Genomic DNA, 288358 nt, shown 5'->3' with positions numbered 1-288358 from the left:
CCTAATGTACAGATACACGGCAATCTTTGGGCTTTATTGTGAGTTCATACTGGTATAAACTCAGGAGTTACTCCATTTATGTTAATAAAGTTTCACCAGTGTAAAATGGATGAGACACCAGAATCAGGCCTAGTCTATAGTAAAAAGGATGTAATCCAGGTTGAATTGTCCAAACAGTCCTTTATATGTTGTGTTGAAATCACATATTTCAATCTCATTTCCTGACAAAAAGCATGTTTACCTAGGCACAAATTTCCTTACAATGTGGCGTTAGATGAAGAGACACTTGTACAAACATAAAAGCATTTGCCATTCGATTTTTTTTAAATGAGCTGTTCTACACTTGTGATGTATACTTATCACAATGAGAAACCCTCAGGCACATACTAGAAGTGCATTGTGATTGATTATCTATGCTTAAATGAATGATGATATATTACTCTAAATTTAGGCTCCATTGCTTTACTGTATTCTGTTTTCATTCAGTAGGAAAGAAGTTGCTGTCATGAGAGGGTATGGATGGAGATTATCTATCTATCTAGCTATCTATAACTGTGAGAGTGATTTTTACACACACCTGAACTTTTATTTCATTATTTTTTTGTTCTTTCCCATTTAATCCCACCCTCAAGCAGAAGATGCTCTGCTTCCCAGGGAAGGAGCTAGAAGGCATCAAAATCTTATGAAAGCTGCTGAATCCAAACCCCAAATGCAGGCTTACTGCTGACAGGTCTTAATAAGCAGACGAGAAAAGAAATAACCAAGTTTCAAAAGCGGAGAAACAAAAATATTCATGTTAGTTCTTAACGATCTTATGGAAAGAGAAAGGAGCCCCTACAAAAGCTAATATTTCATGTTATCTTAGAATAAAGGCAGCTGTGTTATAGAATTCCACTACCAGATATTTCAATAAGAATATTATAGCTATGTTCATTGTCTCCACGGTCTGGGCAAATGCATTTCATTGCAATACGTATAATTCCTAGGACTAGTTGTGTATAAACACTATGGGCCAAATTTTCTTCTGTTATAACTCCACCGACTTCAACAGTTATTCCAGCAGTAAATTTGGTCCTATCTTTCCCCCCTTTTCAGCTCAGGTGAAAAGAAGTAGTTAAATGTAAAGGAGATGAGGAGGTTTTTTCCTTTCTCTCTTGTACAATTTTTCAAATTTTGTGTGGCCTGTGGAAACATATTTAGAAAGTTTTATACATAGCAAGATTCAATTTGAACTGCAGATTGCTCATGTATGTTGATGGATTTCTGAGGATATGTTGGCAATATATGCCCAGGTGTCAAGGATTCGTACTGAATTCACAGTATATAGGGCCTTATCTCATAATGTTGCATTTTAGAAATTACATGCCATAGAAATAAGAAGACTTTATAACAAGATGGATAAAGCAGAAGAACTTCTCTTGACTATGACACTGTACAGAATATGATTATTTTCCACCATACGAATGTTACAAGGCTGTTCTGCTTCGGATATAAGGCTTTTATCCCTGTGTGCCTGCTTCACTGACACTTCTATAACCTCACAGTTCACTAAGGCATGAAACAAGTATGGTTGCTCCATCTTAATGAGAGCAAGCAGCGTAATAACAAAGCCTACATGCTATGGTCCAGAGCCTCAGTGGGTTTAAATGAGCAGAACTTCACTTGAAGTCAAGGAAGACGTCAACTTACACTAGCTCAGGATCTGATCTGCAAATTATATATATAATTATATATGTGTGTCTGTGTGTGTTCCAGCTAGTCAAGCACAAATGTATGTTTGGATTAAGGGACCCATCTGACTTGTTGGTGCCAGTAGGATTTAGAGACATGCCCCATATAGTTCAGTGTGCAAATTAGTTATATTTTAAGAAAAAATCAGGATTTCCCCATTACCCCTTAACACGGTGTTGTACTAAAATAAAAATTCATTTCTTTAGGATAACAATACAATGAATTAAAAATTAACAATATTAAAAACTTTGTATGCAATATTTTTTACTATCCACATACAATCAGATAATTAAATATTGATCAGTTAATTAATCACTTTTAGCTACAACTGAAATTCAGTCCTGAGAATAGTAAACTATTCTCCTCTGATTTCATTTACACTGAAATGACACAGATAGGATTTCTCAAATATTTGGTAGAATACATTTTGTTCCAACTCCATTTCCTCTTCTACAAATGCTACTGTAAAGGTCCTTGAGTTCACCTGCCCGATTGAAATATGAATCTAATTTTTAGATTACACATAGAAGTTCAGAGAAAGAGTTAATAACACTTTTTTTCTTTAGTTCTACATAAACAGAGACTGCGGCATGTTGTGTTAAAATTTACTGACATCAGAACATCAAATACAAGTACTGGAAGATTTTAACTAATCTAACTAATAATTCATCATCTCCACTATTTCCAAATCAGCCTGCATAAAAGTCCTGTGGCCAAACTGAAAAGTACCTATTTTCTTTTCTTGTTAAAAGACATCCCTTTGCTTGACTGTACTGCAAATTAAGAAAAGAAACTCTGTGGCAATGCTACAGAGTAAGATAGACTGTAGGTTTCTTTTCAGTTATTCTATAATACAACAGTATACATTTTCTGGAACAATAAATATGGAAATAAATCTATGCTAAAGAAACAAGTATTTTTTTAGATATTTTAAACATTTCATACTCAAAAAATGAAGCTGTTTGTTCTTAAATACTTAATAAGGCTATTTTTCAAAAAGTTTCCCTTGTATAGTAAGTCTGTAGCATCCACACAAATGCTGTGCAGTTTGACGTCTCCAGACAGAAGCATGCAGTAAGTTACAGCATAAAGATTAATAGCTTTAAAAGAGATTTACAAAGAGGCAACTTAAACCATAGCCTTGTGGTCCCTTAAAATATCAGTTCAGCATGAAGATGGCTTACAACACATCAGAGCTACTTACTAGAGTATCTGAAGTGGATAGTCTGGTGGTATTTAGTCCTACCAGAGATGGAAGAGTTTGGGACATCCAGTTAGAGATCATTGCCATGGTACTAAGAACAGCACCAAGCTTGAGCAGTGGAGGACTCATTGCTGTGGAGCTAATGAGTTTTCATAGTGACTGATTATCATCCTAGTGCCGGCTGGCAGTGAGAGGCGTGACTGCAGCACTCAACATCCACAGCATGAAAGGAGATCAACCTCCTCAGATTTAATCATCCATTAAAAACACACACAGCCTCCCCCAGCTTCTGTTCTTCTACTCTTACCAACAGATACTTCAACAGACTGTCTTTTACTAACCACTAAGCCATATAGTACTTTGTATCTACATTCATCTCGCTTAATGGTGGGAAGGATTATTAGAGAGGCCAGGAAAACACAAAGGCTGTCATTCTCAGAAATTGTTTCCTAAAACTGCTATTCACAGATTTTGGAGTAGTCACTTAAATTATCAATATCAATAACTCCACACTTTGCAAAGCTTCTTATTACATGTTCACAAGCAGTACAGAAGTAGAGTGACTGAAGAAACAATAGCTATGCTACTTTTGGGAAGAGGAACAGAAAATAAACGATGTATGGCTCAAGTAGGGGTATGGGAATTACTGATTCCTTAAATCTGCTTCAGGGTCTTCTGTTGTCTAATGTGATACAATGATTTCTAAATTCAGTGGCAGCTTGTGCTGATTTGTGGGGAAGTCATAAAATAGAAATAACAGAACAAAAGCTTGTACCACAAATTGTGCAATATGGGTAATTGTTATGTATAGTATGTGCATTTTGAATATGTCTCTAAAGAGGGTAGGTAGAGCAAGTTTTCTTAACAGTATTTACTTGAAAGAGTATTTGGTTAAAAGTTTGCAAGGAGACATGATATTGTATTTGTTCCCAAGGTGAATGCTGGAGTTTGTTTCAAAATTTACGTCCTCGGAAATATATTTTTCTTAAACACTTTTGGCAGGTGATATGAAAAAAATCCTCAAAGCAATTGAAAAGATACATATTTATATAGAAGAGTGGGAGCTCATGAATGCATTCACTGGAATTAAGCTTTCTCAACATCCAGAAAAGCTTTTGAAATTCTCAGAGCTCGTATTCCAAATTCATGCTAGAGTTCTCTCTCCCAAATGCTCTTAAAATGATTTCAATCAACCTGTTACTTAACCAAGAAGTACAGAAAATCAATCATTGTCTTTTTAAAATCAAGATATACAGGGAAAAAACACATTCAGAGCTACTATATAATCTTATGAGGGACCTTGTGGCACAAAGGCTCAGCAACAAATACAAGAGAGATAGCATGCATCTAAATACTAACTACTTTTATGGAACTGCACACTAAGCTAAAATGTTAAGTTTCAAAATATTGAAAAAAGTGTTACTCACTGAAGAGTGCATTTAGAGATCTGTGAGGTTTTAGTAAAGCAACAAACACCTAAAGCAAAAATCCTTTTGAAAGATGTATGTCCAGCAAATCAACAACAATTAACAGAGAGTTTAAAATGTGAGGCAAATTGTAGGTTTACTTATTTATGAGACACTTCAACACAAATGATAAAATATTGAATGTTGACAATTTTACCCTGTATTGTTTATTAGGCATGATAATAAAAGGTCTAAGTATGAAGAGTTTTTGGTGCCCCCTTTTTCAAGTATTATAACTACAAAAAACATTATACCACTTATGGCTTTATATATGGCTTTTAGGTGGAAGATCATAGTATTTTACACACATGGGATAGCGTGGGTAAAATCCTGGCCTCATTTAAATCAATGGCAAAACTCCTATTAACTTCAATGGGGCAGGATTTCACCTGTCTGTTATCTAAGGATCAACTGCTGTACAAACATTAATTCTAAATCACAATGCTCTCTGAGGTAGGTAACTATTTTACAAATGGGGGAAACTGATATAACGAGGATAAGCGATTTGCACAGGGTCGAACAGTAAATCAGTGGCAGAGATGGGGGCACAACCAAGGACAACTGTTTTTGCGCTACCTAACAAATAACACTCTCTGCTCTGTTGTGTTTGACTTTTGCCATGTGAACTAGTCTCCCCTTAACAAAATTCTATTGGCTCTCATGAGATACCTATTCTGACTATTCAAACGAAATGAGCCTGATTCTGATCTTGGTTCCACTGGTTCCACACTAGTGTAACTCTACTGGCTTTACCAGGGCCGGTGCAACCATTTAGGCGACCTAGGCGGTCGCCTAGGGTGCTGGAATTTGGGGGGCGCCATTTTCTTTGGCAGTGACCACAGCAGCCGGATCTTCGGCCGCTCCAGTCGCCGCCGGCATTTAGGCAGAGGGAGCTGGGGCAGAGGAGCGCGGGGAGGGCCGCCTGCAACAAGTAAGGGGGGGGCGGCACGCAGGGGAACTCCCTGCCCCAGCTCACCCCTGCCCCACCTCCTCTTCGAGCACGCCATGGCTGCTTCACTACTCCTGCCTCCCAGGCTTGCAACACCTAAGCTGATTGGGCGCAAGGTGGAAGTTTTGCCTAGGGCGTGAAACATCCTTGCACCGGCCCTGGGCTTCACCTAATTTGCACCAGAATTTATGAATGCAGAATCAGCCCCAGTGGGTCAGTTGCATTGTATATTGATTTGTTCTACATGGTTTCTGTTCAACAAATGCTTTGCCTTAGACTAAAACTAATGTCAATGGGTTGGATGCTCAAATGTGTCAAGTAAAGGAGGAGGCAAAGGTGGCTCTAGGTTACCTCTACTTCTTCCTGCATCTTGAGGACAGCTGGAGATTGAGCCAGCCACTGGACCCAGACAGAGTAACCACAAGGCTGTTCTAACTTATGCTTCCCTAGGGCTCAGGATTACCCCTCTGGTTCTAACATACCTCTGGAAGGCTTACTATGGCATCAAAGCTGGGGGCAAGGGTGTGCAGAAAAGGCCCTCTATACCCAGGGTGATGGAACAATTTTTATAGTGGGGTGCTGAGAGCCATTGAACCAAACTGTTAAACGCTGTATATTATGGAAACTACTTCAAGCCAGTGGGTTCAGTAGCACCCCCAGGACCCTTAGTTTCAGTGCCTATGACTATGCCACCTTTATGCCAGCCTGCAATGGGGAGAGTGGGGATTCTCAGCTCCCTAATTAAGGCAGCTTTAAGTCCCTTTGGTTTTAGTGGGTTGGTTCCAAAGGGTCATAACCAAAGCCAAAGGCCTGACATTGATGTGTCTATTATAGTTATATTTACAGAAGAATGTGTAAAGGAATAGATCTTTCAAGAACTTGTGGTCATTTTTATATGACTACCATATCTAAAGGAATGGTCAACAAGTGGACTCAAGGTTTATTATACTATTTATGCCACATTCTGCTAAGAAGAGGAAGTTTTCACCATCTATAATACAAGCTTTGATTGGCTTCCCACAAACTGGATGGTTGTGCTGCCTTAACATATAAGCCCTATTGCCATTCCTTATATTGCACTGCTGATGTCCAAAGAGCTGCTGTATCTTTTGCTCATGCGGATGCTACTGCACACTAATGTGGGACAAGATGCATACTTCTATCTTCACACAAAAAGAGATGATGAGCCAGCTACAATTTCTCCCTCCACAACTGGAAAAAGCAGTAAACGCTACAATTTTCTAGCTGGAGCCATTTCTTGATGTGGACTTTTCCTCCATTTCCAACCCAACCTCAAACAAATAAACCACACTGAACCACTTCTTCTACTACCATATTTCTCCAAGACATATAGAGCTCATAAAGTATTTAAAATTACCTGTACTTGGCATATGAATGTAGGTGCCCAACATCTGCACACTTATTTATCCAGGGGACTTGTAAGATCACAAAGACACCATTCTCTTTACTCATCCTTCCCCTTTCAGAGATCCCCTGTTACAGTGATCTTCCTTTCAAAAGATTTGGGCTGAATGTATCCTCCCTCCTCTGTAAGTATTCATCCCACCCTCCACCACAGGAGCTCTCTGGACATAGGTCCAAGACACTCCTTTCCTCAGGGCTGAGCATGCAACCGCCAATGTTTCCAGCCCCAGTTGCTCTGAGTGAGAAGACTGACTTTGAATTCAGAACCCAATGCATTCTCCTTGCATCTCTGGGAGTGCAAATATTTTTGCTACGATTGGGAGCCAGTGTACTCTGATCCCAGCTCTGCCACTGACTCTCTTTGGGTCATTTAACCTCTCTTTCCCTATCTGTAAATGGGCTAATATTGTATCATGGATGCCATGAGAATCCATCAGTTAATGTTTGTGAAGTCCGTTGAAGGTGAGAAGAACTATATATCAGTATGTATTATTATTACTTCGGCCATCTCCTTCCCCTTCCTACTTTTAATATTCCCCTTTGAAAATATATAAGCTCCTTGTTTGGCAGGTTTCCAAAGATTGAGAGGCAGCATACCCTATATTATAGGAGGCAAATTAATCCAATTTCTGAAGAGAATCTCCTGGGGATATCTGAGTGGTGTGAAACCGAATTAGGAAAATGTATTTCAGTTGTGACAATTTGCTTGAGTTGAACTATTCTAAAAAGTTACAGTAAGTTATTTGGAAAGGATAGACTCACTTCCTACTCATCTGACACAGGATTTATTCTTAACCAAAATCCCACTTTGAGAGAAGGCAGAAAACTGGCAGCAGTAAAATGAGAAAAAATATCAAAGTGTAAAAATATAGAACATTTATATATCTTGCTTGTAGCTGAATCAAAATAAATATCTCAAAGCTATTGCTGCAGTATACAAAGTGAGTTTTAATAACTGCAAGAGCACTGACACTCCACCTTTTTTTTAACCTGTCAATGTGTCTGCTACTCTGCTCAGGGGTGCAGGTGGAAATTTCCACACAAACTGAACCTCACATTGCAATGCAAAAGGACTACTTATGATCATGCAGATATTCAGACTAAAAACAGAAGAGCCGTATTATACTGTTGGATAAAACAATAAAATCCCAAGCCATTTGGGACATTATGCCAAGGACATCTTGGGAAGCCTTACAATAAAAAATACATTCAGTCCATAAAAAGAACAGAAGAATGTGAATTGGTCCTTTACTAAGTTAAGAAGAACACTTTCAATACAAAGTCATTTCCTTTACTGAGGCTCACACATAGCTCACATTATGATGTGCTAAAGAGAGAGAAAACTGACAGCAGATTTCTTGAGATAATTTGGCTGCTCCACATGCCAAGACAATAGTGTGAAAAGGCCGTATCACCAGCGTACAAAAATGTTTAGAGTGCAACTAGAAGTCCTGAGTGCAAAGATCTTTAAGATCTCCATTTGGTAAAATAAGACAGAGATTCAGAGCCAAATGAAATGTGCATGTAACTTACTGATGAGTTTGTGGTACAGGTCTCAGTAGGAGCTTGTACTTTTTGCTCTGGAGGTTGCTGAATTATGCCCGGTGTATCAGCCATGGTCATCACATAACCACGCACACCTAGCGTATAGTGCAGAACTCAGTGCTCTAGAGGGCAGGTGGAAGTGGGGCATGGGCAGAGATCCATTGTTACTAGGAGTGCATAAATGGCATTGCTGCTTCAAACGTTGGGGTGCTGGAGCTTCTGGGAGTGACTCTGCATGTCTGGGAGAAGAATAGTCTTCTGCTTTTTGTCTTCCTACTACATATCCCAGGTAACTGGGCTGAGCATGGTTTTCAGGATTAGGCCAAATTGCACAAGAGTGCCAAGGTGTCATGTTTTGGATCCATCAAAGCAGTTGTGTAACATCAGCAGGAAGGGTAAAGGGGAAATGTAATAATCAAATCACTTTCCAATACAGTTATGGATAAGAGTCTGTTTCAGTCATAAACTTAAATCCAAGTCATGCTTTTTAGAGGGAAAAGTTTATAATTTTACAATAACACGAGCAAGATATTATTCAACAAGAAAACCTCCAATAAACCCTTAAGATTTCTGGGAAAAGATCTGCTTCCAAAATATCTGTCCCATCAGAAAGTAAATCAGGGCATTCCACGTTGCTCAAACCATCCAACACTGAATGTCAGACATACCATGAAATACACATTCAAATTAGATAATTATCCAAGATATGCAGAGCGTAAGTCAGGCCAGAATTAGGCCCCTATGGTGTCTGTGGAAATACAGAGAGAGAGAGACACACACACACAGAGTAATGTTCTCTGTGTTATTGCTATCCAATGAAAACTGAATGTCATTAAAACTTAGAGAACATCTGCGGTGGTACTATCATTATTTCTAGACTAGACTGGAAAGAAAACTGAGCATTTTTTAAAGGAAAACCTCATTTTCTGTCTACTAAACATGCATGTTTTTTCCCCAGGAACTGAAAGGAATCTAATCATTGTTGGCATCCCCGTAAGCTCTTTAACTCAGTAATGTACTGTAATGTGGTAGTGAGTTCTACAGATCAGTTATGAGTTCTGTAAAGAAGCATTTACATTTATCAGTTTTTAAATGTGTTAACTTTTCATTTTAATGGGTGTCCCTCTGTTCCTGTGTTATGAGGAGTAAATAGAAGCACCTGATTAAGTATCTCTACTCTCTACATATCATTAATGTGTTACATCATATTTCTCTCCTTTCTAAAACATATAGTCCTAATCTTTTAAAATCTTTCCTGTTGCCAATCATCTCATCATTTTTGTTGCCCTTTTCTGGAACTTTTTTATTTGTGCGGATCTTTAATGAGGGGTGGTGACTAATGTTCCACACACTATTCAAGATGAGAGTATACCACTGATTAATACCACACAATGGAATTGTTATTATTTTCTATTCCTTTCTTTATGCAGCCTTGCATCCTGTCTGTTCTTGACCACTCCTGATTACTGATGTTTTAAATCCAGAATGATGCAGCCATAAATCTTTTTGCTGAATTGTTACACTTAGCTTACAATCTATCAGTATGCATGAGTAATTCTGATTTTTGCTTCCAATATGCATTATCTTTCATTTGAACCAGGTGGCCTAATTTTCTAGTTTTATTAGGTTCTTCTGAAGTTCCTCAGCATCCCTTTTAGACCTGACTAACTCAAACAATTTTCTGTCGTCCACAAATTTTGTCACTTAACTGTTCACCACCTATTCCAGAAGTTAAATAAATGCATTAAACACCACCAGTTCTAATTAAATTCCTTTGGAGGAAACAACTGCTAAACTTCTTCCATGCTGAAAATCAGTTACTTATTCCTTCGTTTTTCTCCTCATAATCAGTTTCTGATCCACAGCAGAACATTATATGCCCCCTTCTGACTCCTTAGTTCCTTAATTGTCTCTTGTGATGGACTCATCAAAGGCTTTCCAAAAGCACGAATGAATTACAATACTGGTTGTCCTTTATCCATTATATATTAACATTTTCAAAGAATAGTAATTAATGGAGAGGCATGATTATCCTTTACAGCTGCCATGCTGGTTTATCTTTATCATAGCATACTCATCTAGGTGTTTTATAACGTTATATTTAATTATTTTTTCAATTAATTTAGCTGATACTGAAGCAAAACTCACTGATCTGTAATTAGCCCCAAGACTGATTTTTAAAGCTAGGTACAACTCAGGCTACCATCCAGTATTCCAGATAAGCATGTAATGATTCTGAGCTCCATGTGGGTGCATGGACTCTATTGACTTCTATTGAGCTCTATTGACTTCTATGATGCTTTACTTGGTGCCCAAATCTGCCCATGCAGAGCCCATTATCTCATCTGGGCTTTAGTCTCTGACAATGGCTTGGAAACAACAATGTGGGGTAAGTATATCCCAGTCATTCCTCGTGGGGTGTGATCCAAATAATCTGTGCAGTCTTTGTGTAATGGTGTATGTGTCTGTAATTCTGAAAGTCTGGTTTCTCTCCATTATATCAAACCATGACAAACATCTGAATTTCAATCCATATTAAGTTTACTGGTTGGATTAGATACATTTGAAAAAATAACATTCTTTGACTTACAATAGCTGAAAATTTCAGACATTGCCTTTACTGAATTGCCTTTGAACGAAATCCTATTTCAAACTGCTTTTCTCACTGTCTTTGTAAAATCTTAGTGGGTGACACTGTGTCTTTACATAATTTAGACAATTGCATTTCAAAGTCTTGGGTTGAAAGTCCTTCTTGAAATATGACCCTCAGGAAAAGTGTTTGTGGAATTTCAAGAATTTCAGTGTATCAGTAATGGAGAAACGGATATATCATTGGTTATATATTTCTAGTATAACTAGGAAAACTACTTATTCAGGCATTTAAATAAAGAACATATTTCATTCTGCAAATATTATATTTGATTTTCTCTTCATTGTAATTGTACTAGAAAATTATCTGGGTTACATAAATTTCAGGCATATTTTATTTAAATAATTAAATGAACAAATTACAACTTTTTCCTTCCATTCTAATAAAAAGTTCTTATGAAATATTTTGTACTTACACCATACTGTATGTATCTAATGCCCTTCATTTTATGCATTCATTTGTGAAGTATGTAATTCAAAATCACACTGCCACAGAGCACTTCAATGAGGAAAATGTGTGCACCTAAAAACAGAATTTGGCTCCATCAGTGGAGCTGTACACTGGAAATGTGATTTGTTTGTGTTTTCCTTAGAACTAGACAAAATATTTTCATAAATACTTGAAGGAATAAAGCATTTAAATCACTTTGCCCTTTTTAGCACTCTCTTATTTAGAGAATGGGAATGATCATGGAAATGAGAATTTTAAGCAAATATTAGTGGGACACAAATGTTTGAAATAATAAATATGAGCATTTGCACTTGCATTTGCAGGAGAAATCTGATTCAAATAGTTATTCTCATCCAGTTAGAGAGCAGAGACAAGACCATGTGATCTATGTTTCCAATCAAATCTAACACAGCTCAATGTCAGATGTCAGTGGAGGACCTCCAGATTTACAGACGAGTAACTGGCCAGTATGACCATTCAAATCAATGCCTTCCATAAGGTTATTCCAAGATCGATTTACATTTAATGACTGTCCTTGAATGAAATTTCACTTTTATATGTCGAGGAATAAGGCCATGTTATTTTTCTAACTTTCTGTATTTAAGTGCCCTTTTCTGGTGATGGTAGATCCATGCATGATTTGTTGGCAGGAGCTGGTGAATAAAATTGACCATGGCAATCCTTATTTATAGTGGGGAAAGGATCCTTTTTTGAGCTGAACTTTGAAATTGCTGGTATCTGAAAAGCAGCAGGTAGACTTTTCTCAGGTCACAGTGCTGTAAAGCTTACATAGCCCTTTCCCTACTAACAGGTGTTATTTTTGTTACCTCAGTGATTGGATCTTTTTAATGTGACAGCTAAAAGCAAGTAAGATTTTTTTTCTTCTCTTTAAAAAAAAAAAGGCAGCCTGAAAGAACATAGTTCCAGGTAAAGACTTTAAGGTCTACTGCTGTCCCTTGTCCTTACTGTAACACATACACCTCTTCATACTTGTCTTTGGGTTTTTAGTGTCTGGATTTCCATCTGGACCTTTGGCTTGTTCAATGTTCTCTCCAGGATTCCAAGATTCCTGGAACATATGCTGTTACCTGTGCTTACAGATAGAAGTTTCTCCTTAGTATATTTTTAATGAACAATAATAAGTTTCCTCTTTTTAGGACTGCTAGATCTCTACTTATTCTTACACTTATGTCTGGCTATTTTCACCTATGCTGGGGCTACTGAAACTAGTTGAACCAAATTTCCAAAAATGTGGCCACTGTTCATGTGCATGCAGCTGTGTATGAACTCCATTTGCTATCACTTGTAGGTGCAGGGGATAGAATTTATGCAAGCAGAGCACACTGAATGCACAGAAAAGCAGTGAGGGAGTAGTGCAAGTTGAGCATAATCAAGCTTTGTTTTTCAAAATGTGTCTATCATTTATTTTGCTAATGGACAAATGTCTCATGCAAGTGTGATAGTCATGCATGCAAATGGAGGCCAGGTTGAAGTTTAATTGAAAATTTGGACCATTGTGCTGCATCCTAAGATTTTGGCCCTCTACCGGATCCATATCACTCAATAAGAGAAGGCAAGACCTAAATATAAGAAAGGAGTGATTTTAAATGAGAGGCTGACTAGACCCTCATCTCATACCATCTGAAAAGACAGTCAATACCCAAAGATATAAAAAGTGGGGATCTTTATTCCTCTCAAATAAACAGAATTTCCTGTTCTAAAAATACCACATAATGTGTATTTTAAACCTTGCCCCCAAACAAGTATTTGCTTGCAACCACAGTACCGTAAAATAACGTAATTGAACATTCTAAGAGAGGAGCAACCCAATATTTTGAAAACCCTCATGAGGCAAAGAAATGATATCTTCTTCTTTTTTTCTCCTGCCTATTAACTCGGTATATACTCACAATAAGCAGTTTCTATGCTTACCAGATGCTTCAGCTTTGTTGCAGCATTTGACCAACCTAAAAAGACATTTATAGCTTTGTATATTTTGCCACCAAGAACATAGGCTCAAATGGACTTGACATTGCAGAAAGAAAAATATTTTTTTTCACTGATAAGTCTAAAGATTTCAGACTTTTAGTGTTAGTGGTACTGTTAAATTTTATGTTAGAAATAGTAATATTCTGAAAGATTAACCCCATCCTGTTGAGGCAAAACTCTTGTCGCAATCAATGGGAGTTTTGGCTGAAACAGAATCATATCCCACTTGAAGTTTCCTAGTTTAGTAAACAAGGCTATTTGTTATTTCAGTTTACATTCCAAAGGAGAAACTGAAATAATATTTTGTCTATTATCAACATCTATCAGTTTTTACAGAACTCACATAGTTCCATCTGTCTATGCGACCAAATGAACTGAAATATATTTATCTGAAATCTATTATTTCACAAATAGCCATATTTAAGCACACAATTAATACATCTCTTATTACTTGGAAAAATGTGTAATGTCACTTTTCTCCGCTCTAAGTCAGGAGTGTCTTAGGAAATGACTTGCTTCATAAAGCCATATATGGTTTATTAACTATGTATGGGATTAAGAATGTAATTTACTTTTTAAAAGTTGGTTTGCATTAAGTATAGGACATGGAAAATGAAAGCAAATTGAATGGAAATTTGAATTACAGTACATTTAATTAAACTTAAAATCATGTAAATAACAGTTATGATTCCATTCATATTAAAATTTCTGATTATATAAATATCTTGGCTCCAATTCCTCAATAGAGTACATCAGATTTATGCTGATATAACTCTTCTGAAGTCGTTGGAGTATAAAACTGGAGTAACAGTCTGGAGAATCAGTCCCCTTGTATGGAAGGAAAGAGTTCCATTAAATGAAGAACCTTCTACACAGAGGATCCTCTGGATTCTCAAGTCAGTTCTCAGGGTCCCCTCAGCTTCTCCTGTTGGTAGGGAGAAACCCCACCTCCCATGAGAGAATTAACAGGAAACTTCATGAGTTAAAACACATGGAGAAGAGGCTGTAAAATATCATACTTAATGTGCACTAACTATTACTCATGTTGAAGTGTTCTGTTAACTGTTAAATGCCATTCAAAATAAGAAAGCTCTATCTTAACATAAAAATAAACACCCAGTCCTGCAGGGAGATACGCAAGGCTATTACATGAAGCAAGCTACAGAGTAAAACTTGTTGCTATTCCATGTGGTAGTATTGGCTCCTATTACTGTCCTTTTCTGTGCCACATCAAACATGTTTTTTTTTCAAAGCAACTGAGATTTATTAACACAACTGTGTATACTTTTAAATGAAATTTAAGAAGCTAACATTCCAATGTTATTTTCTCTTTTTACTTTCCAAGTGCACTGGTTAAATCTAATTCAATTATGAAGTATGACTATAAAATGAAATCTTGGTGCTCCATGTTTTCCCTCAATGACATCCATGTTAAATTTGATCAATTTTAAAATTAAAAATATTTTTCCAGCAGTCCAGACTGCCGGCTCAATCTGGTATCTGAATATCAAATAGTTCTATCTGCTTTGTATATTGCATATCACCAGTCATTGCTTCTGTCATGATTTCACATATAAAGAGCAAAACACGAACTTTCAGTCAAAAATAGTTTATTTTTAGGTTAAGGAGAACAACAGGAAAGAACAAAGTGATCCCAATTCAAAGCCCACTGAAGTTAATGTTTGGCTCTGCTGAAAGGGCACAGTGTGTTTCATCTGTGACAGAGTGCAGCAACTTTAAGAACAAATTGACCACCCTCTCTGAGAAGAGGCAAAGTTCTTAAGAAATGCAAAAGTGAGGTACACAGAAAACAGACATTAAATTGGGTTTCTGAGCACCACGGGAAAGTAAAATATAGGAATCAAGATTTCCTGTATGATATGAGAGGATAATTTTGTCCTAATCAATCAGAGCTTGGCTGCAAGCTTTGTTAATGCATGAGGCTTCCTCTTTTATTCCTGTTTATTATTTGTATTCTGGTAGTGTCTACAATGTGCTAGATACTGTCCACACACAGAAGAAGCCAGAGCTTACAAATCTAAGTAAGATACAACGGCTTAAGGAAAGGAATACCATAAGTAAACTATGTATTGTCTATACCTAACTGCATCTCAACCTGCCATTTATTAGCTGGCATCATGGCAGAATTGAGTCTTGGAGAGGGCTTTGAAAGAGGAGAGGGTGATTGTCACTCGGATGATGTCACCTGTTCTTCTTTCACATTATTGCTCTTTTGTATCTTCTAGGAATGTTCCAAACTGAAAGTCTGATGTCAGAATATTGATCTAAGAGTTTTCAAGGCTATATAACCCAAATCATCATTGTTAATGTGTTAGATGCTGTGATATACTGAAATCAAATAAAAATTGATGTGATGCTTCTTTAAAATCTTTGTAATTTACTTTAAGGCCACTGCCAGGTGGTGTAATGTAAATAAGAATCAGGTCCAATAAGTAGACCATCATGAATGATATATAGCCACAATAAACCACACTATAAAATAATTAAATCCAACATTAAGAATATCAACAAAGAAAATATATTGGAGTCATAAAGATATAGTAAAATACATATATAAATACACTAAAATACATATTTCCCTCCTGACTGGAAAAAGAGGAACAGTAATAGTCACGAAGCGGAACCAGGACAAAACAACAGTAACCAGAGACTTGAAGTGATGTCTTGTAACCAAGCTACTAGCGTACAGAATGTATATAAAAGGACTCGGAGACAAGTCCCATACTTTTTCCAGCATTCAAAATCAGACTAATCTGACCAAAATGGCGAAAATTTAGATAAGTGCTGCAAAATTGATCTTATTAGAATAGCAAAATAAGTTTGTTTGGTTTGAAAAACCATTTATCAACTGGCTTATAAACAGTTTGTATAAATGATTGGAAATAAAATTGATCATAATTGTGTAACAAAAGTGGCTTTATTTGCTTAATTCTTTTAGACAAGGGTCCAAACCTCAAATGCTAGCACCCTTGAACTTTGATAGGGGAGGGTTCTGAAACCAAATCTATAGCATAATGGCAAGGTCTGCACCATCTCTAGTGTTTTTCCCTAATAGAATATATTCCAGAAGTAATAGAAGGAATGGGTTTCAAATAATTTACAAGTTAGTATATTAAATCAGCATTTCCATTATTTATTTCTCCAAACAGGTTTAATGAGCACCTATTCAAAGAAGTTTCACAATTATAATATTCACAACTAAGGATATACTCCTAAGCAAGTAGACCTTTGCCCAGTCAGTTCAACCCCAAATCTGAAAAATATAGAACACCCAAGAAACCACTAACTTCCCACACCTGAGCATCCACTAAACAACACCCTGTCCACACTGCTTAAGAACAGTCTAAGCCTTGCAGTGTGACATGAAGTTAATAAAAGCCAGACAGTGTTGGGCCAGGAACTGGGGAGAAGTGAATTCCACAATCAAGGAGCTGGCTTGGAGAATACGCCATTACCAGTCCCCTCCCATTTCAACCAACGGGCTGTTAGCTCAAGCACCTCCACTGAGCACAACTGCAGTGGTATTATGTAGGGAACATTTTCATTTTTTTTTATTAGACTCACTTCTAGTCTATTCTTAATAGTGCAAGTAGGGTGAAATTCTTCCCAGTGGAGAGGGCTTGCACAAGGCCTTGTGCACTGCTTCGTCTTCACTGTACGGGCTTAAATGGACCATAGGGACTTGTGCAGGCCATTTGCACTGGGCAAGTCAGTCCTCACTGAGAATATCTGCATCTTTTTTCTGTCTATCCTCTCCTGCCTGGCCAGTGATGATTCCTGCACGTACAGAGCTGCTATTGAGTGCTGCATCTATAATAGGATTAGTTTATTAAATGAGCCGGCAGGAACACGAAGAAAGCAGGACACAGTACTTTAGAACAGCTTGCACCTAATGGAAACATAACTTTAAAAAAAAAAAAAAAAAGGAGCCAGAGAAGTGCCTAGTTGAAGTGAAACCAAGCCTTTGTTTTCAATTAATCCCTGCAGTTTCCTATTTTTATTAAAGGTTACATCAGATTCCCAATTAAACCTCTCATTTTATTTCTGATGCCAGCAGGTCTGTTAAATCAAATGCACAAAATGACTGACTAATTTCACTGGAGAATTAGTTTAGTAGAATCATCCTTTTTCAACCCAGTGTCTTTACTCCTGTAGATGATCAACATTTACAGATAGCTCACGTGTTAAAACACTATCTGTACTGAATTATATGTGAAGATCCATTTAATGTGTGGCCAAAAGCATTTGCAGAAGGTTATGCCCTCAGGAAAATGCAGGCACGGCTCCCATTGTTGCAAATTGCCCCAAAGGGCATGAGACTGGAATGTGGTAGGGTCATGGACCTGTCACAAAGAACAGTACAACTTGCAAGGTTTTCTTGTTTGCTGTCACTGGGGATAAGGATTTTGTTCCTCCTGGAGCACTCTTTGCTCTAAATGTGATAATCATTCTAGCCCTTAACATTTACAGGGATTGCCTCCCTCCTAACTAATATTATGTGGAAAAGGGGTGATTATCCTAATGACTCCCTCCACCCACCATGCCTAGTGATTTTGCTTTGCAACCCTCTGTCTTTTCAACCTGCACTTCCTGTTTTCTCTTCCTAGGTATCATCCTCTCTGCTTGCCTCTATGTGGGGTGGTGAGGTAAGAGAGATGGTCTAGTAGCTTTGATCAGCACTCAGTTCCGTTTGCCTGATATCCCCAGGTCTACTAGCATTAGATTCTAGCAAAAGTTGTATAGCTTGAACTAGTATGACAGCAATTCCTGCATTAAAGGCTGGAGCACATCTACCGTTATGAATCTCCAGTCCTAGTAGCATTAACAGCATTTCCCCTTTGGGATTGTGAGTTATCTCTCAGCAGGTATAAGGGCAGAAATTGGCAAATGATAGGGCTTTTCAGAAAATACAATATGTGCTTTCTGCAAAATCTGCAAAATCACATTTTGAAGAGGCATCTACTTGTAGGTGACAATTTATTTTTAACTGCATGCTATGCTTCTGCAGTACCATTCTGATACAATTGTTTTACTTGTAAACAATGATGAAAGAGAACAAGATACAAATATATGTGGCTATTTAGGAGATCCCAAAGGCATTATTTGTTGCAGTAGAGGGTATTAATCCTAGTGCTGTGATCCAAATTACAATTTAGTTAATTATATTCTATCTAGCAAAATGATCCCTGCCATTTCAGTTGGATACTGTAGTCTATCCTAAACTGTTGCATAGTGCTGTTTGTTTCACCTCTGAGATGGCTGCAGTTCAGTGGTGGGTAAAGTAATCCCTATGGACCATATACTGTGTATTTCAGTTTGTGATGAAAAACACTAAAGATGTAAAATAATGTTTATTTATTAAGTGCATACAAAACACACCTCTGATTTTTTTTAAGGCTCCTATTTATTTTTTTTAGAATTCTGGTTTAATAAGAGCAACATTAAACAGGACCAGGCAAGTTTATTTGAGAATAAAAACAAAATGTTTCTTAATAGCAGAAAAATAAATAATCTCACCCAAGTATCTTGCTAGACTCATTCCAGTTATCACTTACAGTATGCAGACTGCCAAATTCTTTTTTATTTCCTATTTCTCTTTTACTGATCAGAAATAAAATTCCATTTTAAAATACTATATTTTAAGTCATTTAATTGTTGGTTGTTTTTGTTGAGTCTGCTGGACACCCTGTTATTGGTCTTAGTATGGGCTGTAAAGCAAAAGCATCTACTAGTCATGATGTGCTATACTGGCTTTATGGGTACAAATGGGTAATTGATATTGCCCTCTTGTGACCTGCTGAGAAGCTAAATGATTTCATAGACTAACAGATGTTTTGCAGCATGAGCTTTCGTGGGTGAATACCCACTTCTTCTGATGCAAGTCATCTGTTAGTCTATAAGGTGCCACAGGATTCTTTGCTGCTTCTACAGAACTAGACTAACACGGCTACCCCTCTGATACATGATTTCATAGTATCAGTCGGTGAAAGAGCTTTCTTTTAAGATCAAATGGAAGAAGAATTTGATAATAGAGCTTGAAGGACCAAGGTTCTAGTCACAGCCCCCAGCTGATGATGGATATGTGTGTGATTTATAAAATTGTCTGTTATCCGATGACATTAGTTTGTTACAAGTGAACTTCAACAATCCTCAAGAGTGAACAAAATCTATAGATGAGCCTGAAAAATACTAATCTGTGGCACATTCTGTCAAGACCAACTACTTTCACCTGATGTGCCATTGCATCATATTGTTCAAATAAAGTAAATGAATAAATGGTTTGATTTTGGAGGGCCCAGCAATATTCACAAGAGTCAAACAAAGGGCCAAAATTGTAAGAATTTATTTCTCTCTGCTCCTAACATATCCTATGAATGTGGCAAGAGCAAGAGTGCTGAGAAAAAGAAAATCCAATGCGTTGTTCATAGCCTTAATAAATACATTCAGCAAAACAGCACTCCCTCCATAACCACTGTCCCCATGCTCATCGGCCTGCCCATATAAAATCTGCTAAATCCTGGGTGTGTGAGGTGGGGTGACTGCCCCACCCTCATGTGAGAGGGGGCTAGAGTATGCCAAAATGGCTGTGCAGACCAGCAGCCAATCAGAAAAGGGCTTACTAGGGGCCAATCAGGGCCAAGATTAGAACCAGCCAATGAGGGCTAGGCTAGGACCTATATAAAGGCTGCCTAAGAGAGGGGCAGGCAGTCTGTCCCAGACCTTCATGGGGGAAAGCCTGTCTCCTGAGTGAGGAGACCAGCACCAGCACCAGCACCAGCACCGGCTCTGGGGAGCAGAAAGGAACTCCAGCCTGCTACTTGCAAGGCTGCAGGTCCTGAGGAAAGGGCCTAGCTGGTGCAAAGGGGCCGAAGGAGAAGTGGCCCAGGGAGAAAGGTGCATGAGGGAAGAGAAGGAGGGCAGGAAGGCTGCCAAAGGGTCCCTGGGTCAGGATCCAGAGTAGTGGGTGTGCCTGGATCCTCCCCTTCCCCCTTGTACTGCACCTGGCCATGCAGTAGGGTGGCTGAAACAAACTGCAACCGGCCCTTGAGGTAAGGGGCTAGACTTTGGAGGTTGTGGTTAGCCACAGAGGCCAGTGCAAGGGCGGTTGCTAACCACCTCCCCTGGAAGGGGGTGAGGATGGACTAGGGGGCACTGTTGGAGGGCAGTGGCCTGAAGAGGACACCGCAGAGTTGGGAGCAATTTGGGTCCAGACACCAGTAAGGAACAGATGATGGACAGGACACCACCAGCAGAGGGTGCTCCCCATGAACTAATTCCTGGAGGTAACCAGTGGGAGGTGCTGCGGTGGTGAGTCCCAACCCCATCACAGTGTGTCTCAAAGAATGTATCAATGAGACTTGCAAGAGATTCGGCAGAGCCTCTTCAAAGGAAATCAGGAGACTCCTAATTGTAGCAAACAGTGATCTGGAAGTATTGGATGGTCACTATTCAAGCACCATTGTTTAGTTGGGAGTGGTTAGTCTGTTCCTGACTGTGGGCCTCATACAAAGCTCATCAAAGTCAGTGGATGTATTTCTGTTGATTTCAATAAGCTTTGAATCAGGCCTAGATGAATGTTCAAGCTCTTCAATCTTAAGGACTTGCATGCGGAAATTTTAAACTTGGTTCCATGGCTACTCTCTGATTGCACTTTGAAATTCTCATTTCATGAATATTCATGCCAGTAAATTTGCAGAAAGGGAACACAGAACATGGCCAAAGCTAATTCATGTAAATACTTGAGTGAATATTTGGGGGAATATTCTGCGGTATTTTCCCATCTGTGTTTCGCAATAGAAATGTCTGTCGCATTCCATTGATTTGTAATTGATGGTTTTTATTGGTGCATTGTGCATGTACCTGGGTAACTTGCACCAAGTATAAACAAAGAGGTCAGCAACTTAGTGAGCTAGTTAAAACTCTGTGTATTCAAAACTGCCTCTATAGCTGGGCACGTTTTTAATTGTTACAAGACCATTGCAACTGACACTCAAAGGGTGTCAAGACAGCTACAGGTATCCACATTTTATTATCAAAAATCCTATCTGTTCTTACACAGCCTCACTCAATATCTAACTCCCCTTCCCCTCCTCCACAAACAGTAATAATTTGCTTAGGTATTTCTATATTGGCAATGTTAAGAAACATGGAAACATTTAAAACACCATCACTTTGAATTGTTTTAAAAGTTTCAACTTATAATGCAATACTCAGTAAAATCAGTGCTGTGTATACAAAGGAAAACAATTTTTCTTATTAGAGAAGAGAAGCATAAATTCACTACAAGGGAAAGAGAATAACATTTAAACAGCACAGAAAATATGAGAGACTGGGAAAACACTGCAATAAATTCTAAGAAATTTGTAGATTTGCAGCATATAGGAACATTAATGTGAAAATTTGGTGACATTTTCTAAACTACTGTTTTCAGGGAATATTTTCTGTCTTTTAATTAGGGTTGTCGATTAATCGCTGTTAACTCACACGATTAACTAAAAAAATTAACTGCGGTTAAAAAATTAATCGTGATTTATCGCACTGTTAAACAATAGAATACCAATTGAAATGTATTAAATATTTTTGGATGTTTTTCTACAAATTTCAAATATATTGATTTCTGTTACAACACAGAATAAAGTGTACGGTGCTCACTTTATATTAGTATTTTTTATTACAAATATTTGCACTGTCAAAATGATAGAAAATAGTATTTTTCAATTCACCTCATACAAGTGCTGTAGTGCAATCTCTTTATCGTGAAAGTGTAACTTACAAAGGTAGATTATTTTTGGTTACATAACTGCACTCAAAAACAAAACAATGTAAAACTTTAGAACCTACAAGTCCACTCAGTCCTACTTCTTGTTCATCCAATTGCTAACACAAACAAGTTTGTTTACATTTATGGGCGATACTACTGATTGCTTCTTATTTATGTCACCTGAAAGTAAGAACAGGCATTCGTATGGCACTGTTGTAGCTGGTGTTGCAAGATATTTACATGCCAGATGCGCTAAAGGTTCATATGTCCCTTCATGCTTCAACCACAATTCCAGAGGACATGCATCCATACTGAGTTCTGCTTGATAACGATCCAAAGCAGAGCATTAATTAAATTGGTGACTGAACTCTTTCGGGGAGAATTGTATGTCTCCTGTTCTATTTTACTCACATTCTGCCATATATTTCATGTTATAGCAGTCTCAGATGATGACCCAGCACATGTTCGTTTTAAGAACACTTTCACAGCAGATTTGACAAAATGCAAAGAAGGTACCAATGTGAGATTTCTAAGGATAGATACAGCACTCGACCCAAGGTTTAAGAATATGAAGTGCTTTCCAAAATCTGATTGGGAGGAGGTTTGGAACATTTTTTCAGATGTCTTAAAAGAGCAACATTCTGATGCAGAAACTACAGAACATGAACCACCATAAAAGAAAATCAACCTTCTTCTGGTGGCATCTGACTCAGATGATGAAAATGAACATGCATCGGTCCACTCCGCTTTGGATTGTTATCGAGTAGAACCCATCATCAGCATGGACACATGTCTTCTGGAATGGTGGTTGAAGCATGAAGGGACATATAACCTTTAGCAGATCTGGCATGTAAATATCTTGCAACACCAGCTACAACAGTGCCATGTGAATGCCTGTTCTTACTTTCAGGTGACATTGTAAACAAGACGTGGGCAGCATTATCTCCTGCAAATTGTAACCAGATTCGTTTGTCTGAGTGATTGGCTGAGGTAGGTCTGAGTGGACTTGTAGGTTCTAAAGTTTTACATTGTTTTGGTTTTGAATGCAGTTATTTTTTGTACATAATTCTACATTTGTAAGTTCAACTTTCATTATAAAGAAATTGCACTACAGTACTTGTATTAGGTGAGTTGAAATATAGTTTTGTGTTTTACAGTGCAAATATTTGTAATAAATATAAAATGAGCACTGTACACTTTGTATTCTGTGTTGTAATTGAAATCAATATATTTGAAAATGTAGAAAACATCCAAAATATTTAAATAAATGGTATTCTATTATTTAACAGTGAGATTAATCACGATTAATTTTTGTGTCGCATGATTAATCGTGATTCATTCTTTTAATCGCTTGACAGCCCTAGTTTTAATATGAACTAATTGGTTTACATGGCAACACATTAAAAATATTACATTGAGGAATTACTTTTTCATAAGGGATATTATATAATGGGATCAGCTACAAGTGCTTATGTTATGTATTTCTATATTATAACAAATGATATGCCCTTTTATTTATATACAGTAGATAAACTATCTTGGATATAACCTCTTTCAACTCATGGATATTCAACTACTATAGTGAATATGAGATATGTAAATGATGCCAAATTTCAAATACTCATATGCACAATTGTCTGCATTAAATACTGGCTGCAAACATTTAAACTTGAGGGCTGACAAGCACATTGCTTACTAAGTTATCAATGAAATGCAGTAATTTTGTACCTCTCATTCAGTCTCTCACACAATTTCCATCCTAAAGTTCAGAAGTGGCCATGACTCCTGAGATTTGTACTATTGGAAGCAGAACATAGTAGCTATCAGGACAGCTCTTCATTATGAATATCTAATGCCCTTGGGAGAAGTTAATCTTCGGCATGTTTGTGATTACTCACCACGTAATGCAGTATCATTCTTTTATGTGTGTCCCAGACAAAAATGAGACAATATCTTTTGAGCTAGAGACCTGGGCCCTCTGACTAATAATAAATGACTCTTCAATTATTACAAATCTAGGCTGTTACACAAATTGTAGGGGCCCTGGGAAATGATGCGATTAGGCTTTGTCGTCTTTTGCAGTCCAGTGGCTGAATCTGTGATACCACAGACTATTGTAGTGGAGGAGAGAAAACCTTTTATGTCATAGTAAACAGTTCTGACATGAAGCTGATGGATGACTCTTTCCATACAAAAGGCTCACCGCTTTCAAATGCAAAACAGTCTAGAAAACTGGGTACGTGTCATGTCATATTAAAGGCATTCATTCACAATAACTTTTTATAACCAAGTGAAGAAAAAAAGGTCATTCCCCCTTATGGAATAGTTGGAATTTTATACAAGTTTGAGAGCTTCTATAAACTTACACTAAAAGACTGTAGATTATGAATGTTGAAATGCCGAGTGATATCAACTGGGTTGTTATGAGAAATATTCAATGTACAGACTGTTCTACATACTGTGCATGACCTAGAGTATTTTTTTCTCTAGTTTTAATATGGCAGCTATTTTTTAACTGCTCCTACTGTTTATTCCTCATGTGAAGTTCTAACCCTTTAAGGAGAGGAATATGACCTCATGTGAGGAATATGCCACTAGATAAATCTGTAAGGAACAAAGATTTTGCTTTCAGGAAAATGTTCCTTTACATTAAAAAAGAGGGGGGGGGGGAACGGAGGGAGGGAGGAAGGGAGTTCACCTAAAAAAAGAACTTGGTAGAGGTAAAATTGATTTTTAGTAGAATGTTTGTTTTTCAAAGTGTCCATGACAGATTCAGTGGATCTTTAAATGACTGCAACTTAATATGATTGCAAGGAATGGAATTCACAGCCAACTCTAGTAAATGTTAATGTGTGCTTTTAGATATAAGTTAAAGTAATTGTTGTTGTTTTATTTTTAGCACCAAGTCCTTTCTATAGTAGGATCTTGCTAACTTCAGTTCAGGTTTTACAATAGGGATTTACCACTACACCATTGGAAAATGACAGAGAAATTTACCTGCTTTACAATTTTGTAGTTCATTTCTGCAACTTAACTAATATAGTCATGTAGAAATGTACAAAAATTTGAGCTATGAGAGCAGTTGTCATTTTAGATCCAAAATGTTTGTGCAGCAGCTCTTGAAAGTCTTTTCAGCTAAATTCTGTACATAAAGGACATGAAGTGAGACCTCCTGGTATCAAACAATATACAGCAGTTTGAAAGTAGAGGGGAAAATAACTTGTTTACTTCAGCTCAGTGCAAAGCTGTGTGTATGAAGAAGGAAAGAAATCTAGTTCAGTTCCATGAGGCCACCGTGCCTTGAACACTTTGAAACTCTGGATAAATGACTGAACTACAGTGTTTTTTTAACACAAATTAATCTGAGAACAGAATGTATTTTTTTAACCAGTTCAGCTGTCTGGGTTATACTTTCTTTTAATTAAAAAAGAAAAATAAAATTCTAGTAGACCAATAATTGATCACAATGCATCAGATAAATCAAATCTCGCCTTCACAATTCACTCATTCCACCATCAGTTCATCTCATCAAAAATATTTGAGAAAATAAATAGTCCTTATACTACAAGGAACTTTGGATGGATGCATATACAGCAGGGGCGGCTCTAGACATTTCGCCGCCCCAAGCACGACGGCATGCTGTGGGGGGCGCTCTGCCGGTCGCTGGTCCCATGGCTTCGGTGGACCTCTCGCAGGCGTGCCTGCGGAGGGTCCGCTGGTCCTGCAGCTCCACCGAAGCTGGGGGACCAGCGGACCCTCCGCAGGCGTGCCGCCAAAGGCTGCCTGCCTGCCGCCCTCCCGGCGACCGGCAGAGCGTCCCCCACGGCTTGCCGCCCCAAGCACGCGCTTGGCATGCTGGGGCCTGGAGCTGTCCCTGATATACAGACCAAGATCATCAGCAGGGACTGAACCCAGGACACTTCATCACCAATAGCACAGGCAGTACCACTTGAACTAAAGGAAAACTCCTTTAATTATGAGAAAGTAACAGACTAAGACCTATCACTAAATGTTATTAGTCTAAGTCATAATCACACACAGGCCAGTTTATTACAAATAGAAAGCTCTGTAAGTCAAGAAAACTGGACTCTGTCTGACAAAGTTGGGGAATAAATTTCAGAGCTGAATCCTTTCAGTGAGAACATCATGCCACCAGACCCAACCCTCTATATAAACCAGATGAAGTTGGAATAATGTATGCTGTTTGGGACACTCTGCTTTATGGGGTTCAACTGTATTTTTTTTGGCAGTCTTGAGCTTACAGGACAGAGCTATAAAATGTTTCAAATTTAGACTCTGTGGAAAAGAGGATTTTAAAGAATTTAATATTTCTGAATAGACCTGTACTGAGAGAATTTCTGAGAGGTTTCTCTCCATCTAAAAATCTCTATCTCATTGGAAATTTTATTTTTAACATTGAATATATTATAGTTGTCTTTTGAGGTATTTTCATTTTTACAAATAAATGATCAGCTTCATAGCTGTAATTTTTTCTACATTTTCTGTCTTAGAACTGAATCACAGGGGCCAAACACATATTTTATTTATCACCCAACATTTCCAAACTGCTCCGGGGCAGGATTTATTTTTTAAAGAAACATTCACCATTTTTGACATCTGTAGATTTAGAGAATGTAGGAAGCTTTTAAAATGTTGATGGTTTAAAATATATAGTAGCTGAGACTTGATAAAATGAATATAAAACAGTGTATGGAACTCCCATAAGCTAGAAAAAATGTGCATAGTACAAGAACGTACTGGGTTAGACCAATGGTCCATCTAGACCAGTATCCTGTCTTCTGACAGTGCCCAATGCCAGGTGCTTCAGAGGGAATGAACAGAACAGGTAATCATCAATCACCTTATCGCCCATTCCCAAAATGTATTCATTTACATACATTTCTTTACAAACACATTTGTTTATTTTTGAATTATTTACACATTTATTTTGAATTATTTACACATTTTTGTATTTATTTTTAAATTATTTAAACCACTCAGGGACTGGAAAAAAAACAATTGGAGGGGTTTGGATAAATGGGAAAATTATTTTCTCCAGCCTGCACTACAAATTTCTATATTAGATCCCCATTTTATATTTGCTACATTTTATGCATCTGGAATTTTCATAGGCAACAATAGAAACTCCACTCAAAGAATGATTGAAGAATATGCAATATAAATCTTGCATCCTGTTAAGATGCAGGGAACTATCAGCTGCCAATTGTTTCTCATGCAGCACTTTTTGTGAAAACAAAGGAAGTTTTTATTTAGAAAAATATATTTTGCTAGATATGGGACTAAGCATTGGAGAGGAGGGAAAAAATCTAGCTGAAAAACATAGAATCATATATTGGCTGTTTCAAGAAGCCCTCAACATGGATTGATCTTGCAGCAGGCATAATACCCCGGCTCCAAACCAGCAAAACACTAAAGCATGGTTTTGAGTGTTAATACTAGAGTAATCACTTCAGGGCATGTAGTTAACTATTTTCCTGGACCAGGAGCAGGGTGCTTAGCACTCTGCATGGTCAAGCCCTACATAATTTTTTCAGAAAAGATCTTTTTGTCCTTTGGAGACAGAAATTATAACCCATGATCAACACTGAGTTGTGAAGATTTTTCTTTGTGGCTGGAGTTAAGAAGATTCCTAAAGTTAACTAATTTTTGAATTCATGTGACATCCTGAGGTCAGTCAGCTCTGAGCACAACATCATGAGAGGGGGGTAAGTAAATGCCAGGTGTCGCTTTTGCGATTACTAATCCTACATGAAACAAAGTTATCAGCATTCAAACTATAGGACACAGCAGGAAAAGAAGGAGGGCTGTGAAATGGAAGCTGGTTTAGTTGTTTTATGACAATGTGGGGAAAAAAGGTTCCCATCAAAGAGAATAAAAATTTTAAAGCTACTCAAAATTGTACAGACTACAGCTAGTAAATGAGGTGTTCCTGCAATTATTGGGCCTGATTCACCGCTCCATTTTTAAATTGGTGTGATGGAAAAATCAATGGAATTACGGTAATGTAAAATAGGGCTAACACTAATCAGACAGTATGGTTTTTTAACCTTTTTGCAGCAATCTGTTCTAACCATACAAAGAATTCCACTCTAAGTTACAATTTTTCATTAACCCTTTTACATCCAAGAGTTTAAGATTTCCTGGCGTTGAACACATTGTTAGCAATAACTATAGTGTGTCTGTCTGTTGGCACCAAAAGCTTAAGAGCAAAGACTATCAATGTGAACTGGAAAAATCAATACACCTTAGCCAACTTGTCAAAGGGCTGATGTTGTTAAGGCCATTAAACTGCAATATAAAGAAATATCTCCCATCATCATTAGCCCTGGAGGTCAGTTTTAGATTTATACTCAGAATAAAATGATTTAAAACCTGCAGTGATTTGACAGAGGTTTTGAAATACCAAGAAAATAATTCAGAGTTTAAAACTAAAAAGACTAAGAGACCATATTTCACGGATACTTATTTTCTTGCTGTTAACTTTCATGTTAGCCATTTGTGGACTTGCAAATTACACTGCACTTCATTATTTCCTTTCGTAAACAGTATATGCAGTTTGATTCTCACAGGAGAAAGGAAGAGTAATTATGGATGGAACCTGTCCCAGCCATATACTTGGGGATTGTAGTCCAACTCCCTCCATCCAGATGAGATGCCCCAGTATGAGATGCAACAGAAAGCTTTTTGTTTTAGACATACAGAGCAAAGAAAATGTGAAAACATTCACCCCATCTTTTAAATATGTTGGCTTTAACTATTCTCCTGCTCTATGTGTGATTATTGCCACAAGCATTCATGCAATCAAGCCTTACTTACATTTATACAGTCGGGGGACAAAAACAATACCATGTGACTTTATCTGCCCAATCACTACTACCAGCAAAGCTTGAATAGCAAATAGTGAGTCATCACACAGGAATGTAGGTAATCAATGCATGGATTTAAAAAATGATCTAAAAATAATTAATCAAATACTTTCAAATGGATAATTCCAGGGACATTGTTGTCTGCTTACAGATAAGCAGGAAAGGAGGTTAAATTGGATAAAATGTTTGTGACAAATTCTTAAAATGTGTGTGGAGTTGTGAAAAGCCTAGAAAAAAAATTAAACTTGGCTCAGTGATTGTATAATTAACTGTAATCTTAGATGAGCAAGTTGGAACTTATATATATGATACTATAGGTTTCGGAAGATGTTTATTCCAATTTCAGTGAGGGTAGTTGATTGTATTTTTCTAAATTTCTCCCTCTGGGAGTTCTTTTCCTTGTACTCCGACACACAAGTTTTGCGGATGGTAAACCTTTTACTGTAGGAAGCGTAAACAAAGCTCATAGTGAGATTTGTGCAGCTTCTTTCTGGAAGAATGTAAATGAAATCTAAAAACCCTGGGGCAAGTTTTATTTCTGGTGTAGCTCCACAGAAATCACAGTCAGTATGCGAATAGATTTGGTCCATTATATTTAAATAATCAAATTTTATTTACAAGCAAAACTCTTTGCTGTGCCTGTGAAAAGTTTAGCACAACTCCCACTAGCTTGGCTGGATCTTTTTTGTTTATAGAGCAAAGATCTGTCTAAGGACCATGAGCATCCTGATTAAATTCTCATTTATATCAATGTATACAAGGGAGAAAAAAAATTAGTCATGCTTACAAATGGTGGTGTCTCAGGGAATCATGTTAATGAAGGGAGAGTGGCTATATCAGGTAATGAGATATGGTTCCTTTCATCTTCTAGGACAATGGGTCAAATGTGTTCTAGACTAGTACTGACCAAAAGCTGTTATCTTCAGAAGGCTGTTTAATAATAGCTTATATCTGGTGCCTATTGGTGATGGGCAGTTGTCATCACAACAATCATCACTGTTGTTAGTAATAATCAAAATGCTAAAGGATCAGAGATTTAGCATGGATAAGCCTCCAGATATGACAGGAGATATTTCAAGTTACTTCTGGTTCTAGCCACACCAGAGACATAACAAAAACAGCCTCTGTTGTGCTATTTCCAATTTCATAATGTGATCCAGATCACTCATCGTTACTTGTTCGACTCTCAGCTTTCTGGACTCTTCCAGAAAGAAGCTGGGACTGAATAAGACTGAATTATAGAGCTGATCAAAAGATTTCAATCAGAAAGTTTTTTTCTCAAAAAATGGTGGTTCACCAACAATAAAGATTTTCATGGAAAAGTTTCATTTTTAATAATTTTGTAAAACCATAATTGGTTTTCAAAAACTTGGGGGTGGGCGGAGGAGTTTTCAGATTTTCTTTAAAAAAATAAATAGGAAATTTCAATTAAAATGAAAAAAAAAACCCAACAAAGCCCCAGATCATTTCCCAAAATTCCCTAGAAAAACATGATTGGTAGTTCTACTGAGTCACCCTTCTGCCCCTGGAGTTGGTCCCTCAAGAACAGTGGTGAGGAACACAGGAAGACTGCATTACCTGGATTGTGGCTGTAGTGGGCTTTTGTTTACATTCTTGTAGATCTACCAATTTTCACAAATTCTCAAAATTCACTTTAAATCCAGAAGTAGAAAATCAAAATATTTGACACTTATTGCACACCTAAATATATGACCAAACTTTGCCATATTCAACACCAACCATTGGAATGCAGATTGTATTGGCCCTTGCACTACCTGCTAGATACTATAGTGAGGGTACGTCTACACTACCCGCCGGATCGATCTGTTGAGGTTGCGAAGTAATTCTAAATCGATATGAGATATGTCGACTTCAGCTATGCTAGTCTCGTAGCTGAAGTTGCGTATCTTAGATCGATCTCCTTCCTCCCCCCCCCCAGTGTAGACCAGGCCTGAGTGGTGGTCTATGGATCTCACTTACCAACCACCCAGGCCCCCTGGTAGAGTGAAACATAACTAACTACACAGCACATTTTGGACAAGAAATAAAGAAGATTATCATATTAATTTAAATTGCACAAGGAATAGGGGTATTACCAGGGGCAAAAGTAACTGAGGACACTTACTGGTATGGGGGGGTGGCTCTGGCGGGGCCTTGGGCAGAAGATGCAGGGCTGGGGGTCAGCATCCCCCAGCCAGCCCTTGGCCCACGCTGCCCGGGACTCCCGTGTTGATTTAAAGGGCCCGGAGCTCCGGATGCCACTGCTGCAGGCCTGGGGGGGCAAAAGGGGCAGGGACGTTAAAGCGCCGCAGGGTCCTTTGCCGCAGCAGTGCTTTAACATTGCTGCACCCACCCCCTCCCCGCCCCAGTCGGCGGCCCCGGCAAAGGTGCTGCCGTGGCAAAGGACCATTCTAAAAGTGCTGCTGCGGTAGTGCTTTGATGTCCCTGCCCTTTTTGCCTCCCTTGTCAGTGGTTCTGCCAGTACGGACCCTACTGGCAGGGCCCCCGACAGGGGAGGCAAAAGGGGCAGGGACATTAAAGCACTACCGCAGCAGCACTTTAATGTGGGCTGGGTATGGGCTAGTGTGGGTTCTTACCGGTACAGAGTACCGGCCCGTACCGGCTCACTTTCACCCCTGGTAATTACCTAAAAGGAAATTTAGCTGAACATCAGCTGAACTGCCCTACTCTTCTGAAAAGTACAATAGCTTGTAGTGTACAATAGTGATCACAGGCAGTCAGGAACTTGTTTTTTTCTAATCGAGAAACTATAACAAAAATACAAGCACAGTGCCTTTTCACTCATGCTGGATTATTCTAAAAACAGAGCACAAAATGCTACTTCCTAAATCACTCACAACATTTATTACAGCAAATTGATGAAACTAGATGATTATTGCATGATCATAACTTAGCTCCACCTCCATAAAAAAAACACTGTGCAAGGCAGCAAAAACCACACCACAATAAATGAAAATTATGACTTTTCTAAAAAATGCAATATGTTCAAACAATACACACTGTTAAAAAGAGATTAAGAAACACCATTTTAAACAATTTTAGGAACCACTTTGCAGACTATGTAGGAAAATCAAAGCACAAAACACAGCCACAATTAGAGACAAATTGAAAAAGAAGAACACTTTGCCGGGACAGTGTCTGTATGATTTCTATTATGGAATCTAGATGCTAATTGAATTAAGATTACATTCAAAATTAATAGGAAAAATGTAATTTTAGGAGGATATTGAATGTAACATACAAGAATATATACAGATAATTTAAAACAAGACAAAATCCTTCTTACCTATTAAGGATTTCAAAGAACCAAGGAAAGGATAATGTCTATTACCATGGTGACACAAAAGCAACACCGTTATGTATGGATTTTATACAGCACAAGTAAATTCAAAACCTCGAAATAAAGTATTGTGGAAGTGTGGATCTTGTGATGAGCATTAATGAAAACGTCATAGATATTGGTGTGAAAATGGATGAAGAATTACACATGCTAATTAAAAAAAATCTGCCAGTGTGGGAACAAAAGCTAGCTGAGGTTAAGTCAGAAACTGACAAAGGTGAAACCAGATTGCCCATGGCAAATTCTGAGAACAGACTTGATCCCATAGAATGGGGATGAGTATTTACTCACAGTAAACTATTCCTGAAAATATTGCTATACAGGTTTCACAGAAAAGGAGACATTTTGAAAAGATACCCTTTGATTGTTAATATATATATATAACAACAAGCCCTAAGGTTGCAAATGAGTTTTTGATCGTCAGAAGGCTTTCAAATCAGGGCAGTGTTTATATATTCAAACATTTACTGGTAATCAGAGTAGATAGTTCAGGCTGCACAAACAGGTTCTTGATTTAAGAGGTTTAGAATAAATATCAGCTCAGACATCTTAATTGTTTTTGGAGAAATTGTAATGACCTGAAACAAGCGTAGTTAATTGTTAACCAATGGGCTGGGTCCTTGAATATTGCCATACTTTGAAATAAAAGGTGAATCAATAGTGAACTGATTCAGGGCCTCAGAAAATAGTTTGTAAAAGACATAGTCAAATGGGAGACAGGGAGGTTGTTTTGTTTTAGCCTGAAATCTAATCACAGATTTTCATGCTACCAGTTTCTTATGTTTGCATATTGCTGAGAGCTGTGTGTAAAGGGCTGCATGATGGAAGCTATTTTCAGTGCCTAACAAGAAGTTTTATTGGACCTACAAAACTCATGAAGAATGGCACGTTTTCTTGAGGGCCATCGACTGGCACCTTATCTACTATCTTCATACATATAGATATTCAGCTATATCTCTCCTAATATGTGTTTAGGGTGTTATAATTAACGTCTGTGTTTAAAATAGTTGATGAATCAAATCCCTTGACCTGACTTTGCTTTCAGCTGAACTCTGAAGAAATTCAGATTTGGCTTCAGAACTAGAATTGAACTTTGCTGACTGGTCCATATCCTTGTTATAGACTGGTCCAAAATCCCTTATATGGATATCTGCCAACCTTTGTGACTTGGCGTATCTGTCCTAAGAAACACAGGAGTAAAGATCACATCGTCATCCAGCCCTATCTCTTTAAAGTTTGATAGTCAATTAGAAAGTCTGGCCAAGTGTAGTTACTTGTTTGCAAATAAAAGGTTAGGTTAGGGTGACCAGATAGCAAGTGTGAAAAATCAGGACGGGGGTGGAGGGTAATAGGCACCTATATAAGAAAAAGCCCTGGATATCAGGATTGCCCCTATAAAATCGGGACATCTGGTCACCCTTGGTTAGGTTGTGCAAGCCTTCCACAGCCTCAAGTAAAATCATGGTGCAGAGTCTCACAGCCCAAAATTAATCTTTGGGGAAGGATTGTAACTCACCAGTGGACAGGCCTTTCCTGAGATCCCACATGTGCAGAGGGGGGCATAGCCCCATGTCCTTTCCTTCCCCTTTGAGGTGATGGAGGTGCAGCTCCATCGACACATGGACTGAACAGTCCCTGTGCATGCCTGGGCAGAAGGGCTGTGTGGAAAATGGGGCAATATCTGTATTTTGTTATAAATATCATCTGCACATCAGTTTATCTAGGTAATATTATCCTGCTTGAATGCATAGCGTTAACTCAAAGGAAGCTGTAAGGGGAGAACTTACAGGAAAGAAAATGATGGCAGAGATAAGACACCTGTGGTAAACAGCTTCAAAGGAATTAAGATAACAAAGACTGGGTCATCAATGGGGAAGAAACTTCCCATCTGGCTCCATGGAGGGTAGAATGGATTACACATCCCAAGGCTAAAGTCTGGATCAAAGGGGATTCTAAACCTCTAACACCCTAGAAAAGGAAAGAGGATTGGGTGAACTAGAAGAGACTGCTCAGGGTGCTGCTGAAAGGCTGACAGGCTAGCGAACACCCTGAGGGAGAGTGCTAGAAACTGTAGTGGGGCAACCTGTTTTCTACCTGCCAGAGATGGAGCTAGCTGGACTGGAGGGAACTTTGGGTCGGGGGCAGGGCAGTTTTCACTCCCATACTCATCTTCCCTGAGCAAAAAGTCCAGTCCAGTCTGGCCCAGAAAAGATTGTTGAGTCTGAGATTTTATTATAGAAGAGATCTTGTTAGTATTTATAGAACTATTTTGAAATAACACAACTCCAGGGCACCAAAAGTGACCCAGCCTGGTTATACAAAAGCAATCTCCAGCAATTCAGGGACACATAAAGAGAGACAGGCAGAGAACAGACCACAGTTTATAAGTAAAGAAGTTCAGCTTTTTGTAATATAAGAGTAGAAATTTAGACACATGACTGATCAGTTAGAAGCATCAAAGAAAATAGTTTGGCTGCAAAGACATTGCAGACCCTTTAAGGGGAAATGAGAGGTAAAGAGGCTGACAGCTAGGATGGGAGTGAGATTATCACTATCTTGGAAAATAAAAACATCCCTATGGGAGAATGTCACTTATAAGCATGTGACAAATTCCGGACTACCTTGCTGAAGCCCATTACTAATGCCAAAGACACATAAGACATGAGGAATCAAATACAAGATACAATTATACCTGTGACAGTTCTGATAAGATTCTTCCAAAGTTAAATGAGGGCACAGCTATGCGAAGACACAATGCCAATCAGTTTTCAGCTATTGTGAAGCACATCAGAAAAATCACCAACCATATTCATACTGTATTTGGAATCCCCAAGGATTAAGCCACAATAGATTACATTGATTTCAGATAAAAATGAAACAAACAAACCAAATAATAGAAACACAAATATAGCAGATAAGATTTACGGGAATTACCATAAAGTTCAATGAAAGATGGGGAAATTACAGCTATAAAAATAAAAATAACCGAGTTGCTGAATCCAGATGAATTGCATGCAGTGGAAGGGTAATATGAAAATCAGTAAAAAACACTGTATGATGTTCTCTTGTAGGGTGGGAGTAGACGAAAGAGAAATAGAGCAGCGAGCCCTATCACTGACACAACAATCCAGAAAAATATGTCTGGAATACCCAGGCTGGAGGAATCCCCAGATGGGATAGAGCAACTCCTCCCGCCTTGTTCTAGTTCCTGGAGCTCTCTGGCAATCGCTGCATGGCATAAAGGCATCGAGGATGCCCTAATTTATGTTGTGGTGAACAAGCCCCCAGCAGCACCAGGGTTGAGGCAGCAGAAAGGTGATTTATGATCACTTTAGCCCCACCTCTCCAGTCCTGTACTGAGCACAGATCACATTTGCTGAAGCTTGAGCCCAAAGTCTTTAGAGTTCACAATACAACTACCACTTTTTAGTGTTGAGGCACTAATAAGAAGATTGCATGTTACTGTTCCTTCGGTGTTTCTTTTTTTATCAGTATTAAGGAAGTATTGCAAATGTCAGTAAAAGGCCTTGCATAAACTGATGCTTTCTATTCTGCATGTGAATTAAATTAAATACTTTCTTGATAGAGGTTTAGTTTTTATTGAAGCACAATAGAATTTAAATATGAATTAAAGTTCCTACAACTGGTCCCCAGTGAAAACTATTTCATTTCAATCAACAATAGGACAGAATTTCCTACTGTGAGTTGACTGTATTTCATTAAATGAATTATTGTAGAAAAATATTTCTCCTACCATACGGAGCCACCTATTATTTATTCAACATAATATTACCGTCTTTTAATATTGCTTTTGTCTGCCTGTGATACAAACTCATGAATACCTTAGAATTAATGGAATGCATTCAAGAATGTGTAATATCTGTTCTGCGTCTGCCCACAAAAGGATATAAAAATCATCAGTTACTTACAAGAAATGGAAAGGTATCTTTTTATTCAACCTGTTCAAAATATTTTGGATGCTGTTTAAAGCTGCAAATTTGTATCTATAGATTTTAATAAACTAACATTTTGTTGTCTGGCAGTCTTAAAAAAAAAGAGTGGTAGCTGTGTTAGTCTGTATCAGCAAAAACAATGAGGGGTCCTTGTGGCACCTTAGAGACTAACAAATTTATTTGGGGTTAAGCTTTCATGGGCTAGAACCCACTTCATCAGATGCATGAAGTGAAAAATAAAGGAACAGGTATAAATACATGAAAGGATGGGGGTTGCTTTACCAAGTGTGAGGTCAGTCTAACCAGATAAATCAATTAACAGCAGGATACCCAGGGAGGAAAAATAACTTTTGAAGTAGTAAGAGAGTGGCCCATTACAAACAGTTGACAAGAAGGTGAGAGTAACAGTAAGGAGAAATTAGTATTGGGGAAATTAAGTTTAGGTTTTGTAATGACCAACCACTCCCAGTCTTTATTCAGGCCTAATCTGATGGTATCCAGTTTGCAAATTAATTCCAGTTCTGCAGCTTCACGTTGGAGTCTGTTTTTGAAGTTTTTTTTGTTGAAGAATTGCCACTTCTTGGTCTGTTATTGAGTGACCAAAGAGATTGAAGTGTTCTCCTACTGGTTTTTGAATGTTATGATTCCTGATGTCAGATTTGTGTCCATTTATCCTTTTGCATAGAGACTGTCTGGTGTGGCCAATGTACATGGCAGAGGGGCATTGCTGGCACATGATGGCATATATCACATTGGTAGATGTGCAGGTGAACGAGCCCCGGATGGTGTGGCTGATGTGGTTAGGTCCTATGATGGTGTCCCTTGAATAAATATGTGGACAGAGTTGGCATTGGGGTTTGTAGCAAGGTTTCGTTCCTGGGTTGGTGTTTTTGTTGTGTGGTGTGTAGTTGCTGGTGAGTATTTGCTTCAGGTTGGGGGACTGTCTGTAGGCGAGGACTGGCCTGTCTCCCCAAGGTCTGTGAGAGTGAAGGATTGTCCTTCAGGATTGGTTGTAGATCCTTGATGATGCGCTGGAGAGGTTTTAGTTGGGGGCTGTAGGTGATGGCTAGTGGCGTTCTGTTACTTTCTTTGTTGGGCCTGTCTTGTACTAGGTGACTTTTCGTTACCCTTCTGGCTGTGTCAATCTGTTTCTTTACTTCACCTGGTGGGTATTGCAGTTTTAAGAACGCATGATAGAGATTCTGTAGGTGTTTGTCTCTGTCTGAGGGATCGGAGCAAATGCAGTTGTATCTTAGAACTTGGCTGTAGACAGTGAATCGTGTGATGTGGTTTGAATGAAAGCTGGAGGCATGTAGATAAGTATAGCGGTAAGTAGGTTTCCGGTATAGGGTGGTGTGTATGTGACCATCGCTTATTAGCACTGTAGTGTTAAGGAAGTGGACCTCTTGTGTGGACTGGTCCAGGCTGAGGTTGCTGGTAGGGTGGAAATCGTTGAAATCTTGGTGGAATTCCTCAAGGGCCTCCTTCCCATGGGTTCAGATGATGAAGATGTCATCAATGTAGCACAAGTAGAGTAGGGACGTAAGGGGGCGAGAGCTAAGGAAGCGTTCTAAGTCAGCCATAAAAATGTTGGCATACTGAGGGGCCATGTGGGTACCCATAGCAGTGCCACTGACTTGAAGGTATAAATTGTCCCCAAATCTGAAATAGTTGTGAGTGAGGACAAAGTCACAAAGTTCAGCCACTAGGTTTGCCGTGATGGTATCAGGGATGCTATTCCTGATGGCATCAGGGATGCTATTCCTGATGGCTTGTAGTCCATCTTTGTGTGGAACGTTGGTGTAGAGCAGAGGTCATCAACCTTTCAGAAGTGGTGTGCCGAGTCTTCATTTATTCACTCTAATTTAAGGTTTTGCATGCCAGTAATACATTTTAATGTTTTTAGAAGGTCTCTTTCTATAAGTCTATAATATATAACTAAACTATTGTTGTATGTAAAGTAAATAAGGTTTTAAAAATGTTTAAGAAGCTTCATTTAAAATAAAATTAAAATGCATAGCCCCTTGGACCGGTGGCCAGGACCCGGGCAGTGTGAGTGCCACTGAAAAGCCTGCATGCCATAGGTTGCCTACCCCTGGTTTAGAGGGATTCTACATCCATAGTGGCTAGGATGGTGTTTTCTGGAAGATCACCAAAGGACTGTAGTTTTCTTAGGAAGTCAGTGGTGTCTTGAAGATAGCTGGGAGTGCTGGTAGTGTAGGGCCTGAGGAGAGCGTCTACATAGCCAGACAATCCTGCTCTCAGGGTGCCAATGCTTGAGATGATGGGGCATCCAGGATTTCCAGGTTTATGGATCTTGGGTAGCAGATAGAATACCCCGGTCAGGTTTCTAGGGGTGTGTCTGTGCAGATTTGTTCCTGTGCTTTTTCAGGGAATTTCTTGAGCAGATGGTGTAGTTTCTTTTGGTAATCCTCAGTGGGGTCAGAGGGTAATGGCCTGTAGAATGGGTGTCAGAGGGTTGTCTAGCAGCCTCTTGTTCATATTCTGACCTATTCATATTCCAACCCAGGAACCAAACCCTGCTACAAACCCCAGTGCCAACTCTGTCCACATGTCTATTCAAGAGACAGCAACATAAATTTGTTAGTCTCTAAGGTGCCACAAGGACTCCTCATTTTTTTTAAGTTACTATATAAAATACATTCATTATAAAACTTATCTGAATAGTTCTGTATCCTGGCCTGAAACTGTATTGAAGGTAGGGGAATAGATGCACCACTCCATTTCTTGTTTGGAAGGAGCAGAGCATTTTATACTCTCTACTGTACCAAATGTCGAGACTGATGTGAAGAGAAATGAAGATAGATTGACAATAGAGTAGGAAAAGCATTGCTTATGAAGATTTTAACTCTATAGCCCCTTTCCCACTAAAGCATTATTCCACTTTTCCTTCACCCACCCCTGGAGGGAGTCAGATTCTGTGGCACACAGGGGGTATTAGGTATTAGGTATTAGACTTGGAAGTAGGAGGGGGAAGTGCAGAAGAAGGCAGACATTCCCTTTGGTATTGTCCCATCCCTATTGGGATTTCTCCCCTAGGTTAAAGTTGTCTGAAGCTTTAACACAGGTGATGTGGAGCTTCACTTGAGGGAGATTCCAGACACAGTGGTATCTGGGGGATTCTCTGGTGAAGGAACCCCCTAGCTGGGTCTGGAGGTAGCATAGATCTGGAAGTAGCAAGACTCCAGAAAGGGCTGGATGAACTTGGATTCAATTAAAGGACACCAGACCCCCAGGCAAATAGCTCAGGCATCTGCAGATCTTGAAATCAGCTGATTTGGGGTCGGCGTGGGGGGAGGGGCAATCCTTGCATGTCCTATGTACAGGGAGTTCCAAGGGAATGATGCCATAGGGATTCTGTGAGGATAAAATCCTTATGTTTCCATATCCTATGCAGGTTATTCCATGGTAGGGCATGATCTGACCTATTGTAATTATGGGAATGGAAATCTACAAATCCAAGGCAGGATTTGCTTTCCATCTACCATTTTTACGGTAAGTGAAAAATAGCTTGGCTTAGAAGAGACGGTACGGAATAAAAGTGCTTCATATTTTCTGGAAAGACAGACAGAAGATCAATAGGCTCTAAAGAATCCTATGGTAATTTGGTTAAAAACATCTAAGAGGGCATATTACTAATTCTGTCACTGTAGCTAACTCTGTTTTTAATAATTCTGTTGATGGATTTTTAGTATACTGAATAGACAGAAGGTGTTTTTACTTGAAGATGAGATGGATGCAAAAATACCCCCTGGAAAATTCCTCGGTGAGAATGATTTTAGTGTTTAAGGTGGTACATTAATTTTGTTATGCACTTGCAAGAGTTTTTTCCTATTTTTTGCATTTAGCATAAAGAAAGAGTTTAAAGAAAGTATGGAAGATAAGCTGCTTTTCCTCCATTCTTGACTCTCAAAATTGTCACAGTATTTTGCCTTTATATGACACCCCAAACAACGCCCCGTCTCTTCCCCTTGAATAGCTCTTTGTCCTTTCTGTTGTACCAGTTTTCAGCAGAGCTATAAGTCATTTGCAGGGCCACTGATGATTCATCAAACACTAATTCCTTAAGGAAGCCAAACCCACAGGTATTCAAATGGTAATTGCCATTCTGAATCCATAAGTGCAGGAACTTAAGACAAATGTTTCTATCTTCATGGATTTCATGGAGGATTTTTTAAGAGAGACAAAGATGCTCAATAGTGCACTGGAATGGCAAATATGACCTACTCAGAGCCAGAACTTCTTTCAGCTATTAAAGGGACTTGATTTCTTGTGCCATGTGCTGTAAATCAAGTAAAGACTAAAGCACTGTGTCAAAACTATAATGGCAACAATAAAAATAGAAATATGCTACAGGAAGTTTAGAAATGTGGATATAGGTGTGAGTGGCACAGTGGAAGTATGGAAGGCTGACTTTATGCTCCACCTATAACTAAGCCTATAAATTTAACAAGCACAAAAATCAGGAGTTTGTCAGACAAAACCTTTTGTGCAGATTCACTAAAGGGGATTGAAAAAGTGGCTATAGGGAGAAAAAATATGGAACCACAAATTCTGTGTCCTGCAATGCCAGTGTTAAATTATCTGCCAGAAAGAGGAAGATCAGTCAAATAGGGGCATATCTGAATTAGACCGGATGTGCTCCACTCAACAGAAGCATCTTCAAAAGACTGAACAGTAAGGAGGAGAATATTGGTGGTAGAGAACAGAACCCTCAACTAACCAGAACTGTAATACAGAAGTTTACACCTTCATGTATCAGAAGCTACACTGAAAAGTAAAATGTCTGGAAACAAAGTATAGTCCTCATGGGAATGATTGCTGAGCTCTTGGAAAACTAGATACATTCAGATTATATCAGAGTGCTATTGCATGTTTCTGCTGGGAAGTATCCTCAAGTATTGGCCTATTTCTAATTACTTAGCTTAAATATAAAAAAGGATCTGCTTTGTGTGGGGAAAAACATTATGCATATCCCAGTGAGATGATCAGGAAAAAAGGAGCAATTCAGGTTGAACATTCATTGTCTCTTTCATAAATATTAGAAAATGAGAAAAGGTTTTATCAGAGGCAAGAAATAAGAAAGAACATTTCTTTGAAGGTAAGACGACTATGATTTTCTCCCCAGATCTCCTCTAAGCAATGCCTGCAAATGAGAAGAATTAAAAGATGTTGTACCAAATTGTATTGATGAGGGAGCTGAGAAAGCCTTATTGTTTTTACCTTAACTTTGGGTTATTTACTATATGAATACATTGCATCAGTACAGTTCCTTTGATTTGAGAATTTGAAAGATCTTTTTAACATATCACATTAAGTCCTACAACAACCCTGTAAGAAGGACAACTTTAATTATATCCATTTTGCAGATGAGATTAATGAAGCTCAGAAAGGTTAGCTGACTTGCCCAAGTTCACACAGCAAGTCAGTGGAAGAGCCAGGAAGACAACATGGGAATCCTGATGCCTGGACACCTGCTCTAATCAAAAGGCCATAATCGCTCTCAGAGAAAATGTACAAAATCATATTTTCAGTAAGATAATGAATAGGTTGCTGGTGAGGAAAAGGGCAGAAAATACCAACTTGAAATTCTCGGAGGCAGATGAGGGAAGGGACAGGAAAGGGTGACTTGTTTGTCTTGTGATTGAATTCACACAGTTGGCATGAGAAGAACTTGAAGAAAGTCTAAGATACAAATTCATCTCTGGTGTAAGTGGAAGCTACCCCAGCAAAGTCTGAATCTAGCATTTACCAAAATGTTTGAGATCATTTCTCTTACAATTTGAAATTGGATTCTGTAGCTGAATTGTAAGAGGTGCTAAGCATTTGTCCCACTGAATACAGTGGGAGCTGCAGCTATTCAACACCTCTGCAAATCAGGCTATTAGTGTAGAAATACACTTAATGTTCAACTGAAAACGAATGTAGTGTTTCTCTCCTGCTCAGACATGTCCTGCATTAAAAAAAGGAGACACACTCTGGCCCTGATCCTTCCGGGTGCATCTCGTGGGAAGGTCACTGTGCATGCATCGTACTCCATACAGGGTCAGGACCTAAAGGTGCACATGCAACACTAGCAGACCAGGTGCCAGCTCATGCCAAGGTCCTTAGGGCTCACTGAACACTAACAAATGCATAGCTGGAAACCAGTCTGGTTTACCTGGTTGTTAGCATTATCAAAATAGATATTAGAATTATAACAATGTGTTTACACTTTATGGAACACTTGTAGGGTGCTGCATGTATTAATCCTACTTATAACATCTGTATCCCATGTTATAAGACAATGTTTAAATGTTTGCTCTGTAACTATAAAAATGTTTGAAGACTGTACATTCCCCACAGTCAGAGGAGAAGCATTACCAAGTGTGAAATATTGGTTTACCCCAAGAGGTGTTATCTCCTGCCCATCAGGAAGGATTATTGAATCCAAATTGGCCATTGTGGAACAAAGACTTTGTCTTTTGCTTCCCCCACCAATCCACAGAGAGGTTACATGAAGAAGTGTTCACCTGATCAGTTTGAATTCTGGGATGAGGGGTATAAAAATCCCTGACAAGGAGCAACTGGGCCTCTTCATGCTGTTTGAACTCTGAGGGGCAAAGATTCCTAGATATAAGCAACAAATCTCCCAGTTGCTTGGCTTGGGTGATCCCCAAAGGATATAAAAGCTTGCTTATTATAGACGCTTATATTACCTTTTGCACTTCACATTGTACCCTGTTTGTGTGTGTATTCTCACCTGCTTTAATCTTGTAAATAACTTTCATTAATTCTTTTAGTTAATAAATCTTTAGTTAGTTTATTACAGGATTGGCTATAGGCATTGTCCTTGGTTTGAGATTTGAATACAATTGACCTGGGACTGGGAGTAACCTGAATATTGGTTTGTTTTTTGGTGTAAAGTGACCATCTATCACATAGTCCATCTTGCCTCAGTGGAAGATATACTGGCATGCCCAAGGGGACTGCCTGTGACGCCCTAGTAAGATTGTTACAGAGCTTTAGGAGTATCCACTTGTTGTTAGGTTGGTGAAGTTTAAATATAGAACATACAACCAGATTGGGGTGTCTGCTCGGCCTTTTGACAGTGCACCCTGAGTTTGGCACTCATGATCATGAGCCAAAAGTGATATTTTAATCTGAAGATCTGTTGCCTGTTATTTGAGTAAGTAGCTGATACAGAATAAAATGTCGGGATCCAGAAAAAACAAAACAAAGATCTCTATGTCCACATGCACGTTCCCAATCAGCTGAGAACTCTCTAGAGCCCTTGTGCACTTTTGTGCATTTCTCAGATAACATTGTTGAACCTCTGCCAAAGAGGAGCAAATTTTGCAGCCTTGCAGGTTGATTTCCCATTAGAGGAGAAATCCATGAGACAGGGTGTGATAATTTTCATAGTGTGGCTTGCTTTATCTACACTGTGTATGTCAGCACTTGCACAGAGGTAATCAAAATGGCACTGTCATGGAGCAACTGCCCAGTATAGGGAGTTAGGGCTCATCTGACTGTCTGTGATATGCAAGGGTGACTCTAGCTTTTTTGCTGCCCCAAGCACGGCAGTCAGGAAGCCTTCAGCGGTTTGCCTGCGGGAGGTCCCTGGTCCTGCGGATTTGGTGTACCTGCTGCTGAATTGCCGCCGAATCCGCAGGACCGGTGGACCTCCTGCAGGCAAGCCGCCAAAGGCTGCCTGACTGCCGCCCTTGCAGGGACTGGGAGGGCGCCCTCCCCCGCAGCTTGCCACCCTAGGCACGCGCTTGGAGCGCTGGTGCCTGGAGCTGCCGCTGGCAATATGGAGGCCCCACTGGGGGAGTAACTGACTGCCCTTGGTGGCTGATTAGTAAATGAGAACTTGAACCTAATAAAGGTTACCCACCCTCAGTTAGAGGGGAATTTCTAATTAAGAAGCATAATCCATCTTTATGTGTAACAGGTAAGGTCCAGGAAATGATAGGTCATGCCCATTGGGATTGTGAAGACTGTACCTATGAAAAGAGGGGTTTATATAGAAAACTCAGAGGCCTTAAAGTAACTAAATTTTCCTTGCAGCATCTCTCAAGAATACAAGGAAAATAGGGCCCAATAAAAAAACATCTTCTTCAAAGCTTTAAGAATACTGAAAGGGTGTGAGACTCTAAGGCCTGGTTTACACAAGGGGGGGAATCAATCTAAGTTATGCAACTTCAGCTATGTGAATAACGTAGCTGAAGTTGACGTACTTAGATCTACTTACTGCAGTGTCTTCACTGTGGTAAGTTGACAGCTGACCCTTTCCCGTCGACTCTGCCTGTGCCCTCACCCTGGTGGAGTACCGGAGTCGATGGGAGAGAGCTCAGCAGTCGATTTATCGCGTCTAGACTAGACGTGATAAATCGACCCCTGCTGGATCAATCGCTGCCCGTCGATCCAGTGAGTAATGTAGACAAGCCCTAAGTCATGAACAAGATACAAAGGTACAATGCATGATGGTCTTAGACCCAGAAAGTGAATCTGCTATACTATAAAACCCAAGGAGAAGAAGAGGGGAGACAGGAGTTCCTGTGGAGAGGAGCTCCCAGGAGAGGCCTGAGCCAGAGGACTGAGCAGGGAGCCTAGAGGGGAATCCACCAGATTAGGGAATCTGCAAAAGGTGCCTAGAAAGGGCAGTCTCCTAGATGGAAGGCTGCAGTCAGCAGGCATCTGAGAAGGCCTGGGCTTAGCCAGGGGTCTCCCAGATATTGTCTAGAAGCCTGTTCTGGCAAGTCTCACTTGCTGGAAAAGAGTCACAGTGGATGGACAACCCTGGACCCCTGACTCCAGAAAATAATCTTACTTCAGACACCAGAGACTGGAACAGAGAGAACCCCTGGGGAAGAGCTTGGGGAGTGGTAAGTACTGGACTCAAGGGGTGGGGGGGCAGATGGACTAAAAATGACCCAGTCAACCAGTTGAGATATTGGGGTGAAAGTTTTGTTTACGTTCTGTGCTAGTTTTTCTGTTAATAAATGAGACCCAACCTAGGGAGGTGTTCTTTAGCACCCACTGGACTGTTTGGACTCGTTGATACACTGGGTGAGGAAAAAAAAAATCAACTTAGGGCTCACCTGCTACACCACACCTGCCTGCAAGGCAATGCATCTGTTTAGCTGGAATGACAAATTTCTTATGTAAATTCTTACTTTAAAAAAAAATCAGCCTTGTTCATCATCAATGCCCATTTCCCTGGGAGCAGTTCTAGTTCAAGAACTTATTCTAACTAGAGAAATTAAGAGAGAGAGCAAACTGTCTTGCTGTCTGCAACAGCTTCCCTGAAAATAACCTACATCACAAAATTTCATAATTATTCGGCATTTCTGCAAACACTGAACAGTGCTACCATGCTAACAAAAATACCTTGTAAAACAGTGTGTAAGGTGTGTAATCACCCAAGGTCTCCCAGCCTAACAATATATTTTCCATTTCTATATACTTATAACTTTAATCTTTTATGGAGGGCAATCAATTAAACAACAGAATTTGAATACTTAGAAGTATGATACATTATTTCCATTAACTAGTGCATCAGCATTTGGAATATTGTATGTACAAACTTCATGAATTATAAACTCAAATGTCTGTGCCTGATTGTGTCTTTGAAATTAGTTCTTGGAGGGGACCCTCAGTATGCAAATTTGCCTCTTCTGACATGGAAAAGGTCAGACATCTGTTTGGAGCAGCACACTTTCTTTCCTTCTTGCCCCAAGTCCTTCAGAGAGAAACAGGATGGAGGATCAGTAAGAAGAGGCCATGGTCAAACCTTTTAAAATAAATATCATTCCATCAGCACCAATACACGAGAGCTAAAAGCTATTGTGGGAAGCTGAGAATAATTCACTGCTACTTAATATGCTTTTTTTTCTAAAGCACATCACAAGTTTTATTTTTGTAGCAACTGAGGCTGCACTAACAAAGAAACTAATGAAGCAAAATTGACTTACAATTTAAAATGAACATAAGGTATGTCAATTATAGGTGGTCAATATATCATTATTGAACTTGAGACCTAATAAGATTTACTGTTGTTCTCAGAGAGCTGACTTTACTGCCTTTATTCCATTTCCATGGCACAGTATTATAAATCTGCACAAATCACAGTTGCCTACTGCATGAAGTGCCTCTTGCTATGGTGACAAGTCTATGAGAACTTTGTAATTCTTAGATGATAAATTTGGGAAGGTGATTTCCGAGACTCTGGAGCCAGAGTTAGGCAAGAGCTGCAAGGGCTGAAATCTTTATTAGCTTGAGGCGGTTTTTGTTCATTTTCATCTAAAAGAAAGGGTCTCATGACATCAGTGATAACCAGAAGGGGCTTTCACATAATTCATTTCAACTGTATTTCAAGCACAGTGCAGAGTTAATGGTTTATTATAAAATGAGCTCTTAGAATTTAGGCATTTGAAATGGATTTTCAAATCCATTTACTTTTTCTCAAATGATATCTATTTTATCTCTTTGTTAATGAAAAGTGTTTTACTGAAATATGGAGGTTCTATGGGCTTGACGCTGCAGTTTCTCCAGATCCCAAGACTCAGTAGTAGGACTGGTTGAAAATTTTCCATCAACATTTTTTTTGACTGAAAATGTTTTTTTTTGTTTTTTTGACAAAACAAATATTTTCACAGAAAGTATCTGCTTTCTTAGAAAACTTTCAATTTTTTGTTGGAAAATGAAAACCAGAAAGCTGATTTCTTCCCTCTACCCCCCCCCCCCCGGATTTCCATTGTTAGTCACTTAAATTTTTTCATGTTTTGTTTTTTCAGGAAGTCAAAATTTTCTGGTGAAAAATAAACCTATTTTCTTACCGGCTCTAGTGAATGGTCTCTACCCTGCTGCCTGGAAGGCTCTCCTTTTAGCTCCTCTGGCCATTGATATAGCGAAGGTGGAAGTTGCAGGAATTGTGCTGAGCAGGGCAGGGATTGGTAAGGAAATGGTCCTTAATCTGCCTTAAAATTCCTCAGCTTCTTCTAGCATGAGGTATAAAAACCCCAAAGATACTGTAAACAAGATTTGTCCAGACTGAGCTTAAAAGTCACAGGAGTGTAGTGAGTCGGTGTGGCTACCCTCTTGCCCAGCAGAGGGGGCACCGGTACAGACACCCAAGTGGGTGGAGCTACCACCACCTGTTCCCGCCCCCCGGAAGTCAAGGGGCGGGACAGGAAGTATAAGAGCGGGTCGCCAGAGCTCAGTACAACCTCAGCCACTGCCGGGAGCAGACGTGCCAGTGGGAGCTCCTGACTGGGAACCCTCCAGGACCCGAGGCAGCTGTCCTGACTGGCCGGAACTTCCTCGCGCCCGCTACGACGAGGAGCCACCGGAGCTTCCCCGTGACCGGTACCCGGAGGGGCCGCTGGAACTCCCCTGCGCCCACTACAAAGAGGGGCCGCCGGAGCTCCCCCAGCCCTGCTGCTACCCAGAGGAGCCACCTGAGCACCCCTGGCCGGACTTCCCGGAGGAGTTACCGGACCTGCCACCAAGCCCTGGTCCTGAGGAGCCGATGCAGCTTGACTGGCCTGGATCCGGTGCAACCGACGAGGTAGGCCCTGAGGGGGATATGGAAAGTAGCCCAGGGGTAGCCGACCCCTGTCAGGCTACAGAGGCAGAGGTCCCGATGTCCGTGTGTTGCGGTCAGGACCCCACTGACCAGCGGCAGTGATAGCCGCTGCTAGGGCCCCAGGCTGGGACACAGTGGAGTGGGTGGGCCTGTGTCCCCCCTGCCACCTCACTCACGGGTGGCAGTTTTCCCCCTCACCCAAGTGTAAGGACCTGGGCCTATATGCCTACTGTTAGTACTGCTCAGCCCCTGCAGCAAAAGGGCCTGAGCTTAGTAACTGTTTGCTGCTCAGCACCTGACCCAAAGGGCCTGAGCCACCTTGTACTGTTTGCTGCTCAGCCCCGCCCCAGAGGACCTGAGCTCCTGGTACTGATTGTTGCTCAGCCCCGGCACCAGGGGACTGAGCCTCCTGACTGTGTCTTTGTCGCCAGGAACCCAGAAGGGGATCAGCCCCTGCGAGACAGAGGACCTGTAGTGAGTCGGTGTGGCTCCCCTCCGCCCTTGGGAGGGTTAAGCCCCAACCCACCCGGTCACAAGGAGTGACAGAAATTGAATTCCTCTGATGAAGCTGGCAGACGCAGGACCATGAAAGTTAGAAAGTTACTATTCAAGGACCAGACATCGGTTCATTAGATCCATGGCAGCCTTTTATTAAGGGTAACATTCAAAAACCAATAGGAGAACACTTCAACTTCTCTGGTAACTCAGTAACAGACATAAAGGTGGCAACCTTGCAACAGAAAAGCTTCAAAAACAGACTCCAATGAGAAACTGCTGAACTTGAATTAATATGCAAACTAGATACCATCAATTTAAGCTTGAATAGAGACTGGGAATGGCTGAGCCATTACACACACTGAGTCTATTTCCCCATGTTAAGTATCCTAACACCTTCTTGTCAAACTCTCTGAAATGAGTCATCTTGATTATCACTACAAAAGTTTTTTTTCTCCTGCTGATAATTGCTCATCTTACTAATTAGCCTCTTAGAGTTGGTAGGGCAACTCCCACCTTTTCATGTTCTCTGTATGTGTATATACATATCTTCTTATTATATGTTCCATTTTATGCGTCCGATGAAGTGGGCTGTAGCCCATTAAAGCTTATGCTCAAATAATTTGTTAGTCTCTAAGGTACAAGTACTCCTGTTCTTTTTGCGGATACAGACTAACATGGCTGCTACTCTGAAACCTGTATATAAACTGTATATACCTCAACTATTCTTCTTAATTTCTCACACACTGGAGTTCCTTTGATAAAATTTTATCTTTGGATTATCCTCTGACTCCTGTATCCCTCTTTATGTCTGTGAGCTCAGTTATGTTTGTGCCTGAACCTGTTTCCATCATATGAACTAATATTGAATACAAATACGTTAGAAAAAAAATACAAAGAAAGAAATGTCATTCAGGTACAAAAATGTAGGGCTAGAACCTCCAGAGTGGTGCAGCATTTTTGCACCACATAGCTTTATGGCTATATTCAAATGGCAAACTCAACTGGCTGAGAGCAGATTACCCACTGAAACAATTTTCTTCTGGTGTAGAGCCTGGTGTAGGGGCTGTTATGCCACCTCGTCTGTTGACACAGCAGGGAAAGTGGGTGTGGCCATAGGAAAGTGGACACGGCTGGAATAATGCTGCTTCCACACAGATCTTTGGTTCTGGTTTCAGTCCACTGCGGCCACTCGCAGTTTACATAAGGATAGCCCCCATGATAATCTGAGATCTTGTCTACATGCAAAAGCATACCTTACACTAGTGTTAGGAACACCACATTGATTTTGTACCAATGTAACTAAATCTCTTTAAAATCACACAGTTAGTTAAACTGGTGAAACTTTGTATCTAGAAAATCTGCAGCTCAGTACAGAGATACCAGTCATACCCAAAAGCTGCATGAAGATTAGGGGAGTGCAAAGGTGAGCTTTACACCACTTGGATTGTCTTTTTCTATTCTGAGCCGAAAATTGTATGTTCTTAATTATCTCTTATGATGACTGCTACTTTTCTTTCCTTCATTCTTGAAGGCCTTTACAATAGTGATTAAATGAACCCTAGTTCTATATAAATTAGTCTGCAAACCTAGAGATATTTGTGAAGAATAGGATCAAAAGTCAGATCAAAGTCTACTGAAGTCAGTGGAAAGATTCCAACTGACCCTACTGGGCTTCAGAATGGGCCCTATTTGAGTAATCTGCTAGTGAGGGCTAGCAGACCTTGCTTGGATTAGTATGGATGTCTAGTTGTGAACCCCAATATATAGGTGTATGTTAAGGGAATGGGCTCCAGCTTTTGAAACTGTGGAACAAGGTGAAGATGGCAGGATCAAGTAATGTTTACAAGGCAGAACATTTAAACTGACAACTCAGTTGGAAACCTCCAGAATGGGCTTGGTAAAAAGCACAATGAGTGGCATCCCTCTTGCCATGTGGTCTTTGGGCCTGTCAAAAAATGGCTAGGGATCATCATAAGGCCTTTTGCTTCTGGAAGAAGTTCTATTAGTCACTGGGTTGAGAACATCCTGTTCATACGAGGGCTAATGAAGTTATGGCCTGATCTTTCCTATTATCATTTTGTATCTGTCCTCACTTACATCGTGTCCTTGACAATACAGAACTTACTCCTTTTGTAATAAAAAAAACAACAAACAAACAAACAAACAAACAAGCAAAAAAAACCTAACCAAGAAAACATTAGTAAAATTGCTGGTCTAAAAATTATTTATAATGATCATGGTGTCATGTCCTGATCTTTTCTGCTATTTCTGTATGGATAGTTCAGAAAGATTTCAGAATACTGGCTTACACGCACACACACATACACACCTGCAAACTTAATGCATGGGTATCTTTTAACTTTAACCCTTTTGTTAAGCTATGTCTTCCTATGCCCCCACTACAAAGGAGTGCATATGCCAAATATGCTAATTAAGCTGCAGTCCGTCCTTTTAAAATGCAGAATCCTAAACATGTTTCATTTTCTATGGAGGACTAATTTTTTGTTTTTTTCTAGTTCTTTGTTTTCTCCCAAGAAGTTTCAGAAATTTGGCATCTTGCCACATAGTAAACTGCAAAGACAGCAAAATGAAAGTTAATGGAGCTCTGAGATTCAGGTAACTCATATGAATTAAAAACAATTTGCATAGCAGGTTCAAAAAATCAAATCTAAAATACTTCGTGCAGAGTTCATAACAGACTAAATCAAACTTCGAAACCGTTGGGGCATATTTTACCAAACAGAAGTAAAATAAATGCCAAGGAAATGTCAGTAGAACCAAGAGATGATTGTTTTTACTTATAAACTCTTATTTTTGTATAATATCCCTATGAAAAATGAACAACCAGCCTCCCCTCTCCTCCCAACACACACACTTATCAGTGTATATATTCTGGTAAAGCCTTACCACCTCTGTCTGAACATCTAAATTATAGACATACTCAGAACTAAGGGTTAGACTGTGAAATTAGTTTTGTGCCTGCACAGGGGATTAAGGATTAAGGAAGCATAAGAATCACCCTTTTCTCCCCTTCAAGGGATACCCAAATGTTATGGGTGGGGAGGGGTAGGGAATGGGTAGATCCTAGGTTCTATTCCCCAACACATGTCAGTGCTAATGAGCCAGCTTGCCAGGGATAGCAACACATAGACCAGCAATAAATCAATACCCCTGGGAGCAGTGGGGAACAGAATTTCCTCTTTGTGCCACCTGTGAGACAGCACAGGAATGCAATACCTGTTACTGAGGGCTATATCCTAGGGAAACAATCTAGGTATAGACTATTTATATAACCTCAAAGGGCATGATCCATTTATACTCAAGGGGAAGACATTTGATATCAATTGGTGATGGATTGGACCCTAAACCTTCAAAGAGTTGATAGAACTTTGCCACACCATTTTCGTTAAAGTCAGTGTTTTGAATCACCTCCCAATTCATCCATTGGGACATCTGTGCCAGAAGGTGGCTTTACCCTAGAAGGAAGGAAGGAAGTTGGAGGAACTCCACCCTCCCCAGAGATTCTTCCAGTAGAGGCCAAATTTATTTTACAGAAAACATTCCATAGAATCCCCACTACTGGAGGGTACACAGGAGATATACTGAATACACAATCTCCTGTATGCTCTGACCATGTCCTATCCCCAGACAACCACTTTCTGGGCTGCATAGGACATCTCCATACTCATTAGTAAGATATTACTCCAATCCTGATTTCCTTGCTTAAATGGTTGGGCCTTTAGGTCTAAATCTTTAGCAGCTTTGACAGTGTGTTGGCACTGCTTTCCTTTAGTCTGCTAAATCACATCAGATACTTACACTCAAATTAATCCACAATTTCTCTTTAATAATAATAATGATTCAAATTTATATAGTGCCTGTCATCTAAGGATCTCAAACACTTTAAACAACTGCTATATCATGTTGCATGCCCAGTGTTATATAGAAGGTCAGACTAGATGGTCAGAATGGTCACTAAAACATTGGCCAGATGCACTACTGGAAGAAGTGGCTGGAACTTGAATGGATTTGTGACTGTGTACACCAGCAGTGAATTTGGCTCCTTAGCTATAAGTTTCCAGTAAATCAAGCAGCAAAGAATCCTGTGGCACCTTATAGACCTTATAGACTAACTAATAAGGTGCCACAGGATTCTTTGCTGCTTCTACAGAACCAGACTAACACGGCTACCCCTCTGATACTTGACACCAGTAAATCAAATATCTGATACAACTTATATATATTACAAAGGGAAGTTATATTAGCTATTTGATTTATTGGAAATGTATAATTAAAGAGCTATGTATATAAATAATTTCACACACACCACATAGATATGTGTGTGTATAGTTGTATGTATGTATGTATGTATTGTGGCAAAGTTCCTCCTCTCCTCTAGTAGGTCCTGCGCTTATTGGCGGATTTCCTCCCCTCAGTGGTCTTCCCCTTGGATGAAACCCACAGTCTGGATCACCTCCTCCTATGTCTGATTAGGAGTAGCGAGGCTTGGGGGGAATCCGGGCCCGCCCTCTACTCCGGGTTCCAGCTCAGGGCCCTGTGAATTGCAGCAGTCTCTATAGTGCTACTTGTAACCGCTGCTTGACCACTACAGCTCCCTGGGCTATTTCCCCATAGCCTCCTTCAAACACCTTTCTTATCCTCACCATAGGATCCTCCTGGTGTCTGATACTGCTTGATTGTATGGTGTTTCCTCAATCCTCCAGTAGTACACCCTCTCAGTTCTTAGTTCCTTGTGTCTCTGGCTCCCAGCTCCTCATATGCCCTTCCTTTCTCTGGCTCCTCCTCCTTGACTGGCGTGAGCTCCCCTTTTTATACCAGGTGCCCTGATTAGCCTGCCCTGATTGGCTGCAGGTGCTCCAATCAATGTAGCTCTCTCCGGTGCCTTCTAGAAAGTTCTTAATTGGCCCCAGGTGCCCTGATTAGCCTGCCCTGATTGGCTGCAGGTGCTCCAATCAATGTAGCTCTCTCCGGTGCCTTCTAGAAAGTTCTTAATTGGCCCCAGGTGCCTTAATTACCCTGGAGCAACTGCCATTTTGGTTCCCATGGTACTAGGGATTTGCTTAGCCTGGGGCTAACATACCTGTTCCTGAGTACTTTCCTGTAGCCATCCGGCCTTGCTCCATCACAGTATGTATATATAAACACACATCACAATGTTTGTTCAGTAAAGTGCTACCTCATAGGGCCAAATCCTGATGTACTTATTCAGACAAAACTGTCCAGGAGGGTCTGAGGGTCTATACGGCAACACATGTATTTGGTTGTAAACATTCATGATGAGAGAATGTGAATGAATGAATTGTGAATGAAAAAAACAAAAGAATAAGCCATATCCCTCTAGTTTTCATCTGGTGGAGTATTCCACAAGTAGAATGTCTAGACTATACATTGAAAACCAGGACACTATAGCTCAGAAGACGTGTGAAAGTTCAACATTAACATATTTATATTTTGAAGATTCTTAGTTATTGATGTTAGTAGTAGATACTGAACCATCATTAGTAAGAATATACAGATCAGCAAAATGTTAAGCTAGATCCTCTATTGGGGTTAATCAGCATAGCTCCATTACTTCACTATGTTCTAATTATAGCTCTTGGCTTGCCTTTAGGATGATCATCAGTAACATCTCTTAATATTTACTGGCAACCACTGAAGTTCTCTGATTTCATGTTTCTCTTCTGTGTACAAAGGGCCAAATTCTGTCCTCAGTTACTCTGGTGAAAACCTGGAGCATCTCGACTGATGCCTGTGGAGTTGCTCTGTATTTACACCAATGTAACTGACAGCACAATTTTAGTCTCCTGCTATATCTGTAGCTCAGTGGGTCACCAGATAAAAAGAATGAAAACACTAGGGGCAATTTATCCTTGCCAAACCGTACAGTGCTGTTTATGGTCTAGGGAAAAAAAATCTTTATACATGCCTGGTCAGCTCAGAGCAACCCATAATAATAGACAAGTGTGTGTCAGAGTGTCTTGATTTATTCAAATATCAAGGCAATATTTATATGGCAGTTTTATTTAGCTAATGATGAATTGAGAATAAACAGCAACATGACATCCTTTGTTAAAAACCTCTCAAGTAGAAAAGAAATGGCAGTCCTGGGTTTCACTGTATGTAGAGAACTCAGAGGTCTCTTCAGTATGTAAATGGGATCAGATTCTCTGACCCTGCCTGGTCCCTTTGTGCTGCTCTGGTGACAAAAAGGGGCCAAAAACTTGGTGGATATTCTCAGTTTGGGATTCCTCCAGTGTTTGGTGGATCTCTAGCAGGCTAAGAACTCATAGCCAAATATTATAGCACCCAGTGTGCATGGCATGCCAGGGCAGGGAGTGGGGATGGCCATATGCACCAGCGATCACAGGCTGGTGGATGGCTCTTTGGGATCCACAGCCAGATGCTGTAGAACCAGCCCGAGAGTGAGATAGCTGCATGACTTCCCCTCCCTTCTGTTCACCCAGTAGAAATTGGGGACAGAAAACAACTAGTCCACGGAGTTCAGATGTTGTGAGTTTACAATGAACAGCATAGGGTGTTGATCATATGCAGCATTTTTCAAAAACAGCTGGGCTAATGTGACACAGAGGGTCATTGGTGGTTCACTACTGTGTGTCAGCAACTCTTGTCAAGCCTGACACTCACTACACCTAACACACTGTTGTCATTATATATACCCAAAATGTGACATGTAATATATCACTTGAAAATGAATACCTCACTAATCATTAATTTTATTGAATGGTACATGTATGGATTGTGTACAAAGAGTAATACTATGTGCTAGAATTATGTTCTTAAAATGTATTTGGCAAACAATGCATAGGCACAGTCTGCCTTAGACAAAGGAATGTGTATTTGCTTGTCTGACCTGCTTAGCCCTGAGGCAGAGACAATGAAGGTACATGTACATAAAAGGTAAACATAGCCATGAAATTAGGGAGTGGTTTGAACCTCAGATAACAACAAATTGAATCAGCTGATTGTATACAATATTATTGTATAATAAAAGTGTATCTAGTAAGATCTTTTATGAAAGCTAGTGATACACTGGTGATTAATAGTATTGTGAAATGTGTGTATTAACACTCTATGGGGAATTACAGATACTCACTGCTATAATGCTTTAAAGCCTGTGGATTTTCTCCCAAGCAGGAGGGAAGGTAACTGTCTCCAGTGTAAACTAACCAGTGTGAAATCAGAACAGTGGAAACCCTATTTACAGCTGAATCAGCAGGGGGACTGGGAAGTCAACAGGAAGGGAAAAAACAGCAGGAAGCCTTTCTTCCTCTTGGAACAGGGTCAATGAACTTTGGGAAGACAATATGGCATCTACACACCCGAGCAAGAGAGAGAAGCTTGGTCTGGGCTTACTTTTCAAAGAATACATTGCAAAAGTTTACTTGACTATGAAAAGAAAGGGGAAAGAATCTCATAGGTATCCAGAACTTGGGGGATTAAAGGGTCCAGAGCTTTGGATCCTTCAACCACTGGGATTTTAGTCCTTGGGAACTGAGTTTAGGAGTAACTTCCTGAAATGAAATTTTAATTGTAGAAGTGCATTTTTGCTTTTGTTTGGTTGTAACACTTTCTATCTTTACTCCTTATACTGGGTATCACTTAATCCTTTGTCATTTTGTTAAATAAACTTGTTTTACTTTTACCATAAACCAGTTCAGAGCTGTGATTGAAATTGGAGTGATTGTTAACCCCAGTTTTAAATTAATAAACTGCTGTTACTGTCTCTTTAAAGGAACTGCAAACTTAACTTCTGTGAGTGTTCCAGGTGAGGATTGGACACTTGAGAGATGTTTCTGGGGAACTCAGGAATTGGGGTGCACTGCTTGTTACCTGCAAGGCCAGGTTTGGACTGGTAGAGTTCTGAAGAGTTTGCTAGCAAGGCAGACAAGCTGATGTGTCAGAGAGTTGTCACATAGCTTAGCAGCCACAAAACTCTCATTTGCTGAAGCTGAGAGTGGTAACACAGTAACTCACAGTTCTGGGAATCTTAGCTGATTGGTTGGCTGTTGATGGTAGGGATGTAAGCCACAGCACCTGAGGCAATTAGAGTCGCAGGGCAGGCTGGGTTGCACAGGGCTGCCCAGAGGAGGGGTAATTGGGGCAATTTGCCCCAGGCCCAGGGCCCTGCAGGGGCCCCCATGAGAATATAGCATTCTATAGTATTGCAACTTTATTTTATGGAAGGGGCCCCCAAAATTTCTTTGCCCCAGGCCCCCTGAATCCTCTGGGTGGCCCTGGGGTTGCATGCCAAAGTGTCACAGCCAGATCCTCAGCTGCTGTAAACTACACTAGCTGAGGATCTGGCCCATCTATTTCTAACATGAAGTAAGAACATAAGGGAATACTGTGCCATTTGCATGCATACACATCCTGAATGTCAAAAAGGAATCACAAAATAAATATCTAATCAGGAAAGTCACAGTTTCTGGCAGCCTTGACTTAATTCTACCCTCCTGCTCCTCAGTCAGACCCTCAGGCTTCCCAGAGTCATGGCATCAGCCAAGAAATAGAGTAGCTGCCCTGATCTGCTTTGGCTGGCTACTCCCTTTAAGAGACAAAGACATTCTGTGTTGTTATTTTTTCTTATAAACACTTCACTGCACCTGCCATCTTGAGTTTATAATGCTGTGTCAAAGTTCCTTGTGCTTTCATGAACTTTTCAAAGGGGTGAAGAATAATTTAAAAAATAATTTAAAAACTTACGAGTTCTCATTTTTTAGGGAAGTGAAAAAAGTTATGATTTTTTAAAAATCATTTGTTTCTCCTGGGAATTTCTGTGGAATGCAATACAATTATATTTTTCTAACTGAAAAGCTGACTTTGTAACTTTGTAGCAATAATAATAAAGACTGTAAAACAGCTCAGACTCCTGCATCTCTTCCGTGGATGGGACTTTTAGGACAGGTCCATCTGTGATGCTTTTTGGTCATGAATCAATCACAAGACTCTGCCTCTGTTTTTTATTGCTGCAGTGCAAAAATTATTTGGAATCATATTGATCTTTGAGTAGAAATGAAAAGTTACGTAATGTAATGCCTTTTAATTGGACCTCACACTAACTAAGCCCCCAAAAGCCCTTTTCCATGTGAACAAGAAGAGAACTTTTGGCTTCAAAACTGTTATATAAATTCTTTGTAGCTCAATAAAAATTATCACATTATGTCTCTTGTACACTCTCTCTGCTACAGGGAAGCTGTCAGTCTCCTCTTCTGTCTATTGTATGGTTTTCTCTAGAGAAAAAATGACTGGGCAGGAACAGCTCAGCTATTTCCATAAACACAATGAAACATTTATTTTACACCATACTGCAAAGCAAATCTATACACTCTGTCAGCTCATTATTTTTTATTTATTTGTGATAGGGCCTACAATTTGCTAAGTGGTTCCTAGAAAGTTGAGAATGCCTGGACACTGTCTTAAGCAGCTTAGTAATATTTGTATTTATAGCCTATGAAGCTAGGTTCAGTTGATGTTCATAGAAACGGGCTCCTGAACTGTTATGCTAATCATGTCACTTGCAAGAAAGGTGATGTTCTTGTGTTCTTACGATGTCTGAAGCTGGGTGACATTTTTTCAAAGCATAATTTATCTGATAAATGTAATCTAATTTTCCAATCACAGAATATCCGTGACTAGATTGATTTCTTCAAATTCATTTGTCATATGTAACTTTTGGTATCTGACTCTTTATTTGCATTTTTTTAAAATCTCTAGGGCTTTGTTATAGACTTTAACATCAGAAGGAACCATCATGATAATCTAGTTTGACCTCCTGCACATTGCAGGCCACAGAACCTCACCCATTACTCCTATAATTGACCCCTAACCTGTTGCTGAGTTACTTAAGTCCTCAAATCATGATTTAAAGACTTCAAGTTACAAAGAATCCACCATTTACACTAGTTTAAACCTGCAAGTGACCCATGTGACAGGTTGCAGAGGAAGGCGAACCCCTCCCCCAGAGTCATGAACAGTTTGATGCAAGTAATCAATATTCATGCTGAATAGATACATTTTGATTGGTCAGATAAGTCACATATGTTCATTCTGTTCTATGAATGAGCACTTCCAGCATACTCATCCTTGTGAATTTAAAATTATATTTCTGCAAATATGTGAGCTTCTGACTTTGAAACTAACTTTCCATAAGCATTATGAGTCATAGGAGCAACACGAGTGAAATGAGTGGGGGAATCTGCTTAACATCTTAGATGTCTATACACAAATACAAGGAGTATGAGGAAAATAGGAAGAATGAGAAATATTAGTCCATATGCTAAATTATGATTTAATAGGCATCACCGAGATTTGGTAAATCTCATGACTGGAACATTGGTATGGAAAGGTATAGCTTGTTCAGGAAGGACAGGCAGGGGGAAAACGGGGAGGAGGTTTTGTATAATACATCAAGATTATATACACTTGTTCTGAGGTCCAGAAGAAGGTAAGAGGCAGACCAGTTGAAAGCCTAGGGTGAAGATAAAAGCGGGGGAGGGGAAACAGGGCTAACATGGTAGAAGTCTACTATAGACTACCAAGTCAGGAGGAGGTGAATGAGGCATTTCTAGAACAAACAGAAATATCCAAAACTGTGAGTGGGTAGTAATGGGGGACTTTAACAACCTAGACATGTATTGGAAAAGTAATATGGACAAACAGAAAGTGTCCAATAAGTTCTTGGAATGTACTGGGGACAACGTTTTGTTCCAGAAGAAGTAGCCAGGTGACAGCAATTTTAGACTTGATTCTGACTTAAAAGGAATAAGTTGGCTGTGAGTCTGATGGCTGAAGGCAATTTGGGTGACTGTGTTCAGGAAATGACAGAATGCCTGATTCCAAGGAAAGGAAGCAGTGAGTGCTGCAGAATTAGGACAATGGACTTGAACAAACTTATAGAACTGGTAAGTATGGTCCCATAGAAAGGAAATCTAAGGGAAAAAGGAGTTGGGGATAGCTGGCAGTTTCTTAAAGAGACAATATTAAAGTTGCAACAGCCAACTATCTTGATGCAAAGAAAAGACTGGCAGAACAGTAAGAGGCAAATATTGCCCCATCAGGAACTCTTTAATCACCTGAAAATAGGGTGACCAGATGTCCCGATTTTATAGGGACAGTCCTGATTTTTGGGTCTTTTTCTTATATAGGCTCCTATTACCTCCCACCCCCATCCCAATTTTTCACATTTGCTGTCTGGTCACCCTACCTGAAAACGAAAAAGGATTTTGTAGAAACGTGGACAAATTGCTAAGGAGGAGTACAAAAGAATAGAACAAACATGTAGGGACAAACTCACAAAGGCTAAGGCACAAAATGAGTCACACCTAGCAAGAGACAATCAATAAGAAGAGAGTCTATAAATAGGCCAGGAGCAAGGCAAACATGAAGGAAAACATAGGCACTCAATTTAGCAGGGAAGGAGAGTTAATAATGGGTGACATCAAGACAGCTGAGGTGTTTAATGCTTATTTTGCATCAGTCTTCACTAAACAATTTAATTCTGACCAGATATGTAACATAATTAATATTAACAAGGGAGAAGAAATACAAGTCAGAATAGGGAAAGAACAGGTTAAAGGATATTTAGATAAGTTAGATGTATTCAAGTCACCACAACCTGATGGAATTAATCCTAGGATACTTAAAGAATTAGCTGAAGCACTCTCAGAACTGTTAGTGATTATCTTCAAGAACTCATGGAGGACTGGAGGTCCTAGAGAGCTGTAGAAGGGCAAACATAGTGCCCATCTTTAAAAAGGGAAACAAAGATGACAGGGAATTATAGACCCTAACCTGAAAGATACTCAGACACCTAGAGGATAATTGGGTGATAAGTAATAGCCAACATGGATTTTTCAATAGCAAATCATGCCAAACCAACCTAATTTCTTTATTTGGCAGAGTTACTGGCCTAGTAGATGGGGGCAGGGGTAACTGGAGAAGTATTATTTCTTGATTTTAGTCCAGCTTTTGACACAATGCCACATGACATTCTCACAGGCAAACTAGGGAAATGTGATAATCTTTAGCAAGGGAGATTTTGAATAACTATTAGGTAAAACTTTCTAACTATAAGGAGAGTTAAGCACTAGAATATGCTTCAAAGGGAGTTTTTAAAATCCACATCATTGGAGATTATTAAGAAAAGGTTAGACAAATACCTGTCAGGGATGGTCTAGATACATGGTCCTACTTCAATGCAAGGGGCTGGACTATATGACCTCTTGAGATCCCTTCCAGCCCTACTTTCCTATGATTTGTGCTAATAAAACACCATTGCACAAATATCCATGGAAAACAAGCAAAACAGCAGTGTAAGCATGGATGAAATTAATTCATTCAAAATTTGGATAAAATATTAATGGACAATTTCTAATAGGTACAACAGAAAGAAAGCAGAAGTGATCTAGGAGCCAGAAATGCTATTGTCTTCAGATGTGGCCCTCTCCACCCGTCCTCTCAGTATTGATACCAATAACTACCAATACTAGTGTGTAGTGGGGCGGACTGCTCCACTCCCTGAGAGTGTGAGCTGCGGCAGGCCAGGGCACCTGCGCAGACAGGGAGCCAGTTAGAGAAGGGCTTATTGTGAGCCAATCAGGGCCCAGATTGGGGACAGCCAATCAGGGCCAGACTCAGCCCTATAAGAAGGCTGCCCAGGAAGGGAGCAGTCAGTCTGTCCCAGGCCTTTGAGAGGGGAAGGTCAGTCTCCAAAGGTGGGAGACTAGCACTGCGGACAGCGCAGTACTGGCCAGGCTTGGGGAGCAAAAAGGAGCTCTAGCCCGGAGCCTGCCAGGCTGCTGGCCCTGAAGAGAAGGGCCTAGCGGGTGCAAGGGGCCATAGGGGAAACAGCCCAGGGAAGCAGACAGAAGGAGAGGGAAGGAGGACAGCAAGGCTGCTGCTAGAGGGTCCCTGGACTGGGACCCAGAGTAGAGGGTAGGCCTGGGTCCTCCCTCTTCCCCCCTTGCAGTACACCTAGCCATCGGCTGTAGGGAGCGGCCATCATAGACTATGCCAGATCCCTGACGAGGGATTAGACTTTGGGGTGTGTGGTTGTACATGGTGGCTGGGGCACAGAGACTGCTGATCAAACACCCCCCCTCCCCCGGAAAGGGGTGTGGATGGACTAAGGGGCACTGCCAGAGGGCAGTGGTCCTGAAGAGGATGTCGCAAGTTGGGAGCAATGCGGGTCCACACGCCAACCGAGGGCGAGATGATGGACTGGACACCACCAGGAGGGGGGCGCTCCACTGGACAGAGCTAATTCCCAGAGACAACCAGCAGGAGGTGCCAGGTGGTGAGTCCCAACTCAGTTACATAGTGTAACACAGATTATAGACAAGGTAAAGTTTTTTTTAATTCATGAATTTTTATAAAAAACAAAGGACCCCCCCCCCCCAGGCCATTTTTTGTTCTGGTCTCTTTTTGGTAACTTTTGTATTTGCTTTATTGTGCATAAATAATTATACCTGAAAAAATATTAGGAATAGGCTTTAAAATGTCTCTGTAAAGGCATGGGACTCACCCCTGTGGCACCTCCTGCTGGTACCTTCTCCGAGAATTAGCTCTCCAATTGTTGGAGTGCCATCTGCAGGCTGGTGTCCCACTACCACTTGGCTCCCGTGTCCCTCCCAGATGCCAGTGCCCTGTTATCTGGGGTGCTGCCCCCTGGCAGTAACCTCTCACACTCAGGGTCTCCCCTTCCCAGGGACCTCAACCCTCTAATCCCACCTTGCCTTAGCCAGTGGCTACTGCCAGTCAGCAATGAGCCTCTGCTCCCTGGGGCAGACTGCAGTATAAGAGCCAGTCATCACAGGCAAGGGGGTAGGACCTGCTGTCTTCCTCTACCACCCAGTACCTTAGGGGTGGACCTAGGACCAGGCCCTGCAGCCTGGGAGGTCGCCAGCTTGGAGCTCCCCTGCTCCTCTGGCCTTTCCCCAGCCCTGCTTCACTCCCTGTACCTTTGCTACCAACAGCCAGACCCTGCTCCCTCCAAGACCAGAGAGAGCTCCTGGGCCTCTGGCTCACAGCCTTTTTATACAGGCCAGCTGTGGCCTGATTGGGGCATGGCCCAGCTGTAGCTGCTTCCCCAGTCAGCCCAGCTTTTCCCCTGCCACAGCCCTCTCCCAGGGCTGTTTTAAGCCCTGCAGGGCAGGAATGGGGTAACCACCCCACTCCGGTCTCCTTTACTGGCTGGATCCCCTAACGCTCGCTCGGTGTATGGGGCTCTCCAGGCCTTGTACTCCTCGGTGCGTACTTCAGGAGGTGAGGGCTGCTTTGCCACCTGCTGCTTGGGCCTACCTCGACTGGTTCCTGCACGAGGGCACGCCCCACCCACCCTCCAGCCTAAGTCCTCTGGACTTTTTCATCGGGCCCCTTGCAGCCGGACCGCTTCCAGACCATGCCACGGAAGCATCTATACATGCTCGTGCTCCGCACTCTTCACTTCCTCACCCTCGTGTCCCGCCCCGACACAAAGTGGCGGGACCTCCTGCCACCTCTAGAGGGTGAGAAGCCCCGGTGGACCAGCCTATACTCCACCCTGGTCCCGAGGCCCACCGGGAATATCAGCTGGCAGCTCCTTCATGGGGCCGTGAGCATGGGCATGTATTTGGCCGGGTTTACCCCTGTCCCGGACACCTGCCCCTTCTGCAGCATGAGGGAGACTCTGGCGCATGTTTACTTGGAGTGTGCCAGGTTGAAGCCCCTATACTGGCTTCTCACAAATATTCTGTTATGTTTCTGGCTACACTTTTCTGCTCAGCTCCTTCTCTACGCACTCCCTATCTGTGGCCCCACAAAGTCACGGGACCTCCTGGTCAACCGCCTCCTGGCCCTGGCTAAAATGGCCATCTACAAAACCAGGGAGAGGAGGTTGGCTGATGGAGACTCCCGTGACTGTGGGGCCTGTTTCCAATCCTCTGTCTGTTCACGTATCGGGCAGAGTTCCTCTGGGCGGCGTCCACTGGCATCCTTGATGCCTTCGAGGAGCAGTGGGCGCTGTCCGGGGTTCTCTGCTCAGTGTCCCCATCAAGCTCCCTTTGTTTGACCCTTTGACTGCACTCCTGTCCCTGTTATTTCATTAGTTGTCCCCCAGGATCATTGGTTTCCAGGTCCTGTAGGTCCTCCCCTTAGGTTGGGGCGGGGGGGGGGGGTTCTTCAGCACTTCCTGGAACCCAATAGGTACAATCTCCTTTCACACTCAGGTTTGTTTTTTAAAGAGGAATCTTTGTTTTCTTCTTCATTGCAAACCATTTGAAACTAATGGCTGATTAAGAAGAGTGATACAGCTTGGAAATAGCTGTGATTCATATTTTGTAGGGTGATGCTTGAAGCATACAGTAGCTTATTCCTTGTTTTGTTTGCTTCCTGACATACACTTCAGACACACATTCTGAAAAAAACCCATCTTCTCAGCCTGTCTTCCTCCTCCTTATATTCACTGCCAGTGAAATATAGTGTGATAATTTTCTGCAAAGCCTCATTGACTGATTGTTATTTCACTTTCTATCTCCTGACTCTATACAGTGAATGCAGGGCTCCTTGTCTTATTTCAAAAAGTGAGCAAGGGTGATATGATCATTTACAATTTTTGAAGAGTACAGACACGAGAGAGGGACAGGAATGATTTAGGATGACATTAGGGGTTATAATAACAAGAAGTTGTAAAATGAAGATAAGGACAATTTGGGTGAGGCTGTACAGGTCCAGCCCTTTGGAGACTATTTCATGTACTTCAGTGAGAGTTGGATTGGATTCAATGTCAGAAAAAAATTCCCTAATAGTGAAATGTGTTTGGTTGTGGAATAGCCTGACATAGGGACATGGTTAACGCTCTCTCACTTGGGTCACTGGGTGAATAATTTGTCCTTCTAGTTAAATTCTATTTAACAAAATTGATCGACTATTCTATTGGTCAGTGGTCCACAAACAGTTTTTCCAAACTATTCAGAGGAACATGCATCAAATAATTCCTGGTCTGTAACTCATTCCTGGGCATTTTGTTACACACATTGGAAAGCTACAATCTGAGCTATTTTGATCTGATCAATAAGTCACATGAAATTTTTATTTCCTACGTAAATGAGCAAAACTTTAAAAGAATCCAGTACTGTGCCAATACAATTACAAATTACAAATCACTTTCCATGAATACTCACTCACAATTCACTATTTCAGAAAACATGCCTGCCAGCAATCTTGCTTGCTTCAGTATTAGGCAATGAAAACCGAAAAAGGACATGCAAATGGTCAAAGTGAGTTTGTTTAAACATATGAATGAATATTTATGGAAGATTTTTTTTTTCAGTATTTGCTCATGTCTACTAAGAATAGTGTATTTGAAAGGCAAATGCACTGAATCATCTAGTAGGTCTTTTCCATCATCACTTTTCTCCCACAGGCAGTCAGCACTGATGTGCTTGTCCTTTAGGAGATCATTTTTGATAGATGGTGTTCTGGTGACTCTTATTGTATTTTAGCAGCAGAGGTGGTAACATACCCTAACTCGCATTTGATTGATGCTGCAGAACCAGTGAGAAAGAAACTGTTGTAGTTGCTGTGACCGTTAACTTTTTCTTGAGAGGCTTTCCCTTTTTCATTTTGTTGGGAGACTGAGACAGAGGTTTCTCCAGGCAAGGGATAGCTTGTAGTTCAGTGAAATGAAATTCAACCCTAATCCACCTTGACAGTTTAAGTAGCATTACTAGCATGCTTTATTAATAATAGCTCAATATATTTCTTAAGTACCATACCTAGGCTGCAAAATTTTATAATGCCTTTCCCAATACTCCTGTTTCTCTTATGTGCCCAGTAATTTTTTCCTTTCTGCAATTGTTTAGCATTGGTCTTCCTACTGTTTTTTCCTTATCTGGCCTATACAATCTATTCCTGCTTATTACAGTTAGTGCATTTTTAAGGGTGCTGTCATGATATATCACATCATTCTGATAGCTCCTAATAGCTGTCCTCCCTCCTCTGACTCTAAGCCCCAAGCCCAACTAAATCCTTTGCGGTCTGTTTTACATCTCCCTCTAAAGCAAAGATATAATTATGAAACATTTAACTTTTAAAATAACAGAAATTGTACCAAACATTGAAACAAATGCTAATTTTGCACGTGGCCTATAGTAGCAAAATGTACTTGGAGGCACTTATCTCCCAAAAACTGTGATCCTGAGACACTTCCCTAAGTAGAAAACAGGCTTCTGGAGGGAAAGGTACAACAGAGAACAGTGCCAACCACTTTCAGCTCCCGGTTTAGTGCCAGTGTTGCAGCCCTATGACTAGCCAGGGCAAGGGCACCTGGAGATGTGCGGAGTCAGTGGAAAGTCTGCCAAACATGTTCCAATGGAACCCCATCTATACATGTAATTATTATATTTATATAGCCACCTACCTCTGTCTCCAAGTAACTGCACATAAAATTGACAATTATACAATTTAAAGAGGAGGGTGACCTGGTAAAAATGACTTTCTTTCTTGCCTTATATAGTAATATTCAACAAAAACAAGTATTAAACAGCTATGCAACAGATACTGTCCTCCTCATCTTCTTCAGCCTACTCCTTCCCCTAGAACCCGCAGCCAACATCTTCAAATGTAGGTGCCTAAAGTTAGATACCTAGATCCCTATTTAAGCACCTAACTACAAATGCAATACATCCTGGAGCTCTCACTGATTTGAATATTGCCTTGGGTTAAACTGCAGCCAGCTAGCCCTCCTCCAGGCTCCTGTCTTAACTCTAGTTATGATGCTCAAATAAGCACCAGCGGAATCAGATGACATGGAGATATGAAGCTGTTCTTGAGGCAAGAATTCCCTGAGCTGTGGTGTGTTAAGGGGTCCCACCTAAACAATTCATAATAGAGTCCTAATTCATTCTCTCTCTCTCTCTCTCTCTCTGTATTGCTCATAGCAGTCTACTTTGCATTTGCAAACCTAAATGAATTGAGAAGCAATGCAGAACTGAGATTTGTCCATAGGTTCACACTGCGATATGTGTATGACTTAGTTAACCCAAACTCAAAAGTTTTGAATGTGAGGGCCAGTAGACCAATGCAAACTGATTCTAATGAAAACAGAATTTCAAAGCCCTTGTGAGCAGAAGTCAGCAGGGTTTGCACCATTCTAAAGACTTCTCTAGTAGAATTTTACAAATTGATTTTAACAGGACATTATATTCAAAGATCAAGTGGCCAGAGAGGACATCTATTCTGAAGTAATATTGCCTGATCTGAAAATATAAACTTTGTCTGAGCTGAAGTCATGAACTTTTTTGACTTGAAAATAATCCAGTCTAGGGATCTCTTATTCTCATGTTTAAATTGGCAGTGATAGATATGCTGATGATTAAGTCCTCCAACTATGGTTAACATTCTGTATATTATAGTAGTAGACATGGATTGTAAAAAGACAACTTCCCCACAGCAACCTATGAATAAAGAAATGGGTAGTTTGGGGCAATGTTTCTCTTACTTTTCTGTTGTGCCTGACATGGGTTATTTTAGTTACACTGACCCTGACTGGAGTAACAACTCCAGAATATGGATGCTCACCCTTGAAGAGATTGCCAAAGTCTTTCCAGTCTGAGGAGCAAGTTATCAGATCTGTCTGTTTTGGACTTACTCCTAGGAAAATCAGAGTGGTGGGGCCTAAAACAGAATACAGAAGGTCTTGGGACATTAATAGCAGATTTAAAATATTTTGGACATCACAGCAGAAATTTACCACTGGCAGAAGCAACTCTCATTAACCTCAAAGGAGTTGCTCTAGCTTATGCTATTAGTGAATTCGGCCTGATGTGCAACAGTTGGTAGCTCAAAGGCATGAGGCTGTAAAGGGGGGCAGGATGGGGAAGACAAGATTGAAAAGACTCCTGAGTAAGGATATCACCCTCTTAAGGTAAGTGATAATGGCAAACACTAGCTAACCTAGTTAAGGAAAGCAGTAAGGAACCAGGTAAAGGATAGACAGAAAGCGTTTCCTAGGTAGGAAAGCCATGGGTACATTGGTATACATAGAAAATTAACATCTCAATGGGGGGGGAAAGCAAGAAAGAAAAGCCTAGTGGTCTTCAGTAGCAAAACTCTGAATGGGGGCAGATTCAGTGTAGAGTGACAAAATATTAGGAAAGAAAAAGAACACATACACATAAAAGTCTAACAATATAGATCCATAGAAGTATATAGTCCAATATCCCTCCCTCCAAGTCAAGATTAAGTATACCTATGCCATCCCAGACATAAGTTTGGTTAACCTATTCTTAAAAACTTCCATTGACAAGGATTCTACAAACTCCCTAGGTAACCTGGTCCAGTGCCTAACTACCCTCATGGTTAGAAAGTTTTTCCTAATATCTAACCTAAATCTTCCTTGCTACAGGCTAAGCTGATTATTTCTTGTCCATGTCCACTGAGGGTAGGACAACAATTGAGCACCATCCTCTTTAGAATAACCTTTTATGTATTTGAAGACTGTTATCATGTTCCACCTCAACCTTCTCTTCTCTTGCCCCAAATCAATATTTCCTTGTAGGTCATGTTTTCTAAACCTCTTATCATTTTCATTGATCTCAACATAGAATAGTCTTATTTTAAAATGGCAAATACTTGGTAAACAAATAATATAATAACTCTTCCTTCCCAGAATTTTAGTTAGAATTAAAGACTGCAAATAAGAAAACAGCAACATTTTTTCACTTTTGTCTTTAAAGATAAAAAGAATAAATTTTGAAAAAAGCCAATACTCTCTGGGGAAGAGTCTGGGTAATTAGGCAGTGAAAGGATAGCATCTTTGGTTCTTAAAATGTTAACTTCTAGTAAAACATACAAATCACCAGATCTAAATTGCATATCCCAAAGAATGTTAAAGGAAGTGTTAGCCAATATCTTCCTGAGTATGTTTGGTTCAGAAAGGATCCTATAGGAGAAAAAAAGTGTAACATGCTTCTATTTAACAGAAACTGGTCATTTAGTATTTATCAGGAAATTGTTCAACAACAGCCACATTTATAAACCATGTGGGACCATATGAGGAAACACTAACATATTATGTTCCTTGGCAGGAAGATGAATTAGATGACTTAATTCTTATCCATCTTTAATTTCTATGACAGCCAACTTCAGAAAAACAAGAACTGTTTCATCAAGGACCAGCTTTTTGTCTTGAACAAAACAAGGGTGTAGGAGGGACTCAGATCACATCTATGCTCACTAAGGAGAATGTAGTAAGTGCAGGCCCTGATAAAGGCCTAGTATGAGGCCTGAGGCCTGAACTGAAGTAACAAACAAGACTTTGCTAACATAAAGCAAAGTTAAGCTGTGAGCCAGAGGCCGGCCCGGTTCACAGAAGCTTGCAAGGAAAAGGGCTGATGCTGCAGAAATATATATTCACCTAGCATATTAAAAGATAAACACAGTATTAGAACATATTATACTGAAACATTCCATAGATAACGAAAGGACAGGCCGACCCATCCCAATGACAGGGGCAAAAGGGTAAAATGATGGATAGAGTTGTTTTGTTCGAACCAACATGTACAAGGTAGAAGGCGGTGCCTTAATACGTAGAAAGGTGGCACCTCAATACGTCAGGTGTGATGTGTAACTTGTTTGTATCTGTGTATAAGAATGCATCCTTGGGGCGGTGTCTTGGTCCAGCCTAGGGGGCAGTGGAAATCCCGCCACTGACTGAGCTGAGTCCATTGTCAGGGAGTACATATGTACTGGCTAGCTGCACATTGTCAGCACCCTGGACTACGTTTGCCGGGGAGCCGGAGGCTGTACTTTTTTCGACAATAAACCTGGCCGATGTGCCTTCATACCTTACTAGACTTTGTGGTCATTGGGGGTTCTCATCGGGTCTGCTGGGTCAGCTATCTGCGCAGAGCTGGGGCAGCACACAGAGGGAACACACGCACGCAGCTGAGTGATATCAACATTGGAGAGAGCAGAGCACCACACCGGTACCGCTCTGACAACACTGGTGACCCCGACGTGATTGATTGCCATTTCCATTCCTTTGTTCACTCTACCTTGCAACTTGGCTTTCTTCGTTTGATGGAACATATAGCAACACATGCCTATTACCACCACCACTGTTAGGGCCTGGATCCCCATTAGGAATATGCTTAGAGTGCGAACTACTGGATGTAAAGTCACATCCTTGGGGATTGCCCACCAGGGTGTTTCCACCGCTTGTTGAACCTCATCTACTTCATGCATTTGCTGCTGTATTAAGTGGGCTATTGGTATGAGGGATTCCTTTGTTCTTGTTACTAATTCATGTATATCTAAATGTAAAAATGTTACTGGTGGAAACAAATCTACCAATAGGTTTTCCAAATGTTCATGAATAATGACCGTTTCAGTGACAGCCTTACCCTTTTTTGTTGGCCAAAAGGCATGGGCTCCTATTTGGATAGTGCTAGTGATGGGTACACAAAATCCTGCCTCACTTGCAGGGCAGATATTACCATTTATAGAAAAATTATGATACCCTATGGCACAGGCCATGTCTTGAATGCGCACTACTTCATTAACCAATTCCTTTTGTACTAATCGTGCCCAGCCTTTTTTAGTGGTATTAATGTCAATTTTAGCATAACACTCACACAACCACCATCCGTTATGTTTTGTACAACATGCCTGATTAATTTCTGAACCAGTTTCTGTTACTAAACGCACAGTGGGGTAGTGTTGCACGTATGTTTTATCTACCAAAGTTCCCACACTATTCGCATAGTATACTTTAACTGGCTCCTGTACCCATCTAGGTACTGCCATCATGAGGTGTATGCATTTGCGTTCCCCTTGATTTCATTTTGGAATGCTGTCAAACTTAGCAAATTGTAGGAAAATAGGCATCATATGTTCTATGCCCTGTCGTTGTATTTGGTTCATGATGGTGTCATGATTTAAAATGCGTGGCCAATTTTGAAGCTGCAACTGCAGTAAACTTTGTTGTACTATCTCTATTACCCTATTGCCATAGGCTGTGCAGGCCACTGCCAATGAAACGTCATTGTTTTGTATACTGTTAATAAGAGACAAAATAGTGGCATTTAGGTGTTGAAACCCTTGTGCGATTACTTGCATATTGTCAATAGTGATTGCGTGTTGGTCCATTAATAAGCTACTAACACCTCCCCCTGTTTTTACTGCTTTACCTATTCCATCCACCACAGTACTTATTTTCCAATTAAGATTCTCGATATCTGCCGAATTCCATAGGGACATACCAAGGCCAGAACCTCCCAGGGCTGTTCCTAATATATCTCTTTTGTTTCTATTTTGTTGTGGGATAATTTGGGAGCCCTTCCAGAGTTGTAACTGCATTTGCATCTCTGAATTAAACCAACTCTTATAATGACTGGGACATTGCTGTGGCATGGTTATTCCGGCAAAATCCAGTTTCAGTGGCACGTAAAGCCACCCTACATTTTCTACCATATATTCCGTAGTGGGGTGTAAGAAAATTCCTGATGTAGGCCATGGCTGTGTAGTTAGGCATCCTTCCTCTAGTTCAATATCCATGTATGGAGGAATAGAAGGAGATGGTGTTGGGAATGTAGTAGGACATATATCCTCACAAACCTGTATATGGTAAATGCATTTATTGGTACTTGGGGTTATAGACCAAGAGCTTATTTTAGCTAAACCAGACAATGATTGGGTAATGGTGATCCCACAACAATTGAAGCACCTTTTGTTACAATGGGTACATGGTTCACAGGCAGGAGTCTGCACAGAGAACATGGGTTGTGATCAAGATCCTAACCCCAGGGAGAAACTAAGCAGAAAAGACCGAGCTTGACATGTAGGCTGGAGCATGTCAAAATTACTTCATCCAAAATGCAACCAGTGACTCCAGGAAGAATCACATCTCTATTGTTCGAATCATTAATTTGTCTCATTTATTGGTTGGGGTGAGAGTCATAGTGAAAGGAACTTTTTTATATTGAATTCTGAGTAATGTCAGGTGTCTAGAACAAAGGAAGGGGAGCTCTTTTACTTGCCTATATCTAAATACATAAATAATATAATTCCTAAAAGGATCATAGCCACTTCAAGGTGAATCCATCCCACTCCTGCTAGGTACTGAAACACAGTCAATGGTACAAAGGCATCTGGCAGACTAAAAGTATCAGCATGGATCATTTTTCTTTGTCCATGGCTGGAGATCATAAGCCAAGGCCACCTGCCAAAGTCTAAAACCTGATAGACCTGAGGACTGCAAGTGCTGCAAAAAATGTGCATCATCATCACCATCTTTCTATCACTCTTCCCCAAAATGCAAGCGTTGAAACTGGCCAATAATTGGCAAGATTGTCCAGTGACAGTTTCTGGCGAAGGGGCCACACTAGAGCTTCCTTGAGAACTTCTGTTAGCCTACCCTCACAAAGGGAGGTCTTGATAGTCTCCACCAAACAGAGACCCAATGTGTCCCCCAACTTGCTCTTTCAAGCTAGGACAAGTATGGATCCCACCTACAAATATAAGCCTAAAGAACTCAAATATTTCCAAAAGCTTGTAAGTGACACTGGCTAAAATGAGATCAGAGCAGATTGTGTGTTTGTCCTCTTGACTTGAGCCATTGGTCTCAGATGACAGAAGCAGCCATACCAATCCAGGTGTGAATGACTTATCTTAAAAATAATATGCAAAATTTATCCAATTGCAGAGGCTATTCTAAGGACCAGATTATCCATTGCTCTTGTGCAAATGCTCAGGGATGGGAGGCCACAAGATCATTCCTCCCTCCTTTTTCACCCCATCTGGGAGAGATAATCTCAGTCCCTATGCTCTAGAGACTGTGCCTCTTGTCCTCCCCTCCCGCCCTCTCCTGACACATAGCGTTTGATGAATAGGTAGAGCCATAGTCCTGAATCCCATCCACACTGGGCTTTCAGGGTTCACCAGTGTTTGCTGCTAAGAGCTGGTGTAAAACACCAGACTGTAGCCCTTACTATAGGTGGTGCCTTCAATTCAGTGACATATTAGCTGTCAGCAAATGTTTACTTTTTAATCATGACCACATGTTTCACTCTCAAAGAAGCTTCTCACTTCTCAGTCTCTGAAGTGAGTAACAGCACCACAGAGGATGTAGTGCTTAATATTTTAAAAAGCCGTGTTCATAACAAATGGAACATTCTGAGAGCACTGGTTCCTTAAATAAACACATTCAGAATTTTCTTCAAACACTTTCTCCCCTGGATTGAGAGAGAACGAGCACATATCACAAAGCTCTCATGCTAATGCTGGGTTTTATTGTTAGATGCTGCCATATAACAGTAGACTGCAATAATGTTATCTTTATTAGTGATATGATTTATTATCTCAAAGTGTTTTACACTATATCCAATACAGAGGAGACAGTGATGGGGACTGAATTTCTGTACAAGAAAATTCCCATAATGCACTCTTGGGTAAAACTGTTATAATGCCAAGACAGAAGGATTTGATTTACAGAGCAGGATAAAAAACATTAGCAATTCCTCACTCCCTAAAAAAAACAGGCATAAAGTCTGTGAGATGAGAATAGCTGAAGTGGAAGTTAGATTTCTGAAAGATGATGGATACACTCAATTGAAACATGCTTCATATTTGCACAGAAAAATTAAACATTAATATAAGAAGTTTGTGTTTGCTTCAGGAATGATTACTGAGAAGTTAGACTGGAGAAGTGCATGGCTCAGCAGATTTGTAATCAGATACAGAACTTATTTCTTTAAATCATCATGTTAACAGAAGTCAATGGTAGTTTTGCCATTGAATTGTATGGTAGCAGGATCAGACACTTAGTAAAAGTCATTACTATCCAGTGGTTGATCAATGGCTTTGCTAAAATGAGCAGATAGCCTGTTTACTAAGCATTGTAAGTGATGGTCAGTAAACAGGTGCCTGCATCACCAAAAAACACCATTACAATTGACACTTTAGCTACCAGTCTAAATAGAGTAAAAAGTAAATGAATTTTGGGGAAAATGAATTGCTTTTTCATCCTTAGATTTAATTCCTCCACACTTGAGCTCATGGTTAACAAATGGTAAGCCTGGTCTCTGGACCTTTTAAAAAATCATTAAAAAATAATAAAAATTTCAATTTTTCCAAAGTTTCAATTAAAAATCTTAAACCCCATTTTCATCTTTTTTTGTCCCCCCCACTATTTCTCCTACCCCATTTTCCCTCTTGTTTACTCCCTCCCTCTTTTTACAGTTGCAGAGTAGAAAATGAAATTAAAGTAGGAAAGAAAAGATGGAGAGGACAAACGGAAGAGAGAGAGCAATAAACCAAAACAATGAAAAACTGACCAATTTTCAACTGGTCAGTTTTTGCTTTTTCCATGAAAGAATCAGAAGTTTTTGGGAAAAAAAACCACAAGTGTTTCCATGAACATTTTCAAAAGAGGGCCCTTTTTCTTTGAAGAAAGATTTCAAATGGAAAATATTGACCCGCCCTTATTGGGCAATTGTGGAAAAATTCACTGCCCATTACTGTGCCTATTCTGCAGAGGAAGACTTTGTTCTTCATCACAGTGTCTATCTAGCAGATTACACACACTCTTTCCATTCAGTGTTAAGATAAATAATAAAATGGTCCATAAAACAAAGAGCATATCTGTGTGAGAGAGAAACTATTCATACTAAACACAAAGAGAAACATATGAGGAAATGTACATAACTGGGTGGGAGAAAGTCGAAAATAGCAGAATGAGGCAAGCTCCATCTTTATGCTCTATACATTTCTTCTTAATGTGACAAACAGAACAGTGCAAACAGAAATGTCTTAAATAGAAATGTAGTTGGCAAGAGTGATTTGAATTAGTGTTCCAGCTGTGAGGCTGTTGAATGTTTTTAAAGGCTGTTTAAATTGTGAACAGTTCTAAATAGCTTGGAGAGTTGTGGCAATAGCCACTGCAGAGGAAGAGGACAGCAATAGTTTAAAGGCCACTGAGGAAAATGTAAGCCCAGTAACTGGAATTTCTCCAGTACTTCAGATTCAGTAATTTTCATCTATTGCTGAAATAAAGATCTTCAAATTCACTGTCTGAACATGTAATAGAATATATACATGGTCTAATGAGAAAATAACTCTTGAGGGCAAAGAGATCAACACAAGATGAAGACTAAGGCACAGAAGTTTGAATTCCTGGGATAGTACTGTACAGATCACAGAACACAGCAGGAAGCATTGGAGGAAAGCACGGTAGAGAGGTATTTCTGTAACCATCAGCTAATAAAGCTGTATTTATTATAGCAGCATCTAGCAGTACTGGAACAGCAAAAGGTCTGTAAGGATTGTCTTTATAACCCTCGTATTAGAAAGGATTAGAATGCAAACCAGCTATTTAACCCACTGAAAGTCACAACTGGTTCACGCTCAGGGGGATTATGAATTAGAAGTTGCTACTGCAGAATACGGAGACAGGCAGTATACAACCACAGGGCCTAAATGTGCTACTATGATGGTCATATGCTGAAATGTGGTGGAGTAAAAGTGTACAGTTTACTTTGGCCCTGCTAATTATACAACACGGGGCTGTGCATGACATGACCTTGGAATTTTTCCTCCTTTTCAGTTGTGGTGGTGGTTTGGGGATCGGAGCTGGCTAATAAAAGGGTGTGCTTCTGGTGCGACAACATGGCAGTGGTACAGGTTATCAATCACCAAACTTCCAGATCGCACTGAGTTATGAAGATGGTAAGGGCATTTGTTCCACAATGTTTAACCTTCAACATCTGTTTTTCTTCCAAGCATGTGCTTGGATACTGGCATAGCAGACACCTTGTCTCATTTCCAGTTTGACAGATTTCGTGAGCTTGCACCAGGGGCTAGCAGTGAAACCAAGCATATGCCGCTGGCTCTCTGGAACCTCGGCATATGATGTGCTCAGCGGAATGGAGATTTTTGGCTCCAGCTTACAAGTTGTTTGTTTTTGTTTTCTTTTAAGAAGTCTTGTCAATTAAAGGATCCAGAGAATGGGTCACCTGTACGGCCCTCTGTGGAGGGCGACTGTTGCAGTACCCGGTTAAGGACAATGCAGCTGCTGGTGCCCCTTGATGATCACACATGGGACAATGGGTTCTTTCTCCCCAGTAGGGCTGCTAGGCAAAAGGCCATTTGGAGATGTCTGGGAACCCGGTGGGGTTGCAGGGGAGGCAGCCAAGCAAATGGCTGGCGCCTCCTTAGTGGCAGATGTTCAGTGCAGGTACTCCATAGGGAGGGCAGCCAGTGACCAGATAAATGGCCTGGTAAAGGACTTAAAAGGAGGTACTGGATAAAGCTCTTCTAGACCTGATGCTCACAGACTGGGAAGAATTAGTAGGGGAAGCAAAAGTGGATGGGAACCTGGGAGGCAGTGACCATGAGATGGTCGAGTTCAGGATCCTGACTCAAGGAAGAAAGGAGAGCAGCAGAATACGGACCCTGGACTTCAGAAAAGCAGACTTTGACTCCCTCAGGGAACTGATGGGCAGGATCCCCTGGGAGAATAACAGGAGGGGGAAAGGAGTCCAGGAGAGCTGGCTGTATTTTAAAGAATCCTTACTGAGGTTGCAGGAACAAACCATCCCAATGTGTAGAAAGAATAGTAAATATGGCAGGCGACCAGCTTAGCTTAACAGTGAAATCCTTGCTGATCTTAAACACAAGAAAGAAGCTTACAAGAAGTGGAAGATTGAACAAATGACTAGGAAGGAGTATAAAAATACTGCTCAGGCATGCAGGAGTGAAATCAAGGAGGCCAAATAACACTTGGAGTTGCAGCTAGCAAGAGATGTTAAAAGTGACAAGAGAGGATTCTTCAGGTATGTTAGCAACAAGAAGAAAGTCAAGGAAAGTGTGGGCCCCTTACTGAAAGTGGGAGGCAACCGAGTGACAGAGGATGTGGAAAAAGCTAATGTACTCAATGCTTTTTTTGCCTCTGTCTTCACAAACAAGGTCAGTTCCCAGACTGCTGCCCTGGGCAGCACAGTATGGGGAGGAGGTGACCAGCCCTCTGTGGAGAAAGAAGTGGTTTGGGACTATTTAGAAAAACTGGACAAACACAAGTCCATGGGGCCGGATGCACTGCATCTGAGGGTGCTAAAGGAGTTGGCGGATGTGATTGCAGAGCCATTGGCCATTATCTTTGAAAACTCATGGCGATTGGGGTAGGTCCCGGATGACTGGAAAAAGGCTAACGGAGTGCCCATCTTTAAAAAAGGGAAGAAGGAGGATCCAGGCAACTACAGGTCAGTCAGCCTCACCTCAGTCCCTGGAAAAATCATGGAGCAGGTCCTAAAGGAATCAATTCTGAAGCACTTGGAGGAGAGGAAAGTGATCAGGAATAGTCAGCTTGGATTCACCAAGGGCAAGTCATGCCTGACTAACACCTAATTGCCTTCTATGATGAGATCACTGCTTTCCCCTCATCCACAGAGCCAGTTGACATGTTATTCCTTGACTTTAGCAAAGCTTTTGATACGGTCTCCCACAGTATTCTTGCCAGCAAGTTAAAGAAGTATGGGCTGGATGAATGGACTATAAGCTGGATAGAAAGCTGGCTAGATTGTCAGGCTCAATGGGTAGTGATCAATGGCTCCATGTCTAGCTGGCAGCCAGTATCAAGCGGAGTGCCCCAAGGGTTGGTCCTGGGTCCGGTTTTGTTCAATATCTTCATTAATGATCTGGAGGAAGGTGTGGACTCACTCTCAACAAGTTTGCAGATGACACTAACCTGGGAGGAGTAGTAGATATGCTGGAGAGTAGGGATAGGATACAGAGGGATCTAGACAAATTAAAGGATTGGGCCAAAAGAAACCTGATGAGGTTCAACAAGGACAAGTGCAGAGTCCTGCACTTAGGATGGAAGAATCCCATTAACTGTTACAAACTAGGGTCCGAATGGCTAAGCAGCAGTTCTGCAGAAAAGGACCTAGGGGTTACAGCAGAAGAGAAGCTGGATATGAGTCAACAGTGTGCTCTTGTTGCCAAGAAAGCTAACGGCATTTTGGGCTGTATAAGTAGGGGCATGGCCAGCAGATCGAGGGACGTGATCATTCCCCTCTATTCGACATTGTTCAGGCCTCATCTGGAGTACTGTGTCCGGATTTGGGCCCCACGCTACAAGAAGGGTGTGGAAAAATTGGAAAGAGTCCAGCAGAGGGCAACAAAAATGATTAGGGGGCTGGAGCACATGACTTATGAGGAGAGGCTGAGGGAACTGGGATTGTTTAGTCTGCAGAAGATAAGAATCAGGGGGGATTAGATAGCTGCTTTCAACTACCTGAAAGGGGGTTCCAAAGAGGATGAATCTAGACTGTTCTCAGTAGTACGAGATGACAGAACAAGGAGTAATGGTCTCAAGTTGCAGTGGGGGGAGGTTTAGGTTGGATATTAGGAAAAACTTTCACTAGGAGGGTGGTGAAGCACTGGAATGGGTTAGCTAGGGCATTGCTGGAATCTCCTTCCTTAGAGGTTTTTAAGGTCAGGCTTGACAAAGCCCTGGCTGGTATGATTTAGATGGGAGTTGGTCCTGCTTTGAGCAGGCGGTTGGACTAGATGACCTCCTGAGGTCCCTTCCAACCCTGATATTCTATGAAAGGAACAGAACAGGGGAGGGTGTTGGGGACTCCTCTGATTGGTATGGCAGGGAGCCAACACACCCCTCCCCCCAGGTCAGCTGGGGGACCTGGATAGAAACCAAGGGGGGCTGGTGGAAGCCCTGGAGAATTGATTTGAATAAGCATGGATTTGCCTGCACTGTACACTTTATCTGCTGGGTAGTCCCAGACATCTAATAATAAAGTTGTGGCCTGATTAAAATAACAAGTGTCTCCTGTCCTTCTTGCAGTGTACCCAGACAAATAGTTTATAGCTTTTTTACTTACACACACACACACACACACACACACACACACACACACACACACACACACACACCTTGGACGCATTTGTCAACCCTCAGCTTAATAGCATATGTCACTGACACAAGTATGTAAATCACTGCTTGCTCAGCTAGTTAAACCATGTCAAGTAGTGTTAATGTCAGGGTGTTATGAATATATTAATTGCAAAGTAAATGAAAAGCCTGGCTGGCAAGATTTGTGGGGTCCCAGATAATAGGTGGAAATCAGCCACCTCCTTCCTCTGGTGCCACTGCCAGATTGTAGATAGGGTCAGCCTGGAGGTTAAAGAGCTGGCATGGAATGTGGGGCCTCCAAAGAACAAAGCCTCAGAGACCAGTTTCTTTGGTGTCTGAGGCCAGTCTTGACTGATAGATTAAATTGTTGATATATTCATCACCCAGTGGTTTACACAATGTGTTGACATATTTACATAGGGCTATATCCTGGCCAGCCCTTATGCTGGTGTACGCTGTCGGGGGTAGAAGTAAAGCAGGAGTTCATGAATGGCATATTCTGCCCTCGGAACTGCTTCCCATGGCAGAGTCTGATACACAAATGAGGGCAGGGAGTAAACAGATCCAGGGCTTTTCCCCATGGCTACCTGCTGCCTAGCAGATCTGGTCAACCATATACAGGGCTCACTATGCTCCCCTTAAAAACTGTTTGTGCTCTTCTGATACGCCATGTCGCTCTGGTCAGAGTGCGCCTGGTGCTTTACCCATACAGTGCGGCTTTGCACCATCCCCAAAGAGAGCTCTGCTTCAGAGGGACAATCTAATCCATAGATTGATATTGATAAATATTAGAACACCAGGCCAAATTCTGCTCTCATGTACACCGGGGTAAATCAGGAGTACCTCTATTGAAATCAGTGGGGTTCCACACCAGTGTAAAACTGAAGTCAGATAAGAACCAGGCCTTGTAGTTCTATTATCAACCCCCAGCTGCCTTTGTGGCTGCTGACATACACATGCTCCCTGAATGGCATTGCTGCTTATTTTTCCAAGGGTTTGCTTTCTCCTCAGAACCAGAAACATAAAACCTGACAAATTAACAGTACTCCCTCACTTGTATCATTATGTTTAGTCTCACAAAGGACTGAGCAGAACTAGTTATTGAGAGATGGCCAACAAAATGATTAGAGGTCTGGGAAGACTTTTGTATGCAGAGAGATTGAAAAGATTGGAACCATTTAGTATGGAGAGAAGGCAGATAAGGGAGGCCAGGAGAGAAGTATAAAAAATAACAAATAATTAAGAAAAGGTAAATTGGTACTTCTAATGACCTTTTCTTATAACACAAGAACATGGGGACATTATAGCACAGGCATGGGCAAACTACGGCCTGCAGGCCGGATCCAGCCCATCAGGGCTTTGGATCCATCCCACGGGATTGCCCCCCATTGTGTGGTGGGCCCCACACCACTCTCAGAAGTGGCCGGCTCCATGTCCCTCTGGCCCCCAGACGGAGGGACAGAGGGCTCTCTGCATTGCCCTTGCCTCCAGGCACCACCCTCGCACTCCCATTGGCTGGGAACAGGGAACCGTGGCCAATGGGAGCTTCAGGGGAGGTACCTGGAGGTGCAGAAAGGGGTGCAGCACACGGAGCCCTCCCCGCCCTCCCCCAGGGGCCGCAGCGCTTCCGGGAACGGTGCGGGGCCTGGGACAGGGCAGGTGGGCAGGGAGCCTGCCCTGGCCACGGTGTGCGCCACTGCCGCCCCAGAGTTGCTTTAGATAAGCGGTGCCGGGCCAGAGCCCGAACCCCTCCTGCACCCCACCCCCCAACTCCTTGCCCTGAGCCCCCTGCCTGCAACTCAGACCCCTCCTGCATCCCAACCCCCTGCCCTGAGCTCGCTACTGCACCCCTGTGCACCCCAACCCCTTGCCCTCCCTCCCGCAGTCCGCACCCCTCCTGTACTCTGCACCTCTCCTGCACCCCAACCCCTTTCCCTGAGCCCCCTCAGACACCCCACACCCTTCCTCTGCCCCAATCCCTTGCCCTGAGCCCCTTCCTGCACCCCTTCTCACACCCCACACTCCCTCCCGCACCCCAACACCCTGCCCTGGCCCTGCATACAATTTCCCCACACAGATGTGGCTCTCGGCCCAAAAAGTTTGCCCACCCCCATTACAGCAGATTCTAAGGCCAATATTTAAAATTTATTACAGTAAATACTTCTTACCCAACATATAACTTGTGAAACTCACTACCACTAGATATCATTTAGACTTAGTAAGTTTTAAAAAAATGATCACGTATATACGGATAATGGCCACTGCCAGAACAGGTTACTGGCCTAGATGGACCTTTTTGTGGTCTGATATGGCACTTTATATGTTACTATGAAAAAGATTCCTGTCACCTCAGGAAATGTTTTAATATCTAACCCACATGATATTCTCAACTCTGATACTGATCAACTGACCAATTCTCAAATTTCTAAAATTAGAGTATATAATTATGGCTCTTGAGGAGACGGAAATTATTTTAGGAAATATACATTCATCTCTTAATATCTTTAGAAGAAGAGCTTCCAATGTAGAAAAATCAATAACTGTTCTTCAAGAAAAAGATAATGAAAAAATAAGATTACAACTTCACCGTCTCAGTTGTCTAGTATTTATGACAACATTGCATGGTGCAGACATGTAGAAAATCAAGAAAAGGACTAAAAGTACTTAAACCATAATTTTGTAAATTACCCGATATTTCATTTGGTAGAACTGAATTGGACATTTGGTTTTATAATATGTAAATACATATTTGAAAGAAACTTTCGGAACAGATGAGAGCATACCCAAATCATAGCAAAAATAGTTTTCACATGGCCTCATCAATAATTTGCATAATTTGAATGCATCAATTTCTGCTACAGGGATGAAACTTTCTGTTTCTGTTCCTCAGTCAGATGCTCTAGGTCTAAGATGCAGTCATATACCGTGAGTGGATACTTCAGACAACTCATCATTATTCACATTATCTTTTAAATGGTTAGAAAACTGAATAGCCCAGATATCATGAAAGCCACATGTTATCAAAAATGTAATTTTATCTCTTTTTCCAGAAGTTGTATCAGTTAATGAAGTTCATAAACTTATATGTCTTTGCAGGTGCCTGTCTTCTTTGGAAAGAGATGTAATGAATAGAGAATATAAGGATGAAGGAAAAATGATAACAAATAACTATTTTTTTTCTGCTTAATAAAAATGGCCTTATCTATATGTAATTGCTACCTTTTGTAGGATATTGTGTTACCCCTGTGTGTATCAACTATAGGGTAGAGCTAGTAAAACAGCATTAAACAAATAAAAAGTTCTGTGAATTTAGGTCTTCATCCTGATTCATGAACAATATACAAACCTTTCCTGATTTCTGCAAATGTATTAATTATAGGTAATTATTGGATGAACAACTTCTAGTCCATAGGTAGTGTGTAAACTGTTGACTAGAATTATTTGCTTCTAGGAATTTGTGTTGTGTGAATGGTCACAGGGTATTTTTATTGTTGGAATTAGATGATTGGAACATTGATATAATTTCCTTCTTTACACATTTTGGCTTGCTGTACATGAATCTTGAATGGTTTGTGAGTATCAGCTCCTAAAATGTGTGTTCACTGAGTCGTTTTATATTTCTTTTCTGTAAAATCGTTTAAAACAAAAACAATAGACACTTTCCAGTTTGGGATCCAATTCAGAACTAAAACCATAGGTTTGGCTCTAGATATTCTACTCTGTCCCTCCCCTCTCCTAGATGTAAAAGGGAGTGTATTCAAGGTTCTGATTTTGATCCATTTCACAATTTATGGAATCAGGGAGAAAAAGCACCTCAAACCAACCTGTCCTGACAGAAATTGTTTTTAAATTAAGGGAGAAAGACCACACTAGTAGTTGCTCTCTTCCTTCTCCCTCCCCCTCACATTACCATTCACAATGAGGATAACTTTAGGGCAGTAGTAACTTTGGACAGTAACATGACTTTAATGGTGGTTGTGGAAATGGAAGCTGCTAGATTAAGCAACAGCTAGGAGCTATCCTTGTGTGAACTGGTGAGTTTGTTAATGAGTAATCATTTAAAATTTATTGTAAAGACAGTTGGCTGAAAGATGCCTTTAGTTACATTAGAAATAATAAAATTATTAGTATTAGGGATGAGCCTAGAGAAGACTCAGCCAAGATCCACTCCTCAAGTCCTGAAGAGTTTACAGTCCAAATAGACAATACAGACATATAGGGAGGGAATATTATCCTCATTTTGCAGATGGGGAACTGAGGTACAAACAGATTAAGTGACTTTCCCAAGGTCATATAAGAAGTCCGTGGCAGAGCCAGGAATCGATCCCAGTCTCAGTCCAGTGACTTAACCACAAAACCATCCATCCTCTCAGTCATCTTCTTCTTTCATCTATTTATCTATAAATAATCACAAAAGTAAGGTGAGTTAGTGGAAGATCAGTCATTTTTCCACATTGTCAACCATGGATTTATTGACCATGCACCTTCAGATTTTATTCTGAAAGTCTTTGTCAGATAGTCATACTGCTCAATTCATTTCAGTTTTTATATCTCAAATACAATTAGAAGTATGTGAAATAATGGATGAAAACTATTTGTTACCAAAATAACAACCAATGGACCAGAAATTCTACTCACACTGAATGAACATTACATTGTAACAAGTACCTTGACCAGAGCTTTTGATTTTATATCTATATAAGCAGCAAAGAGTCCTGTGTCACCTTATAGACTAACAGACGTATTGGAGCATGAGCTTTCGTGGGTGAATATCCACTTCATCATGCATCCGATGAAGCGGGTATTCACCCACGAAAGCTCATGCTCCAATACGTCTGTTAGTCTATAAGGTGCCACAGGACTCTTTGCTGCTTTTACAGATCCAGACTAACACGGCTACCCCTCTGATATAGCTATATATAAATATAATGGAGGAATGGCTTCTGATTGGAAAAAAAAATCAAGTGTATCAGGGCACAACACAAAAGAAAATGAAAATATTCTACTGAATGACAGTAGGAAATGCAATTTTAAAACAACAGTCTTGAATGTAATGCTAACAGTTTGAAATACACATTTAAGTAATTGTTTGGCTTAACTTGTGATGCCATAAGCATTCTAATGCTAGATTAAATCTATTAGGCAGAAATCCTCTCCACATAAATCGCAAAAATAAAAAATGTTGCTGATGTATTGTGAACATTAATACAAATAATGCAGGGCATACTGTAACAAATAATTTAAGGGGACAAATTCTCAGTGAAAAGTTCAGAAATTAGCAAGGCAGTTAGCAAGTAAATTTTCTGTCCACTGATTCTTTATATTTATTAATTTATAGTTTATACACATGACCTACTGATGCAATAAGCCTAATGTTATTTACTGCCTTTGGTTCTTCTCCTTTGGTACAATTGTAGCATTTCTGGGGGCTTTTGTATGCACTTCTCTAACTTCAACAGCCTTTATAATAAGGTACTGTACCAGAATCAGTCTCTTTCTTGTCAGTAGATTATGACGCTTAATCTGTTCATTTATTAATGATTTGGAATGCTCTAACATTTGTTAGGCTGTCATATGCAAGTCTCTTTGGACACTTTGTGAAAATGCACTGAAATACTTACACTGATAGCATGTATGATTCTTTTGTGATCTCATTATGGGCCCAAGCCCCAAATTCCTGGAAAGCCGATGGGAGATGAGGGCACACTACCTCACAGAAAGTGCTCATAAACTTACAGGAGCAGCCATAGTCTGTGTTCCACTCATGTGAATCATTATATCAGTTCTATATATAAGCTTATTTCACCTCTCTTTAAATGTGCTAAAATTAAAGAGGGACCCAAACTGGACAACTGAATCTGACGCATGTGTAGGAACAATAATACAAAGGTAGTTTTGAAATTTGGACTCTCCCATGCAAAGTTCAGATAATTCATCAATGTGTACATAAGGGTTTTAAGATCTGACTTAGTTATCCTCAAATGAACCTGAATATATGCCTTGCATTTTAAGTATTTCTTTCCACTAGGATCTTTAGAATTATTTAAAAAGTTGAAAACCTGAAAATTAAAGACCACATGTTAAGTGGGTCTTTGAGTAGACATGACTAAAATTTTTCATCAGAAATTTTTTTTTTGACAGAAAAGCCATTTTTCATCAAAACAGAAATTTCAACTGGACATCAGAATGAAAGCCAAAATACTTTTAAAAATTTCTTTATGGAAACAAAAATAATTTCCCAGCCAGTACTAATTTTGAGTGATTCCTCACCATGAATATAACTTACAAGCATAATAATTGGCATATGTGGACTTGGAGTTATTAACAGTGTTTCTCTCTCTACCTCTCCCTTTAAAAATAACTTTTAGAAAAAGCCTGTTTTAAATAGCTAAGAAAGAAAATGACTTAAGGTTTCTGTGGTTCAGAAATAGAATCCTTATAAGGAATACATCACAATCCTTTCACAAAATGTACTGGACTGTGGGTTCCAGTGAACAGCCTCATGTTCAGCTAGCACTGGCTAATTGGGAAATAATGGGGAGCCAATGAGCTATAAACTACAAATAATGGGCTTGCTTCTGCTCCCACCAAAGACGGCAGCAAAACTCCTATGGAATGTAGTAGGAACAGGATCAGTTCTGTTAGGTCCAGAGTGACCAGCAATTCAAAGCAAATCACTAACTGCTCATGTCTTGTTAAAAAGAGTGCAGTTTTACTTTGAAAATGTTGTATTACGATTACTAAAATCTAATGAAGATCTGTGTGGATTATTGTTAAAAAATAAAAAGGTTTTTGAACTGCTTCTGCATAGTAAATCTGTCATTGAGTGTTCCATGTACGATATATTACATTGTTAAAGCATTGTAAGTTTTCAGCTGCTCTGTTCTCCACTGATTTTAACAGAAAATCCAATATTTTGAAAAAATACAGAAATACATTGTGTGCTAAGAATGTTAGTTCACCTGCACACCACAGCACTGGTGTGACTATAACAAAGGGAAGAAAAATAAGGAATATACTGCAGAAGAGTATTTGGAAACTGAAACAGAAATAACCCACATTTAAATGATGTAGGAATAAATATTTATTCGGACACTAAATAAGTTACTTTTATTATTTATATAAAGGAATATTTTAAAAAAACACCACTCCCAAAGGCAATCAATCAAAACAAACCACAATTGAAAACAACTAAACCCTATAATAAGTACAATGGGACTGCTCACGTAAATAATTAATGACTATTTATGTGATAAAATATTGCTGAATCATCAGACCCTTAGCCCTAATTCTGGAAAGCATCCTTATTCAGTACAGCACTTAAACATGTGCTCAAGTCCCACTGAAGTCCATGCTTAAAAATTAATGATGTGCTTACATACCATTTTAGGCAGGGATGGATTAAAGTATGTATAAGTGCCATCCTGAATCAGGACCTTAATCTGGGTGCTTCTAATTAAATAGATAAATAGAAACCAATAACCATGCATACATATGGCAAAATATATCAATTAATAAGAAGGCTATCCCAGAGCATATCAGCTACGTAAGAACAAACACATTTCCAAAACTGCCACTGGAAATTTATAAAGGAGTTCTGCAACATGCCTTTGCTGCAGATCCTCCTTCACCCAACTGCCCCAGTACAGCTCACCCCACAGCTGCAGAAAGGTGCAAATAATAGCATCACTCCCTGAAATCAGGGGGAAAAGTGTGACCCTTTGTTTGTAGAATGTACCTAAATCCTGGTTGCCCCAACTGAAATATGTTTTCAAGTGAAGTAATACTAAATTGGAGATTAAAGCTATAATCAGATTTACAGGGATTCATTTGAATAAATGTCAGGAAATCAGTTTGCTGATTTTCTTCTTGATTATAAACATTTCCAAGGGGAACGAAGAAACAAGAAATACTACATTTTGGGCTATCTAAAGCTGTTGTGAATGATTGCACGGATACTCCCTGAGAGAGAGAGAGAGAGTCTCAGAAAGGGCCAAAATATTAAAGATTTTTTTCACCCTGTAGACTCAATCTCAATAAAATCCTTTATAAAATGTCAATAGACATTTTTTTAAAGAACTTTATTTTTATGGAATTGATGTGTTCTAGAATATCTGCCCTCTAAATAAGAAGCACAAAGACACAGAGGCAACTGGGCAATGAGATATAAAACCTTTTACTCCTAGGCTGGCAGTTCAAATCCAGCCTAGTTCTGATAGTGATTGGAAGTTAACATCTTATGGCTGTTTAATGACTTATATCAAATGAGTTTGGGTGTCTCAGTCCAGTTCCCAGTGAAAAAGCTTCCATATCACAAAAAACTGTCACCTCCATTGACACTAATTTGGCACCTTTGCTGGCTGGCTGTGTAGCCAGGCCAAAGATGCACAAAGATTGGACAGGGAATCGGAACTATTTTTTCACTTCTGCAAGTGATCCCCAAGATGAGCGAGGCAGTGTGGAGCAGCTTGTAATACCATCTCCTGTGCTGTACCTGTGTAGTGAATAAATATAAGATTTCAGTCTGCAGCATTGTCAAGTCTGCTCACAATCTGATTGGAAATAAAAGCCCATATGCTGCAACTGTTACTGAACATGAACAAATCAAAAAGAACCAGTGGAGGAAAACAAACAAAAGTAAACATACTTGCAAAATGATTGCAGCTGTATCTTTCTCCTGACTGAATCAATAAACAGGCACCTTCTGACTGGTCTGAGGATCAATTTAGACTGTCCTACAGGACTAGACTATAAGCCCAGCAAACATTCTGGCCTAGAACTACTCCAGGCCAACCCCAGCAGTCTCTACCAGAAGGTTTCACTACCCTGGGATAGCAAAATCCCTGATCTCTCGGTTATGAAACTGGATGAAGAACACTGCCTTGCTCCAGTTTAATTGCTTATTGTTATACAAAATTCTCCTACAAGAATTGTGCTGAAAACATAGATAAATATAAATTAACCAACCACAATATCAACTTTCTGATGCAGAAGAAAAAATGCAATACCACCTGTCCCTCCGTTCAAGCATATGAGTGAGTGGATGGGTTTTACACTGGAAGGAGACAAGAAGGAAGAGAAAGCTCTTTCTCCTTTAACAAAGGACCCTTAATGCCTCTTAGGTTTCGGAGAGGGTAAGAATTAGACTGTGTGTGGCTGGTGGGGGCATGCCTTCTTTAGGCAGCAATGGTAAAAGAACTTCATTCCCACATCCAGTGTCGATGTTTGTTTGTTTTTTGTTTAGAGATATTAATCAAAGTCCACATGGCCAAGTCTAAGCCCCTGAAGATCAGTGATGTGCTCTACAGGAGCTACTGAGAAGTCCCTTTCAACTAATAACCATCTTATTTACCTATGGAAAAACTGAGCCAGATTGAGTAACAGTAGTGATAGATGTACTTGGATTGTGGCTATGACCATATTTGGAATTTTTGCAATTCTGAAAGCTATTCTTCTATGAAGAAAAGCATGAATATCACATGGTAAAATGAAGAGCATCTGCTCTGCTTTGCAGGTGCACTGAGGTGCACGAATATCAGCCAAGACTGTTTGTGAGACATAGGACAGATATCACCTTTACACTGTAGGTGACCTCAAAGTTCTTTGGTCCTAGTTTCCAAGTTCTTGTAATCTGTTAAAATATTTTGTAGGCTTAATATATATATTTCTACCTCAACCACATTTAAAACAATATTATTCTTTACATAATTACTGTACATAATCTCAGTTTTTCATTAGCTGTGGGACTCAGAACGCCACTCTAATTAGATAGCATGTTGAACTTTTACATACATCGCTCTCCCCGATCATGATTTTAGAAACACAATTGACTGATATATGCAATTAAAAGATTCTGTCTGTCTCTAGGTGCATATTCCATGGTCATTGTTATGATATGTGAATGCCTTACAAAAATTAAGCAAGGCCTATAAGATTTTCAGTTCTCTCCTTTGGTATTCTTCTCCCTTCTAGAGAGAGTAGTGAGGGGTTTTTTTATGTTGCAGCTGAGAGATGCTGGAAGAATTTGTATAGTGGGGGTACTGACAGCAATTGAACCAAACTGTAAACTCTATATATGATGGAAACCATTTCAAGCAGCACGCCTAGTCTCAAAACCTATGTCATCATGCCCATAAATTACAATAACTATAGTCAGTTATTATTCTGGGAAGGCTATGATCAAGAGAGGGTTTTATGTTTGCTCCTGAATGTTGTCTTTCTAATTCCTTATGGTAGGGACTGCCACACTCAAAGTCCAACCACCAAAAAAAAAAAAGCCATAAATCTACTCCTGTCCAGTTCATCCTCACTTGTTAAGATATCCAATGCCTCCAAAATTAAAGCTATCATGGTAGATTGTCATCTTTCTGAAAGTCTTTGAGAGTCCAAGCCTACTCAGTCCTTTGTAGGTGACAAATCTGAGGAATTGTCACAGATTGAAGTGTCATTAGAAGAGATTTTGCAATTAATTGATAAACTTATCAGAAACAAATCACCGGGACCAGATGAGATTAACCCAAGAGTTCTGAAAGAATTCAAGTGTGAAATTGTGGAACTATTAACTATGGTTTGTAACCTGTCTTTTAAATCAGCTTCTGTACCCAATGACTGGAAGATAGCTAATGTAACTCCAATATTTAAAAAGAGCTCTAGAGGTGATCCCGGCAAATACAGACCGGTAAGTCTAACGTCAGTACCGGGCAAATTAGTTGAAACAATAGTAAAGAATAAAATTGTCAGACACATAGAAGAACATAACTTGCTGGGCAAAAGTCAACACGGGACAGTCAAAAGTCTGTAAAGGGAAATCATGTCTTACTAATCTATTAGAGTTCTTTGAAGGGGTTAACAAACATGTGGACAAGGGGATCCAATGGACATAGTGTACTTAGATTTCCAGAAAGCCTTTGACAAGGTCCCTCACCAAAGGCTCTTACATAAATTAAGTTGTCATGGGATAAGAGGGAAGATCCTTTCATGGATTGAGAACTGGTTAAAAGACAGGGAACAAAGGGTAGGAATAAATGGTAAACTTTCAGAATGGAGAGGGGTAACTAGTGGTGTTCCCCAAGGATCAGTCCTAGGACCAATCCTATTCAACTTATTCATAAATGATCTGGAGAAAGGGGTAAACAGTGAGGTGGCAAAGTTTACAGATGATACTAAACTGCTCAAGGTAGTTAAGACTAAAGCAGACTGTGAAACTAAATTATTGGGCAACAAAATGGCAAATTAAATTTAATGTGGATAAATGTAAAATAATGCACATTGGAAAAAATAACCCCTGCTATACATACAATATGATGGGGGCTAATTTGGCTACAACCAATCAGGAAAGAGATCTTGGAGTCATCATGGATAGTTCTCTGAAGACATCCACGCAGTGTGCAGCGGCAGTCAAAAAAGCAAATGGGATGTTAGGAATTATTTAAAAAGGGATAGAGAATAAGACGGAGAATATCTTATTGCCCTTATATAAATCCATGGTACACCCACATCCTGAATACCGCGTACAGATGTGGTCTCCTCATCTCAAAAAAGATATACTGGCATTAGAAAAGGTTCAGAGAAGGGCAACTAAAATGATTAGAGGTTTGGAACAGGTCCCATATGAGGAGAGATTAAAGAGGCTAGGACTTTTCAGCTTGGAAAAGAGGTGACTAAGGGGGGATATGATAGAGGTATATAAAATCATGAGTGGTGTGGAGAAAGTGAATGAGGAAAAGTTAATTACTTGTTCCCATAATATAAGAATTTGGGCCACAAACTGAAATTAATGGGCAGCCGGTTTAAAACAAATAAAAGGAAGTTCTTCACACAGTGCACAGAAGGCTAGGACTATAACAGGGTTTAAAAGAGAACTAGATACATTTATGGAGGTTAAGTCCATTAATGGCTATTAGCCAGGATGGGTAAGGAATGGTGTCCCTAGCCTCTGTTTGTCAGAGGGTGGTGATGGATGGCAGGAGAGAGATCACTTGATCATTACCTGTTAGGTTCACTCCCTCTGTGGTACCTGGCATTGGCCGCTGTCAGAAGACAGTGCTGGATGGACCTTTGGTCTGACTCAGTATGGCCATTCTTATGTTCTACTGGGGGTTATACAGATGAAGGCTAGGACTTTGAATTTGATCTGGTATTCAATGGGATCTCAGGGTCAGGAATCAGAGTCTGGCAGCAGAGCCAGTCTGGAAGAAGAACCTGCAGCACAGCCAGTCTCTGGACAACCCTAATGAGTGCAGTTGACCTGCAGGAGGCCATCTGAGTGGCTACAGTGTCTGGTAGGAAGAGTTATCAGATCCGCTCTTAAGACCAGTGGTAGCAGCAGTTCATTAGCTGCTCAAAGTGTTTGCCCATGACTGCACCTGCTCCTTGTTCCAGCCCTGCTGCTGCCTTGGATCCAGCCCTGCCCCTGGCTTGCTTCACTCCAGATAACATGGTTCTGACTCTCAGCTCTGATTCCTGACCTCTAATTTTGGCTCTGACCCTTGGCTTTGGCATCTGGTCTCTGGCTTTCTGACCGTAGGCTCCAGCTCCTCTAGGTGTGAGCCTTGGCTCTGACACCTGGCATCTGACTCCAGCTGTGACCCTGTACTCTGAATCCCGACTAATGATTCCTGCTCTAACCACTATGCCTGACTCCTGCTCTGACCAGAGGCCAGACTACTGCTCCAACCAATGGGCATGACTATGCACATCCACATGATATGCAGGGATATGTTCTTGCTCCAACATTGTTGAACATATTTATGAATGATCTGCCTCTGACCATTTCAAGGTAATTCACATAGACAGGTAACATCTGCCTAGTTTCAAGAGACAGAGTCTTCAAAAAGATTGAGGACAACTGGAGCCCCCATTAGTGGCTATTACAAAAAATGGAGAACTAAGTCCTGTAAGTCAAAGACTATGTTGTCATGCTGCCATCTCAGCTACAAGAACCAAACATTTTCTTGGATGGAGAAGAGCTGGCACATGACTCAAAACTCTATCTAGGCGTTACTTTAGCTCACACACTTACCTAAGTAGCTCAGAAGATTAAGACCAGAAACAGCCTCCTAATCAAGCTTGCAGGATCAACTTGGGAACGTAATGCACAACATTGTGCATCTTGGTGCTAGCTCTCTGCTACTCCTGTGTGGTTAAACTCTTCCCAGACAAAAAGTTAGTTGATGTACAACTGTTGGAAATGGGTGACGTCCATCTTGATTGCATTGGCCTCATTAGCACAACAAAAGTACTTTTCCCTCTCTTGATATTCACCCCTTCTTGTCAACTGTTGAGAATAGGCCACTTCCACCTTAATTGAATTGGCCTCATTATCACTGACCTCTCACTTGGTAAGGGAACTCCCATCTGTAATATTTATACTGCTTACTGTATTTTTCAGTCCATGCATCTGATGAAGTGAGTTTTAGCCCTCGAAAGCTTATGCCCAAATAAATTTGTCTCTAATGTGCCACAAGGACTCCTCATTGTTTTAACAGGGACTGTGAGACCAACAAACACCAAGTGGCTAACAGATCATGCTAATACCCTGCATCCTAACATCAGGTGTTATATTTCAGCAAAGAACCTCCTTGACAAAATCCAGGGGATGCCACTACTGCCATTTTTCAAAGATCTATGGGAAGTGCCTTGCCACATACTCATCAGCAGAAGACCAGTCTGGACTATGTTCTTGACCACCTGTACAGCAGATGCTGCCACACTGTTGCAAGCAGAATGGGAATGAGCTGCTCCGTCTGTAAGAAACGTCCTCCTTGTTACTCAGCCTGATGAGAGACTGCCTGGCTATGAACTGCCATGCTATCTCTGATGCAAGCTCAACTCTTTCAAATGCAGGGTGGTGAGGTGTACAATTGACTACAACTGGGAACTCAGGAACTGCCTCTGTGTAGTTGTGGTGGAGTGGAGAATGCTGCTCATCTCATGTTGGACTATCAGGAGGACTTTCCAGTCCCCACACTGCTGATCCCAAGGCTACTGAATGTCTAAAATGTGTGATGCCTTTCTAAGCCTTTTTGACACTTTTGACATTTTTTTTTGTTTTGACTTATGCATCTGTTTTATCTTCCTTCCTTATATTTTGTATTAGAACTTTTTCTTTATTGTCTCACTTGTGCATTAATTAATTAATAATATTTTGGAGGGGATCCTATTAGAACCCAAAGCTCTGTATTGATGTACTTGTGTCTCACTATGTTATGGTGAGGCTACTGTGTTCTGAATCAGCTGTAGGTTCTTCAGTGCCTCCAAATTCATTTCTTAATATAGTTCATTATAACTGTCAACCTGGGAGGTTTCAATGTATTGATAATAGTAACTGTAGCTAAGTCTGCATTCATCTAGAGAGTGTAAAACTGTCTTTATACTAAAAATATTGGGAGTCCGTAACCATCCAACTTCCACCTGCATCTTGGCTACAAACAACCTATGGCTCCAGTCTTGTTGAGAGTAATGAGAAACTGTGGCCATTTATAGTTAGGGCTTTAAAATACATGGGTTTTTTTTGTTTTTCTTCTGATAGCAGCAGCTTAACACCTACTCCTACATATACACCTAAAACTATGACATTTTTGATAATATCACAAGAATTGGCAACTCTGTGTGTCACTTGTTTTCTCACAATCTCTCCCAATAGTATTAGAATAAAATTGAAAAGAAGAGAGATCCTTGTATGACTTCACACCCAATGTGGAAGGGGTGCCCTTTGGGGTTGGATTGAGAGGAAATATATGAAGCATCTTTATTCATTTCCATTCACTATTTCCAGGTCTCTAAGGCAAAAAAATCACTATCTGATCACTAACTGTATTGTATATTGCTGCAAGAACCAGTGGTATTTGGATCCTGTTCACAGATGGGACTAGAACAGCTGCTAGTGGCTAACACCATCCCTGTGCTATATCCTACTCTGAACCCCAGTATAGGAGAATCAAGGATGGGAACAAAGTTACATGTAGCTGAAGACTGTTCTTCCCTGGATTCTAAATTATCTTGCTCAGAAATAGTGGATAAGACACCAGATGGTAGTTGACAAGACTCAGAAATGAATGTTTTAGAACTTTTATGTCTCCCAATGTCATATATAGGCTTGATGGTTAATGCCAGATTTTCATATTAACTAACCACTGATACTAGAAGAAAGAGACTAAGTTAATTTCATAGTGGCTAATGAGATTTTACATGTACATTGCAATGGATCATAGACCTATGAGTCATTATTTTCAGTAAAATAATGTATTTTGGCACATGCATGATATTACTGTTATGAAATCTCATAAAGGGAATGAATTAACTTGTAACTTATAGCTCCTTGAAGAGGAGGGATAGCTCAGTGGTTTGAGCATTAGCCTGTTAAACCTAGGGTTGTGAGTTCAATCCTTGAGGGGGCCACTGAGGGATCTGGGGAAAAAAATTGGTCCTGCTGGTGAAAGCAGAGGGCTGGATTCAAGGTCCCTTCTAGTTCTAGGAGATTGGTATATCTCCAATTATTACCTTGATATAACTCCTTTTTTCCTTTAACTCTCTGGGAAAAAAGTTTTTAGTTGCTAGATGTGCAGTTTCTGAACAAGTTTATGGATTTTGAAAATTTACAAGTATAAACAACTCTAAGGTGAAAATATAGAGATATAGTATGCATTCTGCAGTAACCAATGATGAATTTTAGATCTGTTTTTATTTCTTGAGCTTTTCCAAAATCATGTTAATAAAAGCCATATATATATAATTTACACTTTTTTCCTGTCTATATTATACTTTTGGTCCTGTTCTGCTTTCATTAGTCCATCTTCTTCTGAAACTTTTTTGGGCAAATTTCAAGAAATCAAAACCAATCACATGTGGAACATAAAGTAATTATGGGACTTAGAGAAATAATATACATGTAAAATATGTTTGAATGATGCACACACAGTTTTAAAGCCTATTTAAGTTCTAGGATTTCAAAATTAAAACTAAATATTTCTGGCTAGAATGAAGACAGTCTTTTAAACCTTTTCTGCTTATTTTCTTCAGAGGTGAGCACTGAACAGCTTTGAAATGCTTACTTCTGTTATACTCTAGTGATTAAATGATGGCCTGCCTAAAGTGGTCCTTGCAACAGAAGGCCACTTTATATACTATCAAGATCATTACAATTCACCATGCTTTTAGTAAAGCAGAACAGAGATGCCATCTAGCAGCAATCCTTAGGAATTTCCAAATATTTAATAGTTCCTTCTCTCAAGATATTGGATCTGAGTGAAATACCAAGGGAAGCTTTGTATTTCTAATTGAAACCTTTTGATTATAACTAGACTACTCTGATGGAAATAAAACTTTACTGAAGTACATTATTATGAACAATGATTTTTTTTGTATTTTCCATATAAATAGATATTACAATTATAGTCTAATTCAGAGACAAGACATTTTAATCATTTTCTTGAACTAAAATTGATGGTCTGTCAGCAGCATTAAAAACTTGTAAAATCAATAGGTGGTGAACTGCTTTCCATTTAGTTAAAGAAGAGTTTCCCTGCACAGTCAGTATTAACAAAAATACTGAAAATGTGTCAATGTGGAAAATAAATGAACTCAGTTGATATAAATACTTTAGCATTTCAGAAATTAAAGACTAAACTCCACACTTTTTCTAGGTTTCAGAGTAGCAGCCGTGTTAGTTACATATCTTTTTCTAGTTACATATCTTACCATGAGATGGCGTCACTTAAACACTTTACAATTGGGAGGTAAGTTCTAACACAGAAAGCTTGTCACAATAAGAGTGCAAATATCATATGATCCCCTTAGAGTCAATAGTGGCCTCTCTGCTGGGGAACCTTTTGATTTCTGTGAAATCTGTAAAATGGGAAAAATGATACTGACCGCTTTTGTAAAGTGCTCTGGGATCTAGTGACAAAAAGTGCTATGTAAGCTCTAGGTATTATTATTACTATGTATTTATTTGTTTTTTTAGAATAATGTATTGGATATATTTATTACTGTCTACACAGTAAATAAATATCTAGCACATTAGGAAAAATATATTGTGTCATCTATTCCAAAATTTTCTTGTGATTTATTAGAGTAACGTGTATGTGCAGCAGGTGTGTAAATATCCATAAGTATATATATCATATACCAAAATGGATAAGCATAAAAGTTGAAAAAAGTTATCACAAATAATTCTTTTTGAAAAAATGCATATTAACGTCCCCTTAGTCCCTCCAACTAATTTCAAATGGCAAATATACTAGCCAATCTGAAAGGCAGAATATTATTGCTTCATTTCTTCTCAAATAAATGAATACATTTGTACTACTGCTATTTCCTAAGTCCTTTCAGTCATTGTTTGTACTTATTTACTGAAGACAGTCAATAACTAAAATAAAGACATTAAAAGGAAATAAAAATAAAGACATTAATAAAGACAACTAGAGGAGTTTTCCATATACATAATTTATCACGGAAATTTGAAAGCTATTATTTAAAGTCTTAAAAGGTGAATAATTAGAAATATAATTTGCTATATTCAATATACTTTATATGCTTAACCTGGCAAAAAAATTCACTGAGAGCAGTGTATGCCATTGTTGTTTAGGTCTATGAAAACCCAGCTGAGTTCTGTTAAATAGCAAAGTTTCACTAGGGTCTTTTATTTTTATATTATCCTAAGGACTTTTTTGCTTTTCAGTCCATGTTCCTTTACAAAATTAAAATAGACTGCAATGAACATTTTAATATCCCCTAAAATGTCACACAGAGTGTAGAATAAAAGGCCATTTTTATGCCCTGTGCATAGTATAATGCAGTACCAAAAGGGCTAGAAGCAAAGTTTGAAAAGTTAATTTATGCCATATCTTTAAAGTGGATCATTACGGCTTTTCAGTTCTAAATGAGTATAGACATGTTTGAGGGAGAGTTTATGCCATCACGTATATGGGGGACATCACCGACACCTGATGGGGGGCAGAAAAAAGTATGTAAGTTTCACTTCAGTTGTTATAGTAGGGGTTTTACTATTGTGTAGATAGACAAATTGATATAAATTCTGCCCACAGTTGCTCTCAGGCAGTTGCTCCCTTTGACATTAATAGAGCTGACTAGGTGTGACTGTGGCTAGAATATTGTGTCTCACAGGTACCGAAAAACAAATAAAACAAAATGTAAGTATGGAATTTCATTAATATAAAATGTATGTATGGCATTTCACTAATATAAAACAAGCACATGCTGCTGCTCATATATATGTACAACTCTCATGCATTTGCTTGGTGAATCTCTCTGTATAGGTTACAATAATAGCTACTAAACACTTTAATAGAATTGTTGATATAGCTTATTTTTCAGCTAATATTATTAAGCTTATATCACATCATGTTAACAATTACTTATGGGTAAGGTAAATTTAACTTAGATTTGCTATTTTTAAAAATCCCCAAAACTTATTTCTACGGATGTACATTGGATTTCCATTTAAATGATTTTAAAGTTTTATCTCAGTGTATTTTTGAAGATGGACATTGTTTACTGCATTTGTAGAAAACATAGATATATTGTTTTTTATGTGAGCAATTTTGACATCTACCTAGAGGAGAAAAGCTGATACTAGTGCTGAAACTGTTTCACACAGTTGTTTAGTACTCAAAAGGTATCATTTAAATGACACTCACGTACATACTGTATAAGTGGTGACAACACAATGTGTATTACTTGTGGTAATGGATTGATATACTCTACAGAAGTTCTTTGTCTCATTACCTTTGTATATAGCCTACAAGGAATCCAAAGGTTGCATAACATAAATACTGAGACAGATGAGACAAGTTCTAAGTTTATACTGCACAAAATACACATATATAGGCCTAGTGGTTTTCAGTCATCAGTGCTATTAAATGGTATTAGAAAAGGCTGATTTTCAGCAAATTATTAAAGGATTTTTAAATTCCCTACACAAGACAGGTTGTATAATATATGATATTGCTTACTTTTAAGTACTCATAATTCAATTTCAGAGCTGATATTTTTGATACCTGAATGCACTTGAAAATAATGAAACTCTGCTGCAGTCTAGAGCATGGCTATTGTACTCAAGGAAGGGGAGGGGGGAACCAGCTTTTTCTTCCCTGTGACACTTCAGCTTCTCAGTCTAAATACATTTATTTTCATTTCTTACAACACTGATACCAGTGCTGATGCTAGTGCTAAATGTTTCATAATAGTTTAGGTATATTCACTGTTCACTATAAATATCTCCTTGACTTGTGCTGGATAGTCTAGTGTTAATTTCAGCCAGAACTGGACAGCTTCCAGAGTTCAACAGATAACAGTTGTTTTCATCCTAGTCTTAGCTAGTAAGGCGTCTGTCACCAGCTTCTTTTATTTCTGTCTGATAAAGTAAACTCGGGGGGAGGGGGGAATCCGAAGACTGTATCAGCGATCAGAAACAGTTAATCTTTTCTATTCGAGGTTTCAGTGGTACGAGCATCCCAAATGTTTTAAACACAAACTGCAGCACGTCTGCGTTGTTAGAATTATTGACCAATTTCCAGCACAAACACAGAGAAAAGGGGGGAGAGAAAGAGAGATCTTTCTTAAACAATGGAACCAGACATCTCAATGAATGTTGACAACAAAATATCCTTCCCATTACTACCCACTGTTGCTGATCGGACAACAAAAGGACACACAAAAGCCTTTCCACTCCGAAAGCCAAACCCCGAGAGATCCGCATTGCCTGCTCCATAAAACATTTATTTGTATTTATTAATTTACCTTGCGGTGGCATTACTGGGATAGGTGAACTTGTCATCTGCCAGGAGCGGGAGGAAGTAGGGGGGGCGGAGGGAGACTTGGGCATAGGAGGACAGCTTTCAGATGGTCTCATGCAAACCACAATACGCCGTCTCCTACCTTGGAAGGGTCGAGCCCAGCGAGCAAAGCCAGCAGCAGCAGGTTGAGGATGTTGGAGGGCGCCTGCATTCTGATCCTAGGTGTGCGCCTCTTTTTTCACTCTTCATTCATTCACTCCGCTCTCGCTGCAGAGCCCAGGCTAGTCAGCTGCACTTTCTGCCAGCCCGCCAGAGCCGAATGGAAGCAGCAGCAGCAGCAGCAGCCGCCCGAGGGACAATCATTCCGCAGGCATCCTTAGAGCGGAGAGGGAGGGGAGCGCCAGCCCAGAGAAGGCAAGCGAGGAAAGCGCTGCCCGTGGTGCTGAAGCGTCTCCAGCCCCCCCTCCCCTCCTCCTCTCACCCACCTTCCCTCCGCCCGCAACCAACCCACCGCAAAAGTTTTGACCCCCCCCCTCAAAAAAAAGAGCGAAGCCCTCGCTGCTGGCAGAGGGGCTGAGACCCGGGCAGCGGATGTGACATCAGCACAGCTCCGAGGGGCTCGGGGCTGTTTTGCAGGGAATTTGTTAACCAAACAAGGACCGACTCTCTCGCTCTCGCTGGCTTCACTTCGGGATTTGCGGGCAGCTTGAGCTGCGGAGCCGGCTCCAGTAGCCACCCAGGAAAGCGCTACAGGGCGCTGGAGCTGGCAGAGCGCACGCACTCCGCAATCACCGGCAGGGGGCGGGCTGGCTCCCCAAAGCCCTGGATAAAGTTTGCATTTTCTCCCATCCCGTGTGCCGGGGACAGAAGCCAGAGAGCAATATGCAGCCCGCCATTTCTGTCCCGTTGTCTAGAGCAGGGGTTCTCAGACTTCTGAACTGGTGACCCCCTTTCACACAGCAAGCCTCTGAGTGCGACCCCCCTTATACATTAAAAACACTTCTTTATACATTTAACACCATTATAAATGCTGCCAGTGAAGCAGGGCTGACAGCTCACAACCCACCATGTAATAACCTCCCTGAGGGGTCCCGACCCCCAGCTTGAGAACCCCTGGTCTAGAGGCAGCTAGAAACAAGAATCTTACCATAGACAGCTTGAAATAGCCAGAGACAGACTCATAGACTGATGATGAGGGCGGTACAAAAGCAGCAGAGAAGGTGAACAGCCAGGATATTAGGAGGAGAAGGGACTGGCCATGTGTGCTGCCTGCCCCCTGCTCTTACAGATCAACCAGGAGTGGCTCCCAGTTGGAGGGAGAGAAGCAGCCAGGGTGCTAAGCAGCTGAGACCCAGGTGCAGGCCCTGTGGGCTGTCAGACTGTTCCCCTAGGGCCACCTGCAGGGCCAAGCAATGGGGACTCTAGGAAGGGCAGGGATTGGCAGTTAGCTGCATAGCTGCCAAGTTCTAAGTAGCAACTTGAGGGACATTGTTGTGGATGTGAGGGCATGAAGTGAGCAAGCTTCTTCCGGGTTGCCCTGTTCCCCAGTATGTAATCATAATAAATAAATTCTAATACTTCCATCTGAGGATCTCAGCATGCTTCATTTACCTGTCAGGTAGGTCACAGGTCAATATCATGGCCTATTGTACAGATGAGTACATTCAGGCATTGGGGGATGATATAACTTTCTCAAAGTCACACAGTGAATCAGGCAAAGCTGAGCACTGAACCCAGGAGGACTGTCTCCCAAGCTTGTGCACTAACCACTAGACCATTCTCCCCTAGTTACAAAGTACTTGCAGTTTTCTTTCCTCTTTTCCCCTTTCTTAATCCCAGTCTCCTATTTCTTTGTCTCTTCACTATGGGCTCTCTGCCTACCACCTGGCCCTTTCTCTCCCCTTTCTCCTTTGGTTTTCTTCCTCCAGTGGTTCAGTCTCCCTCTCCTCACTTCTAGTCAGCCCCCCCAAAATGAGTCATTCCCCAAATCATGAGACTAATTTTAAACCCACCAAAATTAATTAATTAATTAATTAATTAATTGTGTTGTGTGGAGGCAGACAATCCCTGGTCCATATTATATAACTGTCCATACAACCCAGGATTAAAATATACCATGCCATATTGTGACCACTAAAACTGAGAACAATCTCGAGAATGAAGATGCTAAGATTTTCTGGGATCTGAAAATTGTCAGATTGAATGGTCCAGGCAAACAGGTTGGACATAACTGTTGTAGAAATGAAGACAAACAAAACCATGTTAATTGATATTGCCATACCAGCAGATAGAATCATAAAAAAAGAAACAAGAAAAGAAGAAGATAGCAAAATATGAAGAGCTCTGTGAAGTGAAATGATCACAGAGGTATGAATGAGCAGCTCAAGAACATGCCAGCAGTACAAGACATCACAATCATTGACCTCTAGAAGACAGCGCTCTTGAGCACTATGAGAATTTTAAAAAAAGTCAGAGAACAAGTGCATTTGGGAATCTACAAATGCTGGAATTCTGTGAAGTGTTTAACAAAATGCCTGACTACCCAAATCGATAGAGTATCAGACGGGTAGCCGTGTTAGTCTGGATCTGTAAAAGCAGCAAAGAATCCTGTGGCACCTTATAGACTAACAGACGTTTTGGAGCATGAGCTTTCGTGGGTGAATACCCACTTCGTCGGATGCCACAACAGCATCCGACAAAGTGGGTATTCACCCACGAAAGCTCATGCTCCAAAACATCTGTTAGTCTATAAGGTGCCACAGGATTCTTTGCTGCTTTTACAAATCTATAGAGTCAGTTTGTGATCAGGTTTTAATGGTGACTCATGGGGATACATTTTAGACAGTAGCTTCCCCTTTTTGTGCTTAAAGATCTCTTATGTTTTGAAGCTATTTGTTTAAAACAAATTGAAACAAACAAATCATCCCCATCATGTAATAATGAGGGATAATAATAATAATGATAATAAATACAATGGTGGTGGGGGTAAGGGCAGGTAGTTATTTGCCTTCTGTTTTTTGAGCCTGTAGAAAGATGATGCTGGCCTGCAATTAGCATGTGATCAATAAAGGTTGAAATTTCAAACCTAGGTAGTCATAAAAAAGAGCCTTTTTACAGGGTGCTCAAAGGGGGACTCTACTTACCTAAGCCTAACACTTGGCATGGGGAAGTGCCATTTTATCCATCTCCTCCATCTTCTCTTGTCTCTTTCCTATTGTTGAGAACTCTCACAATTGAATCATGAGTCTAGTTTTTGTTTAAAACCCCAGCACCTGAAGACAAGTGTTTACAGGAGAATCTCAGATTTAGTTAAAAAAAACGGTTCTAGCAATCATGGTTACACAGAAAAGCTTAAGAATGTATCCTAAAGGCTGAAAGTCAGAAGACAACCCACAATTTTAAAATTTCATGATGGAATAGGAAGGGGGATTGAATTATGATTTTTAAGCATTTTGAGCTGACAATAATTCTCGCCCTTCTTGTTCCATCCAATCTCCTTTCCTGCACTTGTTTCTCATTTTTACCTGTCTCCCCCATATTTTTGCTGCCCATTTATAACAATATTCCATACTTTACATTCTCCCTTTCTGCCATCTTCTTTCCCTCTGCACCCTCTTCAGTCTCCACACATGCCTTTTCAGAATCCTTCCTACATCCCACAATCCTTTGTACACTGCTCAGTCTCTCCACTGGATCCCACATACACTAGCCTCTCTTCTGCTCCCTTTTATCCTCACAGTTGTCTGTCTAGTTTGAAACCATTAGAGCACAGGGGATTAGCCATCTTCCCTAAGGACAGCTTTGCTTCAGTTCCAGTGGAAACAATGGAAGACGGTGACCAACTTTACTAGAGCCTCATTTCACATGTAAAAGCTGTAAGGAAATGGCAGCCATCTTTAATAATGGCAGCCTGTGGCATCAGTGTCTTTAAGTGTAACAAGAAATGGTAGCTATTTTAAATGAGAGCAAAATTTTATGAGTTCCACATGAGCCATAATGAAATACTTTAGCATATGTCTACTCTGATGAGGGCTAGAAATTCTGCACATTCCTTTGTAACCCTGTCTCCGTTGCCACCTGGCAGTGGAACGTACTGCTGTTCAGAGGCAAGAAGCAAAGCTGGCCACCTAATGATCCCCACTTCATGCTCCACTGTGCCACAGTGGCAGTGAGGGAGCAGTGAGAAGGAGAGGGGCAGGAAATCTTGGCTGTCTGCTTAGAAGCTGTGAGAGTTCCTTGTAGTATCTGGAAGGCACAGATGAAGGGGAAACCTTGCTCAATGCCTAAAGCCCTGCCTATGAGTGACATTTTCACTCACATAAGTCAAAGTGAAAACAAGGGCAGATGAGCTCAGTTGGAGCTGCCCCCCCTCTCCACTTCAGGGGTTGGAGGGAGAGGATGGAGAGAGAAGGCACAAGCAGCTGGCACACTAAAATGGGTAGGGATTGGCCTAGCAGACTGCCTGCCCCCTCCACTTAGAGACCAGTAGAGATCTGCCTTCCCTACCTCCTGTGACAGGAGGGAGAGAAGTAGGCTGACCCCTTTCCTAGGGACAAGCACTGAACCATTAAAGAGAAGGAGAAGCGGTACAGGAGGAGGCTCTTACATAATTTTGGGCCCTCTGTGGTTTTGTTTGCTGTGGGGAGAGGGAAGGTAAGCATGTGTGGATGAGGTGAGTGAAGGGCACTTTTGGTTGGCAGAGACATGTGATCAGAGGGGAGGGAAGGGGGACTTGATTTGGGGAAATTAATAAGCATGGATGGTGGCATTGTGGTGAAATGTAAACAAGCTCTTTTGTTGTTGCCTATTGCAAATATAGTGCATGGTTTTGTGGTTGTTACATTTTGTCTGTCTTGTCTATATTTTAAGCTCTCTGGGGTTGTTGAATGTATTTTACCATGTGCTTTTTCAGCACTAGCACAAGTCCTGATTGGGGCTTCTAGCTGCTATGGTATTCCAATATATAAATAATAATAATGTAGCATCACGAGTATCCATATGAATGAAGCAAGACCACACTGTCAAAAAGTCTAACAAACTTTAACGGAGTCAGAACCTGAGTTTTCACAAGATCTGAAACCACACATTGAAGAACACTTTGTTTCATTTTCCATTCCCCAACCTCTCTCTCAAACCACACCACATGTTACACAGACTGTGGGAGGAGATGTGCATAACAACAAAATAGCTATAAAAGCTGTATGATAAAGAAGTAGGTATGCAGAACAGTTAAACTCTGTTTTCATTTTATGCCTGAGGAAAGATGCAGTGATGGATACTGGGAAGTGGTCTTTTCTGATTCTCCTCTTGGGCAAGTAAGGAAAAGGTATTGCTGGGTGCTGGCAATAGATGGCACAAGTGGTAGTCTGGCTTCACTAACCTCTATCTCCCACCAGTCTATAACCCTGGTGCCTGACCAGTCAGGAGCTTTGCTCAGTGCCACTGAAAGGTGAATCGAAAGGATTACAAAACAGACCCTCCCCCCACACACCATAGGCAGCATATGAGAAATCTTACAAATCATCAGTGTAGGGAAGACAGTTGCATGTCACTGAGAGAATAGCATCCTGTTCAAGAATGCTGGTTTTTGGGTAATGTTTCACGATATTTTTCCAAATCTGAAATTCTCTTGGGATAAAACGAGACAGACAGATTTTCATATTTGAGTGAAGCAGCACTGATTCTTTTAATGTTAAAATTAGAATGAAGAAGAATACTTTGTTAGATTAATCTGAAACATAAGGCCTTGCATTATAGAAAAACACTCCAGTCAGCAATTTATTTTTACTAGGCTATAAACTCTTTAATTTCCATATAAGGCATATGTCAAAAGCATGGCCTTTCATATAAAAAAAGTCATACAACTTCATGGAACATACATAAGGGGTCTCCCACTGAAATCCTGATGGTTAGAATGGAAACAGGATCTGGCCCAATATTGAGTCTGTGTTGAATTTTCTTCTACAAACTGTAACTGAAAGGAAACTAATCTAAAAGTTTCCTGTGGAAAAGGTATATTAGGCATAGAAAAGAGATAAGAGAATATCATAAGGGACAGTAATATAGATTAATACAGTTTTAATAATAACCAAAGCAATAATACTATAGCACTGGAAATCTGAGATTCCCCAACAGAAAGAGAATGGACAATGTCTTCAATAGAAATAGCCTCTTATGGAAAAAAGCACACAGATTACAAAAGTACAAAGACAAGTATGAGAGCATATAGGATTCCTTTCTAGAGTACATCCCCGACTAATTCTTTTACTTTCCTTTGTAATATATCCTAACTTCTTCTCTCTTTTTCATATCCATCATGTGCAAAACTGGCAAAGTTTAAGAACTTCAAAGTAAATCATAAACAGTAACACTTTTTAAAAAAAAAAGATGCTCTATCGAAGTTGTACATTTGTCTGACAATTTCAACATGCTGTTGGAATGTCTGTCTTTGAAACTAATAAAATATTGAATAGAACAAGTTAAGATAAAAAGGACCAACTGTTCTGCCCCTAAAAAAGGCAAACCTTCAGATTTCCAGAACTCCCCAGATATTTTAATTGGTCTCAGGAACTAATCATTTGTTGGAGGCAATGGTAGCTGAGTGGATTTTACAAGGATCTGGCATAAGGGTGGCTGCATCATGATTATGAATATTATCTGGAATAACAGAGAAGGGACTCAGTCCTCTTCCCACTTATGTTAACATTCCCTGTAGGGGAGAAAGATAAAATTTAGAATGGACTTTTCTCTCAACCAGACAGTCATAGGAACCAAAAGCAATCAGCTGAAGTGTGTAATTTGGTGAAAATGGTCACAAACTTATTTGAGGTACCATTTTTTCCTCTTAGATTTGCAAAAATATTCCTGAAAAATAAACTAAATTCAGCCTAATTCGAACATCTTTCTGCCATGTAACCAAGAGGGACAAGGGAAGCAACATACAGGCCTTGATTCAGCAGTCCATCCCTATTCAGTAAAGTGCTTAAGCAAATCCTTAACTTTAAGCACATGCTTAATTCCCAGGGATTTCAATGGGATTTAAGCACATGCTTCAATACTTTGCTGAATAAGGACAGCCATAAGAACATTCTTAAATGCTCTGTTGAATTATGTTTACAAGGAGGAAAAGACATACATCAGCAGCTTTCCAACAGACCTTAACAACAGAGTGCTGGCAATATGGTGACAAATTGAATGCCACTGGTGTAAGTAATGAGGGATTTTCTGTGTGGCCCTGAAGTTAGAGTAACTTATTTTTGATACCAGATTGCAAGACATATTGCTAGCAGTTGGAGGAAGATAGACTCTTATTCACTTGTGTACGTTACAGACTACTGTTGATGTACTGGATATAGATATTTAATTGTATACAAACATAGTGCCATGCACTGCACAATGAGTTTGACACCTCCAGTGTGTACTGATGGGAATTTTGATAAAACATACTACGCTTCGGCATCTGTAGAAAAAGACTCTTGAAAATATTTATTACAGCTCATATTTGAAGATTGGGAATCTAATTGAGGGTGTTATGGGAGATTACCTTAGAAAAAATGATGTATAGTGTAGAAAATGTTTTATAAACTAAATTTATACTTGCCCTGAATATTACATTTTGTGTGAGAATTTTATGTCTTCCTCCAAGCCCCTGGCTGTAAGGATTGTTCTTGATTTGGTCTGTCTTCCTTTTACATTCAGCTTCTCCACCTTTGTAGTGATGAGAACCAAATACCTTTGCCAGGAGAGTTGGACAGTGTTAGGGATCTCTTGCAACATTTTCCATGGATACTAACCCTAACATCACTCTTTATTCCAGATGTTGTTTATTACTTTTTATTCTGTAATCCTCATAAGGAGGAAAGTGGTGACTTTCCACAATTCCTGTGTAGTTTTTTAAAATAAAATATATAAGTATTTTTAATGATTCTGTCATTCACAAGATTGACACCTACACTCCTGGCAGCTGTTTTGTAATTAAGATAGTGGTCTTTTCTCCAGTGTTTAATGTATGCATTAAAAAACAAATCAATCAAATAAAATCCTTCACTTCCTGTCTTTGTAGCTGTTAACATCATCTTTATGTTAGAGAACCATATGGCTCTGGTTGTTTCAGATTCACAAGTCAGTTTTATTTAAATATAAATTGTGTGTTTAAGTAGAAATGAAAACATGTAATTAAAATCAGGCTGTCTTATAGAAATGGGCACTTTCTTAATGAAAATGCAAACATACCCAAAAAATCAGAGGTGCTGTAAACCAAAGTGCTTTCTAATAAGTAAATTATGGCACTGTGCTAAAATATATTTTCTGATTTCTTCCCTCCAATAAGGACAAGTATAATTCAATATATTCCTTCAAGAGGAAATATACCTGTAATTACCGGTAAAATGTAACTTCTGGTTTTCAATATCAAAGATAAAGAACAAGAAAAGAAATCTGAAACAAACCTTTAAAATAAGGACCAAATATACATCACAGGGAAAAGTAGATATACTCTTGATGAATCCTCTTAGACTGTGAAAATTGCATAAATACACAGGATAAATGGGGTTTAGAGAGATGAACATGAATGAAATGTGCTTTTCAAGACTATATAAGAGATAGTAAAATGTAGTGAATTGGTTAATAAATAGAAGTTTAGGTTTGGGTGATATACTTTGAAAGTGATAACCAAAACCTCAATAAAGTAATACTATAGAAGGTGAACAGGAACAACTTCATTTTTTTACATTAAGAATACATCTCACACTTTTTAAAAGAAATATTAAATATCTAAAAATGCAGTGTGTTAAACAACACTCAAAACTGAAATAAGTGCCAGTGGAGCTGGTTCTAAACCCTAGAAACCTGCAGGGTGGTATTAATATATGATTTTTCTTACTGCTTAGAATAGAAGTATTTCACATATAAATACCCACTTCAAAAATAACAAAAGACAAGATTTGTCATAGCATATGATACAGTTACACTGCTTCTATTAAAAGTTACCACTAGAAGTCCATAAATCACTGGATTTAAGCAGAATTTGTAACTGAGAGTCAGTGCATGTGAATTATATTTAATGTTACTAGTTCCATGGTAAGAGATTGCTTGAGATGTCTTTACAAAGTATCAGGGTCTGCTTTTGCAGGCCCTGAGTGGAGCTGAGTATCCACAACTGACATTGACTTAAAAGGGAGCTCAGGATGTTCAGCAACTCATAGGATCAGACCCAAAAATAATCAGTGGGGACAATGTATCAGCCATCAGTTCAAATGTGCCAGCCATCTCCACCAATAACATTTAATGGCAGAGATTACTAAAGGGAGACTATATCATGAACATAAATTGTAGTACAAGCAGACTGGTTAGTATTCTAATCTAGTCTACACTACTCTAGCCTAGTTTATTTCTTATACTGTTCCCATTATCATCATATCTGAGAACCTTCCAGAAGTGCACTAAGTAATGTATCTAGCATCCCTCTCCAGTGCAATGTGACTGTCATTCTTTCTCCAGGCTGTGATTGGGTAGGTTTTGCTATAATGAGAAATGAGTTCATTTAAGGAGTGCATATTTTTTATTTTATAACACATTATTCTTTTGATTTTAATTTTTTTTGCACTTTAAAGGCCCATCTGTATTAACCATAACAAATACAGTTTAATATATAACCAGGAGATACACTTATATTGCTTTAGATAACAGCTAAGGTATTGCTATGACAATAAAATGCTAATTGATAAGGATATGGAACTTTATCTTCACCTGGCTACTAGTAAATAGCTAATCTGAAAAAATTAGCTAAATTGATCCATACTGGCATTCCCCCTGACACTTCAAGTCTGTTAAATTTTAAATACTGATGAAAGATCAAGGCCATGTAAGCTATACACTGATATTCTCTCTGAAATCAATTGAAACCAGGAGGCAGATTTTTAAAGATGAACTTTAGGAACAAAAGGATAAGCCACATTAAACAGGACTTTCAGTTTACTTCATACAATGTTTATTGTTTTCTAACTGAGAAGTCTTTTCTAAGTGAATCTGGTGTATCTGATTGCCATTATAAAATAGTGTATGACAAATAATCCTTTAAATTCCTTTGTAACTAGTTCTGCCCAGTTTTAACCTAAAATGAACTGTTGCTGTTCAATTTGTTGCACTGGTTAGAAAACAACTCCAAGAACTCCTGCAATGGCTTTTAGACAAATGATTCCTTTTTGCTCTTCTGAATAAAGATAATTAAAGACAGAGTGCCAGATCTTCAGGTGATGTAAATTGGTATAGCTAATAGACATTAATGGTGCTATGTTTATTTACACCAGCTGAAAATCTGGTCATATAATCATCTACTTGTAATATAATTAATTCTGTCTTTGTTGCAATATCCTTTTAAAATGATTAAGACAAAAGATTTTTCCCTAATGATTTCCCCTTTCTAGCACATCAGAAGCCAGCATAACTGACTAGTTTAGACTGACTGGCACTGCTGTGGCCAGAATGGTTATGTGTTAAGTGCTGCTACAGAGCAAGTGGAGAAACTTTGCTGTAGTGTTTTGTATCATGACACCAAAATGGTTTGATTCACACATTGTTTGTTTCATTTCTCAGTGACAGTGTGACTAAAAATCTACTAGATATTTAATAGATATGGGTTCAGATAACCAAAAGAAATTGGTTAGCACATTTTGTGATCAGAAACTTGATGTAAATGAACACTATTTCCAAAAATATCACTTCTTTGGAAAAAGAAGCATCATAGAAATAGTCATTAGTTGAGACAACACACCTTCCTTGAATTTTTAATGGCATACCTGACCATCTGTAATAAACATATATTTATAAACTTTAGAGTTAGTAGCTGGCTTTAAAATGACAACACGGATAAAAAGTGATGTATTTTGGCATAGAAGATCTGGTTCTTTTGTCACATGAATTTTACACCCAAGTAATTCCATTAACGCATTTGAAATTACTCCTGATCTATACTGGTGTAAACGAGAAGTGAATTGGGACCAAGATATCTAATGCTAAGTAAAGATAAAGATGAGCAGTGTGCTATATTGAAAGCCAGAAGAAACACAAATGTGGAAACAGTTCCTTGCTTCTTCAATATCGCGGAAGGTCCACCGAAGTTGCGGGACCAGCGGACCCTCCGCAGGCACGCCTGCGGGAGGTCCACCGGAGCCGCGGGACCGGCGACCGGCAGAGCGCCCCCCGCGGCATGCCGCCGTACTAGGGGCGGCGAAATGTCTAGAGCCGCACCTGCCCACAGCACCTGGAACAATGGAGTCTTGGTCCATGACTGGCCTCCTCAGCACTACTGAAATTCAAATATTTAATAATAATAATAATAATTAATAATGCTACCCAGGAATTTCCACATGCACCTTCTTTAAACTCTCAGTAATGTTGAAACATAAATGGGACATTAACTATTGATGAAAACAGTATCCAGAAAAACAAAGTTTTCTCTTCACTAAGAGACATATTCTTGTAAAGCACCTGTATCATTGTGTTTGCAGTCAACCATAGGAGCATATGGCAGAGTGCAGACATCTAACACACTTATCTATGCGTGCAGATGATGTTTGTAACCACAGACCTGTCAGAGAAACTTATTGATTCTAGCATGTGCATCTGCATTTGATTTTGGGGTGCAATTTTAGAGGCCACACTGAAAATCTGGCCCTCTGTAAATAATACATCTGCTGTTTTTTGGCTTCATAGTAGGTTTGTGGGAACTCCGGGTGTCTGTATTTCTTGGCTTGGAATACAAAGATTAACTTTTACCTAGATATTAGTTGCTACATTTCATCTTGAAATGTCCCATGAGCACAGCTTGAACCCTCTATGGGCACACTGGAGATGTTACAACTGTTCATGGATCCTTCCTCTTCTGTGGTCGATACAAATGCTTCCCATGCCTGGACCATGTGATCTGTGCCTCTGGTTGTATCCACTATCCCATAACAATTCTCTGTGCACCCTATAACCATTTCTATCCTCTGAAATAGTCTCTCAGAGCTACTGGTTGTCATCTAGATGCTAATTAGTTCTAGTCCCTTCTCCTGGCAAGTGTAATAGTCTATTGATCACATCCCTCCTGGATATTTGCATTCAGCTGATCTAGTCTAATATACAGGCTATGTTTGAGTAGCAACATAGCAGGAGTCTCTTCAGCCATATTTTGTAGACATTTCTATAAATCAGACAGCCTAGAACTCCTGACTTCTAATTCTGACTTTGCCACTGACTTACTATGTAGCCTTGTGCAAATCACTGAATCTCTGAGATCTTCATTTTTCCCAATCTGTTAAATGGAGTGCTAGGATTATTTAATGTTTGTAAAGTGCTATGAAAATATAAATGCAAAGTTCTCATTCTACTTCTGTAGGTGAGAGGAAATGTGTGATGAGTTACAAATCAAGAGTGACAGAGTTTTACATTAAGCAGATTGTTTTAAGTGAGACATATTATTCTAAAATGGTAACTTTTAGGCGTAGATTACAGGTAACCCTGTGCAAAGAAAACTCTTTGAGGGCATAGGAAGCCTCGTCCCCTTCCTTTGCATCTCTTTTTAAGGCCTAGCCACAATTCTTGTCTTTAACCTAGGTTCAAACAGGGTCTAACATCACCATTAGAGTTCTGAAAAGATGAGTGGGGAAAGGGGTGAGGACGGAGCCCTATCTTCCTTTTGTATCAGCCTGCAGCGTGAAGCCAGCATAGGAATGAATGCACACAGTACTCTGTTAAAGGGTATCACTGCCTCCACTCTGCGAGCCACCTACTCTGGGGACTGCAACTGGTACAGAGCCCCTCTATACTCACCCTGCTGAGGGCTTAAGAGCTATAACCTTAACTATTATCTCAGTTAATTGAATTTTGTTATGATTTGTACAATTAATACAGAATGTGAGCTCTGCTGCATCCTCTTAAAATATTAAGAACAAATTAACTAGAATACTTGGTTTTTAAGCAGGATAGGAGAGAACAAGTATCAGTGGTCATGCATATTTCTTTATTAATGAAAACTATACTTGGGGAGAGAGAGAAAATCTTGTCATAAGAACTTCCATTTTTCTTCTACTGAGTCAGAACAAATATTTCTATGTACATCAAAAATGACAAGGCAAATGTTTATTTCTCATGTTTAGCTGCTTACAAAATAAAGGCCATGTGTAAAACAACAGCTCAAAATGTTAATATATCATTAGCTTTCTGAAGAATCATATACAAAAGAAAAACAATTGCCTATGTACAACAACATCCTTACTTTGTGCATGTAGCTTTTGCTGACAACTAAGCATTCAGAAAACCCAGCTGTGTACCTACTGTAAACTGGGCCGGTGCAACCATTTAGATGACCTAGGCGGTGGCCTAGGGCACTAGGATTTGGGGGGTGGCATTTTCTTTTGGGATCTTTGGCCGCCCCAGTCGCCGCTGGCATTTAGGCGGAGGGAGCTGGGGCAGGGGAGCGTGGGGAGGGCTGCCTGCAGCAAGTAAGGGGGGGGGCGGCTCTCAGGGGAACTCCCGCCCCAGCTCACCCCTGCCCCGCCTCCTCCCCAAGCATGCCGTGGCTGCTTCACTTCTCCCGCCTCCCAGGCTTGCGGTGCCTAAGCTGATTGGTGCCGCAAGCCTGGGAGGCGGGAGAAGTGAAGCTGCCACGGTGTGCTTGGGGAGCTCGTGCTCATGTGCGGAGCAGGGGTGAGCTGGGGCGGGGGGCGCCTCATGGCCGGGGGAAGGGGACGGGGGAGGGCACAAGGTGGAAGTTTCACCTAGGGCACGAAACATCCTTGCACCAGCCCTGACTGTAAACCTTCAGTTTGATCCTATTAAAGCTGTCATTAATGCTGAGATACATGAAATCAAATGTATTATTCATTCACACTGGCTAGGGTAATTGCAGCAAATGTTTTGGGTGTAAGCCAATTAAGATGAAAGCTCTGTGTACAGTGTAGAAATGGTCAAGATTGTCCAAATTGCTATGATAGACACAGACATGTAATATGAAAAAGACGAAGGAAAATCCATAGTTAGGCAGAATTCCAAGACATACTTATGAAGGACCCAGGGCTGATCAGCAATCATTTAGTAATATGGTAGGTGATGTGGTTATTGAGACAGTTACTATCTGGCTATATTGCATTATTGGAATATTAATTGTATGTGTATGTTGGTTAAGTTTAGAAGTTAGGCTGTTAGGAAGCAAGCTGGAAGGCAACACAGTGGCTAATGTTAAGAAACCTCCCAGTGAGCACATGTAAAAGGATAAATGGACACAAATCAGATATTAGGAATGGCAATATACAAAAACCTGTAGGAGAACACTTCAATCTCCCTGGACACAATAGCAGATTTAAAGGTAGCTATCCTGCAGAAAAAAAACTTCAGGACCAGACTTCAAAGAGAAACTGCTGAGCTCCAGTTCATCTGCAAATTTGACACCATTGGCTCAGGATTAAACAAAGACTGTGAATGGCTAGCCAACTACAAAAGCAGTTTCTCCTCCCTTGGTGTTCACACCTCAACTGCTAGAAGAGGGCCTCATCCTCCCTGATTGAATTAACCTCGTTATCTCCAGCCTGATTCCTGCCTCTGGAAATTTCCACTACATGCATCCGACGAAGTGGGTATTCACCCAAAAAAGCTCATGCTCCAATACGGCTGTTTGTCTATAAGGTGCCACAGGACTCTTTGCTGCTTTTAAGGTGGGTGTGAGGGGATCATAAAGAAACAATGCCTGAGCTATTAGCTATTTCTAGGTCGCCAGCCAAGTTGTTTTGCCAAGACTGGGAGACAAAAGATCCAAAGGACCCTGAACAGTTAAAAAGACACTCTAGAGAGAAGGGAGGAGGCAGGTCAGTGAGCTGTTTAGGAGAAACAGGCTGACACAGGGTATGTCTACATTAGTGACTGTACACATGTCCATCTGCATGGTTGTGCCATAAACCCCTATTGTCCACAGTTAAACCCCACCACATGTCTGAAGGTGAGGAGAGGGCAAGCAAGCCAGCATGCCTGAAGGGTGTGGGTAAGTACACACAGCATCTATGGCACAACCCCATACTTGTGCCAGTTTGCAGTGTGGACGGGAGTAAAAGGTAACAGCTCTTGAGTTTCCATAGTCCTCCACTCTCCCTTACCCTCATACATGTTATGTAATGTGCAGCAGGCAACAATTATACGAACTGCTTTAGCCACATTGCCATCCAGGTGAGTGCATAGGAAGCACCAATTAGACTTTAGCCCACCAAATTCACACTCCATGACCATTCTGCAGCTATTGAGCTTTTAACTGAGATCACTTTTCACAGAGTCATTGATATTGGAGTACGGTTTCATGAGCCAAGTTAAGAGTGAGTATATGGAGACTCCCAAAATAACTGTTGGCACAAACACACCGTACAGAACAATATCGCTTCTGAGGAACAAAGTCCTTTCCTCCCCCATCAAATACAATTTCCTCAGCACCCGGCCATCATGAACCTTTCCAGTGTTTTCCAAGTTTGTGTTAATGAATCTACTTTGTGGTCCATTAAATCTTGCATAGACAAGTATTGGACTGGGTATATGTTTGCATACACTCTCCATAGCCATGCTGAATGTCCACATATGCTGTACTGGACATGGGTATAGCACTGTGTACACACATATACCCTTTCCACACTGCTGCTGTTATGTGACATTAGTGCTACCATTTTAAGGGTGGCAGCCCAGTGTTCTGTGTATCACAGGGAGACACTCTAGGAACTGCTTTTCTGTGTGTTGTTGGTACCATCCCCTGCCTTCAGACATTTGTCAATGGCAGTTTCTGATCACATTGCCCCTCACTGTTATTCCGTGCAAAACTGACTGGAAGACATGGAAAAATGGATGATGATCTGGTTCTGTTCCTGCTCCTTACTGCTGGTTGAAAATTTTTTCACAGATTTTTTTTTGACAAAAATTTGGTTTTCAACTAAATTAAAACTATTTTTTTTAAATTAGGTTTTCAACAATTTTTGGCAGAAAATGTTTCATCTTTTGGCAATTGAAAAAAATGTTTTTGGTTTTTCAATAAAAGACAAAAAATTTAGCACATAAAAATTCTGACCCACTCTAATATGGAGTCTTTAGAACTTTGGAGTTGCAGATAAGAGGATGTTGGCATCCAGTCTTTCATTGGTGGTGTATGTAACAGTGTAACTAAAGATGTTGTCATTCTTTTTTCTGCATACGGCACTTTTATATGAAGAAGCATCCCTGTCTGATTCATGGTCAACAAGTGTCAGTTACCACATTATGTTTCAGTTCATATGCTCTATGTGACAGAATGAGCCACTGCATTCTCCCTCTCATGGGCTTTCTTTCTTTTTTTCTAAAGAAAAAGTCATCTCACAGGCTAACTAGGATATAGGTGGATGCGTTTTGAGAAAGACTGGTGTGGGGAATGGAGACTGAAAGGAAGAGTGTTTGAGGGTGTAGTGCTGCCTCTTTGCACCTCAAGGGAAGATGGGACTGCTGTATGAGCTTTGGCTTCTTTAAAGAACTGTTAAATTTGAAGACAACAGCATTGCAGAGTATTAAGACAACAGTATTGTCAACCTGCAGCCTTCAAAAATAATGAGTTAGCTCCCCCACCCCAAATCATGAGCTATTTTAAAGCAGTGAATTTAGAGGTCTATTTTTTTTTCTCTTAGGGATCATGTTTTCAAGCTTTGCTCAGCAACCTTGAGGGCTAGAAACTTACTTTTTTTTTAAAAGAAAGTTGACATTCTCACACAAATAACAGGACTTCAAGAGATATAACTTTAAGAAAAAAAGCAAATATTGCAAAAGTTAGAATAAAATCATGATTGTTGGCAACACTGACATAATGAGGTCCCATTTCATTCATTCAAATATTCCTGAAGCTACAATTTTATAGGTAGTTTGACAGGATTAGATTTTTATTGGTAAAGTCAGCAAATGTCAATTTCACTGTACACACAGAAACTGATGGAAAATATATCCATCAATAATCAAAATGTGTGGATAGGTAAACAAAGAAAAGTGCTGCTTGAGAACTTAGAGTTAGATTTAAAGATACTCTGTATATTTTGATATATGATGTTTGCAATTTCTGTAAATCATGTAAATCTTTAAACCATGATTTGAGGTAACTCAGTCAGAGGTTAGGGGGTCTATTATAGAGTGGGTGAGTGAGGTTCTGTGGCCCACAATGTGAAGAAGGTCAGATTAGATGATCATGATGGTTCTTTCTGGCCTTAGTCTCTGAGCCTGAGTCTCAAAGCTATAAAGTTTTAACTTTTTGAATCTCAACTTTTACTGTCATTAAATAATTATTGTCTGAACTCCCTAATTTCTCTCAACTGTGAAATTGTAAAACTGTAAAAATTGAAAAAAATGCTTAAAAATAAATATTGGCATTATCTGTTAAAATTACAAAAAAAATTAGAATTGAATTCTGCTAAGCCTGTTATAGGTTTTAACTAATTAGTTTAGAAAAACAAACACACACACAAACAAATTACTGAACATCTGAACAGAACCTACTACCTTTCTGGACATCCTTAACTTCCGTTCAGTTTTTAGAGTAATTATAAAATTTATTTCAACAACGATAACTGTAGAATTATTTGCATAGGTTTATTTAGAATTTTTTCTAGGAAGCCCATTTTACCTCTAGTTCTAGGGTGATAACACAACCCTACATTCATTTTCACAATCAGGTCTTTTTCTAAAACATGAATGTTTTACATAGTTTTCTTGTGATAAGGACTACATTGGTACAAGCTGGTATTTACACCAAAGGGAGGTGTCCAGGTTTAGATAAGACACTCTTAGGGTATATCTCTTGACCCAAGCTCCTTAGACTTACAATCTGTTTATTATAGTAATTAAACTTCTATTAAATATTTTTTTACAAAGCACAAATTTCAATAACCAATATATATTTTAACATAACACAAAAGAAAACAGTATAAGGTTAAAGCAAGGTAAAGTTAAATAAATATGGATTTATGGCTAAGGAGGGATTATCTACCTGAAATTTGCTTGTCCTTGGGAGACAAGGTAGAAGTCTCCTGCAATTTCTTTAACCTGCTTGAACATTTTATAACATAACTAACTAAAATACACAAAGCACCCTGGCTGCAACATACCTGTAGCTATATCTTAATATTCAGTAAAGGCACAAACAAGTTTGTAACAACTAATATTAAAAAGAAGTTACAGTAATTTTATTAATATCACTTTTGTTTCAGTATTGAGGTCTCTTTCCACTGAGTATAGGACTTTTGCTTTATTAGTAGTACATCTAAGTTTATATTGCGGTTCTACATTTATACAAAAAGCACAAGATATACAGAAATCCTGGGGAAGGTATTACATTAATTTATTGTGTTGTAACAAACTTGTCAGTACTATAGGTGGACAAGGTAGTAGAGCAATCTAATCACAAACTTTCAGCTTGGATGACCTGAGGTCGAGGATGTTTTAGTTCACAAGCGGAACTAGTGTGAAAATTTTATTAAACTAGCCTCTAGCAGAAATTTGTTACATCCCATTACGGGGTTAAGAGAAATCAAGTTTTATAACACCTGCTTGCATTGTGTATGGCTTTAGTCAAGAAAGGCTCTGATTCTGGCAAGACATGCAACTCCCTGCTTGCTCTGAGTGGCATACTGCTCTGTCCCCATCTAGTGGTGGCTAGGCCAACCAGAGACTGATGAGCCTGCTACAGCCTTGGCTAAAAGATATGTCTTTTAGCTCATTCACTAGAGGCTCATGCATTAAGCTCCAGAGGTCCCAGGTTTGATTGCAACAGGACTATTCATCGTGTGTAAAATTAAGCATGCATGTAGAGTTTTCATAGGACCTGGGACAATATCATATGATGAAAGAACAGGAGTACTTGTGGCACCTTAAAGACTAACAAATTTATTTTAGCATGAGCTTTCGTGAGCTACAGCTCACTTCTTCAGATGCATAGAATGGGACACACAGACAGGAGATATTTATACATACAGAGAACATGAAAAGGTGGAAGTATGCATACTTTGTAGCTCACGAAAGCTCATGCTAAAATAAATTTGTTAGTCTTTAAGGTGCCACAAGTACTCCTGTTCTTTTTGCGGATACAGACTAACACGGCTGCTACGCTGAAACCTATCATATGATGGAGATTTTCTCCCCTTAAGAGTAGTGGTACCTATAAGTCAGCACATCCCTGTCACATTGCATGTCCCTTTTAAGATTTTGAGAGATATGATATACAAAGATCACTCAGATATTGGGAGAGAAGAAATGGTTCCCTAGAATAAGCAGTGTTTTTAAGAATCCTGTTACTGTGTCTTTAAGGGCCTGGTACAAAGAGCCTTGCAGAGTGGGTGGGGCAAGGTTTCTATCTCCCCACCAATTAGTATGAATTTAGTAAGGCGACCAGCATATATATGCTGCCTCTTCCCTCATTACTAGGCAGACATCAGCAGGAGAAGGTTGTCTGGGGGATCCTCTAAGCTGGAAGGCTAATTGGGCAAAAGGGGCCAGCGGAAGGTGGAGCTGGTTAAGGCCCTACAGTTGGCCTAAATCACATCTCCACTCTGATGGAGAAAAGCTCTAGAAACTCCTGTCTTGAGGAGTGAGTCTCTGCAGTCTTGCATCACAACTCCTGTCCTGTGGCGTGAACTAACTGCCCAACCGTACCCTGAGCTCTACAGAAGAGAACTGGATAGACAGCTGTTTGAAAGAGGGAGAAACTGACTGCCTGAATCATTGCCTTGGTTCCTGGAGAAGGGCTGGGGGAAACTCCTGCCTTAAGGGGAGAGGCAGAGGGATTATCTGAAATACAGCCCAGCTTTGAGGCAGATCCTCTATAGCTAGCTGGGAAAAAGCTAAGAGGAGCAGCAGGTCCATGGTAGGAAAAACCGTGCTTATAAATCTGTGGAGAGTGCTGACAAGCCGGGAAAGAGAGGAGCAGCCCAGGGAAGTGGTGATTGAAGATGAGTATTCAGCTGCTTAAAACAGGGTCCCTGGGCTGGCTTCTGCTATCCCTGCCTGATAACAAGAAGGGAAGCACAGGATTCAGGGGTAAAAGAGCCCTAGAATGATGAGACCCAGCTGGAGGCTGAGGCCGTGGCAAAGAAGCCGAAAGACTATTTCCCTTTTTGGGGGGAACTTTCCTTAACCTCAGAAGGGGACTGGACTGTGAGGGACCTTGCTGCAGGGCTAGGATACTTAAGTGGAAGACAGTTGTTTAACCAGGAGAAGATGTGCTAGAACCCCTGGAATGCCATATGCTGAAATGAGGTGGCTCTCTGGTGGTGAGTATGCAGTATAAGATATCACTGAAATTTATAGTAATCTATCATTCTCCAGCATTTGATTCTGCCTCATGTACTAAACATTTCTAGTTAATAGTTGAAAAATGCATAGTAATATTTAACTCAGTTTTACAGTAAAAAAAAAAAAACTACCAAGACTGCATTTTTATGGGGAAAATGTAAACATACATATTCATGTAGGAATGTTTAATTACCACAGAGAAAAATATAGCTGAAACCTAATTAAAGAAGTAGAGAGAGACTAAAAGGAATTATACAAATGTTTACTATCTGAAACAGCAGATGCAAAGAAGAGTGATCTCTCTAGTCAATGCCAATATAGTTGTTTTTCTTACAAGCTTATTATAAATCCAAAATGATTATGCAGAAGGAAACAAAACACCACCATTAATATGGGAAATACATTACCTAAAATAGTCTGTTTTTGTATTGTCCGTTTTAATGGTTGCATACTCTTAAAGGAAATATATTTTCAGTTTAAGACACTATTGAGATGATGCTTTCTGAAGAAGGTTTATTGCTGACTGTCCTTTAGGGAAAGATGGGGCTTTTAGTGAAATATGCATAAATAGCATTTTGGATATGTGACCCACATAATCATACCTGTCCTGAGAGGCTAGGTATGAAAATCCTACTATTCAGAATAATTAAACTCACCTCCCTAGCCTTATTTCTCATTAATTCAATATTCTTTTATAAAATAAAGCTCCCACAACAGCTTTAGTAATCAACCTCTCAGATTTATGTGCTATTTTTGTGCTAGTATTGTTTTATAAGACAAGGTCCTTGATCTATTGCCAGGTAACTGTTTCAGTCTTTTCCAGCACCCTGTTAATCCTGCACATTAATTTATTTTTAATTGAGTAACTTCATTATTCAGAAAATCCCTCTTGTGATACTTATGAAAACATTGCCAGATATTTTATACAAGCAATGATTTCAATATACTCACATTCTGTGCACTCCCTCCCCCTCCCCTTTTTCTTTTATAAAGGGAAAGGCTTTTTGAAGTTCTGCTTCAGGTAGAAATGAAAAAGAAACACTCTGGGGCAGTTAAATTGGCATAGTGCTCCTGTCCAGTAAAAAAGGCTAGCTGAAAGGTTTCAGCTAACCAGAGAACTCTCACTGCTATATTAACAAAGGTATAAAGCTTACATTATAATAAATAGGAGTATTGAAGTCTAAGAGAATGTTCAGAATGTTGATCTAGCAGCAGGCTCAGTTTTGAGGCCTGAGCGTGTAGAACACTAAACCTAATGTGAAACTTCTTCAGAAGCGTGTGAGAAAGTTATTATCATCGTGTAGGAGAAGAAATAAGTTAGTGGACCTTGAAACAGGTTCTCTTAAATGTCATTGTACTGAGAACAACTGTAACAGGAACAAATGATCCTGTAGGGAATGTAAATAATGACTACAATATATGTTTTTACCAGGTGAAGTCAAGGGAGTATTGGAGAGGGAAGCAATGCAATGGTTTAGCAGCCTTTTTTGGTTCAAATTTTTGTCTGTCTAAATGTTGTTGATGTACTTCCTGCAAGCATATAGTATTAATAATCCAATTTCCTAGGCTTGGAAATCTCTTATTTACAATTCCATAGAGATGGAAATCCACCTAGCATGTGTGCTCCAAACTATGTGGATGCTTGGGGATAGATTCTCAGATGGTGTAAATCAGAATAGTTTCATTGTGGAAGAACTGTTTTACCCAGATAAGCAGCCTCTCATGAAAGCTCTTCATTCTAAAGAGAAAGCCAGAGCTCCTACACCCCACCTACCTTGTTCTCCCTGCTTTAGGAGGAATCACTTCTGCTCTTGTTAGAGATTCCTAACAAATCAAGCATTCCAGAAGTTCTGATGATGACCACCATATTTTTTCTTATTATTTTTAGTTAAACAACAAAAAAAAATTGTTCTACACACATAGCCATCCTAATAGGATGAGATGTGTTTATTTGGCCAACTACCATTGTTGCACTGATAGCCCTCAGAGTTTAACAGGCCAGACCAAAGTCAACTGCAAAGACCCTCTATCCTGCAACTTTTGTGTGAGCACCTAGCCTCTGTATGTATAGGAAACTTACCTGAAGAGGTGTACCATGGTCTTGGACCAACATCTGTCTGGAATGTACTCACATCACTTAAGATTGTGCCTTGTGGTTCCACTGAGTGTTAAAAGATGGGTTACTTACTACTCTGAATATAAAACATGGAGGGAGATAAGGATACATGAAGAGTAACTTCCTGCAGTGTATATAGGCCCTTTTATGTTAGGGTCTCATTTAGGGCCTGACTCTATACCTCAGAGTATGTGAAGCAGCCATGGCCACTTTTCCTATCTGAGCCATCTACTGTGTGGCTTGCATGAGGGCACAAACAGACACTGTCCGAGCACGTGACAGCTGATCTTCAGCTCTGTTGACTTCACTCCTCTAAACTGTAATATGAACCAGAAATCTGCAGATGTGGTCTTGGGTATGGAACTGGACCACAAGGAGGAAAAAAGTCAGGGAACACATTTCCTGGGTTAAACTAATTCATTGCACAAGAGCTTCCCCAGCTTTCCTCATTTTGCTTGTTGCAAATACCAGTTGCATTCTCACTGGTTTTCTCTCATGGGTGGAGTTGTATGTACAGACCATTGTTTACAGAGTTGGGGTTAATTACATAACTGAGTGTCCACTGACCAAATATCCCATTGCGTACTGACATATTAATACAAATAAATATAAATTTTACTGTGAGTGATAAGTACACTTTGATTTGCATTTCATTATATTTTTTCCTATGGACTTCCCATGACAGTGCCACTGATGTGCAAGGTAAACACTCAATGATGTAAATAATTCATTTGTTTAGGGTCTAACTTATTCAGGGTTGGGAAAGAATTTTCCCCAGGTCAGATTAGCAGGTGTGTGTGTGTGCGCGTCTTCCTTCGCAGCATGGGCAGTTATGTGCTAGGATCATCTGTGTATATCTCTATATGCTAATTCCCTGCCATTTCTGGAGCCTGGGGCATTGGTGCACCTTGGTTCCTCCCTTCTTCCAGTAATACACAATGGGTAAGTCTTTTGAGGGCTGTAATATTTGGTCCAATTCTAGTTGTTGGGCTTGGTGTGGGGGTGGTGAGTAGGAGGTCAGACTGGATGAGCCTCTGATCCCTTCTTGCTCTGGAGACTAAGGTTCTCAATCTTTTTCAGTCAAATATTCAGTTTTGTGTTTGTATTTCAGGAGAAAAGCTGTTCCTACTACAAAGGTGTTACACTATATCCAATTAGATAAAATGTTTGAACAATGAAGCAATCCATGTTCTTTGTTTTTGCCTTACTTAGTTATGTTCAATTTTATTTAAAAATGATTCATCATATTTGTTTTCAGACAGAGCATGGTACAGTGTACTTGCCTCACAAGTGTTTCTCCACAATTAATTACATACAAGTCTATTCTAAAAATTTAGATGCTTGCTTTCAAGCTTTTGTTAATATACTGATTACAGTTAAGCATATCAGTTCACCAGAAAACTGTCAAACAAAGGTTACCCATCAATTCAGAGGATCATGACATTTGTGCCCACACTGCTTTCAGAGATAAAGGAGTGCAGGAAACCATCCATACTTCAGATGCAGCCATGTTACAGAACCTGAAGGCAGCACCATTGTTCTGTAACCTAGTTGCAGTGTGGCTCAAATTTATAGTTCAGGTTGGAACTAGCTGCTAGGTAAACAGGACAAAACTTTGGTAATGTTAATCACATTCAAAGCTTTAACCTGATTGCAAAACTTGTTCAGGTACCCTGCCACCGTTAGCTTACCCTCTTCTGACACTTGTGCTGTCTGGCTGCTCTGAGTTGCAGAGGAGTAGTTCAAGCAGCATTAAGTCAAGATTTTTTTTTCTTTCCAGAACTGACTCCATGTTGGATTGGGAACATGTCCCTTAGACTAGCAGTTCTGACTCCTCCTTCCCCTTCTTTGGTCTGACTATATACCAATTTCCCCATGTGGGATATCTGTACTGAGTTTGTGTGTAAAAGTAGACAGTAAGGGTTTGGTGAGGAGGGGAAATAGCAGCATACCTTTTCTCTTTGTCCTTATTTCCCTATGATCAACATGGTCTTGCGTCCTTCCAGACCATGCTGTGTAGTGGAGCGTATAGACCTCGTTAGTGTCCCTGCCTGCAGGTATATGGGATCTTGGGGAGCAATTACCACACAGGTGGGGTGCCAATTAATTTCTTTATTAAAGGAAAAAGGAAGTGGTGGGAATTTAACAATGAAATACGATGGGATGGGATGTATAGGGTGTTTACAATAGACAATGATGGTGGGGGGGTTCTTATTGAACAGTGTAGGGAGTTCTAACAGTGGGGTACAATAAGTGGGGTTTGGCACAATGAGATACAGTACAGTTAATAAGCAACTTAACTTTATATAGGAACAACTCTAGATACAGTGTGGAATGTAAAACATACCAAAAGGAGATGCAAAATAAACTGGTAGCTTCTATATAGAATGGTCAACAATCTTTTAGATAGAATGTATTAAGTGGTTAGTGGCCTTATACACAATAGTATCAATGCAAATACAAAGTATATCAGAAAGGTGGAGGCAACCAATGGAGTGTTATAATTACAACTAAAATGTGAATCACAGTGCAATAATACAATATGGGTGATAAGTGAAATTATGCAATGTAGAAAATTACTGACTTAATTTGTGAGGCTGTGATAGCAAGAGTGTACCCAAAGGCTGGGTCAAGAAACAGGAGTGGGGGGGGGGGTGAATGATAGTGGAAACTGATGAGAGGTGCAGCTGCAAGCAGCGAGAGACTCTGAAGCCCTGTGGGGTAAGGACAACGGAGCAGTGTTGTGGGGCGGGGAAGCAGCAAGGGGTTTTGGAAGTTCAGAGGGTGATGCAGACGTGGGGTAAAAAGCAGCAAAGGGTTTGAGAAGTTCAGAGGGTGATGCAGACGCGGGGGAAAAAGCAGCAAGGGGGTTTACAACTGGGAAACACGGAGAAGTACACAGGGGGAGATTGGAGCAGCAAGAACCTTATCTATCCTCTAACTTAATCAAACTTATATAAAATGACAAGCAGCTTATACAAAGTAACAAAACAGGTACAGAATACAACCAGGCAATGGCTTTTTAAATCTATCTTAACCAACGACTAGGCAAAACAACAAATTTCACAATTCTAAGCAAAACTATAACAAGCAACTATACGGAGCAACAAAACAGCAAACTATAGCAAGGCAGGTGAAACTTACAAGCGCTACAATCTTAACAAACTATGACTTATTAAACTAAGGGCTAGTCTACACTTACCAGCCGGGTCGACACGGTGAGTTCGACTTCTCGGAGTTCGAACTATCGCGTCTAATCTGGACGCGATAGTTCGAACTCCGGAAGTGCCGGGGTCGACTTCGGTACTCCACCACTGCAAAAGGCGGTGGCGGAGTCGACCTTGGAGCCACGGACTTCGATTCCGCGGCGTCGGGACGGGTGAGTAGTTCGAACTAGGGTACTTCGAATTCAGCTACGCTATTCACGTAGCTGAACTTGCGTACCCTAGTTCGACCCCCGCTCTTAGTGTAGACCTGCCCTAAAAAACCCAAAACCTATGGTGCACCTTATGCTATGGGGAAGTTACAGAGGGCAGAGTGGTATGTGCCCAGGATACAGCTCCCAAGGCAGTCCCCAAGGAAGCTAAGGGATGGTGGCTGCAGCAGTGGATACAGCTGAAAGCAGTGAGCCCGAGGCAAAACTCACAGGAGCAGAGCTTAGCAGTGGCACAGACTTATTTTTAGCGGCAAAGTGCTGTGGAGTTTGAGACGTTTTTAAGACACAGACCAAGGTTTAGCTTGAGTCTGTGTGCTGGGGAGACAGAGCCAGCAGCTAAAATAATAAATAAAAGTATAGAAAGTTTCACAGAGGGATTCTTACCAGACCCCAAGGCAGCAGCAAGAACATCAGAAGGCTCGGTACAGTCTTGATAATCAGGAGATCTCTCAGGCAGCAATTCATTCTTCGTGGGGGGGGGGGTTAAAAACAGGGGTACACTCAAAAATAAAACGAAAGCGGAGAAAGGACCCCCAGAACCCCTGGCTGATCAGACCAGGCAGCAATGCAGGAACCTTTCTAAGGTCTGATCAGAAAATATCTGGTTATAAAGGCAAACTCAGGCAGCTTCCTGCCAGTAACTCTGATTGGTTCCCCTTCTTACAGGGAGGAGAGAAGGCAGGGAAAAAACTGCAGGTAGGCATAGAACATGTCTGGGCAAGTTCTGAGCCCCAGGTATGACTCATATGCTCAGCTATTTGGCCTTTAGGTCTTGCAGCTCTGGACATTGCCTATCCTACACCAAGCCCAGGTTTAACAAGGTGATAACAGGACTAACCCTTTGAACAGGGCAGTTTTCCCACTTAGCACGCAGCACAAGTGGCCATCCCTTTGAGAAGGGCAATGGCTCTTGTTAAACAACTTAAGGGGCCCTCCCTTTGAGAGGGGCAGTGGGACTGGTAAACAACTTAACAGCCAGGGAGGGGTGGCCACAGGAGGAGATCAAAAACAAAATGGAGTAGGGGGACAGCTGTAAGAAACAAAATGGAATAGGGGGATAGCTGTAACAGACAGTTAGCAGTTGGATATTGAGTTAGAAAGATCATTCCCCAGACCCACTAACCTGCAATGATTAAGAGGATGGAAAACAGGAACACTGAATTTGAGCTATTGCAGTGAATCAGAACTAGGTCTTTATCCCTACAACTTAGCGGATGGAAAAAAGTTTCCTAGACCCTCCAGCATATAACACTGTGCATACCAGTGCACCTTGGTCAACTGTTCTGGAAAGTTCCATCAATCTGTGGTGCTGGTCACTCGCTGTTTTGAGTCATCATTTCTGTTGGCAGTGCCTCTGTGAGTACATTACTTCAGAAAATAGCAATTCACCAAGGGGAATGCTGGGGGTTAGAAGTGTTTGGGAGAGATGTAGTTTTTATGTCAGAGACTGATGGGAATAGCACTTCTCAGTGCCCTTGCTATTTATCTTCTTAACTTAGCACTGTATAATAAGCAATATGTGCATATATACATTGGAAAAAAAACAAAACAAAACTCCATCCTGTCGAAAGAAGGTTAAGGTCTAGTATGCCAATGGAAATGCTAGAATTAAAGTGGCCTGTGAAAATTTAACTTAGTCATCTTGTGCATTTGAATTTTGATATTCTTTAACAGTATGATCACATACTTCTCCTCCATGGGACTCCTGCCCTATGCAGTACACAGAGTGGATGGGGCTGACTGAGCAGCTATTAAAGTTAGGTCCACATTTAAAATGCTGCAGTGTGCAGCTGCAGTGCTTCAGTGAAGATTCCAGTATGTTGACAGGAGAGCTGCTTCTGTTGGCATAGTTAATCCATCTCTGTGAGAGCTGATAGCTATGTTGATAGGAGAAACCCTCCCATCCCCATAGTGCTTTCTGCACCGGGGTTAGGTTGGTATAACTGCATCACTCAGGGGTGTGGCTTTTTCACAGCCTTGAGCATCATAGTTCGAACAATCTTGATTTACAGTGTAGACTTGGCCTAAATATTTGTTTTATCCTCACTATTCAGTCTGTGGCCCCAGGCCTTATTTCAGGGATTGGCAACCTTTGGCATGCTGCCCATTAGAGAAATCCGCTGGTGGGCCGGGCCGGTTTGTTTACCTGCAACGTCTGCAGGTTTGGCCGATCGCAGCTCCCACTGGCTGCGGTTCGCCCGTTCCAGGCCAATGCAGGCTAGGGGAAGCAGCGTAGGCCAAGGGATGTTCTGGCCACTGCTTCCCGCAGCCCCCATTGGCCTGGAACAGCAAACTGCGGCCAGTGGGAGCTGTGATCGGCCGAACCTGCGGATGCTGCAGGTAAACAAACCAGCCCGGCCCACCAGCGGATTTCTCTGACAGGCCACATGCCAAAGGTGGCCGATCCCTGTCTTATTTATTGCACACGATTCAAACCTTACTCTGAGGACAGAATTATTAACTTCCTTTTTGGTTTTCCTGTGAGGCTCATCACGACAGTGTCTGAGTGCTTCACAAACAATAATGAATTTAATTTTTGTAACACTTTTTTTGTGAGGGAAGGAGGTGGTATTATCCCTATTTTACAGATGGGGTACTGAGGCACAAAGATTAAGGTCAAAAGTATCCACTAATTCTGGATGCCCAAACAGAGATTCTAGAACCTGTTTTTTTCAGAGTACTTGGCATTGTATAGCACTTTATCTATTCAAAGCAGGCTCCCATTACTTCAGTTACAGCTGGCAGTGCTCAGCACTTCTGCCAATCATGCCAAAGGGACCTGGAGGCCAAATTAGGCTGCTGGGTAATAGACTGAAGTCCAGAACCTCCATGGCAGCATTCTCTGAAATGCTTCTAGTTCCATATGCAGGGCCAGTTAGACAGGCAGAACTGCAGAATCTCATGCATGGATGGTTTAGGGAGGAGGAGTTTAGGATTATTAGGCATTGGGGAATCTCTTGGGAAAGGAGGAGTTTGTATGGGAAGGATAGGTTCCACCTAAGACAAAAGAGAACCAGATTGCTGGGATGTAAAATTAAAAAGGTTGTAGAGGAGGCTTTTAAACTGAGGGCTGGGGGAAAGCTGACAGGTATGGAAGGGCACACGGTTCAGACAAACATCCCTTAGGGGAGGATCTATTAATGGTTATTTTCTATTCTCTCCTCCTCTAGTAAGGAGACGAGTATGGATGTTGATAGAATAATAGAACTGGAAGGGACCTCAAGAGGTCATCCAGTTCAGTCCCCTGCATGCGTGGCAGGACAGAGTAGGAGATGAAGAGAGACAGTCAAATGAAAGAGTCCTACTCAATTACATCACAAAATGGCAGGTAGCTAAAAAGTGACAAATTCTATAAGTGCTTGTATATGACAAATTATAGAACTCTAAATACTAAGATGGGTGAAAAAAGAAGTGTTGTTTACCCCTTCATACAACACGAACGAGAGGTCACCCAATGAAATGAACAAGGAGCAGGTTTAAAACAAACAGAAGGAAATACTACACCACACAATGTCCAGTCAACCTGTAGAACTCATTGCCAGGGCAAAACTGAACCAGGATTGAATTAGATAAGTTCATGGAGGATAGATCCATCAATGGCTATTAGCCAGGATGGTCAGGGATGCAACCTCATGCTCTGGGTGTCCCTAGCATCTGATTGCCAAAAGCTGGTAGTGGATGACAGGAGATGGATCACTTGATTGCCTGTTCTGTTCATTCCCTCTGAAGCATCTGACATTGGCCACTGTCAGAAGGCCAGATACTTGTCCAGATGGACCAAAGATCTGACCCAGTATGGCTTTTTTATGTAAGATGGGCACCCAGAAAAGTAGGAACATATAGATAGTGACCACCTGTGATAATGTTTGACTTGACCAGCACTGAACAAGAATTCTGTTGGAGACAGGGTTAGGAACCAGTTATCCAGCGCAGCATTCAGCAACCCATCTGTCATGTGTCCTTGTCCTGTCTCCACTTATGCCAGGCCCCTGTCCCAGTCTTATTGCCCAGCGAATCAGTCTCCCACTTTGGGCTCCCCATCGCAGTCCCAGCTTTCCTCCAACCTGGCTACCAGCCCTTTCCCCAGCCTCCTCATCCCAGTATCCCTCTCAGGTTCTCTGTTCAGTCAGTCCCAGTTTCTTTTCAAACCCCTCTGTCCCAGCTCATTTCAAGAGTCTCCATGTGTAGCCAGTTCCAGTCACTCCTCTTCTTTTACTCAGTCTCTCTTTTTCCCCACTGGATCCAATTCTTCTGACCCAGGCAGTCCCATTCTCCACCAGAAGCCTCTTTGTCCCTATCTATTCCCTTCTCCAGACACCTGCCTATTTTTGCTCCAACACCGCCAATGTGCCTAAATCCTGAACTGGAGGATGGATAGCAGGGCACTTCTCTCTGTGCTTGCAAAATCATCAGCATCTCTGTTAGGGAAAGTATTTTGTGATTACTGTTATGTGCCCCTTGTTTTCTTCTTACTTGAGTGTTTCTCATTATTTCATTGCAAACTTGATTGTGTGTTGATCATTTAATTAGTTTGTATATGCAATATAGCTCTTGTTTAATTTAACTGTCAACAGAAGAGTGCACTTTACTCTGCATGGTTTGAATGCAGCTTAAAATAAATGCACCTAAAAATGTAAGTGATCTTTGGGTTGAAAATGAGATGTTTCAAATTGTGTATTCTGATTATCTCAGCTGAATGTTAAATTAGACTACTCTGAAATTTGAGATTCAGGCAGTCAGTAACTGGTATCCAAATCAAAGATGTGCCTCTTTCTCCAACACCAATAGGTAATGCCTCAGGCCCTATTAAAGATGTCTGTCTTCTCTTCACATGCTGGACAGGATACCATTTCTACACTGATCCTGTCACAGAAGCAGTGAAACACATTCTAGAGAATGGTAAAACGGTAACACTTTCATTAAATTATTAACCAATGAGGAACCACTCCCTGAATCATCCAATGGGACCATTCCAGTATGGAATTTAACTGTGCTCACCTATGACCCCAGGTGTTAGAAATATGAGATTGGCTATGGGGCAATACCTGCAGGGAGTCAGTTTCAACTCATTCCCCTCATCCGTATAGGAGAGATGAGATGAGGGGAGCTCACTCTGACATGCACAGTAAAACTTGCTCTTACAACTCTGTATATGTGGGCATAGTATTACTCGTTGGACTCAAAAAAAGGCATCTAGCAAACATGGGGGACTCTTGGCAGGCTTTCCCAATTCAGCTGGACTAGGTGCGCTGCCCCCATCTACTCTGTGGCAGACTGTTTCCATTCCCCACTGTTGATCATTGTTCACTGTGGGAGAAAGATTTATGCATACCGAATAGGGTTAGTCTCTTCATTAAGATAAAGACATATATTGACAAGTTTTCAGGCCTCTTCCCTGGTGTTGTGTTGGTCTGTTTGGAGATACTTTCATGACATGTCTGGCGCGGAATATCAAATGGGCACAGAAGAAAGTGAAACAGGAAATTAGTAAGTGTATTATCATGAAAGGAGTGCAGTGATCTCCCATCAGAGAATTATTTACACCTCGCCAGAACTGTCTAGAGAGGACAGTCTACCCTATAAAATAGGGTGTCAAATATTTTCTTGGAGGACCTCAAGTGATGGGTGGATTCTTTTCTAGCTGCCTGGCAGGGTGGAGTTGGAAGCTGATTGTTGTTATCCCCTGTGGTAGGTTCCATTCTGGTGGATGGGTTAAGAAAAGGTCTAATGTAAGGTCCCTATAATGCAAGGGGCATAAGCCCTCTGCAATACAATTGCATCTGTGATTGGATAATTAATTAGTACTCTCTAAATTCACAATAAATGGCTTTTGTGATAAATTTAGGCTATTCCGCTCATGGAATATCCAAAGGAAGATTAAAATCCTTTGAATTTTCTATAATTAAATTTAATTCTAAATATCTTTTCAAATACCTTTGCTTGATATTCAAAATTTGAGCTGTGTTGCTTAGTTGTAACAGGTCAGATTAGACAATAGCATGTGTTTTTAGTACCCTGTTTGGATGAGAATGCAAACAATTCCACATGACTATTTGAGTGTGCATATTTAAATTTCAGTTTTCAGGAATACTTTATTTTCAAGGAGCTGCAGATTATAGTATTCTTTATCTACTGCTGTTGGGGTGATTTTTGACATCTGTTTACCCTTCCATAATGACACCACTTCTGAAAACTTTCCCTTACTATTTATTTCTGTGGTGAAGTTTAACTTCATGTGATCTTGGTGGCCAGAGAACTGTTTTTCAAAGTGCATGGTTCCACTATTTTTTTTATTAATATCTTCATGACCTTCCACTCTCAAGGCTGAGAGTTTTAATATCCCATCTAGTAAGCTTGTCTGTCTGAGTGATCAGAATAAATTCCATAGGGGCTTAGAAAGTTTATTTCTCTTGCTTGCTTGCTTGAGGAACAACGTTTTGGATCCAAAATGTAGATTTAAAAATTACTTATTCAGGTGCCCAGAGAGATTGCTGAGCTGCTGTGCTGCATCACGTGACCTCTCAGGGGCTTCATTTTTGTGTGTGCAATATTCATCCTGTTCTATAATTAATAACAGGACTATCCTCTGCCTTTAATTTTTAAATCTATTCTCTTTCTAGTGTCAGGGACTGCACATGCTCACATTTAATAGGTCTTAATTGATGTCTAAAAACAGCTAACTAGACTGTGAATCATTCATGGGTAGTCCCAATGAAGTCAATTATTTATATCTTAGTTTATTTCCAAATTTAGCTTCTTTTTCCCCTTGTAAACATAGCACTTCAAATGCTGTAGGTTAAGATGAGCAAGTTAATTCCTTACTCAGCCTCTTTTAATGTACAGCTAGACCAAAGTTTGCTCTGGACGGTATGTGATATAGTTGGGGGGAGGGGAAGATAATTTCATGGTGCAGTTAAACCTCTTTATTCCATGTTTTTTCCCGAAATTACATTTCTATGTATTATGTCATTTAGACATGTACTACTGTATCTGTCCTGCGCTACACTTGAAATCAAAACTGTCTTGGTACTGAGACACTTTCAGTACAACAGACCTGCAAGTTTTTATGACAATAAGCATCTAAAATTATAAGAAACAAGCTTTTGGCCTGATTATTTTATTTTATTTATTTATTGAGGATTGCTAAATATCATGCAGATTCCATTCACTTCAGTGGGAGATGTGGGTCCTCAGCCAGTTGCTACTGCTACCAGATTTCAATAAAGCAGTGAATCTCAGTTCCTTCAAAGGAACCTTTTTTGTGGTATCCATTTGTGTGCACATGCTAATGGAATCTTTATCAAGTCCAAATGTCATCTGATAGCTCTGGAGATGAGCTCTAGAAGTCTCATAGAAGGGCTCAGAATGTTTCCCTCACACTCATAATTTTATTTAAGGCATCTGAAATTTCACCCCCAAACTTCTGTAGCCTGTAGAATATATTAAGATTCTGAGCGAAGTAACACCTTCAACAAGCATCTTCATCAGATTTACCAACTTGAGGTACTGAATTTGATAAGGGGGAGTAATTTGTTCGCTGAACTAACTGAAATAGTTTTAGCTACTTAAAAATATTGAGACTATTCTGAACAGTTAATTCTTCATTATATTTGATCTTCCCATTGGCAGCACATGTCAGAGAAGGAGGTAGCCACTTGATTTGTGTATAGACTTTCATGATCTAAATGTGAAATCCTGGCCCAACTCAAATTGATGACAAATTCCATTGGCTTCAATAGGGCAAAGATATTTCACCCATAGTGTTCGTTTGTTTTTTTGTTTTTATTTATATAATATAACTGGCCTGACTCTGGGGCCCATCCATATAGGTGAACTAGGCGGTCGCTTAGGATGCCAAGTTAAATGGGGCACCAAATTTGAGGGGAAAAAATAAAAAAAAAGAAAGATGAAAATAATGAAGATGTCATTATTTCAATTCCTGTGCATGGGAATTATAATTAATTTCTCTACATTTCTGAGAATTTATTAATGTCAAATCTTTTATTTGCTGCAAAAAATAAATATTTTAGCGAATTCTTTTTTCAATTTGTGCCATAGGGTTAAGATGACCCACTCTGCAATTTTGATAAGCAATAACTCAGCCACAGCAAAACATATCCACCAGCAGCAAGAGCTGAAATGCTAGTGACACCTAACTTGAATATACATTAAGGTCGCATAGCCAGAAATTCATGTAGAGCGGAGATATCGCAAGTTGATACATGTCAAACGGTCATTTTAACATACATCGCAGGTAGAGGGTTAAGAATTGAGTGAATACTGTGGAAAATTGTGTTTCTTAGTGCCAAAGAATAAAGAATAACGTCTTTCAGCATTATAAATCCAAAATGTGAGTATCTTTAAGCATTATTAAACCTTAGCATTATTATTGGGCTGTATAATTATGAACTTTTCTTTGTTATAACTAGTTCACAAGTAATAAATAACATCCATAAAAGAAAAGTAACAGCATTAATGCTTAGACTATGAAAGTGATGACGTTGCACTCCAAGCGGGTAACTGAGGAAGGGGCTTACTTTCCAAACAACTGGTGTCGGGTTATAATGTCAAAATGTCATTTTGTTTCCATGTAAATGCTGTAACTAACTGTTAATAGGTAATTGAGAGTATGTTACTAATCACTGAACCTTTAAGCAGTGAACAGACTTGTTGGGATGGCTGCAATGTGGTTTAAATCACCAACCATGTGGTGTGTCAGCCATCCTTAACGCTATAATGCTTGCAGTTGGGAGCACAGTACATAATATTCAAATGCCCCATGGCAGAAAGAGGAAAAAGAAAACCCTCAGGAGCTGAATATCGTAAATGAAAGGCTGAGAAGGAAAAGTACCAAGCAAAGCAGCAGGGATCCTTCCTGAAATATCTTATCTTTAATCCAAATAAAGATGGAAGCAGTTCACAGCATCCAGATGAAGGAATTTTACCTGGAGAGGAGGTTAGCTTACATCTGTCTGGAAGCAGTCTGGAACATCAAGGTGAAGGTATATTACTTCGAGATGAGAGTAGCTCACATCCACAAAAAAGCAGTTTGGAAACTCAATGATGGAAACTTACTTCTAGATGAAGGCAGCTCACAGCATCTGACTGATCTGGAAGTGGAGAAAATTTAGTCACCTTCAGAGACATGCAAAAATGGAAGTACATGAAGTAGAAGGATGAAAGGTTGAGGAAGTTACAAACAAACAAATTACTCTATGGGGACCCAGATTCATGGCCCAGATATGATGACAGTGTGCGACAAATTCTCGTGGAACATGGACCCAAACAAGTTCATGAATTTCCCTTCCCTATGGATGGAAATAAAAGAAAATTCTCTGCTCAGCATTACAAGAGAAAATTCCATTAATAGGGAAGAAATTCATTGAAACTGGTTACAATATTCAGTGTCGAAGGACTCCGTGTTTTGCTTTTGCTGCAAGTTGTTTAGAAATCAAGCAATTGGTACATCACTTGCTGAAAATGGTTTGAATGACTGGAAAAAACATCTTCAATTCTCTCTTCACATGAAAGAAGTACAGAACATTTGGCATGTTTTCAAAATTGGAAAGAACTTGAATTACAATTGAAAAAAGGAAGAACTATCGATGAGGAAAGAATATTGGCAACAAATAATAGAGCGTCTGATTGGTTTAGTGAGTTCTCAGTGGGCAAAATTTAGCATTCTGTGGCCATGGTAAAAATGAAAAATGATACACTCCAGGTAATGGAACCTTTTTAAAATTTGTTGAATACCTAGCTTTGTTTGATCCAGTCATGGAGGAGCATCTCAGTAAAATAACTGATTAAAATACTAGCAAATGCCATTAAAAATAAAATTGTAGATGCTGCCCAGTCTGCAAAATCCTTTTCAATAATACTGGACTGTACACCATATGAGAGTCATGTTGAACAAATGACGATAAATCGTTTTGTGGATATGGAAAAGTCTGCAGATGAAGATAATGTTGAAATGCTCATAAAGGAACATTTTTTTGCATTTCGTACCACTGAAGGATATGACTGGAGCATTTATGACAAACTATTCTACAAGAGCTTGAAACAATGTCAGTTATCTGTTGAAAACTTACCTGGCCAAGGCTATGATAATGGGACTAATATAAAGGGTAAAGACAATGGCGTGCAAAGGAGAATGATGGAAATCAGTCCTAGGGCCTTTTTTGTTCCTTGCACTGTGCATTCTCTGAACTTGGTTGTCAGTGATGCTGGTTGGAGGCAAGCAGTTTCTTTGACCTGGTGCAACATATTTGTTTCTCCGGATCCATATACCCTTGAGAGATTCTGACTCACCATGTGAATTCTCTGTGAAACCACTTAATCAGACATGATCGGAGAGTCGCATTGATGCTTTTATAGCCTCTTTGCTATGAACTTGGAAACATTTATGATGCCCTAAGTGAAATTTCTGATACTACCTTTACTGGATCATCTGGCAATACGGCACGTTCAGATGCAGAAGCTCTTGCAGATGGCCTTTCCAAGTTCAAATTTATGACTTCACTCATTTTGTGGTATAATATCCTTTTTCAAGATTAACCTCACTAGTAAGCAGCATCAGGAAAAGAACTTGAACATACATTCTGCTATTCAAAAACTGCAGCAAACTAAAAGTATTCTAGAGGAATTCAGAAGCGATGAAGGGTTTGAAAGAACACTGGTAGATTCTCTTGAGCTTGCTGAAGAAATTGACTTTCTGACAGAATTTGAACCAGAGCCAGTTCACATTTGGCAAAAGAAACAGCAGTTTTCGTATAAAGGACAAGACACACCCATTCAGAACCCAAAACAAAGGTTCAAAGTGAATTTCTACTTTGCAGTCCTTGATACTGCTATTCACTTGGTTGAAGAAAGATAAACTGATGCAGCAGCTGGAGTCAGTATTTGGCTTTCTATATGATATCCACAGCTTGCAACAGAAACAGCAAAACAGATAAGAGAATTCTGTATAAAACTGGAGTTGGCATTGACTCATGAAAATTCAAAAGATATTGATGCTACAGATTTGTGTAGTGAGCTTCAGACTTTTTCAAGATGACTTAAGAAACATTCCACTCCTGAAGAAGTACTGAAGTTTATTTGTTAAAATAAACTCAGACAGTTTTCCAAACATTTTTATAGCTCTACACATTCTTTTAACTTTGCCACTTTCCGTAGCTAGTGGGGAACGTAGCTTCAACATTAAAATTGATAAAAATATATCTGCGTTCAACAATGGTGCAAGAGAGACTTGTTGGACTTGCCACAATGTCAATAGAGCATGAAATAGCTGGAAAACTGGATCTAAAAGAACTAGTGACTGAATTTTCAAAACTTAAAGCAAGAAAAATCGTGTTAAGAGCACAGTGTTTTTTATTCAGAGCATTTTGTAAATACAAGCTAAAGTTCATTGAAGGGTTTTCTTATTTCTTTCTATTTTGGATGTGGTTGTAATGGCAATTAAAGCAGGATAGCATAATGGATGATTTTGGATTTGTAGTAATAAAAATTAACATTTTTAATGCATTTTTATTTGAGATTGGACTGAAATATCATCTAGCTGTTGTGTACAAATCTATTCTGAAAATTTCATGTTTCTATTTTATCTGATCTCAGAAACATTGGTTGGCCAGATGGACAGACAAACTGCATAATTAAGCCTCTGTTTAAAAAAAAGCTTAAACATTAAAAGGAAAAAAGGGGCAAAATGTTTCCCAGTTTAAGAAAAACCTCAGCCTAGATATGCCCTTGGTGCCAATTGCATGGTTCGCCTAGGGTGCCAGTTGTTCGCAGCTAGTCTAGGGCCGTCCCTGCTCTGGTGTTTATACTTTTGTATTTTTTTAGGCAGAATGATTTATTTTAGTATTTGGAATCCAAAATTAGGATACACGCAGCTGAAGAACTGCTTTTTGTTAGTTTTCCTCCTAAGTTGAACTAACTTAAGGTGATACACTTTGCACTTAAGAATGTGACTGACATATTTGAATAATTTGGGGAATGTGTTTTGAGCTGAAGGAAAGGAACTGTTTCATTTATACATGTGATATTACTGCAGGGCTTTTCCTCAAAGAGGAACTACTTACAGGATGTCAGATTATTCAGATCTTGAAAATTCTCTTTTTGTTGGAAAGAGATAGCAGCATTTCTCAAATATGTGGTTTCAGTAGCAGAGGTCTCCTCTCTTGAACGCTGAATCAATAGCATATTAGAGTGTAGCAAAGTGAAGACTCACTGGCATGGCACCTCTTGCTGGTTGTCTGGGGAATTAGCTCTCCAGCACTCAGAGCGCCTCCTGGTGGCTGGTGACTCTCCTGCCGCTGGCCTCCATATCCTTCGTAGTCCCCAGTGCCCTTTACCTCAGGACTCTGCCTCCACAGTACCCCCATGCTCTGGGTCTCCCCTCCCAGGGGAACTCCCAACCCTCTCTCCCACCTTGCCTCAGTGGCTACTGCCAGTTTTCATCTAGCCCCACTCACTGGGGCAAACTGTAGTCTGTCATGGCCACTCATCATTGGCAAGGAGGTCGGACCAGCTGCCTCTGCCTATCTCTGGGCTGCACCTCCCAGCCCCAGTACCTGCATAAGTCTTTACCAAGGCCTCAGCCTGGGGAGTTGCCAGGCTGGAACTCCCCAGCTCCTCTGGCCTTTCCCCAGCCCTGCTCTGCTCTGCTCTGCTCTGCTCCAGGTACCCTTTTCTCCCCAGCAGCTAGATCTTTCTTTCTCCACAGCTAGAGAGAGACTGACCCATCTCCTCCCTGAGCCCTTATAACAGGGCCAGGTGTGGCCTGATTGAGTAAGCAGCCACAGCTGGGGCCACGCCTCAATCAGCCTAGCCCTTTTCTCTCAGGTAACTGCCCCACTACATAGAGCTACATCCAAGGCTTTCATCAGAGCCTTTAAAAAAACTGAAGGAATAAAGGAATTGGATGAGCATGGGAGGAAGAACAGTGAGTTTGAAGTTGTACTGAAACAGATTGTTTCAGCCACTTGCCTTATCTCATCTTACTCCATATAAAGTATTCCTGGAAACTAATGATATTGGAGTGGGCTCTGTACTTTGCCAGAATATTGAGATGAAATGAATAACTAATCATTTGGTTCACACTTGTTACCTGTAGAGAAGAACTACGCTCCATCTAAAAGGAATGTCTAATAGTCGTATGCACATTGGAGAGGTCTAGCAGAGGCCATCTTCCTCGGCCCCCCAGCGTTTCCCACCATTTGTCAGTAGATTAGCTCTTCTGGCAGAAATGAAAAAGTACAGCTGCTATGGTAAACTTTTTTTGGTGGGGGACATAGTGTAGACAAGGTCATAGAGAGACTATTTGAAAGAGATAGTACTTATTGTGGTAATAGATCACCATGCTCTATTAGAGTTATTTAATCATCCAAACCCTAGCTGTATGCTAACTAGTGTTGATGGTTTTCAAAATTTACTTTTATGTGGTGTAATGGAAAGGGCAACTGAAGAAGGTTTCTAATGCCTTTTTTATGAGCATGAACTGTGGCTGGTAAATCAAATATTTGTACAGATGTAAAGAGACAGGAAGCCTCATAAGCATCCTGTTACACTTCATGAGATTAGTGTGCAGTAAGCAAAGGACCAAAAACTTTGATACTATTAATGCTATGCTTTGCAATTTTTTAAATATCAGTAAATGCTGGATTTGCTATTCAGTGATATAAGATGTTTTTCAGAAATTTCACTAAAGGATAGTGGAGGGCCTATGAGATTCCCCCCCCCACCGAATTTCATATGCAGGGCTTACTTCAGATCTCAAGTGGGGGAAAAAGCTAGGTACAGCATTTCGATGGTTTAAGAATGGTGTGAAGAGTAAGGAAGTCAACATGCACAGAGGGCTCTCTCCAAATATTCCCCATTTCGCTTACACACATCCAGAGCCATGGAAGCCATTCAAAGATAGCTTTCTACAACTTTTCTCATTTGCCAGGGTTCTGCACATGGGTATGTTATATGCCATAAGCTAATCCTTTGGGGGTAAATTGGTTAAATTAGTGCAAAGCTCCTCAAATTCTACAACTTGTGCTTGATAAGGACATTAATAACTTACATGCAGTGTGATCATTACAATCTATACTTTGTTTATACTATTGCCTTTGCAAAGAATTCACACTTGCTTCAGGATTCTTTATATTAGGCAATGCTGCAAATATTTACTTGCAAAGGCAAAAGTGGTAAAGATTTTAATGAAAACCCATGGAACGCTACACACTCCATAACACAAGATCACATCAGCTATCTGAAAATAATCTTGTTGAAAAGTATACTGTTATGCTGAATAGTCAAGCAGTCTTTATTCATCCTATCTCTTAGAGCTACTTTGAATTTACTTGCATTATTTGTGTTTTGGTTGTTTCTTCCTCAGCCCCTGTCCTCGTTGGAGCTAATTAAAGTATCCACCATAATGAAATTAATAGTGACTCAGTGTTACTTTTGCTCATCTTAAGTCAAAGATAGCAAAATATTAATATAAGTCAGCATCAACACCCACTAGCAAAGTCAGCACTACATATTTCTTTATACTAAGTTAATATGAATTTTTTTTTTCCCTGGCAGTGACTTCATTCCCCATAGTTGTGGACTGCATGACGAGTGTTCAGTAAGACACCATTTATGGCGTGCCTAATGGATTAGTAGTGAATGATTCCTTTTTATTACTATAGGCGTATCAAAAGCCACCTGAGGCTGGGTGTCATTTCAGTTAAGCATGTTTACACCTTTTGCAGCACATTACAAATAATCCTATAATATAGATACTCTGCAGGTGCCACTTTCCAAAAGTAAATGACTTGACATGTTGAAATTCATTGCAAAAGTCACTGTTTTATTCTAAGTAATAAAGAGGCTGTTTTGTCCTTGATGGTGGGGAGAAATGTAATTCCCATTACCACAAAGTGCCTGCAAAACTTTACTTTGTGAAATTAAGCAATTTTTAGCAATAGTGGCTCAAGACAAAAACTTTGATTCCATGGACCTGTCACTGAGCTTGTTATAGTTAACTAAGAAACATGATCAGGAATAGAATCTGGTTGAATAATGTAATAGAAAAAGAGAGCCAGAGACATGAGGCCTAGAATAAGGGGCCTGTTGTAAGGCCTGAACTAAAGTATATAAAAGAGAGGGTGTCACTGAGCCAGTCCATTGTAACAGGCTACATGTCTTAGTATCCAAGTAGAGTCTATGGGATGATATTACTGTGCTTCATTGGCAGTAAACCTGGCTGAGCACCTTTGCCACTGAAATGAGTCTGTAGTTTCCTTGGGCAGCTTGATCGAGGTTTGCTGGGCCAGCTATCTTCGCAGAGCCTGTATAGCACACAGAGAACGCACGCAGCCAATAGCTGATGACGACAAATATCTTGTACACTTACATTTTAAAATACCCAGTTTCTAAGCACCCTAGTTAAAACAAGGTGTTTATAATGGAAAGGAACAAGACAGTAATGTACTCTAAGTGCTGCTATATTATAATTTTACATAGGATGTCGCATAGCCTGGTGTGCTATTATGAAATTGTCCTGCACACTTTGGTACTACACCTACCAAAATATCCTGTAGGCTATTTCCTTCCCAACCCCAAACCTGGAGATTAACTTTAACTCTGGATACCACTTCAAGAAACACCATAACTATGCAACTAATTCCACTTATATTCTATGCCACCATTTAAAAATCCATTATCCAGCTTAGAATTCTCATTATCTTATCAAGATACTCACTGCCTAAAGACAAACAACTTATGCAAAACAGAAATGTCTTTGTTTATATAACTTTCCAAAGACTATGGTTACACTGCCCATTGCTGTGTGGCTATGGAATGAATGACATAGAGATGTAATGCATAGATACGCACTGTAGTCAAATAGGAACCTCTCTTTGCATTTTTTACTATAAAATCAAGTTTTTCAGTAGACTCTGCAGTCATCAGTTTGGTACATTTGTTTATCTTTCTATAACTTAGGTATGTAGATGTAAAGCTGTGTGCTAATCTATCTACTATTGCCTTTTTAAATACTGACATTACTTTGAAACACAATTCAAAAGGTACTGTGTGCTGGCAACAACTATCCTTCTAAGTCTCAACAAATGATAGAGATGAATATAGGATTTAAATGCAGGTACTTAATGGGAAGTTATGTAATTATCAATACTTTGCATTGTTATAGGACTTTTCATCTATAGTACCCAAAGTCCTTTACAGCATTATTGTTCCCATTTTGTAGACAGGGAAACTGAAATACCTATTCAGAATTTTTATACCATCTTTAAAAAAATTAATTAAAATTATGTCAGTGGAAGGAGAGAATTAAAGCAACCATGTTTCATACACCATACTACAGTAGCCCAAGGAGGAGATACATTTACTGGATTTTCCCATACTGTTTGGCCTGCAATTTAAGCTTAAATGACTGCATACCTTTAATCAATATAGAAAACAATGTACCTATCCTATTTAGGGTATTATAGACACTTCTGTAATGTGAACACTTACATGTACACCTGGGAAACAATTCTTTATGCCACAACCTGGTTTAAAAAGGGCACTAGATATTTTCCAACTCACATTTATCATATTCAGTGTTCAAGCTTCATCTTAAACAAATCATAGAGCAAGATCACTGAACTGATCTAAAGTCTTTGAAATCAATGGAAAAGCTCCCACTGACTTCACTGGGCTTTGGATCATGCCCTATGTAGATTAATATTAAAATACAAAAAGGACCTGATTTAATTTCTTCTGATAAAAAGATTACACTCTCATGTGATGATTGCTGTTGACAATGCAAATTGATGATTCAAGTGCCATTAGTTAATCTGTGGCAGAGTAAACACATTTTATATTTGAGGAGATTTCTAAAGGTGCCAAGGGCAGATTTCTAAAGGCTCCCACGTATACACTGTACACCATAAAGACACACACCTACCATAAAAGGCTGCCAGCCCTTTGCATGTATTTAAGTAAGTAACATATTTCAGTGACATGCCATGGAAAATTAACTAATTATGTATAATCTAACATCCTATATCATTGAGCTGTCTGTGCTATCTCACTCTCGTCTGCCATATCGGTATAATTGTAGTTGGAACCACACTTCCACATGACTGTCGAAGTTTTGAGTTTTGTTTCTCTCATTGCTCTTGCTTAACATGAATAAGTTTACCTCCCAAAGACTACAAAAATGCATCCTTGTGACTAACAAATATATTTTCCCTAATTAGCAAATATTCAGGGAATATAAAGTTTACACAAGATATTAAAACATCCATTTTATTATTGCCCTTTGTATGCAGACCTTCTAAAAAAGCATAGCATTGTATTGCCATTTTACATGGCACTTTACAGATAGGGAGAATGTTCAAAATTATTTAAGAAATGTACATTTCAGAGAACAAGGGAAGCTAGAGGTGAAGGTCAGCTTGTCCATTCTACTTCCAGTGCAGAATTGTTTCCTATAACTTTAGTCATCTTCATTCTGGAGTCCATTTTAAATGACTCAAGTAACGTGGCATCTACCACTGCCTTTGAAAGACTGTCCCAGAATCTTGTAGATCTCCATATAAATAAAGAAACTTTTGCTTATATTCTTCTAGCTAACTTCACCTCTACTTTTTCTATAGCATGTTTTACTTGTAAAATGTTTTAGTTGTACCTGGCTTCACTTGTACCTGGCTTTTATTTGTAAATGCTTCTTATTCCCCTTAATATTGCCATTTTAGTCATCCTAAATTGTGGTGGAGATAAACAGCATCAGGATCAAAACCAAAATGTACAGAGAGCAGATTGGGGCTATTGTGCAAAGCTGTCTTAAACCTTTCATTTGTACTCCCCTGATTATGATGCTGCTTTGTGCCCTTCTTCCTCCCTGCACAGTGTTGGAGCAGCCTGAGGGCTGCTCTAATGAATACCAGCCTATTACAGCCACAAGCAGCCAGAAATGTAGCCCAGGATCAGATTAATGTAGGGGAACCAAGTTAGCCCCATTTTCCTGCTACTCTGGCAACAAGTTGAGTGTATTGTGTACAAACCACTACATTATCTGTACCCTATGGCAGGATCACCCTTGCACTGTGGTGATCCTCCATCAATCATTCCACAGGCTTTGCAGTCATGGTGGTTTTGTGCAGAGTAGCCACACTGTAGTCAGGTATCTACCCCTCAATGTACTCTAAGGAAACTTCCATATCTAACAAGAGTCACACACACACTTTTTCAGTTATAAATATTTTATTAGCAATTCAATAGCCAAGTAAATTATTGTAGGGTAGTAGAGATCACCCTACAGGCTTAACCTTTTAAGATTAATTAACACTATTATCTAGACAATAAAAAAAATCCATTGACCTACATAGCTAACTTAATACAAATTCTCCATTCACAGTTAGTGGAAACTCCATTTAAACAAGAATGAGACTTTTGCAGACAAGAGACCTACAAATACCTATGTCAGGCATGTTTATTTAAAAGTTGCTGGTGCAAAACTTCACTTCCCCCTTTTCTGAATGGAATAAATATTGGATTTTGAGAAATGCAAGTAGTTTCTTGCTTTAATTGAGTCTGCAACCATGGAAGTCTCCTGCTTAATTTTAGCTGTTCTACCCTCTGTAGATTTGTAACTACTTGCTGGCATCTAAAAGGGTATACCTTGTCTGAGCAAAAATTCTCTGGAGTCTTCTACTGGGGTGGGAGGAGAGGGAAACACAAAGTAGTGAATCTTCCAAAGTATCTGTGTTTTGCATAAACATGTGGGTACCTCAGAAGTAGCCAAACACCACCCCATCTTTGCTCAAACCCTTCCATGAGTTGACACCTCTTCAGAGACTCTGGGGACATCAGGGCCCCACCTGACTGAGGTGGGGAGGAGAAAAGCTGTGCTCCTGAGGGATGGAGTCAATCCCTATGAGAAAAGAGACTGCCTTGGTGAGTACCAGGGCAAGGATTAGATCCAGATCTTCAGAACTGCTAGATACCATTAACATCAGCAACTGTAATTTGAACTCTGGACGTTCTTTATCTGCTGATTTGTTGTTCTCTTCCTCCATCTTCCCTAACTTCTGTGTTCTTCTCACTAAAGCAAGGAGTGCTAGCACTGAATAATTACATTTTTATCCTTCCCTACTACATGTGTATATTTTGTCATTGTATTGTTGTTCTAAGAGTTTATCCTGTAGTCTTCACTTGAACAACAGAACCACTCTGCAAACTTCATTATATAAAATAGTGGCTCAGATTTGCTAACGCCAAATAAATAAGATGAAGACTACAACCGTGGTTTCACAGAGTAGAATGCTAAATAACCAAATTTATTCACTTTAAGAAAATCTCTTAAGGATTCCTTCCCCCCGCTCCCCTCGCCCCCCTGCCCCCAAAAAACAAACAAACAACACATCCTGACTGAGCAGCATTGGCTCTACTGGTTTCTACCCATTGCTATGGGGACAGTTCATAAGAGATGCAAAAGTGACGTGAATCAAAGCACTTTTATCGTTTTTTCTAGTGTTGTCAACAACACTACTTTAAACATGTCTTTAAACCTACTAATACAATTGTCTGCTCAAGTGGAAGAGTCTGCAGATTGGGGGCCTTAATCCATAGAGGATGACATCAGAATGATGGGGCTGGGGCAAATGTCAGAGGTGTGTGAGTAGAGCAGAGAGCAAAATTTTTCAAACTAATAGTTCATTTGCCAAAAAATGTAATTTCAGTTCATCAAAAAATATTAGGAATTTCATATGCATTCACTGAATAGTTTTAGCTCTCCCTTTAAAAAAACATTTGGGCTGAATTCAGAAGTGGACTTCACACACTATTCACAAAATAGCTAGAAAAGGTCATGCCTGCTTTGTAACATTTGGCCAAGTGGTTAGGGCACTTTCCTGGAAGGTGGGGAATCTTCAGTTTTCCCTTCTGCTTGGTGAAATTTTTCCTCAGATTTGTCAGAACTGCCAGCAAATTAAAAAAAGAAAAAAAAATCAGCTCTTTTCCCATCTCTACATGTGCCTAGGGCTGGTTAGAAAACCATTCCATTTTGCAAAAAATGTCAAGATTTCAACATTTTTGTTTGTTTGGAACAAAAAGGACTGTTTGAAATTTTCCATTGGAAGAAAAGCATGAGAGGGAGAACCATTCCAGAATAGACAATAGCATGGTGGTTATGGCACTTAGCTGACTTGGGAGACAACCTCTGATTCAGAGCAGAGACGTAAACCTGTCTCCCCCACAGTTTAGCAAGTGCCCTAATGCCAAGCCTATAAAATGTAAATCTTCTCCTGTCTTTTCTGGTTTTGACCAGAAATTCCACCCTTGACCTGAGAAACATTTCTGATAATTTTTATCAAAACCAATACACTTCTGTGTAACACTTCAGTTTCAATAAAATGTTATTTCTTGACAGAAAAAAGTTTTGTCAGATGTTTGTCAGCTCTGCGTCTGAGGTATTAAAAGCCTCTAAATAACAAATGGCTTTGGGTGAACAACTAAAATGATGCTTAATGTGAGACACCATAATGTGATGTTTTAACAAGAATATTCGCTAATCTCTTGTTATCTGGCTGTACAATATAGCTGGTTGTATGTATGTTGTGTTACTGCAACCAGTGATGCATTTTAAAATGCTTCTTGTAAATGAGCCTCTTTAATTGCGAGGAAGCAAGGAGGGCCAGTTATAGTAAACTATGCTGGATTGTGTTACATTTTATGAGGCATTTTATTTTATGTAAGTGATGAACTTGTTTAGACTACAAGTTGGATTGAAGCTGAGATCCCAGAAGAGAAAAGCTAACTTTTTTATTGGAACTAGGAATGTTCTGAAGAGTTTAATGGATATTTTGGAGAATAAGGCATTAATGTCTGGAAATGGTTGTGTGCCATGATGATGATAGTTAGCACACTAAGTGACAACAGCCCTGGAAATCAATGCCTGGGCAGGGCCTGAAGAGTAGCCCCTTCCTCTGTGTGGTTCTGCAGGACTTGCAAGCCAAGAGCATATCCTTCTTGAGATGGTTGCTTTGATCAATCCCACCCCAACTTCTGGGTGACAGAAATGGCTGATGCATACTATTGCTTCCACTGAATTTTTTGAGCAAACCCCTTTTAGCACAACCTCTCCCCACATCTCCTTTCACCTCAGTATCTGTCGGTGATAATACAGCATTCATAGGTCCTCTTCCTTCTTCTGACACTTGGCCATTCTACAGCCATAGCCCAAGATCACTTGCCTACTTTCTCTCCCTCCTTCTTCCACACAGCCATACTGCATGTGGCCCCATGCTCTCTAATTCACTCCCACTTTCTGCTCTGCTCAGCCAGGCTGCACACTGCTCCCAGGGATCATTCAAGCCATCGTCCATAGGTTAGTTGTCCCATTGGTGCATGTGATGTTTTGCCATCCTAACCAGTTGGTGAATAAAGTTTGATGTCATAAGTTGTGAGTTACTTACCCATTTGGAATGTTCTTAATAAGTGGAATGGGCACCTGAAAAGGCAAAAACCTGGAGCAGCTACAGTGGCCTGCACTTTCACTTGTGGGCCTTATCTATGGGAGAATTCTCCCCCCGCCTCCAAAATCCCATCATTGCTAGCAGCAGTGATGAGAGGACTAGTGTAGAGATGGCTCCTGCAAACACTAGCGTTTTGAACACCATGTCATTTCCTCACTCATCTCATTATACAATAAAATATCACGGACTATTGATGGAATAATGTTCCCTAGTATACCAAAAAGTTTCCAGGCCACTCAAACTGCTGGATAGCTGATCCATATTTTATGAAAAGAGTTAAAGTAATAAAACTTCAGCCAGATAGAGAAGTATATTCAAAAAAGCACAAGACACTTCTAGCAGCTAACTATTTTTGGATAAATTGGCATACAAAAGGCTGAATCACACACCAGGTCTGTGTCTTTGTACACTGAATGGCTTACAGAAATGGCACAGTGAGCAACTGTCACTTTACTGCCCTAACATCTGTTCTATAAAACAATGACAAGATCTACATCTGTCATTTTATATCATAGAAATAAAATCATTAGACTAGAATGTTATCACAGGACCCATGTCCCCCTCTTTGAAGATAAACGTCTCTTCTCTGCCTTTTCATTTATAGCTGGAGACCATTATCTTGTGGCAAATTACTATTCTTTTGACATTAGTTACTAAATTATGTAGAATAAAATACTTGTCATCTTGTATTACTATGCATATTCATAGGACAAATTCTGTTCAGTTATAGGGATGCCAGTGACCTTGAGTGTGTTTTTTAAAAACTTCTAAAACACATCCTTAGGAAGCCTTAAAGCTTTTGCAGAAAGCCGTTGTAAAATAACTGATGTGAAAGGCACCTGATCCATTGGGAGCGTATGTGCTGATACTTTGACTATTATACTATGAATAATATTACAGCTGCACATTTCAAGGTCTTCATACAGTACATAAACTAAGGTAAAAGGAACAGGTAGGAAAAGAAAGGTAAGAGACAAATATTGATTTTTATTTTTAATGCTAAAAGCTTCCTGGTTTTCCCATTTTAAAGTTATTGCAGGACAATAACCAATACAACAAAATCTGTTTACTCATTTTTTTCCTCCCCCTGTTTTTCTTTGTAAGTGACTCTCTTCTAATGCTCTTTTCAGGAGGCCAAAGCAGACGATTCAGGAACTTGTTTCATAAAGCAAGTTACCTTTCTGTTATGGTAAGATATGGGGATAACTTCTTTTAGAAATACTATATGTGGCTTGCCATATACAACACTGAAAACATATCCCACAATCTGTTTCTTTAACATACAATAGTATAGCAAATCTCCATTTAAAAACTTTTGTTGTTCTCAAATTTGTTACCACACAGTAAGATAAGTATTGTAAACATTTTTAATCACACCACACAAAATATTATACAAGTACCATATAATCATTTCCACTCCACAACTGCAGGAAATTGTAGTTAATTATAGGCGGGGCTGGAAGTGCCCCCTGTAATTCAGGTTGTCAGACACTTCCCATTATGAGACCCAGTTTTCAGCCACTTATAACTTTTTGCCAAACTTTACCTGTTTTGAGCTGAAATTTTTCACACTGGGTGTCTTCCTCAGCCTGATTTTTATATATATAATTTAATTTCAGCTGAATCATTTCTGAGAATGAGGCTAAGGAAAAATACATTTTTCCTCTGTTTAAAAATTCTTGTGACCTTTTATCCAAGAAGTTCTAATGGTCTGTTATTTTAGAGTAGGGCTGTGAAATTTGGCAGGGAGATGGCCTATGTCAGGGATAAGCCTTTTGCCCGTTCTGTATAAATCTGTCCAAATGTAGCCATACATTAAAGCTGTGACAAATCACAGTTCACATGTTCAGTCGAGACTTATTAGAGCTTCACACCTAAATTCCCTGAAACTTTCATCCATATTGAGCATACTCTAGTGTGGGACCAAGCAGGACTTTTCCTGAAATTGAAGCTCTGGGCTTTTGAAGGCTGGGTCAGGGCTGAGCACTGGAACTGAGAGCAGGAAACATGTCTGCCCTGTGCTTCAGTGATTCTCTGCTGGGCCCAGGTATATGGAAGAGGAAGCTGCCTGAGTTGAATGCAACAGGGACAAGATCTTGGGGGTCAGCTGAAGTAGATTAGGGCCAAGAAGCCTGGGTGAGGGTGAAAGAAAACTAGGACTTGGAGTGAAACAGGACAACAGGACTGGGTGGACAAGAAGCCAAAGGGTGGAGACTGGGAATGGCTGGGAAAGGTGCATGGGAGCCAGGAGGGGAAGACTGGGACCAACTGGGAAAAGACTGGGACTGGCAAGGAGATGATGTAGCGGAGAGAATGATTTCACTAGGAGCCAGAGTGTGGGGGATAATTAGGATTGATTGGGTGTAGGGGGATAGGACATTTGAATTGGTTAAGGAGCCAGGGGAAGGATATTGGGACAGGAAATATGGGAGGTGGCAGGGATAGACACAGATCAAACAAGGAGTGGGACTAATGAGTATAGAGGTTGGGACTAGAAGCTGAGGGAGACTGGGACAAGGAATCTGGAGAGGGTAAGATGGGGATTTGCTGGGCAAGGAGACTGGGACTAGAAGAGAAGCCTTAAGAGTGGAGACTGGGACTGGCTAGGTAAAGAAAATGGGACTGGAATGAGGAGATAGGGGTGAGGAAGAGACAAGACAGGGACAGTCTGGAGTGGATGGGGCAGAAGGAGTCAAGCCTCGGGTGAAACGGCAGAAGAATCTGTACCCACTAGAGAACACTTCCCCCCCCGACCCTAGAATAGAACCCAAGATTCCTGAGTCTCTCTCTATTCCTATACTCACAGGAAATATCTGTGAAACACAATATCAGTGTCCCATCTCATAGAATCATAGAATATTAGGGTTGGAAGAGACCTCAGGAGGTCATCTAGTCCAATCCCCTGCTCAAAGCAAGACCAACACCAACTAAATCATCCCAGCCAGGGCTTTGTCAAGCCTGACCTTAAAAACCTCTAAGGAAGGAGATTCCACCACCTCCCTAGGTAACTCATTCCAGTGCTCCACCACTCTCCTAGTGAAATAGTGTTTCCTAATATCCAACCTAGACCTCCCACACTGCAACTTGAAACCATTGCTCCTTGTTCTGTCATCTGCCACAACTGAGAACAGCTGAGCTCCATCTTCTTTGGAACCCATCTTCAGGTAGTTGGAAGACTGCTATCAACTACCCTCACACTTCTCTTCTGCAGACTAAATAACCCCAGTTCCCTCAGCCTCTCCTGGTAAGTCATGTGCCCCAGCCCCCTAATCATTTTCATTGCCCTCTGCTGGACTTTCTAATTTGTCCACATCCCTTCTGTAGGGGGGGCGCGCGCGCAAAACTGGACGCAGTACTCCAGGTGTGGCCTCACCAGTGCCGAAGAGAGGGGAATAATCACTTCCCTCGATCTGCTGGCAATGCTCCTACTAATACAGCCCAAAATGCCATTGGCTTTCTTGGCAATAAGGGCACACTGCTGACTCATCCAGCTTCTCATCCTCTGTAATCCCTAGATCCTTTTCTGCAGAACTGCTGCTTAGCCAGTCAGTCCCTAGCCTGTAGCGGTGCATGGGATTCTTCCTTCCTAAGTGAAAGACTCTGCACTTTTCCTTGTTGAACCTCTTCAGATTTCTTTTGGTCCAATTTGTCTAGGTCACTCTGGACCCTATCCCTACCCTCCAGCATATCCACCTCTCCCCCCAGCTTGGTATCATCTGCCAACTTGCTGAGAGTGCAATCAATCACATCTTCCAGATCATTGATAAGGATGTTGAACAAAACCAGCCCCAGGACCGACCCCTGGGACACTCTGCTTGATACCCGCTGCCAACTAGACATCAAGCTGTTGATCACTACCCGACAATCTAGCCAGCTTTCTATCCACCTTATAGTCCATTCATCCAATCCATACTTTTTTAACTTGCTGGCAAGAATACTGTGGGAGACCATATCAAAAGCTTTGCTAAAGTCAAGATATATCACATCTACCACTTTCCCCATATCCACAGAGCCAGTTATCTCATCATAGAAGGCAATGAAGTTGATCAGGCATGACTGGCCCTTGGTGAATCTATGTTGACTGTTCCTGATCACCTTCCTCTCCTCCAAGTGCTTCAAAATGGATTCCTTGAGGACCTACTCCATGATTTTGCCTGAAATGGACTGAAGTGAGGCTGATCGGTTTGTAGTTCCACAGGTTCTCTTTCTTCCCTTTTTAAAATATGGGCACTATATTTGCCTTTTTCCAGTCATCCAGGACCTCTCCTTCTAATGCATGTTCACATAAAAGATGATAACCTGTTATTGCTATCTTCATTAGCTTAAGGGACAGAGGATCTTTAAAGGCTTCAAACCTGCTGATGACTCTCATGGGTGTCAATATGATACCACATGATGGAATTTGTTTGGTTTTTTTTATTTGTTTTTATAAAAAACAGGGATATTACATACCCAATGCATTAAAAATAGTACTAAGATTGCAATGTCCAGGAGTCAAAAGTTAGCGAATGCAAAAGTTAAGATTGCTTTTGCAATCTCAATTTGTTTCCCTTGTATGTATGTATGTATGTATGTATGCATACATGCATTATGATGCAGTCTTCAGTTGATCACATACATGGTCATTATTAAGATTCTGGGCTCTATCATTCTTACAGCAGACTATCTGTGACGTATTACCTGGTGACTCTTTGCTTGGTTATCCTTTATATGTCTTAAGCAACAATTTCTTTGGGTGCAATATAATCCATTACTGCTGATATCTTCTTCTTTTTCTTTGGCCTAGTAATCTTGTGGCATCAATAGAAGCATTTAGAATGGGTGATTTACCACTCACTTGCTATGAATTTAGCTAATAGCTGGATGTTGAGAGTGTTCTCTGTCTACATCTATGTAAATAGTTAATAGATAAGGAAACTATTAGTAGATAGTGCTCAAGAATATGTCACACAGTTCCTGGGTTTTGAAGGACCAATGAAGAGTACTGTCCTCAAAAACGGCTTCCTTTGTGTATCTCTTTGAATCATCTTTTAACAGCTGATAGGCAGAGAGGCATATGAATATTTCTAGTGCATTGCTGAATATTGGTTCATGGCTATCTGCTGCAGTGCTGGAGGATTGTGGCTTGATTCAGCAGTGTGCAAATCCTGTTTTCAGTTAATTTCAATGGAGGTACAAACAAACAAACAAAAAACAACCCCAACAACCCCAAAACAAAACCCACCCCTCTAGAGTATTAATGTAATTGAATCAAGCCCTACCAGGGGAATTAACCACTGTGCTATAGCCACTTTGCATTGAGTAGGGATCCCTGTTGTATACCCCCAACACAGGACTCTCTCTGGCTCTGTCCCCTCACTACAGCAGGCCCTGGAGCAGGGGCAGTCACAGACAGGCAATCATTGCAGGAGGGGCTGACTGAATTCTGTGACTGAACTGGTCCTAGCAGTCTGTGAATAAGGGAGGGGCACTCTTTCCTTATGCCAATGCTAGGGTCAACACTGGGATGAAGAGTCATTCTTTGCTTATTCCCTACCATATAATAAACAAGTTGGACATACAGACATATTTTAAAATGGGAGAAAAAGCATAAACTATTCACAGCCCAAAAACATCATTAAGGCATAGTTAAGTCAAATACACCTATATTTCAGGCTCTGAAATTAGATAAGATACACACAAATTTTCAAGACAATCCAAATAAGTATGAGGACTTTAGAGCACTTAGAAAAACAGCTGTTAAACAGTAAGTTAATTTAAATCTTAACTATCCTGGAGCAACCACACCACTATAATAAGGGAAGTGGCATTAATAATAGTCCTTTCGCTGTTTGGTCAATTCCCTACCAATATCATTCGCTGCACTGATAGCAAAGGCTATCCAAGTCTTTCATAATAACAAACAACCAAAAAAAAAAAGACAGCAAAAATAATCCCATGCCCTCAATGCAAGTTTTTGAGAATATATTTTCAAAGGGTTGCACTGATGTCAACAGGCCTTTGTTGGCTAAATCTTGTGCTGGTAATTAAATATATGGGGACAATGGTTTCCTCTGCTTTTATTTTTACAATCTGAAGAAACTTTTTAAAGTTTAAAAAAATTTAGTTATTTGGATCTGGCTGGATTTTTTTCCTTTGCAGTTATGTTTTATGATGGTGGGTGTAATTGTGAATATGACATAAATAACACATAGGCGATGCATGGGCTTTCTGTACAAGGATGAATTTCATATGCTAAGAAGAGATTAAAAAAAATAGGAAGAATAAATATTGTGGTGTATGTAATATGTAGTATCAACTATTCTCACACAATCATTTAATATACATACTCATCAGCTGTTTGCAAAATTGTTATTCCTTTCTAGAGATGAAAGTGGAAACATGAATTAACTAGAATATCTACCAGACCTTTTAAAATGACTATTGGTGGGTAAATGTTGTACTGAATATAGTGAATAAAGGCTTCATTAAGCAGAGGTAAGATTTATAGGTCTCCATCCTGCATTGTTTTTATAGGCAAAACTTCCTCTGAAACAGAGGGTGAAATTCTGCTCTCATTTACACCAGTGTAAATCTAGTGTGGGTCATTACAAGCAATAAAGTTATTCTAGATTTTAACTAGTGTATTTGAGAGCTCTGTGTGGCCCTGTGGGAAATTTACTTATTGAATGCCTTCAGGATTGGTCCTGCAGAGGTTGTGTAAAGGAAATACAGAAGTTTATATGAGAACAGTAAATTAAACTTAAGCAAGGAATGTCTTTAAAGACCTGCACTATATTATATAAGCTGTTATGGGAACTGTGTCTTCTATAATAGAAATAAATATGAGAACTAAAATCAATGGAGAATTAAATTGAGGGTAAGTCTACCTAGAAAAAGCTGTGCATGGGCAGGCTTATCTGAGCTATCTTTAGTCCAGATAGTGCAGGTAACAATACCAATGGAAACAGTGCAGTGCAGTCTTCAGAGCAGATTAGTGAGCTGAGCTTAGTCAATGCTGGGCTCACAATGAAGCTCGTGTTGCGATATCTTTGCTGTTGTTGCTGTCTATGCCAGTTGGATTCAAACTAGCTTAGGTAGGCTAGCCCCTGCATGGCTCTGCGTAGACATTCCTGAACAGTGGTGTAGAAATTAGAAAGTAAGATAAAGGAAAACTTTCAGATGATAATCTTGCAATCAAAAGGTAATTTTGTATAATATATAAATAGTACTAGCATATAGCACACTAAAAGTTAGTTCAAAAACACCAGGCAATGTTAGGTCACACAAGAAAACTATTTAATAATTCCCCAAAGTCTAAAGTGTTTCGTTGGTTTTTTTGCACAATTATAACAAATTGTGAAACATTAATATACTGACTGAAGTAATCCTGGAGGAATTCATACAGTAAACTGTTCTGCAAAACTACATTTATCAGAAGTTCATCCTGGGGGAAAAAAAATAATCATCATCAGCTTGTGCTGATGATCTGCTTTATTTTTCTTGTATTTCTCTATTGTCATGTTAACTGTTTAGCAAACTCATCCTCTGGTTTATTCTAAAAGGCTGTCTGCCAATTGAAAACTATTGCTAATATGGGTATACCAGTTACCCTTTGGTAAAATTCCCCCTTGTGCACAGTCAGCACAAAGCCTATTTACTATGCAAGTTCTAGCTCAGTCCCACTTTGAAAGCTGAAGTGGGCTGAAGGGGTGGCTGTCACAACAATTATTTACCCATTTTACTGGCTTTAGTTAACTCTTAAAATTGTTTCATCCTTTTCAGTGTTCAGTAATTTCATATTGTATATCTGAAATTGTAATTAGGGTTTATGGAGATGGATTCATTTCTTGCTCTATCCATGTTATAAGTAACCAATTGTATACTATAGCTTTCTTCATGTGACTTCACATCACAATGAGGTTCTGGGAGAAAAATGACATAAACTGATTCTTGTTACCCCTTTTGACCTGAGCAGCTTGCCAAATTTGGGGTATTGTGGGTTGTTCCTATTAGGAGGGGAAATTGATGGTGGAAGTGTTTTCTTTGATGCAGTCTTGTTTATTTACAATTATTCATATAAATCCTGTTTTCCTAACAGAGTAGGAATCAAATATCAGAAGATAGCTTTGGAACAGGGAGCAAATAAACTGCCTTTCCAGCTAGCACAAAAGCTCTCTCTCAGGGCCATATTACCAGCACTTCTTTTACAGTCTCTTTGGCTTTTTTCTCTCTCCTGCTTCTCCCACACATCCACACCAGCCCACTCAACCCTTACTCAAATGATGCCCAGCCTCACTCCTTCCCAGATTCCTGAGTGGATTTAGATGTGCTTTTGTTTTAGCCAGAGATATGGGCCTGTGTTTGGGGCAGAGGCTGCTTAGCTGTTTGTCACCTGATTACAATGGTTTATTTACTTTTATCCTGGATGTACCAGGATAAAAGTAAATAAAGCCCAAACTGTAGTACTGCTTTATTCACTGAAAAGCATCTTTTTTCCTTTCCTGACCTTGCTGAATGATTGCAGCTAGTTGTGAATAATGTATGAAATGCAAAGCTCCTGGCCAGTGCACAAAAAATACAGATAGTGCTGTGCAATCACTGCTGTACTGAGTTATGTTCTCTAACACACAATATTCAGCTCGGTCAGGAAAGCAGTCCAAGCCTAGAAGAGAGGCCAAAAATAAAACAAATAAATTACTTTGAAAGTTTTATTTTTACTTATACTCCATTTTATTTAATCTCTTAAGGTCCTTGGGGCAGCCAGAAACCCTCATCTCCCGAGTCCTTTACAATACTTTAAAATGTCATAAAATACTTTAAAAACATTATTTTAAAACGGTTTAAATGTCCCAGTCATTCCTCCTATGGGAAAATTTAGGGAGGCTAAAACCCCACTGGAAACTCCATATTATGGTTTGTTTTCTTACACACTACTCTTTGCTATTGTTTTATAAAGTTGTTGGGATAATAATCATGTTTGATTACCAAATATTTTGACATTTAGATTTCCACCATTAAGGAACCGTGAAGCAAAAAGTTTAGTAAATACTTGGAAAAGGTATTCTGGGCAATTTACAGACTGCTATTTCTGTGGAGGGTGAAGTGATTTTGTTTTGGTTGTTTTGGTTAAATTTGGAGTTTTTTAATTGTTTGCTTTTTAATCTGCATGCTGCTGTATATTTATATCACTACATATCTATATAGAGAGTTAGTGTGCAGCAAGCTGGAGTGTAAATCTACAGTGCTTTAGCCTTCCACACACTACTTAGCCATGTGGATCCTGCTGCAGTATGCACTGATCTGATGTTTGAAATGTCTATGGAATTTTTAGTGAATGGGAGGCCAGAGCCAGAGTGCTATAAACTTGTATCCCAGCTTGTCATGCACTGTCTCTTAATATAGACAGCCCTTTAGAGAAGGCAGGTAGAAATCCTCCTTTCACTTGGACTGGAAGGTGCGGATGTTTGGGATGGTCATTTAGTCCCTGTAGGAGTTCATTCCACTATCTCAGACCAGCCCCTGAGAAAACTCTGTCTCCTGCACAGATAAGCTTTACTCTTAGGGTAGAGAGTGCCGTTGCAGAGTGATGCTGTCTACCACTGTTTTTTATCTAGGAGTAGTAGATGATTGTTTAGATACCTGGGCCCAGATTATTGAACACCCTGATCATAAGGATCAAGACCTTGAACTTGACTTGCATTTCTGGGGGAAGTCAGCATAGAGAGTGGAAGATAGGTCTGATATGCTCACAGTTGCCATATGACTGAAGAGATGTGCTGCAGCATTCTGTACTAGGTGCGAATTCCTAAGGTGTGGGCTTCATATCCAGATATTTTGTATTGGTGTAGCCCAGATAGGAGGTTACAAAGATGTTTGTAACCAAGGCCAGGTCATCAGGCAGAGTCACCTAACCAACAGGTGATATTAGAAAGTGTTACTTGCAGATGCAGCTGCATGAGACCTTAGTCTCAGCAAGGAATCCAGCATTGTTCCTAAACTGTGGACTGAATTGATCAATTGTGAGTGAAGGCCTTCAATCAAAGAAGACTGCAAACTCTTCAGAGTGCTTTCTTCTGACTACAAGCATCACCTCTGTCTTGCCTGGGTGCAGCTTCAACCAGCTGTGCTTCATAGATAAGCTGATATCATCAAGCACCACAGTATCTTGGGAGTAGTGGCATGATCACATGTGGTGAAGGATAGGTAGAACTGTGTGGTTTACAGGTAAACCAAACCATTTTCAGCTTCAGAACCTTAGTTGTACCTGTGTGTCATATCAACAGTGCAGATTTTCCCCACTATAGTTACCTCAACATAGCTGCACAGGTGCCTAACACCTTCATATAAACAAGGCTTTCTTTTCTTTTATTATGGTAAAGGTGTTTATTATATTTGTAATGGAAAACAGCCATCTGTTGGAAAAGATTAACAACCATTGCAGACCATCTTAACCAAGTTGAATTGGTGGGTGTCTAACTAAAGAATGTAGACAATTAATACTACATTGTCTAACCTAGTATCTAGCACATCACATCTCAAAGGCAAAGCTTCACTGAAAATGTATTTGAATTAGTATCATTTTGAGCCACAAGACCTGGCAAATGGTTCCTTTTGTGTAGTGGGGTGGGGGGGGGGAAGGGAAGATGTTGGTTTTGATTGACACTCAGTTCACCTGAGTGGTTCAGACTTTGATTGACAGCATTAATGACTTAATATGTTGGGGATGAGGAAAATATGCACTATTCTGAAGCAATGAAAGAGAAACAATCTAGCTAACTATTGTTACACAATAGCTTTCCAGCTCTCTGAAAGTATGAACTGTGTTCTAACTATTGTTTTATTGGTGATAAACTCAAACAACAAACTTTTTATATCTATCAAAGAAAGGGAATGTATGAAATACTGTTGGGGGTGGGGGGGGAGCATAAATGTCCAAGTGTGACACATAAAAAGAATATAAAAAAAACTTCTTCTGGGAAGTTTCCTATGTGGCCATTTCTGACAAATCTGATGCTTCTGATGTATATATTTGTGAACTTTCTAAAGCACTAAGGGATCCCAAGGGCTGAAGGGCCTTAGATAAACGTAAGTATTATTGTACTCACAAACAACTGAAGCATGTTAGAATACTAGACGCAACACCAAAAAATGTTTATTTTTGTTGTTGACTGAGAGGTGCTTTTCTGCTGGAGCAAACCTGAAAGAAAACAACTTAGCAATTTATATCACAAGATGGGGACCTATATCAAAAGCTCTACTTTTATTTCCACGGTTGAAAGCCTACTGAAGTAAGGTGGGTTGCACCAGTATAAAGGAGGGTAGAATTGGGCCTGTACGGTTTCCAAAAAAAAAAAAAAGAGGTCAGACCTTACAATTAGTAATTCTCTATAATCATTTTCCTAATATTTTTAGGTATTTCTGTTTGAGTATAACACTGAAACACTCATGGGCATTTTTTCCACTTTACAGCTCTGATTGGTCAAATGCCTGAATATTAATGGATTGCTTAAAAGGTGCCCCAGGGCATCTACAGGTTTTTTAGATATGTCCTTCTGTATTTAAATTCCAACTCTCTTAAAAAAATAAATCTGCTTTTGCTGCTATAGAAAATAGAAAGGGCAAGAGGATATATGGTGATAGGGGAAAAAGTAATAAACATTTTTGTTTGCAGTAGAAATAGGAAAAGGTAATGAAGGCCTTTGCCCTTCTGTTTGTTATAGTTGTCATTATTTTTGTAATATAATCTTTAATACCATTGTCATATTGCTTTCTTCTTGTTCCTAGAGCAAAAAGATTGGATACTGATTTTCACCCTGTGCAATCCCCTGAACGTCAATTGGTTTTCTTGGGGTTAAATCAACACAGAAAAAATGGCCTGTCTTTCCACTGACTCCTCTATTTGTGTGTCTGTCTCTCTCTTTTTCCTCCCCTCAGCTCCCATTGCTGTTCCAAGAGTAATGTTTTCTCTTGTGCCCTGCCAAGCCTCTTCAGACCTTTAGTTAAGAAACTGAATTTGGAGATTTTAAGCTCCATCTCAATTTAACTTCCCAAGTAAATGTACCAAGCAGCCTAGCCACCTGCCAACCACTGTGGTTGGAATGGAAGAGACTAGCTCTGGGGCAAGCCCATGTGTCCCCTGCAGTTTGGGCATTTCAACAGAACCTTTGCACGGTCTTGCCACTTAAGATTTTGATTACTAGGAGTATGTGTAACTTGTGGTTCTGGTTTAACATAAATGAAATTTGGTACCATTACCAGCTACAAACTGACAGCCTGGCAGCAAAGGTGCTGAATAGAATATCCATGATATAATCCACTCTAAACTGAAAAAAAATAATAATAAAGCTTCATGGAATAATGGGATTTGTGCATCTTTAATATGTTTTTGCTGTATCTGATCACTTTGGCATCTTTAATATTAGGGAACTTGCTAACTTGTGGGTGAGTGAAACTCACCGGCTAAGTGTGTCCTATCTTCTACACAGATGAGGCCAAGGAGGGCAGGAGTCTGTTACTGCTATAGGCTAACAGAGTTATCCTTTTAACTCACATCATAAAGGTCTGGGCTTTTGTTGCAAAAAGCCCTGTGGGGATTTGGGATAAGCTTTCCAAAAGCAGCGTAGAAGATTTAGCAACACATCTTCCATCAAAATGAATATTAGCGACTGCCTCTCAGCTATGTTTGTACTGTGCTGAGCACAATGGGACCTCATTTGGGATTTGGACCACTAGGTACAATGCACAACACAAATGTTTACTATGAATAATTACAGAAAAAGGTCCTATTACCCACACCAAACATCATATCACACAGCACAAAGGAGCTTAGAGTACTAACATAACAGGTTATTTAGTTAGTTTTCTAGAGGATAGTCCACCACCTCCTCATACATCTAAAGGGGTCTGAATTCCAGAGGTGGGGAGCACTCACAATTACAGATGCCTAGTACTTTTGAAAATCGGGTTCTAGTTGTGTAAGAAGTAGGATACGTCACAGCTACTTTTTTCTCATTTGTTATCATAGTGAACTATAACTGTCATACGAGGCCTTTTCCAATGCTGTATGAGGTTCGTTCTTTCTTTCTTTCAATATAATGCATCTGTGCTCAAAGTGCATTTATGAACAATTTCATAAAAATTCATAGGCTATCACAATCTGGCCTTGAATTTTTGCTTTCTCACATTCCATAATAATCCGATTAAACCATATATAGACTCTTGAAGTTTAAAGTACTGTTCAATACACGGATATCATAATCTGGGCCTCAGATTGAGATATCAATATTGAGCTCCTCATAGCACAGTAGGAGTAGTAACTCACCATTTCAACCAATCCTCTGCAGAAGCCTGGGAAAATAGATAAAAAAGCAAGTTCTAGAGTTGTGGCCCATTCTTCGAAAAGACCTTGTCACAAGTCCATTCTCATTTTAAGTAGGGCTATTAACCTGAACACCCCAACTCACCTCTTACATGGTGAAAGGCAGTCTTAAGGTAGCTGATACTCAAACCACATACTATGTAATCTGTACTGAGTGATCTCATCTCTCCAACATCCTTTATTGCCTAAAAGGACTTCCATTATGTAATGTGAAACCTAACTCCGCTGAGTATGGTCCAATAGGATGCAGACCTGAGCAATGTAGCTTTCACATGATAAAAAGGGCACAAAGTCATTGAGCAGTAGTAAGGCCCTCATTTTCAGACCAAGCAAAGCTGCATAAAGTAGAAAAAATAATTGAGCATATATTAAATATCACCCTAGACCTTGCAGCTATTATTCACTAAATTCCACTTGTGCTATCATGACCTCAATGAATCCTGTACTGTGTCCTCATTCCCCATTATGCAACACATAATTATACCCAGAGATGAAAAGTAGTATTCATGAGGGATTTCATTGCAATGAGCTTTAACCTACAGGTATAAACTTTTATAAATGTCTAGTTTTGCTGTAATAAATTTAGTTCCTACACAGGTTGTCACTCTTATGTTCAGTGATAATATGAAAGTTTTACAAACTGAAAATAGATAAGGAAAGATGAAAAAGATTTAGCTTTTTTTTAAAGTGTTTTTAACATTGCAAACTGAAGTAATTATGGACCAAATGTATTTAACCTTAAGCATCCAATGACTATACAACCTATTTGCAGGCTTAAAGATAAATCTGAACCAAAAAGTTTTTATCTGGATCTGAACTCACTCAAATTTTGTGCTGTTTTGGACTAGATGTTTGGTACAGGCTCATCTATAGTGCATTTTATATTGTTGTTTTTTTATTTCAATGCACGAAAACTCATATCTCTAAATGTTTATAGATATTTTGATTAAAACACATACCAAAGCTCCAATAAATCAATATCCATAAAATCTCTCTAATATACTTCAGTTACTAATCTCCAGCTGCTGCCACCTCAGGAGCCACAAAAAGCTTCTCTCCCCACTACAAATCTTGCTCTCAGTCCCTTCCCATTTACTCCTGGAAAGCTGTGAGCTCAAGTGTAATGTTGCAGTGTCATATGAGATGAGAGGCAATCTCTGAAGTAATCAAGGCCAATACTATTTAGCACTTTATAAATCAAAACCAACACTAACTTTACATGTCGGCCAATTGGAAGGCAGTGCAGGGTAAGGATATTGTTTGTAATGCACTCCCTATGTGAAATACATTTTCGTAAGTCTGAATCTATATTTCTTCATTAGCTGGAGAGTGAGTGGCATTCAGGTGAGCCCCATGTATCAGTACAGTTGACAAAGGCCCAGCCAAGTGTAGCAAGGTCCATGCTCAAAAAAAAAAAAAAAAAAAAAAAAGCTTGCAACCTTCTCTTGCTAAATGCAAATGAGAAGAGCACTTTTGGTCACTGCTAATACTTGAACATCCTGGAGCAGTTGCGCATTTGACATGAACCCAGATTGCAAACCTGAGCGTACAGTGCTCCCTCAAAGGAACTGATATCATCACCACCACTTCATTGATGGGTGGGTGGGGGTCCATATAGGCATAAAGGTCTATCCATGCAGAATCAATTGCAGGATCACAGCCTAAGGGTGAGGGATGTATTTGGTCCCAGGAGCCTAGATTTCTAATCCTATGCCTTCACTAACTGGCAGGCCTCCATTAAGTTAATGAAGAAAACCAATTATGCCTATTTGATTGTTTTGGTCTCCAAGCCAAAACCTGTGTTTAGAATCTAAATTTACACCATAATTCATAGTTAATGCTAACAACAAACTAAAAGAGTGAGCTACATTTAAAAAGTAGAGGACTTAGGATAACTGGGGAAAAAACAGAGAGTAACTGCAAAGAAATCAGCAGTGGAACAGAAGTGCAATTAATACCACTGCAGTTAATGTGGTCGTCATGATCCTCTATTTTCAGAGATTATATCTATCTTGACTATAAAAATTCAGATTTTGAAATAAAAAGGAAACTTTCTTACAATTTCATTTTTTTTAAAAGGAGCTTCTATGCCTCTGCAGCATGTTATTTTCATTGAAAATTTCATAGATATTTTTAGCACTCAGCCTCATTGATCTCACACATTGACACCACTAGTCTATAATAGCCCCAGTGGGGCTACTTTCATCTGTTGGGATGATGATTTGTGAATTAAGAAGTCTTTTAGAATGTATGGTTCATTGAAATGGCTGAACTTAAGGAGACCTCAATATAAATCAGGTAAACTAGTTAGAATATCATATTTTACCAAAACCCCATTAAACTGTCATGTCCCAACTGCTTATTTTTGAGTACTTCTTTGTCCATCATTGTTGATCTAGATGATTGTGTGAATGTAATCACTCTTTATAATCGGCTTTCTCCTCTTTGCCCATATTTTGCAGTCACAGTGCTGTAGCCCATGATGTAACTTCAATGGATTTGTCAGACAGGTGGTGCACACTGATAAAGGGGGTTAAAAGGGGAGGCCTGTGTTACATCCAGAAAGGAATATTTTGATATGGATCACTGATCAAATAGGACTTAATGAATAGGAACATGGAAGTGAAATGGGAGTGAGATCTTTTTGAAAATGTACTAGATTTTGAATAGGGCTTTTTCATAATTCCAAATTTTTGCTCCTTACTAAAGCATTAATACCCAAATTCCTTATTGCAGGAAGCATTTTAAAAGGCTGGCTATAGTTTCCACAAAAATAAGAGGTTTCTGAATTTTCATTTTAATTACACAGAATATAGTAGACATGCAAATGCATCAGAAGCTTATTAGAAATCAAAATGAATCTGAGTTAACTGATACTTCAAGAGAAGTCTGCAGTACCCTATTCCTGTCTTTGCGATTGATTTGTTGTGTAGCCTTGGCAAAGTCACATAACTTCCCTCTGCACCAATCTATCTGTCTAGAAAATGGGGATAATAATATGCAGGGGTTCTTTATGCCACAGGCTTGCCTGGCTGTGCCCTCTGCTGGCAGGTGTCATATACAGAATGGTGTCTTCCACATATGGGAGTCATTATACAGTAGCTCAAAGAGTCCACATTCCTCTGTCCACTTTTGATGCTGCTGGTCAGGGGGAAGGGTTTCTAGAGTTCACTCTTCCTCTAGCCACTGCTAGTACCAAAAGGGTGGGGGTGAGGAATAACCTTAAGTGCTTCCACATCCTCATTGAGTTTTGGGAATGCAGTTTAACACTGAAGAAGTTATTCCTAGTTCCATTCTGAGGCTGCTTCTAAGGAGGCACATAGGCCTGGCTCCTGTAAGGTGTTTTAAAAGCCTACACACTGTGTCACCTCTTTCCCCCTTTAGGGAACAATATACAGAACATGTCACAAAGGAACCTCTTTGAGTGTTCTGCTCCTCTCTCACTTTCACCACTCTGTAGGAGAGTTTGACAGGGGTCATCTAGCTAGCTCCCACGATTCTTGTGAGGCTGAATTAATTAGTGATTGTAATTGTCTTTGAAAGCCTGGGATGAAAGGTGCTGTAGAAGTGCAAAGTGTTGTTATTGATGCATAAACCCTTTTGTAGAATTGACTTTGCATGCTATAATTCTCAACTCTCCCAATATAAATTCAGTGTGTGACTTCACGTTTATCTGAATCCAAAATGCCAGCATTTTTTTCATCAGAGGTAACATTGATAAAATGAATGACATATCAATAGGCCTTGAGTTTTTAAAGGAACTTCCTCAGTGATCATTATTCTCTGATTGGGAATTCTGACTTTGCATTAATGAGCCTTGCAAAAGCACCAAATTTCTTAGGAAGAGCTTCTCAGCTTGCAAAGGGAAGCATGAGAATAAGATATTAGATGTGCAAACCAGATACATATATGATTCATACAGAAAGTCTGTTAATTCTTGATTATGGCTACTCAGTAATAACTATACTAATGCCAACTTCAGTAACAATTATATGCCACCTAAAGTGGCTTACTAAAACATATATACTATAGGGCTAGATCATCAGCAGGACTGAATAAACTTCCACTTATTTCTGTTGTGTTATGCCAATTTATACCAGCTTCAGATCTGGGTCTCTGTCTTGGTATACAGGGATGATCAGTGCTCTACTGATAAATTTGTTGATTTAATCCTAGTTTTAAATACTTAAAAATTGGGATCTTTGACTATCTCCATTGACATTATTCTCACAACAGTTGAATGAGATTCCAATGCCAGGTGCAGGCAGGGGCGGCTCTAGGCACCAGCAGCGGGCAGCGCCCGGGCAGGGCGGCGGGGGGGGGGGCGTCATTTGGCTGCGGTGGAGCTCGCCGCATGTCTTCTTTCCGCGGTTGAGCTCTCTCCGCGCGCGGCAGGCTGCGGCAGTCCTAGTCCGGTCTCGGTGCCGTGACCTGCCGCCAGGCATACTCGCCAGCTCATCCCCCCCCATCCCCTCCCCAGGGAGGAAGGGGAGCGGGAAGAGAGGGGACCCGCGGGACGGGGCGGGCGCGGCGCGCGGGCTGCTTGGGGCAGCTGGCCCCCTGCCAGCCCCGGGTGCAGGTGATTATCTGAAGCTATAATGTCACCCCTGGAAGTGTTTCCTTTTAGAAATGGGCCTTCTAGGATTGACAAGAAGACATGAAATGACAGAGCCTTCCCTAATTAGGGAGCCTTTCATTCCTTTCCTGCAGTACTGCTGCAGTACTGCTGCCTAGATAGATGTTCCCCATTTTGTAGTTGTACAGTTTGATTTTTTTTCTTCCTCAGTGAAGTACTTTGCACTTGTCTTTGTTGATGTCAGACCATTTCTTCTCCAATTTATCAAGCTTGTTTTGAATTCTAATCCTGTCCTTCAAAGTTCTTGCAATCCCTCCCAGTGTGGTGTCATCTTCAAATTTTATAAGCATACTTGCCACTCCATTATCCAAATAATTAATGAAAATACTGAATAGTACCAGACCCAGAACTGACTTTTGTGGAACCCCACTAGGTATGCCTTCAGAGTTTTCCAGATAACCATAGATAACTACTCTTTTGAGTATTGGCTTTCAGCCTCTGGTGACTCATCTTATAGTACTTTTCTCTAGTTTGCTTATGACTGTGACAAAAGTTTTAGTAAAATCAAGTTATAGTGCATCTGTTGTTTCCTGCCTATCCACTAGGTCAATAACTCTGTCAAAGAAGGAAATTAGGTTGGTCTGGCAGGCTTGATTCTTCCTTACTCTCTAAGTGTTTACAAATGGATTGTATAATAATTTGTTCCTGTATCTTTCTTGGTATTGAACTTAGACTGACTGATCTATAGTTCCCTATGGTTCTCCCTCCCACCTTTTTAAAGACAGATACTAGGTTTGCCTTGGTTTACAGCTCTCAGGAGATTTTTCCCTCTGTCTTTCTCAGTCCCTCCTCTTCAGGGCCTATTGCAGGAGTTGGTTGTACTCTTTTAACTGAGCACTGCCTCCTAGGGCTCTCCCCATGGAGTCCCTTTTTCTCGAGAAGGTTCCCGCTATCTCCTCTACTAGGGGATTCTTGCAGCCTCCCGCAGGGAGCTTCCTGCTGCTCTTGCTCCCCCTTCCTTTCTGGCAGCCTGGCTCTTCATGGTCCCAGGTGCTGCCCCATCCTCTTAATTGGCTAAAGCACAAGGATTCTGGTCCTACTTCACTTAAAGAGGCCAGCCACCCTGTGATAGCTACAAAAAAACTGTCAACGGGCTGCTGGTGTGATAAGACTACTGCCCCTCATGCTGACCAGTATTGTCTCCGTGTTTCCATGTACTTCCCCATCTACCTGAAGCCATCTGTGGTCTCTTGTCTTATACTTAGTCCCTAAACCAAGGTACTTACCATCTATTTTTGTGTCCTAACAATAGGATACTGCTCCATAACATGGGCTCAAAGGGGCTTCAGTAATAATCATAATAAAGACTGGTGTCAATCAAATCTCACTGCAATGTATTTTTGATTTTCAGAATGTATTGTGCCTTCTACTATGTCTACAGAAAGCTTAATATCTTTTGGCTTCAATTGAACGTGCATGTTTATTAATCTGGGAGCCCCTAGTCTACAGTGGGTTTTTGATGGAATAATTCTGCATTGTGCTTGTTGTTGTCTTTGTCTTGGCTGTATTTTGAAAGCTTATCAGCTAAACAGGAATTGCTTCCAGCAGAAATTTAGATCCAATGGATGTTCAACATTCCCTCTACTCACTCTAGAGCATGTCTAGAAATTATTAGCCTTCACTGGAGTTATGTGCATGAAAGGAGCACTCAGTGAATAAATGGAGCTTTCAGCATGGGAGACAGAATCTGAGATCACTTGTTGCAGAGTTCACTTGTGGTTCAGAGCATCAGAATAATAGTGTGGATTGTGGTAGTACATCATTGTGTCTGAGATGCTATAGTTAAGGGCCTGCTGTATGCTAACATATTTATTAAATTATATTCAAAGAGTTTACATAGCAGATTATCAGTGTTAAAGCTAATTTTTCTTTGAAAAATTGAAGGAAACCATTTTGACTAGTTTGTTTAAGGCATTTTTTAAAGGGTAGACTTATTTATTTAATTCTCTTGTAAAAACAGATGCTACTGAGATTTGAAATACTGCTACTGGAATTTGGCAGGCAATCAGTCATTATTTAGAGTGGTAGCCATTTGAAATAATTTTAGCTATTAACATTTTTACAAATGGTCATTCCCCCTGCAACTTAAAATCCATTAGAATTCTTGAGTCAAAAGGATAGTATTGATTCAAATTGACTGCAGTGATTCAGATCCATTGTATCGTACGTATGTCATGTTTTTCCTTCTTAGAATAAATAACATGAGTAAAGATTATATTTTATGGGAAACATAAGATTTTTGCTTCTTGAAAATTTCATAGTACATCTCCAGTTTTTTTCTGTAAGATTTTGAAAGGGGTCTATATTAATTATTGTGGAATATATGGTCCAAAGATGTTTACATAACCCAATCACTGTCCAAGATCAAGCACTGTTTATACCAAACCCTGAACCTTGTTTAAGACCTCACCCTGCTTAAGGCCATGGAAAGCACACCATTAAAATCCTTTTAATCTTTTATTAATGATAAAGAAAGGAAGGAAAAACAGTTAAACATTTGAAATGCCTGCGGGAGGGCGGCAGGCGGCTCTGGTGGACCTCCCGCAGGCATGCCTGCGGAGGGTCCGTTGGTCCTGCGGCTCCGGTGGAGCATCCGCAGCCGTGCCTGTGGGAGGTCCACTGGAGTCGCGGGACCAGCGGACACTCCGCGGGCACGTTTGCAGGAGGTCCACCGGAGCTGCGGGACCGGCGACTGCCAGAGCGCCCCCCGTAGCGTGCCGCCCTGCTTGGAGCGGCGCAAATCCTAGAGCCACCCCTGACTGGAGCTGTGGTATTTGTTTGTTGAATTCCAATCATGTTTCATCCTAGTGTTTTAGATTCAGCTGGAGCTGGTTGATATGTCTGGCTCCCTCTTTCTTTGGCCTGGTCGGATCAGGATATCTCTTAGGATCAGGATGAAGAAGGTCTGGGATCCCAGGACATGGTGGGGGTGATAGCCAGATGCTGAAGCTCACTCCAGTAAGGAGTGGGATGTAGGCAGTCTGGCTTAGCGGCCTCAGCTGGGCTGAGGTCTTCCCACCAGGGACAGGAGTCACCGGGCAGGAGTTGGACAAATCGGAAGGCCAGGTCCCATAAACAAGAGTCAGAGTCAGGCCGGTATCGAAGAGTGGAGATCAGAGATAGTACCAGGCTAGAATCAGGACTCAGGAATTGGGGTCAGAGTCAGGCTGGAATCAGAGACCAGAGATCAGGTGACAAGGCATTGCAGTAGGATGAAGTCTGTGTGGTTGCCCAGACAACTTCCTGAGGCAACCCCTGGGGTTAAGTAGGGACACTTGGCCAATCAGAGGTCTGCAGGATACTGTCACTCTGGGTCGCTTAGGCACCACAGGAAATAACACCCACTCTCCACACTGCTCCCTGGCTGTGTCCCTGCATAGCCTCCTGGTGGCACAGTGGAAACACAGCTAGTGCAGACTCTGCAAACGTGGGTTCTAGTACCTGGGCCTTACACTTTTTTTAAGGACCCCAAGGGGAATGGTGGGTGGAATAGCTTTTCTCTTTATTATTTGGGCCACTAATTAGACCTAGTTTCTGATACACTAACTTTGGTTTATTATTTCTGGTTCAACACTTTTCTTATTTACCAAACATGATTTCAGCACAGTTGTTCAGTTATACCAGTAAGCCTTCTTGTTTGGACTAATTCAGTCTTTCTGTCTACCTTTCGTACCTTTCCCCATCAACATTTGTTGCTATAGATTATTGTTATATCTTATGAATGTTCAGACTTTTTACAATTGAGCTCACAGTTAGGGTAACTTTGTAGGCAGTTATCACAACAGATCTAAAGGTGCCCCACTACTATTGAATTTCAGTGAGATTTGAGTGCCTAAATCTCAAAGATCCTTTAAAATCCCAGCCCTGGGCTTCTGGACCATGTTCACCACAGTGCGTGAAATATGTCAACTGAAAATAAAATGCAAAGTGGCATCCAATTTTAAAACTTCAGCATTGATTGAAGGATTTTCTATAACTTTTAACAAAACTTTGAGGAACTCTTGAAAGCATTAAAGGCCAGATTTTCAAATGCTTTTCTACTTGTTCACGTGCAAATAGATATTGGCAGTTGGATGTGAATTTACCTAATTTATCTATTCAGAAGTAGATTTTGCATACACAGGCACACACAGTGGAGGAATTTTCATAATTTGGGCCAAAATTCCTAAAAGCAGGTTTTCTTTCAGATAGATATGTAGAGGGAAAGCAAGTGACCAAGGGATCCATATAGACTCTTAAAGCACAATCCCACTTCTTTGATTAAAGAACTGGCAGTGACAAGAGTTCAGCCACTGATTTACATAGATATAAGATCAAAACCATATAGCCTAATGGATATATAGCAACTCCTCCATGTATTGTCTCTGTGGGTCTTTCTACACTGCAATTAAACATCCACAGCTGGCCTGTGTCAGCTGACTCGAGCTCTGGGGGCTCAGGCTGCTGCGTTGTAAAATTACAGTGTAGCTGTTCAAGCTCAGGCAGGATCCCAGAACCTGGCCTCCAGCCTGAGCCTGAATGTCTACACCACAGTTTTACAGCCCTACAGCCTAAGCCCCTTGAGCTTGAGTCAGCTGACATGGGCCAGTTGTGGGTGTTTAATTGCGGTGTTAGACATACACCTAGTGTGTTGAGACTGGGGGTAACAGAAGGGATTTTGTTGCAGAGCTTTATAGGTAGCCGAATATATGTGGTAAAAGACTTAATCTAAAACAAGAACCTTCTTATTTAATATCAGGCAATGTACTATTTATATCTAGAGGAGAACTCACAGGGTATGCCTGATATTGCAAATTATGTGATGGAACAGCCAATAAGTATTTCCCATAATGGATCATGAAGTGAATGATTTTTAGGTTGGCAGAGAGGTGGATGAATTGCATTGTAGGCTCTTAGGGTCCTATCTTCTGTCTCATGCCTTCAGCTCATAAATCTCTGGGAGTGGTGGACACTGCACAGCTTCCAAATCAGCCCTTAGTCAGTGACACTCAGGGTAGTGAACATATAATAGATAGAAAATGTTTTGATCCTCAGCTCTGCATGCAGCAGAAAGAGGGAAAAGAAGACTTTTTTGAAAAGTCTTGATTTATGACCATTTCATGCTAAATATACTATAGAGAAGGCTGTTTTATATCGACATGCACTATATAAATTGTCAATAATCAAACCTCAGGCAATAGGAATGGATTGTCCCTTAAAGAACTGACAGTGACTACCACTCAAATAAGTCATGCCATTCCAACCAGCAAGCAACATGGTATTCGGCGAGGATTACGGGGGATCACATGGGATATTTCTCATGTTCTTTTAACAAGAATTCTGTGGACACTGGAAAATATTGAGTAAGAAACATATTGTGAATTGTGGCCTATTTGTACAGGAGGCAGCCAAGGCCATGAAACTGGTCAGTGATTTGCTACAGCCAAAGATCCACAGATCAGTGTCAGTCTATAATTAATCTCATTGCATTGAAAGTGAGCTGACAGTTGGTACAGAAGGAGTTTTATTCTCTAAGGAAGCAGAGAAGTAATACTGACACAAGGAATTACCTAATGCAGACTGCCAATCGTGCATAGAAAAGTCACCTAGGGCTCTTAATAATTAAATGCCTGATTCATGAAGGAAGTATTTGCCTTATTTTCAAGTACTTAGAAATTCTGGGCCAAGTGTAATCACTGGTGAAGTCAGTAGAACTGCAGCTTGGATGAATTTAGCTCCCAGTTAATGTGTTGAATGCATGTACTTGTTTAACCACTCGAAGTATACTTTATGCTTTTCTAGTATTGATGAAAGGGGTGATATCTGAGAAAAAAATATATCTATATCTGAGAAAATACATATTTTAATTAGTCTTTTATTTAATCTTTCTTTCCAGCAAATCTCACATGTAATTTATATTTAGTCCTGAGTCAAAAGATGACTCAACATATACTTCAAGCAAGTTATTTCCAGCACTAACATGGTAAATTAGCAACAGAATATTTTTTAAAGTAGGGTAACATCATTAATTGTTAGTACAACTTTATAGAAAGAGCTCCATGGGAAGGGACACTTCTGTGTCTGGAGGGGTAAGAAGAATCTGAAATAGGATCGATAGTAAATGTCTACACTACGAAATTACTCCTATTTTACAGAAGTCGATTTTTGGGAACAGATTGTATAAAGTCGAGTGCATGCATCCACACTAAGCACATTAATTCGGCGGTGTGCATCCATAGTACCATGGCAAGCGTGGATATTCCGAGCAGTGCACTGTGGGTAGCTATCCCACAGTTCCCGTAGTCCCCGCTGCCCATTGGAATTCTGGGTTGAGCTCCCAATGCCTGATGGGGAAAAAATTTGTCATGGGTGGTTATGGGTAAATGTCATCAGTCAACCCTCCCTCCATGAAAGCAACGGCAGACAATCATTTTGCACCCTTTTTCCTGGATTGCCCGAGTAGACACCATAGCACAGCAAGCATGGAGCCCGTTCAGCTCACTGCAGCAGTTATGAGCATTGTAAACACATTGCGCATCATCATGCAGTTTATGCAGAACCAGAAACTGAAAAAACAGGCGAGGAGGCAACGGCAGCGTGGGGACGAGAGTGATATGGACATGGACTTCTCTCAAAGCGCAGGCCCTGGCAATGTGGACATCATGATGTTAATGGGGTAGGCTCATGCCGTGGAACGCTGATTCTGGGCCCGGGAAACAAGCACAGACTGGTGGGACTGCATAGTGTTGCAGGTCTGGGATGATTCCTAATGGCTCCAAAACTTTTGCATGCATAAGGGCACTTTCATGGAACTTTGTGACTTGCTTTCCCCTGCCCTGAACTGCAAGAATACCAAGATGAGAGCAGGCCTCACAGTTCACAAGCGAGTGGCAATAGCCCACTGGAAGCTTACAATGCCAGACAGCTACCGGTCAGTTGGGAATCAATTTGGAGTGGGCAAATCTACTGTGGGGTTTGCTATCATGCAATTAGCCAACACAATCACTGAGCTGGTGCTATCAAAGGTAGTGACTCTGGGAAATGTGCAGGTCATAGTAGATAGCTTTGTTGCAATGGGATTCCCTAACTGTAGTGTGGCGATAGACGGAACCCATATCTCTATCTTGGCACTGGAGCACCAAGCCAGCAAGTACATAAACTGAAAGGGGTACTTTACAATGGTGCTGCAAGCACTGGTGGATCACAAGGGATGTTTCACCAACATTAATGTGGGATGGCCGGGAAAGGTTCATGACGCTTGCGTCTTCAGGAATGCAGGTCTGTTTAAATGGCTGCAGGAAGGTATTTATTTCCCAGACCAGAAAATAACTGTTGGGGATGTTGAAATGCCTATAGTTATCCTTGAGGACCCAGCCTACCCCTTATTGCCATGGCTCATGAAGCCATACACAGGTACCCTGGACAGTAGAAAGGAGCTGTTCAACTATAGGCTGAGCAAATGCAGAATGGTGGTAGTGTGTGCATTTGGATGTTTGAAGGATCGCTGGTGCAGTTTACTGACTCAGTTAGACCTCAGTTAAACCAATATTCCCATTGTTATTGCTGCTTGCTGTGCGCTCCACAATCTCTGTGAGAGTAAGGGGGAGATGTTTATGGCGGAGTGGGAGGTTGAGGCAAATTGCTTGGCCACTGATTACATTCAGCCAGACACCAGGGCGATTAGAAGAGCACATCAGGAAGCACTACGCATCAGAGGAGCTCTGAAAACCAGTTTCATGACCGGCCAGGGCACCATGTGACAGTTCTATTTGTTTCTTTTTGATGAAAACCCACTCCCTCGGTTGACTCTAATTCCCTGTAAGCCAACCACTCTTCCCCTGTCGATCACAGCTTGAAAATAAAGTCACTATCATTTAAAAAGAATGTATTCTTTATTAATTATAAAAATAGGGAGATAACTCACAAGGTAGCCCGCGTGGAGGAGGGGAGGAGGGAAGGAAAAGGCCACTTCAAAACTTGTTGAATGACAGCCTTCTGTCCACTGGGGTGGAGTGGTTGGGTGCCCGGCGCCTCCCCCCCCCCCCCCCCGCATTCTTGGGCGTCTGGGTGAGGAGGCAGCTATGGAACTTGGGGAGGAGGAGGGCGGTTAAACAGGGTCTGTAGCAGCAATCTCTCTAGCTGACATTCCTGAACCTCCACCAGACTCTGGATCATGTCCGTTTGTTCACACAGTAGCCCCAGTTTTGCATCCTGCCTCCTCTGATCTTTCTGCCGCCACCTCTCCTCACATTCACTAGCTGCTTTCCTGTCCTGTGCTATTGTGTCCCTCCACACTTTCTGCTGAGCTCTTTCAGTGCGGGATGCCTGCATGAGCTCAGAGAACATTTCATCACGCGTGCGTTTTTTTCCCCTCCTTATCTGAGAGAGCCTTTGGGATGTAGGAGGGAGGCTTGAAACATTTACAGCTGTGGGAGGGGAAAAAAAGGGAGAGAAGTATTTAAAAAGATACCCATTGTTCTGTAAAATGTTTACTCTTTCACAGTGAACAACACTCTTCACATTACATAGCACATGTCATTTCAGTACAAGGTCATTTTTTGCATCTTATATTGAGTGCCTACAGCTTTGGTGTTAGAGATCAAACATGCCAGGCAACAGAATTCGGTTTGCAGGCAGCCATGGTAAGCCATAGTCTTTCGGCTTCTGCAACCTTCATAACAGCAGCACCACTCTCCTTTCCCATACCAAGCAAAACCCATTGAGTTGTCCATTTAGGGCTGCAGTTTTCGTGTTAACGTACAGCAGCAGAAACCAAACTAATCCCCCCCCCATCCTTTTCTCTGGGATGACTGCTTTAACCCTCCCCCACCGCACCGCGTGGCTGGTATCAGGGAAGATCACTGCTAGCCAAACACGAACAGCTCAGTGCCAATGCCCCCTGACCCCCACTGCTTGGCTAACTGTGGGGAAGATTTCTTTTCAGCCACAGGCAAACAGCTCAGTAGGAATGGCCACCTATGAAGGTCCCCTTAATTAAATTCCCATATTTCAACCAGGTTACCATGAATGCTATCACTCTCCTGAGGATAACACAGAGAGATAAAGAACGGATGTTGCTTGAATGTCAGCAAACACCGGAACCATACGCTGCCAAGCTCTGTCATGCAAAGATACCAGATTACTTGCTACATGCATGGCGTGGTAACGTGTCCTACCATGGAGGATGGAATAAGGCTGCTCTTTCCAGAAACCTTCTGCAAAGGCTTTTGGAGTACCTCCAGGAAAGCTTCATGAAGATGTCCCTGGAGGATTTCCACTCCATCCTCAGATACGTTAACAGACTTTTCCAGTAGCTGTACTGGCCATGAATGCATCCCAAGTCCTCAGGGCAAATTAATCATTAAAAAATGCTTGCTTTTAAACCATGTTTTATATATACAAAGGTACACTCACCAGAGGTCCCTTCTACAGCTTCAAGGTCCGGGATACCGCCTTGGGAGGGTTGGGAGGGTATTTCAGTCAGGGTGAGAAAGAGATCCTGGCTGTTGGGGAGAACTGTGTGCTGTGTGCTCTCCTCAACCTCGTCCTCCTCCTCATCTTCCCTGTCTGCAAAATCCTCAGGCACGGCAACTGAGAGTACCCCATCATCGGAGTCCACGGACAGAGGTGGGGTAGTGGTGGCAGCCCCGCCCCCCTAGAATTGCCTGCAGCTCAGCATAGAAGTGGCATGTCTCCGGCTCTGCCCTGGAGCGTCCGTTTGATTCTTTGGCTTTCTGGTATGCTTGTCTCAGCTCCTTAAGTTTCACGTGGCACTGTGTTGAGTCCCTGTTGTGGCCTCTGTCCATCATGGCCTTGGAGATTTTTTCAAATGTTTTGGCATTCTGTCTTTTGGAACAAAGTTCTGATAGCACGGATTCGTCTCCCCATACAGCGATCAGATCCAGTACCTCCCATACAGTCCATGCTGGAGCTCTTTTTCAATTCTGGGCCTGCACAGTCACCTGTGCTGATGAGCGCTGCATGGTCACCTGTGCTGATCAGCTTTCCACACTGGGCAAACAGGAAATGAAATTCAAAAGTTTGCAGGGCTTTTCTTGTCTACCTGGCCAGTGCATCCGAGTTCAGATTGCTGTCCAGAGCGGTCACAATGGTGCACTGTGGGATAGCTCCCGGAGGCCAATACCGTTGAATTGCGTCCACACTAACCCTAATTCGAACTGGCAATGTCGATTTCAGCGCTCATCGGGGAGGAGTACCGAAATCGATTTTAAGAGCCTTTTATGTTGACAAAAGTGGCTTTGTTGTGTGGACGGGTGCAGGGTTAATTCAATTTAACGCTGCTAAATTCGACCTAAACTCGTAGTGTAGACCAGGCCTACATAGTGTAGATGGAAACCCAAAGAGACTAATATAATCCTTATTTCACATTACTTAAATTGTACATTTTGCATTTGGTAATTAAGAATTTAGGAATGAAGTGGTTAAGAAAGCACTGGGGGTCTCGGTGTAAATGTGCAGTATGTACTGTATCATATAGTAACATTTCAGTACATTCCCATGTTGTATTGGTAACTATGCTTTTGATGCAGAGGACTAGAGTTAACCTGTACAAAAATGTGCTAATTATAGTGGCTGTCAAAAAATTAAGGTGTTAATTCACAAATATACATTTAGGATTTAGAACTATTTGAGATATATGAAAATAATATGAACTGAACTATTATAACATTTCCTCTTGATATGGAAAAATGACTAGCTATAAGAACAATATGATAGATAGCAGAACTTATAGCTACTTTTCATTACTTATGCTGATGCTAGAAGCTTGTTTAAAAGGTCAACACTCCTTATGAACTTTTCTAATATTCCATGAACTTTCATTCATTTGGTATAGAGTGCAACATCACACATCATATGATTTTATGAAAATATGGTAATGAGTGTGAATATAATGTAAATGGAATATGCTTCATGCAAAAGATCTCTTGTAAGATATCATTACAAAGCTTATAATCTACTGAGTGGTCATCCAGTTTGTATAAATGTATCATTCTTGTTTCTGAAACTAGAAATATGAAATATAACTCTGAGGTCCTATTGTAATTATGCAAAGTGTGGGCCATTAATGGTGGCTTGGAATCTTGATGGGTCCCATTAACCAGAACAATTGGTTGTAAATGGCTCTGTTTACTTCTAAGTCTTCCTTTATACCTGTGTGCTGGCAAGTGGGTAATGAAGTCTTACAGTGACATGTGATCATGTCACCTGAATTGGAATCCATCTTTTACCTGGTGCTTTTCCATTTAGAAGAAGGGGTGGAAACCCAGAGAGGGACAAAGGATTCTTGCCTTGTGCAAAAGATATATAAGGGAGTGGAACAGAACAAAGGGGGCGGCAGTCATGAGAAATCTCCTAGCTACCACCTGAGCTGGAACAAGGACTTTACTGGGGAAAGGATTGGGCCCGGATTTGAAAGGAGTGTAGTCAGGGCCAGCGCTTCCATTAGGTGACCTTAGGCGGTCATCTAGGGTGCCAGGATTCGGGGGGTGGCATTTTGTGCGCTCCCCATGGGGCGCATGGGAGCTTCCGGTTCTGCTCCTGTCACGCTGCCGAAGAAGGACCTTCTGCCAATGTGCCGCGGAAAACAGCGGCAGGCAATTGAGCAGCTCAATGACTGCCGCTGTCACCTGTGGCATTTCAGTGGAGGGTCCTTCTTCGGCGGCGCGATGGGAGCGGAACCGGAAGCTCCTGCGCACCCCGTGGGAAGCGCACAAAATGCCACCCCCCGAATTCTGCCTATGGCGCCGGAAACCCTGGCGCCGCTCCTGAGTCTAGTCTGTGAAAGAAGCTTATTGGAACATCTCTGAGGGTGAGATTTACCTGCATTCAGTTTCTTAAATGTATTAGGCTTAGACTTGCATGTTTTTGTTTTATTTTGCTTGGTAACTTACTTTGTTCTGTCTGTTATTACTTTAACCACTTGAATCCTGCTCATTTATATTTAATAAAATCACTTTTTACTCAGTAATTAATTCCTGGGGGAGCAAACAGCTGTGCATATCTCTCTATCAGTGTTACAGAGGGTGAACAATTTACGAGTTTATCCTGTATAAACTTTATACAGAGTAGAACGGATTTATTTGGGGTTTGGATCCCATTGGGAACTGAGTATCTGGGTATTTGGAGACAGGAGCATTTCTTAAGCTGTGGTTCAGACCTCGGTCTGTGCTTGTAGCAGGCTAGTGTGTCTGGCTCAGCAAGACAGGGTACTGAAGTCCCAAGCTGCCAGGGAAAACAGGCTCAGAGTTAGTCTCAGCACATCAGGTGGCAGTCCCAAAGGGGTTTGTATGACCCAACCCGTAACATGATGCATGTAGTGTTCTATGATTTGCAAGTGACGCATATGACCACTTTGTTTTCCATTCTACCTGTTACTTTCTTGCTATTTCCTCTTTGGTGTAATCTTGGTTTATTGAGCATCTGTGACCACAATAAAAAATAACATTTTAAAAAACCCAAGCAAACAAAAATCAACCATAATAGGCCTTAGTGTTATGGGGCCTGGTTTAAATATATATATTTTTAATTCAGGTGAGATTTTTTTAATGTATATTTTCTGATTTTGTTGTTGTTTGTTTGTTTGTTTGTTCTCATTACTAAGGAAGATGGGAGAAGTGAGTGATTATGACTAACAGTTATCTTTGCTGCCACCATGGTGATGCTGACAGGGCTACACAGCACAAGAGGGCCAACAGCTGTAATAATAAATAAGAAAGACTAGCTGTTCATTATCTCATCAGTCCATCGGTGCATTAAAGTGATTAGGCCAGATTCCCATTCACTTATACCACTGTAGCTATAGATTACAATGGAAATATTGCTGATTAACACCCATGTAAGGCAGAACAGGATCCAGCTTACTATTTCCCATATGCTCATATGTAGCTTGGCTTCTAGTTCACATTTACCTAAATGTTGTTGTTTGGCTCTCAGTACACATTCACTACAACTGCTGTTTTTTCATGGGATATTATGGACAGAATATCAACTCTGACAATTTTGTTGTTGTGGCAACAAAGTGACCCACCTGCAAAAGTGCAATTTGCTCATGAATCAGATTTTGACATATAGCTCAAGTACAGAAGCCTTCCTCTGCAGTTAGTAAATGAGCACGATACTGGCATGAGACCAAGTATAAACCTTTTGTGATGTTCTCACCATTCCAGTGTCAGAATAGGAGGGAGTCAGTGACTGATGGTTTGCCACCTAATCAATCAATCATGTGTGGAGCAGTGCCACCACTGGCAATTTTTGTGTGTTCCAATAAATCATGTTAGAATTTTTTTTTCATGTACATAAATAAGACAGGAAACTCCTGGATCAGTGAGGTAACAATCCCTCTCTGTACAACAGTAGTAAGACTCTACCTGAAAGAATACTTTTTGAGGGGGCAACTTAGAACCAGAAAGATAACATTGGGGAGAATTCATAGAGAAACAACAAAATATGGCAAAGAAGCCGGTTCTTGAGGAAAGTTTGTGAGAACTTAATACATATGTCTTGCCCAAACCATGACTTACTATGGGGTAATAGAATTGGTAAACAACATCTTAAGGGTGTAAACTCCAAAGGGTAGAACAATTGTTTAGGGTAGTCCATGGTGTCATGATGAAATGAAGCAAAATAAAATGGGGTCCAAGTACTGAGAAAATGTGAATTTCTATTAGACTGTTTAATGGTCTCCCAGGAGGAGTGGTTTTGTTGCCTGATAAGTTAAAATTACAGTGGACAGCACTGCCCCCTCCATTTGTGGGGGTGATTTTTAATTGAATTGGCCAGAGAAAGACACCCGTGGGCAGAGTGGTTGGGATGGGAGGGAACAGTGATGTGCTTTCCTCACCCCTTGCAATCTTATGTATAATCAGGGCTTTTGAGCAATGTTGTAGTTTCTAACCCCCACAGACTGACTGGTCACATCCGGGGGTCATGTGGGCACCTTATTTTCCTAAGGGCACCCCTGCAATTGCTCTTCCTGAGCCAAGGCTACCATTGTACCTGTCTATTAAGGGGTTAAGAAGAACTTTTCTCACATCACTGATTGGCAGGTGTGGGATATTTGCCGGTATCAGAACACAGTGGAGGTTTGGCTTTTCTGGTGTGTGTGTGTGTGGGGGGGGTAACATTGTACTGAGGAGTTACTTGTCACAACGGAGTGGCAAGTATCCAGTGCAGGTTAATTGAGGTAGACATGGAGCCAGAGTTGCTACTTCATTTTCAGGCACCAGCTGGGTAGCGTCTGGCTGGACCCTTGCATTGCATTGTGTGGAGAGTTGAAGGCTTCAGGATCTGGTATAGGAAGAGACACCTGTTGTGTCAACCCTAATCTCTCACACAGGAAAAGGAAAGAGGGAAATGGGGCCTTTGTGGTCCTGATCCCTGGGTGGATTTCACTGGAGGCAGATAGCAGTCGTCTCCTTAAGAATTTCTCTGCCTTTACAGCCATTTGTGTGTGAACTGCACTGGATTTAACTTGTATGGGGAGAAGCCCCCTGGCAATTCTCTCCCTAGTTCTGTTAAGCCATAACTAATAAGAGTTGCAGTCTTCACTCTAACCAAATCTCTGTGTGCAATGTCTTCTTTACTGTGAGTAGTAGAGAATGCAGTACAGGCACAACATTACAATGGCAAGGAGATGGAGAAATGACTTAATTAAATGCTCAAGGAGCCTAGTGTGGCAGTTTGTCTCCCCTGAGGGGAAACCAGACTGGAAGAGTCTCCAGAGTGTATGCATGGTCAGACTTTGAACAGCTCTGCAATCTGCTGAAAGTGGCGTCTTGGTGGGTGGAGCTTATTTTGTGGGTGGAGCTTGGAAGGATTCCACTACTTTTTTTCTCAATTTGACCCCTTGACTTAACAATTCTGTTGTATTTCTATTTTCTCTGATGCTATGAAAATATACACTAAATGAGAAATGCTGTTAAATTAAGCTAGAATGAACATAATTACATTGGGACTATATCATATGATTTAAGATTATTAAAGATATTTTTATATGAATGAAGGTGGATGAATATACACTTAAACTTAGTAATGAGGGATGCCTATGAATTGAGACCATAGAGTATTATGTCTTTAGCTTATCATTTAGCTGAACAGATATTTCTATAGCTGCCAAGTCACTCATTATCTTACGTATGCAAGAAGAATTCCATCTTCGTAAAATTAACATCTTGGCTATCGTTACCCCTCTCAGCAACCATCTTTCATCCCCCACAGCTCGGATAATTTCACTGTAGAGCGATTCCCTAGAATAAATAGATCTGGGTCATGTGGAGGAGTACATTCTTACACTAGATGGATTCTTTCAATTTTCTCTTCCCAGAAATATTCAGTCTTATCAGAATCCCAGACCGTTTCTACAATGGTCACGTTACATCTAGAGCAGTGGTTCCCAAACTTGTTCCGCCGCTTCTTCAGGGAAAGCCATTGGCGGACCTGATCGGTTTGTGTACCTGCCGCGTCCACAGGTTCGGCCGATTGCGGCTCCCACTGGCCGCAGTTCATTGCTCCAAACCAAAGGGAGCCGCTGAAAGCGATGTGGGACGTACTGGCTGAACCTGTGGAAGTGGCAGGTACACAAACCGGCCCGGCCTGCCAACGGCTTTCCCTGCCAAAGCGGCGGAACAAGTTTGGGAACCGCTGATCTAAAGGGTTTGCTTTTTATTAAATATTAACATTAGCAGGATTGTATCTATAATGGAGTTCTGTAATAGTTATACAATGTATACTCAGTGTACTAGGTGTGAGGCTGGCAGTGCTGGATTCATCCCATTTTTCTACCAGCTCTATTAAGATCCCTGCTCCTCCATGGCTTCTTTTACTTCACACAGAGCAAGGTCCCCATCCAGTAAGGCCATGGCACAAAAAAAGTACTAATCATAGCGCTCTGCTAGCTCTTCAGGGCAGTGGACAAGGACTTTGCTGATATACCTCAGTCATCAGTGCTGTTGCTCACGAAGTGATGCTAACATAACAATTAGCCTGCCTAAAACAGAGTGGATGGAGTCACTTTCAAGCGATTCTTCTGGTTGCTTTCTGATCAATCCCATGGGGTAGTGAGGAGTGTCTGCTCCTCCTCAAAAGGTCTGTCACTGATGGGGGGTGGGTGTCCCACTGGGCTCAGTCTGGTTAGCTGTCTTTAATATCTCTGAAACTACTGGGAGACACTGTGAGGTGGTGGGGTCATTAATAAACTGAGGGCTCTCACCTTACTGTCTTTACTTCCTGGAAGAGATTGCCCTTGCTAGCTTCACCCAATCTCTGGCGAAAATTGGGATCTAGATAGAAGTCAGTAGAATGGAGGCTGATCTGCAAGGGAAAGTGCAAAGTCTAAAGCCATTCTGTTCATTCAAGGTCTTGTCCTAACCATCATCAATCAAAGTGATCTGAGTGTGGAGTCTTACTAGATTCATTGCTGCAAACACATGATGATGGTGCCAGAGTCCTATGAGATTCTTTCAGTAATGACTGGCAAATAGACTATTCCACTTCCTTTTCAGATGCACAACTCATCTTGCTCATCCATATATGCCTAGATCCACACCTGGGGTTGTTTTGAGGATTAATTAGTTAATAAACGTAGAGTGGCTTAGGACATGTAAAGTGCTATAAATAATATCTCATCACAAGTATTTGTGTTATACGTGTGGCAGTCATTCCAGCTGACAGATGAGGATAATCTCTCTTTGGATGAATTAGCTACAAATTCTAATGCCAGGTGAGGATTTTATTTCTTTCTTTTTTTTTTTTTGGAGTGTATTTTTCTTTCATTATGAGCCTGGGATATATGTGGTGAGATTGCAGAATGCCCTTGAAGGGTACTTAATGAGTGAGCTGCTGATAGATGAAGTGCACTGTAGTCATAAATTGAGGAATGGAGGAGTTGCCAGCTAAGAAGAGTATTTATAAACTATATGTGATCATAATATTAATATGTGACATTTAGATAGTACCTTCCATCCTAAAGGATCCCAATGGATTTTACTGACCTCATGTACAGGAATCACTTCCCCACACTATTGTGGTAGGAACATGGCAGTCTTTCTGAATTACTAGTACAAGAAGAATCTTTCCCTCTGCCATCCCTCCCCAGGAGAACTAAACAATAATGTAATCAGCTGAACCCACACTGGATATATAGGTTGTGGAAGCCAATTAATAATTAACAAGGATTTGAGGGGATTTTAATGCATGTTAGTTAGTTAGCATGAGTTAGGCTAGCTGTGACCCTAATGACGTGAGATTTGTAGAAGCAAGATAATGTAAGACAGAGTGAACTGTGTGAAAGTTGTTACGACCTTGCAATATGCAGTCTTGCTTTTTTCTAGTAGTGAGACAAATAAGATAACAAAGAATCTTATGTATAAACAAAATGTATTTGTTGCTTTTTATCGTCTGTATTATTGCTAGAAATTGTCTGTAACAAAGGTATAAAGGCTTGATGTAATTGTTTCCAGTTGAGAGACCTGTCCGGGACTGGGGTGACCCTGTGTCCTATGGCACTCTCTCCCTCCATTGTAATTACTGGAGAAATAATAAAGTATTTGATTTTGCTGCACCCAAACAAAAAGCGAGAACTAAGTTTTTCTCCGACAATTTGGGGGCTCGTCCGGGATGGCAACGCCCACGGACCCACAGACGGCTACTACGGATCATTCCCCTTCGAACCCCATGGCGCCACATGAGAGGTATGAGACCTTTTGAAATCTCTATTGGGGTATCGGAGGAGGACTGTCCGTGAGGACGTCTGTCTCTGTTGGGCTCACGCCATCTGAACTTATTGACTGTGCAGCAGGATCAGATGCAAAGTGGTATCGGGGAGAGGCCCCAATAAGGTTAGTTTATAGCAGTACTGGGAACTGCTGAGTTGGCCAAGGAAATGCATAAGGTAATGCATAAGGTAATGCATAGGTAAATGCATTAGAATGCACCGGTGCTGAGGGGTTTTTACCGCCTCAAGAGGGGTTGTCATACCGCCTCATGGTATTGGTCCGGACCAGGTAAAGATGCATCGTGGTTAAAAAAAAAAAAAATTTAAAAAGATAAAAAGGTTAAAAAAGGGTTAAAAAAAAAAAAGGAAGAAAGAGGCCTTGGTGTGTGTGTGTGTGTACACCAGTGTGAGTGATCGTTATCGGAAGACGCCCAGAGTATCCTGTGAAGCGGAAGCTAATGATCAGGACTGCTCTAACGCAAGCCCGGTAACTAGTGGATCTTTAGGAGATCTGACCCACGGTGGGCTGACTCAGCCTGGCATAGTCCGGCGAGGAGGCTGCCTGGGTCTAGGAGTGTGTGAACCCATCTACATAAGCTTCTTTGTTATCTTATTTGTCTCACTACTAGAAAAAAGCAAGACTGCATATTGCAAGGTCGTAACAACTTTCACACAGTTCACTCTGTTTTACATTATCTTGCTTCTACAAATCTCACGTCATTAGGGTCACAGCTAGCCTAACTCATGCTAACTAACTAACATGCATTAAAATCCCCTCAAATCCTTGTTAATTATTAATTGGCTTCCACAAGGTACCTGTAGGCTGAATGCAACTCCCTGAGTTGGAAATTTGTAGGAAATGAAGTCACTCCAACTCTTGTGGGAGTCATGTGATCCTTAGTAATGGTTAATAAGTCATAAGTCAAGTGACTTGTCCAATGCCACAGAAAAAGGCTGTTGCAGAGTTGGAGTTAGAGCTGGGATTACCTAGGGCTGCATTGCATAACCACTAGACCATACTACCTCACTTTAATAACTACAGAAAGGACACTGGTTTTATAGCTTATTCTAAAAGAAGACACTTCCTACAGTGCAGCATTCCTAATGCTCTGATGGAGTATTAGAGTCAGTACATGATTCTGATAATTTTATTATATTGGACATGTGGTGGAAATATTATTCTTTCAGATCTATGGTACCTAAGGAAGAAAAGACATTTTAAAAATGTAATTTGTCTTGGCCCTTAGCCAAACTTGTAGTAATGCTCATTTCAAGTAGCAAGCCCCTTATTTATGTAGATTTATAAAGAGGTAGATAGACAGGGCCAAATTCTCCCTTCATTTACCTTCTTCCTCCAATGAAGTCAGTGGTGTAACACACACATGAATGAGGGCACAATTTAGCCCATAGAGGCTATTATAGTGGAAAAAAAAATAGTTGGCCTTTAGCCAAATAGGAATAAATGAAAACCTGTGTGATTTCTCCCTGCAAATGCCCCCAAATATACTTGCTTTTCAGGAAAAAAAAGCACTCAAGTTTGTAATTAGTTTTAAGCATATGAATAGTCCCAATGAATGGAATGGAACAACTAACAAGCTTAAAATTAAGCACATGCTTAGGTGCTTTGCTAAGTCAGGGCCTAACTGCCTACCAGCATCATTTCATTGATTCTAAGCCAGAAGGGACCATTGTGATCATCTAGTCTAAGTTTCTGTATAGTGCAGGACATAGAACTTCCTCAAAATAATTCTTAGAACTTCTCTTATGAAAAAACATCCAATCTTGATTTAAATTTGTCAATGATGGAGACTTCACCATGGCCCTTGGTAAATTGTTCCAATACTTAGTTATTTCCTTTTTGAGTTTGTCTAGCTTCAACTTCGAGCCACTGGATCATGTTATAACTTTCTCTGTTAGACTGAGGAGCCCATTATTAAATATTTGTTCTCTATACAGGGACTTGTAGACTAATCAAATCACCCCTTAACTTTCTCTTTGTTAAATTAAATTTGGATTGAGTTCCTGGAGTCTATAAGACATGTTTTCTAATCCTTTAATCATTCTCTGAACACAATTCCATTTATCAATATCTTTCTTGGAATGTGGACAACAAAACTGGACACAGTATTCTAGCAGAAGTCACACCAGTGCCAAATACAGAGGTAAAATAACTTTACTCCTACTTGAATCCCCTGTTTATGCACCACAGGATTACATTAGCTCTTTTGGCCACAGCATCACACTGGGAGCTCATGTTCAGTTCATTATCCACCATGACCCTGAAGTCTTTTTCAAAGTCACTGCTTTCCAGAATCCAGTCCCTTGGCACCATTCATGATTGAGAATTTTTAATTTTCTTTCATATGTGGAGGACTAAATTTAAAACAAAAACAAAATTTTATATGTATTATATATTTGTACATTCTCTAACCTGGATGTGTTTAATGACAAAGATATATGAACTGCTTGAACGTGTTTCTAAATCATGCCAGCTGATTAGATTAACTCAAGAATGTTCCAAACCAAATCTGTTTTTAGCCTCTGCATCACGCTGGAGGAAAAAATAATCGAATATGAATCATATATGCCCTCTTCTTTCTTATATACATTTTTATTTATCAATAAATTTTTAAATTTCCCAACTAAATTAACAAGAAGAGATACCTGTTACAATAGGATAATGGAATAAAAAAAAGGTGAGCTGTGAATGCAAAATAAAAATAAGACTTCCAAACATTGCATAAAAAGAAATATTGTATTAGCATTTTAACCTCAGAAGAGCTGAGTTCAGATCTGTAGTAAAATTCCTTTAGAAGTCTCGATTTTGTCAACTTGTCTGATATGATTGGTGTTTTGTCTTCAAAGTTCCAGAATTACAACAGCAGTTGACATGCAGGTGAAGATTACTATGCATTAGCAGATACACATGCATTGTGTGTTCCTGTATGTCCTGTGCTTAAGGGTATGTCTACACTACAAAATTAGGTCGAATTTATAGAAGTTTTTTTTTAGTAATTGTTTTTATACAGTCGATTGTGTGTGTGTCCACACACAATGCTCTAAGTGCATTAAGTTGGCAGACTGCATCCCCAGTACTGAGGCTAGTATTGACTTCTGGAGCGTTGCACTGTGGGTAGCTGTTCCTGCAGTCTCTGCCACCCATTGGAATTATGGGTTGAGATCCCAATGCCTGATAGGGCAAAAACAGTGTCAGGGGCAGTTCTGGGTACAGGTCCTCAGGCCCCCCTCCCTCCATGAAAACAACTGCAGATAATTATTTCATGCCTTTTTTCCTGGGTTACCTGTGCAGACGCCATACCACAGCAAGCATGGAGCCCACTCAGCTCACCGTCACCATACGTGTCCTGGATGCTTGCAGACGTGGGACTGCATTGCTACACAGCAGCAGCTCATTTCCTTTTGGCAGCAGACGGTGCATTACGACTGGTATCCATCATCGTCGTACTCCTGGGTGCTCTTTTAGCTGACCTCAGTGAGGTAGGTCAGCGGCACCTGGGCAGACATGAGTGACTCAGCCGGGTCATTCCCATCTTCTGCTGAGCACCCAGGAGATGACAATGGTTAGCAGTCGTACTGCACCGTCTGCTGCCAGCCTAAGATGTAAAAGATAGATGGAGTGGATCAAGCAAGAAATAGACCCGATTTGTTTTGTATTCATTTGCTCCCCCCTCCCTCCCTCCGTGAAATCAATGGCCTGCTAAACCATTGAGTTCAATCCTTGAGGGGGCCATTCTGTGTGACAGTTGTTTGTGTTTCTCCTTGATGCAAAGCCACCCCCTTCGTTGATTTTAATTCCATGTAAGCCATGTTGTCAGTCACCCCTCCCTCCGTCAGAGCAACAGTAGACAATCACCTTGCGCCTTTTTTCAGTGCAGATGCCATAGCACTGGGAACATGGAGCCTGCTCAGATCACCGCAGCAATTATTAGCACTGTAAACACCACATGCATTGTTCTGCAGTATATTCAGAACCAGAACCTGCCAAAGCAAAACCAGGCGAGGAGGCGACAGCAGCACGGTCACGAGAGTGATATGGACATAGGCTTCTCACAAAGTATGATCCCTGGTAATGAATGTGCACATTATGGTGTTAATGGGGCAGGTTCATGCCATGGAACGCTGATTCTGGGCCCGGGAAACAAGCACAGACTGGTGGGACCCTCATAGTGTTGCAGGTCTGGGAGGATTCACAGTGGCTCCAAAACTTTCGCATGCGTAAGGGCACTTTCATGGAGCTTTGACTTGCTTTCCCCTGCCCTGAAGCGCCAGAATACCAAGGTAAGAGCAGCCCTCACAGTTGAGAAGCGAGTGGTGATAGCCCTGTGGAAGCTTGGAACGCCAGACAGTTACCGGTCAGTTGGGAATCAATTCAGAGTGGGCAAATCTACTGTGGGGGCTGCTGTGATGCAAGTAGCCAAAGCAATCACTGAGGTGCTGCTATCAAAGGTAGTGACTCTGGGAAATGTGCAGGTCATAGTGGATGGCTTTGCTGCAATGGGATTGCCTAACTGTGGTGGGGTGATAGATGGAACCCATATCCCTATCTTGGCACTGGAGCATCAAGCCAGCGAGTACATAAACTGAAAGGGGTACTTTTCAATGGTGCTGCAAGCACTGGTGGATCACAAGGGATGTTTCACCAACATCAACATGGGATGGCCAGGAAAGGTACATGACACTTGCATCTTCAGGAATTCTGATCTATTTCAAAAGCTGCAGGAAGGGACTTTCTTCCCAGACCAGCAAATAACCACTGGGGATGTTGAAATGCCTACAAGTTATCCTTGAGGACCCAGCCAACCCCTTAATGCCATGGCTCATGAAGCCATACACAGGTACCCTGGACAGTAATCAGGAGCTGTTCAACTAAAGGCTGAGCAAGTGCAGAATGGTGGTAGAATGTGCACGTTTAAAAGCGCGCTGGCACAGTTTACTGACTCGGATAGACCTCAGTGAAACCAATATTCCCATTGTTATTGCTGCTTGCTGTGCGCTCCACAATATCTGTGAGAGTAAGGGAGAGATGTTTATGGCAGGGTGGGAGGTTGAGGCAAATCGCCTGGCCACTGATTACGTACAGCCAGACACCAGGGCGATTAGAAGAGTACAGCAGGGCGCGGTGCGCATCAGAGAAGCTTTGAAAACCAGTTTCATGACTGGCCAGGCTAGGGTGTGAAAATTCTGCTTGTTTCTCCTTGATGAACCTCCCCTTGCCCCTTGGTTCACTCTGCTTCCCTGTAAGCTAACCACCCTCCCCTCACCCCTTCCATCGCTTGCAGAGGCAATAAAGTCATTGTTGCTTCACATTCCTGCATTCTTTATTACTTCACCACACAAATAGAGGGATATCTACCAAGGTAGCCCAGGAGGAGTGGGGGAGGAGGGAAGCACTGGGTGAGGTGGGGGAGGAGAGAAGGACAAGGCCACACTGCACTTTAAAGCTTAAAATCTTTAAAACTTATTGAAGGCCAGCCTTCTGTTGCTTGGGCAATCCTCTGGAGTGGAGTGGCTGGGTTCTTGGGCATCTGGGTGAGGAGGCTATGGAACTTGGGGAGGAGGGCGGTTGGTTACACAGGGGCTGTAGTGGTGGTCTCTGCTCCTGCTGCCTCTCCTGCAGCTTAACCATACACTCGAGCATATGAGTTTGATGCTCCAGCAGCCTGAGCATTGACTCCTGTCTTCTGTCAGCAAGCTGATGCCACCTACCATCTTCAGCCCGCCACTTACTCTCTTCAGCCTGCCACCTCTCCTCGCGTTCATATTGTGCTTTCATGCACTCTGACATTGTCTGCCTCCACGCATTCTGCTGTGCTCTGTCAGTGTGGGAGGACAGCAGGAGCTCAGAGAACATTTCATGCCGAGTGCATTTTTTTCGCCTTCTAATCTTAGCTAGCCTCTGGGAAGGAGAAATATATGTAGCTGGTGGAGGGAAAAAAAGGAAGAGTGGTAGTTAAAAAGACACATTTTATAGAACAATAGGTACACTCTTTCACGGTAAACCTTGCTGTTAACATTACATAGCACATGTGCTTTCATTAAAAGGTTGCATTTTGAGGGATTCACCTCTCCCCCCACCATGTGATTAACAGTGGGGAACATTTCTGTTCAGCCGCAGGCAAACAGCCCAGCAGGGTCGGGTGCCTCTGAATGTCCGCTTAATAAAACCACCCTATTTCAACCAGGTGACCATGAATGATATCACTCTCCTGAGGATAAAACAGAGAGATAAAGAACGGGTTTTGTTTGAATGCCAGCAAACACCGGGACCATACGCTGCAATGCTTTGTTCTGCAATGATTCCCGACTATGTGCTGCTGGCCTGGTGTGGTAAAGTGTCCTACCATGGAAGATGGAATAAGGCTGCCCTCCCCAGAAACCTTTTGCAAAAGCTTTGGGAATATATCCAGGAGAGCTTTATGGAGATGTCCCTGAAGGATTTCTGCTCCATCCCCAGACAGGTTAACAGACTTTTCCAGTAGCTGTACTGGCCGTGAATGCCAGGGCAAATTAATCATTAAACACGCTTGCTTTTAAACCATGTCTAATATTTACAAAAGTACACTCACCAGAGGTCCCTTCTCTGCCTGGTGGGTTCAGGGGTTACTGGCTCCAAATCCAGGGTGAGAAACAGATTCTGGCTGTTGGGGAAACTGGTTTCTTCGCTTCCTTGCTGTGAGCTATCTTCAACCTCCTCCTCATCATCTTCCTCATCCCCAAAACCCGCTTCCATGTTGCGTCCTACTCCATTGATGGAGTCAAAGCACAGGGTTGGGTATTGGTGGCTGGACACCCTAGAATGGCATGCAGCTCATCATAGAAGCGGCATGTTTGGGGCTGTGATCTGGAGCGGCCGTTTGCCTCTCTGTTTTTTTGGTAGGCTTGCCTGAGCTCCTTAATTTTCATGCGACACTGCTGCGAGTCCCTGTTATAGCCTCTGTCCTTCATGCCCTTGGAGACTTTTTCAAATGTTTTGGCATTTCATTTACTGGAACGGAGTTCTGATAGCACGGATTTGTCTCCCCATACAGTGATCAGAACCCGTAGTTTGTGGGGCTTTTCTTGTCTACCTGGTCAGTGCATCTGAGTTGAGTGCTGTCCAGAGCGGTTACAGTGGAGCACTCTGGGATAGCTCCCGGAGGCCAATACCATCGAATTGTGACCACACTATCTCAAATTCGACCCGGCAAGGCTGATTTCAGCGCTAATCCCCTTGTCGGAGGTGGAGTAAAGAAATCAATTTAAAGAGCCCTTTAAGTAAAAAAAAAAAAAAGGGCTTCGTTGTCGGACGGGTCCAGGGTTAAATCGAGGTAATGCTGCTAAATTCAGCCTAAAATCATAGTGTAGACCAGGCCTAAGATAGTTGTAGCCACTGTATGTTGTATATCCTTAGCTCACATTCATAAGTACCACATTTCTGGAATTCTATACCACAATATCACATTCATATAACACAGAATATACTGTATGGGACAAATTTTGCAAACTGTGTTCAGTTTGTAAAGAATCAAAATATCCATTAGCTTCATTAATTTGGTTCTTCCTGAGTAAGGATTGATAAAACTGTCCTTATGTACATTGCATATAAACCATGACTGCCATTAAAGGCTTGGAAAGGCAGTGGGAACTGGAAGCCTGCTACCCTTAGGGCATTTGAAAATCCCAGCATTTTTTTAAACAGTTTTGCCTTTGAAAGTCTCTAATATAATATACTTTGTACTTAGTGCAGGATATATAGCATACATACCACAGAATGTTAATTATTTCCAAAGACACATGTAAAGATTTTTAAATGGCAGCAACTGTAATAATGAACAACATATTTTACGGGCTAAGGGGAATAAGAAAAGGGGAAAATAAATAATGCAATGTATTCATATTTAATTTAAAATACATTTGATATAAATTATTTCATGCTAGAATATTTATAAATAAAGTTTGATGAAAATAGTTTGAAATGAAATAGAACGAAAATCAGCTTCAAGATACAAGTATTTTTTCATTACTTCTGAAAACCCGTGTAGAAAATAGAAACATATTAATAACAGAACAGAATAATCTTAAGCATATGTGTGTGGTTTAACTGGGAAAAATAAAAGCAAGAGAGGCTGAACATTACACACTGTAAACTGATCTCCACAAAAACTGGTTTGTCTTGGGCCAGCTAACAACAGTTTCCAGCTGCTGTTCCACTAGCCAGGGAGGAGCTGGCACAGCTCTATCCTAGCCAAACTCCCTAGAGGGTGGCCATATCCCCCCTGTACCAGGTGCTGAAATGTAGAGTGGTGCACCATAATGTTTTCTCAGGCTGGGAAATCCTGCATTAACTGGATGACTGGGTTTAAGGTTGCTTTGGGCAAACAGACTGGTGCAAAGTGGCTACATCATGCCCATGAAACTGGCTCACAGCATCCTAAACAATATGGTCAGGATAGTCAATGTGACTATTGGCTGAAATTTTATTTCAGCATGGATAATTTATTGCAATTCAAGTAATTAGAAAGAAAAACAAATGCAAAAATTAAAGGTTGATTCTTATTTGGAGTTTAATATTTTTATATCTTTATCGCAAATTCTATTTTGTTTATACACATTGGACTTGAGACATTATCATTTCATTCACAGAGGGCCATAGGAGCAGCAAATGCCATACCTGGAAGATCATTGTTCTCCGCAAAATGGAATAGCATCAAATATCGAGAATGGTTAAGTCAAGCAAAGTATTAAATGCATCAAATGAAAACTTACATGAGTTTAATGCTGGGATTAAACAATACTCATGATATAGAAAAAGGAACCACTTTTGAACTGACAAGTAGGGAAGGGAGGAAAAATGAAGAAGAAGCAGAGGAAGTGTAGAGGAGGAAGAGAAATTTAATTTAAGAAAACATTCAAATGCTCTGTGGGCTGAGCCAGAGAACCAAACTATAGAGCTGAATTTATTATCTGTAATTGGGAGCCAGAGACTTTAACATATTTCTGCCAAACTATGGAGCTGCTAGAACACATGGCCAAAGAAACTGTCAGAGGTGTCATGGGGTATTGAAACAGTACCCCTTATAGAAGTATCTGTCTAAGATGTTATACTCTGTCTGTTGGTACTTGGGCTATAGTTAAGAGTCTGTCATTAGTTCTATATTAAAGCCTGGATTCCAAAAGGTGAAACAAAAATTAGTGTGTGACATTTTAACAAGGTACTTTCTGCTGTAAGCCCTGATGCAGCAAAAGCACTGACTTCAGTGGGACTACTCGTGCTTAAAGTTTGGCATGTGCTTATGTGATTGGCTGGAACAGGGCCTAATTTATTCAAAGATTAAAAAAATATGCACACTAAATAGCAATAACCTAGTCATGGGAACCTAAGTGATCCCAGCCATCCTGGGATCCTGAGATTGATGTCACGCTCAGTCTTCCTGGGTAGTATCTATGGTACCTGCCGTTATCTTGTGTGATTCATATGACTCTTATTTTTAGGATAATTAGTTCCAGAGTTATCGTCAAACTAGCCCTCCTGAAAGTATATTACAGCATTAGGCTTTCATCTCTAGAAATGAGTTGTCAGTGCTTACTGTAGGTCATAAGAAATGACTTTAACAATTTCACTTCAGTCCCCATTTGTACATGGCAGAAAACCCATGAATGATATCACAGTTTTTCAATATTGACTGTCTCCATTCAATAAAGGTACAGGACTAGAGTCCAAATCTGGTATCCATTCTAGACAATAGGAATTTTAACTTTGACTTCTGGGAGTGCAAGATAAGTCCCTAGCAGTCAGGAAAGAGGTTCATTGATTGAGTTTTGTGTAGGACAGCTTGAGGAACACCTGCCCACCTTACACCCAACAAGGATTGATGCCATTGATAATCATGTTTCCCTTTAAGTCAACAGGAGCTTTGCTATTGTCTTCATTGAGTGCTGGATCAGGCTTTTAGTCTTTCATTTTTGTGAGCAGCAATAGTTACTGAACTATTTAGAGAGAAAAAAATAGGGAATCCTTTAGCTTTTAATTCATTTTATATACTCTTTCCCATGAAACTGTGACTAAGCCTTTTACAGATGTGGGGAACATCACTAAAACAATTATTTTTTAGAATAAGTCATAAGTGGAAACTAGGATCACAAAAAGACATGTTTTTCATCACAATAATTTATGCTAATACATAGATTGTCTATGCTACAGACAGAATAGTACTTTACTGATTTCACAAAAGCTAAGCCCAATTTTTAAAAAAGCAATAAAAAAAACCTATCAATGATGGAGCTTCTCTGGGTGGGTGAAGAGGATGAACTGAGGAGAGCTCATGTAACTGAGCACCCCACTTGTTCAGGAGTGATGTTTCCAATTTTAAGTCCTACTAGAGCCAGGTAGGGGTCCATATGCAGCTCAATAAAGGGGAAGAAGGACTAAGTTTCCTTGTCTTTTGTAAACAGACAGACAAGTTTTGGTGGGAAGATATGAGCTTTCTCCAGTGTGTTGTCTGGGAAGGGGTGACGGAGAAGAAGTCCCTTTTGTCCAGCTGTTGCAGAGATCTCCATTCTTCTCTGATTGTAATTTGTGATGGAACATATCTAGTCTGGTGGAAGACTTTTTGTATTTGTCAGCTGGAAGAGGTCAATTCTGGTTTCTGCAGATCCTTTCCTGACCAACTAGAGCTCCAGCTAGGGATGTTGGCACTTTTCGAACATCCCCTGCTGTGGGTATGTCAACACTGCAATCAAAGGTGCGGTTTGCAGCTCAGGTAGGCATATGTGAGCTAGTTTAATTTATTAGCATAGCTAAAAATAGCAGCAAAGGTGTGGCAGCATGGGCTAGCAATGTCAATACAGACCGGGGGGAGTGGATGGGCTTGTTCAGCCTGAGTCATTGCATCTTCACTTATTTTTAGTGTGCTAGCCAGATTAAAACTAGTGCAATCACACCTTCAGTTGCAGTGTAGATATAGGGCATGATTCACAAGAGCCTTATTGTCATATATAGTAGTCAGGATGTCTAGATAGATGATCATGATGGTTTCTTCTGGCCTTAAAGTCTATGAGTTAGCCAAGGAGGAGTATATGTATCACATTCTCGGGTGCAGTTCAAACTGGTGAAGGGCTGTGTCATCGCCTGCCCTGTAACCTCCTGTGCCTCACAGTGCTTTGCTGTTGTAGCTCACAACCAGTTTACAGGTATGAGTATCTGTGTGCGAGACAGCTCTGGTTCAGCAGCTCTGACCCCAGCAGCTTGTCTGCACCCCACTTGGGCTTCCATCAGCCTTTTTTACCTCTTGCAGGGTGACCCCAACCATAGGTGCTGGAACTAGGAGTGCTGGGGTGCTACCGCAGCCCTTGGCTTGAAGTGGTTTCCATTATATTCAGGTCTTAAAATTTGGTTCAATGGCTTTCAACACTCCTACTGTAAAATTGTTCCACCACACCAACCCCAACACACGCCCAGTCCTGAATTTTCCCAAAACCATGTTCTCTCCCATTTCCAGCCCTCTCCTAGACAGTCCAGAGAAATGATAAGGTTTGTTTGTTCCTTTAAAGACACAAAGCACATCACAGCTAATTAACTTAACTGAGCTGAATACACCCTTTCCTGTAAACATCACACTGAGTTGTTTTACAGTTAAATAAAACAAATTTATTAAAAATAGTATCTAGGTTAAGTGATGCTAAGTAAAAGGAATAATGTTAGGAAGGGTTACAATCAAATAACAGTGAAAACACACATATAAAACTTAATAATGGGCTTTGTTCAAGGTGTTTTCTCCCACCAGTCATTCTTCTTCCAAGCTATGGCTGACTTTCTCTCAGTCAGGATCTTCCACAAAAGCACCAGGGGATTGGTTTCCCTTGTTTTCCTAGGTGAAAGATCTTTGCTTAAGCAGGTTTCTTACCTATACTCAGTTCCAGTGATTTCAACCCTCCCCTTGGTTGAAGGAGCCATCTTTTTCAGCTTGCAGGGATTCTGTTCTGTTGTGTCTATGTAAAAATGGATGAAAAGGATGGCTTCTGTCCTTGCTTATATCTTGTGGCAGATCCAGACCAGTGGGGTACAGGAGTCTGGTAGAAGGCAAATATACTGGCCACTGGATGAACAATTTTCTGTTCCCTGAGTGACCAGAGCAGGGGCTGCCCTAGAGCAATCAGGAACCTGCTAGAACCAATTAAGACAGGCAAGCTAATCAAGACACCTGGAGCCAATTATGGACTTTCTAGACTCAATTATGGCAGGCAGGCTAACCAGGACACCTGGTTTAAAAAGGACCTGCCATCAGTTAGTAAAGGGAGCGTGCAAGGAGCAGGGAGTGAGAAGGCGAGCTGCTTGGAGGAGTGAAGAGTTCAAGCGTGATCAGGCTTCAAGAGGAAGATCCTGCACTGAGGATAAAGAAGGGGCTGGGGGAAGGCCATGGGGAAGTAGCCCAGGGAGTTGTAGCTGTCACACAGCTGATACAGTGAACATTGTAGACAGCTGCTATCCACAGGGCCCTGGGCTGGAACCCGGTGTAGAGGGTGGGCCTGGGTTCCCAACATCCCTCCAACTCCTGATCGGACACAGGAGGAATTGACCTGGTCTGTGAGAAACATCAGAAGGGAAGGTCTAAATTGGAAAGGGATCTGGCCTGTTCCCGACCCACTATGTGGGACACAGAGACTGCGGGGATTGTACTCAGTTTCCCGCATGCTGGCCAGTGATGAGGTTAGCTGAGTGGATGGCATGTTTGAGCCACTAGCAAAAGTGGCCAAACTGAGGGCTGCCATGAATTTCTGAGGCGAGCAAATCCACCAATAAGCGCAGGACCCACCAAGGCAGAGGAGGAACTTTGTCACACTCTTCAAAAGCTCAATCAACTTGTTTCAAGAGGCAGGATGACCTCCTATTGTTCTTTCCTTCCTGTGGGCTTCCCCATTCTGCTGTATGATTTCTATGTAAATGAGGCTTCCATTCTTTGATTGCACAATGCTTAATTTACATGGGCGACAGATAGAAACTGTGACAATCTTTCCTTTCTGAGCAAACTAATATCAATAAGTATCCATAATTCCTTACAAAGTGTTAATACATATATTTCACAATATTAATTACTAGTATATCATCAGCTTTCAGAAAAGACCTCACTCTATACACTTTTCTAATACTGTAATATTGTATACAATCAGTTGATTCAATTGCTTTTCAGATAAGGTTCAGACCACCTGTCTTTATAGACCAGTACAACTTTGAAATGGATTCTTCTGAAAAGTAAAACCCAGACCAAGCTTCTCTCTCCTGCTAGGTACAAACACTGTGCTGTCTCCTCCTGTTAGTGTGAGGTTTGCCTCTACCCCTTGTTAACTTGGTGAGTCTGTTTACTGCATATATGTAAATGAAGGTAAACACACATTCCTTTGTTTAGGATAGACCTGTTTAACAATTACCCCTGACTTACCTGATTTGAACACATTTTAATTATCATTGTAGCATATGTCCATATCTCTTAATATCCATCAGGTATATACAGGAGACAAGATTATTAATGATCTCTGAGTTATTAATTTTCAAATGGTACTTCACAAGGCATACTTTGCACAAAGATTATTACAATAATTTGTAGGATGTGAATACAGGGGTGCTTGGTGCCACAATATGACTTATCCCTGGGAAGGGCTGGATTTGGGAGGACACAGAAGATCACAATTTTCTTTCATGGTTTCATCTAGAAGGAAAGAATCCCTTAAGAATGGGCTGTGCAGCCCCTGCGATACTTGGGGTTTCTATGGTCTACATAACCATGGAAACACACCTAGGCCGAAAAACAGCTTTAGTGAGAGCAGATTGGCTGTTCCAGCTGGTGTAACAAACAGAGAAAAAATTCCTGGTTGAGGTAGTTTAGAAATAAGGAGATCAGTTACATATGGTAAATTTCACCACCTGAGAGTGAGAAACCCAAGAGTAACTCAGGTAGCTGGGGTTTGTGCACTCATTAAAGAACAGTGAATATAATGCTATGACATGTAAGGCCTGAACCAAAGCCCACTAAGTCATTGAGAGTCTTTACTCTGACTTCAGGGTCTTTACTTTAGGTCTTTACTGTGATGGGCACTATAGAAAATCCAAACATAGATACATAAACAGGTAACAATAGATTGGACAGTTGTAGGCTCTCTTACTGGGAAGAAAATCATAAATAGGACCTGTAGGAAGTAATAACTGAGAACACTTTCACTTTTAGAGAGCTTGTATGGGAAATGCCAGTTTCTGGGTCAAAATGAATGCACTAAAAAAGGTGTGCTATAATTTAAGAAATGGACTATCAACAAAGCAGCAACTTCTTTGGGGAAAAAAACCCCAAGCTCTACTTTGTTGCATTTTATTAAATATGAATAAAAAATTAAATATTGAAATTAGCTGTTACCAAATCTTTAAAAAGCATCCACTGGTAAATGCTTTTACTGTAATTTTTTTTGCTAGTTATGATTCTTTGATGTGCACTTCCCAATACTTTACAGGTGAATGGAGGGCAGGGAAATAAACTAAGTTTGCTTGAGTTCTTTCAGTAGTTTAAACAAAACATTTCTCAGAATTTTTAGCCCAAAATATCTGCAAAAGACCCATTAACTCCAGCTGGAACAGGCATTGGCCTCTTATGCCCTACATATTCTTTGACATCATGAATGATAATGCCTCCAAAAGTCAAAAAGCCACTCTTTGAACAGCTGCTAGATATGTGGCTTTATTGATTATGCACATTGTAAAGTCTTCAAGGAAATGATCTATTACAGTCCTGACACTTTTTCTTTTTTAAACAGTCACCTTTAAAACTATGGATACATGTACAATTAATCTAAAATAATTCTAAAAGCGTGTTTTAAACCCACACACTTTATTCATGATTATTAGTTTGGATCATGGTAATACCTACCGCACCCAGCGCCTTCTGCAGATATATTCTGCATTTAGGGTTAGGACTAAAACTAATCACGGTTTAAATTAAGATATGATTCTTTATTAGGTGGGCTAAGAATAATAGGTGATCTTCCATTCTATAGAATATTCAGAGGTGTTTTGTTATAGTGAGATCTCATGCTGACTAAATTCCACAGAGTTCATTCATTTAGTTAATAAAGTATGTCAGTGGTAGCTCCGATAATGGGATTTGAGTCAGAACAATCCTTCACTAGGTGCCAGTAAGTTTTTGTTTCTTTGCTTTTTGAATTTGCTCATTTGGTGGAATTGGTGTTGTGTTTTCCACTTCTCACCTTCTATAAGATGTCACAGTGTTATAACTTAATTAAACTCATAGCAGTTCCTCACGCTTGCTTCAGCAACTCTGGTATGAGAAATTCCCACTTCAAGATTGCTCTGAAGTATTATCAAATTGGAAACAGACATCCTGTATTTTCCTGTTAAAAGTCTGAAAAATCTACAACTTATGATCTTCCCCCTCAGAACAGAAACTCATTCCAATCAAACAGTTGATTTATAACAAAGAATAGTGATAATGATGAATAGTCCTCTTTTTATTAATAACCTCCTACCCTGGGGCAAATCCAACAATTTAAAATACAGTAAATACAGAGAAAAGAGTTGAGAGGCTGAGGGATCTGATTGAACTGCAATGGGGTTGCATTGAATCTCATACCATTTAATGGCAAAGACTCATATAAAAACCCAAATCTAAGTAGTTTCTCAGGCCCCATAGTCCTATTTATTTATGAGAATAGTGAAACTGATGTATTATACTTTTAAGTGTGTTATATTCCAACATAGCTGCACAAAGGAGTCTCTCTGGTTATAGGCTGCAAATGTCACAGCAACAGAGGTACTTTGCTTTTATTGGTGCAAAACCCCAACGTAAACCCCTTCTGGAAAACAGTTTACTGCTACAGCCATGTCAAACATAGTGGTTTGGTTTGACTCTACTGGGGTTCATGTGAACTTTATCTTCCTTTCCACTTCATATGGATTCACACATCTGCAGAGTTCTCCTTTTAATTTTTGGTTAGAATGAAATTTGGAACCTCATAGGAAAGGTTAGTTCATTCCGAAACCACTGAATTGTACCTGGTGTGATGGCAAATTAATGTAAAAATGCGACTTTTTTATGGTTTACAGCTGAAACCATAAATTATACTAGGTTTCCTTGGAAATGGCCCAAGAGTGACTCAGAAATTGGCTCACACTCATATTAAAGGTTCTACAAGATCTTTAAGTGAATCTGATCTGTGCTTAGACTTTATAACAATTTTTTGGGTTTAATTGGAAATGTTTTTAAGAACTTTAGCTATAACCAGATGTCAGTCTGGAACCTAAGCCTATTGAAGGCAATGGGTGTTTGGTTTTACAGTAACAACTTTGCTTAAAATTTTCAGGAATGCTCAGGGCCATCCCTAGACATTGTGGTGCCCTACACAGTGTCCCTCCCCCATATGGGAGGGCGTCCCCAGGCCTCGGCGGGGAGGCTGTGCCCAAGGTCTGTGAGGAGCAAGAGCAGGCCTGGAGGACAGGGGGGGAAACCGCCCCCCCCCAGCATGAGCTGGCAGAGCGGAGCAGGTTGGGGTTGGGTCACTCCACTTCCCGCCGCTTGGTGAGTGCAGGGCGTGCCCAACCCATGCTGCAGTCCAGCTCAGGGGAAGGGGTGGAGTGGGGTTGGAGCAGGGGTGGGGGCTTTGGGGAAGAGGCGGGGAAGAGCAGGGTCGGGAGCAGCTTTCCTGGAAGGCTCAGCTGGCCGGGAGATCGGGCTGGCTGCTGCAGGCTGGAGCAGCACGCAGCTGCATAGGGCACCAGGAAATTTGCCCCAAATTTCCTGGTGCCCTATGCAGCTGCATAGTTTGCGTATGGGTAAGGAGGGCCCTGGGGACACTTCCTTAGCTGGTGTAAATCTGCATAGGTCTATGGAAGTCAATGGAGCCATGCCAATTTACACTACTTGAGGATTTGGCACTAAATCATTAAGGGTAAAAATTTTAAAAGCACTTAACGTTAAACACCCATTGCCTTTCAGTGAAATTTAGGCTTATAAGAGTCTAAATCAATTAAAAAATAAGATATAGGGTCCTTGATCACTTTGGTGATTTTTGAAAATTTTAACCTTGCTGTCCCATTATGTTGGACAAGCATCGCAAAGTGTCTTCTGTGAATCATTATAGCTGCTATTTTCTTTACATGGAAAAGTAATATTGTCTTGAATGTAATTCACTAGTACAATATCCATGAGTGTTCTCTACATGAAGATGAAGAAATGCCATGTGTTCAAATAGACTGAGCTTCTTTTTGCTGCACCTTATGTAACTTAGACATAAGTACTCATAACTTTTTATTCAATACTACTACCGGTATGTCCATTCAAAGGTTTTCTTTTTGATTTTTATTAACTCTAGTTAGGCTAGGGAAATTACATGAGATTTCTTTTTTCTTTCTTTTTAGCAACTCTCCATAGATATTGAGTAGTGCTCTTGTAGTCGTCTGAGAGATAATTGTTCCTTGTGATTCTTTATTTATCAGAGTAATTTTTTGTTTTCTGTTTTGTCTGTTATGTATTTACCTATATGTTATATAGATGTGTTAGTGCTGATTCCATTAAAGGGTATATCTATTCTAATTAGGGCTGTCAATTAATCACAGTTAATTCACATGATTAACTAAAACAAATAATTACGATTAAAAAATTACTCATGATTAATCAGTTTTAATTGCACTGTTAAATAATAGAATGCCAACTGAAATGTATTAAATATTTTTGATGTTTTTTCTATATTTTCAGATATATGAATTTCAATTACAACACAATACAGAGTGTACAGTGCTCACTTTATATTATTTTGATTACAAATATTTGCACTGTAAAAATGACAAACAAAAGAAATAGTATTTTTAAATTCACCCAATATAAGTACTGTAGTGCAATCTCTTTATCATGAAAGTTGAACTTACAAATGTCAAATTATGTACAAAAAATAACTGCATTAAAAAATAAAACAACGGAAAATGTTAGCGCCTATATATCCACTCAGTCCTACTTCTTGTTCAGACAATTGCTCAGACAAACAAGATTGTTTACATTTGCAGGAGATAATGCTGCCCGCTTCTTGTTTACAATGTCATCTGAAAGTGAGAACAGGTGTTTGCATGGCACTGTTGTAGCCAGTGCACAAGATATTTACATGGACATGCTTCCATGCTGATGATATTTACATGCCAGATGTACTAAAGATTCATATGTCCCTTCATGCTTCAACCTCCATTGCAGAAGACATGCGTCCATGCTGATGATGGGTTCTGCTCGATAACAATCCAAAGCAGAGTGGACTGAGGCATTTTCATTTTCATCGTCTGAGCCAGATGCCACTAGCAGAAGATTGATTTTCCTTTTTGGTGGTTTGGGTTCTGTAGTTTCCACATCAGTGTGTTGCTCTTTCAGAACATCTGAAAGTCTTCTCCACACCTCATCCCTCTCAGATTTTGGAAGGCACTTTAGAGTCTTAAACCTTGGGTCAAGTACTGTACCTTCTTTGCGTTTTTGTCAAATCTTTAGTGAAAGTGTTCTAAAAATAAACAACATGGGCTAGGTCATCATCCAAGGCTGCTATAACATGAAGTATATGGCAGAATGCAGGTAAAACAGAGCAGGGGACATACGATTCTCACCCAAGGAGCTCAGTCACAAATTTAATTAATGCATTGTTTTTTTAATGAGTCATCAGCATGGAAGCATGTCCTCTGGAATGGTGGCCAAAGCATGAATGTTGGGCATTCATGAATGGGCATTTGAATGTTTAGCATTTCTGGCACATAAATACCTTGCAATGCCGGCTACAAAAGTGCCATGCAAATGCCTGTTCTCACTTTCTGGTGACACTGTAAATAAGAAGCAGGCAGCAGTATCTCCCATAAATGTAAACAAACTTGTTTGTCTTAGTGATTGGCTGAACCAGAAATAGGCCCGAGTGGACTTGTAGGTTCTAAAGTTTTACGTTGTTTTGTTTTTGAGTGCAAATATGTAACAAACAAAATCGACATTTGTAAGTTACACTTTCATGATAAAGAGATTGCACTATGGTTTTTGTATGAGGTGAATTGAAAAATACTATTCCACTGCTTTTTACAGTGCAAATATTTGTAATCAAAATAAATATAAAGTGAGCACTGTACACTTTTATTCTGTGTTGTAATTGAAATCAATATATTTGAAAATGTAGAAAACATCCAACATATTTATTTAAATGGTATTCTATTATTTAGAAGAACGATTAATCGTGATTAATTTTTTAATTGTGTGATTATTATGGTTCATTTTTTTTAAATTGCTTGAAATCACTAATTCTATTTAGATAATGTATACAGAGGAAATAATATTGTACGGCCTTCTCAGTGTGATTTGACATCATTGCGGGTCTAATGCATCCTAAACTTTTCCTTATGGTACAAGATTTAGTCCTCTTCTAAACTTGATGTGTATATTTTATATCTTTTAATGAAGTAGTAACACTTATTTTACCTTTTAACCTCTTCTGCAGAATCCCACTCCACACCTGATTAGTAGGCTAATATTTATTAGGGATGGATAAACTGCTTCAGAAGACAGTTTTGGTTCAGTTTGGGGAATGGAGTTTGAGACTTTCTGAAGATTTTACATAAGCATCCTACTACCACAGCCCAATGTTCATTATGCCAGTCAAAGCTCCCTTTTTCCCTGATAAAGCCAGTGGCGGTTGTAGCAGATCTGGCAGTCTCAGCTGATCTAGCTACAGGCTCATAATCTCATTTGAGCTTCCCCAGAAATGCTCATTACACAATTGGCACGCTGCACCTGGGAAAGTCCTGGATGAGATAAGATTTGATGAGAGCTGCTGGCTGAAGACCAGCAGGTACTGCAGCTTTATATTTTCCAATCCATTTAATCAAATATCAGCAATGATAGTGGAGCGGAAGATATGACTTTGTTGGCTAATTTACAAGGGGTGGTAAAGAACATTTAAGAAAGGATTGGAAGGAAAAGAGAATGGGAACATTGGGTTTGGGCCAGTAGGTTAGTACTGGAATGAGAGATGTAGTGTAATGGGGTCAGGGACTATACTGAGGGCGATTGTGAGGAATACTAGGACTACATCTGCTCTGTGTGTTAGGGATGTGATTCTCCTGCTAGTGTACATGGAAACAGCACAGTATAAATAGCACTGTAGCTGGAGTAGCTACAGTGGAGATGCAAATGAAACCAATGAATATATATTCAGCCATGTCTTCACTGTTGCTATCCATGCTACCTTCTAATGAGTGCAAGTATGTGTACATGACTGGAAGAACACTACCCCAGCTGGTAATGTAGACATAGCCTAAGAGCGAGAAGAACCCGGTGGGTTGGAAACGGGTACAGATGAGGAACAGGAGAGAAGAAAAGATCTCCGTATGTCTGAGCATTTGAACACTTAGGAGCTCACACTCAGTAGTTTAATAAAATATCTAATCTATCTGCCTTCCTGAGACAGGGCACTCTCCTGGGAAGTATACTTAGTTGCCAACTCTGTAGCATGCTATTTTGAAAAAAAAAAGAGTATTCTTTGGATTTATTAATGAAAAAGAAAAAATCTAGGACATATATAAAAGGGCTAGCTTTGTATTACAGTACATACAACATTTCATCCTTTTCGGTTGTGCAGATCCTTTAGTACTTTCCTGGGGTTTCTAGAGAAATGGTTTTTGTATGTATTTGGCAAGAGTGCCAGAACATTGTTCTGTTCAAGAGAAAAATAATTTTTTAAACTGTGGGCTATTCCAGGTGTTTTCTTGCAGAAAAGTCTATATTTCATGAAAGAGAGAGACACAAGTAATCAAACTTATTGTGTGTGGTCCTATAGTAAAAAGACTGTTTTTCATAATAACAAGAATATATCTGTTAAATTGCAACATATCTATTTAGATGTTACTGGACTGTGTCTGTCTTCCAAAGCAGATACTTGTACTGGAAAATCAGAGTAATATTTAAATATACAGTACAGGTAAGAAATATTAACATTGGCTCAAAACCTGACATCCTTACTTGGGCCTTGACTCAGAATGGTACTTAAGCATGTTTGATTTCATTGGGATTGCTCACATGCTTGAAGTTAGACACATGTCTAAATCTGGGTCTTAGGCTTCACTTAGGCTTCAAGGAGGAGGACTTCATTGCTTACGGTGTCTCGTTGACCTATTTAGTCCTTGTTCAGGTTTTATTTATTCTCTACTTACCTTTCACTTAAGGTGAAATTCATTCCTCCGTGAGGGCCAGAAAAGGATCTATTCATCAAGTTCCACTTAAGCCTTTTAAAAGATCTTAAATGGGACTTATGTATCCCACAGGCCTTGTACTAGTCTCCTGCACAGAGATGAATTTCATCTTTTGTCCTTACTCAGGCTTCACTAGTTTGCTTGACTTTAATGAGGAACTAAATAAAACAGTAAAAACTCCACAAAATGGCCAAACTTTTAGTTCTCTCTGTTCCCCCTCCCCCCAAGTCAGTTTGACAGCCATGAAGATTAAAGTTCTGAATTCATCCTTATAACACATGCAGCACAAGTAGCAGAGGTGCAAGCTTTCCAACACCACTGCCCCAATAGGCCTCAGTGGCTTTCTGCATGAGCACCTCTAGGCATGAGAGCGCTTTTCAGACTACCTACTCATTCCTATCCTTTGGTTCTCTGCTGAGATTATCAACATGTGGACAACAAGCACCAACCATAATGGTGACTGTCATAGGTCTCACCCCCACTTAGAGCTGTTGGGTTCCAAAATGGGGACCTGCATGGACTCCTCTAAACTAAAATCCTAGTTTAGATCTGGTAAAAGCTGCCACCACCCAATAATGTACGTGTATTGGGACACAGTCCTTCCCCAAAATCCTTGGGGATCCCAAGAGCCCCAAATCCATGGAGTTTTTACACCTAGGAGAAATAAACCATTCCCCCCTGCTTCCTCCCCCCTCCCTTTTCCTAGGAGAGATACCGGGATCCAACTACAGAGGGATGCCGTCCTCCTCCCCTTTCCCTGAGAATTTACCCAAGGAAAGATCAACCAAGTCCTTAACAGAAAAGATTTATTAAAGAATAAAAAGAAAGTAACTGTCTCTGTAATACCAAGATGGAACAATACACAGGGTCTAAACTTATCAATCTCTGGAGAGAATCCCCCCTCCTTTCTTTCTCAGTAAAAGCAATAACAGTACAGAATTAAAGAAATTCTATAGCAAAACACAGAATTGCAAATACAGAAATAAAAGTATAAGAATACTAGTTCCTTGCTAATACTCACTAGCTTGAATAGAAGAATTTATTGCAGAAACCTGGGAGGACTTGATTAAGATGTCTGGACTCCCTTAACTCCCAAGAGAGACTCTCTCTAACACAAAGAACAGAAAAAAAAACTTCCCTCCACAGAGATTTGAAAATCTCTTGTCCCTGATTGGTCCTCTGGTCAGGTGTTCATAGGTGCTGCTTGTTAACCCTTTACAGGTAGAAAAAAACCTTAACCCTTAACTAACTGTTTATGACAGTGACTTTTTGTGATTTGGACTTTTGGGTACTGTAAATTTGATTTAGACAACCAGCTCATTTCAGAAAAGGCCATCAAACAACAGCCAGATAGCAATGATGACTTTTAGGCACTGCCAGCCTGCTAGAGGAGAAGCAGTGATTTAGCCATTAGTGACTCCATATCCTGTTACCAATCCCAAGCTAACCAATGACCCACAACACTTCTCCACATTTAAACTCTAATGATTTTTTCTCTTACATAATATAATATGTTATCTCAATATTTCTTCTGATTTCCTCTGGAAAGTTATCACCCAGCCACTGGCACACACCGAACTGTACAAAAAAGACAGACCAGGTGGATAAGACCTTCATGCCCAATTTACATATAAAGTGATGGGAATAGGCATTCACAACCCTTAGCCAAAAAGTACAATTTCAAAAAATAAAACAATTTGGCACTAGTTTCCCCCTCCCCCTCAATCGTTTTTGAACATTTCAGCTGCCACAGATTACCCAGGATGATGAAATATTTATTTTTATACGTTTTAGCCTTATTTGGTGTCCATCTTAAAACAACCCATCTCCTGGCGCTGATTTAAAATCACTTTAGTCTTTTTCCGTATTGTGTGTAAAAAACCCCAGATATGTGTCTTCAGGCCTGTCAGTAAAAAGGCATAGAAGATTAATTAGCACAATATGAGGTCTGAAGGCACTCCTATCCATCCATTCTGTGACTTTTATACTGATGCAATGTGAAAAGAGAGAGTGTTTCCATCTTCTGCTCGTAAATATCAGCCACTGCTTGCAAGCTTCTTTACCAATGCACCATGAATCTCAGTTAGTGGGTAACAACAAGAGACCAAGCATGTTTTCACATTATAAAGGAACCGTTTTGTCCTGAAAATGATCAATCATAGATAATTACAGTATAATTATTTCCCTATGTCATGTGTATAGAAAACTGAACAACTTTGCCTAATAAGAATCCTGTGGAAAATATTCACTGCCATCTCTGTAAATGCTGCATTTAAGAACTGAATTAAAGTGTCAAATTATCATCTTACTAAGAAAGTTCATTATTGTGATAATGCTCTGAATATATATTATTTACACCTAATTACCATTCTGCTAACACTGTTTTCTTTGTTATTTTTTAGATGTTACAAACCCATGATTTATATTTCACTTAAGGTTTCATGAAAATATGGCACAGAATCTTAGTTAAGGATTTCCTTATTTACTACTTCTGGAAGGAGATGGATAAGTTTGATAGCACTAATAATTTGAAATGGATGCCTTGAATCCAATTCTGTCCCAAATACACTTATGAAACTCCCAGAGCAGACAGTGGGAGTGGTGTGTGCATATTAGAGGGCAGAAGGGGGCCCTTTAGGAACCACAAATAAATTTAAGAACATGCTATTCCTACTTTTGTCCTCATATGGAAATCAGGAATATGTCTATGCACTGACTGAAAACTTTTATGCAAGCAAGCCTCTATGAAAGCAAGATGAGTAAGTGACTGTGTTTCTGCTGCTTTTCGCAATAACAGAAAGGCGTGCTCAGACAAGCTTTCAAGAAGCAGATTCTCTCTGCCTGATTATTTATTCTAGAGAAATAAAATCCATAAGGAATTGCCCTAATGGGGGAGCTGTATACTTGAGATATTTGACACAAACTACCACTGGTTGAATTTCATCCCTAAATCATCCCCAGTAGGAATGATTTAGAATTTTCATTTGAGTGAAAACAGGTCATGCTTCTTTCTCCCTTTGGAGGCTGCATTTCGTTTATTTATTTGTTAACTAGTGCTGGGATAACCTAACCATAAAGGCAAGCATTCTAAATCTTTTAGATGAAACAATATGTACAAAGGGGCTCTTGCATCTTTCAGACTTCACAAAGCATGTAATAATCCCCTCTACTGCTTAATAGGGCCACCTATTCTGACTTTCATTAAGTGCATAGCTCAGATTTGAACACGCTAGTTGCAAAAAAGTACTTCAACATGTTCCTTTTATTAAAACCTGTGCACAGGAGGCATTCTGCCATGTATACTTTCATGTGCCTTTCAAGCTGCTTCACACTTAGGCCTGGTCTACACTAGGCGTTTAAACCGGTTTTAGGAGCGTAAAACCGATTTAACGCCACACCGTCCACACTGAGAGGCCCTTTATATCGGTATAAAGGGCTCTTTAGCCGGTTTCTGTACTCCTCCCTAACGAGAGGAGTAGCGCTAATATCGGTATTACCATATCGGATTAGGGTTAGTGTGGCCGCAGATCGACGGTATTGGCCTCCGGGCGGTATCCCACAGTGCACCACTGACCGCTCTGGAGAGCAATCTGAACTCGGATGCAGTGGCCAGGTAGACAGGAAAAGCCCCACGAACTTTTGAATATTTCCTGTTTGCCCAGCGTGGAGCTCCGATCAGCACGTGTGGTGATGCAGTTAAAAATCAAAATAAAAAAGAGCTCCCGCATGGACCATGCGGATGTGATCGCTGTAAGGGCAGACAAATCTGTTCTATCAGCGCTCCATTACAGAAGACGAAATTCAAAATCATTTCTAAAAAATCTCCAGACAGACGCCATAGCAGGGACTCAGCGCACTGCTGCGTGACAAGCGTAACGGAAAGCCAAAGAATCAAATGGACACTCATGGACTGGAGGACTCAAGCTATCCCACAGTTCCTGCAGTCTCCGAAAAGTATTTGCATTCTTGGCTGAGCTCCAAATGCTTCTAGGGTCAAACACAGTGTCCGTGGTGGGTCAGGGCATAGCTCGGCAATTTACGCACCCCCCCACCCACCCCCAGAAGTGAAAGGGAAAACAATCCTCTCTTGACTCTTTAACATGTCACCCTATCTTTACTGAATGCTGCAGATAGACCCGATGCTGCAGCACTCAACACCAACATCCTTGCCCCCCCCCCGCCATGGGTGGCTGATGGTGCAATATGACTGGTATCCGTCCTCATCATCAGCCTATTGGCACATGGGGCAGTGCAAAAGGACTGGTAACCATGTCGACTAGCATCCATGAGGTCTATCAAGGGCGCCTGGCCCTAATTTTTCCTGGTAGATGGTGCAGTATGGCTGGTAACCATCGTCATCATAGCAACAGGGGGCTGAGCTCCATCAGCCCCCACCCTTCATGTGTAAAGAAAAGATTCAATTGCCCCTGGACTAGCAGAGGGATGCTGGTCTCCTCCACACTCCTTACTGTCCTGTCTGGACTATCATAGCAGCTGGAGGCTGCCTTCCACTCATTTCTCACTAACAAGTCACTGTGTCTTATTCCTGCATTCTTTATTACTTCATCACACAAGTGGGGGGACAATGCTATGGTAGCCCAGGAAGGCTGGGGGAAGAACAGAATCAACAGGTGGGGTTGTTGCAGGAGCACCTCCTGTGAATAGCATACAGCTCATAATTTCTGCAGTATCTGACACAGAGCAGCTGTGCTCTCTGGTTCTCTGATACAGTGCTTCTCTAGTACACTTGCCCATATTCTAGGCAGGACTGATTCTATTTTTAGATACCAAAAAGGAGGGATTGACTCAGGGAGTCATTCCCAATTTTGGCTTTTGTGCCCCTGGCTGATCAGCCAGGGGCACTTATGACAGCAGCAAATGGCACAGTGCAAAAGGACTGGTAACCATGATCATCTTATTACCAATTTATGGTATGGTAGATGGTACAGTATGGCTGGTAACCATCTCTGCTGTCATGCAAAAGCAAAAGCATGCTTCTGTGTAGCGCTGCTGAATCGCCTCTGTGAGCGGCATCTAGTACACATACGGTGATAGTCACAAAAGGCAAAACAGGCTCCATGGTTGCCATGCTATGGCATCTGCCAGGGCAATCCAGGGAAAAAAGGCGCGAAATGCTTGTCTGCCGTTGCTTTCCCAGAGGAAGGAGTGACTGACGACATTTACCCAGAACCACCCGTGACAATGATTTTTGCCCCATCAGGCACTGGGATCTCAACCCGGAAATTCCAAGGGGCAGGGGAGGCTGCGGGAACTATGGGATAGCTACGGAATAGCTACCCACAGTGCAACGCTCCAGAAATCGACGCTAGCCTCAGACCGTGGACGCACACCACCGATTTAATGTGTTTAGTGTGGCCGCGCACACTCGATTTTATACAATCTGTTTTGCTAAACCGGTTTATGTAAATTCGGAATAATCCCGTAGTGTAGACGTACCCTTAGATAAAGGCTTGTTTATGTTACAGATAGGATATATGGCCATACACCAGGCCAGGTTCTGTTTTGCCTTACACCAATATAAATCAGGAGTAACATCATAAACTTCAACCAAGTATGCTGAATTCTTTACTATACAAGAAAATAAAGAACATTTGATCTAGCCTACCCCCTAACAGTTGTGTTTTATACATTCATGAGACTTGAGTATGTCTGTAAATGACCATAAGAACATAAGAAGGGCCGTACTCGGTCAGACTAAAGGTCCATCTAGCCCAGTATCCTGTCTACCGACCATGGCCAATGCCAGGTGCTTCAGAGGGAGTGAACCTAACAGGTTATGATCAAGTGATCTCTCTCCTGCCATCCATCTCCACCCTCTGACAAACAGAGGTTAGGGACACCATTTCTTACCCATCCTGGCTAATAGCCATTGATGGACTTAACCTCTATGAATTTATCCAGTTCTCTTTTAAACGCTGTTATAGTCCTAGCCTTCACAACTTCATCAGGAGTTCCACAAGTTGACTGTGTGCTGTGTGAAGAAGAACTTCCTTTTATTTCTTTTAAACCTACTTCCCATTAATTTCATTTGGTGACCCCTAGTTCTTGTATTATGGGAATAAGTAAATAACTTTTCCTTATCTAATTTCTCCATGTCACTCATGATTTTATATACCTCTATCATATCCCCCCTTAGTCTCCTCTTTTCCAAGCTGAAAAGTCCCAGCCTCTTTAATCTCTCCTCATATGGGACCCTTTTCAAACCCCTAATCATTTTAGTTGCCCTTCTCAGAACCTTTTCTAGTGCCAGTATATCTTTTTTGAGATGAGGAGACCACATCTATATGCAGTATTCAAGATGTGGGTGTACCATCAATTTACATAAGGGCAATAATATATATTGTCCGTCTTATTCTCTATCCCCTTTTTAATGATTCCTAACATTCTGTTTGCTTTTTTGACTGCCTCTGCACACTGCGTGGATGTCTTCAGAGAATTATCCACGATGACTCCAAGATCTTTTTCTTTATTTGTTGTAGCTAAATTAGCCCCCATCATATTGTATGTATAGCTGGGGTTATTTTTTCCAATGTGCATTACTTTACATTTATCCACATTACATTTCATTTGCCATTTTTTGCCCAATCACTTAGTTTTGTGAGATCTTTTTGAAGTTCTTCACAGTATGCTTTGGTCTTAACTATCTTGAGCAGTTTAGTATCATCTGCAAACTTTGTCACCTCACTTTTTATCCCTTTCTCCAGATCATTTATGAATAAGTTGAATAGGATTGGTCCTAGGACTGAGCCTTGGGGAACACCACTAGTTACCCTTCTCTATTCTGAGAATTTACCATTTATTCCTACCCTTTGTTCCCTGTCTTTTAACCAGTTCTCAGTCCATGAAAGGACCTTCCCTTTTATCCCATGACAACTTAATTTACGTAAGAGCCTTTGGTGAGGGACCTTGTCAAAGGCTTTCTGGAAATCTAAGTATACTATATCCACTGGATCCCCCTTGTCCACATGTTTGTTGACCCCTTCAAAGAACTCTAATAGATTAGCAAGACACGATTTCCCTTTACAGAAACCACGTTGGCTTTTGCCCAACAATTTATGTTCTTCTATGTGTCTGACAATTTTATTCTTTACTATTGTTTTGGCTAATTTGCCAACTGACGTTAGACTTGTAATTGCTGGGATCACCTCTAGAGCCCTTTTTAAATATTGGTGTTACATTATCTATCTTCCAGTCATTGGGTACAGAAGCTGATTTAAAGGACAGGTCACAAACCATAGTTTATAGTTCCACAACTTCACATTTGAGTTCTTTCAGAACTCTTGGGTGAATGCCATCTGGTCCCAGTGACTTATTAATGTTAAGTTTATCAATTAATTCCAAAACCTTCTCTAGTGACACTTCAATCTGTGACAATTCCTCAGATCTGTCTCCTACAAAAGCTGACTCAGGTTTGGGAATCTCCCTAACATCCTCAGCCATGAAGACTGAAGCAAAGAATCCATTTAGTTTCTCCACAATGACTTTATCATCTTTAAGCGTTCCTTTTGTATCTCGATCATTCAGGGGCCCCACTGGTTGTTTAGCAGGCTTCCTGCTTCTGATGTACTTTAAAAAACATTTTGCTTTTACCTTTTGAGTTTTTGGCTAGCCGTTCTTCGAACTCCTCTTTGGCTTTTCTTATTATATTTTTACACTTAATTTGGCAGTGTTTATGCTCCTTTCTATTTACCTCACTAGGATTTGACTTCCACTTTTAAAAAGATGCCTTTTTATCTTCCACTGCTTCTTTTACATGATTGTTAAGCCACGGTGGCTCTTTTTTAGTTCTTTTACTGTGTTTCTTAATTTGGGGTATACATTTAAGTTGGGCCTCTATTAAAAAGCGTTCATGCAGCTTGCAGGGATTTCACTTTAGTCACTGTAACTTTTAATTTCTGTTTAACCCCCTCATTTTTGCATAGTTCCCCTTTTTGAAATTAAATGCCACAGTGTTGGGCTGTTGAGATGTTCTTCCCACCACAGGGATGTTAAATGTTATTATATTATGGTCACTATTTCCAAGTGGTCCTGTTATAGTTACCTCTTGGACCAGCTCCTGTGCTCCACTCAGGACTAAATTGAGACTTGCCTCTCCCCTTGTGGGTTTCGGTACCAGCTGCTCCAAGAAGCAGTCATTTAAAGTATCAAGAAATTTTGTCTCTGCATTTCGTCCTGAGGTGACATGTACCCAGTCAATATGGGGATAAATGAAATCCCCCACTCTTATTGAGTTCTTAATTTTGATAGCCTCTTTAATTTCCCTTAGGATTTCATCATCACTATCACTGTCCTGGTCAGGTGGTCGATAATAGATCCCTAATGTTATATTCTTATTAGAGCATTAAATTATTATCCACAGAGATTCTATGGAACATGTGGATTCACTTAAGATTTTTACTTCATTTGATTCTACATATAGTGCCACTTCCTCCCCCCACCCCGCACGACCTGTTCTATCCTTCCGATATATTTTATACCCCAGAATGATTGTGTCCCATTGATTGTCCTCAGTCAACCAGGTTTCTGTAATGCCTATTATATCAATATTCTCCTTTATCACAAGGCACTCTAGTTCACCCGTCTTATTATTTAGACTTCTAGCATTTGTGTACAAGCACTTTAAGAACCTGTCTCTATTTATTTATCTGCCCTTTTCTGATGTGTCTGATTCTTTATGTGAATGTTTCTCATCTGATCTGGCCCTTACATTATCCTCTTCCATCCTCTGCTCCTGACTATAACCTGAGAATCTCTTTCAATAGACTCTCCTCTAAGAGAAGTCTCTGTCCGATCCACGTGCTCCTCTGCAGCAGTCAGCTTTCCCCCATCTCCTAGTTTAAAAACTTCTCTGCAACCTTTTTAATCTTAAGTGCCAGCAGTCTGGTTCCACTTTGGTTTAGGTGGAGCCCATCTCTCCTGTATAGGCTCCTCTCATCCCCAAAGTTTCCCCAGTTCCTAATGAATCTAAACCCCTCCTCTCTACACCATCGTCTCATTCACGCATTGAGACTCTGAAGTGGCCTTGGCCCTGCGCGTGGAACTGGGAGCATTTCTGAGAATGCCAACATAGAGGTCCTGGATTTCAGTCTCTTCTCTAGGAGCCTAAATTTGGCCTCCAGGACATCTCTCCTACCTTTTCCTATGTCATTGGGACCTACATGTACCACGACCAGTGGCTCCTCCCCAGCACTACACATAAGTCTATCCAGATGCCTTGAGAGATCCGCAACCTTTGCACTAGGCAGGCAAGTCACCATACGGTTCTCCCGGTCATCACAAACCCAGCTATCTATGTTTCTGATGATCGAATCTCCCATTACTAACACCTGCCTTTTCCTAGTAACTGGAGTCCCTCCCCTGGAGAGGTAACCTCAGTGTGAGAGGATACCCTAACATCATCTGGAAGGAGGGTCCCAACTATGGGAAGGTTTTCCTTTGCTCCCATTGACTGCTCTGCTTCCCTGAGCCTTTCATCCTCCTCAACAGCACAGGGGCTGTCTGACCGGAGGTAGGACAATTTTACAGTGTCCTGGAAAGCCTCATCAACATACCTCTCTGCCTCCCTTAGCTCCTCCAGTTCCACCACCCTGGCTCCAAAGCCCGTATGTGATCTCTGAGGGCCAGGAGCTCCTTGCACCGAATGCACACATACGCCACCTGCCCACAAGGCAGGTAATCATACATGCTGCACTCAGCGCAATAAACTGGATAGCCCCCACTCTGCTGCTGGGCTTCTGCCTGCATTGTCTCCTGCAGCTACCTAGTTAATTAAAGGGTTTTGTTTAAATCAAGAAGTTTTGAATGTAGTTTAGTTTACAGGTTTTAAAGAACAGCAAGTGAACCTTGCCCCCTTCCCACTCCCCTTCCAAACTCCCTTGCGAAACTCCCTGTTAGCAACCCCTATTTGCAAACAGTACATGATCTTGTTAGTCAGGCCAAAAATGCTGTTGTAAAGGCATATCCAAGGGGAGAGCCTGGCACCATCTTTGGTATCACGATAGTGGTTCATGTCTGACTCTGAATGGTTATAAAAATGGTAGCTGGATTGTGGGGCTTCAAGGGTTAGAAGATGAAATGTCAGAAAATGGTGTGAGTTTCAGAACTTCAGAAAAAAACAGAGTTATGGAAAAAATGTAGCAGACTTTGCTTTTTGTGACTTTGAAGAGTTTATTTCCCATTTTAATTACTGTAATCTGGCATAATAAGGTAAAGATTTTTTCAACGCACTATTCAATAACTTCATGGGCATCAGACAAAGGGTTATTTTTTATTTATTTATTTATATATTTTCCTTCCTAAGATGCTGTGAATTGATATAACGCAGTATGAATTAATGGAAAATTTTGCATCAAGCTCATCCTTATCATGTTCAGATAGCAAACTGAATAATATAATTATCCGAACTGCTCACAATCAATATAAATTCAATAATAGCTTTAGGAAAAAAAATAGGTTACCAAAGGAAACTGAGAAATTGTTTATCAGCTAGGATTTTGGAATCACACTGAACTTCCAATGGTGAGGGTTAGATGAAAGATGAGAATACACTCTGACAGGATGGGAGACAGACATGGACAGGGACAGGGTGAGCATTCAATCAACAAACAGAAGCTGGCACTAATACAGAACTGCTGCCAGACAGGCATCAGACCAGACTAAAAGGAGAGATATTTTATCATCTTTATGTCATTATTTGCCTTAGCTTCTTTCCTACTTCTGCAAAGCAGAAGAATGACAAAGAACAAGGATACACTGAGCCATGGTGCATGAATTAGAGGTGGCAGATGAGCAGCTTATTGTGAGCTACTGTCTAGACTGAGTAGTAAGCAAGGAAAGTCATTCCATTTTTGTTCTAAAGAAAATGTTCTGTGCCCTTTTCATAGTAGCCACAGGGTACTTCAAAAGGGTAACAGGGAATGTCACACAGATGAGTCAACATTTAATGGCCAGGTGCTATAGTTCCTGAGAGCAAAGCTTCAACCCATTCAAATGTATCAGGGTACGTCTACACTACGGGACTATTCCGAATTTGCATAAACCGGTTTTGTAAAACAGATTTTATAAAATCCACACTAAACACATTAAATCGGTGGTGTGATTTCTGGAGTGTTGCACTGTGGGTAGCTATTCCCTAGCTATCCATAGTTCCCGCAGCCTCCCCCCCCCCCGAACTTCCGGGTTGAGATCCCAGTGCCTGATGGGGCAAAAATCATTGTCGCGGTGGTTCTGGGTAAATGTCGCCAGTCACTCCTTCGCTGGGAAAGCAACGGCAGACAAGCATTTCGCCTTTTTCCCTGGATTGCCCTGGCAGATGCCATAGCATGGCAATCATGGAGCTTATTTTGCCGTTTGTGACTCTCACCGTATGTGTACTAGATGGCGATTCAGCAGCGCTACACAGAAGCATGCTTTTGCTTTTGCATGACAGCAGAGATGGTTACTAGCCATATTGCACCATCCAAACCCTTCCATAAATTGGAACTGAGGATGATCATGGCTACCAGTCCTTTTGTACCATTTGCTGCTAGTGCCCCTGGTCAATCAGCCAAGTGGTTACTAGCCATATTGTACCTTCCATCGTTTTGTACCATTGGCTGCTGTCATAAGTGCCCCTGGCCGATCAGCCAGGGGCTTAGCAAATTGGGAATGACTCCTGAGTCAATCCCTCCTTTTGGTATCTAAAAATAGAATCTGTGCTGCCTAATATAGGCAAGTGTGCTAGAGAACCACCTGCTCTGTGTCAGAGCAATTATCTGTATGCTATTCACAGGGGTGCTCCTGTAACAACCCCACCTGTTGATTCCGTTCTTCCCAGCCTTTCTTGGCTCATTGTCCCCCCACTTGTGTGATGAATTAATAAAGAATGCAGGAATAAGACACACTGACTTGTTAGTGAGAAATGAGTGGAAGGCAGCCTCCAGCTGCTATGATAGTCCAGACAGGACATTAAGCAGTGTGTAGGAGAGAAGCCCAGCATCCCACTGCTAGTCCAGGGGCAACTGAATCTTTTCTTTACACATGAAGGGTGGGGGCTGATGGAGCTCAGCCCCCTGTTGCTATGATGAGGATGGTTACCAGCCATATTGCACCATCCATCCACCAGAAAAAATTAGGGCCAATAGGCTGATGACGAGGACGGTTACCAGTCCTTTTGTCCCATCAGCTGAAGCTGATCATGAGGATAGATTTCCATCATTTTGTACGATCAGCTTATGCTGATGATGAGGATGGATTTCCATCTTTTTGTACCATCAGCCGCCCATGACGGGGTGGGGGGGAGCAAGGATGTTGGTGTTGAGTGCTGCACTATCGCGTCTATCTGCAGCATTCAGTAAAGATAGGGTGACATGTAAAAGAGTCAGAGGATTGTTTTACCTTTCGCTTCTGGGGGTGGTTGAGGGGTGGGTGAGTAGATTGCCCACTGTGTTTGACCCTAGAAGCATTTGGAGCTCAGCCAAGAATGCAAATAATTTTAGGAGGCTGCAGGAACTGTGGGATAGCTTCAGTCCTCCAGTCCATGCGCATCCATTTGATTCTTTGGCTTTCCTTGTCACGCTGCAGTGCGCTGAGTCCCTGCTTTGGCGTCTGTCTGGAGATTTTTAAAGGATTCTAACGGAGCGCTGATAGAACGGATAGAACGGATTTGCCTGCCCTTACAGCGATCACATCCGCATGGTCCATGCGGAGCTCTTTTTATTTTGATTTCGACTGCATCGCCACCCGTGCTGATCGGAGCTCCACGCTGGGCAAACAGGAAATATTCAAAAGTTGGCTTTTCCTGTTTACCTGACCACTGCATCCGAGTTCAGATTGCGGTCCAGAGCGGTCACTGGTGCACTGTCACACTAACCCTAATCCGATATGTTAATATTTAAAGAGCCATTAAAATCGATATAAGGTGCCTGCTAGTGTGGAAACCGATTTAAACGCCTAGTGTAGACCAGGCCTCAGCCTCACTGATAGTAGAAAGATAATGTCATCGTTTATAGAGCTCAGTAATTCTGCCAATGATTAGCTGCACTCATTTTTGCACTGTGGCTACCTTACATAAAGAAGTAGTATTTAGGAACAGGAAGCAGTTTCATATTAATATGCAAGGTGAACTGGGACATAATTACCCATCTTCTAGTTAGGCATCCTCGTTTCACATTTTAAATCTTCTACATAAAACTCATGTTGGCTTCTTGGTAAGCACACATTACTATAAATTAAGAAATAGGCTTGAACTCTTTTTTTTCTGAATACCTTTTGGTTAACATTATAACAAATAGTGGCTATGCTGTAAAGTTTTAATAAACTATCTGCTTCTAATCTTCATGTTTAATCATGAAAGAGAGAATGAGGCTCATAAAAATTGATCACTGATTAAAAGGACATTTGAGATCTTCACCATATTAAGCCTCAAATGTTTACACAGCATGAAAGGTACCTTACTAACATTCCTAGGGACAATCTAACAGATGTTTTTCATTTCAAACATGATAAATAACATGGCTGGCAAAAGGAAGTGCAAAGCTTTCCTACTTCCCTTCTGCTAGGAAAAACAAAATCCAATCAAACAAACAAAGAAAACCCATGAGAAACTATGTGCTAAAGGATGTTCTCATCCATTGCTATTTTTTTAATGGAAACCTTTAAAGATTTAGTTCTTGCATATTTCATCTGTTTTATATCAAAGTACAATACTACATCCTGAGTTACACCTGTCTCTGAGAATAAAAACAGTGCATTGTGAAGCTTTGCTTCAGGACAGACACCATTGTTCTATGACAGTGGTTCTTAACCTGAGATACGTGTACCTATGAACTCCTCTAGATATTTGCCTAGTTTTATAACAGGCTTCATAAAAAGCACTAGCGAAGTCAGTACAAACTAAAATTTCATACAGTCAATGACTTGTTTATATTGCTCTATAATATACTATACACTGAAATGTAAGTACATTTATATTCCAATTAATTTATATGATGGTTATATGGTAAAAATGAGAACATAAGCAATTTTTCAGTAATAGTGTGCTATAACACTTTTGTATTTTTATGTCTGATTTTGAAATCAAGTAGGCTTTAAGTGAGGTGAAACTCAGAGTATGCAAGACAAATCAGACTCCTGAAAGGGATACAGTACTCTGGAAATGTTGAGAGTCACTGTTCTATGACATAGAGCTCTGCAGTGCATTTTTTTTTGTACAGGGCATGAAAGTTTATGATGTGTGCAATAAGATGCATGTGAGATTTGGAGAATACATTGTGATTTAGCATCACATGAGTTTCACATGAAGCAGCCTTTGTCGAAGCAGAAAGTAAGCTTGGCTTCCCCAGTATACAAAATCTTATATTGTTACAGTGTCTGGTTCTACACATCGTTGTATAAAATATATTTGCTCTAAGAAAACATATAGGTTCTTGGATGGAATATCTAGAATAGTGAATATGGAAGGAGCAGTCAAGCAAGATTTTGGATACTTTTATGTTAAAAATATGACAATAGCCATTAGAATGTTGAGCACCTGTACTGCACATTGCTGAAGATAAAATAGCATTTTAGCATTAAAAGTGCTGTTCAACATAACAGGCTCTAATATAGTAACATACCGAGATTTTACAAATGAACATGATGAAATGCATTTTGAAGAAGTCATTCTAAGAAGCCCTTTTGATATGTGGTTAAATATAGCACAAGCTGCTTCTCCTTTGAGAGCAAGAAAGAAAGATGGTAGGTCAGCCTTCTCACATGAAAGGAGAGAAAGAGAGTCTGTCAATGAAAAGGGAAAGCTTAGCAGTGAAGATAAGAGATAATCAGCCACCAAAATAGAACACTTGAAAGATATTATAACTAATATAAAGGCAGAGTGAGACTTTAAAATGAATTTCCACATGTTAAAGAGCTGTATGGCTGGCTGTAGAGGCTGAAGTCTTCAATGTGTCCTCAGACCCAGCTATGCATTATGAGCATCCAAACTCATCCTATTTTGAAAAGATCATTCATCCTTGCCCAGTCAGTCCTTGGCATCTCTGCTGAGAGAGCCAGCAAGGTGGCCAATAAGAGCTAATTACAGTTAAGGTGGTTTTGGTTTACTTTTTGTGTCATGTACATACCAGTAGACCGAGTCTGTCAATTCACTTCACTTAAGACCGTTATTACCAAGTTTGGCCAGATTTGATCTCAGGAGGTGAGAAAAGACTTCATATTAGGGATGGGAGAATTTGTTTTGCCACTTTCAAACATCTCTGGGTTGACTAAGATTTGAATGTTATTGAGGTCATGTTTCGCTTATCAGAAACCGTCAAAAAAGGAAGCAAGAAGACACAGAATCCAAATTAAAATAGGGTGAAACTGGAGTTGAGAACTAGCACAATACAAAAAACAAATAGAGAGAGACTGAGCCCAAGGAGCAGAAAAGGGAACAAAGAAATTGTGCAATGTAGGAAACAAAGGGCCAGAGTCTGTTGCTGTAACACTGTTGACTCAGTGCACCCACTTGGATTTACAACAGCAAAGTATGTGACCTAAATACTGTGTTATGTCCAGGAAACACTCTTGTGACAGCCTGATTTTGCAAGGATATTTCAAATCCCTACCACACAGCATAGGTTAAGATTTATGTGGAAAAAATTATTAAAACTACGGAAGCATCCTTGAAAGTAAAAGGTCATTAATTTAACTATATTAATTGTCATGGTAAAACAATAAATAGCTTGAATCAGCTTTGCAAACACTACCCCCCCCCAAATAGTTCATAGTATTTGTAAAAACTTGCACGTCTTAAGATTTGCCCACTTAACTCTATAATTCACTAGTAAGCTCATGAGTAGAGCTGGTTGAAATTTTCTGAAGTTTGATTTCTTAATTAAAATTTTTGCAATTTCAAATTTTGATGGAAAAAAGACATTTAAAAAGTCACAAAATGTTCATCCTGTTTTTTGACCTGCTCTACTCATGAGCCATTCACCCTCTCTACAGGCAGATTCAAAAAGTTGATAAGATGATAGTTTATGAGAGTCTCTTCAGTTTCCAATCCTGTATTTCTTGCACACCACAAGAGTCCTGTAGAAGATAACTGAAGTTCTGGGGTATGTAAAAAATGCATGATCAGATCCTAGATAAATATAGTTATCAGGTGGAAGGAAGAAAGTTTCTTTACTACCGGTAGTACATAGGATAGACATATCTGAACTGACTGACAATTCAGAAGCCTGTTAACTCTTTCCCCCCCCCCCGCAATTTATATATAGATTCATATATTTTAATGACATAAGATACCTTTGGAATCTTCTAGTCTGATTTTTTACATAATACAGGCCTTAGAATTTCACCCAGTAGTTCCTGCATCAAGGACATTACTTCTGGTTGACCTGGTTATATATAACTAGACCACATAAAATGATACAAAGCTAAACTGTATCCCATCTCTTGACTGTCTGGACATAGAAGACCAAGAAGCATCATGATTCTACAGAAGAAAATTTAAGAATAAATCTAGCTCACAAAGTGCCCTGATAGTGAGGGAGGCAATTCTGACTGACAGATTAAAACCCTAATTTTATTGTTCAGTCTCCAATAGGTTACTTACTGCCAATTAGAAAGGTAAATCCAGGTAATCATCTTGAAACACAATCCATTGACGAGATTGGTTGAAATATAAGGGAAAATCATCCACACCCTCAATGTGATAAGGCCAAATAGAATATGCTTTATAATATTATGCACTTGAATCAGGTACTGTCCACTATTGGCCTGTTCAAATGTGAAAGGAAAAGCTCTTAGCAGCTACTTTTAGCAGGCCGTATTCAGTAGATATATAGTTCATAGCTAGTATGCAAACATATCTGTTGTTACCCAGTACAAGTATTCTTTTAAATCACCTCTTTGCAAAGAGAATAATTAGGCTAGTTAGATAGGTCTGGCTGAATACATTCAATACAATATTGACTTTAAAAATTTTAATTGGACATTTTTAGTTTGACATATATTACTTGATATCCTACTCATTCTCTTAGGTCATCTAATTAGAGGCTACTTGAGCTTTCCCTTCTGTACAATATTTAAATGACTGTGATCACTGTGTCAGGCCTTTAGCCAGAGGGTTTTGAGTATAATTCTGAAGGCCTAATAGTCAAGGACAAATGTTAGGTCAAACTTTTGCAACTTTTATGCTTGCAAACTACTACTACTTATACTTCATGTGCTCTTTAAACTCATTGTTCTGTCTTCATTTTTACTTTTGTTTTTCTTGTGTATTGTAGAATACTTTGTGATGTTTGCTAGTACAAGTTGATAATAAGAACATAAGAATGGCCACACTGGGTCAGACCACTGGTCCATATAGCCCAGTATTCTGTCTTCCAACAGTGGCTGCTGCCAGATGCTTTAGAGGGAATAAACAGAACAGGGCAATTATTGCATGATGCATCTGGCAATCAGAGGCTTAGGGACACTCCGAACATGGGGTTGCACCCCTGACCATCTTGGCTAATAGCCATTGATGGACCTATTCTCCAGGAACTTCTCTAACTCTTTTTATAAACAAGTTATATTTTTGGCTTCATAACATCATGGCAACAAGTTCTACATGTTGACTGTGTGTTGTGTGAAGAAGTACTTCATTTTGTGTATTTTACACCAGCTGCCTATTAATTTCACTGGGTAACCCATGGTTCTTGTGTTAGTGAAGACACAAAAACACCTTTTCTCCACACTGTTCCTGAATTTATAGACTTCTATCCTATCCTCCCTTAGTTGTCTCTTGTAAGCTGAACAGTCCCAGTCTTTTTAATTTCTTCTCATATGAAAACTGTTCCATACCCCTAATATTTCTGTTGCCTTTCTCTGCATCTTTTCCAATTCTAACATATATTTTTTGAGACAGAGCAACCAGAACTGCAAGCAGTATTCAAGTTGTGTGCATACCATGGATTTATATAGTGGCATTATGATAAATAATGTTTGTTTTTATTATCTATCACTCTCCTAATGATTCCTAACATTCTGTTAGCCTTTTTGATTGCCACAGCATATTGAGCAGATGTTTACAAAGAACTATTCACAATGACGCCAAGATCTTTCTTGAGTGGGAAAAGCTAATTTACACCTGATCATTTTGTATGTATAGTTAGGATTATGTTTTCCAACTGCATTACTTTGCATTCATCAACATTGAATATCATTTGTCATTTTGTTGCCCAGTCATCCACGATGGTAACAGGTTAACTCCAACCCACCACGGTGACTCTTAAAGTTCTTCCCTTGACTTGCTCCAACCCTTCCCTAGCTCTCTGACTTCACCTTTTACTTTTCTACAGCTTGTTCACTTGGATTCATGAATACCAGAGAGCTTCCCTTTATGCCCCCTGCTTGGTCTCTCAGTAATGATGTTAGATCCTTTCTGCATTCTGGATCAGATTTTCAAAAGTGTTCAACACCCAGTCATTGAGAACAGCTGGCTGCTGACCACTTTTGAAAAGCTAGACACAATCAGAACATAACTATTTTGAACATAAGAATGGCAACACTAGGCCAGACCAAAGCTCCATCTAGCTCAGTATCCTGTCTTTCGATAGTGGCCAATGCCAGGTACTTCAGAGGGAATGAACAGAACAGGTAATCATCCAGTGATCCATCCCCTGTTGCCCATTCCCAGCTTCTGGCAAATAGAGGCTAAGGACAAAATCTGGAAACAGTTGTGGGTGCTGATAACTTTTAAAAATCTGACTTACTGACAAAATTTTTATGCCTACACTCCTATCATCACCAATTTACACATGGGAACCGAGGCAAAGACAGACAGACTGACTTGCCCAAGCTCACACAGAAAGCTTCTGACAGAGCAGGAAATTAAACCTGGGTCTCCTAAGTCCTAGTCTATGGTGGTATCCACTAAACCAACCTTCTTCTTTAGTCAACAGCTATTCAACCTACATCTTCTCTCTTGTAGGTTTACCATATTACTTCTATTTATACTCACTTTGCTAATCTCATTCTCTCTTTAATGTAAAACAATAAAATCGTACTACCTGAACCATCTACTTTTCCTATGCTGTCATTATCTTGAAAATTTGATCTATGAGCCTTTTTTCATACTTGCCCTGCTAAATCTAAACAGGCTGTTGGCATGATAAGTTTTAACCTATGCTTAGAACGTAAGAGCGGCCATACTGGGTCAGACCAAAAGTCCATCCAGCCCAGTATCCCATCTTCTGACAATGGCCAATGCCAGGTGCCACAGAGGGAATGAGCAGAACAGGTAATCGTCAAGTGATCCAGCCCCCGTCATCCATTCCCAGCTTCTGGCAAACAGGCTTAGTTCTCATTCTGTGTTTACTTGTGTAGAATGTTGTTGGCTAGGAAGCTGTTATGGTTACAGGGCTGGCTGCTCCTTAGACTCTTTTTTTGTACCTCTTGAATACACCCCGTCAGGTGACTGGCCTGGCTGCCCTCCTCCCAAAGCCAGTGTTTTAAGGTATAAAATACCTTTGAACCTAGGCTGCCAGCCTTAGGGATAATAAACCATGGCAGCCTGGATGGAGTGTCAGGGATCGCTACTTCCCAATCAATGGCCCAGTCATTGTTATCTTAACTCTTTTGACACTGTGTACCTGGGCTGTCTTTGCCATTATTTTGTTTCCTGTTGGTTTCTCCCTTAACAGCCTCCTTTGATTTAACTCCTGGCATTCAGGCAGGATAACATCAAACATATAACCTGAGGGGCATGTGATATTTATAAAAAATACTATACAGAAGCAATTTGTGATACTCTTATAGAAGATACTTTACAAAGCTGAGATATGATCCCTTTATTTATGCATGAAATATGTTTAATAAAAATAATGCTTCTGGAATTGTACTGTTAGTGTTTTTACATTAAACATATGTTTATGACACACTGTTATTAAACTAAGAGAATACTTGACAATATTCTAATAGTGTCCACTAACTAATACTCAGAGTGTTTTCTATAAGGTAGTAGCATTTAAGATACAAATGAAAATTTTCAAATGAGTTTCTTTCAGTATATTTGGGCAATGAAAAGGAGCAGTACTTAGTTCTGATTCACTGCAAGAGTTCCATTTTACATAGCTCAGTTGTATAATGTAAAAAACATATGAAGGCAAATAAGTGATTTTATAATTATAGAGGGCAAACAAGTTTAGTACTATAACCTGCAATGCTCATATGTACTGTGGAACATAACTTTTCAGTATTCAATATTAATTTCATTAGGAGTACAAGTACTAGCAGGCCAGATGGTAATGACATACAACATTTACTGGTCTGAATAAAATTCCCTATTTCCACTCATGTTGCTAAAGGGAATTTACATAACATTTATTCCACATCTCTCTTTCTTAACTGATCCCAAATCCAGTGTTCAGGCAATAGATATAGAGGGAGATTCAAATATACTAAACTGTGGACCCTTGTGTGTTAGGATATTGGCTTGAATAAAAAAAAATGCTCTGTGTTTTCAGTAAACCAGGCATAGTGCAGATTATGTAGATGACAGGTTTCTGCAGTGCTTTCATGTTGCTCTAAGGGAGTCACATTGATAATTAAGGTTTCATATTCAAACCTCTCTTAAATATAAACCCTTAATGGTGTATTTTAGTGTTTATATAAATTCTACGTATAGCTCAATCATCCTTACTCAATGGGGAGTGTTTGCCTGAGTAAGGACTGTAAATCAAGCCCTTCATGGTATTTCTACTCCAGATTTTTTTTCAGCGGCCCTTGATTTTCATTTTCTTGCTGTTTTGAGTTTTACTTCAAAATGAAATGGGGCTGGCCAGTGCCGCTGTGGGGCAAGCAGCGTAGGTAGCATTTGCTGTCACTGGGGAAAGGTATCTGCAGAACCATTTGACTTCTGAATATCTGGATTGGGTGTTTATTTTTTCAGGTGAAGAAGGTTAGTGGGCTGCAGCATGGTGTAACATACACCAAGGTTTTTGATAAAGCCTTTCCCAGCTCTTTAAACAAATGTGCACACGCGCAGACAGGCATACACATTAAATGACCCTTCTCTGTGTCAGAAGACTGGAGAGAGGAAAACACCTTTCAGCGCCAAGCTTTTGGAGTCTTTAGTTCTGCCTAGCCTACCCCAAAGCCTATCTAAGTTATTTGGAGTATCTCCACTGATTTCAATGAGCATTGGTTTGCGGCCTCAGATACCAAAGTAATAGGGCTATATAAAATCCATAGCATATAAGTACTAAATATTATTACTTCTATGTATGTAATATATATGCTGTATATGTTTTCTACAGTTAATTTCTGTAAGTTGACTAAACATATACAGCCACAAAGAGTCCTGTGGCACCTTATAGACTAACAGCCATATTGGAGCATAAGCTTTCATGGGTGAATACCCACTTCGTCACATGCATCTGATGAAGTGGGTATTCACCCATGAAAGCTTATGCTCCAATATGTCTGTTAGTCTATAAGGTGCCACAGGACTCTCTGTCACTTTTTTACAGATCCAGACTAACACGGCTACCCCTCATAACATAAGAACATAAGAAAGGCCGTACCGGGTCAGACCAGTATCTAGCCCAGTATCTGTCTACCGACAGTGGCCAATGCCAGGTGCCCCTGAGGGAGTGAACCTAACAGGCAATGATCAAGTGATCTCTCTCCTGCCATCCATCTCCATCCTCTGACGAACAGAGGCTAGGGACACCATTCTTACCCATCCTGGCTAATAGCCATTTATGGACTTAGCCACCATGAATTTATCCAGTCCCCTTTTAAACATTGTTATAGTCCTAGCCTTCACAACCTCCTCAGGTAAGGAGTTCCACAAGTTGACTGTGCGCTGCGTGAAGAAGAACTTCCTTTTATTTGTTTTAAACCTGCTGCTTATTAATTTCATTTGGTGACCCCTAGTTCTTGTATTATGGGAATAAGTAAATAACTTTTCCTTATCCACTTTCTCAACATCACTCAAGATTTTATATACCTCTATCATGTCCCCCCTTAGTCTTCTCTTTTCCAAACTGAAGAGTCCTAGCCTCTTTAATCTTTCCTCATATGGGACCCTCTCTAAACCCCTAATCATTTTAGTTGCTCTTTTCTGAACCTTTTCTAGTGCTAGAATATCTTTTTTTAGGTGAGGAGACCACATCTGTACACAGTATTCGAGATGTGGGCGTACCAGGGATTTATATAAGGGCAATAATATATTCTCAGTCTTATTCTCTATCCCCTTTTTAATGATTCCTAACATCCTGTTTGCTTTTTTGACCGCCTCTGCACACTGCGTGGACATCTTCAGAGAACTATCCACGATAACTCCAAGATCTTTTTCCTGACTCGTTGTAGCTAAATTAGCCCCCATCATGTTGTATGTATAGTTGGGGTTATTTTTTCCAATGTGCATTACTTTACATTTATCCACATTAAATTTCATTTGCCATTTTGTTGCCCAATCACTTAGTTTTGTGAGATCTTTTTGAAGTTCTTCACAATGTGCTTTGGTCTTAACTATCTTGAGCAGTTTAGTATCATCTGCAAACTTTGCCACCTCACTGTTTACCCCTTTCTCCAAATCATTTATGAATAAATTGAATAGGATTGGTCCTAGGACTGACCCTTGGGGAACACCACTAGTTACCCCTCTCCATTCTGAGAATTTACCATTAATTCCTATCCTATGTTCCCTGTCCTTTAACCAGTTCTCAATCCATGAAAGGACCTTTCCTTTTATCCCATGACAGCTTAATTTACGTAAGAGCCTTTGGTGAGGGACCTTGTCAAGGGCTTTCTGGAAATTTAAGTACACTATGTCCACCGGATCCCCCTTGTCCACATGTTTGTTGACCCCTTCAAAGAACTCTAATAGATTAGTAAGACATGATTTCCCTTTACAGAAACCATGTTGACTATTGCTCAAGAGTTTATGTTTTTCTATGTGTCTGACAATTTTATTCTTTACTATTGTTTCAACTAATTTGCCCGGTACCGACGTTAGACTTACCGGTCTGTAATTTCCGGGATCACCCCTAGAGCCCTTTTTAAATATTGGCGTTACATTAGCTAACTTCCAGTCATTGGGTACCGAAGCCGATTTAAAGGACAGGTTACAAACCTTAGTTAATAGTTCCGCAACTTCACATTTGAGTTATTTCAGAACTCTTGGGTGAATGCCATCTGGTCCCAGTGACTTGTTAATATTGAGTTTATCAATTAATTCCAAAACCTCCTCTAGTGATACTTCAATCTGTGACAGTTCCTCAGATTTGTCACCTACAAAAGCCAGATCAGGTTTGGGAATCTCCCTAACATCCTCAGCCGTGAAGACTGAAGCAAAGAATCCATTTAGTTTCTCCGCAATGACTTTATCATCTTTGAGCGCTCCTTTTGTATTTTCATCTTCAAGGGGCCCCACTGGTTGTTTAGCAGGCTTCCTGCTTCTGATGTACTTAAAAAACATTTTGTTATTACCTTTGGAGTTTTTGGCTAGCCGTTCTTCAAACTCCTCTTTGGCTTTTCTTATTACACTCTTGCACTTAATTTGGCAGTGTTTGTGCTCCTTTCTATTTGCCTCACTAGGATTTGACTTCCACTTTTTAAAGGACGTCTTTTTATCTCTCACTGCTTCTTTTACATGGTTGTTAAGCCACGGTGGCTCTTTTTTAGTTCTTTTACTGTTTTTCTTAATTTGGGGTATACATTGAAGTTGGGCCTCTATTATGGTGTCTTTAAAAAGGGCCCACGCAACTTGCAGGGATTTCACTTTAGTCACTGTACCTTTTAACTTTTGTCTAACTAACCCCCTCATTTTTGTATACTAAACATAATTTCTGATACTAAACATATACAGCGGATTCACCTCTTCTGTTAAATGTTAGAGACTCAGTACTGATCGACCAGTTTAATAATCACATTAGCAGAAAATACCAAAAAATGTCTTACAGTTGAAGAAAGTCTGGCCCACTGGTTTTACCAACAATGGTGTATAAACAGTCATTGACTGTAATAGCATATTATTTCCTGTGATTGATCTCCCTATAAAGTGGCTAAATGTCTATCATTAGGAAACAGCGAAAGTGCTCTGATTGCACAGAGATGTGCAATGAGTATGGAATCAGTGCTAAATGATTACTAAACTCCATGATTACTTCAGCACACTGACTCTGTGATCACTGTAAAATAATTCAGACACAGTGATTCTAATCTGAGCATAAACTATGGCAAAAATTCCTATTTCTAGATTAGGAGACGTTTGCTTTTCTGAATGACCAACATGTGAGCGCAGAAATCCCAGTGGACATGCTTAATGTACAGTAATGGAAAATATGTCAGAAAAACAGTGTGTGTAAGCTTCTAACAAGTCATATGACTGGTTCTTGTAACAGTAAATTGCCATACCCCCATGTCCCCAGGGGAGGAGGGCATCATCTATGCCAGCATACGGACTCTGACAGTGTGATACCTTTCAGAGAGAGGATTGTAGAGCTCTTTCCATGTACTTTTTTGTGATGTTGGCTCTGCTGGGTCAATGGACTCTGCCTCATGGCTCAGTGTTGCCTTACACATCTGCCAAGACAGATAGCCAGCTAATGTTAACAGACACATCCATTATATAGCTGGGGGTTAGAGAAGGTGTGGAATATTTAAGAAAAAGGGAAATAGGTAGGTAAAATCATTACCTTTTATGCTTGTAGAGATGTTACTCTGCAGGAAGCTGAGGTATTAAGTGTCATAAAAAAATAGGTTACAAAGATTAAAGGTTGCAACAATGACCTGTCAGACTCCTGTCTTTACTTTTCACTTTGAGTCTCCCCCAGTTCATAGCACTGGGAAGGAGGACTAGTATCCCAATGAGACTGTGTCCCTTCATTTGTCAAGCACTGTCCTATGTATGAAAAGTAATCTCTTTGTACCTTTTCTACAGGCACCTAGCACTGTTTTCTGCAGATGTATGGTTTCCAAACCACGTTTGAATTCTTTCTTCCTCTCCCCTTCTTTGGGGAATCTGCCAGTTTGGGAATCCTGTTGTTTCTACCTACAGTAGCCTTAAATCAAATTTCATACTAATATGCAACACATTTAATCAGCTGTACTGACCATCCCTTACACTTTTGTGCATGCTAATGATACCAATTTTTCCAGAACACTATAATGTTATATTCTTGTGGAATTTTGGCATTATTATCATCTCTTTCTGCATTTGCTGTTGCCATTGTTCATCATGATCTCTTCAGCCAGCTTCATCAGCACAAATATATACTATGGGACATCTAGGAGGGAGAGATTTAAAAAAAATACTTAGAATGAAAAAAGAAGATAATGTGTCCTTAGGTTAGAAAAGTTTCAGTTTGCTTAATCTTTTAAAAGGCAATTGTGCCTCTAGGGTCGGATTTTCAAAAAGCCCAGCTGACCCATTTAAGAGAGCAATCTGCATAATTCTGCATTTTGTTTCCACAATTCAACTGAGGCCGTAATTTGCACCTGAAATTCAAATGTGACTACAGATCAGACTAATTGCTTCTGGAGCTAGATAACTATGGGGGCACTTCATTCACAGGTTCCAAAGCAAGAAGGGACCATAGTGATCATCTAGTTTGACCTCTCATATAACATAGATCATAGAACTTCCCCAAAATAATTCACAGATCATATATTTTAGAAAAATGTCCCATCTTGGTTTAAAAATTGTCAGTGATGGAAACTCCACCATGACCTTTAGTAAGTTGTTCCAATAGTCTTGTTTCCAGTTTGAATTTGTCTACCTTCAATCCAGGCATTGGGCTGTGTTATACCTTTCTCTGCTAGATTGAGGAGCCCCTTATTAAATATTTGTTTTGCATATAGGGATTTATAGACTGTAATCAAGTCACCCTTTGATCTTCTCTTTGTTAAACTAAATAGATAGACATAGGGAGTTCAGTCACTATAAGGCATGTTTTCTAATCCTTTAATTGTTCTCTTGGCTTTTCTCTGAACCTTCTCCAATTTATCAACATCCTTCTTGAATTGTGGGCACCAGAACTGGACAAAGTATTCCAGCAGTGCCAAATACAGTGCCAAATACAGAAGAAAAATAATCTCTCTATTCCTACATGGGATTCTGCTCTTTATGCATCCAAGGATCACGTTAGCTTTTTTGGCCACAGTGTTATAATTGGGAACTCATGTTCAGTAAATTATCCACCATGACCCTCCCCCAATCTTTTTTCAGTCACTGCTTCCCAGTATAGAGTTTCCCATAATGTGAGAATGGCCTACATTATTGGTTCCTAGAGATATACATTTAAATTTTAGCCATATTGAAACAAATACCGTTTGTGCCCAGTTTACCAAGTGGTCCAAATTGCTCTGTATTTGTGATCTATCCTCTTCATTATTTACCACTCCTCCCATTTTTGTATTCTCCTGGTCCCTAGTCTGATTTGGTGATCTGTAGCAGACACCTACAGATACCCATCTTGTGCTTTATCTGTTAGGACATTGATCAATAGTCATTCAAGATCATTTTCTTCTGAGTTATCAGTGACTCAGAAACAGTAATGCCATTTTTGACATAGAGTACTCCTCCTCCTCTCATTTTGCCCATTTGATCCTTCCTAAATAGGTTATAACCTTTGATTTCTTAATAATCATGGGAATCAGGTTTGAGTAATACCAACTGGATCAAATTTATGTTCATAAAAGAACAATTCCAATTCTTTATTTGTGACTTAGGTTCCTAGTATTGGTGTACAGCCAATAAAATAATTTCTTCTCTTCATATTGTTTGGTTCCTTGATTAATTTTGTTCTCAAATTCTCAATTTTATGCAAACTCAGTGTTTATATCTCCTGCTATTTACCCTCCTCTTTTGTTATTAGTTTAATATCCTCCTGATCATTCTTGCCAGCCTGTCCTGGAGAAGATCAGTCTCCCTTCTACTGAAGTGGAGGCCAGCCAAGCTATACAGCCCTCTCTCCCCTCAGAAAGTAGAACCAATGCTCCACAAAACCCAAACCCTCCATTTGATATCATTTACCTAGCCAGCAGTTAACTCCCAGAATTTTTTGCCTTCTATCTTCCTTTGCTCGTGATACAGGAAGGATCTCAGAAAAGATTGCTTGGATGCTCTTCTTCTTCAGCACATGTCTGAAATCTCTGAAGCCATCTACTATCTATCAGATATCCCATGATGCAGTGCCATTAGTGCCAGTAAGAAGCATCACCAATGCATCCTTTCCTGTCAACTTCAAAAGCCTATCCAATCTTAGAGTGATATCTTGTGTCTTAGCTCCTGGAAAGTAGCACACCATCCTGTTGTCTGCCTGTCTCTTGCAGAAAGTTCTTTCAGAGTCTTCTGAGTATTGAATCCCCCCAAAAGGATTGTTTGTCTTTCTTGGTCAGTTGGGGAACTCTTTCTAGGCAAGCCTGATTTTCTTACAATTAGCTGCCATCCACAGGTGAGTCCTGTTCAACTCTCCATTTTCTTGGACCAGCTGGATCTTGAGAGGAATCTTCTACCTGTGTGGAATTCTTCCTGGTCCTCTTTTCTCTGGTGGCTACAGCCTATCCATCCTCATCTATCTCTAGCCATGTAGAATGTTGCTGTGACCTCTTTCCTCTGGTGGTTACAAACTACCAGGCCTGCTTTCTGACTTCTTATCTCTCCAGCTCCTTAATGTCCAGTTCCTTTCTTCCTTGAATGTGAAGCACTGACATTTCGTGAACTTGGCTGTCTTAGGAATGCCTCAGCTTCTATGAGTCTCCTGTAGGTGGTGGTGCAATTTGTGCCCTCAATTGATTCTTGCAAACACACAGAGATGATGGAAGGTTTATTATTTTTAATTTGGTGCAAGTTGCTCTCTCAAATAGTGAAGATGAGTCTGTTGGAAAGATAATCTATCTTTTCAAATCTAGCTTTTAAAAACCTATCCCTTAAGTTCTATGACAAATCTGACCCTAGCCCTGCTCTACAAATGGTGCTTGGTATCAGTGCCAGTTATACTACGGAGCTGAGAGCTGTAGAAGATTTCAGTAATGATCAGGAAAGTAAGTTGTATATATCAACTTTTATTTATTGTTTTGTTTTTCTGTATGTACAACATTTATATTTATAAGAAGACAGAATTGATAGTTTCTTCTCAGACTGAACCTGAGGGGCACCACACAATGAAGTAAGTATGTCTGCTTGCAGGAATACAGACATTTTGTTGGTCATAGAATTTCAGCTTCTGGAAACTGTCTTCCGGTGCTGACAAAAGTGAAAACCTTAAATCCTACCACGCAGGGAAAGACAATGCTGGATCAGGAACAGCCTCTCTCTACAATGAGGGAAATTCATCATAATACATTTTAAATTAACGTTTTTAAAGGTGGGAAAGGAGTGAAGACAGAGGGAGATAAAAGATAATGAGAATAGGGAAGGATAGACCAAAAATAAAAGAGAGACCAAAAGAACTAGAGAGGAAGTGGGGACAGGAGAGAAAGGATTGCTGTTCCTTTTCTTCTTCTTCTCTTTCCTTTTATCCCTTTCTTTTCCTTTTCTGTCCCTTTATTTCTTGATAGCAGCAGCTTCACCAGTTAAACTGGATCTGAAGCAGGAGCTTGGAAGGGAAATCAGCACTGCCATCTTCACCTGATGAAACAGTGGAATGATTCACTTTTTTCACCAAGAAAATTGAAACTTTTAAATTTCAAGTGGGTTGATTTGAAAGGTTTCTGATGGCAGAAAGGAAGAGTGATGCTTCTGTCTCTGCATTGGCTGGATTCCTATCAGCTAACAGAATACAATACATCAGAGTGTCATTAAAGATATTTCTACAAGTCTCTAGTATTATCCTCAAGCACCAGAGACTTATTTCCAGTCAGGAGGCTGGGATGCCAATGTACTTTACATGTACAAGCAATGCAGATGGGACCACTTCAGACACATGTGTGTACAAATCCCCAATCTACATACATATATATAGTTTTATGTGTGACTGTCTTTTTTCTGACTCGGTTTGAGCTAGTTCCCAATGAAGTCAATGGAAACAAGATAATGACAAAGAGGCAAACCCTGTCTTTCATTATTTATATGCAACTTCCTCTATTTATACCTCTACATGCCTACTTCCAGTGAGAATGACAGCAAAACTATTAGGGATATCAGCACAACCAAAGTGAATTCAGTTTCAGAACACAGAAGTCATCTTTAACATTTAACAGGTTTTAGCTCTTTTCCATCCAACTGAAGAGGCATTAAAATGAAAAAGTCTCAATATTTGTGCTGAGCATCTACTTTCCTACTTCTGCCCTGCCCACTAACTGACCATCTAATGTCACCTTCTTCCTTATCTGACCACTTATTGTCAGCTTCCTTCAACTGAGCACTTCTGCTTCTGAAATATTAGGGTTTTGTCCCAAATGCTCTCTTACTCTTTTTATACAGGAACATGTTCTATATTTTAATGCCATTTATAGTTTCATTATGTGACACAGCAGGCAACATTTTGAACTAAATGTAATATTCTGAATACACTGAAAATATTGGGTGTAAATGCTTGAATAGGTCCCAGGCAGTATGAATGCTTTTAGGATTTCTAGCCTTGATGTTCAGGTTCATCAGCCAGTCTGTTGTGTTATTTTAATGAGTAAACATATAGATATATACAGTGGAAACTGACAAACTTATAACTAACTATAATAAATGACTCCCCAATAACAACAACAAAAAAGGAATCTAGTGTAGCATATAAAAGCAAAGAAGGTGAAAATAGCTCTAGTTCATAATTAAGAGGAAATTATCCATAGAGAAGTCTGGTAGAGTGCCAGAGCCTCAGACTTCATATCCAGCTACACAGAAAGAATAGCTGGAGAAGCAATTAATAATAGGGTTCTTTTCCAAATACAATGGTTTCTTAATGGAGGTTACAACCTTAATGATGTCTAACTTCAATTATTCAAGAGCACCAACAATTCCAAGCAGAAAATTGAACATAGTGGCAACACTTGCAAAACCTTTCCGTTTTTACTGCAGATGGGGAAAAATGCATTATAATTCATCACATAATAAAAAAACCTCTCTAACCAATAACTGAAAAGAAAACATCAAACACTAAATGTATATCACAATGAAACATCAAGAAAATATACTGAGATTAATAACTATGAAAACTAAGGTAAATAGGCTTTGATCCGGCAAAATCAATGGGACCATTTGTATCCTTAAAGTTAACCAAGTGCCTCAATACTTTGTGGGAATGGGACTTGAGTAAACACAAAACACAGTGTTTTAGAGGAGAAATATAGTCACCATAAGTGGAGGAGAGGGAACAAAAGGAAAGCTAGAAAAGAGGAATATATGTTTGGTGTTTGGGTCGGTCAGGAACAGTTGACACACAGCTTGAAAATTACAGGAGCTAAAGGTAGAAAAGGCAGTCCGGAGTAGAGAGGAAATACGTGCAATTTAAGATACAATGGTGAACAATGTATGGTCAACTGTACTGGAGGACACTTAGGCCTGGTCTACACTAAGAATGGGGGTCGAACTAGGGTACGCAAATTCAGCTACGTCCAGCTACCGAACTCCGCGGCTCCAAGGTCGACTCTGCTAACTCCAGCTGCCGAGGTGGAGTACCGGAGTTCGAACTAGCGCTTCCGGAGTTCGAACTATCGCGTCTAGATCAGACGCGATAGTTCGAACTCCGGAAAGTCGAACTCACCGCGTCGACCCGCGCGGTAAGTGTAGACTAGCCCTTATGCAAACATACCCTCTGTCTGAATTTTCATGCTTACAGGCGAGCAAACTATTTGCAGAAAACAATTTATTTTAATTTTGTAAAATTCACTGAATAAATTATTTGACAGTTCCCTCCTCCCCTGCCCTCCAATATTTAGCTAGGTTATAAACTTGTTGAATAATTAATGAATATGGTAATCAAATAATAGATATTACAAGTTGTATGAAATTCATGTAAAAATGACTTGAGGAATACATTTTCTATCACTTCAATCAGTTCTTCTTCTGTAGTGATGTGACAGATTTTTTTCTTACCTACCTCTCTTTGGAAAAAACTCAATAGTTTTTCAAAATGAAATATTGACAAAACCAAACCTCTTTTCGCTTTATACAAATAAATTAGACAGTTGAAAACAAAATACCAGCTATTTTGCAATGATTGTGATTGACAGTATATACTAGTTCAAGCATAGAAAGATATAGTGGTTACTGGAGATAATACTGTCTGTACAGATTGAAGAGGGTCATATCCTGGTCCCACTGAAGTCAACAGCAAAAGTCCTATTGACTTCCACAGGTCCAGAATTTCACCGTAGGTCTTTGAATTGTGCCCTTTAAAAATACTGTAGTTTACAACTGTTGAACAATCAGTAGCACCTACAATCTATAACTATAATACAGGCTTGGTGCTGAAAGACTTACCATTTTTTTTCTAACTTCCTTCTCTAATATAATATATTCTATTTTTTAAATTAGAGACAGCACTGATTGTAATAAACTTCATCCTGACCATAGTCAGTTCTCTTTAATATGTAAGACCTTATTCTGTGCTCCATTAAAATGCAATTTATTTCAATGGAGTGCAGAATCAGGTCTTTCAGTTGAAAATTCCTTCTTTCTGGCACATCCAGCTCTCTATCACTCCCTCTTCACTTCCAACCTCAATCCACAACATCCCACGGAATACTGCAAGATTCATCTTTTCTCACTGGCAGAGAGGGGGCAGTTGTGGTTGGGAAGAGTCTCTAATTTGTAATTTTAATATAGAAGTTAAAAACCAGAAAAATGACTTTCTGAAAAATGCTGTTTTCACTTTGCCATTTTCCGTTTCTGTCACAATATTGTACCTAATTTTTATCAACATTGTTTTGAAATTCTTGAAAAAATTATTTACTGAAAAACATGATTTGACTTTCAATGGAAGTTGGGCACCTAATTTCCATTGACTCCTTTTAAAATCTCACTTCTAGTCTTTTTACCATTGTGACAATTAATAGTAAGGGTAAAGATCCACCATTGTACCCCTCACTGCTCTGATGGGACTGAAAGTCAGTAACCTTGTCATCAGTTGCTAATCCCTCCCATAGGTCCTGAAAATACTCAAAGCCGTCTTCTAAACAGGTTACATATCCCAACCCATAAAAATAGGACTCCTCTCACTTCCTAAACACTCTTGTCCCTTCTCTTTCCCTGGCTGATTCCTGTCCACACAGGCAATAAAATAAATGTACGTATGAGAAACACATATATAAAACATGCCATGTGAATGGCATTTAATATAGCAAGAACACTATATATATATATATATATACACACACACACATACACACACAATTAGTAACATTTTAAAATATTTAAGTATATTAGCAGTCTATGTCCCATTGACTCAGCATGACTGAGGCTCCTAAATTACTTAGGAGTAATGGCACTTCTGAAAATGTTACCCAATGTATGTCTATATGGCTTCTCTTTTAGCAAGTAGCAAGAAAGGTGCACTGGATTTTCAGCATAAAGCACCTTTGAAACATGCCTTAGATCAATGCTTCTCAAAGTCAGGCCACTGCTTGTTCAGGGAAAGCCCCTGGTGGTCCAGGCCGGTTTGTTTACCTGCCGGGTCCGCAGGTCCGGTCGATTGCGGCTCCCACTGGCTGCGGTTTGCCGTCCTAGGCCAATGGGGGCTGCGGGAAGGGCGGACAGCACATCCCTCGGCCTGTGTTGCTTCCCACAGCCCCCATTGGCCTGGGACGGTGAACCGCAGCCACTAGGAGCCGCGATCAGCCAAACCTGCAGACGCGACAGGTAAACAAACCTACCCAGACTGCCAGGGGCTTTCCCTGAACAAGCAGCAGACCGGCTTTGAGAAGGACTGCATTAGAGTACCTGCCTTGGGTAAGGTCAGAATTTTATGCAATGTGGATTCAACACTATAAATTCATAGATTCATACATTTTAAAGCCAATAAGAGAACACTGTGATAATGAAGTCTGACCTCCTTTGTATCACAGGCCATAGGACTTCCTTGAATTAATCCCTGATTCAAGTCCATTAGCACTGGTTGAATTAGAGAATATATGATAGAAAAAACATCCAATTTTGATTTAAAAAAAATTGCAGTGATGGAGAACTATTTTTGGTAAGTTATTCCAATGTTAATTAGCTTTACCATTAAAAATGAATGCCCTATTATTTTTAGGCTGAATTTATCTAGTTACATCTTCCAGCCATTGGGTTCTGTGATACACCAGCTAAATTACAATGTCTTCTATTATCAGTTTTTTCCCAATCATCTATTTTTTGTTCCCTGGTACTTATAGACTATGATCAAATCACCCCTTAATTTTCCATTTGATAAACTCACCAGATTCAGCTCCCTGAGTCTTTTGCTATTATAAGGCATGTTTTTCAATCCTTTATTCATTCTCATGGCCCTTCTCTTTACCAACTTTCATTTTTCAACATCCTTCTTGAAATGTAGACATGGAAACCAGAACAGGTCACCGTATACCAGTTGCAGTTGCACCAGGGACAAACGCAGTCATAATATAACCTCCCTACTCCTATTCAGTATTCCCAGTTTATACATTTAAGGATCACATTAGCCTTTTTATCTTAAAGAAAGTTTACATGTTTTTAAATTGTCTGGACACTTTCTATAGTATTCTTATAACAGAAAGGTAACAAAAAGCAGTTATGTTGTAATGGAATAGTGTGATTGCTCACTCAGACAGAGAAATCTGCGTTCTCTTTGAAAATTCTATAGGGGGTCACACTAAGAGTTTAATTCCTGTCTTTATAAGATAGTTTTTCCCAGTATTCCTTGAGTATATTCAGTCTAAGTGCCCTCTCCATCTCCACTTCTTTCTTGTAGGACTACTTCCTGATAAAGTATTAATGTAATACATCATCAGAAGGCCATCAGGGATGTTTTGATGAAGTATTATATCATTGCTCATTAAAGAACTATTGTTCTGATGATATATTTGTCATACCCTCTTGAATTGATGGATAGCACAGAGATTCCATTTTTAACAAGGCTCTAAAATAGCCACAGGGAAGAAGATGAAAGAAAAGCATGGGGTCCTAAGAAAGCCATAAGAGAAGATGTGACACAATGAAGGACAGATGGCTCAGACTGATGAGGAAACTAGAAAACGAAGAAATAGGAGGACTTGGAATCTTGTAAAAAAGGGAAAAGGAGACGGTAAAATTTTAAAAAATCACACACAAACGTGAGTTATGAAAAGAGGAAAATTCACCGTTGAGAATGGAGAGAGAGCAAAAATCAGTATTAACATCACAGGAGCAAAATGAAAGTTAAAGAAACTAAGTGTAGACAGCTTTAACACATGGATATAATGTAAAGCAACCTATGTGGGAGTCTGAAATACTGCTGTTTCATTCTCCATTTTCTGTTGCTAACAACAGGTCCAGCAATAGCCTATTGTTTTGTATGCATGAGGTGCAACATAAAAGAGTCAGAATCTGATGTTCACAGGCCATCTGAAAATCATCAAGGAGAGGACACTAACCACTTAAATGTAGAAAAGACAGCTCATTTTAGCATACACACTCACAGCTTGAGTTTCAAATAAACACGTGGATAAACAACAGTGAAATGGATCTAAGTAAGACAGGAAAAAATCTTGAAATTCCCCCTGGGCGCGCTCTCGAGGCCTGATCCAATGCCCTTTGAGGTCAATGGGAATCTTTCTGTTGTCTCCAAAGATCATTGGATCATGCCATCAGTTTCAAATCTGGCCACATGTGATTGGAACGGTGTTCTGAAAAGCTCTCACAAGAGAAGCTGGGTCCTTAAAGGTATCATATCCACATAAGCATGCACAATCACCACAAAAGCAGTTGTGTCAGAAATCACTGCCACCTTATGAAGAACTTTTAGGGAGGATGGGCAGGGTCACCAACAACAACCTTTATAAGATTAGTAATCTTCTGTTTAAGATGATATGCTCCTATTCCTCAGTCTGTCTTTGTCCAATGGGTACCTATCCAGGGCCGGCCCACAGCATTTTGGCACCTGAGGCGGGGATCTCAAATGACACTCCCATGCTCCCTCGCTTGGGCCAAAACTTTGAAAGGTCTCAATTCTGCCTTCTTCCTGTTCTTCTCCTCTCATGGTACTTCTCTGCTACCTACCCCAGTAAAGGAGAACTAACAACTTAAAATGCCTTGTTCAAAAATTTTAAGTAACACTTAACTTTCAAACACCTGAACAGCAAATGCAACTTTCCTTGTCTGCATAGTAAACACTGGCATTTTTATCTGTTTGAATAATCAAAGTGGTGCTTTCCGTGCCTTCTTGGTTGCAAAGATTTGAATTGCTTCCTGCTAAAGGTCCACAGTCTGGGCCAGCTCATGCGCTATTGAACTATTGTGGGGGAGGGATAGCTCAGTGATTTAAGCATTGGTCTGCTTAAACTCAGGGTTATGAGTTCAATCCTTTGGGGGCCATTTAGGGAACTGGGGTAAAAATCTGTCTGGGGAGTGATCCTGCTTTGAGCAGGGGGTTGGACTAGATAACCTCCTAAGGTCCCTTCCAACCCCACTATTCTATGAGCTGGTTGGCCAGCCATCTCCTCTCCTGTGTCTGTGTAGAGCACAGATATGTTTTTATTAACTTCAGCTTGGAGAAACTGCATTCTCCACTGGCAACTGTTACAGGAAGTGTTAGAACTATGCACAGAGCAACAAAAGCATTTGCAAAGAGGGTGATCATCTTATTTTTTGGCTTTTCTTATTACTTTTTTACACTTAATTTGGCAGTTTATGCTCCTTTCTATTTCCCTCACTAGGATTTGACTTCCACTTTTTAAAAGATGCCTTTTTATCTCTCACTGCTTCTTTTACGTGGTTGTTAAACCACGGTGGCTCTTTTTTAGTAATTTTACTGTTTTTTTTAATTTGGGGTATACATTTAAGTTGGGCCTCTATTATGGTGTCTTTGAAAAGTGTCCATGCAACTTGCAGGGATTTCACTCTAGTCACTGTACCTTTTAATTTCTGTTTAATGTACCTTTTAATTTCTAATTATTAAGTAAATGCGCTTTTGATCTAAGGTTAAGTAAGTACAGGGATATACACAATGTAATCCAATAGCATTGAACAGGTTACAGATAAATGAAGACAATATCATTCACGTTTCTTTTGTAGTAAATTAACACTCAAGTGAATTAGTATACTTAACAGTCCTTTGAGATTCACCATGAGTTAATTGGCCTATCAGCATCACTGGTCTATCAGCATCACAGATATATTCTTCTTTTGCTAGTTGACAGAACTTCCTTTAATGCACATAGGAGATTTTTAGTTTGTTTATATTTAACCCAGTTGCATTTGCTGTAGTAATTATGCTTTCAGTGGTACAATTTTGTAAATAAAAAGTACAATGTGATATCATTTTTTTTACATCATAAGTGACAGACGTCTGTAGCCCACAGTCGTCTTAGGCTGACGTTTTCAGTTGTTATAGCAGTATTGATGAAAGAGGATTAAGAAGCTCTCAGATGCCAAACCCCATTATTTCAACTTTACGTAGAGCTGTCAAGCCCTAATAATTCCAAAGGGATTTAGCCATTATAGGGTAAAAAGGCTAGATCCTCACAGCAATCTGAAAACTGTTGTAGCCTGTCAAAAGGTAAATGGCCCTATATTAATGAAAATCTAATGGTATAACTTTCATTCAGTGTTTTTTAATTAACACTCTTCTAATGACACAATAGTCAACAAATGGCAGGACACACTTAAATAAATCTTTTAGAGATCTAATGATTTGCCCTAACATCCTAAAATTGTAACTTGTCATTCCCTAACATGGGAGCATTTATTAGACTTTGCAATAAGCTATAGTATAAGGCTTTTTTTTTTTTTGGTCTGACTTCTCCATCATCAATTTGCAGGCCAGTCCTTTTTAAGTCAGTTTGAAGGGAGATAATTCTTAGAACTTCACTGCTTTATATCTATGACACTTCCATGAAAACCTGAAAGTATAGCCAGTACACTGTTGACCTTTTCAAGAATTTGTTGTTAGTGCTTTATTCTTTTATTTTTGAGACACTGAACATCCATCCACTGAACATCCATCCATCATAATTTCTGCAACACTTCAGTGTAATAACTAGAAGGTAACTAAAAGGTTAAGTATTTCACTGTCCTGTATGCAAAGAACCCAGCTCTGTACCTCTCCTAGATTCAGCCATGGTGATTAGTTAATGAGAGGGTTTTTTCTTCCTTTGCTTTACTCAGCCTCCATTATTAGGGAAGACTTTTTCAAAAGATGTGAATTGGAGCATGTTTTTAAAATGATCATGTCTGGACCCACCCACATCTGTGGTGTCAAGGCATTGTTGAGCCTCGTGTCCTGTGCTAAAACTACTTTGCCTACAACTCCTTAAGATTTCACCCTAGTGGCTATTAAATTCAGTGTTGAGCACAGCTGTTTCAGAGCTTAGAGGATGGAGAGGGTCTACAATCCCATGAGCTTTAAACAAGAACTGGAAATGTATCCAGTCAAATGGGGAGACATTGGAACACTGTTGTGATGCGCTTTCATTAGCATTCATCGCTTAAAAGATGGACTGCTTTTTACTGTACTAATTGAATCTGCACATGGCCTCCTCCGTCATCTCCTGGTACAATGTATTGCATCTATCTAACTTGGAGCTGACAAACCTGTGTACCACTATATTTCAGTGAAGGGAATGATTGCAGCATGTTGTCTCTATGGAAATGGGCGAAGATGTGTTGCCACTATGGCAATATGCTTGTTCAAAAGTACTGATCAGTCCAATAAGTTCTTTAGAATGTTCACACCTTTAGTGATGGGTAGATGCCTTCAAAATGGAGCTACCAATGTCTTAGACAGCTCCTGAAAGTGCTTTCTAGACCTCTCAACAACTGGCATCTATTTCAATGTCTCACAGTTATGCTAAAGTAAAGTCTTTTGTTTATCACTGGATTGGTGACAGACATTTATACTCCTCATAGGTCTATTCTGATCCTTTTGTGAACAGGGACCCAATAGTGAAAAGTTGTATCTTTTGGTTTTATAAAATTTATGTTATATTACAAAGCACATAGATGAGAAATGCACAAGTTGAACTCTGTCTATAATTGAAAAACAAAGAACAATTAACTATACCACTTATAGTCACCAGCTTATCATCATTGGATTTTGGAGACTAACCAAGGTAGAAGATTATTTTCAATTGAAAGATAGATTTGTTTATTGTTTAGCCACCAGTACAACGGAGAGACCGAAACCAGTGTACACTGTGAACAGAACCCTAAAGAATGCTTTCTGGGCTGCAAGATCTGAAAAAGACACGGCAAAGAGAACTTCTAAGAGGACCAGTAGAAGGTCTTGGGTTCCATTCTCTAAGTCTAATTCAGCACTATGTTACGCCAGTTTTATGGCAGAGTAACTCCATTGAAATCAACGGAATTGCATAAGTGTAAAAAACTGGAGTAATGCAGCACACAATGTGGTCAGGTGGTCTGATTTCTCACTCACTATCTGGTATCAGGTGTTCTAGGAATGATGTGGAGTCAGTATGAAGAGTGACTACGTCCCATCGCTTAGCACTGCTCTCGTCTAGGATATGAAAGAGTGGGTCTGATGAAATCTGAGAAGTATGCTGTCCAATCCTCTTCAGCCAGAAGAGTCAGAGCTTTAATAAGGAGGTAGAGGACACTCTCCAGGGGATGGAACAGATAGGATGATGTGGAAGGATGCTTAGGGAAGTGTGTTTTTTCAGCTATACAGGGGATTTGTGTCAGCTTGTATTGAAATCAGACCCGTCTGTTAAACTTGACTGTTACATGTGTTTTTGAACATTTCTTATTAATACTTATTTTTATCTTCAGTTAGTCAGTGAGGGAAGCTAGGGCTTTGGTTTACTCTCTTTTTACTATTCTGAGACCATCAAACTCAGCCTCTGCTTGACTCCTGAGTTTGTTGTGAATGATTGTTGCTTTCTCTGTTTTCCTCTCAAATTTGAAGCTAGCTAGTTTGCCTGGGTCCCTGTAATTTGTTGCTATGACTGTTGAATGATATTCCTTGCTTTGCATGTTCTAATGAGCTCAATAGTTCATTCTGAGCTTCTGTATCTGGTAAAGATAATAAGCATGACATCTCTGTTAGTCACAGCCGTGCCTGCACTGAAGGGCGCAATGGGTTTGTAGTTTAACATAGTTTTCTCTTCTCTAGCCTGTGTGCTTCAAATACATAATAATTACTGAACAAAATGTTCTTAGACATTTGCTTGAATAGTGTTGATCAATAGCACTGTTTATGAAGGGAATGCTATTTTTGAGCCACAAAGAACCTATGCAAATAAACAGACAATTACTTGGCTTCACTACCAAAAAACAGTGCTGACGTTTTTGTTTTTATCTGTGTTTAATCAATAGGCAATTTTTGGTTAGACAGCTACTGCATGTGCCAGCTATTTCCATAACAGGAAAAGAGAAGAACCAGTTCCTTTTTGTCCTGTTATCATTTCGATATTATTGAAAGACTGTCTACACCATCAGACATCAATAGCTGATATTAGTGCAATTTCCAGGAAAATCCGTATGTTCAGTCAGAACAAACTGTGTGAGTTCCTGGGTGAATATAAGGATAGAATCTAAGCAAATCATTCACTATAAAATGGTTTATAAGAAATCAGGAGGGTTGGGAAGGGGACCAAACGTATTTAGGAAAGTAAAGGGGCATGTTCAGTTACTCCAGAGAAGGGGATAACCTGACCTTTGTTAGAAAATGGTTACCTCTCTTTCTGTAGAAATTCACTGAAACAAATATAGCCCCAAATCCTGCAAGTTGATCTGCATATATGGACCCCTCCCCATGTGGAGTCCCACTTATACCTCTACCTCGATATAATGCTGTTCTCAGGAGCCAAAAAATCTTACCATGTTATAGGTGAAACCACATTATATCAAACTTACTTTGATCTGCCAGAGTGCGCAGCCGCGCTCCCCCAGAGCACTGCTTTACCACATTATATCTGAATTTGTGTTTATATTGGGTCGCTTTATATTGGGATAGAAATGTATTTCCATCCACATGGCAAAATTTGCAAGATTGGACTGTACATACCTCTAAAGGGGGTGGTGTGTGTGTGTGTGTGTGTGTGTGTGTGTGTGTGTGAGAGAGAGAGAGAGATACTTTGACCAGTCGCAGCTCAGCTATCTTTGTTCTTATATGGCACTAGAACAGGTTGACATTTTATGAACATTTTTTTCCAGTGGAAAAATGGCCATTTTAGGACAATAGAATGATTTGCAGAAAGTTTGTTGGCATCTCTTTTTGAGACAGTTTCTTTGACATTTTAACAAATATATTTTAATGAAAAATGTTATTGAAATTGTTATTTAACATTTTCATTTCCCTGAATCTTGGTTTGCAGTGAATGAAAATGTTTGATAACATTTTCAATATTTTTATTGAAAAATTAATAAAAAATGACCTGGAAAATTTTGCATTTAGTACCATGTGACATGGAAACAGTTTGAAAATATCTCTCAAAACTGTGTTTTCTGATTTTCAACCAGCTTTACAATAGGACTTCTGAAAATCTCAAAGTGAAGGAAAGTTAATCCCATTTTTCTCCTTTTATAGATGGGGAAACTGAGGCACAGAACAATGATGTGATTGGCCCAAGGACACACAGAAGGTTAGGGGCTGAATGAGGAATAGGATCTAGGTCTTACCTGTCAGTGCAGTGCAGTGCAGTGCAGTGCAGTGCCCTACCCACTGGACCATGTTGTATCCCCCCTTTTGAACAGGATGAGTTAACACTAAATGTTGTCCAGATAAGAGAAAACTTTATCTGCCATCCTAGACAGAGTTTTCTTCCCCTCAGAAAGATTCTGCCTCCAAGCTCAGTGGTTTGAGCGTTAGCCTCCTAAACCCAGGACTGTGAGTTCAGTCCTTGAAGTAGCCACTTAAGGATCTGGAGCAAAATCAGTATTTGGTCCTGCTAGTGAAGGCAGGGGGCTGGACTTGATAATTTTCAGGGTCTCTTCCAGCTCTATGAGATATGTATATCTCCATATATAAATATAACTCCTCTTCTGTCTACATGACCTCTGATTTTCTACCCACCCCTGAATCTTTTATCATCCTCCCAAGTGAGGAGACTTGGTGTACCCAAGATGATGATAGTTGGCAATAATCAGGTGTCTGATGCATTAATAGCTTTCTGCTTTGTATTTGACTCTGTTCCATCCTGGGTCTTCTACTCAGAGCATCTAGATCATAATGATACAAAGTAGTCCTTTAATCCAGCTCTATTTTCCAACAGGCTGGGTGCTGCCTTGTTTTCTATGTAAATCTCGACAGGTTGTACTTCTGCAGAACAATTCATGAAGGAATGATATTGCCATACAGGAAATATTGATTGGTTTAAATTGTGATATGATTTATGGGAAGAAAACCACACTCCAAGAAGGCTGATAAAGAAAATGTATATCACAGTGTACGATAGCTAGTCAGAATAAACACAGGAGAAGTATGTGGGGGTTATTATAGTACCCACACTCCCAGCAGATTTGCAGTGACCAAGTTTGCTTTATAAATAGAGGTGATTTATTTTTCATTATAGTCACTTCTGTAAGACTCTTGAACAATGGCCACAAATTGTGAAAAATTATGTGAATAATAGGGCTGTCAAGTGATTAAAAAAATTAAACATGCGATTAATCGTGCTGTTAACAATAGAATACCATTTATTTTAAATATTTTTGGATGCTTACTACATTTTCAAATATATTAATTTCAATTACAACACAGAAAACAAAGTGTACAGTGCTCACTTTATATTTATTTTTTATTACAAATATTTGCACTGTAAAAAAACAACAAAAAATGTTTTTCAATTCACCTCATACAAGTACTGTAGTGCAGTGTTTCTCAAAGCCAGTCCACTGCTTGTTCAGGGAAAGCCCCTGGCGGTCTGGGCCGGTTTGTTTACCTGCCGCATCCACAGGTTCAGCCGATCACAGCTCCCTCTGAATCCAGAGGGGGCTGCGGGAAGGGCAGCCAGCACATCCCTTGGCCCACGCCACTTCCCACAGCCCCCATTGGCCTGGAGTGGTGAACCCCAGCCACTGGAAGCCACGATCGGCCGAACCTGCGGACACAGCAGGTAAACCAAGCGGGCCAGACCGCCAGGGGCTTTCCCTGAACAAGTGGCAGCCCGACTTTGAGAAGCACTGCTGTAGTGCATTCTCTTTATCATGAAAGTTGAACTTACAAATGTAGAATTATGTACAAAGAAAACTGCATTCAAAAATAAAACAATGTAAAACTTTAGAGCCTACAAGTCCACTCAGTCCTACTTCTTGGTCAGCCAATCACTCAGACAAACAAGGTTGGTTACAATTTGCATCAGATAATGCTGCCTGCTTTTTGTTTACAATGTCACCTGTAAGTGTTGTAGCTGATGTTGCAAGATATTTACGTGCCAGATGTGCTGAAGATTCATATGTCCTTTCATGCTTCAACCACCTTTCCAGAGGACATGCTTCCATGATGATGATGGGTTCTGCTTGATAACAATTCAAAGCAGTGCGGACCGCACGTTCATTTTCATAATCTGAGTCAGATGCCACTATCAGAAGGTTGATTTTCTTTTTTGGTGATTTAGGTTCTGTAGTTTCCGCATCAGAGTGTTGCTCTTTTAAGACTTCTAAAAGCAAGCTCCACACCTCATCCCTCTCAGATTTTGGAAGGCACTTCAGATTCTTAAACCTTGGGTCGAGTGCTATACCTATTTTTAGAAATCTCACATCAGTACCTTCTCTGTGTTTTGTCAAATCTACCGTGAAAGTGTTCTTAAAACAAACATGTGCTGGGTCAACATCAAAAGTCAAATAGATAACTTTAAGATACTTAGCTCATACTGCTGTTATTTTGTGGGAAGGCTTGGGGATAATCCATTTTAATATTTATTTTGGTGTAAGTGCCTGGGCCATTTGTGCACAAATTGGTTTATTACTGTTGAGGTGAGACACATGACCATTCATGGCCCTATTGTATATAGAAAGCTAGAGCAATCAAATCTTTACAATAGTTTTTCTTTGTAACTAGACAATCCCATTTACTAACCTGAAAAGTCAATTAATGTAAAAACTGACCTTTAAGGTCTGAAGCTATACCTTCATTGTCCAGAGTCTTCCTGAATTAGGAGGCAATCTTGCCAGTGTTTAGTGCACGGTGAGTTAATGAGCATTGTCAAACCCAAATGACTTCAATGGGAGTGAAGGGCACTCTGCACCTCCCAGTACCAAATGCTTAAAAACTGAGGTCTTCACTTTAAGTCACAGGGATGAGTAATTCCTGTGCACAGCTGCCTGTGTTCATTACCTCCACAGAAACTTGCATTTGTGCACACAATGAGGCATTTGTATGTGCACTGGGTAATTGCTAGTCCAGTCCATTTGTGTACAACCTGACGCAATCTGTTACACATACAAACACTTGTGAATCCCTCCATTGTCTCCTGCTTGAAGAGTTTATTGATATGCTGGTGTTGTCAATCCTGTAAGTACGTTGGGAAAGGGAGAAAGTTGCAAATAAAAGACAGCACATTCCATGATGCAAATATATTAATATAATACATGGATTCAATTCTCCTCCCATTAAGACCGAATGGAGTTTTGCAATGGGGGCAGGATTAAGCCCTGTACCTTGCTTTGGATTCGAAGTCTAAGCAGCGTCAAGCTTCTGTAAAGCCAGAATAAATAATATAGCTGCACACCTTGTAGTGCTATTTCACTTAACATTTGTATTGACTAAAAATGCTAAACAATTATCACAACTAAAATAGGTCATGCTTTACATTTTCCTTTAGCCCCTAGAAGCCTGCGAGAAGCCTCTAAAAGCCAGGAGCTAGAAGCAGTTTTTAGAAATCAGTCCCCTTTATCCTAAGCTGTGTGCACTCATCAGACTGGCAGCTTGAAATTGGCATGACTCCAGAGAAGTAGGTCTTTTCAGGAAGGATGGCATTATAGCAATGTGACAATCCCCCTCCCTTCTCACCCTCTTGCCCCCCCAGATATTTCCCTGTTAGAGTGGTTGAGGATGGTGTGGGAAAACCATGCATTTTTGTCCCTCTATAGACCTTACACAGCACTTCTGGTCTATTATGGAAGTATTTGCACTTTGACACCTGTACATATTAATGAAAAGTAAACTCTCATGACATTTATTTATAATACAAATAATAATCCAAACAAAAACCATAGCACTTCTAAAATGTATGCTAAACATCACCACTCAATCCTATCACTTTTGCCACTTCCCCTTCTCTCTCCTGTGTTTGCGTGTTGTCCATTTACATTCTCTATGGATTCAGAGGGTATATTCTTTAGGAAAATAACCTTATCTTTATACCTCTCTATAAAGTGTGTGATACACTATTGTTGTAATGCTAATAACAAATAGCTCACTGCCTTGTGAAATCTCCTCACTTCAAAAGGTAAATATCTCAATCTTCTTCCCCCGGCACCGCCATCAAAACATCATGTTATGGGGTTAAACTGTTAGGACCTTTTGATTCCCAGAGTGTTTATTTATTATTTTATTTACCAAATTATGATACCATCCAAATTAATCCTAGTCCAAATTAACCCTAGTCCAATTGAAGTCAATAGCAAAACTCCCCTTAATTTTAATGGAAGCAGGATCTGGCCCTACAAAACCTTGGACGAGAAAGAGATGTTCATAATGGAAATGCTATCCAGCACAGAACTCTGCATGGCTACTAAAGCAGATGGACAGGTGCCCTTTTTAGTTCATGTGTATAGATCTAAAAATATAAAATAAATTAATGGAAAAGCAGGGTCCTATTTTATGAGACTGAGCCCACAAACCATCATTATGTGAGTAGCCTCATTGAATAAGGTGAGTGACCTCAGGACCAGGAACTGTGGTGTGCCTAACTTCTGTGCTGGGGAAGAACTGAAATACTGTTTTCTCTTTTTAGAAGTCCCTATGGACATGTGCAAAGTCTGACTGAATTTTGTACTGAATCTGGCCCAGTCACTGAGAACCTTTCAGAGTAAAAGCTTCTAAACTATTAAGCAAATGATTTTTAAAAATGTAAGCTAATATACACATAGTTTGTTGTGTTTATGGCTAAACTCCTAAGAGTAACTGCTTTAACATTTATGTGTGACGTTTTTACAAAAAAGAAATTTATCTTTAGACAGAGTGGTATTTTATCGCTGAATAAATTAACTTACTGTAGCAGAATATAAGAATGTATTATGCAGAAGTTTATACCTACATTTTGTCTCAGCTGCACAATAATATTGTAGAGTTAACGCAGCAGGATAGAGAAATATTTATATGCCCATCATACAAGAAAGTAAACTGAGATTCTAATCTCAACAGCAGCATCCATACAAAAAAAAAGTGAAAATGTCTCTATTATTCTATCATATTTTCTTTTGATGATTTAGCCTACTTCAGATCATAATGGGGCTTGATCCTGCATGGTGCTGTGCACCTCCTCTGAACTGCTGATTTCCCCAATGATTTCTCATGTATTCCAAAGGCCCTATGTCAGGGGTTCTCAAACTGGGGGTCGAGACCCCTCAGGGGGTCACGAGGTTATTACATGGGGGATCGCGAGCTGTCAGTCTCCACCCCAAACCCTGCTTTGCCTGCAGCATTTGTAATGGTGTTAAATATACAAAAAAAGTGTTTTTAATTTATAAGGAGGGTCACATTCAGAGGCTTGCTGTGTGAAAGAGGTCATCAGTAAAAATGTCTGAGAACCACTGCCCTATGTGCTCAGTGTTTTCACTTTATTAAAATCAACAGGAGTTGAAGCTGGTCAGCACCTTGCAAGGGGCATTAGGGCTTGATCTATTTCCAATGAAGTCAATGGGAGACTGTATTTCAATAGTACTTGGCTTGTGTCCATAGCATTTTACAGTATCAGGCTCAAGCATTGCTGTTGAACATGAATGGTTTCGTGTGAGTTAAGGGTGGATCAGGCCCATACTTGACTGCTGTTTAAAATGACCTAGAGACTATCACAGATCGCTTTTTGCTTCATAGTACTAGTAAGAAAACATGAAAGAAAGAAATAATAATTATATTAAATGCATAGCACTAAATTAAAATAATATTTAGTTTGAGACACAGACTGATAGAAATATGTCAGTTCAGTAACAAAAGTAATTCTGTGTGCTAGAGAAGATGATTTAGGCAGCTATTTTCAAAGCTGCCTAGGTGAACACCTTAGTCAACCAACCTGCACCTTGCACTCAAAATGTAACATTTAAAAATACCTGGCGATTATCTCTTTTGAAAACCAGGTGTGCTGGCAAAGGGACAGTAAGGAATTTTGAATAGTCCATTTAGCCCCTTCCCCTCTGTGATGTCTGGTGTAGTACAAGGAAACGGGAGCCTAGGAAATGGTTATCTATTGCGTAATACTAAATTGGTTCCCTAGCTGTCGTAACTGAAATGCTGAAAAATTATCTATCTGTTCTCAAAGGATTTTACTGGACTGGCTGCCTCAGAAAGTTGAATGTTGCTCCTAACTTAATTGCAGAGCTGGTAAACAAAAAATAATTATTTTCACCAAAAATGTTAACAAGAGATTTGCCCCATTTTTTGTTATTTTGGGGGCGGGGGGAATTCAGACTTTTCCAACTGGCTCTATTAACTGACTAATAGATAAGTTAGTATTCAGTTCTAGTTTATCAAAGTTCTTACAACATACACATCACTGTCGTATCTGAGCTGCACATTAGATCTGTTTGTTCCTCTAGAATCCTTGAATCTCTGCTATCTGTTTATGTAACTCTAGTGATGTCAGCTGGAGATGTGTGTGAGGATAAAAGGCAGTGTGTGGCCTTCAGAGCTTGCCAAACTGTGAATGTTTGCCTTTTCCAAAGCTGAAGTTTAGAAGGAAGGGTTAAGGTTGGCACTGTTATGATCTACTGCACAGAAAAAGAAAAATCTGCAGTGGGAAGAGCACTCTGAGGTTTCCAAGCAGATATTGATTTAATCCTACTGAATAATGATGTGGTCAATTATGGAACTGAAGCTAATGATAAAATTTCTCCATGTTTCTGCCTTCATTTGTGCTAGAAGACACAGGAAATATCTAATCAATATATTTTTTATTCTCCCATAAATCCAAAGGGTTGCTCAAAGTTAAGTTTACAGGATGTTTACATGGAGACATTTGACTTGCTAAAAGTAGGGAAAAGGCTCCAGAAATATAAAAAGACTAATGCACTTTTAATATGGAAAGTGTTTTTTTTTCCAGATAAATACACTACATTAAAACATATTAGCAATATGTCAAAATAAGAAGATAATGTAACACTAAATACTTTTTTCTTGTTTGCTGTTTCAGAGTGAAGCTTAGTGATTTCTATAGTGTTCCCATAGAAACCTTATAATGAAATGGAAAACAGCAATTCAGCTTTGTAATGATCTTTACCTTCTTCCAATAAAAACCTGCTGCATATTCCAATCAAAATGCTGGCATGGAGTCATAATGTAATATCAGGGCAGAATTTACAGAAGTTCTGGGGCTAACATGTCAGGATAGTTAGAACAGCACTGCATGGATGTGATGATTTAATACCCTTTGCCAGTGGGAATTCCTGGAGCTCAAAGTAATAATGTCTTCTGCATTAATGTGCAGTGAAGTGAATGTAGCATTAATCTTCATAGAACGTTCAATTCTCCTGAGACTGTAGAAACACAATATAAGCCACATTAATTAATAGAAGGAAAGAGCCAGGTAACATTAGATCACTTTAATATATTTTTAATCTGATTAAAGGAAGTCTTAATATTTTGTATCTTTGCAATTTGTCAGAATCAAGTTTTCAAGATGAAAGATAATAAGTGTCATGATATTGAGAGCATGTGTAGATATATGGACTAAGCATCTTACTAGATTTTGCCACTTCTAAGGCCCAATTCATAAAGAATTATTTTAGAAATGACTATAACATCACCATTCATGCTATTGTACATAAGGAACTATCCACATTTGTATTATAAATGCCCTACATTCTGGAGACTACCATTCAGCTATAAATATGTGCCTTAGGCTGAATCTTAATTTGCAGTGTTGCCACCTTCAAACAAATTATTTTACAGTGCTACAGAAGTCTGTTTGTCAGGGTAAGAGGGTCTTTTCATATTGGGGTTTACTCAGAAATAGAGTGTACAGAAAGAAACATATTTGACCAGGATGTTTTGTTATTTCCTTTGCAGTTATTGAAGCCTTTTCTCACTGGACAGTCAGTCCAATGTCTCCTTCTTAAGAGAAATCATGATCCTCTCACTTTGACGTCATAATCTGTTCCTAGTGAAATGACTGTGATCTAATTTTATCCTATGGCTTCACTACAGGGTCAGATAGGGATTTGGCTGTGAAGGAGCAAGCATCTTTGAGCTTCATCCAGCAGGAGTGCAGCACTGAACATGGAGCAGAGATGCTGAACATGATATTTGGTTATAACAGTCCAATATCTGGATCAAGGGAACTGGGTATTGCTAGTTGATGGGCTGGTACGTGTCCTGTGTCCAGCATAGAGCATTAGGTTTGGGCAATGGGCAGTGAGAGCAATTTTTCATAGGAACTGTCAGAAGCAGCATGGCTGGACCTTATGACAGCCTCTGCTCTGACTTTCTGTTAAGTGCAGCCATTCTGCACACTTGGGCAAGCAGTACTCCAGGGTGGCAAAAGGAGTATGATGACAAAGGCTGCTGTAAACATTATGTGTATGCACAGATTGCATTTAAACCATTGTGCCCTTACCATGCCTTGGCTAAGCCCTGCAATATGACTACTGTTCCCGTGCTAACCAGTGCTCATTTCAGTGAAGACATAAAAGTTGATTTGCATTACTGAGCACTATGTGCAGTTCACCCACTCTGACAACCCAGCACCACCACTTTACCTTCCCACACATCCTTCATCTCCTCTCAGATGCCTGCAAGATCAGACTCTTTGTTCATAGTTATTAGAGACATGAGAGGAAGTGCTGGTTAGATCAGGTGGACTGCAAGTCAGCAGTTCTCTTGCTGTAAATTTGTGGTTCTTTGTACAACGAAACTCCCATTGACATCAGTGGGAGTAGGGTTAGGCCCATCACCTCTTTATGTCTAAGTTTACACATCCAAAAGTGAATATAAGAATATTTAATAAACAGTAGTCTTGTGAGGCTTGGTTAATGGATGTTTGTAAAGTGCTTTGAGATACTGTGAAAAATATGGCAGGATGGGAAAGTCTATTGCAGTTATCCTTGTTAGGGCCCCCCAGTCCTGCAAACCCACTCTCATAGGAGCAGGACTGACTCCTGAATATAGTCCTATTGTAGTCAAATAGAACTATTTTGCCTAATAAGGTTTATTCAGGTGAATAAGGGTTTGCTGGACAAAGCCCTTAATTACTATGATTGCAGTGAACAATTATGAAATCCCTTTACCTTTCAAATGCTATTGAGTTTTTAGTCACATATATTTGAAAGTTTTCTCCAGTTTGAAAACTGTCATTTGTATGTGTTATTTGGCTATGCAAATGCCACGATACACTTGTCTACATAAAAACATGCCCGTATTACTGTTACCTCATCCTCCCAAGTCACACAGGTTTATCCACCTTTTGCATGCTGTCATCAACCAAGAATGTTTAAGCTCATTGGAGCAGAGGCTGTTTTTTCTATATGTTTGTACAATGCACCCCATACATATAGTGAATAGAACCCCTTTCATCCCTGCTAGGGCTCAGCACAACAGTGTTTTCATAACTAAACCTCTAGCCCGGTATAACGCTATCCTTGGCAGCCAAAAAATCTTACCTCATTGTAGGTGAAACTGCGTTGTATTGAACTTGCTTTGATCCACTGGAGTGCGCAGCCCCGCCCCCCCAGAGTGCTGCTTTACTGCGTTATATCTGAATTCATGTTATATCAGGTCACGTTATACCAGGGCCGCCCAGAGAATTCCGGGGGCCCGGGGTCTTCGGCGGCGGGGGGCCCCCGCTCAGGGGCGGCTCTAGACCCCAGCGCGCCAAGCAGGCGCGTGGGGCGGCCCTTTCCCTGGGGGGCGGCATTTGGCTCCGGTTGAGCTCCCGCAGGCATGCCTGCGGCAGGTCGACCGGAGCCCGGGACGAGTGACTGCGGCGGGTGCCGTGGTCCCGCGGCTCCGCTTGACCTGCCGCAGTCATGCCTGCGGGAGGTCCAGCCGAGCCGCGGGACGAGCGCTCCCTCCGCAGTCATGCCTGCGGCAGGTCCCCTGGTCCCGGGGTCCGGTGGACCTGCCGCAGGCATGCCTGCGGGAGCTCAACCGGAGCCGCAGGGGCCCCGGAAAACACTCGTGGGGGCCCCTGCGAAAACACTCGTGGGGGCCCCTGCGGGACGCGGGGCCTGGGGCAAATTGCCCCTCTTGCCCCCCCCTCTGGGCGGCCCTGCGTTATACTGGGGTAGAGGTGTAATTAGCACTTTTAAATAATATGACTACTACTAATAAATATGCCTGATACTAGCAAATGATGTTTTAATTTAAACTGAAAAATAATGTAAAATCCAGTTTCCAGTGGCTCACTAAAGTATTCTATTTTGCAATTCTTTCACAATGAAAATGTCCATCGACTTAAATAGGAGATTTGGGATTGCAAGAATTGCATTACTGGGCCCTTATTTTCTTTCATCTTAAATGATACTTTACTGTTTTGAAAAGAGCCTGGAAAAAGGGCCATTTCAAGCTCCAATGTATACAAAGTACAGATGCTCAATAATTAAAAAGAAACAAACAACTCCTTTTTTTAAGGTAAAGAGATTAACTACTGTAGTCTCAGGCAGCTGTAATTTATATTTAGCTGTTTGAGTGCTTTACTGACTTCTTCATTATTCAGTGAAAAAAATCCATATTTGTTATAGCAGCCACTGTCCTCAATAGGTACTCTAGGTATTTCTAAGACACAGCATCAATAGAGGATTTCATGTGAATTTCTGTATACTTTTCAATATGTATTACCAAAAAATCCTAATGGGGCCATATCTCCAGTATATGCACAATATGCATCTCCACAATCAATTTCTGTACTGGAGTTTTGAACTCCAAGGCTGTATTGCAAGGTTACTGGAAAAAGAAAACAGTAGAGTCCCAGTGCTGTGTATGCTCAGAATTTTCAATAGCTTTAAATTCATTCATAACTTTTCAGTCCTACTTTTTAAATAATGAAGTTCAGAGAAAGAAGAGTTGAGATGGTGCAGGAGGTTAATGTTCAGCTTGTTCTGTTCTATGGACTAAACATACCATTAGAGATCATCAGTTACAGTGAAGTTGGCAGTGGTCCAATAGGATTGCCAACCCTCCAGGATTGTCCTGGAGTCTGCAGGGATTAAAAATAAATCCTTAAATAAAAATTGTCATGTGACAAAGCTTCCCGGAATACATCCAACCAAAATTGCCAACCCTACGGTCCATGTAGACCAAATTCATCCCTATTGTAACTCCACTCCTTTAAAGAGTTACACCGGGGATTAATTTGGCCCTACGTATAACCAGCAGACAATTTTCCTAATTTAGAATGACTGAGAATCTTTGCTAAACAGAGGCTGGAAATGAAGCCTCTATTCAGCAGTCCATTCCTATTCAGGAAAGTGGATAAACTGGTGCTTAACTTTAGGCACATGCTTAAATCCCATTCTTTCAGTGGGACTTAAGCACATGCCTAAAGTTAAGAATCTGTTTAGGTGCTTTGCTGAACAGTAATAGACTTAATCATTTGCTTACATGTCTTCCAGAATTGGGGCCTGTCGGAGCAGGGATATTACTGGTTACTACTGATGTACAGCGGCAGATCTGTGTGGAGGACTTTGCAGTGTTTGCTTGCACTTTACGCTTGATTCTTGCTAATGCTAATCTTTGTTCAGTTGTATGAGTATTCCAGTCACTTACAAAAAATGTACGCAAAATGGATTAGCCATTTAGAAATGAAAATAGTTTATATGAAATATAAATCAACAGTGTAGATATTTCCATTTGAACATACATCAGTATTTTCTGTCCAATATTTGCTTATAGTTAAGTTCTCAAGCAGAATTTTAACTTATTAGAGTTTGGTATGACTTCATATATTTTAACATATGATACTGACAATTTGTGTTTTAGTGGTTATAAAACTTAAACTTTTTGAATCTCAATGTCTACTGCCATTAAATAATTGTCTGACCCCCACCATTGCCTAGCCCCTGATATTTTTCTACAACTGTGAAAATTCAAACTGAGAAAAATAGGGGGGAAAAAAAGCTTAAAAATGAACATTGACATTATCCGTAAAAAAACTAACCCCATTAACATTATCTGGTTGCTAAAGAATTCTGGTCAAATGAGACACTTCATTAATTATAGTGCATTGTATCTGTAAAAAATATTGTTTGAAATTTCCCTCAGAATCAGAATCCTGCACCATCACCAAATACCCTTCTTCAACCCCCAGGTGGTCAGGCCAGAATTTGTGCCTATTCAAAGGCCTATCTGTGAAGTAGAGGACACTCATTAGGATTATTTGATTTCCTTCTATTATCAAGCTCTTCATGGAGTGGAATATTTTTTCTTTCAAGGGTAGAATCCATTGTACCAGAAAGAATGTGGAGTAAAACGCTGACTAGAATTTTAGTCCATGCCCCTCCCTGGATAAACAATATCATCACACATCAATGATAAAAGACAGAACAACGGAGAGAAAATATAAAAATATGGCAGAAATTTAAAAAGACACAGAAAATGCAATAAGGGAGTTGAAAGCAAAGAAAGGAGAGAAATAGAAAGGGTGATAAGGAGGCAGAAACAGACAAAGATGCAGCCCACATTTTTTTGCGTTAGCTATTGTGGTGCTTCCTGTGATTCACTGCTGCCCCCAGGGCAAAAGATTCTGGTGCACATTTGGGTGTGAGGTGTTACTACCAAATTCCTCTTCACCTATTGTGGAAATGCACCTAGAGCCAACCACAGAGAGACTGGCCCCAAACGTGGTTTTCCATCTAACCACCACCAATAGAATTGTTTTCTTAGTGAGGCGTGCTGACAGAGTGACATGGAAGAGCCCTGCTGATACACAAGGGCACATGTGGTACTGGAATACTCCCATGGCATCTTATTTTAATCACTTTTGTTTTCAAATGATCATTGTATTTCATGCTCTATTGTTTTAATGATCTTTGCTCTCTGCATTTTCCAGCTAAGTATCAAATTCCACTCTCAGAAAGTGAACAATGACTACATATTAAGTTAATGTGCAGTTTAGAATAATATGGAGTTTACCAATCTGGTTGTGGGGGGAAAACAGTAAATATTTAAATTTGAAACACTCCTGTGAAAGCCATTGTGTATAATAGTATCTTTGTCAACATGAATAAATGAAGTAGCATTTCAAACTAAGATCTTTGATAATTAGTGCTGAAAATAGGAAATTCTACAAAAGGAATTATTAAAACCCAGAACTAAATGGCTTCCTCATAATTAGTAAGGTGGGCCAATGCTAGACGCTTTTGATACCTTTCAAATGTTTTTGGACCCCATTCAATCAGACTTCAGACCTTGATATGCCTTGGAAACAGGCATATGTTTAATAGTAGATATCCTCACGGCACTCAACAGAGATCAGATGCCAATGACAGCACTATTAAATCTATCAGCAGCCTTCAACAATATTGTTCATGAGGTGATGCTGACTCATCTGCAGGATCTGGCAGCCTAGGCAGGTACTTTGGATTGGTTGTCTCATTTCTCTCTGAAAAAATCAGATGTGAAGAACAATATAATTGCTCTTCTTCCCCAAGAGCTTTCAATTGTGGAACCCTACAGTGTTCAGCCTTGTTACTTCTTTTATTAAAAAGGGATATAAAATTACTGGGAGAGATTGTCAGTTAGAATGGGCTACAATGTTATCATGTGTTGATGTGTATCTCCTTTTAATCAGGTTCTGAAGGTACTTTTCTCCTGATCTCCTTGGCTCAGATGCTCAAAGGTATTCAGATGCCTAACTCCCATAAATATCTTTGAGGATCTGGGTGCTCATACTGGGCTGAAATAGGGACCTGCATGAAAGCTAGTTAGTTTAGGCTCAGCCTAAGGCTGTGAGTGGACTTTCAGCTGAGGGTGCCTTCCTGATGATTGTCAACATGAGGCTTGATCCTGCACCCCACTGACATCAATGGGTGCCAAATAAAATAGATGTCTAATAGTATGGAGGTTGATTTTAGTGGACTCAGCTCTGCTCCTACACACTGAAAGAGTAGCAGCAGCTGGAAATGTTTTATTCCTTAGCTGACCAAGGGATGTTTTTCCTCTGAGATGGTACTAACCCTGGAGATCACTCAGTATTTTCATATCATGACCATTTTTTAGTAGGGTAAAATGATAAAACACGTAGGCTCCATAATCTGTACTGGTTACCAAGATGACCACCAAAGCAATCACACTTCAGATAGCAAGATGGATCGTTTAGCTCCTATTTCAAAACAGAACTCAATGCAGCAATTATGTATGTATGAGGCATGCTAAGGTGATAGGTGCATTAGACATTTATATGGATAATTATATTCAGAACCAACTCTCCCTTATGAACTGTCATGCCACTTGTGTTTACAAAGAATATTTTGAATAGTAGTCCTCGGTCTGATGAGCCCTAGACTTGAGAGTTCACTCTTGCCAGAGCTTGAACTTAGCCACATTTAGGGGTATATTTCCAAAAGGACTTGAAACAGGACCTTCAGCCTTTTGTGCACAGTGATGTGTTCATTCACATGCAGGTGCACACTGTTTTCAAGTGCAAATACCTGTTCACACACTTTACAAATTCTAATGCCTGCATACCCACTTAAGGGCTTGGTTCCATTGATATTTTCCATTGACTTCAGAGGGAGCAAGATTAGGCCTAAAATGACCAACACCAGTGCTAGATTTCGCACTGTGTTCATGCCAGGCTTAGACTATTAAAAGTATTTGTGCTGAGTTTGCTACTTCACAGTGTGAATGCTTGTGTGTGAGTGCAGAAAACTATACCAATGTACACATGAAGGCCAGGGTCTGAAAATGTGTGCCTTAGAGTGTTTTGCAAGATGCATTTTTGGTTTAGGCTTTATACTAACTGTTGGAATCTTCTTTATAGGGAAATCAGCTACTCTGGTGATGGCCACCTTATAAGTGAATATATTAATAAAGTTGTAAGTGTAAGCCAAAAAAGTAATAGTTATTGTGTTAATAATTAGAAGTCTTATATAAAATGAAAGTAGTTTAACACTAGAACAAAAATAAGGGAGGTCTCTCTGAGTCATTGTTTGTGTTCTCCGAATCCTTAATGAGTGAACAATTGGTCAGATCAGTGGAGTTCAAGTCACAACCAGCAATACAGCCCTTTGTGATGTCAAAGAAATGCCTGAGAAGCCTTTGCAGAGATTTAAAAAAAACAACCCAAAAGTAATATTCAGGCAAGTGGTTATTTTATAGACAACATCCAGGTTTTCAGACATAGTGCTTCTAGGCAGAAGGATTAAATGTCATCTTGCTCCCTTTTTCTCTCTTTCCCTTATTGGTTACAATTATAGTTGGAAGGGGAAACCTGGAAAATGAATTATTTTGGGGAGCAATTTTATGTATTAATACTCATCAGCAGGAGAAAAAAAAAACTTTTGAAGTGATAATTAAGATGACCCATAGAAGGGTCATTATTTATCACTTCGAAAGTTTTTTTTCTCCTGCTGATGGTAGCTCATCTCAATTGATTAGACTCTTCCTGTTGGTATGCATATTTCCACCTTTTCATGTTCTCTGTATGTATAAATATCTCCTATCTGTGTGTTCCATTCTATGCATCCGAAGAAGTGAGCTGTAGCTCACGAAAGCTCATGCTGAAATAAATTTGTTAGTCTCTAAGGTGCCACAAGTACTCCTGTTCTTTTTGTGGATACTGAGTAACACGGCTGCTACTCTGAAACCTGTACCTGTAGTGCGGGCGATTCCACCCGCGATTCCACTCAATGAGTGTTTGACTATATGTGATATTCGCCTTACACACTGACTTCAGAACATAACCCCCGCATAAGATGTGACTCCCCTGTAATCCAAAGCTTAATGAAGTTGTGTCTTTCCATTGACTTCAACATGCTTGAAACAGGTCCTATGTTCAGACCATCACCAGAACTGATCCTATGTCAGTTTAATCACCTAAATTTCAAAACACCACTTTAACCTTAATTTAGGCTAACCCCTCCAATTTAAACTTATAAACAAAGCAATTTTTTTCAATAGCAATATAGTGAAACTGTTTCTTGCAACACTAGCCATGTGTGACAGGGTGACCCACCCCTTTAGGGACTAGTGCCTAGTGGTCAGCTCATCTGCATCACATGGCATGGGCCCCTTTAAGCGATCGAGGTGGTCTGATGTACAAAAGCCAAGGAGACATGGGGCGAGAAGAAATGGCTCCAGGAATAAGTAGTGCTTGGAAGGAATCCCATTATTGTATCTTTAAGGGTCCAGAATCAGAGGCCTAGCAGAGTGGTGGGGCAGGGCTTCTCTCTCCCAGTCAGTTGGGATGAGCTTTGGAAAGGGAACCAGCATGTATGCTCCTTGTTTCCTTATCACAAGACAGCCACCAGCAGGAGAAGTCTAGCTTTTGAACTCTCCACCCTGAAGAACTAAGAAAAGAGGCCCTGCTGAAAGTGAAGCTGGCTAAAGCCCTGTAGCTGACCTGAACCACAGTCCCAGCTCCACAAAGGAGAGCTGGGCATGGGAGGGACTCATGACCTGAGTAACAAGGTGACTGCCTGACCCTGGGCTCCATGAAGCAGGGCTAGAGAGGCTCCAGTCTGAAGGAGGGATACACTGCCAGCTGACTCCCAGCTCCAGAGGGAGGAGAGGGAGAACTTCTACTTGAAAGAGCAGGTTACTAGTGGCCCAAACCCTACCTGATCTCTAGAAAGACAGCTGTGGGAAACTCCTGCCTTATGAGAGAACTGGATAAATTCATGGTGGTTAAGTCCATAAATGGCTATTAGCCAGGATGGGTAAAGAATGGTGTCCCTAGCCTCTGTTCGTCAGAGGATGGAGATGGATGGCAGGAGAGAGATCACTTGATCATTGCTTGTTAGGATCAATCCCTCTGGGGCACCTGGCATTGGCCACTGTCGGTAGACAGATACTGGGCTAGATGGACCTTTGGTCTGACCCAGTAGGCCCGTTCTTATGTTCTTATGGAGGGAAACCATAAGGACGGTTCAAAATAGATCCCAGAGTGTGCCAGAGAAGCTGAGGAGCCACTGAGAGCCAGGGCTTGCAGTAACTTACTGTGGGATGCTTTCCACAAAACCTGGACCTCAGAGAAGTGGATAATAGAGCTGCATGCGAACAGTCCACAGGGTGAACATGGTAAGAAGCAAACCAAGGAAACTCTAAAGAATTGGGGAAGAGATTGGCACCAACCAGTTAAACAGGTCCCTGGATTGGAATCCAGAGAGGGTGTAGGCCTGGATTCCCCTACCAAACACAAGAGAACTTTTGTTAAGGCCTTGAGCAAGTGAACAACACTTAAAGGGAATCTGGACTCTATGGACCCTCAGCTCGGGTGACTGACTTTCTCAATCACTGAACTCTTTATTACCCCAAAAAGGGGAAAGGCCTCTCAATAACTCAGCTGGCCAGCTGAGGTCAGGACAAAAGACTAATAAGCAAATTAGACAGTGAGGGGCTAATCAGATGAGGGAAATTGAGGCAGGCTTGCTGTGATGTGTGGTTTTGCTATAGAACAGCACTCAAGACAGAAGCTGACATGTTAACGCCATTCTGATAACAATGATTATAGATAAGGTTGCAAAACAACTTCCATTTTAATCCCATTTGCACATAATCATAACTTTCTGGAGATGTTTCCTTTGGGACTTGTATTTATGCAGGAACGTATGCAGGAACATTTTAAAAGAAAGTTTGAATAAGAACACACATTTTATACTAAGGAATATAACAAAACATGTTGATTTGAACAGAATCCTCAGTTAAGACTAATGCCTTTGTTTAGAAAAGAAAATGGTATGGTTTTGACAAAGAAGAACTTTTAAAATTATGATGTTGAAGATACCTAAACACGGATATTGGAGAATAACTTCAAATAACCAAGTTAGACATTTTTATCCAATTTAAACATCATATCTAATGTCTTGGATACATCAGTTCTTCAAAAAAGGAAGTAATATCAAGTCAGAGCAACACTCCAGTAATAAGTGTCAAGAGAATTTTAGAAAACAACAATGAGCCCAGCTACAAAAAGCACTGACCATTAACCGTATGAGGACAACCTCATGATAGTAAAGGTAGGCCAGATAAGATAGACCTGGTCTCCCCCCCACCCCCTTCTCCCCTCCACACACAAGAAAAAATGTCTGATGAAATCCTTTGGGCAGCAGCCTTACACTGAAATCATGCAAAAAAGATAATGATAGTTTGTATTCTGCAGCAAAGAATCCTGTGGCACCTTATAGACTAACAGACATTTTTGCAGCATGAGCTTTCGTGGGTGAATACCCACTTCGTCGGATGCAAGTTTGTATTCTGTGCACTGTTTCTAGCTGTTTACAGTGATTGACAATGTTGAGGGATGATACAACTCTTGTAGGATAATCTTCTTAAAAATATATTGAAAGCAGCTCAGATTCATCTAATCTGATACTACTTAAAAGCAAACTTTTGTATTTTTAAATGTATCTTTATGACTCTGGAATAAAAAACAACTCTGTCAGAAATGTGTTAACAGTACCAGACAGGTGGAATTACCAGGAGTAGGTAACTTCTCCCACTGTCCCTCATCCCTGCTTCAGTTTGAACATTGAGCATTTACTATAGCAGGATGTATGGTGAACCTCTGTAGTCTTTGCTACCTTCCACCATATATTAAAAATGATTTTAAAAGGAAGTAACAAAAGTATGTAATATCAAACACAAGCCACTGAAGTTATACAAGATCCAGCAGGATTTGGAATGAGCAATCACAGAACATGCATTAAGTACAGAAGAGATAGGCCTACACTCTCTGCATGACATCTTTAATATGCTAATAAAGTGAAGAACAAGTTGGGGAAGGTAAATGCCTAGTTGCCTAGCAATAATATGATGGGAAGTAGCCATCATGGATTAGTAAGCCGAGGCCTTTCTGCCTGACTAACCTCTTCAACTGTTTTGGTGGAAGTTAATGTGATGCATAACCACAGTGCATATGAAATAATTTCTTCTGACTTCCTGGAAGCCTTTGATGAAGTTCCACATGGCAGGATGATAAATAAGATAAAAACTATGGGGATTCTAGGCATTCACATTGAAATGAATAAAACTATCTAAAAATGGATAATGGATAGTACTTTTAAATAGCTTTATGTCCAGTTTCTGGGTAAGTGTTAAAAGTAGTTCCAGAGGGGTTGTCACCTTGAACTCTGTTGCTTTTAAGTAATGGAAATCATTCAATAGACTTCATTTCACCAAACTGCTTGTGCTCTTAAATGCTTAAATGCTAGTGATAACATGAAGTAGCATGTACTAGCAGTATTCATTTACTATGACTTTTATTGACAACAGAAGCAGACAGTAAATAGTGTCAGTATAAAAGCTGGGATGAGCTTAATACATCTGTGTTCAGTATGATGCTCTGCTTATCACATTCCTCCTCAATAGAAGCACCACTAATGATTCCTAAATGGAAAATGGTCAATAGCCCCTAATGTCAGCAGAAGAGAATAAGCCTGGTTTTCATTTCACTTCTCTTTTTCACCAATCATAACTGCCTTGTCAGTGTATGGGAGGGAGAGATGGAGGAAAAAACTGAAAAAGCATCAAAGGCCTAAAGAGGGAAGTTCTTCCTCACTCAGCAGCTCCATCTCTTCACACACATGCTGCATCCTCAGAAGGGCAGGGGTGACCTGGTTTGGGTTTGAAAAAGAGTTCAATGGCAGAAGACCTGCCCTTCCTGCATCTGCTTGGTGTAATGCTACACCTGCTCTAGAAGATGAACAAAAGAAGAAACAATCTGCTTTCTACAGTGGACCAGATGGGGAAAAGGTAGCAATGAAGGTGTACATTAAACCTCTCTGTGTCAGCTAAACTCTGTGTTTTTGTGTTCGGTAGTAGTATGGGGGAGGAATTCATCCAGTGAAGGACAGGTGGTGTTAATGCTGCATCTATCCTTTGGGTTTAGACTGTGAGACAGAAGGTAGCTAGTTAGCTTTAGTTGCTGCTGGAGGTTCGTAAGAGCTCTGCCAGTTGGAACTGCTGAGTGCAGGCTCTGAACAATGCACATTTTGGCTATTCCCTTTCCATCCAGTGCCACCAGCCTTCTGATCTGCACTGGCCCATGTGTGCCACTCAATGTAATTGAGGTCATGGCTGCTTTGCGCCTTTGCCCCCCAGTTAATTATCCGCCACTGGCTTCATGTCAGTGTAAGCAAATTTATGTTCAGATTGTACCTAGCCTTCTGAGTATGCTTTTAGTACTATCTGTGTTATTGGCTGTTACTGAAATGAATACACAACTTTTTGCATCTATTTGGCAGGAGCTCTATGTCCCAAGAATAAACAAGGAAAGAAAGAAGTGAAGCATATAATAAGGATCATGCAGAATAACTTGTTAATCACTAACCATCACAGATTCGTCTGAAACAGAAATGGAAGACACAATGCTTCAAAAGTTATGTGTACTTGGAGAGCCCGTTGAGCTTTAATCAAAAAAAAAAAACAACCCACACTTTAGCTTAAAACCTGCTCACTTTACTCATTTCAGCGCTCGCTTAAGTAAGGTGAGTAGGTTTTGGTTCTCAATTTATTGCTGCATGAGTAACATCCTAGTTTATTTAACTTGATATTAGGTCAAAATGTTTTTAAATGTATGAAACACATTGCCCTTAAAAATAAGGGCAGTTAGTGATATATTTAATATATTTAAGGGCAGTTCTCATATATATTTTAAATATATGGGAAAATGTTTCTGGGATTAAATATGACGGGACATTGTTTCAAAATGGGACAAACTTGTTCTGGATCCAGCTTCAAGTTTGCTGAACTATCAAGCAATGTTCTACTAACTCACAAAAGTCTTGGAGACTTGGGTACAATGCATCCATGTTGAAAAGCACTACTCACACTGATAGCAGTCTGAAAATAAGTAACAGTAATAATAAAATTAGGATCAGGGCATCAGAAATCTAAAAGTGAACAAAGTCTCAAATCTCTCATGATATATGGAGAAACAGGTCTTTAATTCACTTCCCTTTTGTAAGTTTAATCTCCTCAAAGAAAATTTGATTTGGGAGTTTCAAGCAAGAGTTGTCAAATACCCCTTTCAGTCTTATTTCAGAACTAGGGTGGGACTTGCCTGGACTAGAGACTCCAAGATACTTTTATTTAAGGACAAATTAAACAAAACTTGCAACAAGATCCTTGAGATCCAGTTTAATTCGTCTGAATTCCATTGGACAGATTTGTTTTGGACACATAGTGGGTGGCAATGACAATAGATGTAAATGGTGTCAAGGAACTAACTTTTCAAATGACCTTTCTTGCTATTTGTACTGGATACGTTTACAATGGTGTAGATGTAAAGCAAGGAGGATTCATCAAGTCAATTTGAATAATGCAACTGTCCTTTCATTAGTAACAAGTCATACTTCTAAGAAATGTAACTATTTTTGCTTCCTGCATCTTTTACCATACCTGTTCTCATTTCAAGTAGGGGCATTGTTTCCTCATCCCCACCATGAGGAATACCTCCTGACATGGGAGATTGGGAAAAACAACTTTTTGTTCTCATTATTGGTTTGTGATTTATTCATAGAGATAAACCCACAGGAATCACCCTCTACCCTTAAACTGGTTCTAACTGTTGAATCATTTTTTTAGGAATGTATTTTCTCTCTTTTCTCATTGGGGGGGGTTATGATCTTGGGCTCTTTGAATTCAATGGGAATTTTGCCATTGACTCTTATGGGAGAAAGTTCCAAATCATGTTTTTTTTTTATTAGGACTGCTTTAGAGCCAAAACAAAATTCATTACAATTAACTTATTAATGTACCCCAATTTTCCATGCATAGAATATCAGACAACAGATTTCCTTGAGGTTATGCCTTATTTGAAATGATATTTTTTTTGCAAATTATTTGGTGTATGGATTGATCACAAAATATCATCTGAGAGTACTAATTGGTTAAAAAAAAATCTGTTTTGCTTATTCATGATAGGTCAAAACAAAAAAAAAATCCTGATGGTATTGTTTCTGTTCCCTGCTGTTCCCCCATTCCATGCTGACTGCATCAGAATGCTAGCATTTTCCTGTACCCAAGTGGATTTAAAATTCAATTTTCACAAGCAAAGACAACCATAACTTTGCAACATGTTCTCTGTGGACTTTCATACCAGTAAAAATTGATTGCATGAATGTTCACAGAAATGAGCACAAAGGCAGATTGACGAGTGGATGAAATGAATTCAAAGGAATATTCAAATGAAAACATTCCACACCATTTATGCAGCTATAGTCTGCAACTTCAAGACCTTGTTTTTGCTTTTTCTCTTTTAGGAATTTAACAAGTAAACACTGCATTTGTGACTCTAAGGGCTTGCCTACATTGTGCATTAGTGTGTACTATGGGGGTGTAAATTCTAGTGCATACTAGGGGGGGTCACACACTAATTGGCCTGTGTGGACCCTGCAGGCACACATTAGAAGTTCAATAGTGCATGCTAATCAATACCTGCACTGGTCACTGGCCACCTGCTAAAATGAACCTTGCATCCTGATCTACCCCATTGGGTCCCTGAGCTGCTGTGGGGAAAGTGACACCCCTTCCAATCTGGAAATGAGGGAGACATTTCTTCACAATCCCCAAAGAGGTAGCAAGTGCAATGCCCACAGCAGACCAAAACACTCAGTCCTGTGCTAATTCCATGTGTGGTGGTAGCTAATCCAAGAGTGAGAAAGGGCACAGTCTGGAAGAACAGGATTTATCAACTGTTCCCTGGGAGTGCAGGGGCCAACCACAGATGCTGGAACTAGGGGTGCTTCTGCATCCCCTTGGCTTGAAGTGGTTTTCATCATATACCTTACAGTTTGGTTCAGTGGCTCTCAGCACCCCACGCTATACAAATTGTTCCAGCACCCCTGTGGCCAATGGCTTACTTGGCCCCATGACCAGACCCCAGCTCAGGTGATGCCTTCACTTCTCTCCACTGCCTCTCCCAAATTTCAAGGGAGGAGGAGACTTACAAAGGAGCCATACCCTTTTTCCCACCAGTCCAAACAAAGACCTTTGTTGGTGATGTGGTATGGTTGCACTGTAGTTGTGATCATTCTTTATACTAGTTATTCAATTTCCTGGATAAATGGGCATCTTGCCTATCCATGTGTAATCCATAATGAACCCAAATCATTTTGTTGTATGTTCTTTTAAGCAAGTTTACTCGTGTAGTTTCTCCCTAAAAAAATTCTGGATTTTCTTAGGCTTGTAGGAAGATTAGTACCTGGAACATCTGTCTCCTATTAACTAAACCTATGAAAATAGGGTTTTTTCCTCCTAGAGAGTCAGTTGCAATCCTCATGATCTTGAGCCTGTACATACTGCTTGTCTGCATTCAACTGGACAGACATGTAATTAGTCTGAAAATGAGTATTTCCTCTTGAGAATGATTTGTGGAAGACATGCTGTCTATGCATGCATAACCATTATTCCTCTTTTCCCCACTATGACAAGATGGGTCAACTCATTAGGTTGGGTCCAGCAAACCAAGAGTTCTATATATTTCAGCTGTTATTCAATAAAAACTGGTTCCTCCCAGGTTTCTGCTACAATATGTTAACTGCAGTTCCTCTCTGGTAGTGAGTCAGGCTAGAGTCAAGGTGCAAGAGAGCCAGCTAACCCCAAGTAAAACCCAAGTGGGGGCCCATTGCGGGCTGGTAAACCATTAAAAGCTGAGTAGTCCAGTCTGGGAGGGGCTGACTGAGCATTTCTCCGGTGAGGCTCCTGTGGAGCTCTAACAGGGATTTAAAAGTGCCCTTCCATCGGAGTGAATTTCCTCTCTGATAGAGATACTCACGGGCACATAAAATGTAGAATCTACCCTATTTTGTCTGTGGGGTGAATCTTGCCCAATATAAGCACTAAAGTTGATCTGTAGATGCTGTTTTTTACCTTGTATCTGTCTTTGGTATGCTGGTTTGCAAGCATGCTTATCAGTGAAAACCTTTGGAACACTGTTGTTAATTTAGTACCTCTTATCCATGTGAGTTCCACCCATTGTTATGACTTTAATGTGGATTACATGTATTTCCACTTGGCTTGCAGAGAATGAGAGAGGAAAAAAGAGACAAAAAAGTTCTTGATCTGAGGATTTGTAAAATTCATGGGAATCTTCTTAAAAAATATATGTACATTTTTTCCCCATTTGGCTCTGTGGTTATATACAAAAAAAAGAGCAATAAATAGAAATTCTGTAATTACACTGCTCAAAAATAAATTGGATAGGACACAACATATGACATTTAATGGTTTCTCTTTTTACACTGCTTATGAAACATACAGAGAGTGAGAAAAATATATGTAACAACATACCCAAGCTGTTAAGAAAGCTTGATTAGTGTACAACACATTTCACTGTGATAGCAGAAAGATCTCTTGGATGGTTCTTTTTCACTGGTTTGACACATCAATTCTTCTCCAAGAGTATGGACAACAGTTATGGTGGAGCACCAGAAGATCATGATCCTCTGAATGAATCATCTGAAAGCATGTTGAACACATGATAATGGAAGCATCTTGTAGCAAGGACTGGAAGTACTGCCACTGTAATGGCTTTGCCCAGATTTCATCAGGAGATCCCTCCGGCTCATTGACCGGAAAACTTCACGATTCACTATCACAGGGACAAATTCTGAGCCTCCTTGCTCAAAGCTCAGTTCTGCTGTAAAGGGATCACTTTTTCCAAACAAAGAGAGCCAGGCTATGAAAAGCTTACAAGTAAAAACAGGAGAAAGCTTAGAGATGCAGTATCTTACTAAATGGGCCTTTCACCTGTGGAATCCTTTATTCAAATCCTAGTGTATGTTCAAATATATTGATACTAATGGCCTAATCCTTCCTTGTGCACATTAAAGAAAATGCACACAATCTGACATGATTATCAGTCTGTGGCCCAAGAGTTCCAGGCCTGGAAAAGCAGTGGTGTTCGATTGTAGAGAAATGGGAAGGTTCAAGTAAGTAAAATAAATTCTCCCCTTTACAGATCCACACAGATAAGTTGTTTTGATTTCCGTATTTCTTGTAGATACTTAAACATGGATTCACCATTTATCACCTAATTATATGTATTCTTCAGAGTCTTTCATAGAAAGGGGGAAGTGAAATAAATACATTTTTAATGTACATATATATTTTAAAACAATACATATTTCTTGCCACAATATTTAACACAATACTTGATGCTATAAAATACATGAGTGCTATATTTTATCAATATATTTGATTTTTTTCCTTGTAGGCAGTAACTTATTGTAACATATTTTAGTAGTACTATAATATTTACAAATGCATGTTCAGTAGCTTTGGTAAACAGTATAATTCAAGAAACGTAGGTCAATAAATCTTGTTCTCTAAAAGAGACACTGAAATGGTAAAATTTCCTTTAAGATTTACTTAGTTAAAAATAATAATTGTGGTAATATGCTTAGTACTTTTGATGTCTTCTGAAAGGGATGCCTCACCCTTAACACTCCTAGGAAGATATGCTGCTAAACCAGAAGAATGCACCTGAGATTGTTCTTTTAACACCCAGCAAAGGTTCGGAGTCAGTTCAGAGAGGGATCTCCTGCTGGAGCTAATTAGGTGCAGCTGAGCCTAGTTTGGCTCAGTAAGTTAAAAAGGGACTGGGTTACTCCTACAGGATGGATAGACAGCTATTGCTGACTAGAAGCTGGGGATAATCTCAAGAAACACAAGGACTGTCCTTGTTGGTTTATATGTGAAAGGAAGACAGCTAGAGACTTTTTACCAAGACTGAACTAGAATTCCTGTGGGGAAGTGTTTTCTGTTTAAACTTGAATCTCCTATGAACTTTTTCTAGTTTCTCAGGCCCTGTCGCTGACACACAATTAATAATATGATGTACTTATTATTTCAAAGCTATAACTAAAAAGAACTTTAAATTAGAATTGAGAATCAACTCTTTTTACATGAATACACTCAGTAATCTAAAAAGATTGCATTTGTGGTAGGTGTAACACATTTTAACCTCTCAGTTGATAGTTGATATAGTGGTGACAGACTGACTTTAATCTTTCAGTATTTCATATCTGATACAGAGCAGAAATGAAGTTAGAAGGGAACTGTAAGAAAGTAGGAGCTCTGTCTTTCTAAAGACAATCAGTGAGCTGGATTCAGATTGACCATTCCAGCAAGAATGATTAAAGTGCTAAATCATGGTTCTGGATTAATAAAAAGAGTGGATAATCCTTGGAATGGGGATGCTTATCTGGAAAAATAAGAACCCAAACAGTTTATCTAAAGTAGCATACATAATCCTGAGTGAATCTGGAAAACATGCTATGAACATTGCAGAATGACAGAATGCAGATTATCTCCTATAATCAGAGGAGATATCTTTTTAAATACCTTTGAGAGGCTGGAGGATGATGATGGGTGGCATCTTAAACTAACCTGGAAAGTATGACTGGGGAAATCCAGGAAGAGGCAAAAGAGGCATATGACACAAGATGCCTGATTCCAAAGGGGAAAGAACCCAATTTTGGATTAGTGGATGCTCTGACATTCCACCCCGCAAAAGGATCAGGAAAGGAGGGTGGACATTCTAAAAGCAAAATACATTGGTGTTGAAGCTTCCCATACTGTACCTGTCTAGCTTAGCTTTTGCACATGTTCACACTAGTTATATTATGCATTCTATATGTTTTATTTCGTTACAATTATCTTAATAAATTCTAAATAAATCTTTTATTATAACCCAGGTGGCTTTAGATTGTTACTTGGAAACATACAGACTATTCTGGGCAGGTCAAACAACTGTTAACAGCTAAGAAGAATTAGTGAAGTTGGGGTGTATGGAGTCTACTGAGTTTGGTAATTAGGATCAAAAGGACATAAACTCAAGGTTCATCTCCCATAAGCTGTGTCAATGTCAGGGTTATCAATCTCCTTGTTGTGCTACTCAAGACACAAGAAATACTAATGAGAACAGAATTGAAGGGGCATAGGATGACAGTAGTGTATGAGGTTCATTTAATGCCGCATCTATCTACAGATCTTACAAAGAATGTGGAGGAAATGTACCTGCCATTATAAAAATTCTTTATGCTCTGGTTTTCATTGAACTGAACGCTGTAGGAGCTATGAGACATACCAAATCAAAGGCCTTCCTGATTAGCCCTCCTGGGAGTGTGATTTTTTTTTAACAGTGAACTGCTATCAGATTGACTGCATTGCTAACCATGTCTCATACTTTCTACTCTTACTTGCAAGGACTGGGCTAGTGAAATTGGAGAGCTCTTGGAATGGGTTTCACTGTGTGTGGCCTATTGTACTGTCGATATATGTGAGTAATTCCCATTAATAATAATGTGAGTTACCTGTACAAAGTAAAGGTAGAATATATGCTTTTTTGTGCTTTTAAAGTAAATGAGAAGGAAAGTAGTGAAATGGCACTTTTTTGCTACAGCTTATTGAAGTAGGAGTGTACTGTTTCACATGGGAAATTGGCATAGTTTCATACATACAAATGTATATATTGATCAGAAAATAATGAATAAGTATGAAAATCAACACATAAAGAGATATCAGAAATGCTAGGGCTCAGGCCTTGTTCCTTAATACTTCCCTTCCACTGCCCCATCATCCCTCGTAAGTCCCAATGACTTCAAAGAGAGTTCTGGTACAGGAAGTTCCTGTAATAATAATTCAGTAATGCAAAGCCATATTATCATCATTATTATTATTTATATTGAAATTGTGCTTAGAGGGTTTGGGTCTCATTATTCTAGGCACTTTACAGACATAAAATGAAAATCCTTCTATCAAAGAATTTCAGCAATATAAAGCAATGGTATTCTATTAAATGTATATACAGGTTTGGAAATTCTTCTTTTGATTTTAAAGTACAGGTTTTATTTAAATTTGAAAAAAATTCTAAGAACTAGAATGCTAGAAATACAGATCTCTAATACCGTTAGAACCGTGGCATTTTAAATAATCCACGGGATTTAACATTCCACCAGTTTTGCGGAAAGTGTCTTTTTTTTACAGGGAATGTAATATTTTCAACTGAATTCTCCTTACAGGTCATGAAACCTCCTGCATAACAAGGGGAGATTTAAGGTTGTGTATATATGTATTGAAAAGACTTTAAATGATATTTGTAAATAATTTTCTTTGAGCACCTTAACACATTAGCATACTGAAGCTTTTCTAAACATCAATTAGTACCATGAATGGCAGAAATTATCTTTTTCTTTCCTTTTCAGCTTTTTCTTTCTATATGTTTTCATTGACTTAGAACTTGTCTGTTTAGCTAGCCTTGTAATTTTTTTAAAAAGTTCAATAAAGTGGGTTTACTTTATAAACGTGAAATGTTCAGTGTTGGGCTATTTAATGAATCTGTTCAGTTTAAATCTTAAACATAAATGTTACTTTCTAGCAGAATAATACAATTCATAAGAATCTGTCTGTGTTTTTGTGAACTGGGATTAGTTTGCTAGGAAAATAAGACAAATTAAACTCAATGACTTGATTGTTTTTCCCTTGAAAGGTAGTTTATTTAATAAACTTGGGGGTTTTCCAGGGAAAATTAAAGAAAAGGATTTGTGCCCTGTTCTCTAAGAAAAGACTTGCAATTAACATGATCTTTGGTAGAAGCTGACATAGATGTAGCTGGATATAAGCAAAACTAAAATAAGATGAACTTGAAATTTAGTAAAATTAAAATTTGTCTAATAATGTTCCACCTATATCAACAAAGGCCAAATTCTTCTTTCACATATTCTGGTGTAAATGAGAAATAATCATAGAACCATAGAGGTAGGAGGGACTGCAAAGGTCTAGCCCAATAATTCTATTGAAGTTAATGGATTTCCACCATTGTAAACCACATGTAAAGGAGAGTTCTGTTTGTTAAATCCTACCTCAGGTCTTCAAAACAAATGAATTTCCTCGTATCATCTTAGGGTATGTCTACACTACAGGATTATTCCAATTTTACAGAAACTGTTTTTTTAAAACAGATTGTATAAATTCAAGTGCACGCGGCCACACTAAGCACATTAATTTGGCGGTGTGCATCCATGTACCGAGGCTAGCGTCGATTTCCGGAGCGTTGCACTATGGGTAGCTATCCCGTAGCTATCCCATAGTTCCTGCAGTCTCCCCTGCCTATTGGAATTCTGGGTTGAGATCCCAATGCATGATGGGGCAAAAACAGTGTCGCGGGTGATTCTGGGTAAATGTCGTCACTCAATCCTTCCTCCATGAAAGCAATGGCAGACAACCATTTCGCACCCTTTTTCACCTGGATTGCCCTGGCAGACATAGCATGGCAACCATGGAGCCTGTTTTGCCTTTTGTCACTGTCACTGTATGTGTACTGGATGCTGCTGACAGAGGTGGTACTGCAATGCTACACAGCAGCATTCATTTGCCTTTGCAAGGTAGCAGAGACGATTACCATCCCTATTGCACTGTCTGCCATTGTAAATTGGCGATGAGATGATAGTTATCAGTCATTTTGCACCGTTTGCATTTGGAAATTGGCGATGACGGTTATCAATCCTTTTGTACCGTCTGCTGCTGTCATGGGTGCTCCTGGCTGGCCTTGCTGAGGTCGGCTGGGGGCGCACTGACAAAAATGGGAATGACTCCCTGGGTCATTCCCTTCTTTATGTTTTGTCTAAAAATAGAGTCAGTCCTGCCTAGAATATGGGGCAAGTGTACTAGAGAACCAGAGAGCACAGCCACTCCGTGTCAGAGCCCCAGAGATCCCACAGAAATGATGAGCTGCATGCCATTCTAGGGGGTGCCCCTGCAACAACCCCACCCGTTGCTTCCCTCCTCTCCCAACCCTCCTGGGCTACCGTGACAGTGTCCCCCCATTTGTGTGATGAAGTAATAAAGAATGCAGGAATAAGAAACACTGACTTTTAGTGAGATAAAATGAGGGGGAGGCAGCCTCCAGCTGCTATGATAGTCCAGGCAGGACATTAAAGGGTGGCGGGGGAGAGGAGCGCAGCCTCCCGCTGCTATGATAGTCCAGGCAGTACAGAATCTTTTCTTTAGACATGAAAGGGGGGGCGCTGATGGAGCTCAGCCTCCAGTTGCTATGATGAGGATGGTTACCAAGCCTTTTGTACCATCTGCCGGGAATGACCGGGAGTCATTCCTATTTTTACCCAGGCGCCCCTGGCCAACCTCACCGAGGCCAGCCAAGAGCACTCACGGGCTGATGATGACGATGGATAGCAGTCATATTGTACTGTCTGCCACCGGGAAGGGGATGCTGGTGTTCAGCGCTGCAGCACCCCGTCTACCAGCAGCATGCAGTAGACATAGGGTGACATTGAAAAAAGTCAAGAAACGATTTTTTTCCCTTTTCTTTTGGTGGGGGGAAGGGTGTAAATTGACGACATACACCCTGAAACACCTGGGAAAATGTTTTTGACCCTTCAGGCATTTGGAGCTCAGCCAAGAATGCAAATGCTTTTCGGAGACGGCGGGGACTGTGGGATAGCTGGAGTCCTCAGTACCCCCTCCCTCCCTCCATGAGCATCCATTTGATTCTTTGGCTTTCCGTTACGCTTGTCACACAGCACTGTGCTGTGGACTCTGTATCAGAGCCTGGAGATTTTTTCAAATGCTTTGGCATTTCGTCTTCTGTAACGGAGCTCTGATAGAACAGATTTGTCTCCACATACAGCTATCAGATACAGTATCTCCTGTACAGTCCATGCTGGAGCTCTTTTTGGATTTGGGACTGCATCACTATCCGTGCTGATCAGAGCTCCATGCTGGGCAAACAGGAAATAAAATTCAAAAGTTCGTGGGGCTTTTCCTGTCTACCTGGCCAGTGCATCCAAGTTCAGATTGCTTTCCAGAGCAGTCACAATGGTGCACTGTGGGATACCGCCCAGAGGCCAATACCGTCGATTTGCGGCCACACTAACCCTAATCCGACATGGCAATACCGATTTCAGCGCTACTCCTCTCGTCGGGGAGGAGTACAGAAATTGGTTTAAAGAGCCCTTTATATCGATATAAAGGGCCTCATTGGGTGGATGGGTGCAGGGTTAAATCGGTTTAACGCTGCTAAATTCGGTTTAAACGCGTAGTGTAGACCAGGCCTTAGTTCACTTCATTGACAACCCCTGCTGAATGGAGATACAGGATGTAATACAGAAAGTTATCAGTATTGTAGTGCGTTAGCAAAGCAGTGAGGAAACTTGCATGACTAACTGAGAAGCAGAGTTTTGCTGGCACTAATGTTAATGGAAATTGAATACCAAAGTCAAAAGCATGATAGTGTGTAGACACTGAGGCCTGGTCTACACTAGGCGTTTAAACCGGTTTTAGGAGCGTAAAACCGATTTAACGCCACACCCGTCCACACTAAGAGGCCCTTTATATCGGTATAAAGGGCTCTTTAAACTGGTTTCTGTACTCCTCCCTAACGAGAGGAGTAGCGCTAGTATCGGAATTACCATATTGGATTAGGGTTAGTGTGGCCGCAGATCGACGGTATTGGCCTCCGGGCGGTATCCCACAGTGGACCACTGACCACTCTGGACAGCAATCTGAACTCGGATGCAGTGGCCAGGTAGACAGGAAAAGCCCCGCGAACTTTTGAATATTTCCTGTTTGCCTAGCGTGGAGCTCAGATCAGCACGTGTGGCGATGCAGTTAAAAATCAAAATGAAGAAAGAGCTCCCGCATGGACCATGCGGATGTGATCGCTGTAAGGGCAAGCAAATCTGTTCTATCAGCGCTCCGTTACAGAAGACGAAATTCAAAATCATTTTTAAAAAATCTCCAGACAGATGCCATAGTAGGGGCTCAGCGCACTGCTGCGTGACAAGCGTAACGGAAAGCCAAAGAATCAAATGGACGCTCATGGACTGGAGGACTCAAGCTATCCCACAGTTCCTGCAGTCTCCGAAAAGTATTTGCATTCTTGGCTGAGCTCCAAATGCTTCTAGGGTCAAACACAGTGTCCGCGGTGGGTCAGGGCATAGCTCGGCAATTTACGCACCCCCCCACCGACCCCCAGAAGTGCTTTCCCAGAGGAAGGAATGACTGACGACATTTACCCAGAACCACCCGCGACAATGATTTTTGCCCCATCAGGCACTGGGATCTCAACCCGGAAATTCCAAGGGGCGGGGAGGCTGCGGGAACTATGGGATAGCTATGGAATAGCTACCCACAGTGCAACGCTCCAGAAGTCGATGCTAGCCTCGGACCGTGGACGCACACCACCGATTTAATGTGTTTAGTGTGGCCGCGCGCACTCGATTTTATACAATCTGTTTTACAAAACCGGTTTATGCAAATTCGGAATAGTCCCGTAGTGTAGACGTACCCTGAATGTAAATGAGCCACTACATATATTAGTGGTAGAAGTGCTTGCACACTCATCCATTCAGGGTACAGAACTATGCTATGTGATTTAGATGACCAATTCTGAATGAGACACAACTTGAATTTTTAATATTTGTGAGCAATTCAAATGTATTTGAATCTGAGGAGATTGAAATCTTGATTAGAAATTCTGAGTTGAAAAAGAAGCTAAAAAGTACATTAGTTGAATAAATTAATTGCAAATTATTTGCTCAGTTTTTGATTAGCCACAATATGCAAATCGTCTACACACAATATATAGCTTATTTTGCCATCAGAGAGCATCTAGCTTGCTTTCTCTTCAAAATTAGAATACTCATTTTTATGTCAGAGCATATCACACACATACAATTCTAAATTATTTTATGATTATTAACTCTTATAAGTCATATATTTACAGGCCCACCGACAGCAATTCTGGGCCCCATGGCAAAACAGTCAATGGTCCCTCAGAAAGGGATGGCTGAGGTTTACGACACTACTTTTTATTCCTATTGATAACAAATTAGAACCCACTATGCATAAGTTGTGGTGTGGCTTGATCTAGTTAACTTTTTTTCCCAGTTACAGCACCAGTAAACAAATTGTGAGCCTAAATATAAAATGTAGAATTTGTTATTTTGAATTACATATTTAAATTAAATAAATACATTATGGAATGAAATTAATTAACATATAAAACTTTTAAAGAAGCACAAAGTAAGCAAACACCTAAAGTATCAAGTAGGGTAATTAAACACCTAATTGCGATTCATGTGTAATCTAAAGATGAGGAAAAATCCGATACACAAGATGTAACTGAATGTGACCAACAAATTTAAAATACTTGTGCTGCTGGTGCTGTGGGACACCAACACCTAGAGCCCTGAGGAGATGTCAGGCATGGTGCCCAACATCTAACCAGGGCTGGCTCCAGGCACCAGCTCAGCAAGCAGGTGCTTGGGGCGGCATGTCGGGATCTTCGGCAGCAATTCGGCAACGGGTCCCTCAGTTCCTCTCAGAGGGAAGGACCTGCCGCCGAATTGCTGCTGAAGAAGAAAGTGGCGCAGTGGAGCTACCACCAATCGCGGCTTTTTTTTTTTTCTGCTTGGGGCAGCAAAAATCCTGGAGCCGGCCCTGCATCTAACAGGAGATCTCCGAGGAGGTGGCCAGCAGCGAAGGCAGAGGGAAAACATGTGCCTCGTTCCCTGGCTGAGCAGTGGAGGTGACCCTGCATCCTGGGCTCATGATAGTGGCTCGTCTGCCAGTGCTAGTGGCAGTGAAGGGGTGGGGCTAGCCCTGGCTGCCTCTCGGCAAACTTAGAGAGGCTCGATTGGATGGCTGAACTTGCTGGCTTGTGTCTGGTGAGGAGCTGCAGTCCTGGGGGAGGAAATCTGGTAGTGGAGAGGAAGCTTGTTTCTCTTTAAAGTCTCCCTCTCCTCAGCCCCGTAGCCAGAGAGCCAGCATGCCAGGCCCAGCAGCTCCTGAGCAGCCAGAGGAGGCAGCAAGCTCTGTGGTTCCCAGGCTGCTGCTGCTGACGCTGTGCCAGACTGCCAGACCAGCAGGGTGCGGCAGTGCCCTCGAAAACTGTTATTGTCACGAGGGATGGTGCTTTGTACAGAGCAGCAGCATCAAGAAACGGATTTCTTTCTTTTCTTAAATCATAATTTTTATTAAAAAAATACGTATCTGTCCCATCCATCCGGGCCCTTTTAAATCGCCAGGCCCCTGGCAATTGACCCCTCCCCCACTCTCCCATCGGTGGGCCTGTATATTTAAGTATGTGATGGTCTGTTAAGAACAAAAACTGAAAAATCAGAATTTGGCTCATTGTAAGGAGAACTGCTTTAATATGATTATTGATTACTATGTGTTTAATCTCTCTAACATTAAGAACTATTTTATAGTATGTTGCAGTCAACCAAAGAACTTTTTAAAAATGTTTTAATTCCCAGGGAAGAAAAGAACACAAATGAAAAGACTTAGTCATCGGGGTAGCCTTAAGAAATTGAATAATAAAAATAACTATTGCTGATACAATATTAACACTATGACTTTTAGTTCTGTTGTTCTACACATAACGAAATTTAAAAATAATAAATGTCTCAAACATAGACAGTTTCCTCCCCACCCCCCACTGGGTTATCTCAGTAGTCTGTGCTGACCAACAGAGATGTCTTGAGTATATAATAAGTTCTTCACTCAGCTGGTGGGGTCAGAGAGAAAACAAGCAGGTGTTTTTTTTGTTTGGTTGGGGTTTTTTTTAGAGGGGTGTCAGGAATTAGGGTGTGGGTGATCAGACCTAGTGATTGGAGCAGAAGTCAGGAGCTTGGAAACAGAACCAATGGTCAGAACCAGGTTATCTGGAGTCAGGGAAGGCAGGAACAGACCTAGGAATGAGGTTGGGACAGGGCTGGAACAATGTTAGGAAACAGGGACCAGGAATCAGGAATAATGTAAGGAAGTAGGAACAAGACAGGATCTGTCTCAGCAGCAGGTTAGGGTTTTACCTTGTTGCACAGACATCTTCCAGGTGTTTCCCCTAGGTCTTAAATAGCATGCTTGGACTAATCAGGGAATGCAGTACATTTCACAAGTCAGGGATTCTATAAGCAGGATATCCAGAGGTGCTTGGCCCCATAAGGCTCATAGTCCATTGATCTCTGCCTTTTCAGAGCTGTAGGGAGGCAGCATGGATATAGCAGTCACCAAGTACCTGCAGACTAAGATTCTAGCCCTATGGATCCTCTTGAGGGGAAGACAAAGGGAACAGTGATAAATTCCATGAATACATAGAATGACTAAACAATAAGAATAAACAATAGATATTAATGATATTAGGACTTGTGGCTGGCTACATGCCCAACTGTTTTACTGTAATCTACACCTAACAGGGAGTCTATCTGAACAGAAAAGCTTACAGTGTCTCATAAAATATCATCCACAAAGTCATGCAGATAAGGATGTACAGAAGTCAAATGCTTAAACATAACATTTCACAACCATCCTTTCAGTAGCCATTACTCTTTTCAGTAGTCTTATTTGTTCCAAGTTAATAGGTTATGCAATGTAAATGACCTGTTATGCATCTTAAAATCTGTTTTAATTTATCATAATTTATTATGTCATATGGAAGTATTGAGGGATTTTCCGAGGAAGCGCTTAATCTAAGAATTAGGTTGTGAAATTTAGGGGACAACAATAACCTATTTGTGGTTAATGCAATGAGGAAATTATTCAGGTCTGTAAACATATGACCTTGCAAGAATCCCAAGGTCATTGCCTAAAGTTAATGCTTATGTACCAGTATATCGGTGTATACTGAGAGTAACTCCACAGAAGTCAATGGAATTATTCCTGATTTACACAATAATGTCCACAGAATATGGCCCAGTGACATCTACTGGTGATTAACACTACTTTTCCAGCATTTATTTCTAACTTTAGCATGTGCATATAGTTTTTCAAAAGTAGGTATATCTTGCTTCCTTTGGAGAGTTCATTTCCCAAATTTTCATACTCTGATCGATGCAAATTGTAGAGCGATATGGGCTATAAAAGTATCTAGATAGACAAACAGATGATTGTCAACATCAGTGAGATATTTGGAGAACTTGCCATCACCATAGGACTAGAATTGGAAAGAAGTGTGGATAGCTTGTAGGTAGGTGAGAAATAGCAAGACTGGTGTACAATTACAGGACCCGTAAAAATGTGTTTGGTGGGGAAATGTAATAAACTGACTCTCAGGAGTGCTGATAAGCAAGTGAACTTTATTTCCAGACCACAGTCACCTGAACTATGTCAAAGGTCAATATTCTTGTCCTATCTACCTATTCCAACATTTACTGTTTCAGAGGGATGGGTGAGAGAAGCAAATTAATTGAAGATGAGTGAAATGTCTATGAAATATAAGATGTTCTAGACACTTCTTTGTCTTGATTTGTACAATCAAATATTTGAGATTCTAAAATGTTCACTTACATTTTTCCATTATTTTTCTAATTGTTTGCTCACTTCCTCACTTCTGATTAGGATGGAACATACTGAAATATAACCCCATTCCTGACGTATTTCCAGCTGAACTGTAGCAGAAAAATCACACCAGAGGGCATGTTCTCATGATGTTTGAAGTCTAATTTAGAAGATTCAAGAAGGTGAGAAAGTTTGAATACTCTTTGTTAAAGCATTAGAACTGCTAGATGATCTAATCCATGTGTGAACAGTGACATTTCTGAGGTTTACCCTTGCCCATTCTGTGTGCCTGAGTTCTCATTGTACTTTCAATATTCTTACACTAGAGTATGATTTGAAAACAACAAATCTCAATCATCAGTATGTATTGTTTTCTAATATGAGGTCACAATGCTGGCATTTCCTGTTAATGAGAATACACCATTCTTTACATTCAAGCTTATACATTTCAGAGAGAGTATTTTTTTATTTGAGTAATCATTTACCCAGGGAACAGATTGCTGATGATTATTTACAGCTCATTCACCACAGATGACATTGTAACAGTAATTGATACAGTATCTCATCCCATGGCAGTGCCTTGCTTCCCAAGAGGTTAAAAGTTTTAATAGTGACAGACCATGGAATGAAGTATAGACCTAAATCATTTAGGACTAAAAATAAAACATGGTATCTTTCTACCTACTATTACGAATCAAATATGTGACTCAGTAATTACTGCTAGAAGCAAGAGAAAATACAGAGATACTAATTGTTTGAACTAATCACAATCTCCTTACAGGTATTAGGAGACATAATTTAAGACAGTACTGAAAGGAAAGATTTAAAGATCTTCAAGAAAGACAGACAAGGAAATTTAGTGTACATATCAATATGACAGTGCTGATGCCTACAAGATATAATGCTCAGATATTATGAAGTCTTTAAAAGGGCACAAAAGAGAAAAATATTACCTGAATAACTGCAGGCTACAAGTGGCGATATCACAGCTATTGTAATGGGGAGAGAGAGGAGGCAACATCAACTTGCATTAAAAATGGAGATAGACAAAAATAGGACAAGTGTAGAGTTCACTGGATAATATTTTAATTAAATACATATTGTAGAGTACTAGATAGGACAAAAAAGTTATGTATGAGAATATAAAAGAATCACACTATTTTGCATGGAATTTTTCATTGCTTCAATTTCAGTGGTCCAATGCTTTTGTCTTCCCCTCTTCCCCCCGACCCATCCCCGAAAACACGTATCAGTCATGAGCACAGCAGTGCTAGGAAAATAAACATGTTTTAGTTCCTGTCTTTGTTTTTTATGTAAACCTTTAGTTCTATCTTCTGACCATTCAGAAAGACACTTTTCATTTATGACCTATGCTTTCTGAGCTATTCAAGGTATGGGGGTAACTTTTTTAGGAAATGCTATGTTCCGCAGCTGCTCATCTTTGTTAAGGTCACTCACATGTGTTGTTTACAGTGTTTCTTTTACCTCACAAAAGACCATATTAAGAGCCCACCTACTTGCCAACGTGAGATTAAAAACTCTGAAAACTTGGGAACATATACCTGGTGAGCAAGATGAGATTATTTTCCCTCAAATTCCTTAGGCACCTGGGCAACAAATAGGAAGAGCTTGAGGGGATACTACAAGAATGAATACTTATCAGAAAGGTGTTAGGCTAAATCAGATTCTATATTTGACATAGTGTTTCAATGTTTCTGAATATTCTTTTTGGAATTTCACAGAAAAATTTGACATTTTGTTCCAAAAATAATAGAAACAAATTTCAAAATTTTGGAATGTCCCACAGAATCAAAATTCTGTTTTCCAACCAACTCTAGGGTATAATTAAAAAAACTACTTTTGGCCTGAGGTGTGGTAGAGAAGAAAGTATTTTATTTTACATACATTTTAACAGATATTTAAGGAAATTGTTACTGTAACAACTAGAATAAAAAGGGTAAACAATAGATTGAAATAAGCAACAGGTACGTGGTACAGAAGCCTAAATCAGGATGAAGAAGTTGATATTTTTTGTTAAAGATGAGAATGAAATTAGAGGGGAATCAGTATTGGATTGAATATTGACTATTAAAGAGGAGATAATCAGAAACATGGAGGGTAGGGGAACCAAAGTCAAGAGACCATAAATTAATTGTATTCACAAGGCCAAATTCATACCCAGTACAAAATTAAAATTAATTTCCAATCCTGGTAGCTAATGAAATAAGAACAATACTAAATCCAGGAGATAACAACTGCTATTTAAGGCCCCAGTTCAGGAAAACACTTGGTCATGTTCTTAGGTCCAGTCCTATACCAGTTAAGCACATGTATAAGTGCCATTTGACCAATGGGACTTAGGCACATACTTAAAGTTAAACATGTGCTTAACAGCTGTCCTAAACTGTGACCTAAACTATAGTAAAGCTGTACTTTATTCACTATTTTAAGCTGTTCAACATAAAAAAAATGGAGGTGGTGGTATCTATCAAACAGAATAGAAACTGTTGAGATTTGCCCATCACTTCATCATAGCAAAATTAATAGCAGGCTTCATTATGTGTATAACTGATTCTAGCATCCTGCCAAATAAAAAATATATTATAACTTGAATAATAATGAAAAATTAGCTACTTTGCAAGTAGCCAAAGCAGATCTGAGGGGAAGTTAAGAAAATTAAGACTAGGTCATGTGCACAATATATTCTACTTAAAGAAAAGGGCTACAATTGCCTGGGGAGGGAAGGATAACTACATCAAAGTTTTTGCAACCTCTCTAGGTAAGCCACACGAACCAGCTAATTTGCTACTAAAATGTAGGCACAAGCCTGGCAGCCTCTTTATATTTAGGAGTACAGAATGTTCTTGTACCATTTTAATTTTTTTTAAAGAGTACTGGGAATATGGACTAGTACACCAATATTCAGAAGCAGCCTTTTCATAGAATAATCATAGAAATATAGGTCCTTTTGTACATGTGAAGCGAGGTTGATTTTTTTAACTGTATACCCTTTTCCATATTTACAGTGTTTTTGCCTTTATTTGCTATGATTAGCATTTGATGCGATGCAACTATCAAACTTTATGTTCCCAATATGTACATAGTTTTCCTCCTATTTTCTTGACAGCATGTGCTTAGTAACTGGGCTATACTATTAAAAAGATTCACAAGTTTTATACATCATTACATCTAGAGTGAAGATCTTGACTCTGGGGTTGGCTTTAGTTTTGCAATATAACTCATCTAATTTGTGGTGCTTTTATTTTTGAGTACTAGTCTCTCTCTATGCCTCCAGCCCCATCCTACTCTACCCTCATTCCTTTTATTGGGGCCTGATCTTATGAGTAGCTGAGGAATTCACTATGATGATAAGGTATGGAAAAAGAGGGTGCTCACCAGCTCTCAGGAGGCACTTGGGATCTTTCAAAAATCCTTGTACACACAAATCTGCTATAAACATCAAAGAGAATCGTGTACATGTAACCAACTGCAGGACCAGTTCCTAATTTTGTTGGTGGCTGCTTAGTTAGATAAAACCCCATTCAGTTGGGGTCTGAGTTCTCTCAGTTCCCATTGAAGTAAATGGGAAGAGATGGCAGACACTCTGCACTTCATGGGATCAGGCCCTATAGAGGAGAGAGGTATTTAAAGAATTTTCCAGCAATAAACTATGAGATTTGTTTTACCTATAGAAGTCATGTGAAATTAGATTGTTAAGAGGACAGCATTGGTAGTATGATAAGATGATGGAATCTGCTGCTCTGTTTGTACCTCAAGGGTGAAAAGTAAATGGATCTAGATTCTTTTTGAAAAAATCTGTCTTGAGGCACAATTGTCTTTATAATTAGTCATTGCTTTTAATCAGTCTTATACAAAGCAGATTTCATGGAAGGACTTGTAAGTGAAAGGTTGAAGAAAGGTTGGAGGCCAGGTTTTGAGACTAGAAGAGAAAGATGTCCTTTCTTTGTAGTTATTTCTACTGAGAGAACCCCATACTATAAAGTTTTCTGTTTGTTAGCTGCTGAATGAAGAACTATTGCACTGGATTACATTCTCAGCACAGTAATCTGTTCAAGGAAAATGAGGTTATATTATAAATGAAGCAGAAGAGAAGGTTTTCAAACAGGCAGTGGTGTTCTGTTAGAAGAGCAGACAAATAGGGATTCATTTAACAGAATGTATAACAGCACCTCTATGTCAGAATTACCATGACATTAATCCACTTGGGACTTTAGTGTCACTATTTACTATTCCATCTTATTTTCCGGACAGTATTTCAGCTTCACTTTCTGCCCAGTGAAGGTGACCAATTTTCCTTTTACAAATATGGCAGGATATTACATCTTATCTACAGATTAATTGTTTGTTAAGATTTGAGATGAGCTTCAACCAAAAACATCAATCAAACTTCTGAATGATGGGGACATTCACATCTATATTGGACCCCCAACTTTGTGTCTGCCCCCCTTTCTATCCATAATGGGGTGTAACATTAACCCTTACAGCCTCTGAATTCATCTTACGTGGGACTTCTTACCAGACTCATCTCCTTGTACTACTATAGAAATAATGCATCCTGATCTCTTTACAAACCTGAGACTGTATTCATAAGAATATACTGGGTCTAGCCCAGTATCGTGTCTTCCAGCAGTGGCCAGCGCCAGATGTAATGAACAGAAAAGGGCAATTATCAAGTGATCCACCCCTGTCGCCCACTCCCAGCTTCTGGCAATCAGAGGCTAGGGACACCCAGAGCATTAGGTTGTCTTTCTGACCATCTTGGCTAATAGCCATTGATGGACCTATCCCCCATGACCTTATCTTATTCTTTTTTTAACCCAGTTGTACTTTTGGTCTTTGCAGTATCCTCGGCAACAAGTGCCACAGGTTGACTGTGCATAATGTGAAGAAGTACTTCTTTTTGTTTGTTTTAAACCTGCTGCCTATTAATTTCATTGGGTGATCCCTGGTTCCTGTGTTATGTATAGGGGTAAATGACAATTCCTTATTCACTTTCACCACACCATTCATGATTTTATAGACCTCTATCATATCCCCCCTTAGTTGCCTCTTTTCCAGTCTGAATGGTCCCAGTCTTTTTAATCTCTCTTCATATGGAAACTGTTCCAGACCCTGTAATAATTTTGTTGCCCTTCTCTGTACCTTTTTTCAATTCTAATATATCTTTTTTTTTGAGATGGGGTGACCAGAACTACATGCATTAATCAAAGTATAGGTATACCATGGATTTACACCATGGCATTATGATATTTACTGTCTTATCATATATCCCATATATTCTGTGGCCTGCATTGTGCAGGAGGTCAGAATAGATTATCATAATGGTCCCTTCTGACCTTAAAGTCTATAATGGTTCCTAACATTCTGTTAGCTTTTTTGACTAGCGCTGTACGTTAAATGGATGTTTTCAGAGAACTATCCACAATGACTCCACGATCTGTTTCTTGAGTGTCAACAGATAATTAGACCCAATCATTTTGTATGTTTAGTTGGGATTATGTTTTTCTATGTGCGTTATTTTGCATTTATCAACGTTGAATTGAATCTGCTATTTTGTTGCCCAGTCACCCAGTTTTGAGAGATCCCTTTGTAACTTGTCGCAGTATGCTTTGGACTTAACTATCTTGAGTAATTTTGTATCATTTGCAAACTTTGCCATCTTGAAATATACCCCTTTCCCAGATCATTTATGAATATTTTGAACAGTACTGGTCTCACTACAGATCCCTGGGGCACCCTGCAATTTATGTCTCTCCATTCTGAAAACTGACCATATATTTCTACCCTTTTTTCCCTTTCTTTTAACCAATTACTGATCCAAGAGCTTCCGTCTTATCTCATGACTGCTTACTTTGCTTAAGTCCAAGTACCCTCTATCAACTGGACCACGCTTATTCACATTTCTTGATCTCCTCAAAGAATTCTGATAGATTGAGGAGGTATGGTTTTCCTTAGCGAAAGCTGTGTTTACTCTACCCCAACAAATGGTGTTCCTCTAGGTGTCTGACAATTCTGTTTTTATATAGTTTCAACCAGATTGTTTGGTACTGAAGTTAGATTTACCAGCTTGCAATTGATAGGATTGTCTCTGAAGCCTTTTTTAAAAATTGGTGTTATATTAGCTATCCTTTAGTTATCTGGTACAGAAGCTGATTTAAGCAATAGGTTATATACCACAATTCGTAGTTCTGTGATTTCATATTTGAGTTCCTTCAGAACTCTTGGGTGTCTACCAGCTGCTCCTGGTGACTCATTACTCTTTCATTCATCGGTTTGTTCCAAAACCTCATCTATCAACACCTTAATCTGGTACAATTTCCCAGATCTGTCACTTAAAAAGAATGGTTCAGGTGTGAGAATCTCCCTCAGATCAATGGATAGAATTCATTTAGCTTCTGCATAATGACCTTGTCTTCCTTGACTGCTCCTTTAGCATCTCAGTCATCCAGTGGCCCCACTGATCATTTGGCTGGCTTCCTGCTTCTGGTGCACTTAAAAAAAATTGCTATTAGTTTTTGTGTCTTTTCCTAGTTGCTTTTCAAATTCCTTTTGGGGCTATCTAATTCTACTTTTACACTTGGCTTGCCAGAGTTTATGCTCCTTTCTGTTTTTTGTCAATATGTTTTGACTTCCTATTTTTAAAGGATGCGTTTTTGCTGCTAACTGCCTCTGTTGTTTAGCCATGGTGTCATTTTTGGTCCTCTTACTTATTTTTATTTATTTGGGGGTATAATTTAATAATAATTTATAATTTAATTTGAGCCTTTATTATGTTGTTTTTTTAAAAGTTTCCATGCAGCTTGTAGACATATCATTTTGTGACTGTTCCTTTTAATTTCCATTTAACTACGTTTCTCATTTTTATGTAGTTCCCCTTTTTGAAATGAAATGCTTCTGTGGTGAGCTTCTTTGATATTCCCTCACCCATGAATGCTAAATTTAATTATGTTATGGTCACTATTAACTAAATCAAGAATTGCCTCTCCCCTTGTAGGTTCCAGGACTAGCTGCTTCAAGAAGCAGTCATTAATGGTATCTAGAAATTTTATCTCTGCATCCTGTCCTGAGGTGACATGTACCCAGTCGATATGAGGATAGTTGAAATTCCCCATTATTATTGAGTTTTCTATTTTTATAATGTCTAATCTCCTGGAGCATTTCACAATCACTATCACCATCCTGGTCAGGTGATCAGTAGTAGATTCATAACTGTTCAAGTATAGAATTTCTATCCATAGAGATTCTGTGGTGAAGTTTGGATTCATTTAAGATTTTTTACTGTATTTGAATCTATGCTTGCTTTCACATATAGTGCCACCACCCACCGGCATGATCTAATCTGTCATTCCTATACATTTTGTACCCTTTTATTACCATGTCCCATTGATTATCATCATTCCACACCAAGTTTCTGTGATGCCTATTATATCGATATCCTCATTTAATACCAGCCACTCTAGTTCACCATCTTAGTATTTAGACTTCTAGCATTTGTATACAAGCACTTATAAAATTTGTCAATATTTAACAGTCTTCCATTGTGTGATGTAATTGGATGGGACTCTTTTTCATTTAACTGTTTCTCTTCAGCTCCAACCTGTACATTATCAATTTCTATTCTCTCCATTTGACTAGGTTATAGACCCTTCCCAAAGGAAAATCTCTGTCTGAACCATGTTTAAAATCTCCTCTGCAACCTTTTTAATTTTACATGCCAGCAATCTGGTTTTGTTTTGGTTTAGATGGAGCCCGTCCATCCTCTGTACACGTCTCCTTTCCCAAAAGGTTCCCCAGTTCCTAATAAACCTAAAATTCTCCTCTCTACACCATTGTTTTATCCATGCATGGAGACCTTGCAGATCGGCCTGTCTAACTGGCCTTGCACATGGAACTGTAAGCATTTGAGAGAATGCTATTATGGAGGTCATGGACTTCAATCTCTTACCCAGAACCTAAATTTGGCCCCCAGGATGTCCCTTCTACGTGTACCACAAATACTGGCTTCTGCACAGCACTGCACATAAAACTGTCTAGATTTCTTGAGAAATCTGCAACTTTTTCACCCAGCATGCAATTCACTACACAGTTCTCCCGGTCATCACAAACCCAGCTATCTATATTTTCAACAATCAAATCCCCCATTAAAGTTACCTGTCTCTTGCTCATAAGTGGGGTCCCTTTCCACAGAGGATGATCCACAGTGTGAGAGAATATCATGAGATCATTTGGAAAGAGAGTCCCAACTGTGGCATTGTTTCCATTGGCTCCAGTTTCATGTTCTCCTTCCTGGAGACTTTCATCACCCTCAACAGAATAGAGGGTGTCAGACTGGGGGTGGGCCTGCCTTATTGTGTCCCAGAAAGTTTAATCTATGTACCTCTCTGTCTTCCTTAGATCCTCCAGTTCAGCCGCTCTGATCTCAAGAGCTCATTCTCAGTCTCTGAGCGCCATGAGCTGCTTGCCTCAAATGCACACATATGTTGCTTACCCACAAGTGAGGTAATCATACCTGATCCATTCAATGCAATAAACGGGATAGCCCCCACAGGAAGTTATTTAGAATCATGAATAAAGCACCAGAGAAGTAATGGGAGAATTGGTTGATGAAGCACTATGAACAATACAATAGTATTTTTTCAAAGCTAAATTCAACAGGGCTTTAAGGGATAACTTTTGGTCACTGACAGTTAAGAATATGATTTAGGGCCCAATCCTGCAACAAGACTCTACTCCTGCACTAAAGGAAATAGGATTACTCACCTGAGCAAAGCCTGCTAGCATGAGCAAAGGCTGAAGAGTTGGGCCCTTTATGACAATGATTATGATTGCTGTCAGCTCGTTTTCATTGTTTTTTCACAGAGCTAGTTGTACTCTCCCGCCTCAACAACCACCCACTCTCCTCCAAGAAGTTGTGGGTTTTTTTCCAGTTTTAGAGAGTTACATGTTTATTTTTTAAACAGAATACCCAAAATGCTTGATCTGCTTGTTTATAAAGTTCTTGAATAGCTGTGGTGCTGAATGAATGAGCTCTTCTCAGCAGTTGTGCTCATAGCAGACCATACGCAACTATGATGTAATAATCCATCCAGAAGCCAGCTGCAAAAGTGCCAACCATTCTGCTTTACTGAGGAGACCAATATATTTCAAATATTTTATTATTTTTTTACTCCCATTAGTTTGGCTGGTCTC

The 288358-nt window shown here is 40.2% G+C and overlaps 1 protein-coding gene and 1 long non-coding RNA gene across 2 annotated transcripts in view; one reads left to right on the top strand and one right to left on the bottom strand.

Moving 5' to 3' along the window:
- The window catches only part of OLFM3 (olfactomedin 3), a 125931-nt gene extending 27442 nt beyond the window's left edge, over window positions 1-98489 (bottom strand). Inside the window, exon 1 of the mRNA XM_039485143.1 lies at window positions 98327-98489. Within this exon, the coding sequence (XP_039341077.1) occupies window positions 98327-98395 (69 nt within the window). The 5' untranslated portion in view covers window positions 98396-98489. The remainder of the gene's footprint in view (window positions 1-98326) is intronic.
- A 19154-nt stretch (window positions 98490-117643) lies between these two features.
- LOC120370898 lies at window positions 117644-280250 on the top strand. The gene is made up of 3 exons (XR_005584046.1): window positions 117644-118472; window positions 279209-279330; window positions 279930-280250. It is a non-coding gene; the product is annotated as an uncharacterized LOC120370898 (long non-coding RNA).
- The last annotated feature ends 8108 nt before the right edge of the window (window positions 280251-288358 follow it).

This window comes from Mauremys reevesii, linkage group 8 (assembly GCF_016161935.1).
Source record: "Mauremys reevesii isolate NIE-2019 linkage group 8, ASM1616193v1, whole genome shotgun sequence".
Taxonomy (NCBI): Eukaryota; Metazoa; Chordata; order Testudines; family Geoemydidae; genus Mauremys; species Mauremys reevesii.
This window is presented reverse-complemented; position numbering and strand designations above follow the sequence as displayed.